Source organism: Ictalurus punctatus, chromosome 20 (genome assembly GCF_001660625.3).
Source record: "Ictalurus punctatus breed USDA103 chromosome 20, Coco_2.0, whole genome shotgun sequence".
In the NCBI taxonomy this organism is placed as follows: Eukaryota; Metazoa; Chordata; class Actinopteri; order Siluriformes; family Ictaluridae; genus Ictalurus; species Ictalurus punctatus.
The window spans coordinates 2,438,533-2,722,216 of record NC_030435.2 but is presented as its reverse complement, the minus strand read 5'-3'; the positions used below and the strand labels follow the sequence as shown (position 1 = coordinate 2,722,216).

Sequence of the window (283,684 nt, the reverse complement as noted above, 5' to 3'; positions counted from 1 at the left end):
GCTACGTGTCCAAATCCGAGTGTGCGTTCGTCTGTACACTTTTGCACTGTGTCTCTCACTTATCAGAAAATGGAAGAAGAAAAAAAAAACCCAACCGTGAGCGTTTATACACTATATTTAGAGACATATTTAAGTCTTGTGGTTAACTTTTTTATTCTGCTACTGTAGCATAAATCCTCTGGAAGACCGAGAACTTCATCGGTGTGTGTGTGTGTGTGTGTGTGTGAAAATGCGTGCTTGACTTCGTACAAATATGAAATGCAAACCATTGTCCCCAACTGTTAGAGTAGTCGATTAGCAAAAACAAAAAACAACAGCAACAATAATAAAAATAAAAAAAAGTTTCGGCTCGCGAGGTCCGCTTTGCTAGTCGTGTCGGAGCTACAAAGCGAACGTAGCGAACAAGTAATGAAAGTTTAGACGCTTTTATTCATTTATTTGGTTGTTTATTTTAGCTTTGTGCGTTTTTTCAAACGTAAACTATATTATCATCCGAACCAGTTCTACACTACAAAATAAATTTAAAAAAAAAAAAAAAAAAGGAATTTCAAGAAAGTAAAAAAGCATTTTCTGGGAAATGAGTCGTGTGTGTGTGTGTGTGTGTGTGTGTGTGTGTGTGTGTGTGTGTGTGTGTGTGTGTGTGTGTGTGTGAAAAGAAAAATAATCTTGTCGAGCATGTTTTGAATTTGAAAAGCTATCTAATTTTAAGAATAGATATCTGAACTTTGTGTTAATAAGATATTCTGAATAATATTGAGCTAACTTATTGAGTAAATGGAAGATTTTAAGAAAAACATAAGGTCATTTTAAATTTGATGGCCGCAACACGTCGCAAAAAAAGTTGGGACGGGGGCAACAAAAGGCTGGAAAAGTAAGTGTTACTAAAAGGAACAGCTGGAGGAATATTTTGGAACTAATTAGGTTGATTGGGAACAGGTCAGTAAGATGATTTGGAAAGATGAAAAAGAGTATCTTAGAGAGGCGGAGTCTCTCAGAAGTAAAGATGGGATGGAATCTGGATGGAAGCAATACAGTATGTTGCTCTAAAACCTGTATATACCGTTCAGCATTGATGGTGCCTTTCCAGATGTGCAAGCTGCCCATTCCATACGCACTAATGCACTCCCATACTATCAGAGACGCAGGCTTTTGAACTGAGCGCTGATAAAAAACCCAGCCGGTCCCTCTCCTCTTTAGTCCTCTTTAGTTTAGAGGCCGCGGCGTCTATGGTTTCCAAAAAGTATTTCAAGATTTCGCTTCGTCTGACCACAGAACAGTTTTCCACTTTGCCTCGGTCCATTTTAAATGAGCTTTGACCGAGAGAAGATGGCGGCGTTTCTGGATGATGTTTGTGGACGGCACGGCGAACTGTCTTCACAGACAATGAGTTCTGGAGGTGTTTCTGAGCCCATGCAGTGATTTCCATTACAGAGTCATGACTGTATTTAATGCAGTGCCGCCTGAGGGCCCGAAGATCACAGGGATGCGGTATTGATTTTCACCCTCGTCCCTTGAGTCTCGGAATCTTTTGGTGATATTATGTACTGTAGATGACGGGATATTCATAGTCATCGCAAATTTACATTGAGGAACATTAGTCTGAAATTGTTCCACAAATTGTAGACGCAGTTTTTCGCAGATTGGTGAACCTCTCACCCAGTTTTACTTCCGAAAGACCCTGCCTCTCTAAGATCCTCTTTTATACCCAATCATCTCACTGACCTGTTCCCAATTAACCTCCAGCTGTTTCCTTTTACTAACACTTACTTTTCCAGCCTTTTGTTGCCCCCGTCCCAACTTTTCTGAGACGTGTTGATTCTGGATTTTGGAGCCTATCTTGGAAACATTGGGTACAAAGCAGGACAAATGGGATGGGATGGGATGGCAGTTCAATGCAAGGTATCACACAGACTCACACCTAGGGGCAATTTAGGAAGTGAGAGGAAACCAGGAAGTGAGAGGAAACCAGACTCACCAGGGACATGGACATGATCACAGGGAGAAGCTTAGACAGTAACAAGAGCTTAGAACTGAACCGTTGAGATGTGACGCACCAATGCTACCATGTCGCCTACCAAAAATATACACTTATACAACAAATTTGACATGAACCTGGTTGTTGGGTTGGCGAGTTTTCAATGAAAACTCTTCTTGTTAGTTTTGGACTCCCTTCTTCCCTCCTTTGTGAACTTGTAAGTGTTTCCAACACAATGGAAATGGTGGTTAGCACGTTCGCCTCACGCCTCCAGGGTCATGGTTCGATTCCCACCGTGGCCCTGTGTGTGCGGAGTTTGCATGTTCTCCCCGTGCTTCATGGGTTTCCTCCGAGTTCTCCGGTTTCCTCCCCCAGTGCTTGGTAGGCTGATTGGCGTGTCCGAAGTGTCCGTAGTGTATGAATGGGTGTGTGAGTGTGTATGTGATTGTGCCCTGCGATGGATTGGCCCCCGCCTTGTGCCCGATGCTCCCTGGGATAGGATCCAGGTTCCCCGTGACCCTGAAAAGGATAAGTGGTATAGAAGATGGATGGATGGATGGATGGACAATGGAAATGGAGATGATGGAAACAATATCTTGGTAAGACTAACAGACTGTTCGATATCGGTTATGTTCACATATGCTGCTAGGGAGATTATACGAATATGATTCTCTCACGATAATCCCATGATGCAGTAATATTACCCCATTCTGCTATTCAGGATTGTTTTTTTAGTTACAATGCAATTTATTTATTTATTTTTATTTACAACAATTCTGAATTTTTTTTTTAAACCATACATTCGTTGATTGCACGCTTCGCTTTGTACAGTTATGTACTCTAAGTAAAAGTGCATGCTAAGTACCGTTGGCTGTACGTTGTGTGCGTTTGTGCTGAATATCGTTGCGTTCTGTACATTTGGTGAATAAGGATTTGGCACAGTGTGGCACTGTGGCAGTACAGCGGGTAACACTGTTTTACAGCTCCAGGGTCCAAGGTTCGATCCTAAGCTTGGGTTACTGTTTGTTCAGAATTGCGCATGTTCTCTCTGTGTCCGCGTGGGTTTCCTCCGGTTCCCGCCACGTCTGCGAAAACATAGAAGAAGGTGGATTGGCTATGCTACATTGCGCCTCTGTGTGCATGGTGCCCTGTGATAGGCAAGCATCCCATCCAGAGTGTATTCCCTCCTCGTGCCCAGCTTTCCTGGGATAGGCTCGGGATCGAGGATAAAGCGATCGTTACAGATGAATGAATTCATTGTAGAATGAACAGCATATTGATGCAAGGAATGTAGATGCAATTCTTCATAACGACTATGAACATCCATAGAACTTGCAGTAGAAATAAACTATGAGGAGCTTTGTATACAGGGCAGCCATTGTTCTTGGAATAGGCGCTGGATCCACCACGACCCTCACACTGTTACTGAAAACGAATGAACGATCGAATGAATTCGGATAAGTGGTTAGCACGTTTTCCTCATACCCCGGGGTCGGGGGTTCGAACCCTGTCTCCACTTGGATGTTCTTCCCGTGCTTCACAGGTTTCCTCTGTGTACTCCGGTTTCCTCCGCCAGTCCAAAGACACGCATTGTATTCTGATTGGCATTTCCAAATTGTCCGTCGTGTGCGAATAGGTGTGCGATTGTTCATGTTCCTGCCATGGGTTGGCACCCGTCCAAAAACAGATGAATAAATGAATATCTGTCAATTGAAAATGAAGCAGACTGAGATTACAGACACAGATTAGTAATATCTTATATATTGAAACAAACAAAGGACCCAGGATACACTCTCGGGGCTCACCAGTAACAGATTGTGTGGGCGGGGCAGGGTAAAAACTTTTAACTTCCTCCTAAACCAATACCCTGAGAAAATGATTATGTACCAGGCAGACTGACATGGGTTGATAATAAAGCTTTTAGGTTTGAACTTTTGTATCTTTGTTCCTGTGTGCTTGAGGACTTGTTGCATTTTCAGAAGACTGTGTGAAAGTATATATGCAACTTAAACTTTTTTTTTTTTTTTTTTAAATAAATATATATATATATATATATTTAAAAAGCATCATGGGTGTGATGTAAAAGGGTGGGGTGGTGGGGTGTAACTTTGGCACCCCCCCCCTTCCGTAGAGATGCTCGCAGCCTCCCCAGCACCGTCCCCTTGGAGACTGCACGAGCAACACGTGATGCAGCTGCTTATCAGCTTTAGGGAGCAGCGCTGCTTCGGAACGCGTGTGGAGGACTGGGGGGGGAATAAAACACACCAAAAAAGTCACTTTTCTACTTCGTCTTCGTGAGGAACGTCGACGGATTTCTTTCTTTTGAGCGTTTTGGGAGGAAAGCACTGCGCCGGGGTTAGTCGACGAACTTTGCACATCCTCTAAAAACGCCATTTTGGGCGCTCCTCTCCGGAACGAGTTTGCAGTGGGAGGTTTTCTCTCTCTCTCTCTCTCTCTCTCTCTCTCTCTTCTCCCCCCTTTCGTTCTCTCTCTCTCTCTCTCTCTCTCTCCAAAGTCCATCATCTGCTTTTCACCATCATCACTGAGTGTAGCAGGCTGGCCGGCCCGGAGCTACTCCGCCGTAAGTCTTTTTTTTTTTTTTTTTTTTTTTTTTTTTTTTAAAAAACAACTTTGAACCAACTTTTTTTTTTCTTTTCCTTTCTCCTTCTTTCTTTCTCATCTCGACGCCTCGTGCTTGCGTTTGCGCATGTGAACTTTTTAAGCCTAAAGAGGATTTTAAAAGGTTTGTAAAGGGAAAAGAGAGCGAGAGAGAGAGAGAGGGGATGATGTTCGGAGTGTGTGCGCGTGTGTGTGTTTTTTTTCTCTCTCTCTCTCTCTCTTCCTTCTCTTCCTGCTTTCACTCTCTCCTCCGAAAGCGTGTAGGAATGCGATCGGGCGTTTAAGCCCAGCTGTACCTGGCTGGAACTCGCCTTACCTGGGCGACTCTACACGGAAATCCAGCTCTCGGATGGTTTTGTGAGCGACTTTCTTTGGCTTGTGCTTTATTTGACGTTAAAAGTTAATGATCCGTCGAGCATCTGAGTTACATCTCCGGACTTTGGTCGGAGCGGACGCGTGGGGGGGTGAGGAGGAGGAGGAGGGGGGGGGGGGGTGTATCTACACGTTTCCCTACACGGTTTGACCTTGCCAGGACGTTTAACTCGGCTGATTATTTCTCTCTCTCTCTCTCTCTCTCTCTCTCTCTCTCTCTTTGCTGCTCTGTTTGTTTGTTTGTTTGTTTGTTCCTTCCTTTCATGTACCCGCTTTTCGGTTTGTCGCGTGGATGTGTGGATACATCATGAGTTATATTTATAAGCTCCAGTCACTCCACTCCCAGGCTGATGGAGTTTATGATCTTGGGAACGTGTTCAGCTTGAAAGAGGAAGTTGTTGTTTGTTTGTTTTCGTTTTGTCTTTTTTCGCAGAGGAGGAGAAGTTTAGAAAAGAGAGAAGGCATTATTGCGAATCCTTTCACGTCAGACCACGTAGGCAAGTTTAGACATTGTTTCCGAGTTTGTTTGTTTGTTTGTTTGTTTGTTTGTTTTTATTTAGTTGTTTGGCTTCTCCTTGAAGTTCCTCCGATGGGTGAGCTATGCGCCCTCCTCCTTGTCGTCCGCCTGTCGTGGTTCCTCTTTGGAGAGGCAGAAAAGTGCACATCCGCATGAGCCTCCCGTTGACACTTTCACATTCCGTCACGAAATTCTACACTAGCGGAGGCCTGCAGATGCACCGCCATCCAATACTGACTCACACCCCTATCTGTTCAGCTTTCTTTACCACCACCACCACACACAGGTAACACACACACACACACACACACACACACACACACACACATTAACCCATCAATCAGATGTCCCTAGTTGAGTGTTTAAAGGAAAACTCCACACTTAACCTCACCCTTGAAATATATTTCAGTGCTATGTTATGCGTTGACGCTCATGGTGCTCATTTGATATCGTTGTAGTATTATCGTCGTTCTTGGTCGGAGTTGTCCCGCAGTCACGACGCAGGGTGATATTTGTAGCGATCGCATATTTGGTTGGTAACTTTTCTAAAAACCTAAACGTAGTGAAGAGTGTTCATGAACATTGGACTCAAAAGTTGGTCCCAGAATGCAATGCGATGCGATGCGATACACGACGGAGTTGCACTGAGTTATAGAGGAGCCTTAGCTCTGGCTAATAAGCACTCGATGAGATGACGGGCGCGACGATATTAGCATGATGCTTTGGTGTACAGACGAGGAGGACGAGAGAGCCGGATAAAGTGCGACTAAAGTGCCGCCGCATCATCGCTTTTAAGCTAGAGATGAAGCGAAGGCAAAGTCGTACCGCGGACTGCAGGTAGAACGGCATCGTGGGTCATGTAGGAAAGCGTTAAACAAACTTCATCGTAACTGTAATATAAATCATTCGCACGACTGAAGATCGGATGTTCATTCTAAACGTGGATTCATGGTCTGTATTTTTAATTTTTTTTTTTTATTCAATACAGGACTTAACGTCGATTAATCACCTCGATTGGGTCCGTATTCGTTTCGATGACCCGTACATGACCACGAGAGTTGCATGAAACTGTCTGAAACAGCATTCCGTTTGTACCATATGTTCTAGATACGCTAACGGGTTCGAAAAATGGAATTTGAAACTTCTGGGTTTCCGTTAAACGGTATCGAGTCATAATATTAGTTTCAGATTTCAGGATCTGCACTATGAAAGCATCTTGCTGGCATTAACCCTGCTGTTCTTTTATTTAAAAAAAAAAAGAAAAGAAAAAAATCCCAGGCTTCGCAGCTTTAATAATTTGGTTTTCAAATGGATCTAACCAGTCTAAGGTCACCTTGGATCTAAAATAAGGCTCTATTTATTATCCTCTAGAAACCACAACCTGCATTATGAGTATTTTGTACTTTCTGGAGCATATTGTTCAAACACTAACCTGTTGCAGGGGCTTAAAATGGCGCAGGATATAGTGTATACGATGTAGTTTCGGGCATCCTGCTAGTCTTACGGGCTCGTCGACCCCCTGATGGTGGAGGTGATAAGGATAAAGAACCGTGTTTTGCATAATTACAAGTCTGACGGGTGAAACCAGTGGATGGAGGAGTCTTGAGCGTGTTGTTTATGGCGCGGTTGAGCGGACTGCTAGAGACGGCGTGCACAGAAAGCTCTTGCTTTAGTGATTTAGTGTATTCATAGTTGTAGGGGTTTAAAAAAAGAGGCCGGTGAGTGAACAACGGTTTACAGCGGCTGTAACGTAAGTGATAACAGGAACCAACTTCCTGAACAAATCTCGCAGACGTTCGACAACATTACAGGTGTGACGTGTCATTCTTTAAGTTGGAAAAATCGCTGCGGTATAAACGAGGAATAAACCACTTCAGGACATGATGTTATTGGAAAAGAATCGACTTTGTGGTGGTAACGGTAACGCCGCTCCGTACCGGGCCACATCACACCACAACAGGTTAGTCAAGTACTAAAAATTCAGACTTAATTCGGAGGTGAAAATCAGGGCTGCGTCAGTATTATGAGGCATTTCATATGATGTGTAACTGGTAATAAATAAATAAATAAAAGATGCTGTGATTTTTTTTTCTTTTCCAAAATACAGCTCCACCTTTAATTGAGGAACCACGCAGCTGTTGCTCCTTTTGTCCAGAATGTTTCCTGTAGCGTCATTGATAAGTCTCGATCTGAGACACGAGAGGAATCTTGGCAGTTTGAAGCATGCATGTTCACGCTGCGTGGCCTGCCTCAGCATCTCAGAGTGTACGCCATTTTAGAGCTCCGACGCAAAAAAAATTCCGAGTATGTTTCGAGGCATTGTTTGTTCATCCTCGATTTCGTGCCGTCGTCCAGAACACCTCCTTCGGTGCCGGTGGGTCGTCGACGGTCACCGTTCCGAAGCTCGTATACTTCTGTAATTATCCTTCCACCACCGTGCCTGACTATAGAAGCTCTGCGTGTTTCGAATGGATTGAAAACATTGACTCCAGACATAATGGAGCTCGAGTCATCCAGAACGGATTTCCGATTCAGTTTTGTAGTACCGTCCGTCATATTGTCATTGTACATTGTACACGTACAAGATTCAGTGTGGAGTTCCCGGTCATGCTACGTTCCGCTTATTGAATAACAAGAAGAGAAATTATACATGGATTAGAAAGAAAGAAAGAACGAACGGAGTACGATAGAGTTAGGAATAAGTGCCGAGAGTATTGTATTTACAGGCTTGGTAAAGAATCACAGGCTTCGGCGCATTACAATTCCAGCCTGAACTGAAAGTTTTTTCCCCCGGTTGAAATGTGGTCCGGATTAAAACCGAATCAGAACCGACTGTTTACGAGGACATTCCAGTTATCCGGATAATTCTTACCTGTGTACAGGATTTGTTTTGAAAATCCTGCTTGTAAAGTTTGTATATGGAAAACCGTTTGTTGTGCCACTATGCTAATTCTCTCGAGAAAAGCATTCGACTTAATAATAATAATAATAATAATAATAATAATAATAATAATAATAATAATAAATGCCACGGTCATGTGACTGCCATTTTAAGACAGCAGAGTTGCCCATGCGTTCTGGCTGGGTCGAATGGCATCACTTTCTCTCGTCACTCTCTTCGAGTGATACTAACCAAACAGAGGTGGAAGTTAGCATTTCCTGCGACGCAGTGGCTCACGTTCTGTGTCTCGGAGGAAACGCAAAAGACATGGGAGAGAACAAGTTATTGGATGGGACTCGGCGAATAGCGAAACCGTAAAAGTGTCCCAGTGAATTTCAGTCACTTTTATCTATGTAGAAGTAACAAACTACAAAAGTCTGGCAATTCTTATAACGTAGTAAACCATAGTCAGGCAAAACCGTCGTTTAAAAATAAATAAAAGTATCTCATCTTTTCTACACAGATGGACAAAGTGTAATACTAAGTGACCCATGAAGGCGAAGTAATTATTAATTGGTAGAGGGTGTGAATACTTTTCACAACAAATCTGGAGGTTATTCAGCTGTCCGGTTTGATATAAAGCGGTTTTGTTTTTAGATTTATTTACTACTTCTTATTTATACTTGTGGTTTTTTTTTTGTTTGTTTGTTTGTTTGTTTTTACTTTTTTTACCCATCAAATATTAATCCTGTGAATCAAATAGCAGCACTTTATTTAAAAAAAAAAAAAAAAAAAACTCACTCCTAAACCCTCGATGTGATCTGGATTAAAAAATTGGCCTTTGTTTTTTTGTTGGTTTTTTTTTCCCCTCAGACCAGAACAATTTGTGCTTCTTGGATGTGCATGGAGGCTGCAATTCATCCAAAAATCCCCAAACACTCAAATTCCAGCTTGCAATAAAATATTTAGGTGCTTTTTGAATAATCATTTTTTTTTTTAAATGGCTGTTTTTTTATGCGAAGTTTTATTGAGACGGGCGATGTGACAAAAATATCATATCACGATACTTGCGAGATATTTCTACGATTTCTAAAATTCTATTTGCTAACAAAATACTGTTGCTTTTTTTTTTATTTAAATGTAATTCTACTCAATTATACTTTTATTCAACATTTACTGACAATACTCATAATATCTGAGGAAAGTGTATTGATAATTTAACACGGTATCGATATTCTGTCACTGTATTGTACTTTCTACAGTGTATCAGTCTCACCGAAGCTACTAATCACGATAACAAATAACTGACGATTTCCCGGTTACACTGACCGTAAGCGTTCTAAGTGGGGAAAGTATAAGCGAGTATATCCACTATGATTACAAACACATTTGCACACTTTTGTTCCTGCTAGAGGAAGTTTCGACACAGGACTGGATGGAGAGGTAGAGACCGGTTGGTTATGTCCCTGCTAGTGATGGGTGATCACTCGTTCAGCGGAGAGGTGGGCATCCTGTTTCACTCCTGTGCTATTTTTAACCCATCTATTTTAGATAAGATTATGTTCCCTTGGCCTCATAGAGTATTGGAGAGCTGGTTAGGTGCTGGGGTGTAGACTGATTTACTCTACCTGTGTCTAGGAGATGGGCTGTTCTCCTAAAACTCATTGCATGCTTACTATAAGGTGGTAGTATGTTTCACTATTACAAACGTATTCGAGTGTACAAGCGACGTTGGATGCAAAAATGCAAACCCTAAGAAACACTTAGCTGTATGAATTGTGAGGTCTCGACGTTTGGGGAAAGACAATACCGGAGAGCAGAATCAGTTGAGTCAGATTCAGTAAGATGGGAGAAGGATAACAGGAAATGAAGCTGTGTGTGTAAATGAAGGAAGTAGAAAACATGATGGTTACAGTAATCTGTTTCTGAAACCGTACTCTGTCTGTGAGCATCGGTAGCGCTGCGTTCAAGGTGCAGTTGCAGCTTGGTTTTTCTCCACCTACAACCTGTAAAAAACCAAAGAAAACACCCCCTCAACTTGTAATTTCAACTCGTCAACTTGGGGATAGTCTTCTCAACTACCAGTTCCTTCCACGCTTACGGAGGAACGGTGAATCAACATGGCCGTGAACGGTGTAAACGAGTCCGTAGCGGGATTGGCTTTCTGTCATGACAAAATGGAAAATTACAGCTTGGAAATTACCGCTTAGAAGGCATCAAGAACGTAGCATAAGGTTCTACTTCAAATACTGAACGTTTCGCGTTCACCGTGTTTGGGAGAAATCCCACAGCAGAGATCAAACATCTCGTTTAAAAAGATTTCCCTACAAGATTTGGTCAAGATCAAACACTACACACTTTCAGTGCTTGTAAATCAACGATTCTGACTCTCGGAACCTGGGATCTTGAACGGCGAACAGTCGTTGACAAGATGGATTTCTTAAGAACAAAGGACAGGCTGGGGTGTGAATAACTATTTATAACTGCTATACCATAAGTGATAAGAGGAACTAACTTGTTTTGGGGATGTTTCACAACCTTAAATGTAACTATACGTGGATATAGTGCGTAGTACACTATAAAATTAGGAGTTGTTGACAAATTGCTGATGTATGTACTGACTGTGCAACACCTTCAGGTTTGGGCTGTAACCAAATATCGACGTACACCACTTCGTATTTCATTTGAACCAAAATAAGACGTGGTTAAAAATGGTGTTCTTTCCATTGCTGCTATTTTTAATGTTACCAGATTAGGCACAATTCTCCAGTGCATCCAATCTGGCAACCATAAACTTGACTTGCACCGTCACCACTCCAGACGAAGGGCGTCATTCATCGATATATATATATATATATATATATATATATATATATATATATATATATATAATTTTTTTTTAAGTTGTTAACATCAGATTACTTGTTAGCTAGACTGAAAAGTTTCTTCTTCACTGGTATTGTGTTTGCAGCTTGTCATAACAAGAAGGTTGGGAGGATCTATTTGGGATGATTAGGTTGCTCCAGGATGAATAAAAATTGCACTCCAGAATCATTTTCGGGAAGTTGCAAAAAGCAGTCGTTTTCCTGTGAGCTTCGTGGGGCCTCCCTCGTGCTCTCTCTCTCTCGCTCTCCTCCTCCTCCTCCTCCCTCTCGCCCGAGCTCGGCTGCTGACTAAACGGTTTTGTCAGCTGGCAGCAACTCTCCATGTGTGGATCTGTGATGGCTTCTAGGTCTCGAGCACAGATTGAGGATGTTGAAGACTCGTCTATCACAGTTAGCTAGTGGTAGTTTATTTAATAGTGTAAGAAATAGTGGGATTTTGATCGGACTGGATTTTTTATGTTTTTCTTCATTTATGGATGATGATCTCGGAAAAGATTAGGTTTACTAATAAAGAAACGACGAAGGGCGATGAGACGGAGGAGAATTGATGTATAGATTTTGATGTAAGATAGATGTTGTTGCTTCTCTGTAGATGATGGAAACGCATCATTTCCTGTTGCCTTGCTGCTGACTCTTTAAGACTTTTTTACTCAACGAGCATATGTTTTTTTTAGAAATGCAGAGAAGAAAATTTTATGCAAAGAATTAGGGCTGGGCTATCGGATATTTTTGAGAAATTGTTACAATACAATATATACCGGGTAGTGCAGAACGTTTTTGTTTTATTGTTTTTAGAACAATAATTCTGTGGAAGCAGTTGATTTGATTCAAATTTTGTACCGATATTGAAATGTACTGATATCATTTTATTTCTTCGATTTTATTAAAAGTAGCGAAGCATCACCGAAGATCTGAATCCAGCAAATATTTATCAGGCTTCTTTCATAATAAATAAATAAATAAATAACAGCTAAAAACATTGTCACTAGCTTTTATTATTTGCCTTACATTTTCTGGCATAGTGTTTTTATATTATTTTTTTTTTCAACATTTTAGATTTTCTTTATTTTCTTTCTTCATTATTTGCATATTTTTTATTTCTCTGTTTTTTTTACTTTAGACTTTTTTTTAACTATCGATTTTTAAAAAAATATTTTTATTATTGTTCTCTTCTGTCCGTCACTGCTATTATTTATTGCATTATTATTATTATTATTATTATTATTATTATTATTATTATTATTAGTCCATTTTTTTTTTCATTTTATTTGGTCTGATTTATTTGTTTTATTTATTTATTCCCTCCTTTTCCAGTGCTACTTTATCAGACAGTAGACATTACATAGCCGTATCATCGAACTCACAAAAAAAAAAATGTTTTTAATGTAACACTATATATCACGTTCAATATATCGTGTCGTAGATATCGTATTATTTTTGTCACATCAACCAACCATCACCCTGCTAACTACTGATCTTGTGGTTTGTCCTCGAAAGGATCGAGTTGATCAGCATTATTTATAATCGTACCTACAGCATCACATTCAGGATTTTCCAGTTTCTATGAAATCACAAGTGCTAGCCCTGACCTGAGAAGTCACAGGTGTTTTCCACTTGAAACTAAATGGTTGCGTTAATAACAATTAGTCATCAGCTACGCATTTTGACGATTGTTTAAGCATGCTTCTAGGATTAGTGAGGAGTAGAGTGAGTGAGAAAGGAGAAACGAGGGAGACTGAGGGGGAGGATGGAAGGCCTGCGGCAACTCCACAAAACCTGTTCCTCCTGAAGCGGCGGCAGACTTTGCTTTCGTGCCCTCCAACTAGCTCGCTTGTGACAAAAAACAAAACAAAAAAAAGACGAATCGAGATATAAAGGCGCAAACGGCGCTTCTTCATCAGGTCACCTGCTGCTCAGCACTGGTCTCCTGTCAATTTTGTGGTGGAGGAAAGCAAAAATAGAAGCTGATGACCAAAGTTATGCGTCAGTCTCGTCACGAGGCTCATTTGCTCGTAATTGCTGGATGAGACAGTGATGTTCGTTGTGCCGATGGGCGTGGAGGAGTCGTTTTCAGTGTGGAGTCATGGACATGGAAATAGTCATATTGCAGGGTTAAGCAGAGTTCCTCCTCGAGACGCTGTTGCATTTTAGATGTCCATAAGCTTGCGTCATTGTATCAACTCTACAGTATAGGACAGTGAATCATTCACAGGTTGGGGTTTTTTTTTTTTTTTTTTGGTGAGGAGAAATATAAGAGAGAAGAGAAGCTTGGCCAGATCCTCCTGAGTCTCTGAGTGAGATGGGCAATGGGAAACAGATGTTTCTCTGCTGTGGCTCTCAGCTTCCAGCGAAGACTCTGCCATCCTCCATTTCAATGGTGCAATTAGAACGCGTCAGACTTTTACTATTAGACTGTCGCAATTATTTCAGATTTCTTTCAAAAAATGCCGCCACACTCAAAGGCTTGTATTTAGCTCCAATTTCTTGCTTGCTTGCTAATTTAAAGTTTAGAATGTATAACACCAGACTGATTACCATAATAATTTAAATACTACATTATCCATTAAGCACAAATGTTGTCAAAGTGGTAGATAAAGGCCATTTTCTTTGACCACTTTTCTTCAGTGGTTGATGGTTAAATTAGCCCTGCACTTAAAAATCAAGATTTTAAAAGGTTAACTTGCCTTGGACGCCAATTTCTGTGTATTTTAATGTAGACTGGTGGTGAAATTTGATTGTTTTTGCTCAGATTTGTTATCATATACACGATGTGCTAAATTCACCTTCGTTTCATTCTAAATGGTAATTACCTCAGTCATTTTGAGGGGGGAAACCCTAATTAGCGTGAATGTTATGCAACAGACAGAAACATGTGAAAAATGTGATTTATACTATAATTCCTAAACTCACGTTACTGTTCAAAACAAATCGATAAGCTCGAACGTTCTGTATGTAGTGTCTGCTATGTAGAATACTGAAGGACGATGTGATCTCTGGAAACATCTAACGACAGAACCTGCATCCTTAGCAACTAGCTCGCTAGCTAATGTTATTGCAGAACAAAATTGTGTCACTAGATTTGCTAAACTCGCGTGGTTTCTATTCAGAACAGTGAGTACTTCGGTACGTTTGAGGGAAATACATGCTTGAAAATGTATACCGTCTCTTATTTTAAAAAATACTAAATGATCCACAGAACATGCTCTCTTAGCTGTTTGGCTAGGTAATTTAGCTATTGTTGGTGCAGAGCACAAATGTGATTATACTTTGTTCGGACAGATTTGTCTACTGTGACGTAAATCCCTGAGAACATGATGAGGCCAATCAAAACTCAGATAGTGAAATCCCAAACACAGCAAGCTACTAGAGGTTAGCTAGTCAGATAGCTAACTTAGCTGAGGGTAGTGAAGAACAACACCGTGGCCGTTGTGCTACATTTTGATCCGTTAGAATGAATTTGGCTACTGTTAAAATAAATGTGTCTAATTAGCTTTTTCATATTCCAAGACAGACACTGAAATCCAGGTAGTGACAAAAACAAGCTAGTTTCCTAGCAGCAAACTTGCCTGCTAGCTAACACAGGTCATTTTAGTGATAAAATGATAGTTGCTATGGTATGTTTTGAAAGGGTTTGGGGAATGTTAAATACAATCTTTAGAGAAAATAACAAGACTGTGATCCAGTGACGAGGCTAATTTTCTGTCAGCTAAATAGCCAGCTAGCTAGACATGAGGTGGCATTTCCAGTTGCATATCTATGTAAATTCATACATTCTGGCTGTTTTTAATGATGGTAAAGCTCTAGAGATGTTCCAAGTAGGGGTGAGGGATCTAATAAAAATCGCCATGTTGCCATGCAGAATTTTATATGGTAAACGAGGTGCATCAGGATACGTAGCTTTGCTAACAAGCTACCAGCAAAAAAAAATAAGCCATTCAAAATACAAGTTTAATACTTTTTAGATTATATAAGGAGGTGATTTTTTTTTTTTTTGTTTAGACGTTGTATACATGTGTATATAATTGTTATTTAAAAGTAAAAAAAAAAAAAACAATATCTCAGAAATGCATTGTGGTGTAATTTTTCACAATCTAATTATTCTTTTGTGGTATCATCCAGCCCTGGTTCTTCTAGATTATAGTTATAGTTATGTCACATTCGGTGGTTTTTAAAATTTTTTGGATTTGCATATTCACACCGATCCAGCTGCATTAATTGTCTGTCCTCCTCATATTCCTTACTCTTACATAGCTTTTTTTTTTTTTTCCAGTTTCATTTTTATTGAACGTTTCTGCTGAGCTACACATTTCTGCTAAACATTTCTGCTGAACATTTCTACTGAACCAAACATTTCTGCTGAACATTACATTGCTCTTTGTGTGATCGTGTCAAAAGCATGTCGTTCCACCTGTATTTAGGTATTTCTTGACGCGTCCACTTCACAGAAGGCCTGCTTGCACTAGCGTACATGCTTTTCTCTAACTCGGAACACTTCTGCATGTAGTGCTGGTATACACAATCTGACCGGTTTAGCATGAAGCAACGTATTCCTTTAATCTTATACCTTCTTTTCAAGGAGGTCAATATAATTAGAGATAACGAACGAGCATGCTAGCCAAAGAATGCTAATACACAGCCCTCGTCCCCAGGGGTTCATCTGAGCTCAGCGTCTCTTTTAGAAGGCTTTTTTTTCTTTTCTTTTCTTTTTTCTAAATGCCCCGTGGCAACGTAGACAATGGACCAAGAACAGCGAGGTGAAAAGCAGATAGCTTCCGTCTCTAGCAACATGATACAGGAGCGTCCGTGTGCAGGTGGAGAACGGGGACTTGTGCATCCTTTCCTAGTTGGCATCTTTTGTTGGTTGCATCAGTATCCAAAAGCGAAAGATAGGAAAAAGTTGTACGTTTTCGTTTTGGACCCGTTCTTATCTGAGAAGTGGATATGTGAAAGAAATGAATGATGGGAAGCAGGTGTGAGCCATTCGGTCACAGGGTGACCACACAGAGCAACACATTGAGTCATTTGTTGTCCTACATTTCTCTTTACCTCCTCAGCATCTGAGCAGAAAGGATGACACTCGATCTAATAATTGGAGTGGATCTGATGACACAGATGCCCACTTGAGCAGTTACTCCACGTCACTGTGGAGTTTATCTGCTGTTGTTTTAAGCAGGGGTTGTCTGCACTTTTTTTTTTAATCTGAGTTAGGTTGGCCTTTTTTTTGTTTGCTTATTTGTTTAACGTAAAACATCTTGTACAAGAATTGAATGTTCTTGATGGAGGAGGAGAAAACCGAAACGAGGCAAAGTTCACTGTTGCCATCTCTTTGGCCCAGTTCAGCTCAGGGTTGCAGTAAATATTAACTCCCTTATCACAGGGCATAGGACACGCTCAGCTAGTCTGCACTGGCAAGAGAAATTCTCGGTATTAGTTTGGGTTTCGGCGAATTTAGGCCTGTTTTGGTGTCATTCGGTGATCTAAAATACACTTCCACAGGCTGAGCATTATATTTGCCATCTTTAGGGACGTAAACTTAATCCATATTACAGCTGATGGGGGGGGGGGGGGGGGGGGGGGGGGGGGACTTCTCTGTTCAACATCTATTAAACTTTTCGTTAAATAACATTGTGGAATGTGGGTTAACGGCTAAGTATAGTTTAATACGTGATTGCCAAACTGTTTAACTAAAGCTTTGTGCTACTTGATGTCGTTTATAGTATACTTTTTTTTGTTTGTTTTTGTTTTGTTTTTGTACCACTTTTTTAAATAGAACAGATTCCTTTACACTACACTAGAGTACACTACATACAGTAGTTCTGCAGTAGCATTATAATCAGCTATGTAGTGAGCATACAGTACTGTGCAAAAGTCTTGGCACCCTATTTATTTATTTATTTATTTAGCCCAAACTTTTGTTATAGATTTTTATTTTATGACTTCTGTATTCTCGAGTCGGTACAAAAACGTTTTACACTACGTAGTTGTATGATGGCGTCGTAATGACTCCTCTAGTGAGCATATATAGTGCATAGAAAGCCATTTCAGATTTGGCACTTTTTATCGGCGACGTAGTTCTATGACTATTACTATGACCTCTGTAGTGAGCAGAAAGCATTTCTATTTACTTGAATCTTTGATTGCCTAAGAAGTGTAAAATCAGGTTAAATACCAGTGACAGAAAAAAAAAAAAGTATAAATTATGCACTCGTTAATATTCATTATTTATCCACAGGCTAAATAAGTATGTCAGCCCTAATTTATTTATGGACACTTGTGTGGTTGGTAGGTGTGAAAAGTAGCATCAGTGCCCGTTACTGCAAATACCCTCTTCACCCTTCGACCCGTTGTGACCTGGCATAGCGTAAACCCTGTGCATGAGCTTGAGGTCAAGCGCTGCCATGCTTCTACGCACGCACGCACACACACACACGCGCGCACGCACACATGTACACGTACCCTAAACAGCACTAAAGCTACGAGAGGAGAGTGAGATGTTCTGATATTTACTGTTTAACCAGTTAAAAGAGTCATGCAGCTTGATCTAACGTTGACTGAATCACTTTTAAATGAACTATAGTGACGTTTCTATTCGGATGGAGATTTCTTTTTATCCGGATGCCATGGCGTGTAAAGTCTCGCATTCGGTTTTCTTTTGTAGAGCTGTTCGGCTAGTACTGAGCACGGCTATTGCATCGTCTAATAATCACAATCACAATCCAGCTCTGTGTTCGCTGTCTGAAGCTGTGTGTGTTGAATGAGTTGCTCTAAATCTCATCAGCACGCCCCGAGAGGCCAAAGTGCACAAGATTAGGAATGTTTGAAACTTTAAAGATTTCCCCCGGACTCTGGCCGCGCAGAGCGGCTGTGGAAAGTCGCTGCCGTCTATCAGTGCGCCGACTTGCCGAGATATGAGCGCCTGTACGAGCTGCGTTTTACTTCACATAACAGTGTAAGGGAATGATGGGAATTATCAGCCACTCCTAATGCAAACCAGAGAGGCTACATGGCTGACGTTTACACCGAAAGATCCAAAAAATTTTTTTTTTTTTTATTATACACACAGCACTCGCTTATAATAGAAAACTGACTGTGTCTGTATGATTCATGTGGGTTTCTATACAGTGTGCATGAGGGCTAAAGATCTCGCACTCATTCCAGGCATTAGCCGGTTACACACTCCTATACGCCAGGAAGAGTCACCTGATCACCCTGGCTGAGTCGGTCACACAGCATCTCCGATAGTGGCTAGTAGGCGGAGCTTCTTTGGATTCATCGAATTGGACTGTTTGGTTCTGTGTTAGTTTCTGATCAGCGACGTGGCGTGTACTTTGATTGAAAGCTGGCTCTGCTGCAGATCCGAGCCGAGAGGAGAGAGTCGGATTCTTTTCTTCACACTGTATTGTGTTGTGTTCAAGTTTTTGCTATATTAGTGTGGTGGGGGGGCGGGCCCTGCCAAAAAAGTGTAGTTGTATATGTGAAATAAATTGTTTACCCTGTCAAGAAACTAAAATAGCTTGGGGAAAATCTTTACCCAAAAACATCTTTATCCCGAGTCTTTGAATTATGCATGATATGCAAATTAGAAGTGCCGCAATCCCAAGTGCGGTCGCTAGCCGGCTAGTCAACTGCTAACGCACTAGTTTGCACATGTATGATTTACATTTTTTAAGCCCTGATTACATTGACAGTGATTTTATATATATTTTGTTCATCAAAATATTCAGTACCTTTGTTTTTGTCCCAAGTATACACAATAGGGATTTCAGTACCTTATACTATCAGTTTATCAGCATTTAAAAGTAGTCAGCGTGTCAAAATATAGCAGAACACATGTGATTTTTAGCTAGTTAAGTTAGCTAGCAAGCTTAGCACGCTAAGTTCCGTGGCTAAAAGGTTCCAGTTGCCATGTCGTCCTCCGATAATTAATCGATGTGATCATGATTGTTCCAAGGGCATGGAAACGATCCATCGTTGATTCATCTTCAGTAAGATCTTGGTCACGGTTGTAGTGGATCTATTCCAGGAGCACTGGGCGTGATGCGGGAACACATCCTGGATGAGATCCAGTCGATTCACACGCGCGTGTTCAAACACTCGTTCACACCTAAAGACAATTAAGAGTCATCAGTTCATCTGCAAACAGGAACGCGGAGGAAACCCACACAGACGAATAATATTCTTCAAAACACGATTCGAAGTTTACCGGTGCATTGACGTAGACGCTCTAGATGATGTGCAGCAGACGCCCTTGTTTAGTTTCTAATTATCTTCATCTGGTAGCTCACTTGATTTACAGGACAGTTTAATAATTATTCTTATAGCCCCTTAAACATGCCCCCCCCCCCCCCCCCCCCCTCGAGTGACTTTCAGTCACGAATCCGAAGTCTGTCTGTATTTGTATACGGAGAGTCAGAAATATATCGATGCTGTGTGTATGGTTGCTAAATGGGAATGACGGAAGGTTTACCTCAGAAGTTAAAGATAAACAGTGAGATTGAGAGGTGGGGGAAGGGAGCGAGAAGTGAAATAGGAGTGACAGACAGAAATACAGACTGTGAGAGAGAGTGTGTGTGTGTGTGTGCGCAGATGAGTGGAAGACACACACCCTCACAACTGCTAGACAAACTTTCTCAGCCCGAGACAGTGGCTGGCTGTGATGCTGTACCTCAGCTTTACCCTGCATTCGCGCTAGCAAGCAGCAAATCGTAGTGTTCTTCTCTTGTGGGCTTGTAAAGAGTGAGACTCTTGTCACTTGTTAGTGTGTGGGCTTTTTTTCTTTCTTTCTTTCTTTTCCCTAATGAAAAACAGTAACAGTATGGTGAGCCACTGCGCAACCCACTATACACTTTGCTTTAAAATGTATGCTAGGCTTTGTACGTGCTTTCTTGGCAGATTAGCAAAGAGCGCTAACTGTACGTGCTACGTACACTCACCACAACGATCTCTGCTTCTTCCTTACAAGCTTTTTTTTATTTTCCCCTCACAGTGTGTCTATACAACTTTAATGAGAGGTCGTATATGACCGGAAAACATGAAGCGATGGTTATAAGTTGTTGTTTTTTGTGCTGCTAGCTGTAAATGGGAGCTGATTATACTGGTTGCGAGTTACTGGACTGAACTGAACTGAAGAAACGTCGGACTCGGCGTGTGGAATCGTTTGGATTTGACGCGTTACCGTAACGTACCTAATAAGTTGTCGGTTTGGCACTTGTCTCTGTCACTGAAATCGTGGCCCTGTGTTGCACACGTGTATATAAACGAACGCTCAGGCGCCACTTTGTGTTTTGCTAGCATGATCTGTGTTCATGAAGAGAGACCGAGAGAGGGAGAGATCTCAGGGTAATAACAATAAAATAATGATCAGAAGTGTATGCTGGGGTAAGTGTGCACCGGGCCTGTGTTTTTAAATAGCCTGGAATGCACAGTGCTGGAAATGGGTAGGAGTTCAGCAGCCGTTATGGTGCAACGTGAGGTTCTGTACACGACGGCAGCTGTGCGAAAGCCGCCACTTCAGCGTCTCTGTGTGGGTGTGTGTGTGAAAGAGAGAGAATCAGGTGTGCCGCTCAGTCGGGTTGCGGTTGTCTCTGCTCAGAGAGAGAAGACAATTTAAGCCGATTAATAGACACTTATCCTTCTGCTAGGCCGATACTCAAAAGATGAAGGATGCTGACTGTCATTCTCAGCGATAGAAGACCACACCCACCTATCCACCCCCCCTTCCCTTTAACCTGGAGCTCCTGGCAATACTGCCTGAGCTGACATGTATACCGTATGCAATAGAAAGCCAAAGGTCACGTCAAGGCCACCTGTTAGAAATGACAGCTGAGTGCCGCTTCTCTTCGCTTGGCTCCCCCTCCCGTCTCTCGTTCTCTCTCATTCCTCCTCCACCTCCTCTCCCCTGCTGTTCTCTGTTAACCCCTTAGGGATGGTCCACCCAGTATGCAAACACACCAGCTCGTATTCACTCGCTCTCTTGCTTCTCGCTTCTCTATTTGGGTTTGTTTCCTTCTCTCTTTTTCTGCTTCTCTTTCTCCCTTGCGAAGTACCCAGTCAGTTCTAAATGAGTTCAGTGTATTCCCGTGAACCGCGGTTCTACGCGTCCGCGAACTCCGATCAATGCAGCAGCGCAGTCGGCCCACGGCGCGTCCGTGTAGTCGAGGCGTTCGGAACACTGGGTCACACGTTTTACTCGGTGAGGGGTTCAGTGCTGCTCGTTCAGGAGGCTGTGACGTGTAGGAAATGACAGGAAGACCACTCAAAGTGATGAAACACAAGATGCAAGAGGAGAGGAAAGGAAAGGATGAAGGGGAACGGAGAAGCAGGGATGTGTCATCAGCAGGGGGGAAGAAAATGGACAAGCCTTCTTGTTTCCCCAGCAACTCTTTCGAAACTTTACATGCTTTGTGCGTTACTTTGCAGGAAAAGGGGGCAGATTGCAGTGTGGGTGTGTGCAGCTATGTTTTTGGTTGGGGTAGAGCCTATTTCACGGCCAGAAAAATGTCAACAAAAATGCTAACCTAAAGAAACTCGCCCTATATTTCGCACAAAGTCATCCGAAAAGTGTTTGAAATAATATGTTTATTATAGATCTCGAAACGCTTCTTTCTTATTACAACCTGCCCTCTTTTTTTTTTTTTTTTTTTAGATTTTATGAAAACTATAGTTTTTTTTTGTTTGTTTGTTTGTTTGTTTGTTTTTTAGCAAGGCACAGGAAGAATGATTTATCCTCTCGGTGAAAAGGAGCGATAGGCTAGCATCTACTCTGTTATCTACGAACAAAGCAACAATTGTGTCATGTTGTGTCTCTTCAGAAGAAATGCATCCTGTCGCTTACCCCTGACGAGAACGTACCAAAAGCGGGAGAAGAGGGGAGATGGTATTAAACAGAAGGAGAGATAAAGTGTTGAGATTAGAAGGACGAGCTGTCAGACCAGTTCAGCCTGAATCCCCTTCCAAGGTTCTCCTTTCTGTGAATCCTTCTCTGCATGTCAGGCAGCAGCCCCCACCTTTAGCAAGCCTCCACCTCCTACACTCGCCACCCCTCCTTCCTCATCTCCACTGCATTGAAACCGATCTAGGTGCCGCATGGCCTGTGGAGCCAGCAGAACGTGATAGCCGGTCGTGCCAACACTTGCCCGTGCCACTCACTCTTGGATGCAGCAGCAGGTGATCCTGAGACTTCTTGCAAAAGAGCCTAGTTTCATCCAGAAGCATGTAAACAAGTTGTGAAATGTTCTAGCGGTTACTCCTGAAAAGTGCCTGGCCCCCTTATAGTATACCGTCGCTTGTTTGTTATCGTTAACCAGTATTGACACATTTATTCTGTTGTCAGGTGTGGGGTTGGGATTGACATCTTTTGCTCATTCCTAATCCCCTAATCCTGTCCATCTGCTTTCGTCCATGGCTCTCTTCCCATCCGTCCGTCCTTTCTTTATCCCTTTATCCCTTCATATCACTTTGCGCTCATATACATAAATGCCTATGTGATTCTGTTGTACATCGAGTAACGGAGGTCCATCTGAGTACCCTTGCCATTGGCCGGCTGTCTAGAAACCCACCTGGCCTTGATGAGGACGTGTCGGTTTACCAGCTTAGCAAGCAGAATAAGAGCACGGCCGTTCTCCTGTTACCGTCAAACAAAACACTGGGGCTCCGAGATGATGTCACTCTCCATCTCGTAGTCTTTTCAGACCAAGCCAGTCAAGATACCGAACTTGTCCCTCTCTTTGTCGCCGGAATGGTACCGTCAAGAGCCAGTGTGGTGCTTTTTATAGTAGTAAGTCCTTAAGGTCCTATTATGTAACTTTTAAATTATTTTTTTAAGGTATACTCTTTGTTTTACCAAGTGAAAGATGCGTACTAAAGGTACAAAAGATGGACCCATGACTGTTTAGCCGGTACCCAGTAACTCTGCGGATACCGCTGCCAATAAACCATTATTAACTTTATTCACTCCGAAAATGCTTTCGTTACCAAATGATCGGTGGATCTTTTTACGGAATAGTGATTAGAGATATCTTTATCCAATTGTGGACCAGACACTTTATTAGTATTGGATCGGATGATCCATATCTTTCGTCGATGCCGTAAGTTTGTTTTCCGGTGATGGCGTACGACGTCGACTTGATGGTTGACTGGACGTTTTAATGTACAGTTCGCTCGCCCGATGAGGATCGTTCTTTCCATTTCAGCTCAAAGATAACGGCCATAAAGCCGTCCGCACGCATACCTTTTTTTAAAAGGCTTCTGCAAACATGAAATGGTGGGGTGGAATGGTCAGGGAGGGATGAATATCAGGTTTCGGAGAGTTCTTATTTTGGTATTGTATCGAAAATGGGGGGAAATAAATGGATCCGGTGCATCCTCCGTGGTTCCCGGTTCAATCCTGAGCTTGGGTTACTGTCCGTGTGAAGTTCTGCAGCTTTTCCCAGGTCTACACGCTTTCCCAGGTTTTGTTTGATGTCCTCTCACCCCCTAAAAGCATGCTGATAGGCAAATGATCTACTCTGCATCGTTCCCATGTACTCCGAGATGGATTGTCTTCATATCCAGGGTGTATTCCTATCTTGCACACAGTGTGTCCAACAGAATGCTGACTAGGATAAAGACGAATGAATGAATTTTCTTCTTTCGTTATTATTCGCGTTGTTGCTTGAACTCATCCTTGTATTTCAGTTACTAGGTGAGGATGCATGGTGAATGTTTTGATTATTAATATAAAGATGAGTGTGTGTGTGGGGGGGGGGGGGGGGGGGTGTCCTGACGTGTCTGGCCCTGATCTCAGAATAGGCGAGTGCCAAAAACATCTGACACTACTGACTGAAGTGTGCTCGCTGCCTTGGATTTAAATAAAAATATATCGCATGCACTGATTTGCATCCCTTGACAGCAAAATAGATCATTCAAAAACGGCAAAGGTAGGGTGGTGATGTTGAAGAGGTGTTGCTCAATCTCCTGGTGATCTTTGTGTGTGTGTGTGTGTGTGTGTGTGTGCATACTTTGGCAGCTATGCATTCCAGACCACTCCCAGCTCTTAGCGCTGTAAGCAAAGCTTCAGGCCTTTTGAATGGCATTCAGTGCTTCTGATGAAGGATGAAACGCACAAGTAGCGTGATCAGATGAGTCTGTGCGAGTTTGTAACGTTCAAATGTTCAAACACCCGTTCCTGTCGTCTTGACAGACGGCGTTTCGGGTCATCGGGGCGCGAAGGATGTGGCGCGTGAGACCGAGGACGACGGCAGGCCGAGATCACAACAGCGGTGATGGAGGGGGGTTTAGAGGAAAGGAAGGAGGAGAATGGCTCAGGCATTCCGCAGGCCTTCCCAGCCACCACACCAAACAGGAAATGCATGAGTTCTCTATTCTACCGGGAGAGAGAGAGACTTTCCATTCCTTTGTGTTGCTCGAAAACATTTAGTTGAAAATGAAAGAGGCCGGGGAGAAACGATGCAGGTATTGTCTGTGTGATATGCAGAGGTTTTTTTTTTTTTTTTTTTTTTTTTTTCTTCCCAAGCTCCAAAGGGAAGTTTCAGGAATTCTTCCTTTTTTTTTTTTCTTCCCCCGTCTCGCTGACTCACAGATGTGGGTGTGTATGTGTAGCAGTGTTACAACACTACGACCATCCTTTCTGAAACAAGTCTGCCAGTAGCGTATCCTTCCGAGCCTTTATCCACCCTCCTATTTCATCTTTTCATCACGCAAAACAAAAAGCAGCATGGTTCCTCCCTCGTATCTCGAATTCTCTGTCCGGCGCATCCTGGCTGTTGGAATTTTCTGCACCGTACTTCCCCCGTACTTGGCTGTGTTTTACTTACTGCTAAGTAAAACACTACTATGTTAGCACATCGATTTCTGGATGAGAATTTAGGTCTCGCATAGAAGAATGTGGATCGATTGCTCAATTCCGTGCATCACATTTACGCACGTACAAAAGGTTTACAAAAGGCACGGGCCGAGTTCATCCACAACGACCAAGAACGGCTGCATGGAACGTCATCGTGCAGGAATATGTGTCCTCATGGGACATTTTTCTCCGTGCGGGACTGTATGAGACGATACGGTTGTTTTGGGTTTTTTGGTGATACTCTTAGTGCGAGCACTCCCAACTACAAAGCTAATTACCATGCTCCAGTCCTGTAAAAATCTAGGTTTATATCTCAGTACGGTGTTCCATCTCCTCCGCTGACCCTAGCACCACTTTCCCAACCATCACCGTCCTTGAAACAGGAAGTAGCGTGACGGGTCGGACCAATGATGTTACTCGGTATGCATCCCCAAGAGTGGGTAGCTTCCATCACGGTCCGCTGAAGGCGGGTTTTCAAGAGGACCAGGGAAAGTTCTGTGCCAGACTCCAAAACAGGTTTGACACGTCACTGAACGTATCAAACATTCGCGACAGGTGGTTCCAAGTATGGGGAGGGGGGATCGCATGTAACCCATTTGGAAATGTTTTCGTGGACGATTTGTTAGTCGTATGGTCGCGGAGTCACGGCCTGTGCAGCAACGTGCGTTTATGTTGAGTAATGGATAAGGGTGGGGCAGCAGCGCATGTTAAAAAATAGACATGTAGTAGTGGCTTTGAATGTTTCTTTTCTTTTATTCTAAATCGAGGATGATTGTTGGTGGGGAGGGGACTCGGAGATAATCATAGCCTTCGGTAGCATGTGCACACAGGAGCAGAGAGCGAGAGAGAGCAGAAGCAGTAGCAGCAGTCTTCTCTCGACTTCTCTCTAAGCCACTTCCTGCTTTTGACTCTCAGCCCAACCCCCCTGCTGTTCCTCTCTCCAGCCCGTGAGCCGATTTCACTCAGCGAGACGCACACGGCCCGGCCCCTACATGTATTTGCGTCTCCTACATCTCCTTTCCTGTCTATCCTCCAGTCGTCTCTCACGTGACCATCTCTCTTACTGTCACGCTCTTCCTCAGCCTCTATTTTTCTGTCTCTCTCTCTCTCTCTCTCTCTCTCTCTCTCTGCCTCTGTCTCTTTAATTCTGTCTCTTTCCTCCGCTCTGTTCTTAGGAGTGCTTCATCTCTCGAACGTCTCTCTTTCTCAGTGGCCCCACCCTCCTCTCTCTGGGATGGGCCCCCCTCTTTCCCTCAGTCTGGCTGTTAGTATCAGTCTCCTGCAGCTGTTGCAGTCCTTTTGCGTTGACTGTTTTTCGTTTTAGACAACATGGTGCGGGCTGTTGATCGAAGGCTGCTCGAGTTGCTTTGATGCAACACGTTGTTCTTTTTTTTTTTTTTTTTTTTTTTTTTCCATGTGCAGTGCATTTTACGACTTCCTCAAATCTCAGAAAAGAAACCAGCTAACTCGAGATGAGGGGCAGCAATTCAAAGAAGTAGAGCTGACACACACAAAAAACCGTAGCATATCGCTTCGTTTCTAATGCTCGATCTGCCGTGCTTAAGGCCTTGGATTGATTGATTTTTATTTATTTATGTTTATGTGCATGGTTTCTAGTGCTGTGATGTAGCTCAGCCCAAGAGACTAATCTGTTCAACTCCACAACAAGACAATCTTGGGAAAATTATACACAAATAAGCACTAAATATCCGTCTTAGTGGGTCAAAATGCTTCGGCCGTGCTTCAGTTTGGTGATTTGTCCAGGATAATAAAAAGTCACGTCTAAATCTTGCGTAACTATTCGACGTTATCTTTTTAAAGAGAAATGAGCGCTGATCATTCAGTTGAATAAGTCAATTCCCACTCTATCAATTTGTGTGTATATATATATATATATTATGATTGAGACACATGCAGCAATCTAAGGGGTCCAAGCACAATTTGCAGACACGGCCTAATTTACATGTACTGCCATAGTGGCTCCTATTTATTTATATCTATTAGCTCTGGGAGATGTAACGGGATATCAGCAACGGCAAGTAAACGGCACTAATTCTTGAACGATGATTGCTTATCCTTATACGACGTGATCTAGATATTCCTAAACAAATAACATTGACATTTTATGTACTTGTAGTACAAATCGGAAAAGTAACAGCAGCTATCTATCCATCTATCTCTCTCTGTATCTGTGTATTTGTCGATTCGAACAGCGAAGGCAACGAGGAGCTTAAGTAAATCTCCATCCATCCATCCATCCATCTTCTACCGCATACTCCTTTTCAGGGTCACGGGGAAACCTGGAGTCTATCCCAGGGAGCATCGGGCACAAGGCGGGGTACACCCTGGACAGGGTGCCAGTCCATCGCAGGGCTTAAGTAAATTCGCCGTGAAGTAATTGTACACAAGAATAATAATAAGATGTAGGCCATGTTGTAAAAGCATATAGTTGTTATAAAATTCCGTACTAAATGTAGTAGCCCTGCTTTAAAGTTACACCCGGGGGTGGGTGGAGAGCTGAGGGGGCGGGGCAACGTAAACGAATATTGTCCGTGTTCAATGGTTTGGAAAAGCATAGGGCCTGTGTAATTATTTTTAGATGTCTTTGGTGCACATATTTTTTTTAAGGTGTCTATTTTATTGCCGTATCCGGCCAACAATGCCTCCATGACAATTTCTTTATTTATTTTATTTGCTTACAAGCGCAAACTATCTGGTACTGGCTCGAACATAAATTGAAGGAAAAACTGTAGTAGTTCGCTACAAAAGGGCAGGATCCAATATTTTGTTTTTGATAACATTTTTGTGTTTTTTTGTTTGTTTGTTTGTTTATTTTGGGGGGGGTTTTTTGCATCAGGAATAAATTCAAAATTCACATAAAGCAATAAATCGTATTACTCGAACTCCCCACGTCGCTACTTCAACAATAGGTTGTCTTTCCTACCCTCTTATACCCCACCCCCCCCCCCCCCCCACCCCCTCCCCTGGGGTTCTTTCTGGCACTAATTCCAGTTTCAAAACTAACATCGCTACCAATTTGCCAATAATAAAGTCGTGGAGCAGGTTCTGCGTATAGCTGAAATCCACACTGCATTCCTCCTTCTGTGTTGCTCAGTGGATGCTCAGTCTAGTAGCCACATATTGCTGTTTGGTAACACGAACACACACACACACACACACACACACACGTATGGCATGCGCTATAAGAGGAAGTTGAGAGATAAAACCCTTCCTGAGGTGTGCGGCTGCTCAGCTGAGCAGGCGCCTCTTGGGGGATCTCCTGATGTTTGCTGTTGCTCGTGTCTTTCCGAGCATCACCCCGTCACTCTGCAGCGTGTTAGAACGACCACGCGAACGATTAGCAAAACAGCCCGATTATGTATAAACCTACACATAGATTATATATAAACTTGTACAGTTCTAGATAAACCTCGACATACTTTGGCCTTACGTTGACGCGGTTGTAAACCGTACCAAGCTCAACACCGCTCTAACCATCAAAAGGGATGTGAAGGGTTCATCAGGAAGAGTTATAAAGAAATGTTAATGCACTTGTAAGTCATCCGGATGTCAGAATCGACTCGGTTGTCGTGCCAGATTTTGCCCGCACACTTCAGACATCAATTCTTGTATCTCGGGGAACTGTACATCGCTCTGTTACTCTCGTTTGTACCCTTAAGGTTGCTTCTTAAAAGTCCTTTTTTTCTTCTTCTTCTTCTTCTTTCTCATCAACTTCTCAGGTTTTCTCAAAATTTGCATTCTGGCCATTCTGACTGTTTTCATACGGGTTTTATTTCTTTATTTCTTTTAAATGCATGTAAAACAAACGTGATTAAATTCAAATCGTAGTACTCAAAATCGTATGTATTCGGTAATGATTTAATTTACTGTATGTATAAATTTAACAAGCGCTTTTTCTTTAAAACTAGACTTAAAACTCATTTGTGTTTCAATCCGCACACTTTTTCGTCCTTTATTTTAAATAAAAGATTTTGTTTTTGTTTCTCCGATTCTTTGGTATGAATATCGGACGCGTTTAACGGTCGTTTTGTGATATAAATAATAAATTCACAAAAAATCGGCTTTAAATGCGTATCGAGTGGAAGCCCCTATCACTTAGACTCAGGTTTTACTTCGTATACATCATCAGATCCATTTTAAATGAGAAAAATATCATTATATTGGGGGGCGGGCGCTCTGTATGAAGCTCTATATGAAACATTCAAAGGTTTACCGGGCAGGTCATATGAAGGAGGCATCACCTGCTGTTAAAATAATGGGCGCCTTTACTTTTTCCAACTCAGGAGACTGCTTTCTTCTTGTTTTTAAATCTGCTCTTTCCTCACACGCTGTCGAATGATCTTCCAAATAAACACTGCTCTTCGGTTTTTATTGTCTGTAGATGATCTGATCGGCGGTATATTTTTGTTTTGTTCTTCTCAGCCATGGAGAGCGCCTTACCTGAGAAGAGGTGTGATGAAGATGGCAAAGCCTCTCGGCAGCAAGAGGAGCTTTCCGCACCGATGGAAGGTACGACGTCACGGTGATTTTTTTTAATACGACGTAGCACTCCATTAAACCGTTCTGACCGCTAACGTGCGTGACTTTACAGACAAGTCGCAGGGTGAACCGGAGCATGCGGGAGTGCCGGGGAAGGAGAACGGAACTGAGGAAGAGCGAGAGAAGGAAGGAGCTGAGCAGGAGGACGAGGAAGATGGAGAGTCCTGTGCCAACTCTACAACACATACCGAATCGAACACCGGCCATATGAATGGGGACGCGGACACGGCTGCCTCGAACGCGTCCCCTAAAACCCCCGGCAGATCTCCCTCTGCTAATCGCACCGGCAGGAGGAACCAGGTACGTCGGGGTTTTTTTATACAACTGTTGTAGGTAAATCGGTCATGTCTTCAAAATGCATGCACTAATGCACTTCACTCTTATTCTGAGCTCACACTCGCAAGCTGCAATGCAACAGGTAATTATTTACTTCAATTAAAACTGTGGTCTCCTCTTTTTCTGGGTTTTATTACAAATTAAACAATAGATTTAAAAAAAATAAATAAAAAAAAAACTTTATTTGTATAAATGACGTATTTGGATGACGTACCCAGAAGACACAAAATTGGATTGCATGTTTATTTGAATTTTTCTTAATTTTTAAAAAAATATTTTATTTCATTATTTTTCTTTGACTTTTTTACTACAATTTTTGGATCATTTTTGTTTAACCTACTAATTTCCATTTTGTTATAATTTTTAAAAATGTATTTATTTTTTGTCTTTCGTTTTGAACAGTTTCGTGAAATGTATTACATTGTTTATTTATTGTCTTTCGTTTCAGACACTTTTGTTTGCACTTTATTTGTTTGTTAGTTTATTGTCTTTCGTTTCAGACACTTTTGTTTGAACTTTGTTTTAGTTTAATGTCTTTTGTTTGAACTTTCTTTGTTTGAACTTTGTTAGTTTATTGTCTTACATTTCACACACATTTGTTTGAACTTTCTTTATTTGCTTGTTAGTTTGTCTTTCGTTTCAGACACTTTTGTTTGCTCTTTATTTGTTTGTTAGTTTATTGTCTTTCGTTTCAGACACTTTTGTTTGAACTTTGTGTTTGTTTAATGTCTTTTGTTTGAACTTTCTTTGTTTGAACTTTGTTAGTTTATTGTCTTGCATTTCACACACTTTTGTTTGCACTTTATTTGTTTGTTAGTTTATTGTCTTACATTTCAGACACTTTTGTTTGAACTTTATTTATTTGCTTGTTAGTTTGTCTTTCGTTTCAGACACTTTTGTTTGCTCTTTATTTGTTTGTTAGTTTATTGTCTTACATTTCAGACACTTTTGTTTGAACTTTATTTATTTGCTTGTTAGTTTGTCTTTCGTTTCAGACACTTTTGTTTGCACTTTATTTGTTTGTTAGTTTATTGTCTTACATTTCAGACACTTTTGTTTGAACTTTATTTATTTGCTTGTTAGTTTGTCTTTCGTTTCAGACACTTTTGTTTGCTCTTTATTTGTTTATTAGTTTATTGTCTTTCGTTTCAGACACTTTTGTTTGAACTTTATTTGTTTATTAGTTTATTGTCTTTCGTTTCAGACACTTTTGTTTGGTGAGCTTCGTTTATTTGTCTGTTTGTCTGTTCAAATCGGTGCATTCATCAGCCTTGTACAAAAACTGAAGTGTGTCAGCCCAAGTTTGTTCCTGACGTCACTAAAGGAGCTGATGATATTTTTACAGTTGTATGCAAAAGTTTGCGCACCCCTGGCCATATCCCATATTTCGTTGAGTTTTGAGGTGAAAAGAAGAAAACACAACCTGTGCAGCAACCGATGAAGAAAAAATCCCGATCACATTCTCTGCACATTTTAATGCATGCTTACTTCATATTTGATGAAAAAGACCCTAAAGTAGTCATTCTTCTCTTTACACTTCAAAAATCAACAAAATCTGCAATTGGCGTAACGTCCTCGCCTGAAGCACGGTAAACAAATGATTAGTAAAGAACACATTCAGTAAGAGATAATGAACCATCGTACAGTGGCCCACGTGTTTTCTGGACATTAAATCACCCCAGAGGTGCTGCTGAGGGCAGGAGTTTACACCACTGAAACGAATGGCAGCAAATGGTGCTCTCTCAATCCCCCCTTTGTCAGCGACCGTGCACGTCTTACGCCTCCAATTAAAACGCTGAAACGCTCCTCTGTGCAGGAAAAAAACAGGTGTTTCAACCCCCTCCAGCCGTCATTCAGCAGCGCCGAGTGTGTTTCCATGCGTTTAGCTGCCTGTCCCACATGTTCTTGATGCTCGCTGCCAGCTGGAGCTGCTGCCTTCCTCGGGACACATGCAGAGGCCACTTGTGGTGCGCGCGTCCTTCCATAAGGACCCGAAGAACACAGCGGCTTTATCAGCACGGTCCTCTCGGCCTCGCTCTGCCTGCACCCCGGCTGTGTTACACCTCTCAGATTTCACACCAGGAGTTGCGCTTTCTCTCAGCACTTGGCTTTAAGAGGAATGTTGTTAAGACTCATTCTGAAGTTATGTGAAAATTGAAAGTCATTTTAAGGCCAGGATTTAGACTATTTTGAGTTTCTCCATCATCGGATGTGGCCAATAAGACGACAGTATTTGTCACAGTGTGTTTTTTTTTTGTTTTGTTTTGTTTTGTTTTTTTAACCGTATTATCAGCATCACAAAAACATCAACAATCGATTGCGTATTTCAATAAAAACAGTATTAGACCTTCTAAAAAAAAAAAAAGCACCGCTGTTAAATTAAAAGTATATAGTAAGGTTATATTCTTTAAAAAAAAAACGACAGATTATACTTTTTATCCGTTTATAGTGCTGCAAAACAAGTTAGCTGCTGTTCTCCTTTACATTATAGTAGCTGTAAACAGCCATTCAGTCACCAGCTTCTCTCTTTTATTTATTTATTTGTTTGTTTATTTATTTGTTTATTTATTTTTAAATAAAAAAGATCGAATAAAAAAAAAAAAATCGCAGTTCATCACGTTACCAAGAAAGCACGAAGCGTAAACTCGTCTGTCCCGAAGACTTTCCTATGGCGTGAAACGTTCTTCAAGAATTCAGCAGCACTGTGGTATAAATGAAACGCTTGGAGACGAGACGATTGTGGCAACGTCGTATTTTAAACGGTTCTTTTACTCCTGTTCGTTTTTTTAAATACCGAATTGAAAGCAGCACTGTATTCACAGCCTTTTAAATGCGGCACTTCTCGTTTAAAAAAAAAAAAAAAAAGGGGGGGACTGTGAAAACAAATAAATAAATACAATTCCAGCTGTCGTAATGGTTTCGCCGCATCATGCGTGATCTACGCCGAGAAATCTCGAGCTGTTTTAGAATCTCGTGAAAATTCGGACTATATCCTGTAAACGTTGTGTGCGGATAGTCGTACGTTCGATTCCACTTGAAGATGTAGACGGATGTGTAAAGCGCCGGTTGTTCAGATGTCGTCATTCAAGTGGTTTTTAGCTCAGAATGGTGCAATAAGACGCTCGTTTCCAGTCTCATGTCTGCGCTTCACAGGCCTCTGTCAGTCTGAGGCTTATGCAAGAGCAGCGCTCGAGTGTACCAGGTTGTCGTTGTGGCCGAGTGCTCTGTCTAAGATGGCTTTCCTCTGTGTTACAGGAAGTGAAAGATCGCTCGACCTTCATCTGCCCCCTGTGTGATAAGAACTGCCAGACGCAGCATCATCTCACTATGCATATACGACAGGTACGGAATCGAAGCCGGCGTTTTTATTTACGTCGTATTCCAGAAATCATCGAACACACTTGGAGGACAAAGTTTCGGTGTCAAAAAAAAAAAAATTTTAAAAAACGAGAAGAGGAGATTTCCGACACGTTGAAGTGAAAAATGTTTCGTCGCGGTACGACCGAAACGAACACCGCATGTCAAGTCGCGTCCAAAGGGTTACAGCACAGCTAAAGAACCTCCTCGTGAGAGTTAGAGTTGCACTAATCGTTATTTCATCTGTACTACTGAGAATAATCAGTCTAATCTAGACAGCAAGCTAGGATAGTTCGTTCAGCGATACTAGCAAGGACCGGGCAGAACATTACGATCATCACATGAGCCGTTTTTTTTGTTTGTTTGTTTGTTTGTTTGTTTTTGTTTTCCACATCTGGCTAACGCGTCTTTCTTTGTGTCCTGGCTCATCCTTAGCATAATACAGAGATCGGGGGGAACGACCACTCGTGCAGCATCTGTGGAAAGGCGTTGAGCTCGGCTAGTTCTCTGGATCGCCACATGCTGGTCCACAGCGGAGAGAGACCCTACAAGTGCTCAGTGTGTGGTCAGACTTTCACCACCAACGGAAACATGCACAGGTACCAAAGGCTAATAGATCTTTTGGATTTTTCGAATCCAAAGGTGTCATCTTGCTTGGAAAAATTCACAGTGGAGATTTTGGTCTGTTTATCAGAATTGCTTCTTGCTCAGCTCCAGCAATAGGTGTATTTACATTGAGATCACATGACGCGTTCATCGCACCCAGACCGACTCATTATGTGACTTCTAATGGCACCTGGAACTAATTTAGGGGTTTCTCATCAAGCTTTTCTCTTTATTCATTTGTAAATAATTTTGCAAACTATATTGATTTTCTCTTCAATCCAATATCACGGGGTGTCAATTTATTTTAGACCGATATTAGGATATAATCCATTTATACAGTTCGAGATGATCCATTTCAGTTCGAGATTACTTATCCATGGCACTGTAATAGACGATATCGTCAAAAACATATTTCTGAAAAGGTTCCGTCACAAGAACACTATATCAAAAACACGTCGTAATAGTTTGCCTCGATGTTTCTCGGAAATCGTTCCCAGTCATACAAAAACGAACGTTGGGAATACGTGCTAGCCGTCGACCCGCTGGCCGTTACACCGTCGCGGATGCAGTTCTTATGAGTGAACGTGGCCGACGCGTTTGATTGGCTTGCGTACAGCTTTTAAACAGTAGAAAATCGAAACGTGTCCGTCAGATTTGCTGCTAAATTAGAAGTAAAAGACTAATTGCTAATGCTAATACTATAACTAGCTACAACGTTACAAATGCTACCTGTCAGGTCATGCTACATTAGCTAGCTTTAATATAGTCACAGGAAGGAATTTTTCCAGCATCAAAAATCTCCCTTTTATCAAAACCGCCAAGAAAATAAGGCTTCTAGGTATAAGACTGAAATTCTTGCGCACTGTTTGGTGTTATGGATTGCCGCTTCAGAATGGCCGAAGTCCGATAAATGCAACCTTCCAAATTATACGCATTAGACGCATATTTTTTTGTCCAGATCATAATATTACGTGTGGTGTATATATTACAGAATGTTTCTAGAATGTCTTGGTAGTGTTTGGTCCCACTTTTTTTTAAAATTAATGTTAGAAACGAAGCTAGCTAACCAGTTTGCTAAAAGGCATTAGTTGCAGAAATTTTAAATAAATAAATAAATAAATAAATAAATCAGGACCGTAGTTATTTTTTTTTTTCACTTTTTTACGCCTTAATTGAATATATAGGTAAAACATGCTGCTTTTTTCCCCCTTCTACAGAGTAGAAGCACTTAGCGTTAGCTCTTTTCACGTTTGCTCTTTGCATGAGATTGCAAACAGAAAAACAGACGTGATGCACAGCAACACGTTGACATCACTGAAAGTGTCAGAGAATGAGCTGGTAAATATAACCTCTAAGCAAAACAACAAAAAAAAAACCCAACTAATTCACACAGATGAACTCATTCTAACGGTTGTAAAGTATCGTGAGCGTGTGTTGGCCAAACTGTCGCTTCTATAATGAGGTGTTAGAGGAGCAAAAGGTCTCTGTGATGTCTCTGCTGATGTGCGAACTCCATTTAGTTCTCCGGCTGTGTGTTGCATCAGGGCCTTAAGATAGAGATGTATGCACAAGCTTCTGTGTCTGTATGTGAGAGATAATTCTGTTTGCACGTTGCACTTCAGTGTGTGTTCGTGCCCGTTTTCATTTGTGGTGGCGCGGCTATGGGATGAGCATAGAGGCCCTCCTTGTGCAGTTGAGACATGCAGGCATTCCAGATGGGGGTGGGAGAAGAAAAGGAGTCTGAGTGTGTGTGTGTGTGTGTGTGTGTGAGTGAGAACGGGTGAGAAAGAGAAGAAGAAGCAAAAGGAGGGGGTGGGGTTTAGTAAAGAGATGTACTGAGTATCGTTTGGATGCTTTAGGCCACTCTGAGGCTGTTTTTGCGTCCCAGATGTGAGAAGGAAGTGCTGTGAAGGAGTGCAGGTCTTCATCTTTCGTGATCGATGACCTCACTGGTCGAAACGACTGTGGATAATCTGTTGTCATTGCGAAACACATGGCTGCAAGAAGGAAAACTTTTTTCTGTGCTCTACAGCACCCTCTGGCTGTCGAGTCCAGACATTGCAGGAGGAAAGTTCTGCAATTCTGCATCAAGTCATCTGAAACCCGGGCGCACTTTTTTTAACCCGTCGCTCTTCTGGCGTATGCTCATTGTTTGCTCAGTGTGTTCGCCGGCGTTCTTTGGTGACGAGTTTGTGAGTGAGGCCAGAGAGTTGCGACGTGAGATGGAACAGGATTCAGGCTGCCGGGGTTGGGTCCACATATGGACGGCCCCTCGCTCCATCTACTCTGCTATTAATATCCGTCCCAGGCTGCAGAATGTAAAACAAGCTTCCGAGCACTGCGCCTGCTGACATTTATCCTCTCTCTCCCGGTCAGGCATGTGTTCTCTCGCAGAGGTAGACACGCATTAGGCCTGTCAGATGTCGCCCAAAATGCCATTTAAATTTCCACTCCATAAAACGTCGGTCCGTGCATTCCAGTCGTTATCCTTCATATGAAGTGCTACGTGTGCACACGTGAACATCAGCTTTCGTTGCATGCGTTTTTGTTTCGACGTAGAGGGACGATCTATGGAGATTCGTCAGTTAGACTGTGAACGTTGGCCTTTCGAGACGATCGAGTGGTCTTGACGGGTGAAATCGATTGTTTAATATCACTGTATTACCTACACCGTTCCTGTCATCAGAGTATCGATACATTATACTGATTATATCATTTATATATACTGAAATATATCATTATTCGTCCTAAACCTGTTCACCATGCTCGATGAATCATGTCTCGAGTATATTTATCTTTACACAAAAAGTCCAAATCAAGTTAAAAAAAAATAATAATTCTAGTAATTCTGTAGCATTACACGCTAATGAACTCCAAAACAAGAGTCGTTAATTAAGGGATCTTTTTTTTATTATTATTCATTTTTATTTTTTTTTAAACCTCAGCTGCATCATGTAAAAGTCTTAGGGTGTGTAAATTTTTGCACGTATATTGCTTTATTTTGTAATTGTGGTCGTCAAAGTTGAATCATTTGGACCTGAATGTTAACAAATGAAATAAGCATGTTCATGAACACTTTATGTATGAACGTGTTCGGTGGAAAGCCTCATCATCCGGTGGAACACGATAGCGGTTTGGACGTCTGAACCGATCTACTCGCCTAATACTTTAATGGCGTTCCGATAACGCGCTTCGTCCCTTCTCGTCGACTTCGTCTCGATAACACGAGAAGGATGCCGAGCCTCCGTTTGCGTTCAGGAACCGTGCAGTCCGACATACCACAGAGTCGGGTTCTTTTAGTAACGCGCTGTTTAACCGACAGCTTCGGTTCATGAAGCATCGTGAGGCATATATCTGGTGGAACCTGAAAGGTGGGTTTGTTCCTGCAAACCGCTGTAGGGAGCGGGCGGCACACGTTGCAGCATGTCATAATGTGACTTTCCCTCGACTCGCTACCGTCTGACCCCTCGCAGAGAAAGCCCTCTGCTGTCAGCATGGAGATTGTACATTTCCTCGAGCTCACGCGGTTCACTGAACTCCACACTCATCAGCTCGTTAGCTATAGAGTCCTCAAAGCCTTCTAATTGTACACTCGGATGTTTCTCCAGAACCAGCAGTATGTCGATCTAGAACTATATCTTATTATAACATTTGCTAGCACATAAAGAGTGCACATTATGTAGCTATAATGTCTGGGTGTTTTTTCTTCTCTTAAACAGAATTTATGTGGGAATTGTCGGTCCATTCAGCTTATTTACCTTAGGACGGTGTTTTGGAAACATATTAAACATACTGGGTACTGAAAAGCACAAAGAATAAGAAAAATAATAGTGATACTTATTTCAATTCTGAAATATTGTCATTTAGTACAGGTTTTAGTCTTAAGTACCACAAGATGATCTTGTACTAGTAACCAAATAATCTGGCTTTGCTTGCTCGTTGTTATTTATCATTGGGGTGTTTTTTTTTTTGTTTGTTTTTGTTTTTTTTTTGTGGGGGGGGTTCACCCAATCATGTTTCAGTAAGATCATGTAGCCTTAATAGAACAAATGTTGGTGGATGCCAGTCATCTGATTTCGATAAGATCCTTTCGATTTCTATAGGCACATGAAAATTCATGACAAGGGCCCAAACGGTGTCCCAGCCTCGCGTCCCATTTCCCCAAGCAAGCGCCGCAAACCCCCCAAGAGGAAACTAAGTACAGAGGATGATGGAGAGAAAACCAATGAACCACCCAGTAAAAAGGTACGACGCCACAAACGGTCTTATTTTCTATTTGCGGTGGCTTGGATCCTACTTTTTAATACAAAAAAAAAAAAAAACAAACAAACGATAAAGCAGTACGTAACTGCAAATGTGGCTAACACTTTTAAATAAAGAAACATTAGTGAGGACCGAATTGGCGTAAATTCGATTTTGATTTTAATAGTCGATCTTTTATGTTAGGTATTTGTAGTGCACGAATCAGGGGAGCAGAGCCCTGCCAAGCGTGAAGAAGACCTGTTGCACTGTCCGATCTGCTTCAAGACATTCATCTGTAAATATGGTTTGGAGTCACACATGGAGACGCATCCTGACACTGCACTCAGGTAAGTACGAAAATAAATAATCATTCATATACAGGCATGCATTTACCTGGAACTATGTTAATGTTAAGATGGTCTTTCTTGTGCTAGGTGTAACCTGTGTTGTATCACTTTCCGTACCCATCGAGGTCTCCTTCGTCATAATTCCGTTATTCATAAGCAGCTGCCCACAGATCCCAACGGACGACCGTTTATCCAGAGCAACCCTTCGATACCCCTTGGCTTCAGCGATCTGTCCTTCATTGACTTTTCTTGCAGCAAGTTCCCCCAAATTGCACAGGTACAGGTTTGTGTGCACAAATACACAAACGATTGAAATGTTTACGTGTCCTGACTGGGGAAAAAAATAATAATAAATGTTCGAACTTCTTTTCTGCAGGTCTGGTGCGAGACAAATTTGCGACGTTGCGCTAGCAAATTCCATAGGTTTATTTGCGATGTATGCAACAAGGCCTTTCCTCTTCAAGTGTCTCTGGATCTCCACATAATCTCTCATAAAGACAATGACGCCGAAGCCCGGAAACAGGAAGATGACACTATTTCAGATACAGCCAAAGATTCTGGAGATTCCAAAGAGATTCCAAAGAGAGTTGGATCAGCACCGCAGGAGGCCAGCGTAAGTTTAAATGGGAAGAAAGATTTCATGGAGTGCCTTGGTCTTCAGCATTCTTCACTCGCTAAGCCTGAGCAGACTGCGGAGGAGAAACAGCAAGAAATTTTAGACAGCATTCGTTTTATTCGCGTTGAGCCCTCTGCAACAAATCTACCTCAAGAAACCAATAGTAATCTTGGCCTCTGTCTTCTAGATCCTCTCTCTCTTCAAGGCTTGAACAAGGGCAATGGTCTTAGCCTTCTTTCTCTGCAGCCGCTTCAGGGTGGTTTGGTTGTCCGGCCTGTCAGTCAAACAGGAGTAGAACTTGCTGACATCCAGCAAATCCTGAAGATGGCTGCCGCTATGCCATCTCAGATGACTTTGCCACTGCTCCCGAAAGGTCCAGAAAGTCCTCTGCAGGCAGAACCCAAACAAATGACTCCTCTCAAACCCAAGCCGCTGGTGACGCCTCGATCCAGCATGGGAACTTCCACACCACCTCCTCCTGTCATGAATGCCCAGCAAGCCTCTTCAGGTTGCATCAGCCCCAGCTTGCCACCCCCAACAGCCCAACTTCTTATTTCCAAACAGTCCCCAAACACCCCTTCTTCCTCGACGTCTTCCTCGCCTACAAATTGGGAGAACGCACATCTAGTAGGAGACGGCACAGGGGCAACAATCATGACTACTGGGGATATTAAGCAAGAAGATGTCCAAGGTAAAGAAAAGGATCTAAGAACCTCAGGTGGCAAAAAGATCTCAAAGACAGAATACCCGTGTCGGTTCTGTACACAGGTGTTCTCCTTCCCAGGAGGCCTCCAGGCTCATATGAGGGCTCATCACTATGGAGCTTCTCCATACAAGTGTAGCATTTGCACCTACACTGCTCCGGATAACGCCACGTTGATGCGGCATTTACGAACACACAGCGGTGAACGTCCTTATGTCTGCCGCCTTTGTCACTACCCTTTCACAGTCAAGGCCAACTGTGAGCGTCATTTGCGCAAGAAGCACATGAAAAACACTCGAAAAGAGATCGAGAAAAACATCGAGTACATTACCCCATCCTCGAGTGCAAGCGGTTTAGTCGGTGGTACGACACCAGACCTTGTGGATCCAGTTAATAACGGTAACACAGTTTGTCGCTACTGTGGAGAGGATCTGAAGACCTACAGAGCTCTACAGATTCATCTCCGAACTCTCAATGGCTGTCAGAGGAAACCATTTGAATGCCGCCAGTGCGGAGCAGCCTTTCTTGCAAAAAGGAATTGCATCCATCACTTGCTTAAGCAACACTCAGAAGTGCAAGAGAGGGAAATTGAAGATCATATAAACACTCTTGTACCTGTCACAGCTCCTTCTTCTGTCCAGACAAACTCTCCTGCCCAGTCTCAGTCAGGTAAACAGAACCTTAGTACCTTCTCTGAAGCTGCAGTTCAAGACCAGCCCTTGGATTTCTCCAGCAAAACTTTGAAAATTATTCATTCTGATATAAAACCAGAGGCAGCTTCTCCCTCTCTGTCAGAAGACTGCTCCATGGAGCCTATCGACCTGTCTATTCGCAAGGAACCGGAAGGAAAGAAAATAAAGACAGAACAAGTTGATACGACTTCAGTGTATAGCCAGGAGGTCAAAAAAGAGCTTCCTTCCCCAAGTACAGCCAGGTTTTTAGGAAAGGTCTCGGGTGTCCATGCATCCCTTCCAGCATCCATGCCTAGCCTTGCCTCTACTCTGGCAAGTGATATGACCAAGCCCCCCATACGCCTAAAGCCACTGTTGCCGAAGCCAGTTGCCGCCTCCAACACTTCAGAGATGCCACCTCTGGCCTCCATTGCCCAAATCATCTCCTCCGTGTCTGCTGCCCCAGTGCTGCTCAAAACAGGAATAAACTCTGAGAAAAGCGATGGCGCGATGGGTGGTGAAACACTAATTGATAAAAAGTGTTCCAACGGTGTTGCTAGTCCTGGGTCTTCTTTCAGTTGTCCTTCCCTTGATGCATCAAAAAGAAGAGGCAAGAAGAGGCCGTTCAAGGACGAGATCCGTGATTCTACACATGTATCCATCAGTGGGTTTGACTTGGAGTCTAGTGGAGAGTTACCAAGTGTGGAGAAAATGCTGGCCACTACTGATTCCAATAAATTTAGCTCCTTCTTACAGCTGAGGCAAATGGAGCCAGAAAAGGAGAAACAATCTGCGAGTGAGGAAGAGAAGGAAGGAAAGGAAGACAAAGAGAAGGTTCGACCACAAAGCAAAGGGAAGAAGAATGCGTACTCGAACTCGGTGCAGAAGATGAAATGTCCATACTGTCCTCGGGTGTTCCCTTGGACCAGCTCTTTACAGAGGCACATGCTAACACATACAGGTCAGTCGTGCTTTGGTGTGACTCCTTGACATAATAAACATTTTCTTAACCCCATATAGACCATTAGAAGCAGTGAAAAGTAAACAGTAATGATGTAATGATTTTTCTCTTAGGCCAAAAGCCGTTCCCTTGTCCTGAGTGTGATGCATTCTTCTCCACGAAGTCCAACTGCGAGCGCCACCTTCTTCGTAAGCATGGCATGTCCAATCGCAGCGCACTGCAGAAGACTGGGTCACACCCAAAAACCAAGGCCGACGAAGGGTCACAGGGAAGTACAGGTATGACCGCCACGACCCGTAAAAATTCTTGTGGGGATATGTAATTGGTTTAAAATTTGTACCAACTAATCCTTAACTGGTGCTCGTTTAACAATTTATTTTGTAGAGGGTGTTTCTGATGCTGAGCCTGCTGTTGTGGTAGATGCTGTTGATCCCAAAAAAGAGGACAAAACCACAACAAATGACATGGACTTGATAGAGCAGGCTAAAGACATAGCCACAGAATCACCAGAGTCAAGGAACGATCTAGAAAGCTCACAATCCGTTGAGAACGTTCACACGAACACGGACGACAGTGAGGACGATGATGACTCTCAGAGCAACAAGAGCCTTGATATGAACGTTGCCGGCAAACCAACAGAACTCAAACTCGCAGAAACGCAGCAAGAGCAGCCCAAGGCTGCAGAACCTGCAGTGGAACCAGAGGATCCACCATCAGAGGAATTTCCTCACACATGTAGTACCTGCAAAAAGACCTTCCGGCATGCGGCCACCCTCAGCCGGCACCAGAAGATTCATTTGCAGGCCAGTCAGAATGAAGATGCAGGAAGGAAAGGAAGAAATCAGCCTGCGGTATCCAGTCAATCTCTTGACACCAGCACCTCGCCAATAAAGGAAGCTGAGCAGGACACGGGTGCGGCTGAGAAAGAGGAGAGCAGCAGCGTTGTGGAAAGTGGTGCCGAGGACGAGGAGAAGGAAGGACAGAAAGAGGAAAGAAACGAAGAGGAAGAGGGTGGTTCTTCAGAGCTCGAATCACCAGGAGGTAGACCTGACAAGAGGAAGAAGATCTGCAATGTGTGCGGCAAACGTTTTTGGAGCCTACAAGACTTGACCAGACATATGCGTTCACATACTGGTAAGAATACTTAAGTCTGAATATATAACGTTGATTTTTATCCATTGTGTTGGGGATTTTGGGGAATTTTACTTTTTTTTGTGTGTTTTTTTTTTCCTTTATATTCAGGAGAAAGACCTTATCAGTGCCAAACATGTGACCGGACCTTCACTCTGAAACACAGCCTGGTGAGGCATCAGCGTATACACCAGAAAACCCCAGACGACCGAGGAGCAGATGAGGCTGATGGAGCAAGAGACGATAGTGCTATGGATGGGGAAGATCTACGGTGTTCTTCTGGAAGTGACAGTGAGACTGCTCCTGCCGAGAACGAGACGTCCAAGACTGAGAACGGCAAAAAAGCAGAGGAATCCCTAGAGATGGTGGTTGATCCTGGGGTCAAAGAAGAGGAAGCAGCCACGGCAGAAGCTTCCAGAGAAGTTCAAACGAACGAGCTTGATGAATTGTATACTAAGGCCCCAGAACCCAAAGATACAGCAGATCCCAGTCTGAAGGATGACTATGGAGCTGCAGACAAGCCCGTTGTCTGAGACTTGTCGATTCTGTTAATCCTGTGCCATACTTCCATGATCTTACACAAACACTAAAAGACGATGCGAGACGAATCGGACGTCTTCATGCAGACGTTGTAATGCATGCAAAATGCAAAACTGGAAACTTTCTCTCAATGCCTTAATGATTCTTTCGTTCCCCCAGAGATTTGGATCCACTGCACAGTATCATTTTTAATCAAATGTATATGATTGTGTGTTTTTTAATTAATTCTATAATCCTTATATCAGAATAAATTAGTGTTTTGTATGATAAATCGATGATTTATATTAGCACCATTATATGTATTATTCTTAAATCAATTCCACTTTGATTTTAGTCTTCTAGAGGAGTGCCTGAGAGTGTATCTCTCTGAACCTTTTTGTTCTGAATAGGCTTCGTTAGGTTTTGGAGGTGTCATTGGTTCACGCAGTGGCCTAGTATACTTTTGGTTATCAGTTTGCGTGATCATTGGTCAATGTTTTTTGGCAATATTTGCCAGTTTTTGTACATTTTTTTTTTCTTCTCTCAATGATAAACGATGCTCTCCAGCCCTGCGGTGTGTTGAACATAGAACGTAACTGGTGGTTGAGACAGCGCCCCCTGGTGGTTTGGGGTCTAAAGCCTGACATTCAGACACTGCCTTTAGGCAAAAGCTTGTATTATGTACGCTTGGTTTAAAAATTGGCAAGGATGGAAGAGTTTCCAAATAAGAATACAAATCCGTATGATCTGCTTTCATCGTGTTCGATGCACTTGATGGATCCAGTGGACGTTTTGGTCCACTTTCTATTTCAGACTTGAGCACGATTGAACTCGAGCCAGGGTTATTACACACGATGCATCAGACAGAAGTGTGCTTCGCAGTACACATTGCATTTAATCCCAATGTGAATCAGAGTCTATTGTATGTTTTAGCGCAGTGATGTTTGTGCTGTGGGTTTTATACTTGAAATCGCCCTGCTGTTTGCCTCGACTTATACAACTGTGCTGTTCACACTGCCTTCTACCTTTTCATACTCGTCTCTTTAGTACCTCTGCAGTTAGCAAATCTAACCTCGTAAACCTCTAATTAGCTGAATGAAGTTTATCTTTAAGACTCAGATGATCAACAACGAAATGCTGCATTTCGGAGCCAAAAACTATGCAACCGACATGTGCTGATAATCGGTTTTACAACATATCGCAAAATTGGTATTTGGGCAGCACTTAAGAATAGGATTTCTAATGCTGCCTGGGGAGGAAAAAAAAAAAAGCTTAATTTCATTTTCGACACAATATCCGCACATGCCTTCCAAATGAACAGTAACACAATTCAAGAGTATCGATCAAGTCAGTCTTTAAACTTTAACCCTTCAAAGGCCAAACTGTTCACGTACAGTACAGGGTTGGATTTGAATTTGCGGAAAAACAAATCATTTTTCTACTATGGTGTGTTTTGAGAAATGTGTGCGCTTGCTTGTAGTGTATAGTGTGTATGCGCAGGTCTGTCAAAGATAAGGAGAACACACTGAATATTTTATGTATTTATTGATATGAGTGATCGGAGCTAAGGTGGACTCCCGTTTGAACGCCGAGGAGAATCGGAAACAATGACTGTAGCGCTGAACAATCTTGAAGTTCTTTATATTATATCACTTATTTTATGTCTATGATTATGACGCCGTGAGCTATTTGCCATAGATTGTTTTATTAATGTCTTTTTTTTTTGTTTGTTTTTGTTTGTCTGTTTGCTTGCATTAATTCAGTTAAATTAAATCAGCCCCCACAGATACACACGTGCATTAACGAAATATATAATTATTATTATTATTGAAGCCCGAGCTTGAATTAGAAGTAGAGTAGTGAATTAAATTTTTTTTTTTTTTTTTGCATGTCTAATTAAAATGGGTGGTTACTAATTCTTCTTTTTCTCAGGGGCTTTTCAAGATATGCATACTTAAATCATCTGTTTTGTGGGGGGGGAAATCTCATTTCTGCAGCGAGCTAGAGCGATCACTACAGTTAAAGCATATGCATATGAATGTGAATTCACCTCAATGTTCATCATCATCATCCTCGTCTTCAGTAATTCTGCATGTTTCACCGATTTGTGTTGATCACTGTAAAAACAAACGCATTTGTTAAAGGGATTGCACAAGTTTGTCTCATGTTCGGTTTTAGAAAGGTTCTCTTGTTGAATTTTTTTTTCCTTTTTTTTTTTTTTTTTTTTTTTCCTTTCTGTACATGAGTACTCAAACCTATTTGAAATCATTCAAGCAATAAATATACACTAAGAAAGAGTGAGAAATTAAACGGAGCTCTGTTTTTTGTTTTGTTTTGTTTAGGTTTTTTTTATTCGTTAAGCTTGGTATGGTTTGTCAGAGGGATGTGAATTTTCATCTATATGCACCGTAGAATTAAAAATCTTTTGGTTACAGACTAACAGCACAACACGAAAGTGCATGTCATGACGATATGTGCCACACAGAAAAGCAGGAATTTTGTCAGGATGACAATATTGTACCAGGTGTGTATATATACATGCTGGATAAGCAAATACACTTACGCAATTATTAAGGGTAGATCACAGGGTCTTATTGGTAACCTGTGACTTGTTTAAGTCACGTTTTTTATGACTGAGGGTGGTTAAATGTGCCTTTAAGGAGTCAGCTGGCAATTATTGTGGCAATAATCTGTGTTTTAAGTAAGAAATAAAACGACGTGGTGGTATGATGCAACCGGACGTGACGGGAAGTCCCTGTTCCCAACCTAAAGTTGATAATTTTCCTTTTTAACCTATTAAAGTGCTGTTCTATAACCAATCCCCCCCCCCCCCCCCCCCAATCTCTCACTCAGTTTACACAACTGAACGTTCTGTCGTAATGTAGAGTAACATCTTTACCATTGTTGCACGGCACTGACGCTGGGGACTCCTATACAGTGCATGCTAATAAGCGTGTCCTGACGTTACCCTATCCAAAATTATGGATGTTTTTGAAAAAATTAGAGCAGGACTATTAATATCAGAGCTGTTCTTGGGGGGTATAATTGCAATTAAATTGACCTAATGGATTCCTTTCCTGCTGAAAAAAACAAAACAATAGAAACCCTCATAGAATGTGGTTATAGAATAGTCATAATGGGATTTGTATTGGGTTTAATGGAAACTGTAATGGTCCCTCTGAGTCTCTACTGGTAATCTAATACCTTCTATTGGTGGCATGTTCTGTCTAGTGGAAACCATTAAGAACCTACATCCTAAAACTTAATGGTTATACTGGGAATTGTATTGATTTTGATGGAACCTATAATGGTTCTTGTGATTCTCTACTGGTAATTTAATACAACCTACTAAGTAATGGAAACCATTTGGTCATGGTTTTAACGGTTAACAGCTGATCGTATTTAGTGGAACCCATTAGAATTTCTGTGATTGTTTCTACTGGGGTTTTTTTTTTTTTTTTAGCAGGACTGCAGTGAGTATATGTTTCAAGCTTTATGAAACTATTTACTACTGTAGAAGATTAGTATGGATAATAATACACTATTTGAGACGCTTAATGTTGATTTAAAGTGGCAACAACCAGGTGACGAGAAGTACAGAGTAATATCCGTTTTGTGTTTTGGTCGCCCATGAGATGAGACTTCTCGGCTTCCGTAGTCACGTTGGCGGAAGTGCGTGAGAGTGAGTGGAGCTGGGACTCCGGCGTGGGTTTTGTGTTTATAACTGTCCGTATTTGTGATTATCATTCTAAACTTTTGTAAATAGAAGGAGGAAGGCATTGCGATGTCGCAGGTTGTCCTCGGACAGTTTGACGACGCAGAAGAATTGGGCAGGTGAGAAAACAGCCGGCTGGTTAGCTTACTGCTAATTAAAGCTACCGGGGGAAATATCCCAAAATGGCGTTGTTGTTTATTTTCTAATGTAGTATAGAAGTGTTTACAAGACCTAATCCTAATCTGTCGGGATTCCGCCTAAGAATATGGCCAAAGTAGGAACTGATGTGCATTTCAGAAACCTTTTTGTGGAGCTATTTAAATTATAACGTAATATTGTTAGCATTACGTAATGACGCAATGCCGTTAACGCTGCGTTATGACGTCATATTGTGTAAGGTAATTGGAGTGAAATGGCAGCAATATTGGATGTGAAGTGCTCATTTGAAAGTTGTACGTTATCTAAACCAGGGGACGAATAAATGCTACAGAACTAATCAAGATTTATTTTATTAAACTTACTTAAATGTGTACGATACTATTTTGGGTGTTTATTTTAGTCAGAGAGCTTTGTTGTTCCTAAACCACGTGAACACACATAACAATGACGTGTTGTGTAAACACCTGAACAACCTTAAAATAAATAAATAAAACTTTCACGGACTCCACTTTGATGGACCACGACGTTGATGTTCTGCTCTTCTGAATAAATGGAATAAATCCTGAATAAATGAAAATACCTTTCCACCAGAAGCCTCTCAGAGTGTCACTTCGATACCAGCTGATGTTTAAATCTCTGATCAGTATAGTATTGGTATGACGAGGAAAATATCATGCATCGGTTTGAACTTTTCCTCATACAATCGAGCAATTTGTTCTAAGAGTCTAAAGCAGTTATTAAAGGTTTGGTGCAAATACAGTGTCAGGATTCATTTCCGTTACCCTGCTGTGGAATTTATAATCTCAGACTGCACTGACTGGACCTTGCATTGTAATATTCTCCAGTGACTCAGAGGTCAGCCACGTTACAGAGAAACGGCCATCGCTAGAGGACAAACTCGACGGAGTGACGTTGCGGCCGTTATCTGTAGAGTCTAAAAAGCAAAATGATAACGAAGAGGAAGCTGATGACGATGATGAGGATGATGATGAGGATGATGAATGGGACTGGAAAGGGTCAGCCGGAGGAGATTTTACTAAACGCTACACTGCAATGCGGATGGGGAACAATCAGCAGGTATTTTTATTATTTATTTTTTTTTAGAAATACTCAGGAAGAGAGAAGCTGTATAACTGTTGTAGCCGTTGGGTATAAATATGTTTATATTTAATGCACTTGTTCTAATATGTTATCATTTCTATAGTAATAACTTGTATGACAGTCGCACCACATGATCTAAGCATAATAATAAAAAAATGTGTTGTTATTTGAGCAAAAGCAGCTGTCAGTAAGGGGATGGTGAACATTTTTGGAAGGAGTCTCTAGGGTCGTCATCTTGTTATCGTGTTGTTTTAAGTCGTGTTTTGTTTCCAGGCAAACAGACAGAGAGCACAAAAGTCAGAGAAGCTCTCGACGCCATCCGACAAGGTGCTGAGGAAGTTTGAACACAAAATAAACCTGGGTAAGATCCCTCCGTTCCAGTAATTGAGAGATAATGCTAAGTTCTGCGTGCGAATGGTAAGATGTTAAAAAGCATGTTTTCTTTTGATTCGATCTTACAGATAAGCTGAACTACGCCGATTCCGTCATCAACAAAGTCACCGCTATGCAAAGACAGAGAGAAGCAGACACGTCCGTCGTGTTTTTTATTATTCACTCTATACAGATATTATTGATTATCAGAACTCACAGCCTCGTAGGCTGAAGCGTTTTACTTCTGACACTTAAAGCGTCCGTTCTCGTCACAGGTATCGAGTTAAAGACAAGTCCGATCGAGCTACAGTGGAACAGGTTTGTGTGTTTGGAACTATATACTTGTACTAAAAGCAGTGGATCAGCCAAGACATTTTGCTTTAGAGGTAGGAGGCTAACGTAGCTAAAAACACGCAAGAGGTTGTGGTGTGTATTTTTATTTATTTATTTATTTATTTTTAAGTGTTTACGCTCCCAAGCAAGAGGTGTAACTCCATCTCACAAGACAAACGGCAAGGATCTACAGTTAGAAATCAAAAAGAAAACCTCTTAAAACATATATTCTTACTTCAGCTTTTCTCTAGTGTTTATAGTTGTTGTATCATTTGGCGTTTCAGATATTTATTTCAGTTTAATTCGGTTCTATAGTCAATCATTTTCATGCGTATTTTCTTCCAAACAAACGTTCCCCACTGTTATCGCTTTTGTACAAGCGTCTGGAAGCGTTTGGAAGGGTCTCCTGTGTCGGTGTGAGATTCCTGACACGGGAACGTCTTCATGACTGAGCTTTTCGTCAAGTAAGAATAGGAACCGAGTCGTTTAGAGGATGTTTCAAACGGATAAAAAGTATAACGTGTCATTCTTCAGTGATCGCCTGTTCTAAACGTCGCTGCGATATCCGAGGAACGAAACACTCTGGGACATCCTGTTTGGTTACAGGAATTCTGCTTTGCGCTGGGCCACGTCACACCGTCGTCGTCGTCGATTATTTTCCTATAATAGCACGCCCCCCAAATGCTTTATTCCGTACCTTTAAAAGAAACAAACATGTCTTCGCTGATCAAATACGTAAGTTGTGGGGGAAAAAAAAAATGTCCCACAATTTTTGGCCACTATTGCTTTGAGTTATGCGTTGACGCTTAAGGGAGTTTCAGTAATGATATTTGAAAATCTTTCAGGTTTTGGACCCCAGGACTCGCATGATTCTCTTCAAAATGCTCAGCAGAGGCGTCATTTATGGGATTAACGGCTGCATCAGTACAGGAAAAGAGGTTCGATTGAAACTTGACTTCTTCCTGATTTAGAGATGAGGCTGAGTAAACCTGTGAAGTTAAGTGAACACTACACGATACTAATAAAAATGACTCTTATCTAATTATCTAATTTTGCCAGGCCAACGTCTACCACGCGACAACGGCTAAAGGAGAAAGCCGAGCTATTAAGATATTCAAGACCTCCATTCTGCTGTTTAAGGACCGGGATAAATACGTCAGTGGAGAGTTCAGGTGAGACACGGTGACCTCTTTAGTGTTTTTTTTTTATTATTTTTTTTATTTTAGTCATTCTCGTGAGTGCGATATCTCCAGAACGAGTGGTTGAATGTTTGTAGGATGTGTATGGATTTATCGTTGTTACCAGCAGATGAATCGATTTAGATTTTGGAATGGATCCAAACAGGGTCAAGGTCATACAAATGTCATACAAATTCATAACAAGAAGGACTAGGCTTGAGTCCGACTTGTTTGGTTATTTTATGTGTGCTTACAATCGCTGATTTCCTGATGGATCGCTCTTCAGGTTTCGGCACGGCTACTGTAAAGGCAACCCGAGGAAGATGGTACGGACGTGGGCTGAGAAGGAGATGAGGAACCTGATAAGGTTTGCTTTACCAGCTACTTTGTCCAGGGATGAAACGTGATGGAACGATGCATGAAGAAATGACATATTAGCATTACTAGTATCAGTAATAGGCTATGCATAGTCAGTCTTATGCTAGCATGCTTGTAGAATGTAAAGATATGCTCCTGTACTACTTTTACCATTCTACCGTCTGAGCCTGTCAGTTATTAGATAACCCAGCGGAGGCACGTAATGAGTCAATTAATTACTGTCTTGTTGTTCCAAGGCTACACACAGCGGGGATTCCCAGTCCAGAGCCCATCATGCTTCGGAGCCATGTCTTGGTTATGGGCTTCATTGGAAAAGATGATATGTATGTAAACAGTCATGTGCTTAACCTTTGTCACCATTTTTAAAAAAAAATAGATCAATAAATTTCGGTCTAAAGTATGCTTCTATCGCAGGCCTGCACCTTTACTAAAGAACGCAGCGCTGTCCGAATCCAAAGCGCGTGAGCTCTACCTGCAGGTCATCCAGAAGATGAGGCTGATGTATCAGGAGGCTCGGCTCGTGCACGCAGATCTCAGCGAGTTTAACATGCTGTAAGTCTCCAGCTTCTTTCATTTATACTGAGTAATTCTGGGTTGCGTTATCGCCTCGGTTGAAAGCCGTGTTTTGCGCCCTCGTTCGCAGGTACCACGACGGAGATGCGTACATTATAGACGTCTCTCAGTCGGTGGAGCACGATCATCCTCATGCACTGGAGTTTCTCCGCAAAGACTGCAGCAACGTTAACGGTAGGTGTGATGAGAACGTATCCTAGCGCTTTGGCGTGTAAAAACTACAAACTCGGTATGTACTTTTCCTAAGGAGAAACAAGAAACACCAAGAGAAAATCCGTGAACGAAAGAAATCATTAAAATAGAGTTTGAAAGAAATTTATTGGAGCTGAATCTTAGTTACAGCCACAGAGGCCACGCCTCCTTCACTGAGTCTTACATACCGAGGCCACGCCTCCTTCATCCTTCTCTAGGACTTACAGCCACGGAGGCCACGCCTCTTTCACTGAGACTGACGGGTACACAAGCCACACCTCCTTCACTGAGTCTTACACACATCGAAGCCACGCCTTCTTCATCCTCACAGAGATTTACAGGCACACAAGCCATGCCTCCTTCATTGAGACTTAAAGCCACAGAGGCCACACCTCCTTTGCTCGGGCTGAAAGCCGCATAGAAGCGAGCACAAGAGAGAAACTCAAAGCCACGTCTTTTCATCAGCATGTCAACACTGTTTCCGAATTTTCCCCTACACACGGATTTATTTATTTGTTTGTTTGTTTGTTTGTTTGTTTATTTATTTTTTAAAGTAAACCCCAGAACGCTCGTTGAGATGAATGGCTTTCAAATAAGCGTAATTAAGTGCATTATTATGATTTCCTTTTTATCTCTTTACTTAGACTTTTTCCAAAAACACAGTGTAGCTGTGATGACGGTTCGGGAGCTGTTTGAGTTCATCACAGACCCGTCCATCACCAGCGACAACATCAACCAGTACCTGGACAAGGTCCGTCATTTCATCTCACCACTCGTTTAACGTGAGCATATCCTGCCGTGAGAGTATTTGCTGTGACGTGTTTGTGGTGTGTACCTACAGGCGATGGAGATCGCATCAGCCAGAACAGCAGAGGAGAGATCCAACCAAGACAAAGTGGACGAGGAGGTAATAACATCCTAAACCCCGATTCCAAAACAGTCGGGACGCCGTGTTAAATGTATATAAAAACAGAATGCAATGATTTGCAAATCTCATAAACCCCATATGTTATTCACAATAGAACATAGAAAACATATCAAATGTTTAAACTGAGTAATTGTAACCATTGTATGAAAAGAAGAAGAAAAAAAAGGTCATTTTCAATTTGATGGCCACAGTACGTCTCAAAAAAGTTGGGACGGGGGCAACAAAAGGCTGGAAAATTAAGTGTTAGTACAAAGGGTTAGCACGTTCGCCTCACACCTTCAGGGTCGGGGGTTCGATTCCCACCGTGGCCCTGTGTGTGCGGAGTTTGCATGCTCTCCCCGTGCTGCGGGGGTTTCCTCCGGGGACTCCGGTTTCCTCCCCCAGTCCAAAGACATGCACGGTAGGCTGATTGGCGTGTCCAAAGTGTCCGTAGTGTATGAACGGGTGTGTGAGTGGGTATGTGATTGTGTCCTGCAATGGATTGGCACCCTGTCCAGGGTGTACCCCGCCTTGTGCCCGATGCTCCCTGGGATAGTCTCCAGGTTCCCCGTGACCCTGAATAGGATAAGCGCTATAGAAGATGGATGGATGGACAAATAAACCGCTGGAGGAACATTTTGCAACTAATTAGGTTAATTGGCAACAGGTCATATATTACTGTGAATTTGTGTGTAAGAAAACATTAAATGAAGCTCTATGAAAATGTAATAAAATAATAATAATAAAAACGTTTGGGATGTAAAATGTGGCATGCGGAAAAATGGCTCCTACATAAGGATTAAAACACTCAGCCGCTGTTTTAATCAAAACCGTCTGACCAATCAGAATAGAGTGTTCATCAGCACTGGGGTGTAATATTTCCTTCCCTTGTCTGTGTCAGGTGTTCATGAAGGCTTATATTCCTCGTACGCTAAACGAAGTGAGTCATTACGAACGAGACGTGGACGCCATGATGAAGGAGCAGGAGAATAAACAGCATGATAACGTGAGTGCCAGGATTCTGCCTGCGTCTACAGGACCATTTAACCAGGAAACGACTTTGTTTTCACTGTATGTGTGTGATAAGTTTGCAGTTATGACAGTTTCTGTTTTTTAATATTAGATCCTGTACCAGACAGTGATGGGTCTGAAAAAGGATCTTTCAGGCGTGCAGACGGTAAGATGCTTCGAATGAATCATTCTTGTATAAGTACAGCCTTGAGGGTAAGTCGGATGAAAACCGTAAAAATGCAACGGAAATCAGCAACCGGAAGAATTCTTTTATTTCATTTTTTATTTTTTTTCTAGAAAAATCCAGACACTCAATTATGTAGAAAAACGATGCATTATTGTGACACCGATTTGCAATAAACAATGCAAAAATAAAAAAAAATATGTGTGTGTATATGTAGTTGAGGTCATAAGTTTGCATACGTCTTGCAGAATGTGCAAAATGTTAATAATTTTTTTTAAATAATGAGGGATCATTAAATGACATTTTGTTGTTTATTTAGTACTGTCCTGAATAAGCTTTATCCGCCTCAGTTGAGCACGAGTCTTGTTTATGTGCATTTTATTCGCATCTCGAATATTTAAAAAAAAAAATTGTGATATCCCAAAATTCGCATTAGTTATTTTATTATTTTTATTTAAAAAAAAAAAAAATTTGAGAAATATTTTCTTGCTTACATTTTCAGCTTCCTCTCGAGGCTTGAAAAGAAACCCGGGTCAGATCAAGTACCGAAGTCCACGCTAACGTTGACCCGAAGCTCGGCACAAACATTCAGATTCGAAGCAGGAAAGCCGTCGAAGATTTAAACTCGCGTCTCAAGCATGACCTTTGACCTTTTCTCCTGTATTTCAGGTTCCTTCCTTACTAGAAGGCTGTGCTGAAGAAGGGAGCTCCGGCAGTGACGAAGAGGAGGACGATGAAGACGAGCAGGAATCTGGAGAAGAGGACACACAGGAACACGGCGGCCCGGACAAGACGCAACCGCTGGACAAAAAAGTACTTGGTTTCATTTCCAGCATCTCTCTAGTGATCCAGGAACACAAAATGGGGTTTATATATATATTTTTTTTTAATTATTATTTCCCCCCTCCACAGGAAAGAAAGAAGTTGGTAAAAGAAGCTCAGAGGGAGAAGCGAAAAAATAAGTTACCAAAGCACGTGAAGAAGCGCAAGGAGAAAGTGGCCAAGATGAAGAAAGGAAAATGAAAGGGACTTGTCGTGCTCATGCTCATGACCTGACACACACACACACACACACACACACACGTTCTTTATTTTAAAAAATGAAATGATCAATTCTGATATAACCTCCTGTACATCTGATGAATTGGTCAATTAAAACTTTTATAAGGTTGCACCCTCTCTTGGATAATTCTTTTTCTTTTCTTTTTTTCCCCGTAAAACAAGAACACACAAGGAGAGCTGTGTATGCAACTTTAGCAACACACACACACACACACACACACACACACACACACACACACACACACACACACAGATCCCTTCCTTTTTATCACTTTGATTAAGGCCGGGGTTATTTTGTACTTTTAGAGCCGAACTCCACAGATTTTCATCCAGATATTTCTGCTGTGTTTAGTGATGGTTGTGCTAATATGTCAGTTGAGGCGGTATTTCCGTTATTTGTGTGAGAAGGTAGCGGTTGTGCGTTCTACTGACGTCACAGGGCGACGTTTTGATTGCTGGCACAGTTACAGTGTCCTTCATTAGAAGAAAACATTTCACCGATCTCCAACATCAGGAGTAACGGCCAGGTTTCGTCGTTACGCTGCGCTCGTCAAGTGAGAAATTTTCAATTCCCAGTAGGAAAGGTTACCCTTTAAACGGCTCTCCAATTTGTAACTCCTACTAAGGAATTTTCCCGAAGTTCCGATTTGCGAGTCCATGATGTCAACATGGTGGAGCTCGTAGTGAAAAGTACGAACAAGTCTTCGGTACATTGAAGACAACGCTGCACTGACTTGTCTTTCGTTGTCCTTCCTTTGTCCCTTAGACTTGTGTGTTTAGTCCTTTATACAGCAGGTCTTTAACAATGTGTTTAAAATGCGAATTGCGGTCTATGGAAGTATTTTGCAGAAAATGTTCAAAAGCAATTGCATTCCCTATTTATGGACGCGTAAATTGACATAACGGTCTCTATGCACGGCGGTGCGTGATGTATTTCCGGTGAGAAATGTTTTAGGATGTAAAAATGAGTGTTTTTAAATGACTTGTACGTTAAAACTTGTCATTTTAATTAATGCGTGGACAACTGCAGTATTATGTGAACACGCCATGAAACGTAATGACTCCAACTCAAAAAACAAGACCGTAAGAAACTATAAATGAGGCATGTTTGAAATATTTAGCATTTTAGAGCAAAAATGGGTCTTTAACATAGTCATTTAATTGTCAATGCAATTGTTAGTACATGGACCATTTTGGCATTATATACAGTTTTGCGAGTCGCTAAACCTAAAATTACGAGTAAAACTTGTCCATTATCAGTAACAGAAAACAATAAAAACACGGGAATTATAGTCTCGTTTGTTTTTTTTAAAAAATGTTTTACCACAGAAATCATTGCTAACTAGCTAACTAGCATCAGGTATTAAAGCGCTCTCTCTTTATCTTCCACACAAACATCCTTATCTTCCCTTCACAAATCCTGTTCCTGCAGAAGACATCTTGAAATATTGTAAATATTAAAATGTACATAAAGGATTATTGTTGTTATTTTACCGTGTAAATCACAGTTAGTGCAGCAGACGTTTAGCAGGTTAGCATTCCCACAAGGAGCTAACATACAAAAAATAATAATCTTGTGAAAATCTAGTTTAGAGAATAATGTTTAGTCATTTAGTTGTCCTCTTTTCTGCTAGTTTTCGAGTTTTGAGTTTATTTACGAGTCTTGGATTAGGATAGAGTAAAACTGGCTCATAGTTAGCTTTATTTTGTGTGTGTGTTTGCACTGCTCATGCTTAACTGGAAGCATGAAAATGGTTTACCAAACTAGCACTGTTGCCTAAATTCGGCCCTCATCACTGAGATTTCCCATTTTAAAACTACATGTAAGTTTCTTCTAATTATTGAAGCTATTCAAGTTAATATCCGTCTCTTGCTAGGGCTGGTTCTGTTTCCTCATTTTTGGGATTATACTGGCATAAAGTTGGCTTGACCATTGGACTTGCGATATTCGCGGATATTAAGCGACCGTCTCTAAAGTTACATACTACATCGGTATACATGTTTCTAACTTCGATAGCACTTGAAGGGAATGACTTACAGTCACACAACCAAATGTGAAGTCCTTCAGTTATAACCAATAAGAAGGGACAGAGGCAGTGCGATTGTCACGTTATTTCTGTTTATTTTTTATTTATATTTAACCGTTTGTAGCTTATGATGTACGGTGGAGGAAATAAGTATTGGATCATCAACATTTTTCTCAGTAAATATATGTCCAATGAGGTTATTTACATGAAATGTATACCAGACATAGGTATTAACATTATTAACATTAATGTCCATAAATAAAGTGGAATGACACAGATGTTCCTTCTTCATGGCCTTTTTATAGACCATCAAGTAACCCAGCTGATATTAATTTGCACAGATACGAGGTATAATTACTTGTTCCTTCATAGTCAGTTGGTTCCTGTCACGTCGCGAGACGTAAGGGAGTAGAGTACGGAAGCAGGTGCAGGTAAGGACGTATTTATTTTAGGGCAGGCAGACAAATTCAAATCGTAAACCAAAAAAACGTAGTCGAGACAGGTAAAGGGTCGGGAAATCGGCAAACAGGCATAAACGGGGCAAGGCAGGAATCAAAGTCGCGGTCACAGAAAACACTTTGTGTCAAAAACACAAAACAAGAAACATGAACTAGTACTATAAACTGGTAGCGGAAAAACCAGCGTGGACTAATGAACTAATCTAAAGTGTAAACTAACTAAATCTATCAAGGTAATTTAAACAACGTATCTAACTATAATACTCCGCCCCGTGTACTGGGAGGCGCGCGGTATATATAGCAGTTATAATCAGCGTTGAGTGGTGACAGCTGGAAACACTGAAGACACACCCTCGAACCACAACCAATGACAGAACAGGGAGGAGACAGAACAGAAACAAAACAAAGGCACGTGTCCACAGTAAACAATATCACCGTTGTCAACAATCGAAGAGCATGCGCTCGCTGAGCACTCGTGCACGTAGCTCGTGCATGCGCGCGCCCTCTCATCTCTCCGAGCGTCCTGCCAGAAGGGGAGATCGTGACAGTTCCTTGCCTTGGAGAAATGCTTTTCCTTAGTGTGTTCAATACTTTTTTCCCCGTGTCATTCCTGTTATTACACATAACTTTATTTATGACTTTGTTGTGAATTCTTTTTAATGTTGTGAATTCATTTCTTGAGTAAATACTGATGTCTGGTGAAAATATTCACGTGAATAGCATCATTGGAAATATATTTACTGAACAAAAAGTTGATGCGTCCAATACTTATTTCCCCCCGCTGTATCAGGATCTTCATTTGAGTAGTCAGGATGTAGTTCTCTGCCTCCGCCTCTTAAACAGCCTGCTGGTGTTGCTCCTCAGTTTCTGCCAGGGAGTCTGAAAGTACAACAATTAAGGCTTGTATATGTCTGTAGAAGGACAAAATGTCCCCAATAATTTGTAAGCACACAGACACACACAGAGTTCACAATAGCAGTCATGGTTTCATGAAAAGGAAGTTTACCTTCAATAATTCCTCTTTTTCCATCAGAGTCTCCATCATCTCATTGTTCTTCATCTCAAGCTCCTAAAATACAGACGAAGAAAATGTCCCTGAAATGTGAGTAAACTAGCACACACACATATACACAGAGTTCACAATAGCAGTCATGGCTTCATGAAAAGGAAGTTTACCATCACAGTCTCTTTCATCTCATCGTTCACTGCCTCGAGGATGCTGTTAGCCTCCTGCTCTCGCTCATAGTCCTAAAACACACACATGGGGCAAAAGAGGATTAAATTCGAGTGCTTAATGATAAAACATAAATAAAATCCTCGTGTTATTACTATAGGAGCTCCTTAATGCAAGGACTTTTCTCACTTACGATCGTTAGCTCGTCACACTCCCTTGAAGTCCCAGCAAGCATGTTCCCCATGCTCTGCACTGTGCTTTGCAGTGTCTCCACCTGGTGTTTCAGGTTCGCCTTCTCCACCTCCAGCTGAGCAATGGTCTCCATAGCGTTCTGGTGTTTCTCCTCAACTTTAGCCAGGGAGCGCTGAAAGTACAACAATTAAGGCTTATTGGATTTATTTACTTCTACACACACATTCAGACACGTTTAGAAACTGACCCATTACTTTATGGGGGAAAATGACAAAATGTCACCAAAATATAAGTAAACAAGCACACACACACACACACACACACACACACACACAGAGAGAGTTCACAATAGCAGTCATGGCTTCATGAAAAGGAAGTTTACCATCAGAGTCTCTTTCATCTCATCGTTCACTGCCTCGAGGATGCTGTTAGCCTCATGCTCTCGCTCATACTCCTAAAACACACACATTGGGCAAAAGAGGATTAAATTCGAGTGCTTAATGCTTATATATTAATAAAATCCTCATGTTATTACTATAGGAGCTCCTTAATGCAAGGACTTTTCTCACTTACGTTCGTTAGCGCGTCACACTCCCTGTGACTCTCAGCGAGCATGTTCCCCATGCTCTGCACTGTGCTTTGCAGTGTCTCCACCTGGTGTTTCAGGTTTGTCTGCTCCACCACCAGCTGAACAATGGTCTCCATAGCGTTCTGGTGTTTCTCCTCAACTTCAACCAGGGAGCGCTGAAAGTACAACAATTAAGGCTTATTGGATTTATTTACTTCTACACACACATTCAGACACTTTTAGAAACTGACCCATTACTTAATGGGGGAAAATGACAAAATGTCACCAAAATATAAGTAAACAAGGACACACACACACACACACACACACACAGAGAGTTCACAATAGCAGTCATGGCTTCATGAAAAGGAAGTTTACCATCAGAGTCTCTTTCATCTCATCGTTCACTGCCTCGAAGATGCTGTTAGCCTCATGCTTTCGCTCATACACCTAAAACACACACATGGGGCAAAAGAGGATTAAATTCGAGTGCTCAATGCTTAAACGTGAATAAAATCCTCATGTTATTACTATAGGAGCTCCTTAATGCAAGGACATTTCTCACTTACGTTCGTTAGCTCGTCACACTCCCTATGAGTCTCGGCGAGCATGTTCCTCATGTTCTGCACTGTGTTTTGCAGTGTCTCCACCTGGTGTTTTAGGTCCGCCTTCTCCACCACCAGCTGAACAATGGTCTCCATAGCGTTCTGGTGTTTCTCCTCAACTTTAGCCAGGGAGCGCTGAAAGTACAACAATTAAGGCTTATTGGATTTATTTACTTCTACACACACATTCAGACACTTTTAGAAACTGACCCATTACTTAATGGGGAAAATGACAAAATGTCAACACAATATGACTAAACAAGCGTACACACACACACACGCACACAAACACACACACAATAGCAGTCGTAGTTTCATGAGAAGGAAAGTTTACCTTCATGAACTCCGTTATGTGTGTCAGACGCTTCTTCATCTTATCTTTCTTCATCTGGAGCTTCTAAAACACACACATGGGGCAAAAGATGTTCACACCTGCAATGGGCCACTGCTACTCATTCATAAAATCTAGCAACTTGAAAATTTTTATTCAACGAAACTCGTCGTGCAACAGAAACATGAAAAGTCCTCATATTATTTCTAAAGGAGGTGCTTAATGCAAGACTCTTACAAAGCTTACAGTAGCAGTCACGCTTTCATGAAAAGGAAAGTTCACCTTTAGTAACTCCTCCTTGTGCATCAGAGTCTCCTTCATCTCATTGTTCACTGTCCTGAGGATGATGTGAGCCTCCCATTCACAATCATACTCCTAAAACACACACATGGGGAAGAAGATGATTAAATTCGAGTGCTCAATGCTTAAACGTGAATAAAATCCTCATGTTATTACTATAGGAGCTCCTTAATGCAAGATTTCTCTCGCTTACGTCTGTTAGCTCATCACACTCCCGGTGAGTCTCAGTGAGCATGTTCCCCAAGTTCTGCACTGTTCCTCTGAGTGTCTTCACTTGGTTGGTCAGGTTCGCCTTCTCCACCTCCAGCTGAGCAATGGTCTCCTCAGCCTTCTGGGGTTTCTCCTGAGCTTCAGCCAATGAGACCTAAAAAAGTGCAACGATTAAGTCTTATTGGATTTATTTACTTCGTTCAAAGCTTACAGTAGCAGTCACGCTTTCATGAAAAGGGAAAGTTTACCGTTAGTAACTCCTCCTTGTGCATCAGAGTCTCCTTCATCTCATCGTTCTCCTTCTGGAGGACGATGTGAGCCTCCCGCTTTCGCTCATACACCTAAAACACACACATGGGGCAAAAGAGAATTAAATTCGAGTGCTCGATGCTTAAACGTGAATAAAATCCTCATGTTATTACTATAGGAGCTCCTTAATGCAAGGACTTTTCTCACTTACGTTCGTTAGCTCGTCACACTCCCTGTGACTCTCAGCGAGCATGTTCCCCATGCTCTGCACTGTGCTTTGCAGTGTCTCCACCTGGTGTTTCAGGTTTGTCTGCTCCACCACCAGCTGAACAATGGTCTCCATAGCGTTCTGGTGTTTCTCCTCAACTTTAGCCAGGGAGCGCTGAAAGTACAACAATTAAGGCTTATTGGATTTATTTACTTCTACACACACATTCAGACAAGTTTAGAAACTGACCCATTACTCAATGGGAAAAATGACAAAATGTCACCAAAATATGAGTAAACAAGCGTACACACACACACACACACACACACACACACACATACATATACACAGACTTCACACTAGCAGTCATAGTTCATGAAAAGGAAGTTTACCATCAGAGTCTCTTTCATCTCATCGTTCACTGCCTCGAGGATGCTGTTAGCCTCTTGCTCTCGCTCATACACCTAAAACACACACACGGGGCAAAAGAGGATTAAATTTGAGTGTTTAATGCTTATACATTAATAAAATCCGCATTATTATAGGAGCTCCTTAATGCAAGGACTTTTCTCACTTACGTTCGTTAGCTCGTCACACTCCCTATGAGTCTCGGCGAGCATGTTCCCCATGCTCTGCACTGTGTTTTGCAGTGTCTCCACCTGGTGTTTCAGGATCGCCTTCTCCACCTCCAGCTGAGCAATGGTCTCCATAGCGTTCTGGTGTTTCTCCTCAACTTTAGCCAGGGAGCGCTGAAAGTACAACAATTAAGGCTTATTGGATTTATTTACTTCTACACACACATTCAGACACGTTTAGAAACTGACCCATTACGTAATGGGGAAAATGACAAAATGTCAACACAATATGACTAAACAAGCGTACACACACACACACACACACACACACAAACACACACACAATAGCAGTCGTAGTTTCATGAGAAGGAAAGTTTACCTTCATGAACTCCGTTATGTGTGTCAGACGCTTCTTCATCTTATCTTTCTTCATCTGGAGCTTCTAAAACACACACATGGGGCAAAAGATGTTCACACCTGCAATGGGCCACTGCTACTCATTCATAAAATCTAGCAACTTGAAAATTTTAATTCAACGAAACTCGTCGTGCAACAGAAACATGAAAAGTCCTCATATTATTTCTAAAGGAGGTGCTTAATGCAAGACTCTTACGAAGCTTACAGTAGCAGTCACGCTTTCATGAAAAGGAAAGTTCACCTTTAGTAACTCCTCCTTGTGCATCAGAGTCTCCTTCATCTCATTGTTCACTGTCCTGAGGATGATATGAGCCTCCCATTCACAATCATACTCCTAAAACACACACATGGGGAAGAAGACGATTAAATTCGAGTGCTCAATGCTTAAACGTGAATAAAATCCTCATGTTATTACTATAGGAGCTCCTTAATGCAAGATTTCTCTCGCTTACGTCTGTTAGCTCATCACACTCCCGGTGAGTCTCAGTGAGCATGTTCCCCAAGTTCTGCACTGTTCCTCTGAGTGTCTTCACTTGGTTGGTCAGGTTCGCCTTCTCCACCTCCAGCTGAGCAATGGTCTCCTCAGCCTTCTGGGGTTTCTCCTGAGCTTCAGCCAATGAGACCTAAAAAAGTGCAACGATTAAGTCTTATTGGATTTATTTACTTCGTTCAAAGCTTACAGTAGCAGTCACGCTTTCATGAAAGGGAAAGTTTACCGTTAGTAACTCCTCCTTGGGCATCAGAGTCTCCTTCATCTCATCGTTCTCCTTCTGGAGGACGATGTGAGCCTCCCACTTTCGCTCAAACTGCTAAAACACACACATGGGGCAAAAGACGATTAAATTCGAGTGCTCAATGCTTAAACGTGAATAAAATCCTCATGTTATTACTATAGGAGCTCCTTAATGCAAGATTTTTCTCGCTTACGTCTGTTAGCGCTTCACACTCCCTGTGAGTCTCAGTGAGCATGTTCCCCATCTTCTGCACTGTTTCTCGCAGTTTCGCCACCTGGTTGGTCAGGTTCGCCTTCTCCATCTGGTGTTTCTCCTCAAGTTTCGCCATGGAACTCTACAAGTACAACAATTAAGGTTTATTTACATCTACACACATTCAGACACTTTTATGGTTTGGAGGCAAAAAATTATTTGACTGTACAAGATTAAACACACACACACACACACACACAAGCTCACACGCCTAAAACTCAGCCATGGGACAAGAGAGATTAAAAATCGAGTACTTAATGTTCACATCTGCAAATTGGTCCAACATCATTCTTATTATGCCATGATGATAACAATAATAATAAATCCGATCATATATAATAAACCTCATGATATAATACATCGCATAACTATTATCCCTAAGAAGTTCATTTCCGATCTCGCGATAGAGATGATATTTTAGCCTCCCGTCTAATCTAATCTAATCTAATCTCGCCAGCATCACTGCTCAAACTCACTGCATCAGACTCCAGTGTGCAGATATTTCCTATTCTCAATCATTCCCATCATATGGTGCTCATATTATTTTGAAAAGTACTTTTTAATCAGAGTTTTATCTTACGTACCTTCTGTGCCTCACAGAGCAGTTCCTCCAGCTCCCTCACTCTCTCCTGCAGCTGAAAATTGGACACCGCAAGCTTCTGCATCTTCTCCTCAGAATGACTCACAGAATCCTGAAATGCACCGGGCGTATATTGTTGCCTTTAGGTGTTTGTAGCACTTATGAGCAGTCGCATTCAGTCCAAACATCATGTTTAGTTGCAGCTTTCTAATCTATCTAAAGGGTCATACAGCCTACAGTACAATATCTGATGCAGAATCCTTAAATTCATCAGACCTCCGATTTAAAAAAAAAAAATATATATATATATATATATATATATATGTTTTCTTGATAAAACCTGCAATTAATGAACATCAGGTCTGGCTTGCTGTCCTAAGCTTAGTGCTGGAGTACAAACGGCGTTTCCTCATCCATAAGTGCTAAACATTTCAATCCAGATGTTTAAAATGTTCCTATAATGGAAAACTGGATTTTTGTCAAAGTTGGAGCAGAAGAACCTTACCGTGACCTGGTCCTGAGGAACCTCTGCGGGTTGGACCAGAGCCGGTTCTGCGGCCTGGACAAGCACTAAATAAAAAAAAATATAACGTCGTCAGACATCATCATCATCATCTATTATTTATGTTTTGAAGTCCAGACCAGCAGGATTTTCCACGTCTGATCCTGGTGAAACTCTACAGCACAGCAAGTATTCCAGCTTTCTCACTGGCCTCGGTAATAAACACACTTCACCGATGTTCAGTATGGACATGTCTAATGTGTGCCAAGGCTAAGAACACACTGACAGATTTTATTACACATTCATGAAGATCGATGGGACTAAACCGTCTTAGCTTATGAAGGACTGAACAGATCTACTCAGTTCATTTCTTTTAAAGGACAGAAGTAAACTTCACGACTGAGAAACAGTTGTACCTTCAGGTGTGTCCGCGGGTTCCACTGTCGTTTCCTCTCCAGCGTTAAGCGCGTTCAGAACTTCTACAGTGTTCATTTTTCTCCCTTGACCAGAGCAACTTCAATAATAAATTCACTCGTACAGAGTTCAGTGACTATCTGAAAGCTTTGTGTTCTTATTCCACTCTTTAACACCAGAGCGCTACTGTGATGTCACGGAACCAAGCCATATCATAGAATGGAATATTCTCACGACGCCTAGCAACACACAACACTGTTCCAACAATCGACTGCATTGCTTGAATGGACAAATATATTTTTCATATATAAATAACGACTCTAATGTGCACACAAATACATCTCTAAGCTTTTGGGTTACACTTTGGGTTCTTTTCGTAAAATTCATATTCAAAGTGATGACAAGCTGCATGAAACTAAAAATGAAATGACTCATAACTTTATTATAATATTTACCCCACATGAACTTTTACGTTCGCTCGAAATCATTTACGATAGAAAACAAATTGCATTATTTTTTTTAGTGGTGAATGAATAATATTGATTCATTTAATATTATTTTCTCTGTAATTTTTTTTTTAAATCTATTTAAATTCTCGTATTTTGACTCATTTTACAATAAGTTTGTGCGTCTATCCTTTCATTTGCACATTTATAATCGGAAGGGGAAACATTTGTTTGACGTGATCTTGATTAACTACATTTATTAATCTATATATATATATATATATTGTATTGTATATAACGTATCATTTATCTATGTATCTATTGATCTGCACAGCTCTTAAGGCGAGACACTACAAGTGAATAGTGAATAGTATTGTTTTTGTTTAAAACATTCCTAATGAATCTTGTACAGTTGATTACTGATATAGGGAATGATGTAGTGTGCAGGGAAACAGGGGGCTCCACGTGGGTTAAATATGTGTTAGTGTGGAACAGCAGCAGGGTGTTATGGGGGCTCCTGCACGGGCTGGACGCAGGCAGTTATAACATTTTATAACTGTTTAAGGACACACAGTGAATTTTTACACGCCGTTAAATTCTCTCATGAACTTGCCAAGTAGGAAGTTCTCGTTTTCTGGTATTATAACATTTTAATGCCATGTGTGCATGAACATTTACAAATTCTATATATTCATACGTTCCAGAGGCTACAAATGCAGTGCATGCTACCAAGACATTTTTGTATTGCATCGTTTTAGACAAAAGCTTAATTACAAATTTTAATATATATATACATATTTTTTTTTTTTTACATTCTTGACAATTTATCACACAAAATTAAGCTTAAAATAAAGGTAGGAAGACATGAAATAAAGTAGTAGGGGTGTTTCTAAATGAAGTATGCATTTTAGGCTTCCTGGAATGTAAAACTTGAGTTGTATGCAAATTGGTGGGTGTGTCCTTACGCCCATATATGGACTCAAAGATACAGCTATGAAATGTTTTTTCAAATGTTATATTAGCTAGCGGTAGCAGTGAATACTGTGAACATTTATTAATATTCTTTTCTCTTTTTTTACACTTAAAAAAAGACCAGTATTTAAGAATGTTAATAAACTTCTTCTTCCTGCCTGACTGCTTCCATATATGGTCTCAGAGACATGCCCACATCCTCCATCTATCTTAAAGGCACGCCCACTCAGACCTCCTATAACGTCTGTCGGCAGACCTTATTGCTTTAATACTTAAACTGTTTTTCATAGTAAACGTTCAAAACCTACGTACAAAACCATAACATGCACTCACTAATATAATAATAGACGGTGTAAGAAAATGAAAACTTACTCTTAAAAACTTTAATAATTTACTGTACTACTAAAATAGAGGACTACTTCTGTCTATGTACATGTACTTGGTCCCAACAAATTCTGCGAACTGTGAACAGGGTTAATCAAAGCCTCAATAAGCTAGCGCGGGTTAGCGGATGCCCTCCACGTAGTTAGCAGGCAGCATGCCCGAGCGGCCCGTCCTCTGCACCGTCCCAAACATCCAACCCTCATCGATGGGGTGCACGTTGTGGATCAGATCGCCGTCCCGGAACGACACCTCGTCACAGTCCTGCGCCGTGTAGTCATACAAAGCCCTGTACACGCTCTGACATACAGCAGAGAAGAAGAACCATGAATATGGCGTGACTAAAAAAATCATTTTACACACTGTAATAGATAACTTACAATAAGGAGAACACTCAAACATGTGTATGAATTAATTATGAAACGACACCGTGAAATAAATATATAGTTTGACGGATTTTATTTCTGGTCATTGGGGGGGGTGAGGGGGAAATGGCGGGGGGTTGTGCGTTGCGATGACGTCACATGACGCGTTTTGGCCCGAATCTGTGGGTAATTTAGAAAACTTGCACGCCCGTTCAAATATTCTGGCGTTCGCTCGATTTTGCGATCGAAAAATCGAAGGGATTGATTTGGCGCCTTAATCTTTGTTGGTGAAGCTCGACAAGATCAGATTGAACTTTTTTTCAATATAAAACCCCTGTCACAAATATTTAAATAATTATACTTGGCTTTTGAGTGTATACATGTACGCAATGAGCATGTCAAATATGATAATTAGATTAAAATATAGTACTTTTTACAATACTAGTTCTAGAGCATGATTATATAAGTTAGAGTCTGCAAATTCTCATTTATTTTACCATAACAAGGTCGAACTGCAGTTTTGATCAAGTGAGAAGGAAAGAAGTCTAGGGTTGGGGTAAAAAAAAAAAAAAATCCGCTAATTCTGATTGCACCGTTAATAGTATGAAACTATAATTATGAAAAACTTTAAGCAGGTAAAATGACACCTCACCGTGGTTGTTGGATGCGACTGCAGCTGCATGGATCTGAGAGAGTGCATGCTGGTCTGATGCATGTAGCTGTGTCCCTGATTATAACCGCTCGGGTAATAAGCTCCAGGAAGCACAGGGGCTGAAGGTTACACAGTGAAATAAATCAGCAGAGGATTTATACATTGCTGAAAAGTAGCTGATAAAGTCCCTCGGATGAGTAAAACGTTTCAGTCCAGTCAGTCCGACTTACGACAAGCAGGTATGTTAAGAACACTGAGCATATTGCACATTTCTAATGACTTCACACGTCAATGACTACGTTTACATGGACAGGAACAATCTAATTATTGACCTTATTCTGAATAAGACGTATAATATTCTGATTAAGGTGTTTACATGAGTCGCTTTTAGAATATTCAGGTTTTACATGTTATAGAACGTAAATCGATTAACGGCGCACGTCATTACGTCACCGCGCCACGCCGTCCGACGTCCCTCCAGAATTTCACGTATCGACATAAAGTCGGTCTTCGTTATGGGACCGTATACAGTTTTGGGTGTTTTTATTTTTAATTTCACGAAAGCTTCAAGTGCGGGTAATTATTTGTCGTGCTGTACATGCAAATAGACGACTGCTCGAAGCCGTGGGCTGCGTCCCAAACCGCGTACTTACCTTCTATATAGTAGCCGAGATCCATGTATTTCTCCTACTATATAGCAGGTAAGAACGCGGTTTGGGACGCAGCCGTGCTCTCTCGTTTGCCGTCAAACGGTCGAGCGCTGCCGTGTGCGCACGTGTCCTGTCGCACAATGTGGTGAAAACTCCCACACGACGTTAATAGTGTGATTAAGGTGTGTACACGTCTGTAACGCACGTCGATAACGCGACTAAAACGGGAATACTCCACACGTCTTAATTCCATTTGTGTTTACTTCGAGTATGAATTTAATCGGATTAAGGTCATCAATAATCGCTGTTTACATGCTAGTTTCTTAATCAGAGTATCGTCTTAATCGGGTTCATATCGGATTATCGTCGTCCGTGTAAACGTACTGACTGTCTAGAGGGACGCATCACATAGAGCTCTGAAGACACTCTAAGCAAAGGTGAAGAAGAGGGTGTCGTTAGCAATACGTCTAATTTATGTATCGATTTTGTCTAATAAATCGTCGTTTTTACAGAAGTCCTGAGCCGCACAAACGTTATATCCCAAAGGGCAGATATTTAAAATGATTTACTATCGTCGTATTAAACCGCAAGCTCCAAATTGCACATTTTATTAGCTCGTCATTTAGAGACTACTTGAGTTTGTGTTTAGCATTTACATGCATTTAATGTCACCATTTTCTGGTTCAAACATAAAGTGTAAATGTACAGTCTGGATGAAAAGCCTATATTCCGTTCATTTAAAACTGTAACATGATAAAAATGCATTCAGACTAGTTTAGATGAAAATAATCATGCTTCTAATACTGAGCAAAATAACTGTGATGATAAGCAGTCACTCGAAGTGGATGAACCTGAGAAACTCACACTATTATCCTTTTTAAATATGATGGGGTTTTGTTTTTTGCTATAGTTCCAATGGATTTTTTAATGGATGTCTTCTCTCGGACTTACCTACAATGACTCCTGGCCTCCGATCCATCTCCATGGTGTACTGATTCACACCTCTGTGTGTGGCGCAGCTCCCCTGCAGCGTCTGATGCTCGGGTCTCGTCTGCGCCCGCACCAGATAAGTTCCTCTAACGCCCTGAGTGACACCGTGCAAGCCTGGCAGGTCAAAATCCTTATGATATTTCGCCTGAAGGAATTAAAATAGTATAAGTCGTTGTTTGAATTAATTCAGCGTATAGTAGTAACCCCCCCCCCCCCAGGACTGTTTAACCCACTAAATTGGAGCGATGGTTAGAGAACTGTATGTATAAATTTCAGACTCAGGTCTTACGTTACTGATCTGATCCTGGGCTTTCTTCAGTCTCTGCACTTCTGGTGTGTCTACAAGAAATCGGAGACCACGACCCTTACTCTCTTCAAAATCCTTCCTGTACTTCACCTGAAGATCAGAAGAAGGAAGAGGAATCCATTTTTGTGTAAAAAAATGGATAAAAAAAAAAGAAAGAAAGAGAAGCGAAAATCTACTTATTTTTATACCAAAGAAGGAAGACTATTAGAATAAATAACAGGCATGTACACGTTTTCTAGACATATTAAGAACTACTTCCTCGGAAAAAAAAAAGCACTATAAGCCTTATTCATGAAGTCCAAGTCATGCTAGATGAGCTGAGCTGAGCTGAGCTGATCTTAACCAGACCTGAAATAAGGTGAAATCAAAACAAAGCTACAGTACAGACTGTGTGTGTATAACAAGGTCCTCATTGGGCCTCATCAAGCACATACCAAGCACGGGACACCTGATTTGCATTTAGTGACGTTCACAACGCTCCGAGAAAGATAACATGACAACCGACTCCAATAATGCAGCTCAGCCACTGAAGCGAGTCAGCCACTGCAGTCACACGCTAACGCCTCCTGCTTTTATAGGGTGCCATTATTTTTGTCCTGTTCCAACGCCTATTCTTATTTGCCTTCATTTATTTGGAATGCTTTCTTTCTCTCACACAATCGAGTTTTACTAAAATTTCCATTCAACTTATTTAAACGTTGACGTCGTAATCGGTATATATAAAATCGCAGTAACTCGTCGCCAGGTATACGTTTTAAAAGCCGACCATTCGACGTTTCGGTCACTTAGTCTTCATGTACGTAATCTTACGAGCTCTTTTTTCTGAACTGAGTATATTTTCCCAAACGCCACGTTTCTTGTGTGACTATTTACAATGACGTTCCTTCGAATCCAGGTCGATAATTAATCCCCGTCGCTAGTATTTGGCTTGAATATTAAGTACATGTCCGAGATCCAGGACAGCAGGGACCTGGCAGAGAGTCCCTGGTTGCCAGGTGGCGACTCGTGGGGTACGTGCGAACCCACCACTGAGTGGACAGCTGCCCTGCTTTCCTCCATGCTGACCTGAGCGCACCACACCCAGACACACTCAGGCCAAACAGAGCAATGCTTTTCTCCTCTCTCTCTCTCTCTCTCTCTCTCTCTCTCTCTCTCTCTCTCTCTCAATCAATCCTCTGGGTTTGTAGCTACGTCTAGAACGAGCAGTCATGGCTGTAACCGTACCTGACTCTGCAGCTCACTTTGCTGCCTCAGACGCAGGTTCTCCGGCGTGTCTGCGACGATCGTGAACGTCTGCTTAGGGTAGTGCCTTCGTGGAGACACGGAGAAAGTTGAAGGGGAAAAAAATAATTAAGATCTTTGAAGAAGTTAAGAAACGATAAACACAATACTTGTGCTTCAGTAGCCTACATCATTAGACAAACATGCATAAATGACACATGCATGTACAAACACAATATAATAATAATAATAATAATAATAATAATAATAATAATAATAATCAACTCCATACAATGGTGTGTTTCAGTCCCACACCTTCAGTCATTCAAACCGGCTATGAGTTTTTCAGTTTGCTTTATTTGATTTATAGTTAGTTTACAATAGGCTACAGTGTGGAAAAGGACCACAGCATGATGTTAAGTGATGCACATACGAATTGCAGTAAGGCTTCTTCTCGTATCCTTTGTAGTTGTTCATGTTCAGGGTCATTTTGCACACCTCACAGTGGAAGCATCCTTTGTGCCAGTACTAAAAAATATATATGTTTTAATGTATTATAATGCATATTATATATAGATATATAGCTGGAATCATTCGGGCAGGTGCAGGAAAGAAAAGGACGCAGTTACCTTGTCCAGGCAGTTCACTTTCTCAGTGGCGTAGACGATTTTCCCGCAGCGCGCGCAGTGAGGATTCATGGTGAAAGCCTTCAATCACATCGTATCCCTAATTACAATTAGCGCAAAAAAGCAAATAAATAAATAAATAAAAAATAAAGTGCTCAGAGATTACACAAAATGATCCGTGGCGCAGTGGATTTAAAACTGCGCAGACAGTCGTGCTGATTATTTGAGGACAGTTTGGGAACGAGGAAGAACAGGGAAATGTGCCAGAGAGAGAGAGAGAGTGAGTGAGAGAGAGAGAGAGAGAGAGAGTGTGTGTGTGTGTGAGAGAGAGAGAGAGAGAGAGAGAGAGAGAGAGACGATGCGTTAATTTGTTCCCAATTAATCCGCTCCCTCATATTATTATTGCGTAATATTATTGGCTAATATCAAATACGATTATAGCCTGTAATCCAACCCTTGAGTTGAAATTCTTTTATTACTCGTTCTTTGCAGTTTTATTCGCACAAACTTCACGTCAGTAATCATTAGGGATGTAAACATGAGGCTTCCACAGGATATGATATGATAAGGCGACGATTCGATATTTGACGATACTACTGAATCTGCTACAATATGATACTATATACACAGTGCCCTCCACTAATATTGGCAAATATGAGCAAAGAAAGCTGTGGGGGGAAAAAAAGTGTCTTTATTGCTGAACCTTTTGATCTCATGTTCAAAATATTCACAAAAATCCTCTGCTCTAAGGGTGCCAATATTAGTGGAGGGCACTGTAGATTCTTGAGGTGACAATTCGGATATTTGACAGTGACAATAGAGAAGGATTATTTTAATTACCAGGGATATACACACACATTTTTACACACAGTTTAAAAAATATGAATTATTTTTTGGTACACAACAGTAGTCTGTCCTTTTTTGATGATGATAATAGCTTTATCATTTCAGCTACGAATCTTCCAATTCTGTTACACTCCTTATAATCACGTGTGTGTGTGTTTTTTTCACACATTTTTCACATGTGAAGATTTTGCTGTGTCTGAAAGCTTATATTACAAAGCGCTGATACTGGAGACTCCTTCCCTAAATGTTAGGTTAAATAAACTCCATAGAAAACTTAATCGTATCATCAATATGTTTTTAACCCAATTATTATTAGCCTTATTATGTGAAACATCCTCGATGCAAAGAATTATTACTATAGAAACTATGACGTATTTGAACGAGCGCGTTAATATATCAAATTTGAGAATTCAAACGCGTTGTGGTTATAAGTAAGGAATGAAACACTTGGAATCGTGCTGTTATAGGGGAAAAAATCAACAATAGCGTGGTGTGATGTAATGTGATGTGTGTCCTTGAGCAGGTCCTGATGTGTTTTATTCCTCTTATGCCACAGCAACTTGCCAACGAGTAAAAATTTTTTAATATTAAAGAACAACATATGCTTTTTATCCATTTATCGTTACATTTAATGTCGGCTGTGGGCTGTGGATCAGGTGGTAGAGCGGGTTGTGTACTAATCGTAGGGTTGGCGGTTCGATTCCCGGCCCACGTGACTCCGCATGCTGAAGTGTCCTTGGGCAAGACACTGAACCCCAAGTTGACCATAATGCCGTGAATGTCCACAAAACAAGTTAGTTCCTGTTATCACTTTCATAATAGCAGCTATAAACAGTCGTTCCTCACCAGCCTCTCTTTTGTTCTCTCTCTTGAAATTAATAAGACAAAAAGTGCAGCTTGTCATGTTACCATGAAACTGGAACTCGCAAAATCCTTCGCCCTTAAGACTTTCCAGTGAAGGAAAAGGTCAAAGAACTGCCTAACTGCCAAGACCCAAGTCAATCCCAGGTGAGAAATAGGCTAGTAGTTTTGGAGGTATGTGTAAATCTTAGCTTTATTTAATACACTGGATTATGAATGTGATTTCTTTAAATCCTCGAAAAGAGTTCATTAAACAGGACTTTTATTTAATGGTGTATTTTACCACAGCTGCTGGGTTGAGAATACACCTGAATGAATCATGGATTTTAATCCATAGACTTCTACCCCAGCTCTGTAGGCTTGTAGTCATAAACTGTTAGCAACCTAATCAAATAATGTTTTGTTTACCATTCCCGGCTACTTACTTTATAATCTTCTCCCCAGACTGTTACTGGGCCATGGATCAAGTGCTATTTCATAAGGTGACGAATAACAGTGTCGGAAGCCATGTTGTTAAATTAAACCAAAATGAAAGTAATTAGTATGAGGATTACAATTAGGACTATACTTGCAGGGATATATTGCCAACATGTTAAAGTCCTATTAGATGTTATTTCAATGCTTGCCATTTTCTCCTTAATAAATCTTTGTATTAATAAGTCTTTTTTTTTCTTAATTTTTCATTTTTAAATTGTCTCTTGTGTTAATGTTAAGGTGATGGTGGAGACACTACTGAAAACCCCAGTCTCCGATGCTTCTGCTTAAGAAAAAAAAAATCTGGCAACCTTGGAGGCATAAACTAAACACAAATGATTGTAATAATCAGAATGGTGCGACCAGACTGTGTAACCGGACTCTGAACACACGTAACTTTGCTTGTGTAAATATTCACATTACGTTTGGACTGTGATTACGCATAAACAAGTGGTTTCCAAAATAAGTGCCAAGGGAAGCATGGTGTCACCATTGGTAGGGGTTGACCATAATCTATCCATCCATCCATCCATCCATCCATGCATCCATTTTTGTACCGCTTATGCTGCACAGGGTCACAGGGAACCTGGCGCTTATCCCAGGGAACTCGGGGCAGAAGGGACTCTGGACGGGGTGCCAACCCATCGCAGGGCACATTCACACATTACGGACGATTTGGAAATGCCAATCAGCCTACAATGCATGTCTTTGGACTGGGAGAGGAAACTGGAGTACCCAGAGGAAACCCCCAAAGCATGGGGAAATTCCATGCAAACTTCGCGCACACACGGAGGAGGCGAGATTCGATCCCCATGAAGGTGCGAGGCAAACCTGCTAACCACTAACATGTCATTAATTAAGTACATAATACACTTACAATTATGATGGATGATTATATAAATGGCAAGAGCATGTTCGCCTCACACCTCCAGGGTTGGGGGTTCGATTCCCGCCGCTTCCCTGTGAGTGCGGAGTTTGCATGTTCTCCCCGTGTTGCAGGGGTTTCCTCCCCCAGTCCAAAGACATGCATTGGCATGTCCAAGGTGTCCGTAGTGTATGAATGGGTGTGTGAATGCGTATGTGATTGTGCCCTGCGATGGATTGGCACCCCGTCCATGGTATACCCTGTCCTTGTGCCCGATACTCCCTGGGATAGTCTCCAGGTTCCCCGCGACCCTGAAAGATAAGCGGTATAGAAAATGGATGGATGGATAAATGGCGAAATGTTTTGACACATTTAATAACCTCATATGCTACAAAATGAGCACCCATAATGAACAATCTCCATTTTAGTTCGCATTATACATTTTTGGGGGGCGTGCATATAAACGTGGAAGGCAGTAAGGCCTTGGTGTTTGGGCCCCTAGTGCACATGTTCAGGTATGTAAAGTAGTCGGTCATTCAAACGTCTACACACACCACGTTAGAAGATTCAATCAAGCCTCACACTACACACGACCTGCAGCTGAATCAGTCTCACCGCGTGGAACCGACTCCCTAAAAAAAGAGGATTGGAGTCGACTCCCTGTTCTCAACGCAGCGTTCCGGAGAATCGACTCTCTATGGCAGCCCTACCGCGTGCATCAGTAAACCGTGAACTGTAAGACTAACCGGAAGCCAAAGAGGGATTGCGGGACTGATGCGCTGCGCCTTCATCCAGCTGCAGCGTCCCAAAGCGCAGGGCATTGGCGATGGCGGAGATGCCGTTTCCCCGCTTCACGACACCGAGCTGCTTCGGTTTATTCTTCGGAACATTTCTCACGAAGCTTGCGCACGAGACCGACCGTTAAAAATTCAAATCGTGGAACACCTTGCTGACGGTTGCACGCCAAACGGTCCCCGACTAACCTCTGCATTATTCTGTACAAGGGTTCACGTATTGGGGTTTTTTTTTCTCCCCAAAATTTTTGAATTATTCTGTTAAAAAAAGGACTTTTTTGGAATCATTTACGTTTATGAATTTTAATAAGGTTGGTAACGGGATTAAATTTAAGCGCTTTTTTTTAGGTATGTGTGTGTGATTTATTTTATTTTTTTTTAATGTATTTATTTATTTATTTAATGGTACTGAAGAAGTGCTCGTGCTCGTATTCAGCCTTGTAGTCACGCTATAACCTTCACGTGCACGTCAATGACAGCTAGCACGGCTAGCTCGGTGTGTTCAGGATTTAACGTCGATATTTGACGTTGTTATTGATTTTATTCCGTCTAATTGAACGGAGGGATGAGAGAGGAAAAACAGGCGGAAAGGACGAATTACAGGTACTTGGTAACATCCGGTGGGACGCGTTTTGACTCACAGCAGCTTCAGGTGTCGAGGTTTTGACAGTTCGTCCATTTAGTACAGACCCACTTCCAGTCAGTCAGGCAGGCATAACGAGTTTTCTGGCGTGTTTGCTAAAAAAAAAATAATAATAATAAAAAAACATGGCTTCTGGAGTTGCCAGCCTCGCCTCCTCCATCGCCAGCAAAACCAAAACGAAGAAAAAACACTTCATGCCGCAGAAGAAGAAGCTTTTCCGGTCCAGCGACCCTCTTCTCAGTGTGCTGATGTGGGGAGTCCACCACTCGGTAAGCCTGAACGCTCAAACCTGTGGATTAATCCCAGATTCACACCTAAAACATGTCAACATGTCATCCATAACACTGTGTAACGAATGACAGGACGATAAAGTAGTATTCGGACCGGTTTTTCTAGAAGTTTCCAGAAGTACAGTATACAGAATATATCTGGATTAGAAATGTTGCTGTAATTGTGAAAACAGTCCACAGCAGGGTGGTGGGATGGTGTATCACGACCCAGCGTTGGACCATACACACCGCCGTGCGGTATTTCCAAATTCTTTGCTTTTTCTTTGTTTTTGTTTTTGTTTGTTTGTTTTTTTTATTCGATGCTTTTTAATGATCAATTATAGTTACATTTCACAGGTTTCACACAGATTCGTGAAGTGCTCGTTGAGCTTTTTGGAACGTAAACGTCGGTAACACCTGGAACAATTGTCATTCCAAAAAAAAAACAAAACATGAGCATGAATTCTTATTTTACAAACCGTGCGAGGAATTTTAAACACTCAACGAACTTTAATGACAACACTTGTACATTTAAGCAGACTCAAATCTGAACTGGCGACTTAGAAACAACAGCTTAGCAACGATCACAAGCCGGAACAACGCCAGCGCTGTGATTGGTCGAGAGTATGGCTTCTCGTTTCTTGTGTGCTGTTTATTTTACGTCGATTTTTTTTGTTTTGTTTCGTTTTAACGTGCCGTTTACGTTATATCGTATGAGAACGTAACGTGAAATACAGCCTATGACGCTTGTGAAGTCCTTGAAAATAAAATGTTGCTGCCCGTGTAACGTCCCCAAGACAAGATAGTTCCGGTTATACCACGTCACGGGTCGAATTCTCGAATCTGATTGGTTATCTGATCGGTTGATAATATTAATGCGCTCGTTTCGAGTTTACTGTTATTGTTTCTACAGTATCGGATCATACAACAGGGACTTGTACAGCAGACACTCCATGTATTTTAAGACTTAATAATAAGTAAGAATACTCGATGTGGTGACTTTTTTCAGAGGAGATGAGGTCATGGAAGGAGTTAAATAAAAATAAATAAAAGTCTGGGGGTTTTTTTGTTCGTTTTTTTTTAAGACGGCTTCGCATCCTACTGCCTTAAACACCCCCCATTACCCCACCTCCCCATGTTGCAATAGGTCAAATGTCCTAGGAATGTCTTTAGACAGATGTGGTGTACCTTGCATCTGTATGTGTGTGAGATCTGGACATTCCAACTACCGTACTGTAAGAAATGAGCATTTTATGATCTCTACAGGGAAATTCGCTGATTTCTGGCATTATACATTGGTGCGTTGTCTGCTTTTCATTGAGCGAAGGAATATTTCCCAGGTGTCCTCCAAGCCGATAATTGAGCTCCTGGGACACCGTCTGAGAGCTTCACGGTAATCCTAAAATGAAATGCTTCTCAGGATGATCCATAGCCGGCCGGTATTACGAGGCCTGTGCAGATGTGCCAAGAAGCTGCATGTGTCGCATTCTGTGTCTTTTACCCGAGCTGTGAAGCTGTTCACAAATGTTCTGAGGTTTTATCTAGGATGTCACCGCTGCCAATTGTTCATAGGATTTTGTGCAGATCAAGCTCTCAGTGACACAAATCCCAAATGCTTCAGAAGTGTTATTAAAAATGGCAGTATTGCTTCTGATTTTTCTTTTCATATAAAAATATCGGCAGAGGAAAAAAAAAAAAGAACAAGCGCCGTTAGTACCTGTCGTGTAATAAAATGTTAAGCAATTTATGACCTTAATGGCTCTTGAAAATGAAATGTCTATCCCCTGCACTTTAAAATGGATCTGCTCGTAGACACAGAGTGCAGAAAGGTCCAGTCTTTTATCTGACATGAGAAATAACATTAGCTAGATAAACAGAATCACAATACACGCTCCTTACTAGTTCAGACAGAGGTTAGTGCTCTGCCTCGTGTAAACGTTTAGCATGTGTGTTCTCAAATTTTATTCATATCGCAGCACTGTTGGATTCTCCGATCTGATTGGTCAGAAGGTGTTGACAGCTTCTATAGGTTTATAATTCCTATAGTGTCCTATACTTGTACCGAGGATGCTCCACAACATTAAATATAACTATAGTTGTTGTTTTTTTTAAAAAAAAAAAAAAGCATGACGTTTCGTTTGTTAATACATTATATTAAAAAAAAATTGTGTCTTAGTCTGTACACACTGTGCCATCAATCACAGAAATGCATTACAACACTAATAATGCATAACTTTAATAACAAATCTGACATTTATTAAAGGCCAGAGATATTTAAATCGTTGAAACGCCGGTAGTTTGGGGCCACCAGCATCAAACCAATCAGAACAAGATGTTTCTACTCACCTGTCAATCAAGTTCCTAGTCAATTCAGAAAGTCCTCTTCGTACATTATTCCAGACAGCGCTAACTCCTACTAAAACCATTGACTGTACAGTATCTTTAACGTGTCACGTCTCATTGTGGTCCTGGTTACTTAATAGCAACAAACACCATGAGTGTGTTATCCTGTAGTAGTAAACATATATTAAATAAATGCTTGTGGATTTCTTTCATATTGTTTTAAAACAAACAAAATCAATCCAATGTAAAAATCAATCTAACAACCGTCTCATTTAGCTGGCTTACCCAAACAATCTTTATTGGAGGTTAATCAAATAACAACTAGCGGTTATAACCGTTAGAGCTGAGATAACGATGGTTCGGTCCAGCCGTTTGGCAAAGTTGACGTCTGGATCTTCACTGTGTACTCTCTGAGATGCTCTCCCATCAGGACATAGTTTTAGGCTTTAGTCATTGTGTATGAATGAATACAATGACAAAAACTGATTTGTCTTCATAAATGTACATTTTTATAAATATATATATTTTGCTGTAAAGTGCAAATTTGTCACTCTAAAGAAGGTGCCGTGTGAATGTGCTAAGATAATTGTTTAATTGTGAAAAAGCACCAACACCGGCTGCCAAACGATGACGAATATACATGGCCCTACGTAGGCTATTTGTGAATGTAGCTTTCTCTGAATTCTCTTGGGCGAATTTGTGTGAAACCTTCCATTGTCGCATGTTAGACAGTATTTATCGGTCAAGTCGCGTTATAAATGCAATGCCCACACACACGGTACTTTCTGAAAAGAACAATGTGATATTATTATATCATATATGTAGTGTACATACAGACTGCCAGACTAACTAATGACCTAACAGCCACCCAGTTTGGTGAACTTTTGGAGAAAAATGGAGCAAGATTAGCACCCGTTGGATAGATTTGTGTCACGCATTAAACGTGGTCATGGGTTAAATAACATAAAGGAAGCCTACTTAAGCAAACTTATCAAATTCAGCTCGATTGCTGATCTTGCGAAATGATGACTGGACGTTTGAAACACGCCTCAGCCATACTAAGTAATATGACCCGTTCCGAAACTAGCTGCCTGTCTCAATTAGAGCTGTTGTACTGTCATGGTTTCATGGATATACATAGTGCTTAACCAAACATTTACCTAACCATCGACGAGTTCTTTAGTGCAATGGTTCTCGTTCTATTCTCCGTTTCCCAGCGCGGGGCACGACTACACTGAAAACCATTATGTGTGTTCAATCTGCTACTGTAGTAAACTCATTACGTTGCCTCTGCAGATAGTTCATCGTACATGACGGCTATCAAACGGCCATAAGAACACACCAAAACCAAATCAAACAGCGTGCTATTTTTAGCTGGGCGCGCCACCTTTCCTCACGTCTGCTTTCTGTTTTAGGTTAGAACAACAACGTGATAAACACTGACTGTGAAAGAGATTTAACGGAAAAGTCTTTCTCGTTAATATCTTTTACATTTTCAAGAATGAAGAACAATTCGAGCATTCGTGTTTTTGTTTTTTTAATCTTTTTGTTTCATCATCATTATTATTATTATTATAGCTTATAGATTACAGAGATTGGCAGATTGACCACAAAAAGCTAAATTGCCGCAGTGATCCGTACATCCTTACCTTCCGTCAATAGCACACACCATAGATGAAATTTGACACCACATCCCACTGGTACGACCCTCCCCACTTCTAAACGATGAGCCAGGGAGGCCATTAAGCACATTTCCCCCCCATATTATCCTTTTACAAACACAATGGCCCCAAGTGAATTGTTCTAATCTAATGTTCCTGTCTTGTGTCCATAACAAAAGCATCGACATGGCCGCCACGTGAAAATTCTGCCCGAGTAAGAAATTCATCGACTGTGCAGATACGAGTATTTAGTCTAAGTGCAGTCAATAATATATGCTGAAGTGTTGCTGGGTATTCTGCTGAACGAAAGACTAGCAGAGACGACACGAGTGTGGGCATATGTAGACGACGTGTTTGTGTGTCCACTTCACAAGCCTTTCAAACCCACGTCGTCATCTGGGGGGAGACTAGTTTTTGAAGAGCGAGCTCAGATTCTCATTTAGGAGTGCCAGTTCTGGCCTTCCTGAGTCTGGTTTTCTCTCTCTCTCTCTCTCTCTCTCTCTCTCTCTCTCTCTCTCTCTTTAAAAAAAATAGCTTGGCATATACGCAGAGAGACTGGAGGAGAGTTGGCCAGGAGAAATGGCTGACTAATTCTCTCTCTGACCCTGGAGACTGGAGCCATAACTACCGCTTACACTCCACTTCTGCCTTTCAGAGCAGAGGAAATAAATCTCTGCTTTACCCTTCAAGCAGGCAGTCTGTTTTAGACGCTTTTCTAATTATGTTTTCCGGATGCAAAGGCAATCTAATGGGCGATAGGAGTGAGACTGATGACCGAGTTCTGTCCCGATGAGAGGCAGTGGTTTTATAACCTGCTGTTGAGGTTTTGTTGTAATTACAGTCTTTTCTGCACAGCTTGATCAGTGCCATGTTTTGGTCTGATTAATGCTTTGCTGCTTTGCCTCTGGTGTGGGTATTAATTACGCCATTAGATTGCTTCCTCCTTGATCAGCACCCACTTATTGCTTCCTTCAAGCTACCCTGTGTCCAAGCTTATCCTTTACTTTGGCTCCTTATTTCATGCCTTTCCAGCTCTTCGTCAATCTTTTCCTTCTGGCACATTACCCATTCTCTTTTCCCTCCAAAGCCAATGAAGCTCTCATTCTCTCACTCCTAGTTTGACGCAGAGGAGTGTTTTTTTTATTTATTATTATTGCCGTTATTACATAAGGGAGTATAAAGTGGAATCCGAATGGATGAACCGGAGGAACTCATATCCCAAATACGGACCAGCAGCTAGTTAGAATCGAATTGGTTAATTCCCAAGAAGGCAGCCCTGCCAGTTTTTTGTCAAATGATCATCTTTCTGCAGAGTGTTAGCGACGTGACTGGAACAAAAAATAATAATGCTCATTAGATATCATCAGATGACTTTTGCGTTATTTCTTTTTCCTACGTATTACGTAAGAGTGGATTCACAACAACGCTTTTACCTTCCTAGTTCCGCCTAGTATCGGCTAGCTTGCTAACAAATAGACAAGTTGTTATTTTTAGTTATATCACATCATTGGGAATATTAGCAATGCAATATGATCATTTTCTAATATTCGCTCTCTAACAAGACTCATTTTCTCCGGCACTTTGTCCTCCATATTGATCGGTCAGGAGATTAAACAAAAACTTCTTCACGTCACTCTGTGTTTTCATTTTTGGAACTTTTTTACTTATTGAAGCTCTGCTGTGATCCTTGAAGCCACTTCCCATAAGGTTACACAAAAAAACGTGAGCTAGCAAACAAACCCAATACTTTTGAAAGCCATCTATACCTGAGGATTAAAGCCACTACATGATATAATAATCCAATTGTGAAAATAATTACACAGACCAACTTCCTGCTTCACACCAAGGTATTCCGGTTCTATAATTTTTTGTACTGGAGTTTTGATAGTAGGCAGCTTACCACCCACTGAGATCATTCCACACACATTATATATGATGATTAGAAAAGATACAGCTCACCAATGCTTCACAATTCCTTATTAGATCATTTTAATATCACATGTCTACTGTATGTATGTGTAGGAGGTATGATGAGCTTTGTTTTTAATGTCTTTGACCCATTTCATAAGCAAATTTCGTTGTGCTGCTTCGTCTGAGAAGTGTGGCATATGTGCTGTAGGGCACTTTGTAGGACAGTGTGAGGCGTTGGACTGAATGTTAATGCACATGACGCATCAAACTCCCAATGCCTTTGAGCGTGACCAGGATAAAGCTTTTGATGAAGATAAATGAATGTAGCTCTTTTGCTATCATTAATAATAATAAGAAATAGAATAGGAGGCCAAGCACTTTCTGGCTCTACCGCTTAGTGACAAAGGAAGAACAGAAACCATAGTTCCCACGGAGATATACTAAATTTGAAGGCAATACATCAGGCAGTTTTGCTCATTTGAGAATTATATCACACCCTACTGGTGAATGTAGACAAAACTTTTCTTTAGGACATGATCCTTTAGTCACGTACAAAGTTTGGTCTGAATAGATCACACTGCTGCCGAGATATGCCCTCACTTCCTGTTTGGCGACTGTTCTGTCAATTTCGTTTGAACGTTACGAACGAACCACCCTGCATGTCAAAAATCTGAGAAACCAGTTTTGTTCAGGTTGGTCGCACAATGCTGTGATCCAGATGTCGTGATGATTGGATATAAGTCGTAGGACGAAGGAAGAAGTGAAAATAGTGGAAAAATCCAGCACGGCAGAAATGAGCATCATGGTATACGTTAAACTCGGCATGACCCAAAGAATAAGAGATGTGAAAATGTGAAAATTTGCCCTGTTGGTGGTGCTAGAGCACTCAAGGGGTGTATATCAAAATTGCTGTGCAGGAAGCTAGTGCTATTCTCCGTCACTGCGCCAAATTATTTTTAGCGCAAACCAGAATCTGTTTTCTAAACTGTCGTACCGTTCTTTTGGATATCCGAATCGGAAGAGTGTTCATTAACACGTTTGTTTTTACCCATTACTGTTGACTCGGACAGAGATGGAAACTCGAGTCTGCGACTCGGACTCCAGTCACACTTAAGTCACAAAGAAAAATGACTTGTGACTTGACGTGGACTCATGAACAGCTGACTCGAGACTTGACTTGGACTCATGAACAGCTGACTCGAGACTTGACTTGGACTCATGAACAGCTGATTCGAGACTTGACTTGGATTCGTGAACAGCTGATTCGAGACTTGACTTGGATTCGTGAACAGCTGACCCAAGACTTGATTCGGACTCATGAACAGCTGACTTGAGACTTGACTGGGACTCGTGAACAGCTGACTCGAGACTTGATACGTACCCGTGAACAGCTGACTCGAGACTTGATACGTACCCGTGAACAGCTGACTTGAGACTTGACACGGACTCATGAACAGCTGACTCGAGACTTGACTCGGACTCGTGAAAAACACAAGTCATTTTGGTTTGGCGTTCCCGATTACGTGTTCTCTCTTTACTACCCCACGTGACAGCATCACGTGCCACATTTTCTTTTCATTCCTCATTCATTCAGCAAGTGGTTAGTGGTTACCGTGTTTGCCTTGTACCTCCAGGATTGGGGGTTTGATTACTTTCTCTGCCCTGTGTGCTCTGAGTTTGAATGTTCTCCCCGTGCTTCGGGGGTTTCCTCCGGGTACTCCGGTTTCCTCCCAGTCCAAACACATGCGTTGTAGGCTGATTGGCCTCTGTAAATTGTCTGTAGTGTGTGATTGAGCCCTGCAATGGGTTGGCACCCCGTCTAGGGTGTCCCCCGCCTCGTGCCCCGAGTCCCCTGGGATAGGCTCTCCGTGACCTTGTGTAGGATAAGCGGTATTGAAAATGGATGGATTCTTTAGTCATATTTTACCCAAGTAGCATCAGCTTGTGGCTACTCAAGTATTTTGGCAACCAGGTTGAGCGTCTTTTTGTTTACAAACACCAAAAGGGTTTTATGCACCTTAGCCCCCCCTTGGTGCTTAGCCCCCTAATATCCATCCATCCATCCATCCATCTTCTACCACTTACTCCTTTTTAGGGTCACGGGGGAACCTGGAGCCTATCCCAGGGAGCATCGGGCACAAGGCGGGGTCCCCCTAATATTATAATAATAATAATAATAATAATAATAATAATGCCGTATTCTGAGATGAATTATTGGTTAAAAATGTTTAAAGGCAGAAATAAGTGATGGATTTTTTTTGAGTGACATAAAATAGTTACCAAGACGTTGTAATTGTAGACGAAGGTCACTGTGGGATAAAATGTTGTTTCTGGGAAAATGGAGCAGATATTTTTAGGAGACACTGTTGTGCCGTGCTTTTAGGTGGGTACAGCTGGAAACGTCACTTTCGCTAACTCATCCTCAGGCTGTGACATACTGGCACATTTTTAAAAAAAAAAGAAAACCGTGTACAGAGTGCCCTTTCTCTAAGATGAAGAGGAATGAACCGGTTGGCCTGTGCTGGCTGAGACAAATCTGTCTCTCTCTCTCTCTCTCTGTCTCTCTCTCTATTTCTCCAGACTGTTTAGCCTGCTAGATGAGACATGTTTTCTGGCAGCAGAGTGTGAAAGGGGGAAGCAGGACAACAGTTTACAGATTACTCGCTTTTTCTCCTTGCAGCGTAAGCGTACATACACAGGATTTTTTTCAAAGTTGTGCTAAAAATGTACCAATGCCCAAATGTCTGTGCTGTGTGATGTTCATCAGCAGCTCGCACACAACGTTTACCCGCTATACGGACTGATGACGGAGTTTTCTAACAGATACAAGGCAATACCCCCCAATGCAGTAAGGACAGATGGAGACACAGAGGAAGGTACACCGAAATAGCATCCTGCGTCATACTGATAGAGTGTGTGTGTGTGTGTGTGTGTGGTTAGATGATTGAGGGAGTGTCATAAAAAGCAGGTAGGATTCCAGGGTGAAGGGCAGAGAAAATGTGCCCCCTGACAGGTTACTGAAATAGAAACGGTGCTTCTGCAGTCATCTGTGCACGGGAATCATCCCATATAGCTGTTCAAACGGTAGTAAAGTGAAGATGAAGGCGAATTGTGTGTAGAGGAGGAAGGATGAAGGTGGCGTTCTGCGTGAATTCGAGGTCAGTCCGATCAGATCGTTCGGAGCCGCTCCAGAAAGCCGGCGTGATGACGGGAGTTCAGTAAAAGGCAGCGTACTCGTTGTGTGAAAGTGATGACCGTATCTGAGCGCTCCTCCTGCTTGTGTTTGTGTCTCCAGATCAATAACCTCAGTCACATCCAGATCCCTGTAATGCTGATGCCCGATGATTTCAAAGCCAACTCCAAGATCAAAGTGGACAATCACCTCTTCAACAAGTACGAGCAGAGAGACAAAGCCTGATAAGTCACGGCCTTTTGCCTCCTTTTAATTCTTTCACTTTATTCATTTATTGTGTTTTTTTTTCAATTATAATGTGAACAACTCATACAGAATGCAAACTCATACAGAATGTAAGCCAATTTTATATATATATATATATATCCAATATTAAATATACTCTCCTCTCCTCTGCTCTGTCTATCTCCCTCTCTCTTTCCCTTCTTTCTTTCCCTGTTCATCTTTCTCTCTGTCTGTCTGTATGTCTCTCTTTCTATTCTTTTCTTTTTTTCTCTCTCTCTCTCTTTTCCTCCCTCCATCCCTCTCTCCTTCACCCCTCTCCATCTCTGTCTGTCTCCTGCTCTTTCTTTCTCTCTCTCTGTCCCTTTCTTTTTCTCTCTGTCTCCCTCTCTCTCTTTCTTTCTCCCTCTGTCTTTCTATCTCTCTGTCTCTTTATTTTTTCCTCTTTGTTGGTCTCCTTCTTTCATTCTTTCTCTGTTTCCTTATTTCTATCTCTCTGTCTCTCTTTCTTCTCTCTCTCCTTATCCCGTTTCCTCTCTCTCTCTCTCTTGTTCTCTCTCTCCCATTCCTTTCCTTATTATTTGTCTCTCTTTTCATCCTATCTGTCTCCTTATTTTCCTTTTCTTTTCTCTCCTTTCCTGCACTTCTCTCTTTGTCTCTCGCTCTCCCTTTTCTCCTTTTCTCTCTCATTCTCCCACGTTTATTCCTTTTAATTTCTTTCTCTATCTTTCTACCTCCTTCTCTCTCTCTCACACACACTTTCTTTCTTTCTGTCTGTCTGTGGCTGTCTCCTTTCTCTCTTTCTCCTTCTTTTTATGTCTCTCTCTTTTCCGCCCTCCACCCCTCTCTGTCTGTCTCCCTCTCTCTTTCTTTCTCTCTCTGTCTATTCCTTTGCCTCTGTCTCATCTGCTTTCTTTCTTTCCTTCTTTCTCTGTCTCTTTATTTTTTCTCTTTGTTGGTCTCTCTCTTTCGTTCTTTCTCTCTTTTCTTTTTGCTGTCTGTCTCTCTCCTTATTTTCCTTTTCTTTTTTCTCCTATCCTGCATTTCTCTCTTTATCTTCCTACCTCTCTCTCTCTCTCTCTCTCTCTCTCTCTCTCTCTCTCTCTCTCTCTCTCTCTCTCTAAAGAGAGAATATGCCAAGCCATTTCAAGTTTAAAGAGTACTGTCCTCTTGTCTTCCGAAATCTGAGGGAGAGGTTTTCCATCGATGATCAGGAATATCAGGTGCCTGAATTTATTTCCAAAAAAAAAAAAAGAAGAAGGAACCCATTATGTAACAATTTTATCTCACTACTGCATGACTGTTTACTTGGATGTGGATTAATGAATATTAATGAAGTCATATAGACCGTGTACTTATTTATTGGGTAAAGTGTGGCGTGCTCAGATTTTCCAGTATAAATTTAATGTCCGCAGCGTTTCCTTCCCCCCGAGCTGCTTTCTTTAACAGCCGGGTAAAAGAATATTGCAGTTCAATAGCTCCAGCTCGTGTGAATATGAATATCGAGCTGCAGTTACGCGTAACAGTAGCAGTAAAGAGTACTACAGAAACGATTGCACGCTGTTAAATCAGAAGTCGGAACTCTCGCGGATTTAGCAAACCGTCATGAAAAATGTCGTAGTCGAAGGCTTTGGATTTCTCCTTCCTGTCATCACGTCATCCAGTGTTAGGAAGAGCGATGTTTTCTATAATCCGACTCTGGTGCACGGACGTCAGTGTGAACGTCTGTAACACGCCTGTCCGATTGCAGAACTCTCTGACGCGTAGCGCGCCGATCCCGAGCGACGCCCAGGGCCGTAGCGGCGCACGCTTTCACACCTCCTACAACAAGAAGTACGTCATCAAGATCATCACCAGCGAAGACGTGGCCGAGATGCACAACATCCTGAAAAAGTATCATCAGGTAAAAGGACGTCCCATCTCCTTACCCACTTCATGTTTAAACGTTGCCTTATTATCATATTTAAACGTGTATTTTATTCTCATTATCATAATGAATTTTAAACCGAGGTTAAAAAGCGGTTAAAACTCTCAGCGCAGATTTTTTTTTTTTTTTGTATAATAAGCTATTATACAAGACTTATATACGACTTTATAAGTCGATTGAGTTCACAAAAATGTGTTTAATGGAATAAAGCTTGTTTAAGAGTTTAACAGAATTAAAGGTAACCCATGAAGCGTACATAGTTCTACGGTTCATTGATATTGCAGTTTTCCAGCGCTTAAAAAAAGCTAAAGGCACATTTAAATATTGTCATTTCCAACCGTCTGAAAGGCTCCAGCCTCTCAAAGTGGAAGTGTGTGAGAGAAGTGTGTAGGAGCTATGATTGGAACAAGGCTGTCATTGTGAAGCAGCTGACTCACCCTTAAGGTGAACTCTGGTGAGCTGGAGCCTCATTTGTATGTGTGGGTTTTTTTTTTTTTTTTTTCTTTCCTTTCTTCTGTTTGCAGTATATAGTGGAGTGCCATGGCAACACACTGCTGCCTCAGTTCCTGGGCATGTACCGCCTCACGGTGGACGGAGACGAGACGTACATGATCGTCACGCGCAACGTGTTCAGCCCCCGTCTACCCGTGCACAAAAAATACGACCTGAAGGTGAGCGCTCCGAGAAGTCAAAAAGGCTTAACGTTGACGATTAGACGATCCGTTTATACGTAATAACAGCCAGGTATATCGTACGTGATCAATTCAAATAAACGATAAACACTGTTCTTCATGCATTTCTCAGGGATCCACCGTGTCCAGAGAGGCTAGCGACAAAGAAAAGGTAAATAAATAAATAAATAAATCATTTTCATTACATCATGACCATTAGGATTTTTTTTTTTTTTTTTTTTTTTTTAGTCTACGAAATAATCCTGACGCTTTATGCAGACTTAATGCAAACGTGTGAAATAAGCATGCACTTGCACGTTCAGTACATTGCATGTACGTTTGTTACCGGTGTGATAAATCCGAGACGGCCGTGTTTGGAATGTTTCATTGGCGTCACGTTTTATCCGTCAGTCACGTGTTGGGAAATTCCCGAACAAATAACGTGAAAAAGGAAAAAAAGAAACGTTCGCCTTCCTTTTCATTCCTCTTCAGCGGCACTGAATTTGTGCTTCATCTTGATTGAGTGTCTTAATGATTTCCTTTGTTTTATCCCTCCTCTTGCTTGACTGTGGAAATGTGAACTTTATGGTGCAACAGTGGCATGTTGTACTTTACTAACCGCATTAAGCTGAAAAAAACGAAAAGGTTCATAATTGTGTGTTTAATTCTCTTAATGAAATTACAATCATCCTGTGATCAAGAAATTTCAGTTAAATAAGAGTAATCATAATAATCATCATCATCATTTAGGGGGAAATTATTTTACGACTAATGAGCTTAACGAATATTTAGACCATAATGCTTTTTATTCTGTCGTACATGTGCTCAAGTACACTGACTTTAAAGTGAACGTGATTTTTAATATGTAACGTATTGTTCCTAGTTTTAGGCTTAAAGAAAAATGTACAGTACATATGTTACTACCCAAATATTTTTTCGAGCTTGAAATACTGTATATGAATAAAGAATGTTTTTGCTAGCTTGTAAGCTAGTACCTAAGTAAACTTATTGACTTTAATAAATATATTATGATTTATTTCTTTTTTTTGTGAAATCTAGTGAACTAGGGATCCAGCAAGGGTCCGCTGGCTGCTTTGTGATGTCTCATAATGCATAATGTGTATATATGAAGGCATGTGAATAATTTGCATGTGTATCTTTGTCCTCTGCCCCGTCGTGCATGTGCTCCCTGTCGGCATGTACTTCCTGCCGTATACGACGCTCTTGCGCAGAATATGAATATGAACTAGTTCTCTAAATTTGTGAAAATGCGTCACGTACCGTATTATTTAATCAGTGATGTGTCTTTTTTTTTTTTTTTTTATGAATCGGATAATTCTGTCAAAATCATTTCAACTCTCTGAATCATCATTTTTCGAAACATTGGGTAACATCGGCTACGTTCACACGCAACCGAATAATCCGACAGTAATCGGAAAAGCCTTCACGTAAACACCTTTATCGATCCGATTGCGCTCGATCCGAAGGAAATTTCCGTCGGATCGGATAGGCTGGTTTGTTCCTTTTCTAATCTGATCGGGGGGGGTGGATCACCGTGTAAACGCTTGGATCCTATTATTTTTCTCAAGCAGAGAAGACTCAAAAATACCTCGTGGACATGTGTAGTGCAACGGTGCGTACGTTCACGTCTTGCGTCTTAAATATGGTGTCCGTCGGGAAAGAGAAAATATTTGTTGAACATTCTGAGAAGCGAAAAAAGATTGTCGAGAGACACGTCCGTAATAACGATCTCTTCTAAGAAGTGTTCGAGGAAGTGCAGTTGAGGATCCATTCGGTTGTTGCTGACGTATGTTTACGTACGACAACAAAGCAAAAAAAATCCTATTAGGTCATTTGGTGTCACGTCCATAGCTTTCTTTCTCCGTTGTTCTATGGTCGGCATGACGACAGACGCTGTAAGCTTTGTTCAGATGCACATATGAACGAATATTTGAATCGGATTGCAACGTTTAGGGTACAAACAGGTATAAACAGATCTGCAATCGGATCGGATTCGTTCCTATTGACGAAAATGGGTGCGTGTAAACATAGCCATTGTGAACAAATGCATTTAATGCATGTATTCTATGTGTAATCGGTACCCATCATTCTTCTTAAAGCGTTATGAAGATTTTTTTTTTTTTTTAAACTAGCTGTTAAACCTCAAAAAAAAATCATTTCCTTCAACACTACATTTTATATCAGTGACTGATTTTGTATTTTTAAGCCGGCCAGTCTAAAAGTTTGATGAAATGTGTTCATGAGTGAAGCTGCGTGCCTCTCACCCTCTTCTCCAACAGCCACGCCCACCTGAAGATGGGGCTCCAGCCAAATCTCGCATGAGCCAAAAGCTCCAAACCATTCGGATCGCCACACGCTTTTACTGCGCCATCAGACATGTAAGGACACACCTGCAAAGACGTCACACACATACGCTCTGTCCCGATTGGATGCCACGAGGGAGTGCAGGCTCAAAATCATGTCCAGAACTAACGTCACGTCTTCTTCCACAGTGTCTGCAGGGCAATGCAAGAGAACTTCAGAACAGAACAGCTGTAGCGTGTTTGTGGGAATATAATTACGATATCATTTCCCTCGAGCAGAGGCTGTGAATCATCACGCGTAGACCCAGTTATGAAAAGGGATACTTCAGTGTAGTGTTTTTAAAAACAGGTAATCAACGCTGGTTGGACCTAACCCTTATGACGTTTGAAATGTTTGCATGTTTCAGACAGATCTGTGTCCGAATGAACCAATAAGTCCTACAGGTTATACTGCTTGAATTCTTAGTACTGATTGGTTAGAAGGTGTTTTTCTAGTCATTTTGGCAGTAGTGCAGCTGAAGCTTACAGCATGTTAAAGCAGGCATTCTAGTACAGTATGTTATCACTGCTATAGTAACTTTTCTGTAAGGAAACATTCATTTAACATTAAAAAAAAAAAAGACGCCAGTGCAGAGGATCATGTTTTTTGCACGTTCTTATTTATGTGACAAAACTGCATTTTTTTTTATTTTTTTTTTGTCTTATTATCACCAAGAGAGTAAAAATAAGACGAGAAAGGCTGGTTAGGAGATGACTAGGTAAAGTCTAAACTTGTTTACAGCAGTCCCACAACATTAAATGTAGCTATAAATGGATAAAAATAAAGTCGCTGTACATGTTCAGATTGTTATTTTGGCAAGCTGCTGTGTTATAAAAGAAATGAAACGCTTCAGGATGTGCTGTTATAGGAAACTAATCAACTTTGAGGTGGTAACGGTAACTCCACTTCATCACGCCATCCTGCTGTTGATTATTTTCCTATAACCGCACAAGCAGTTTTATTCCTTGCTATAAATCCCTTGCTAACTTGTTGATTATGCAACGGAAATTGTAAAGAGACAGTCATATCATTCCTGGAATATTCTAGATTGTCTATGTGTAAAATAGAGGTTTCATGTTACGTCTATGAACTCACTCTTGTCCCCTGTTGAACGCTTTGTTTTGTGCAATTCATTCCATCTTAAGCCTGAGTTCCTTGTCTAATGAAACTACAAGCTATTTGAAGTGTTCCGTTTTCTCTCTACAGTCTATGCAGTGTTTATATATTATTTATATTAATCATAAAGGTAATCATATATTCTAAAACTGGGGATAAAACAAAAGAGACATTATGAATGATACGTGGCAAGCACAAACTCGGTGCTCAGACCGACCTGAAGCTAAAGAGTGCCTGTTTTTTGGGTTTGTTTGTTTTAAAAAAAAAATAAAGCTAAGTGACTGCAGTTTCAGGGCTCATCTGAATTTTATTTTATGTTGAGCTCTTTTCCAGGGATTTCATTTGAATGTGTAGACATTCACAGTATGAAAGTTCTTCCAAGTCGCATTCTTTTAAGAAACAGGAGCTGAATATTTCACTGAGAAGGTCAGTGTTATTATAGTAAGACGTGATAGGCAAATGTTATTGCATCATAAAATCTACAAGCCCATGATGTTCCAGTATGCAAATACATACTGCACCAGAGTAAAGGGCTGGCCGTGTGTTTGTTTGAGGTCATTTCCACTTGTCTTATCCATAGATTTTGGATTCCTGTGCACACTTCTGTGCTGTTCTCTGCTGGTGTTTTGTTTTGTTTGTTTTTTTATGTTCACCGACAACATAGAAGTGGAATAAATCCGTCTCAAGCACACAATCTTACTCTTAAGTCTGTTGTTACAGGTACCTGAAGTTTTCCAAAGAATAATACCTTCTTTCTCTCCCCCCCACCCCGCAATGTGAACATCAGACTAAGGAACTCCCAACATACAAAGACAATGACTTCATCAACGATGGACAGAAGATCTATATAGACGAGGAGAACAAGAAGATGTTCCTAGAGAAGCTAAAGAACGATGTGGAGGTTTGTGAGTCGTTTATTAAGAACCATAATTGTAATTATTGCCTCTGCTGATCCAGCACCTTGCTCTAATGTTCATATTCACCTTGCTTTTGGTGCAGTCTTACTTTTTTGTTGTTGTTGTTGTTGTTGTTAGGGTAGAATGGAAAAAGCTCAAGGATTATTACCATGCATGAGGATTATGGATATCTTACTATTTGCTCTTCTTCATCCTTCCCCCTTGTTCTCCTTCTTGCTCACTCAATGCTGAGCTAAGCTGAATGTGTCTTTGTGCAGTTTCTAGCCCAGCTGAAGCTAATGGACTACAGCCTGCTTGTTGGGCTCCATGACGTGGAGCGCGGAGAGCAGGAGCAGCCGGAGGAGGAGATCGAGGACAACGAAGGAGGAGAGGAGGAGGGAGCTGAGAGCGATGGAGGAGTGACCGGGTCGCCACCCGAGAGTCCCAGCAACACGCTCGACAGCAACAGGCCGCTCGGTCCAGGAGAGTTCGATCCCAGCGTGGACGTCTATGCCATACGCAGTCACGAGAGTGAGTGTGTTCATACAGTCAAGTGTAGTAGTATGCACATGGGCCATTTATTAAATCACGTGATGTTTACTCCCTGAGAGAAATATATTTACACTTCCTCTCAGATGCCCCCAAAAAAGAGGTGTACTTCATGGCCGTAATCGACATCCTCACACCATATGACGCTAAGAAGAAAGCAGCACATGCAGCTAAGACGGTGAAGCACGGGGTAAGACCAAACGCCTGTTACAGGTTGTTTTTTTGGGGTTTTTTTTTTTTTAAAGAGAGATTTCAATTTCATAAACATTGAATGGCTCAAAGCAATAAAACAGCATAACCTGAATATTGACTGTAATACTGTTTTTAATATCATCAGTGTGAGTGGATTCTTCAATAGGAACACCCAAGGGAAGTCACTCTAGTCTATCTAGCAGAGTAAAATAAAGTCAGCAGCAGTCTCATTTTAGCTGTATAATTCTGAAGATGATCACAAAGCAGCTTTACAGAAATCAGGATGTACTGTATATTTAGATCCCTAATCAGCAAGCCAGAGGTGACAGTGATGAGGAAAAACTCCCTGAGACGACATGAAGAACAAACCTTACTGTAAGAGGAACCAGACTCCAAAGAAAACCCGTCGTCTTCTCGATGGCATCCGATTCTAGCGCGATTAAACACTCATTACAGTATTCGGGTGTGAGAGAGTAAAGACAGACTGTACTAAGTGTGTTGAGAGGATGTTCAGTTTGAGCAGATTGTGATTAAGAGTGCTGGGATGAGCACTGGGCAGTGTTTATGATTACAGCAGTTCTTAGAGACAGATCTACAGTATACAGGTATGCAGAGATTATTCACTCCAGCAACTAGAATAAAATCCACAGTTTGAAATAGTAAGTGTTTTTATTGTTTCTGGTTACACATTCATTCGAAAAAACGCCTCATCTGCCATTTCATTTGAAAAAACGCTTTATGCTCTAGATGTTTGTAGTGATATTGATCCTCCACCTTGCACTCATCTAACTTCGCTTGAGCTAGTAAAAGTTATATAATAATGTTTAAAGGTGCAGTCAGCAGTTTATCCTGTAAACTCAGAATTGAAACTGTTACAGTCCTTTCTTTAGGGATTTCTTTCTTAATATGACAGAGTCACCTCGTTGTCCTTAACGTGTCCTGATCGTTTGGACGGTTGTAGTTGACGTTATTTGTTTATTCTCCCTTTTACAGAGGGAGATATATTTGACATGTTTTATTGACAGATGAAGGTATGTGAGAAGTCTCAGACAACTCAGCTTTATTCAGGGGCCTTTATTTTAAAAGTACATGAAGCCCACGAGAAAAGCGTTCGTCCTATCGTCAGGAGACCGGCAGTTCAAATCCCGACGTTGCCACGAGTATATGCGGCTGTCCAGGAGCCAAAGGAGCAAAATTGGCTGCGTTCTCTCTCTTAGGCTACATCCACATTAATCCGTATAAATTTGAAAACGCATCTTTTTTTTCCTCCACGTTTCGGCCTTCCGTCCACACCGAGACGGCGTTTTTGTCGTCCGGTGAAAACGCTCTCCCGAGTGGATACACTCGAAAACGCAGTTCAAAACTGAGCTATTCAAAAACTATGTATTTTTAGTCATGTGATGCGGTCATGTGACTCATTCAACTCAACTTTATAGTCTCGGGTTACCCGTAGCAACAACTCTGTCCGTATGAGCAACTCGGTGCCTTTCCTCGACATTGCCGCATCAGTTCAAAGAGACAGACAGCAAATAAACGCCTGACCGAAATGATACAGGATAAAGATTTTAACAGATGAACTTCCATCAGTTAGTATTTCATTTTTTTTTTTTTTTTTTTTTTTTTTTTTTTTTTTTTAAATTTCTGTTTCTAATGTTTTCCCTCTTGGCTCTAGGCTGGAGCCGAAATCTCGACGGTTAATCCGGAGCAATATTCCAAAAGGTTTTACGACTTCATCACCACCATTCTGTCCTAACCGTTGCCTGAGGTCACTCTCAGGACCCTGAGTTCAGGCCTCCAACCTACTGAGAGGCTTTTAATTGGATCCTTGGACATTTATTAGAGCTGTCTGTTTATAGTTTTATTTAGTTTTTTTGTTTTTTTGTTTTTTTAATAAATATCATTATTAAATAGGTTTATGGCTGTGGATGGACAAAAATATAGCTGTGCATTATACTGTGCTGTACATCTGTATTAGATATCGTTGATTGGGATGTTGAGTGATGTGATTACGTGTTTATGTGGAAACCTCAGAGCTGCTTTTTTACTCTACTTTTGTCTTTGTTTACTGCAAGAAGTCCTCAGACAAGGACACTTCTCTGAGCCCGGGTTAAGCATTGTTTTAGACCAAGGCTGCTTTCACACTTTATCCACCCTGTAACCATGACAACGCTCCCAACTAGTGTCACCTAGCATGCTCGCTAGATTAGATTTATTATTCTTAGCAATGCCGATGACGCAACGATTGGTGTAACTCTGGCGACGAGGAGGTTGTTTGCCTTCGCTGAAGCTTTAGAGGTAGAAAATACGAGAAGCTGCGACTTGTGCGACATGACTGCGTGCAGCCAGAAATAAAGTGAGACGTCACCTCATGTCCTGGTGAACATCCCAAAAACACAGACACAGTTATTTTTATGTACAACTGCAACATTTGGCAAAGAAACATTTTCTAGTCAGCACGTCGTAAATCTCTGTATATTCGCCCCGCAGCTGCGTCCCGTAGGATCACGCGCGAAATGTTGCACTGGCAGTTTTTATGACAAGTGTGAAAGCAGCCTGAAAAGGTTTTTTTCAGTCAGGGATCCCACATTGACAGCACAAATGATCATCTATGGCTGGAAATGCTGGCATTTGTAGATCGGTATGACTGCTTTCGAAACGATAAATCCATCGTGGATTGTTTTGAACCTTCTCCGAAGCTCTTTAGATAAAGAAATAATGAGATTTTGTAGTCTATTTAGATTCACCGCTGTCTGTAGAGAAGCTTATGAGTAGAAAGCCTCTCAAAGTTGTTTGCACATGATCTAGAGCAGGAGTTCTGCGCTCCTGTCGAAGCACAGTTTGAGGTATGATCCGAACTGCACAGTAAATGTTAAACCTCTTCATTAGTTCGATCAGGAAGAGAAAACTCGAGACGGCTGTTCACGGCCGGATTCGAGAACCACTGACATCTACTGAACCGCAAACATTTATGCAAACAATGCCAATTTTACCGCTGACTCAAGGGTAATGCAATAGTAGTGAGACTGTAGTGAGAGCTTCGAGGAAACCTCCACCCTGACGCACCTCATATACGTTTATATTGAAATATTCGTGACGTATTTTGACATTAGTTACAAAAACACGTTCGTAATTCTTCCTGCGAAGTTCGACGTCATATTAATGAGCAATTCAACACAGAAGTAGGGAGGATATTACAGCAACTGCTAGACTCATAGTCCGGGAAAGGTCTCTTTAGGTAAAGATGAAGCAGGGGCTAAATCCCACCGACTATCAGCACAGCATTGTGGGTAATGTAGGAAACCGTGAGTGAACATATCAACATGTCAGTGAAAAAAAGTGTAAACTAAACATAAAAGTACTAAATAAATCTAGCTGAAAATCATGTTATTTATACAGATTAATATGCAACGCGATCAGGGTGGATTTTTCCTTTAAGTGTCAGTTTAGAGTGAATTAGAACATAGAAGGATTAGAGATAATATTATTATTATTATTATTATTATTATTAACACTTTATCATGTTTTTATTCTCAGAGAAAGTTTTATGTTGCTATTTGATCAATTCTATTGAAAAATATGCCGATATTTTTACCTTTTTTCTTTCTTTCTTTCTTTTCCCAGTAGGAATGCTGTTATAGTTTCGACATTTTTATGCGTAACTTTTAGCATATATAGCTGCACTGTTTAAAAAAAAAAAAAAGCAAAAAACTGTGCGAATGAATCTTACAACTCTACGTCTTGCCGTCTGTGTTTCTCTTCCTCTCAAGCCCGTAACTCTGAACGTTAGTATTACATATATAATAACGCAGATATAGCTTAATATGTTTTCTTTCTTCCAGAATATCGTTCTTATACTAACCCACACATCTGAAATCATCAATTTACACTGTGCGAGAGTGTGCCTTTTTAAACTGGGAAATCGTTTCATTTTGTATTCGACTCTTTTGTTTTGGGTTTGTTTGTTTTTTTTGGTTTGGTTTTTAAGCAAAAGTTTGCAGATGTTATTTTCTACAAAGGGGCAGGTGATTCAGGGGGAATCCTGAGGCGCTTTTGCTTTTCCTGTGATGTGTAAATATATCCGTGTAAAATATCTACGATCTCCTGACTGAACGTCGCTAAATGTACGACTTCAGAGTTACTCCAGCAATCGTGTCTCAATGTTTGATATTGACGTGAGATGTTTGTTGTGCAGCTTTCGAAAGAGATTGTTTTTGTTTTTGAAGGTATTTACAGTACAGTGCTGGTCTTTTTTTTTTTTTTTTTTTTTTCTTCGGTGTGTATTACTGTCAGTGAATCTGATTTCTTAGCTACAAACGAACGATTATAAGCCATGCTGTTCGATTTTTAAGGCAGAACTTTTTAATCCTGAAAGCTACAGACCTCCGTGTGGACTTTTAATCGTACCCCGTTGCCTGATATCTATATTGTTCCTAACATTTGATCTTCACACACACGCATACACTACTGTAGGCTACAGGCAAAGATAGCTCTCCCCCCCCCCCCCCCCCCCAGGTGTTTTCCAATGCAAAACCTCTCCCGAAAAAGATCAGTTGTACTGATCGAAATAAGCGTCAAAGGAAAGATTCGAAAATGCTCCCAGTGTGATTTCCTACAGAAGAAGGGATTAAAGGACGCACCCTTTAAGAAATTGCTGTGAAAGACACATAGTATGACATGACCATGAGCTGTCTGCCTGCTTGTCATCGCTGTTCTTAATCCTGTCATGACCGTGTGCAGTTTGTTTTTTTTTTTGTTTTGTTTTTTTTATCCATGTATGTGTGCAATGTTTTGAGGCACTCGACCATCAGCATCGCTTAATAAAATGATGCTTTACTCAACCTGAATGTCTGCTTCAATATTACACATTGCACATGTCCAAGCCTAGCCAGTGTTTGAGAAAGGAAGAAAAGACTTGTGCTGTTATTGGAAAAATAATCGATTTAATGTTACCGTATAACTGCAGATCCTGAAGTGTTTTATTCTGATTATACCACAAGTCGCGAGTGATTACAATGTTTATTATTGAACAAGATTGTTTTTTTTGTTTTTTTTTATCCATTTGTAAATGCATTTAATGTTGTGCAACGTCCATGAAACAAGATGTTTCCTCTTATTACTTACGTTATATCAGCTATAACAGTCATTCCGGTCGGTCAGTCAGTCAGAAAACTTGCTAAATAACGTGAAAGGTGTGTCAAATAAATTAAAAACTTAATATACAGACAGAGTACAACAAAAGAAAGAGCACAGGGAAATAAAAATGCATAAAAGAACAATACACAAGATAAATCCAAAAACTTTCAAAGCTTATACCCTACTTTGAACTGATCGATTCAACAGTACTTACTTTCTTCATTCATACATTTGTTGTTTATTTCTTTCTTTTAAAAAAAATAATAAATAATAATAAAAAAAAGCTTTATTTCGTTATTATGGATCATTAAAAAGGTCCAATATATTTCTCATTCATGTGGCGTAAATGTAAACCTTTATTTCACTTGCCTCTGAAGACTTTTTCAGGTTTCCTGCTGTCCGTTTCGACTTTTTCATCTCCTGCAAGTCTTCGTCTCTATGTTCGGTCTCTTTATGGTCTTCTCCAGCTCTGTGAAAGGTTAGCACTTTCTGGTTTAGGTAATGGAAGAGCTGCTTTCCTAATTCCCACTGACTTTATGTGCCAGCAAACTTACTGAGAGTGTCATCCTGTTGGAACTTAAATAGGTAAGAGTTAACAGAGTAAACACGGGTTCATTATTTTAAGTCATTATTAAGTCACCTTATTGAGGCACATTGAAATAAATTAGTCAAACTTTTTTTTTTTACCTTGATAATAAATATGGCTTAGAGTCAGATGCTGGGGTTTTTATTTAAACTGAATTAATTCTGTTTGTAGGAACTACAATAGAGATACGTTATATTATTTTTGTTTCCACGCAGAGTCGAAGGAAAATGCTTTAACATTAGATGTTGCAGTGTTGTGGATGACCATCAGAGGGCGCAAGGAAGGCCGTGTGAGGCCTTGATGGTCTTTTCCCACAGCGTTACTGCATAGAGCAGTTTCTGCTTTAAGAGTATTACGAGCTATTTCTGTTTTAAACGTGCTAATTAATTCAGTTAAATTTAGCACATTATGTAAAGTAGGATGTTAGAAAGTTACCCTGTTTATAACCTTTGTTCGTAAGCTCTTAAGTTTTTATTATTATTAATTTAAAAAAAAAAAGAGCAGGCATTATTTTCTCTTATATGCTAATTACGCGTTGATCTTCAAAGAGGTGTTCAAATCGTCTTGCCGATCATATATCTAATCATTTTCATTTCCGGTTTGTAGAATTTACCCACTGGGTTTAATAAAGAGTTTAAGGGTAGCAGCCTGCCGTCTGTCTGGAGATTTCTATACTTTGGTAAGTTGTTTGTTCTTCTTTTTGTTGTTGTTGTTGTTGTTGTTTACAGCTGAACCAGTGACCACCTGTGATGGCAAAGACACTCAATACCACTACTGTTTTTTTGTTGTTGTTGTTTGTTTGTTTGTTTTTGTTTTGTTTTTCAAAGACATGATAAATTAGGCATACGAATTGTTATTTCAGCGCATTTTTTTTTTCTTTACATGCGTGTTCTGGTTTTCATTCATTATTTCGAAAGGATTTTTAACAATAATGATTTTATATAGCTAACATCGTAAAGTAGAAACTCTGGAGTGTGTAGAGGTCAGATCTTTAAACCTTTTCATTCCTTGCGTGATGATGGGTAAAGAACAGGATTATTAAACGAGCCATATTCACCACTTTATTCCACTCCTAAACAATTTTCAATATTTAAGCACATACTCAGGCGACTTAAAACCGGTCCTATAGTTAGATTACATGCAGCTGATCTCTTTAAACCGATGAAGGCCTGTAAAATAACAATAATAATAATAATAATAATAATAATAATAATAATAATAATAATAATAATGAATGGCTAAATAAAAAAGACTTTCTCTCTTAGAATGTTTACGTCATGGTAGCTAGGCTATATTTTCGACATTTATTATTATTGTTGTTTTTATTTAAACTCATAGTTTTTAGGCTATTCCCAGTTCCCTTAGAGCACTGTAAAAAGAGAGAGAGAGTTTAATATGATGCTCTCTCTATCTTTAAACAATTATCATGATGCTGTGCGATGCTTTTTGGGAATTGTTTTTATTTATTTATTTATTTTATCCCAGATCACTTTGACATCAGAACACGAATTATTACCGAGTATTTATTTATCTGTTTGTTTATTAATTAATTAATTTATTCATTAATTAGGCCTACACCTCAACGTCAAAAAATAAAGAAATAATTAAAATCCCCCCGCATTAATTCTGAAGAATAATGACTTGATTGTTAAATCCAGAAACAGTATATTTATGTTACGTTCCAGCCTTCACTAAACTCATTTTCAAAACAACAAAACAAAAAAATAGTAAAATAACAGAAAACAGGCTGCTATTAGGAGAAAGAACTAACTACATTATCTGGACTATACAAACATAAGAGAGGAACGGGGGACATTTTAAGAATATAGTACCAGGAATAAAATATATCTTTTCTAACTAACGTGGTTATTTCAATATAATTTGTATTGAAAAGAAAAGAAAAGAAATATGGGCTTTTTTTTTTTTGGTATGTGCTAGTGTATAAGTTTGTTTATATGCGCGCGTGCGCTTATTGAGCAACACTTTATCTTGTGCTCGTGCCCTTAAAGCGGCGTTGTGTATTTATGTATATATAAAGCGTTCTATCGTGACACGATTATAGGTTATAGGAGGTTAATTAAACGTCGTGGCTTTCAATCTTCGGTGATTTATTTTTATTTGTATTTTATTCGGCGCAAATGAGACGCTTATCGTTTTATCAAAATGTCCCCTCAGGGTTTCTCTCTCTCTCTCTCTCTCTCTCTCTCTCTCTTTTTTTCCGCGCGCGACTGGTTACGGACGCAACCATATTAATAAACAGGGGATGAACTGGAAACTTCCAAAAAGTCAAAAAGGGGGGCGTGCTGGTTTGCTACGGAAGCCTCGCTGCTGCTAAACGTCGGAAAGCACCGGCTAAACAGTTAACGCGCCACACAATTCTTAAAATAAAGTGGGAAAAACCGAGAAGTACATGTTTATTCATGCTACAGACATCCCGACAATATCTCCCCGAAAATTAGCTTCAATGCTAAGTCGTTTCCTCCCTCAAAAACAACAGCTCTACATGTTGCACCCTTGGTTATAAAAGCTTGGTAGCCTTAGTACACTTGCCAAATCGATGTTATTGTTTAATTTTTATTCACCAGGCAAGATAAAAAATAATAATAATAATAAAAATCAGACATTTGAGTAATAAAACCGTAAAATGTTTATTCAGATACAGGTTTTATAACAGAAAACGATACATAGGCTTGAAAGTGTCGACCAAAAATAATCGTCAAGAAAGCTAGACAGTTCTGGAGCACAAAAGACATGAACTGAAATGTCCTCTTAGGCAAAACAATCAAATAAAATACACTAAAAAGACAAATATGCTAAGGCATGAGAAATAAATCTAATCTGGTCATGTCTAATGTTCACAAGGAAGCGACTCTTCAGTGGTCGTTCTTCATCATGATTCCTAAAAATCTTCGAGTTGTCTCACCAGCAGAACCATCTGAGGAACGTTCTGAAGCATGAATGGTTCCTAAGGAACTGTGATTTCGATTCGTTTCAACAAGAACATCCAAAAGTTTCTAGTTGATCCTTCACTATTTTTTCAGATACATGTTTCTTTTTCGAAAGTATACCGAGCGTAACGCTTAACTAAAACATAAGAACTTAATAGCCCTTAATAACTTTTCTAACCATCAACTGTCTGAATGACCAGCTGTTCATGACTTGTTTAACGTGGCTTCCTGTTAAAAGAAAAGAAAATCAGCGTCTACACACTGGTGCCCTAACCTACGTGAATGATTTGGAGTTTACACAACAGAAGATTCCTGGGAGTTCGTCCTGGGTTCTTCATGCACAAAATATACTTCATGATGTTTTATTCAACCAATGAAAGCTTAGTAATTAACAGTAACATAGGAAGTCATACTTAAACATACATACTTAAACATACATAATACAAAAGGAAAAGGTGGTTCGGTGAAGAAACTGTCTTTCGGGAAACAGCTCCCGATTGCAAAACGTCGTAAAAAGTTGCATGTGTTAACTCATAAGGAACAGAGTTAGCAGTTGTAGCTTTTCTTACGAAATCCAACAGAATCGCTTTCGCTCACATCAGTTCCTACAAACCCTGCGTCCGAGTTTGCAGCTCTTCTTTTGACAGCATTTCGTGTCCATTTAGTCCTTTTGTCACCCCAGAGAGTTGGAGCCATTGACTGAGCCCTTGCTGGCTTTGCCGCTGAACGAGACTTGGCCATTGGGTCCGGCTTTGTTGGACACTCCGTTGACCGGTGCGAGATGAGAGAAGCTTGACTGTGAGGATTTCACTGGAGCGCTCTGACTTGGGAGAGAGGAGGAAGTGGAAGGTGTAGGAGTGCGAAGGACCGGGCTGCTGAGCTTTTCGCTGCCCGAATCGCTCTCCGTTTCAGGTTTTCGACCCGCTGTCTCACAGCTCGGTGCGCTGCTCAGCTTCAGCTTCTTACAACTGGGACGAACCCTGTACTTCAGAGGCAGCGGACCGTTCTGCAAAAACGACAAGCAGATTAAGTCGGATTTTCTGGGTGGTAAAATACTGGCCCAGATTCTTATCTTCTGTGAGTGGTGACAGATTTATAGTATTAGCCTGAAGGGACATAGATAAAGCTAAATTTGGATTAAAGTAAAAGGTGAACCGAACTGATTTACGTGTAAGGCCAAATCTAATCCAAGCACAGATGAGTGTCGAACACACAACCTTCTAGTCGGTCGTGCACAGAATTAAATATTGAAACTTCGTCGTTTCCGTAGTCTGAACCTGCTCTCATTTAGTGTTTAGGACTAGAATAATAGACAGAATAACACGACTATTAAAAGTGAGTAGGACCAGAGCATAGCAAAGGAGTAAAGTATTCCTCTTACCCGCCTCCAGGTGTAAATATAGGCAATGTCCATTAATGTGTAATAATCCTTCAGAGGCTCGTCTTCATACATGACCTCAATCTGAAAGTGCCAAAAAAAAAAGTCCCTGTCATGCTTAAATTGTGTTTTATTTAGTTGAAATTCATCATATGTCATTCTGGGTCATTATCAGCGTGTTAAAGCAAGGCTTCAGGAAGTCATAGCAATTGCAAGTATTCAGAACAGTACAAAAATAACAGTCTGCATTGTTTAAGGAGAACTTGCCTGGAAGGTACACGGAATATCCATTTTACTTCGGAGAAATTTTCTGAGATGCATCACTGTCATAGCAGCCGGGCATTGCAAATATCGCTTTACATTCGTCTGAGGACATGAGAGGATTATGAATTTAATCATTCATAGGACTTGCTGAATTTTACTGGTTGAATGTTTCTATTGCGTGCTTATGTCATTTATAAATGACAAAAACCCCAAATATGGTCAAATAAACTGTTCAATTATTATTTGTATGTTTGAGAAATTTGAGAACTCGTTACCTCTTTTGTAGGTTCTTTGTCTTCCCCATCAACACTTCCAAGTCTGATAGTAATTAAGGAAACAATACATTATATGTGAATTTATTTTATATATATATATATATTTTTTTTTTTTAAATACAGCATGATTAATCCAAATCCCGACCTCCCAGAAATGCTCTAAATTTGTAACTGGTAGATCTCAGACTGCTAAAGACAATGAGAAGCCACAAAGAGGTTGTTGAACTGGACCTACCTGTTCTGGTCATAAAACTCAATCGAGAGACTAATGATCTCATCGTCAGCAATGATTCTCTTGTCCTCGTCAGCCACCTCTCCCCGATCTTCATTCGATCCGTTAGCAGCTGGGGAAAAACACAATTCATCTCACTTTTCACTGACTCAAAAGGGGATTTTATTATTCATTTTTATTACTCATTAAAAAAAAATGCTTTTACCATCAACAGATGGATGTGCTGCATAAAAATCTCTTCTTCGTTTCATTTCATCTGAGGGACAAATGTTAGATCAGTACATCAGAATAACAACACAGAAGAAATACAAGCTCTGCATCTCTTGAACTGGTGCCATTACTTACTTAGGGTTCCCACCCCTGGTCCTGGAGATCCCCATGTCCCACTCTAACACACCCATATCAACTCAGCAAGAACTGATTAGTTGAATGAGCTGTACAGAGCAGTGAAAACACTCAGATGTGCTGGACAGAAGGGTCTCCAGGGCCAGGGTTAGGAACCTGTGGCTTAAAGCATACAATAATACACACTGCTGAGAAAACACATGCTAACTAGTATGTGCTAGGCTATTATTCTTCCCCTTTAGCACTGTTTTTTGTTTTTTAATTTATTTATTTATTTATGTATGTATGTATTTATTTATTTATTTTACAAAATCTTAGACACTTACTTTTAAACAGACCAGGCACCAGCTTGTACACGATGTCCTGGAGGGTTTTATCCGACCTGGAATTATGCATAAAATTATGCGTAAATGTTAGTTTAAACACTAAGCTAAATACTAAAGTTTTTGTCCAAACAGGTATCACCACAGGGTTGGAGTACCATCTACGGTGTTAATTCAGGTCATAAACACCACACGAGGCGATTCTGTGGTCCAGAATGAATAACTTACTTATCCTTAATTGTCGCTGTGATGCTACCATTACGAGTACATCTTCTGTAGCTCATTTATTTATACCTTAAATAATTTAAAAGGTACATGATTGGACAGCAAGGACCACTCATGAACCTTTAAACCTTTAAGCTAAACATACACCGTGTGCATCTTTCCAGATAAAATATAGCTACGTACAAAAGGTATGTATAAAACCTCCCCGGCAGGGTTTCTGAGGGACTGACGCTACTTGTAGTCTCGGACCTACTGAACTACCATAAGGAAGTGTTTTGATAGAGACATCAACGCCCTTCTGTAAGTCACTCCAGATAGGGGCATGTACTAAATTCTGTAAAGACGCCGTAAATCTCCCATCCCGGTCACAAATACAGATTGGTTCACTTGTCTAATTTGTGAAGGTGTATGCATAAAATAATGTTTCTAACCTCTGACACGACATTTCAAATTTCCAAGTAAAGAACCCCCCCCATGTCAAGGCAGCAGCATCTACATGCAATTGACACACCTCTGAGCATGCGCAGTACACGCAATTATACAACTGGAGCTTAATTACACGGCTTAATATCATGTAAAGTCACATATAAACAATGTGTATATGATCTGTTTATTATATAAAGAGAAAGTCGTACCTGATATTGAGCAGTGGTTTGGTTTTGTGAACTTGCACGTCACATATGGGACAGTATTTACTGGTCTCTAAATACCGCACGATGCACATTTTACAGACTGTGAAGAAAAACGATCAAGAAAAAAGACGATCAGTACACACACACACACACACACACACACAGGTGTCTTGGTGATGTAGTTAATGTACTTACACGAATGAAGACACTCAACGATGGTGGTGGCGTCGATAAAGTAGCCGCCGCATAACACGCACATCAGATGCGGGTTCAGCTCCGTGATCTTTATCCGCGTGGTTCGGTGCATCGTCATGAGGCTCGCGCACCTGGCGGATATAAAAAGCACGAAGCAGACACGTGAAACGAAGTCACGTGTTTAAGTAACAACAGTTTTGATTGTTTCTTGCAAGCTGTTATTTATTTTTTATTAGTATTTTTGTAACCCAACCCCCCCCCCGCCCCGCCCCCCCAAAAAAAGCGCACTTAATGACATGAGTGTCTTTGACTTGTATGCACTTCTTCCAAGCATCCTAAAATGTTTAGTACTTTATTCACAAACATATCACTATGCTATGCATGTTCTTAAACATTATTTTAAAACCTCCCAAAAGAGTATTTTCTGGAGTATGACCTATAGCCCGACCGGTTCATATATATATATATATATATATATATATATATACCATCACATATATAGGCTACTCCAGGAAAGCTGTCCTGGACCCTGGACCCTGGCATGCAGAATAAATCCGTCTATTTTAAATCCGTCTGATTTACCAAAGCTTGATGATAAAAATGTTGGCCTATGCACCTCTCCAGATAAGATCAGATTTTCACTCTTTGGCCAAATGCTGCGTTTTTGCGGTGTAAGAGCTTCCACTCCCACTGACATGTCTGTACGTTACTCTGTGACTAATTACAGACATTTTCTCATATGTACAGGGTGTTTTACATTTTTACAAGTTTGCTAAGATGGTGCATGAGCAAATGCATGAGCAAAAAAAAAAAAAAAAAAGATAACCTGGAGAAGAACTGAGCAATATAATATGTACATCATGCCTGGGCTACAGTACAACTTTTTTCTTCTTTTTTTAAAAAGTTCTTTTAAACTGAATCACAAAATGCATGAATTTGCCTAATCAATCAGGGGGAAAATATACCCCGATATGAGGTGCATGCTTCATGCAGGTGAGAACTGTGATTTAAAATTATTTATTATTTTACAGCCTGTCCACAGATATAGTTTGTTGCCAGTACCAGCTTATCACTGATCTGCAAAACAAAAACAAACGACAGGCTACTGTAAAGTTTTACACATTTTTTATTTATTTATTTATTTTGCATTGAAAATTAAACATTTTACCCAGAGGTATGCTACTGCTAATTAATATGCAGTTTTATACAACCTGTTTATGGAGGTGGTTTCGCTTTGTAGGCCTCCTTTTTCGTGATCTGGCACTGATAACTCTGTTAGTTTGTAATAATTATGTTTATATAGGACTTTTTGTGCCTGAACTGGTAGAATGAATTAGACCACATGGCGACAGATAAATAGGTAGGTTTGCTCCTGAGCTTTCAGAGTGCACCAAATAGGAATTTATCGTCCAATGTAAATAAAAATAAAAAAAACTCGTAAATGTGATTAAAGTATGAAAGCTGCAGTGAACATGAATGACAGATTACAGACTAACAAACAGGCCTGTGTGTGAAGCTGTGATCTGATTTCATTAACGCGCTGTGCTGCTGGAATTATCTCAGGTTGCAAATAAATAGCCTAAATCATGAGCTTTTAATTACTGGGAAATGCGTTATGACGTCATAAGTAGCCTACCATGTGTGGGATGTGCACGTTTCCACAAAACAAAGCAGGTCAAGAATGAACTTTGGATGTTGAAATAAATTTTTTTTTTTAAAAAGTGACAGGTTACAGCTCTCCTGTTAGAATTTTGTGGATCTTTCCTAAAGGAGATGAAGAACCAGAATCACAATGAGAATTGCTTCATCCTAGACCTGTCTCCTGTTTCCTCAGGTTTGCATTTTACTTCATGGATCTTCAAAGGTCATATGTTTATGAAGGTAAACTACACTTTACACCATCCTTTCTATTTCTCGAATGAGCCTTAATTAAAAAAAATATTAAATCACACACCCTGGACGTAACAGTTTTGTACACCGCTTATATTTGCTGTTTTAGCGTACCGGTATTACAGCAAGAATAAATTTGTGAGAATTTAAACATTGTTTATCAGTGTGTGTGTGTGTGTGTGTGTGTGTGTGTGTGTGTGTGTGTGTGTGTGAAACCACCATACAGTTCCAATAAATTTTTCCCCCTTAAAACCTTGATTAGTTCCAGTGTTAGGAAGTTAATACTATTCTGATTGGTCAGAAGTCTGATAGTGGTGCACATTAAATATTTGGACCTAATAACAACCTTATTTGTTTATTTATTTATTTATTAAACGTACTGGTTTTTTTTAAGCAAGCAAAATGACTAATTGTTTATATGCTTCATCTTTTGTAAGGAGATGTTTATTTAACATTATTTAGGCCTACAAGTCTTCATGACAAGCTGTGTTTTTGTTTGTTTGTTTGTTTGTTTGATTGTTTGTCTTATTAACTTCACTGGAGACAAAAAGGGAGGCTAGTGACGGAACGACTGTTTACAGCTGCTGGAACGCGATGACAGGAACTAATTTGTCTCGCAGAATATTAAATGTAGGCCTAATTATAAATGCATTTTTAAAAGCACGTAACTAAAAATGTTTTCATTTTTTAATTTTTTTTATTTTTTAAAAAACGTGTTATTTTAATAAACAACGATTGTAATCAGGTGATTGCGGTATGCTCTAGAGGAATGAAACGCTCCACATCTGGCCGCACCACACCACTGTATTGTTGATTGTTTTCCTAAAGCAGTACGACACGTCGGGTTTTACTGATTCCGTAAGCTCTAGGTGTTCTGGACAGTCTGTACATACGCGGTGTTTGTTAGGGTGGAGAAATGCCAGCTCGGATTGTACTGTGGTGCAAAGACGGTGTTAGGGATCAGTCATGCGTGTCACTAGGTCGACTAACCGACCGCGCGAGACTTGCGGTGTTGAAATTTGCCACATTTTTTTTTTTTTTTTTTTTTGCGGTTTGGACCAGATGTAGGTTTGGGGCTAAACAAATACACCACGTATAGCTATATGGTCAGACGTTAAGACCAGTTAAAGAGTGTGGGTCAGGAGAGAGAGAGAGAGAGAGAGAGAGAGAGAAAAAGAAGAAAGAAAGAGAACGCACCGTGATTTCTACGTGGATGAGGAAGACTACGGGTTACCGAGACTCGGTGTTGCCATGGCGACCGCTTAGCCTATAGTTGGCACCTTGCCAGTCGGTGCAGAGCCGTGCGGATTCACCGGTCCATCAGTTTATGACACATGACCATTAATAAGGCGCAGTGAACTACACCATGCTTCACTTCTCCCCTTCTGATGCAGCATATGTTTCAGACTGAAAGGCGCTACCTCGGCTGCCATTTTGCCACACGGTCTCGGCACGAGCCGAGCGCCATTGTTTAGCTTCTATATTTCTATACCTAAAAAAAATGCGCGTCGGTCCATTTTTCGGTCTCCGTCTACGTCTGTCCTGACATCCGAGCCCTTACTAGGATAGTTGTAGAAAGGGTTTTTAAAAGAAAGGTATAGCGCGCGCGTCAATAAGCACCCCGCCTTCCTTGTCGTTTCCTCCGAATCGGAAGGAGGAAGCCCGGGAGCTTTCACCGTGATCACGCCGCGTGTCTTTGAGGACCGGATCTCTACGCTATCCATCACATCTTATTTTAAAACAAACAAACAAAAAAGAAATGAAAGAAAGAAAGAAAGAAAAAAAGTAGCCCAATATATCACGTGCCGTTAATTTAGCCCGAACCTCGAGTCCCGTTAGATTATTCAGCAGGAAAGACAAAGCCGAAAATTGGTGTAGGGTATAAAGAAAAATATTCCTTATACTCCTGAATATTCATATACTACAATAATAACGAGAACATTCGAGAGCCGCGTCCTTTATTTTCACCACTGTTTTATTTTGTCCCCACTGCCTTGTATTGCCTTGATTAAGGAAACTCGTCAAACATCAGATGTTCTTCTTCCTCCTCATCATGTCAAATTTTCATATAGCCTAGCTACCTCACTGCCTAAATCTGTACCCTAAATCTCAGACTTAACCCTAAATATCCAGCTGAAAAACTTTCTCTGACCTCATGGCCTTATTACTGTATGCTCATCATCATCATCATCATCACATCTGACGCTAATTGCTTGTCATTCATTTCGCAGCTTTTGCCATGGATTTGTAATCTCACCTAAACTGCTGGAAGCAAGGAAGATTGTGCAGGTTTGAGCTTAAGTTGTCAGGAATCAGTCAGATGTCACATTAAAGTTCTTACAGATTACAGATACATATCTATCCTTGTACTGAACATCTTTCCTAAGGGAGGTGAAGGATAAAGAAGGGTAGTAGGTATATAGCAACACTTAGTCTCTCTCTCTCTCTCTCTCTCTCTCTCTCTCTCTCTCTCTATATATATATATATATATATATATATATATATATATATATATATATATATATATATATACACACACACATATTTATATGTATGTATATATATATGTATGTGTGTGTGTATATATATATATATATATATATATATATATATATATATATATATATATATATATATATATATATATAATATATGAGACACGGGAATAGACTGGTGGATCTGCTGAAATAATCTGAAAATGGATATTATGTAGATCCTATTTTATATATTTATACACATGTAATAGTTAATAAACCTGCGTCAATACCTGCTTTTAAACTCATTCCATGACTTCACTTTCACCTGTCCCAAGGTATGGAAGATCTTACAGCTCTCAGACTCTGTTCTTTCACTCGCCGTTTCATTTCTAGACTGAAACTTCATTACTAAATTTATGTTTAATTGTATGTTGAAAAGTGCTGGTCCGGAACAAGTTAGTTTGCTTATTTATTTATTTATTTATTTATTTATTTATGAATGATATCTCTAAATGAACTTGGGAGAATCTGAACACGGCTTATCTCAGTTTGGTGTTCAAGGCAAATCTGAGGCGTCCAGGCACATAACTTCAATTTGCGACAAACATCCGTTTCATTACACAGTTATTAAAACCGTTCGAGAGGCAAATGCGACAGTAATTCTTTATTTCGACTATAATACGTCGCAGGCCTAACAGAAGAAGAAGAAGAAGAAGAAGAAGATGAAGAAGAAGAAGAAGAAGAAGAAGAAGCAGAAGAAGAAGAAGAAGAAGAAGAAGAAGAAGGACCACCGTGTGAAGTTAAGTTAATAAAATCGGATTGAGACAGCAGAACACGGTTATGTCGAATTTCTGAAAATCTACACCGTCCAGACAACACGTCTGTATACGCTCAAACAAGACTTGTTTCATATTTTGCCAATAACAAATGATATGAAGTGGAGCGGGTGCGTGACTCATGGCGCTTGCGGTTGTTTTTTTTTTTCTTTTTGTTTTTTTTTTTTCCTTTTCTGAGCGATTCGACTTGCAAAGTCGATGCAACACGCACAAAGCGCGTGAACGACAAACAACTTCGAGTGAATCACGCACATTTCCTAATGACACACACTACTCAATCACCTATGACAGATATACACGCGTCCCCATAACACCCCCCCACACCCCCCCATGCAGGCTACGAGAGATCTACACACAGGACGCAACATTGTGACGGTGTGCAACAGAAGGTCTTACAACGCGTTATAAAGTCCGCATTCACGCACAGAACCTACCTGCTCTGCTCCGAGAGTCGCTCACCAGTCGCTTTTTTTTTTTTTTTCTTTAAAGTACACGAAGAAACTTGAGAGCGGATCAGCAAAAAACCAGCGTTAAGCACCAAGCGGCCATCTTGGAGTGAAGTGCACACACACACACACACACACACACTGGCTGTCAGTTGCAGCGGTTCTAACGTAGCAAAGCCGCCGCGCTCATCGCAGCCTCGGCGAGAGAACGCCTTTTCACACGCAGACAAAAAAACATTACGCCGCAAAAAAAACACCCCCCCACCCGCCGCCGCACACTCATCCGATCCACAAGCTGTGAGGAATCCACAGATCTCAAACAACAATAACAAAACGAAAAAAACGGGTTGGATGGTAGAATCCTGGTAAAGAACGCTATTCTGTTGCTGTTCAGCGCTGGTTAAGGAAGGTGCTGCTTCGGAAACTGACACCACCACAGTCCCCAAAATGGCTTTAGTTCGACCGCCCCGCACGCGGTCACGTGGTCTCAATCCTCACGGGCGGTCTGGGAATTAGAAAGGGGTGGGGGGTATTATCAATAGAAGACCCCCACTTACCCAGCCAGCGCTATACACTCTTTGTGTCAGACTGCCGTCTATATAATATATAATATTATATATAATATATAATATATTATATACATATATACGTATATATATATATATACATATGAGCCGTATGCAAAACAGCAAAAACGCTGGAGTATAAGAAACACCGGCTTTATGCTTTTACCAAAAATACAACAAAAAAAACAACGCACTATTTTCGATAACTGGATACTGTAGCGACATGAACTCAGAAAAAAAAGGTGCTAAACGGTACCATTGCTTGTCACTGGGGTGGTACCATACATCAAGATTATACATCTTTAACACCTTTACTGTGTATGTTCTTATATGGCAATGTGAATGCAATGTGGCGCGGAAATTATTTAAAGAATCCGACCTAACTGGACCACGTTTGTACCTTTAATGAGGCTTTAGGTTAGTCTAATATCCTACTTATACAACAAAAAAAAATTATAATTAACAAACAAAAAAGAAATACACAACGTGCACATTTCCAGTTAAAAGATAAACATGTGTAACCTTAAAGTAAAGGGCCAAGTTCTGTGTGGTGTGTAGGTCTTTACCATAGAACGGTGCATGTGTAGGCTACCTTTAATGATTTACTGTAAAAAAAAAAAAATAAAATAAATAAAAAGACAACAACAACAACAACATAAATAAAATAAATAAATAAATATCTGTATGTACCTACACTATATCCAAGTTTAGAGATGAAATGTAGAAAAGATGTAGCCTTAAGGGTACCACCTCTGTTTAGTGTTTTGTTTCTGAGAATGAAGGAAAAAATGTCAAGCTTTCTATAACGGCTTATGGGTGCTATATTATCTATTGTTATGAATGATGAATGTTATGTCTCAGTCTTTGCAAGTATGCATGAAGAGAGTTCATAAATAGACTACACACATAGAAAGGCTATAGGTACATACATTTTTAAAAAAGAAAGAAAGAAAGACTGTTGGAAGTTTTTTTTTTTCCAGAACCCTTAGGCTATACTCCTTCTGGGGTTTTTTTTGGTATCTACAAGAACCCTCATTTTAGTGAGAACCTCTGAAAGGTCTTAAAGGATCCATTACTTTTGAGTGTTGAAGTCCCAGCTGATGAACAGTGAACAGTGTGTTGTTATATAGGGACCCAACTCATTAAAGGGTGTGGTGGTGGGGGGGTTTGGGGGGGGGGGGGGGGGGCAGAAATTATAAAGAACTTCGTGAACATTTTATTGATTTTATTTATTTTGTATTTATTTATTTATTTGAGGGGGAGGTGGGGGGGGGGGTTTGCCAATTTCGGTGATTAGCATATTTCACAGGTAGACTACAGCTTCTCCAGAAACTTGCTTTGCATTTTTTTTTTAAATTATTTATTTATTGTTGCGTGTTAAGTTTCAGGGACACAACAGAAGTCTTGCGTATCTTTTATGAAAAGTGCATAGACTAAGACGAGAACATATTCAGAAGGAGACAACTTAAAGTCTTCTTTTTAACACCGCAGATATCATTTACAATATGTAATCCTTGTCTCGGTTGTTGTTAACATTCCCCCACAGGGCGGGTTTCTTTAAAAAGGTGTGAACTTAGTACCGTGTCGTGTGTCGGGGAAATTCGGTTGTTTTTTTTGTTGTTGTTGTTGTTGGTTGTTTTTTTTCTAACCCTGCAAGCAAATGGATTTTTGGGGGAAATCTGTAAGGACCGACATGTCCTTCCCCGCAGTATGTGTCACTCTGCTTCATCCTCGATCGCTTAGAAAGTGTGAGAACAGTACAATAGGACAGTATGTCAGTATGACTGCACGAATGGAAGTGAAAGTCGGAAGAGGCGTCGCATTTTCAGAGACTCAGGCGTTGATATGCGGGTTTTGGATGAAGCTACAGACCAGGCGACAAGGCGTTCGCAGAAAATTATAAATGAATGGAAAAACTATTAGTAATAAATAAATGAAATTAAAATCCCTCAATACCTCCTTTGTAGCATGCACGAGCTTTATAACACCAGAACTGGAGGGACAGAGGTCAACCGAAAGACTTTAAATTGCACAGAATAAAGCTAAAAGTTAACTACGGCTTTATTCATGAACGTCATATTATGTCTTTGATATCCGTTGAACAATATAACTTTTTTTTTTTTTTTTGCAGAATTATGTCCATGCTTAGCATTATGCATTTTATATATATTATATTATAAATATTATAAATATATATCACAGTCAAATACAGTCCTCCTTTATATAATTTAATTAGACTACTCTCAGTTGTTCGCTTGGGAAAATGCAGGATCTCTCTTTCACACACCCAAACCTACACACACACACACACACACACACAGACACACACACGCACGCACGCACGCATGCACGCACACATAAACACACACACTCTTTATTTTTAAATAGGGAACGCTTGATGACTGTGCGCGTGATCACCTGTGAAACACAACACCTAATATAGAATGGACCATTTTTGCTGAGAGAGAGTGAGAGAGAGAGAGAGAGAGAGAGAGAGAGAGAGAGAGAGAGAGAGAGAGAGAGAGAGAGAGATGTTATATGTTTAAAGCGTGACTTGGTGAGACATAGATAAATGGATATAGAGTCAGATGTGAGCGTAAATTCTAGATAGATAGATAGATAGATAGATAGATAGATAGATAGAAGAAATGGCAGTATATGTCTATAAATTCTATAGCATGAGACGGAGAGATATTTTATATGTTGTAGTGACTTCTAAGAGATAGATAAATGGAAGGAGAGAGACAGATGTGAGAGTAAATTCTAGATAGATAGATAGATAGATAGATAGATAATGGATAGATAGAGAGAGAGAGAGAGAGAGAGAGAGAGAGAGAGAGAGAGAGAGAGAGAGAGAGAGATGTTATATGTTTAAAGCGTGACTTGGTGAGAAATAGATAAATGGATATAGAGACAGATGTGAGCGTAAATTCTAGATAGATAGATAGATAGATAGATAGATAGATAGATAGATAGATAGATAGATAGATGGATAGATAGATAGATAGATAGATAGATAGATGGATAGATAGATAGATAGATAGAATAATGTCATCAGCTTAAATTCTACAGTAAGAGAGAAATGCTCAGAGAGAGAGAGAGAGAGAGAGAGAGAGAGAGAGAAAATTCTATTCAGCGCCACAGCTGATAATTAGGACTGAAGTCGTTCAGCAAAATATTTGTTATTTTATGTTGGGGAAAAAATTCCGTACGGACATTTGAGAAAGCAGTTTTGTCCTACAGCGAAGTCTTTAGTATTCAATCAACTTCCACAGTGTTTAAGAAGTCTGACAAAACGGAAGCTGATGCTCCATCTAACACCTGTGAGCTGCAGATTTTATTGTGCACGAATTTGCGTGTTTTTTGGGTGCGGGGTGCACACAACCCTCAGGCGCAGGCTATTAGTTTCCCAATATTAAAACCAAGCATCTCTGCTGATTGTGTTTCAGTACAAGTTATGTTTTAAAGAGAAGAGCTGTGATCAGGACAGCCAGACTCGGGTCTCTGACTGCAGTGTGGACACCAGAGCACAAGGCAGCAGCTCGCGAACCACAGTGACGTCACACGTGTTGCCAGATTTCCCGACTTCCGAGTTGGATTGCTTTTGTTCTGCCCATAACTACTGTTAAAATAAATATGTAAATAAATAATGGTATAATAAAATACAGCAATCCGAAATCGCATTGTTTATTCATGTGGCTAACATTGTCTACTCTCCTGATTGCATTATTTAAGTAATATTAATTTTTAATTATAAGGTATTTGATTTAAAAAAAAAATCATTTAATTTTACCTCAGTTTGTTGCTAATTAAATAAATAATTTTGGAGGTTTTATTTATTTATTTATTTTAAAAATGTGTGTAGGAAAATTCCTGTTGAAATGTAAGCTATTAACTCAATCTGGCAACACCGGACCTTAAGACGCAAGAGGTGCGAACAAAGAAAGAAGGCGCACTTGCGGAAATTCTTGATCGAAGTCGTTGTTGATTTTCCGGTATTTATCTAATCTTGGCCTGTCGTGACTTTGTAAATAATCTGCTAGTGCGGGGATTTCCTTTTACATGATGTAGCCTTCACTGTGCGTTTCATTTCTCAGGTTTCTGACATCACATCATCCAGAGACTGAAACCCGAAGACTTATTATAATGCTGTGTTTGTTCGTGTAGCCAGTATGGACAAACCCTCCACATGTGTGCCTAAAGCTTATTCTATAGGCTACTAAATGAAATATGCAGCCTACTCTAGTAAAAATTAATTCACTTGATGCAAAACCTTTTGTTGACTTGATTAGGTCCAAGATAATTTCTCTTAATTTGAGCGTTTAAATATCATCCAAATTCACACAAGCACCCACATAGAGCGTCTACCAAGAAGATCCCAGGTTTTGGGGGGGGGGGGGGGGGGGGGGGGGGGGCACCTTATTTCCATTTTGCAACTTTCTGTAATGTTTCCAATGATAATATCGCGGTAATGATTAACACGCGATATATCGTGCAGAGATACAATCTAAAAAATATTGTGGAATTACCACGCCAAGGGCGATCATTTAAATAAAATTTACCAACATTCTAATCACGTCTAGTTCAGGTACAAATGGAGTCCAAACTGTGCATTTTCACTCCATTAGTTTGGCACCTGTGTGTCTTTTAGGCTCTGTGTTTGTCTTTACCAAACGGTTTTACCGATCTATTGGTCGACTGGTTGATTGATTATTGATTGGTTCATTGATTTGTGGCTGAAGTGATAGATGGAGATCGGGAGTTGTGCAGCCGAGTTTGCAGATCTGAGAGTCGCAGATGGCGTGACCATCACTCACATTCCTGAGACAATGCCAAAACAATAAACAAATTCATGGTCATCTATTGGTAACTAAACATATATATATATATATATATATATATATATATATATATATATATATATATATATATATATATATATATATATATATATATATATATATATATATATTCCCACTTTTTCATCAGGGGTTGTAATTCTACTAATGTCCCTATTGGTACAACAGCGTCCCAGGACATCTTCACCCTTAGACATTTAAAAGGAGATCTGGATAATAGTCTTCTCTTTAATGTTAATAAATAAATAAATAAACAAATAAATAAATAGGCCTAAATATGTTTAAAAAATGTGGAGTAAAGTCTCCGTAATTGTCGCTTCAGAATTTGAAATGGACTTACAGCACTAGCGAATGCAAATGTAGTTTTTATATCTCATATTAGACTATTTTAACCTATTTTATTTAAACACAGCTATTATTTAACTTCATTTTTTCCTTGCAGTTTCAACTTTTGAATGTTTTAACTAAATAAACAATACTGATAATAATAATAATAACACATAATTAACAACAACAACAACAATAATATTAACAACAACGACAATAATAATAATAATAATAATAATAATAATAATAATCATAGTATTGTTTTTGTTGTTCATCTTCTTACAAAATATTTTTGCGCTCGTCATCACAATATTATAAATTCATTTAAAAAGCATCAAGTTTCTCCCTCGTGATTAAGAGTCTCATAAACCTATAATATATCTGACAGGGTGTTCATGTCGACGCATGTCGTTTTATATCAAATTTAAAAAAAAAAAAAAAAAAATTCACGAATTGATTCCAATAGCCTACGCTTTGATATTCATTCATGAGTTATTATCTACCGGTTGTATCGGGAAGATACATTTATTTTTGCAGGGAAGAAGAAGAAGAAGAAAAGAAAAAAAGAGAGAGAAAGACGGCACTTTGGAAAAGCAAAACGTTTGAGAATGGAGGGGGGAAAAAGCCACATAAACTTAATATGGTTTAGAAAACTGATGCTTTAGCTCATGTGGTGTAATATAATGTGTTGATGATGAATATAATGTATCAGCATGTTTCTATGACGACGGTGTCGTTTCAAAGGCTTGTTTTTTTTTAAATATTTTTTTTTCAAGAGATAAAAAGGTTTTTTATATTTAGATATCTTAATGTACAGAATTGGTTTATAGCCTACTATCAAATGAAATGAATGTAGGACATGACCATGCTCAAATTTATTCTGTAGCATTCCAATTGAATCAAGGGAAATGTCCAAATGTCCCAAAGATCCGATTTAATGCCATTTGCTTTCTGCTATCAGTATAATATAATGAAACCACCAGTCCTTTCCTATGGAAAGGATCTTCTAATCACAATACTGAAAACACTTCCATGATGCCACCAGATTACTCATAACTGAAGTGTGCTGCTCGGAAATCAGTGCAAAGCTTCCTACAGGCTGCATTTAAGAAAGATCTGGTGATTTATACAAAGATAAATGTCTATTTGTGACGGATTTTTGGTTCAGAATGTTAAATATTGAGTGCTCAGTTGTCACTCAAGCAAACGCAGATGAATGAATGAATGAATGAATCAATGAATGAACCACCACTATGAGTCCTTTTTTCTTTCTTTAAAAAAAAAAAAAAAAAAAAATCCCGCAGGTCTCCAGGGATCCTCTCCTGTGAATGGCTAACAGCTTTGGGGAAACGTTCATGCAGTTCTTGGGCTGAATCTCAAATCACTCCTTGCTAGATCAGCACTCAAGTCAATTGTGGACATTATTTCACTTCAGATGTAGGACACGTATATAGGGAGAAGACGTATATTTAGGATGCGGCCTTTTTTTCTTCCTCCCCGCAAAGGGATCCTTTTTGACTGTTCTCCGTAGACAGCGACGTGTCTGAGCAGCTCAGCCCTGATTGGTCGCTTCTGTGGCGGCTGCTTGTGAAACCTGGTGCCGCGGAGCTTTTCCACGTAGCCGAAGTGAACTGGCCACGTTTTATTCGGCTACAGGGGGAGCTATGCCCAGCTGTGTATAGCCACTGAAGTCTGAGATTATGGACCACTGAAATTGAACGTTAACACACGTTTGTTTGTTTTTTCGAGCGTTCGTAATGGCTTCTCCGGAGGTCCTGAGATTTGTGGTGTTGTCCGCCGGCCTTGTCTTGGTCCTCGTCCACCCCGAGGGCACTGCAGCGTGGGACGCAGATTTAGAGCTGTTCGACCTGGTTGAAGAAATCCCACAAACGTTTTACGAATTCCTGTCCGTTAACCCGGTAAAGCGTCGTCTCTTATTCCTTCTTCCTTTTCTTTCTTTATTTTCTCATATGTCTCATCTTGGTGTTTAATTCTAGCTTGTCTCTGAACTTTGTAGCGGCGAGCTCGCTTCTGCTTTTACTATTGCAGTTTAATTCTCTTAAGGGAAATATAACATGTAAATATAACATGTCCTTACATTTGAAACAGGTCAGCCTGAATTTACAAATCTACATTTACATTCCACATACTTTACTTAAGGCTCATGTTTGTGTTTGGGTTCTGTTTTTATTTGTTTTGTTTTTGTTGTTATGTTCTTGGAGATAACGGGTCAGCGGAAGTATTTTAGGCCGCCTCCCCGATACAGCGCCTGAGTAGCGGCAGTAGTGTGCAGGAAACGCCGAGGCTTTAGGCCTAGCAGCGTCGTCACTTTGGCTCAACCGAAAACACATATCTAACCAAGGATTTCACTCAGTCTTTTGCTTTTTAAAGCTTCCACTTGCGCGAATATCGTTTGCATAAGGTCTCTGTTGTATAAAATCTGACTTGTGTCTACGGTATATGAGTCATGCAAACATTGAAACCTAATAGTCTATTCATTTGCACCAGGGCAGATTCATTTATGTTAAAGACCATGCGTTGACTGTGCTATGTTTATTTTTTTTCCCTTATAAAATGAGCTATTAAAGGTTTAAAAGTATACTAGTCATTATCTGTTTCATGATCATTTCAGTCTGTTTAGGTCTGTAGTGGTGGCTGTTACACAGACATCTGAACATTAAGCTCAAGCTGTATTGAGATATATATATATATATATATATATATATATATATATATATATATATATACACACACACACACACTATTGTGATAAATAAAAAGGCCTACACTAATGACATTCATATGCTACATCAGCTAATTCCTAAAAACAATTTTAAGTGAATGCAACATACAGTACATACATACATATACATACAGTAGAAATGCATCCAACTAGAATCCTAATAGACACTGAGCAGAAGAGTATTCAAAGAGTAATTTACAAAATAAAGAACGAATGACTAATTATTAAGACGGTGTATCATGGGAAGGATAAAGTGGTCATGGTTATGATGTACGACTACAAATCTATTGCAGTGCAATGTGTTTAGTTATGTAGGAAGTATCAGCAAACATAATCGAGAGACAGAAATAGGACATTTTGCTCTGATTATAGTGCGAGTACAAGAGAGACTTTGTTTAAACAGAGTCAAGATAACAACGATTGGTGTCTGAAGAAAAAAAAACAAACCCGGATGCCGCAATTTTTCTATCTCCTACATCTCAACTTGAGCTTTTGTTCTTAATTTGTTAACTCCATGTCCTTTCACAGGATTCCCCGTCATCTGAGATCAGAAAGGCGTACAGGAGGCTTTCCCTCATCCTTCACCCGGATAAAAACAAAGATGAGAACGCTGAAACCCAGTTCCGCCAAGTAAGACGAGCTCACACCGAAAGCTATATGCTTTCTATGCGTCTCTCAGGAATGTGTTATACTTATGGCATTAAACAAAACAAATAACAATAAAATTGTCTGAATTTGCTTTTCCTTTCAATTCCAGCTTGTTGCCATCTATGAAGTTCTTAAAGATGATGAAAGGAGAAAAAGGTAGGAGGATATTTGTGTGTGTATGTATGTATATATATATATGTATGTATGTATATATATATATATATATATATATATATATATATATAAAATATAATATAATGAGTTAGTTAAGGTTAGGATATGGTGAAAGGATAGCACTCGAGGCTTTTATTTTAATTCTTTTTAAATCTAGAATTTTACAGACTCATACAAGTTGCTGGTTTGCAATCTAGTGAAACCATTCACAGTGGATATTTCCATGGATAAATCTAGCATCTTCTCTCACACAGGTATGATGACATCCTGGTTAACGGGCTTCCTGACTGGAGACAGCCCGTGTTCTACTACCGCCGTGTCAGGAAGATGAGCAACGGAGAGCTGGGCTTCCTCCTCTTCCTCATCCTCACTGTGGGCCACTACGCTGTGATCTGGTCCATTTATTTGGAGAAGCAGCTGGTGAATATTCCATTATGTATTTGCAATTCGAGATAAGTGTAACATCAGGGAGATCGATGTATAGTATGAAAACGGACCGATAGCAAGTGCGACATGATGTGCCTGTGTTTTATCTCAGGATGACCTCCTTAGCAAGAAGAAGAGAGAGAAGAAGAAAAAGCAAAGCAGCAAGTTAGCCGAGGAGCCGAAGACGACGGGGCAGGAAAAAAATGAGAAGTGAGTCATTTATTGGTGCATGAAAGGAAATGTCATCATTACATCATCAGTCGGTAGTTGTGAAATTTAAAGTATCCCCAAGGACAGCATTTAGCGTTTAAAAAGCAGTTCATAGTAGTGGTGACACTCCGTTTTTTTCTCGTCTAGAGTAATTTTACATAATCATTGTTTTATTTGGTTTGCTTTGAACACGTTCCGACATTTAAATTTCCTCATTAGATCAGATAAACCTCACTGGCATGATATTCTGCCGCTCAAGCTGAGCATCTGGCTTTACTACTCTCTGAAGTCTCTCCCTCATGTCATACAGGTACGTGCCTACCACAGCATGGGTGCCTTTACTTACTAATTGTGTGCGCTGTGGTCCACCACATTTCTTTTTTTTTGTTGTTGTTGTTGTTGTTGGGTTGTTTTTCTTTTTTGTTTTGTTTTTAAATTTCAGGAGGTGAAGCAGTACTACAAAGACTACAAAGAAATGAAACTGAAAGAAAAAGAGCAAGCAGAAGCACAAGCACAAGCAGAGCAAGAAATGCAGCAAAGTAAGGCGTAAGCCCCTTATGGAGCAATTTATATCACTGTAAAGATGTATTTATCCTAAAATGCTAATATGGATAACCATTTAAAAAAAAAAAAAAAAGGGTGGTAAAGGTGGATAATTGATACTGAATGAAAAGTAAAATATTTCTGAACTTGTTTATTAAATGTACTTTTTTAAAATGAAATTAATATTAATATATTGACTATTAATAAAAAAAATTAAAGTAAATAAAAGATGTACATCCAAATTGAAAATAATAGGTAAAAATATAGACACCCAAAATGAATCAAAAAACACTTCAAATAACCCACAAAATTGGTCCGTGATCATTTATATAATGGAAATATAGTAAACATAGCTTATTCTGTATTGCAAAGAAGATATAATCACCTTTGTGGACTTGCAGGAGAGAAACGGCCAAAGGTAAAGAAACCCAAAATAGACTTTCCGGTTTATGAGCCCAGTGAGGCGGCGTACGTCCCTGCGTACGACCAGGGAGCGTCCATCGAGGACATTGAGGATCAAATGGACGATTGGCTGGAGGATCGGAAATCGCAGAAAAAGAAAGTTAGTCCTTCACTTGTCAAATTTTGCCGTAACTCTAGACGGTCACGATTGAGGCTCGAGTTTTCACATTCACTTTTAAGTAACGTGACCTGGATGTTTTAGAGTCCAGAGTGGACAGACGAGGACCTCAGTCTGCTGACTCGCTGCATGGTGAAATTTCCTGGAGGAACACCGGGCCGATGGGAGAAGATCGCTCATGAGCTGTGCAGATCCGTCACTGACGTAGGTGTTTGAGCAGTGCGTGGCTTTATTATAATGTAATACATGTTTTTGCACATTTTAAGAAAATATGCGTTCGATTTTGTTTTAGGTCACGACAAAAGTAAAACAAGTGAAAGACAGTGTCTCCAACACATCAGGTCAGTATAATTTAAAGCATTTTGCTCTCGCATATAAAAAAAATCCTAACTACGACATAGAGGACCTCACACAAAAATCCCACCCCACCCCAGGGTTGGTGAAGCTGTCGGAGCTAAAGAGTAGTGCGTTGGTAGGAAAGAGTGCGGTCCCAGATAGCCTCATGACCCAGCGAGAGGAGATCGGGCTTCCCGAAGAGGCTTCGGAACCCGACGCGCCCGAGGAAGCGGAGAGCAAAACCTTGAGGAGACGAGGCAAAAAATCCGCAGCGGGGGCTGCTGGGACAGGAAGCGGGGAGGACAGGGAAAAACTGAAAGGGCGCAGACAGAGAGACTTTGACCCCGCAGCCGTGGACGAGGACAGCGAAGAGGAGAAGAAGCATTCGAAGGAAAAACCGAGCGCTTCTGACGAGGTCTGGACCCAAAACCAGCAGAGACAGTTGGAGCTGGCGCTACAGCAGTACCCACGAGGCACCGCGGAACGCTGGGATAAGATCGCCAAAATGGTGCCTGGGAAAAGCAAGGTGAGCTGTTCGACTGGACCGTAACTACTGAGGTGTAGAAAGTTTCAGATATAAACCTAAGTTATGTGAGGGTCGGTTCTCTTAAATCATTTGTTTCCATCTCTTAACATGCTTATACCACGACAATGTTGAATGCTCGATTCTGATTGGTCAGAAAGTGTTGATTTAATTTTCTGTAACAGCACTACCGTTTCTATAGTAACGTACACGGACACCTGAATGGCAGATGCTCAACGCAAAAAGGATCGTTATCCATGTTCCGTGTGTGCCGTCATGAAGAATATAGTGAAGTGTTTTTGTAAGGAGACAGTTATTTAAAATGTTTGGAAGGAGTCTCCGCCGTCGGTGCTTTGTAACAGGAAGTAACTTGTTTTATAATGTTAACTATAAACGGATAAAAATTAAATAATAATAAAAATTCAACTGTTGACAAATTGTTGTGGTTTAAGATGAATAAAACACTTCAGGACGTGCATTTATTGGAAATAATCAACTATGCGGTGAAAATAGTAACTCCATGGCAGGCTGCATCACACCACCTCATCGTTCATTATTTTCCTATAACAGCACACCACAAAGTGTGTGTGTGTGTGTGTGTGTGTGTGTGTGTGTGAGATGACTAATTGTGAACTCTGTGTCATCCACAGGAGGAGTGTATGATCCGGTACAAACTGCTCGCTGAGCTGGTGCAGAAAAAGAAACAGGCGAAGAGCTGACAAATTGATCCTCTTCTCCTTTACTTGTTATTTCATCTCTCTCTCTCGTGCCTTAGCTTTGCCAAAAACATGCTGTATATCAGCTGGATCAGTTCTCCAGCTGTCTGGTTTAGGGCTGGTTTATATTTCTGACCGATGTACAGTTCTCCAAAAGGAGGAGCTTCTTATTCAGTATTTTCACACTCGTATATTGTCTTGTGGAGAAAATCGCAACCCCATGCCCGTACAATCCGACGTATCGATAGAGTATTATAATGCCTAATAGCATGTTACCTGTGATCTAGAACCCATAGAAAGTGGAGGTCCTCAGTGTTATTTCATCTACAACTAGTAGATGTAATATATGCAAGTGTTTACACGTGTTCACAAATACGCAGAAATATAAACCAGTCCTAGGCTTCTGTATTATGGGAAGCTGCAAATGTGCATAAATCAGTTTTATTTATTATAATCTTTCCTTGCTGCTGTGGCCTTCGTTTCTCTGTAAAATAACGCACAAGGAACAGAACAGCTAAGCTTCTCATCATGTTCGTTGATTTTTATTATTTGTTTTCCCCTCTCCTTTTCTGAATATTTTGTGCACACCTCTGTTTTCAGTGACCCAACATGGCATTGTTTTTATCTCTTAATGAAACATAAATCATGTATGAACTAATTTACGCTGGCTTGTGGTGTCTTTGCGGAAAGTTTCGACCACTGGACTACTACTTTAAATGTACACCAACGAAGAGACCTGTATAATAGGTTTAAGTGATGAAATGTTCAGATGTTTACATGCTGAGAAAGACCAAATCCTGAGGATTTCATTGTCTGGATGATAGTCTTTGTTTTTTTTTTTATGGGTTCTGGACATCATCCATTTTACCTTTTCACTGGGGGTGTATATACACACACCTCTTACTTTATAAGGACACGTATATTTTACACCTGCTCATTCATGCTTTTTTATATATATATATATATATATATATATATAATTTCAATAATGTGCCAATAGTGTAATGCATACAGTCATGTAGATACAGGTCAAGAGCTTCAGTTAATGTTCAAACATCAGAACAGGGACACAAATGGTGGAAAGGCTTGTTTGAGTATTTAAAAAAAAAAAAAGTCCAGGGATTTTCACACACAATAGTCTCTCGATCTTACACCGATGGCATGAAAAACAAGAAACATCCAGTAAGCGGGAGTCCTGTGGGAAACTAATTTCTGATGAAAATGGTCAGAATGGTTTGAGTTGACAGGAAGTGTACAGTAACTCAAATAAGCACTCTTTACACCCGTGGTGAGCAGAAAAGCATGTCGGAGCACACATGTTGAACCTTGAGGTAGATGGTCAACGGCAGATGATCATGTCAGGTTCCAGTCCTGGCAGCCAAGAACATGAATCTCAGTCTACAGGGGTCACTGATTCACCCAAACTGGAGAGATGACGAGTCTATGAATGTCACGTGATCTTTTTCCAATCTCCAGCTCTTCAGTTCCGGTGCCCGCTGTCTCCCTGACAGATTCCTGTTAAAATTCACACAGGTTTGTTCAGTGGAGGATGGACATCAGCAGGTTATTTGTGGTCTGTGCTACTATAATCTTTGAACATAAAATACCATGAGGAGGAAAGAGGACGGAGTGACACACAATATTTACAATGATTTTGCCTTGCCTTTTATTCAGAATCTCAATGAAAATGTATGCACAGTTGTCCTGGTCAGGATTTAGGTCTCAAGTCATTTTAAAATGGAAATTTACTTTATTATGACAAGTGGATATCTGACTTATTGTTACAATAAACTCAGATATACACTTGTCATAAGGTCAAGTTCTTTTTTTGTTTTTTGTTAAATTTACATGCAACACAAAATTCAAAAACCCATGTTGCAGTTGCACAAGTGTCCAGTAGGTGGGGCGCTCTATTTGCAGTCAACTCGTGAAAGTAAAAGTAATACTTTTCTATATGAAAAACCCAAACAAAAACATTTACCAAGCGATGTATTTGCGCTATAAATATTAAATAATCTAGTTATTGTTTTACTTTTCATTTTTGGCACGTTTTCCTCTCCGTAACTATTCAGAATCGATAAGGGCGGAGTTTGTATTGGCTCTAATCTCTCTTCTCATTCGTGACATTAATTTGAAGTTTTAAACTGTACTCGCAGTTGGTGTGAGGATGTACAGTACTTTGTCCTGTGCAGACCAACTGAGCTCTTACAGTATTATTGTTCTCATCTTCACACAGATCATGGACTAATTTATTAAAAGTTGGCCGAATTATGTTAAATTACAAGGCTTTCATAAACCTTATACAGTTATATATATATATATATATATATATATATATATATATATATATATATATATATATATATATATATATATATAATGTATGTGTATTCTACATCTCTATACATTTGAACATGCTTTAGACTGTAACCGTGTTTTCTGCTAAACTTATATTTAGATGTCAGGCCATGTGCTTTTACATATTTCTAAAAGTCGGGGCGGGGGGGTCAGATTTGCCGGATGTGTTGATATGAAGGAGGGGGAAATATAATTATTAATATTAGCCTAATTATGAATATTATTATTTTTGCTTGTAATCGTTTAAAAGTGTACAGAGACATAGCCATCCTTCCAGTTTTCAGAAAAAGAATGCCCCCCCCATGAAGAATATCATGCAGTTAACAAAAATATTATATTAACATTGACGATGAGAATACCGACATCATCACATGATCCCTCAAATTATTGATCAGATTTTTCTTTATTTATTTCTATAATATATTTCATAAATTATTTTTTTAAAATTATTTTTAATTAAATAAATGTTAAATTATAAATAGAAATTCCTTTGTTTTTGTATTTTATAAAGCTTTATAGAATCAATTATTCCTTAATTCTTTCTTTAACAATAATAATTTGTTAATATTATTAATAATTAAAAAATATTTTATTGTTTAAATATAAACATTTATGAAGTCTTAAATTATAAATCTAAATAATTTTATTAATTAGATTTTTTTTTGCAGATATAAGAAATCTTCATAAAGTACATTCTTTCTTCTTTCTTGCTTGCTTGTGAATTTTTTAATCTCTATGAATACCAGTATTTTTATTCTGCTTTCTTATTTATTTATGTTCTTTCTTTCGTTTTTTTTCTAGTTATTTTTCTAGTTAGGAATAGCAGTATATTTTCCTGCTGTCCTACTTTTTTTTTTTAATCCCCTTCTTTCTTTAATTCTCCCTTCCTTCCTTTCTCTTGTTAGCTATTTAATCTCTCAGAATACTATTATTTTTTGTTCTGCTTTCCTACTTTTAAAAAAGCTCCTTCTTACATTCTTGCGTGTATTTCCCTACTTTTATGTCGTTATATCTGTTCTCTTTGTCTCTCTCCCTCCCTCTCTCTTACTCTCAAACTCTCACTCTCTCTGTCTCTCTCAAAATCTCTCTCTGTTACTTTCTCAATCTCTCTCTGTTACTTTCTCAAATCTCTCTCTCTCTCTCTCTCTCTCGCTGAATGGAAGGATTCTTATTTTGCTTTCCTACTGTTAAATATTTGGCTTGTTTTTTCTTCCTCTGTGCTCTTATTACACTCCCAGGCCAGCAGATGGCGGTATAAACCTGATTATGTCACTCAGTCCTCCTTGTAAAAGCGGAAGAAGAAGAGAAGTTACGAAACCTGAAAGTAAACAGTGACGCGTTAGTGGATATTAATGTTAACGTAACTCAGTTTACACTAAATAACAGGGAGAATTAATATCCAGTGCTGTTGTGTGCAGATATACAGCGTGTTAACAGCAAACTAATTACATTTTAATCGAAATTCGGAGGAAAATCAGTCAGGTTTGGTGTACAAACTGAAAAAAAGACGCTTTTTTTATCGTCGGTTTTGGAAAAAAAATTGTATTTATTAATTTATTTTTATCGTATCTTTTTTTTTTTGTTTAAATCAAGCGCAATCATGGAGGAGCATAACATCGGGCGGATTTTAGTTCTTCTTGTCTCTCTGGTGGTTTACATCGTTGCTTTGGCCATCAACGCCTTGGCTGGATCGGGAAGAGGTTGGTAACGCAGCAGGCTCCTTCTTACCCCATCTGTATTCTGAGAAGCCACGCCCCCTGTGTAAGGATTGTCATTAGCTATTAGCCAATCAGAGCGCAGAAAAGTCACACGCCCTTTACATGTAAACTTAACCCACTAGACATGTCAGGTAATTTATTTTCACACGTGGACTTTTTCACGTTTAGTGCACGCGTTTTCACATTTTATTTTTCACATGATCGCATTATTCACATAGATGTGATGCATGTTTACTTGAACTCGCAGAAATGTCTCAGCGGTTTATTTTCGTGATCGTTGCAGTCAAAGACGTCGGATTTTGCCGCCGGTTTTTTTTTTTTTTCTTTCTTCTTCAAATTTTCCGAATGCAACTTTTAGAGTTTTTTGTGCTTTGTTTGCAGGAAGCTCCCCGAAAATAGTTTTGCACGGCCTTTCGCAGTGATGCTTGTTGGTAAATGAGACCTTTTAGCTGTACTCGTGTTCGATACGCGTGAACCCAAGAGCGTATTGGCTGAATGCGTGTTGTGATGACGTCACATGACGCGTCTCGGCCCAAATCGAAAAATTCCAGGCTTCTCTGAATATTGCGGCGTTGGCTTGATTTTGCCCCGATTTCTGCGATCGCAAAATCTCGTAGTCTTGGATTTACTGTTTTCAGGACTTATAAAAAGGTGAAAATCATACATTCACGTATTTTTCACGTGATCACGTGTCAGTCATGTGAAACGTACGCGATTCATTTGTCAGCATCGATCTTTACGTTGATATGAAATCTTTTAATCACTTAGGGTTAGGGTCTTTCATTCCTTTACTCTTTTATTCTTTTTAGAGGATGGTATGACCGAACATTTAATACAAGGATTATAACAGTATACACGGTTATAACCGTGGTGGAAAACTGTACTTCATCACGGCGGTGTTTCTTTTGCATTCTCGCTTACTTAAAATATTTATTAATTTTTTTAATAGAGACATCCTTTCAAATTCACATCACTGTCGAAGGAAACGGCTCACTGCTTTTGTAAAATGTTCTCTTTTGTCGGATTTATTAAGGATTTGTACAGGATGCGTTACTTTCCTCCCACGTCAAAACGCAATATTGGCCTTTAAAAATTTCACCATTAGTGTAAACAAGCATGTCGAGGTAGAGTTAAGCTTGGGAAAATCTGCTAACTGGCATGTTTTTGTTGCTAATGCCACCTTAGCATTCTTTCCAATGGGAATATTAAACATTAGCTTAGCCAGCAGGCCAAATAAATAAATGTAAGCACTTTTTAACTTTGACGCAAGTAAATTTTAACCTCATATGTCTGTTTAATTGCGATTTTGTGTATATGAAGCTATATTCACTTTATACGTTGTACTGTTAATACTCCAGAATTGAACTGACATTTTCACATTTATTCAGAAGACTGTGTCTGTCTATCTATCTATCTAAAATGGATATAAAAGTCTACACACCCCTGTTAAAATAGCAGGTTTTTGGGATGTAAAAAATATAAAAACCAAGGTAAGTCATGTCAGAACTTTTTCTACCCTCGGTGTGAAACTACAACCTATAAAAAGTAAGTGGAAAAACAATCAGAAAGATTTTAGGGAAAAATAGGAAAAACCAGAGAGGGTAATCAGCACTCGTCAGATATTCCAGCTCCTATAGTGTTGCCGTTGGTCTCTTGGCAGCCTCCCTGGTAAGTTTTTGTCTTGTCCTTTTGTAAATTTTGGAGGGACGTCCTGGTCTCGGTGATGTCACTCACTGTAGTGCTTCGTTTTCTCTATTTGTTGACGATGGCCTTCACTGTGTTTTAGGTCATATTTATGAAGAAAATTCTATAGGGTTCACAAACTTTCAAGCATACTGTATATCTAAAAATATTTAAAAGTTTAGTTTTGGTTTATAGGACTTCATTTCATCCTGTGAATATCAGCTAAATTGATAAGCACATTTACGTAAATATTCATCGTTATAATTGTAATTTTTTTATTTTTAAGATTTCTACTTTTTAAAAAAATTAAGTATATATATATGTGTATATAATAATGTAATATTTGTTCACCAGGATACAAGGAGTGTAAACTTTTTGCCAGATTTCATAACATCTAATGAGAGTGTTTTGTATTTTATAACGCTCCACATGCCATTATATAATGTTATGGTGATGATTATGTAATCTTTTAGTATAGTGTATGATATCTGAATATATACACTTAAAAAAATTAAATTTTTACCTGCTCATTCAGCAGTATTTTAACTTGACAATGAACGAGTTAATCATTCCTAATGGCTAGCTTAATCACTAACCCTAGGGTTAATTTGTAACACCGTGATGGTGCATTTAAAGCTAGGATTGTGTTTGAATGGCAGTCTATACTAATCACATGCATACCTCGTAAATATTAAACGTGTTATACTGTATGTGTTGTGTGATTGTTTTTCAGGACCGTTTTTGCACAGGACAGGAAACGTGTCCGCTCTGTATGACACAGAAATCACTCCCGCGGGTTGGACTTTCTCCATATGGGGAATCATCTACACCTGGCTTCTGCTGATGAACGTGTATCTCTTCAGCTGGGTCTGCAGATGGTAATTCGCAAGTGATCGATTCCTACGCTAGAATAGTTAGTCTAAACAAATTCATTCATTCATTCATTCAATGAACAATCCAGAAAAATCTAGTTGACCGAGACGTGTTTGGTGCTTGGACGTTTCTTTGGTTCGCACTGAAGCTCTGAGGCTATTAATGTTAATGTAATGTAATGCTTGTAATGTAATGAGTCTTTTGTGTAAATATTTTCCTCGAACCACATTCAGATCTTCCCTGATATTAAACAGACTTGCTGATGTACAATAGCGTTACGCCTTTATATTATTTGAAATGATTTCAGACCGAACTGTGTAATATATCGTGCTGTTAAAGGAAAAGAATCCACTACCATGTGTAATGCGGCTCGAGACGATCATTATCGCAATACCGGCAAGGGTTTTATTCCGTTTTTACGGCAGCGGTATGACGATTTTCTATTTATTTAAGAACGCGTCATTCTTTTGATCCATTCATGTATAGTTAGTTAGTTAGTATTTACGTTATAGCAGCTACGAACACTCGATCTCTGACCGGCCTGCTTGAAGGTTTTTTTTCTCTGAAGACACAGAAAACTGACACTGGAGACTCCTTCCGTAAACGTTAACAAAACGCCTCTGTAGAGAAAACCTCAGCATATTTTTATTTATTTTGTTTTGTTTTGTTTACGATTGTACGTTCTTCTTTGCTAAGTAACGACACAGTGTTTTTTTTTTTAATACAGTGTCTTCTGGACATTTTCGTCGTTCATATAAACGTGTAATTTTCAGCTTCACTTCTGTAAAAGCTGGTGTTATAGAAAATAACAAGAATTCTTTATATTAAGGATAAAGGAAAAACAAAGCACATGGTTTAAACATCTGTATGTTTTGTACGAAGGACTGCCACCGGATGGATGTATTGCAGTCCTGCTTTTCTTCCTTACGGCTTTTATCTCTCCTGGACGATTAACATGCTCCTGAACATCACCTGGCTGCTGCTATGGGACCGAGAGTAAGTACGAGTTAACAGAAATATCGCGTTAACAGTATTCGATATTTACAGGCATTTTCACGGCTCAAAAGTAATTGGACAGCTGACCGATGAGCCGTCTCGTGGGCCACGTGTGGCCTGTTTCCTGGTTATTTTATGACGAATGAAGGAGATTCCACGATTCTGGAGTTGATTCCCAGCGTTGAATTTGCGTTCGGTAGCTGTTCATGGGAACTCTCAAAGAGGTGTCGGGGCAAGTGAAGGAGAACATCGTTAGGCTGAAAAAACAAAACAGACCTATCAGATAGATAGATAGCAGAAATTTGAGGAGTGGCCAAATCAACAATTTCATATACATTCTCATAAAGAAGGAACGCACTGGCGAGCTCAGCAACACCAGAAGTCCTGGAAGACAACTAAAGTGAATGATTCTTTCCTTGGTGAAGAAAAACTCCTTCAGAACATCAGTCCGAGTCAAGAACACTCTGGAGGAAGCAGGCGCACCGTTGTTAATATGTACAATCAAGAGATGCGGTCATGAATGTAAATACAGACGGTTTGACTCGAGATGCGAACCTCTGCTAAGACTCAAGAACAGAAAGATCAAATTAGACCTGCTAGAAAACATCTAGAAAATGTCAAAAACAAAAAAGCCTTTAATTCCTCAACGGTTAATGCAATTTTTTTTTTGTTAAACCCCTTGAATTAAAGCTGAAGCGTAGACTTTCAATAACATCTTGATTGCTCCATTTCAAATCCATTGTGGTGGTGTACTGAGGCAAAAACTGTACGAAAATTATGTCACTGTCCAAATTCAACGTAAATATTTTAGATTCTAATGAATTTCGTATGTTAGAACCAACAACAAAGCAGCCAGATAAAGAAATATATATATATATATATATATATATATATATATATATATATATATATATATATATATAAGTAACATATAATATAACAAGATAAAAGGTGTATTGTGCATAATATAATGTATAAATTGTATAGTATATAGTGCATAGTATAGTTTACAAATAAATTTATATTCAACTATATAAAAGGTATGTAAAGTCCTACTTTTAGAATATAACTGTGCTTGTAGTTTGTCTGTGAATAGATTTACTCATTAACGAGACACTTATCGACCTCTGTGAAAAACCTATTTCATCAACAACATGGTTTTAACACAGCTTTATTCAAATGTTATGTTACACTGGAAGTAACACCATGCCGATGCTAATGTAACGGTTGATTGGAACGTGTCTGGCAACCCTGACGAGTGAACTGTAGTAGTGAGCTGATACCTTGTGTGTGTGTGTGTGTGTGTGTGTGTGTGTGTGTGTTATCCTTCTCGGCAGGTTGATGATTTCAGCACTAGTATGTTTAGCTCTGATTGCGTTCACCAGTTACCTCCTGATCTTCTTCTCCTGTGTCGGTCTGCGAGCTCACGGAGCCTGGCTCAAACAGAACCATCCCACAGATCTCCTCTGCATCTATGTCCTGGTGTGTGTGTGTGTGTGTGTGTATTGTGAGACGTTGCACGTCTATAAATAACCTCAGTACTAGTGGTGAAGTGATATGGATAAGGAATAAAACATTTCATCTATTGGAAAAATTCAAGTTACAGCTTTACTGTTACAAATATGTATATGTATCGCCCTTAAGCGTTAGTTCTTGACAATATAATGATCATACTAATTAAACAGTATACTGACTTGTTCGAGAGCACTGAGGCATACGTGAATGGATGCTCCACATCTGGTAATAATGTTTTCTATAATAAAATAACCTGATGCTACCGGTATTATTTTCCCTCATCGTAATATTGTATCATGGCGCACTGTTGTGTGATAGAGCAGATGTGATGTTCAGCTCACTTTGTGTATTTCAGGTTCAGAACGGTATTGCCACTTACGCAACATGGACGACCGTAGCTACGCTCCTCAACTTGACCGTGGTGTTGGATATGACATCCATGTCCCCGACGAATGCGGCCACTGTTTCTCTGTGCATTCTGCTTTTAGAAGTGGTTGTATGGTCCGTCCTCATACAGAGGCTAATGTTCCTTTGACGATTTAGATGTATAAATATTTTTTTTGTACTGTGTCAAATGTCGTTTTCGCATGTGCAGGTTTGCTGTTGAGAACTTTGTGATCGAGAAGCACGTGCGCTACATTCTGACCGTCTACCCCGTCGTCATCTTCGCGCTGAGTGGAAGCCTGAGCAAACACTACGATGCAGCAGCTCCAGGCAGAAACGCCGTGTTTTCAGGTGAGTCCGTGACAGTATGTGTGCCAGCGATAAGAAGTGTTTCCACACAGAGCTTTCTGGCACACAAGCCACGCCTACTTCACTAGATCTGACGAGCAGCAAGGCCACGCCTCCCTACTTGCAGACGTAGAGGCCACACCTTCTTTTTTTTTTTTTTTTAGGACTGAGCATGCTTTCTTCACTGAAACTAACAGGCAGAGAAGCCACACCTCCTGCATTGTAACTGACTTTCAGAGAGGTCACATTACCTTCATTGGTACTGGCAGGCACATAAGCCACGCCTTCGTCGCTGTGAATGTCTTTCACAGAAACCACACCTCCTTCACTAGAACTGACATACAGAGGCCACGCCTTGTTCACTAAGACTGATGGATACACTAGCCACACCTTTTTCTTCGGGGCTGACATTCACAGAGGCCACGCCTCCTTCACTGGAACTGATAGATACACAAGCCACACCTACTTCACTCTCTGACGAGCCTTCCTTGCTGAACTCACAGTAGCAGAAGCCACACCCCCTTCAATAAGACTGACAGGCACACAAGCCACGCCTCATTGGGATTGACAGGCACGGAGGTCGTTTCCCTTTCACTGTGACTAACAGGAAGCCGTGTTTTCTTTAGTGTTTCAGGCCTCTGTTTACATTTTTCTGACCCTGAAATAAGCTCCACCCCCTGTTTCAGTCTGCGAAAGGCTTATAGGCTTTAGCTAGTTTGATCCGAGAAGATGTAGGAACGCGTCCGGAACATGGCTGTTTCTCAGCGTCAGTTTGAGATGTTCCACGCGTGCTTCTTCCTTTACCTTCTTATCTCATCTGTTTAATCCGCAGCTGTTCTCCTGGCGCTGGCCTGCGTTTTCTTCACGATCAGACTTTTTCTGGTGATTCTGAGGCACCGTACTCGTCCTCTCTTCCAAGATGGGAATGCCGAAGGCCTAATGAATCCTGACCCCACCCCAGAAGAGTAGCAGCGTGGCTTTACATTCAGCGGATGAAACGCCAAAGCCTTTCAATTCATTCCGTTCCAATGTAAAGAAGCGCAGCCTTTAACACTAATACTTAATACGCTACGATGTATTCGTCATGCGCGGTAACCGTATAAACCTGCAACGCCTTTGATACGTGGCCAAAACGTACATTCATACAGTGCCATGAGAAAAAAGTTTGCTTAGACTGACATTTTTTGTCATTTGGTTAGTCGTTGCGATGAGTAGAAGAGTAACGGAGAGGCCGTGTTTATAGTCTCGGATAATTAAATGTGAAATCCAGTAAGCTAAACTAGCGAGTCTATTCGTGCGATTAGTGTCATCACGTGGATCCACATCCATTTTTATTCACTTGGCAGGACACGCGCGTGTCCAATCCAAAACTCTAAATACAGAGCATGAGGTCTTTGATTAAGGGTCCGACAATGGCTCTCCGGCAGTGAGAGGATTCTCAGTAACCGTAGAAACACGTACATCGTTCTCTGAGGCCGAACTTTCACTACTTTCTACACTGTTACATGGGATCATGACTGCACTGATACCAGCTCATCATATTAACTCTAATCTCTTGATTATAAATCTAATCTCTTCAATATTCAACTGTGTATTTGTTTACAGAGACTTAAATAAGGAATAAAACATTTCTTGTATGGGGAGAAATTTCAAGTTACGGCTCTACAGTTATAAAGCGCCGACGCTGGAGACTCATTCCATAAACGTTAAGTAAATGTCTCTTTATAGAAATCTTCACGTTTTCAACAGTTACACGTTTTTTAAAATCGATTTATCGTTTATTACGGTAGAAATGAAAACATATTAGAACGTGTTAGAAAATCATTCAAATTAATCAGCGCTATCTGAGCAGTCAGATCTGAGCGTTATCTCAAAGAGTACTTTGAGATGAACTTTTGAGGGTTATTGGTTTGTTTTGTTTTTTTTTTGTAATAACAATACTCACATTAATAACGTGTGTTTGGATGCTTTAATTAATATTTTTGATCTTGCTTTGAACAATATTACTTTATAAATGTTAAATAAAAAATGGATACAAACTCTCTGATGTATTCTTTTACTCTTATATAGAGTATATATCAGAATTTTTGGCACTTTCAGTCTTAATATCTATCTGTAGGTGTGTGTTTATCCACTTTCATGGACTTTCATGTGGTTTTCCATTTGTATCGCAGGTGGAAAACTGATCTAGCTTGCGACGCTTGCTTCACTTTTCCAGGTTGGTAGGCGTTAGCTTTGATGGAATTGGGTTGAAATGGTAAAACTTAAGGTATTCAAACAAACAATATATATATATATATATATATATATATATATATATATATATATATATATATATATCACTGAGCTAGCTTCTAATAGCAATTTTCTTTGGTCAGAGATGACCTTGAATAATTTCCTGGATACCTGTAATCAGAAAATCGATGCTAGCACGATATCTCCTTGTTTTCACTGATCACTCTCTTATTCTTGAGCGTTTCCTCAAGCTTCTGGAATGTGTGTGCGCCCACACTGGATTCGAAGCTGCCTCTGCTCTGTGTGTTTAGCCGTTTTTCTCTTTTGTTAACCGAAAACAGGTCTAATCTCCTGCCGACTGATGTGTTTGCCGAAGTATCTGAAGGGTGTTTTTTTTTTTTTTAACGCTGACATGATTTATTATAACTGATCACGCTAACGGTCTGTACTCCTCAAAGATAAGGGGCTTGTCACTGCTTCCACAGACGAGATGAAAACGAAGCGTTTCCCGATTTCCCAGATGACGGAAAATTGTGAAAAACAGAAAGCGGATGACTAACGTTAGCCTGCGTGATGGATATTTTTTTTGATTGCAGGACAATTCTAGATCCCTCATTAAAGTTTCATTTTCCAGATGTGATAAGAAAAACAGAAAGCACTCAGGAACACATATGGCTTCATTTATATCATGCATTAATATCTGATCTCTGGCTGGATATTAGCCTAATATTTGGATAAGGAACAATCTGATCTCAACTCGTGCGTTTATGGTTGAGTGCAAAAGTTTGCACGCACTTAGGATGAACTTAGGAATACAATAATAAAATGTGTAGCGTTTCACAATTCTTACTTATACAACGCCACGAAGGTTAAAAAGCGAACATAAGTTAACGCAGTGTAATCAAGCCCTAACAAACAGAATGCTCCTGGCCATTAAGGACAAGCGTCTGATATTTCTGGTGTTATTGCACGATTTTTTTATTAAACCTCAGGACTTGATGAGATTCTCTGTATAAGTTAATGTACGTAATTGGATTTAATTGTAATCTTAATGGGTCGATTCGTGACACAAGAGCAGAGCTAAATTGTTTAAGTTGAAAATAATGCATTGGCCCATTAAGATGATCAGTTCATGACGTCTCTTTTCATGTCTCAAGGTTTAACAAAATATCATGCATTAGCACTTGAGATATCTGGCTTTTCCATGCCGATACTGCCCCTAGTGGTCGGGCGCATTTCCGTTGCGTCGCGGCTTGATTCCGCTGTGTTGTTAATTTATGTTTGCTTTTTCACTTTCGTTGTCTTGTGCGCTACCGAGCCACCGTACTTACTTCATTCCGAATGTCATACACTCCACCATGTCAGATGATGACATAAGAGAAAGTGAAACCTCTATAGCAGTCATCACAGTATAAAGTGCAGCCCTATGAAGTCTAATTTAGCGTATAATAGACTTCAGTGTGTAGACTCGACCTTGGCATTAACTACAGGATGCGTTGTCATGGAGAAATCAACACCGGTGTCAGAGTAAACAGTGTGATGGTGTGTTTTGGAGCCCTGTTCTCGACAGACTCCGTGATGTGTGTGTGGGTGTGTCGGTGTTTGCTTTATTCTTAGCAAACATCGCTGTTTCGTTAGCCGTCCGGGCCTATGCTACACTCAAGTGATCGCTACAGAACGTTTCCTGATCAGGAAATATTGAATTACATTGACAGCATGTGTCATAATCTTTCATAAGCTCACACCCTCCGGACCTACCGGAGCTCTCATGCTGTGGATGCTCCCACATGGATACTGACAAAATCCTACATCCTACGCACACATTACATTAGATTAAGTTGTGCATTAACTATCAAGGCATGAGAGAAAAAAATAAAATGCAGAATACTGTGCTGGATCAAGTGCTATTTTATAAGCGGATAAATAATGACAGCGGAAGCCGAATTTGCAGTGATTAATGTGATTATTACAATTAGGACAAATCCTCAAGCGATAGATTCCTGTTTTTGCCTGACCGCCTGTGAGATGCTGTTCTGTTCACCACAGCTGTAAAGAGTGGTTATTTCGGTTACTTATAGCTTCCTGTCCTCTCACCTCACCCATCAACATTTCCGCCCAGAGAACTACTGCTCACTGGGTGGTTTTCACACCATTCTGTGTGATCAGCAGAATTCTTGAGCCTCCGTGTGTGAAAATACCAAGAGATCAGACGTTTTTCATTTTCATTTTTTGCGCCGATGTTTCTCTTCTCTTATTTGGTCCCGATTATTGGGCTAAACCTTATAGTGTTTTTACCATAAGTCCTCACAAAGCATCTTTACAGAAATTCCAATGCCTTAAGAACATTAGGAAGAAACCTTGAGGAGAACCTAGGCTCAAAAGATCGTTTTCTGTTGGTTTCTGCACGGTGAGATTAAAGTAGCACAAGAGTAATCGATTCCCAAACAGGGCAAAGCTATAGAAACTGAGTGAAATCTTTTTACGTTGGTTAAAAGTCTTGCTCTGTGACCGTCCTGCGATTTGAACTCGCTTCAGGTGAGTAGCGCACGACCCTCTTTTCACCTACCAAGGCCTCACTTTATTTATAGTCATTGTGGTTTAATGACAGCCATCAGTCTGAGACTGTCAGAAAGTCTGCACACGTTCAGATGCAAATACAGGGCTTTATTAAGAGACCATCATCAGACCCCAAAAAAACCACCAAAACAAAAGGAACAATCGATAATGTAGTCAGGCGAACAGCAAGCAAACAACAGATAGACCGAATGATAAAGTAATCAAACAAAAAGAAGTCAAACAAGAGAAGCAGTCCAATAAACATAAAACTTGAAGTCATCATTAGAGCAATGCTCGGAGTGAGACTTTCATCGGGACGTCTCATGGTGGCGGAGTCTCTAAGTCGTCACGTACTAAGGCTGCGTATTTTTTTTGGAAATGAAGCCTGGGAGGGTGGCAGCTATAGATGTGACAGAAATTTCTGATTCTTCTGATCAAATAAATGTCCAGGTATGTTACAATCCAAATCAGTACAATGTCCAAAACCCAGACGAAGAACAAGAAGTAACGAAACCATCCGGCAAAGAACCCTACAACTGTACATCAAAGGAGGAAATGAAAAACAGATTAATTAGAATATCCTGAAAAAGACCACCCAGGCTCACACAGGATGTCATGTGTATGTCATTAAAGGTTATAAGGATGTTCTTTTCTTTTTTTAGGGTACAGGAAATGGTACAAAGTAAAGCATATACAAGAGACAAGATTCGTAAACAATTGTCTGTAGCTTTCATATACAAGTATTAAAGAGGATATATGTTTTGAATTAGGGAATTTAAATAACGTCATATTTTCATGTGAAAACTAATTTTTATTTACTTATCTAAATCTGCAATAAGTAACTGCAGATGAAAATTAGCCTGATTTTTAAAAATATATATATATTGTGTATATAATGTGCTGGATGAGTGAAGAGGAGACCTTGTAGATTTGAAACAAGTAGGTCTAAAGCCTATAACACGAAGTATTGCAACAAAGAGCAATTGTTCAAGTATTTTCCACCTCTGGCTGAGACTGTGCTGTAGGTCAGGTAAGGCAAATACGTATGCAAATTCACTTCAGACAAAGTCACCTTTACGGGACTGCCTTTGAAAAGGTGAAACTCCAGCAGCCAACTTAATGTCCGAAGCTGGGCTTAGCTTTAGCTTTTGGTTTTTAAAGTTCATAATCTCAAAAGAAATGTATGCATCACTTACAGACTCCATACTCGTTTCCCATTTCTTCACAGTTCTAATAAAAAGGAAAATTGATAAAAGTACAATTGATTTAATTTCGGTTTTACAACATGACTTTTTCTGTAGATGCATTTCAGCGTTTTGCTGCAATCAAAATACTTTATTGCTGAGAAAGATCATTGAGGTCTTACCTTTATCGCTCTCCCAAATGATGAAAAGTGAGACCCGACTGTCTGCTGAAAAATAAAGGGGTATTGAGGTCAATGGCTCACTTTTGTTGCCAACGGTTTAGACGTTAACGCCTGTGTGGTGAGTTATTTTGAGCGGACGGCGAATTTACACCGTTACACAAGGTGTACACTCGCTACGTTACATTGTAGCAAAGTGTCATTTCTTCAGTGTTGTCACATGAAAAGATATCATCAAATATTTACAGAAATGTGAGGGGTGTACTCACTTTTGTGAGATATTGTATACACACACACACACACACACACTCACAGTACTGTGCAAAAGTTTTAGTCACCCTATTTTTTTAGTACGATCTTTGTTATAGATTATCGACATTATCGAGTCAGTACAGAAAAGATTCCCAAACATTAGTTTTCTTGCACAAAATGAAATGTTACAGATAAAAGTTTGTACGTCAGTAAAGAAACCAGCGTATTCTGTGGTAAGAGGCACCTTTCACACACAAAAAAAACCACAATGAAGGCAAGGGTTTTGCTGCAAAAATAAGAAGCAGGTGCGACAGTCAACGTTTCCAGAACTTTGACTGTATACACACACACACTTAAGCACTGAGCTACCACTGTGTGATAAATAACATAAATAAACAAATAAATAGTAGATGATTTTCTTTTATAAGTAAGCTCCTTGTGGTATTTTACTGTTAATGTTAATTGAATTTCACCAGGGACACACTGTTGAATGTCTCCAACACAAATGAATTACAAACCTACACTGTTTATTGCATTAATAATATATATATGTAACGTTAATGGTTTGCCAGTTAGTTCAGTTACAATAACTCTGTTATTAGAATGTCAATATTTACAATGTTTTATTGTAAAATTTACTTCAGAGCTCACGATAGACATGTAAAGCTCGTATATACTCATAAACGATATAGATCCAGTACGGTCCATGCGTTAATCCTGTACTGTATATGTTGTATAGGCCTATCTTCACCATCATCCAGCACATTAAAGTTCAATAACTGACCATCATAAAAAATCGTTTAAAACGATCTTCGCCGGGTTTTAGGATGGACTTACTGTTTGTTCGTGTCAGTGGCGCGCTCGCTGTTGCTTAGCTCCTTTCATCAGACACTTTAGAACTCATTTCCTGTGGCTTATTATTTTACAAAGTGTTAATGTACAACAAAAAAAACAACAAAAACAGGAAGTCAGAGATTAAGCTTGTTTTGTTTTTGGATGTGCTCGTGACCCGATGCACTACCTTCCTCTTTGTTAGAGATGCATTTTGCGTGTTCTCAAGAAACCCTTTCTGTTACTGTAAAAAAAAAAAAAAAAAAAGAGAGAGATTGTAATACTATACAATATACAGTGTATAGAAAAGGAATACACATCACTTCTATAGCTTTTGCATTTTGTTGTGTCAGCTTCGGTAAACTTCATCGATCTAATTGTTAAGCGTTGTGTGTGTAGATTAGCTATAAAAAAAAAACAAAAAAAAAGAGAGAGCAATCATATATTAATCATTCCACACTGGGAGTGTATTATTTCTGGGTATTATTAGAGGTGATTATTTCTGTTTAGAACAATAATCTGCTCATTCCAAATAACGCTTTCGTATTGGGTTACATCCCTGTGATGCGCTATATAGAGTTCGTTTAGTTCATTCTAAACGGCTTATTCATTACAGACCTGGTTATTTCCTCATTATCTGTGCTGCCTCTCACTGAACTGCATGTACAGGCGAGGTAGCCTTGTCATAACTCTAAAGTAAGAGGTTTTTAGTGAGTTCTGGCTTCAGTGGAGCTGTTTGTGAAGGTAAGTGCCTGGGAAAACGGCCTGCTGTGACACCTCCCCACTCAGCATTGCTCTTCACTAAATCACCTCCAGCTGCCAGCCAGTGGATGGTGCTGAACGGGTCTCGGTGACGGAGCTATAAATATCTTTACACATGACGAAAATCCCTAAAACTGCCTACCAATAAATCAGCTGCCTGTAATCCAGAGTGTTAACGGGTCGAACAAATAGAGAGTTCTTGCCGAAGTATCTTAAAGGTGCAGTCTGTGTTTTATTGTTTATTGTTAAAGGTGCAGTCTGTGTTTTATTGTTTATTGTTAAAGGTGCAGTCTGTGTTTTATTGTTTATTGTTAAAGGTGCAGTCTGTGTTTTATTGTTTATTGTTAAAGGTGCAGTCTGTGTTTTATTGTTTATTGTTAAAGGTGCAGTCTGTGTTTTATTGTTTATTGTTAAAGGTGCAGTCTGTGTTTTATTGTTTATTGTTAAAGGTGCAGTCTGTGTTTTATTGTTTATTGTTAAAGGTGCAGTCTGTGTTTTATTGTTTATTGTTAAAGGTGCAGTCTGTGTTTTATTGTTTATTGTTAAAGGTGCAGTCTGTGTTTTATTGTTTATTGTTAAAGGTGCAGTCTGTGTTTTATTGTTTATTGTTAAAGGTGCAGTCAGTGATTTTTAAACCAGTGCAACATTTGCTCTGTGTTACCTAAGCATCTGTGAATGAGAGGAAATATAAATCTGTTCTTAGTTTGACGTTTTGGAGAATGTTTTAAGTTATAAAGTTACTTCATGGGTCAGGAAATGATCCAGCGGTGTGAGAAGGTCTGATTTCATCGAGAATGATCAGAAGCCTTTCAAGCATGTTTACTTATTTTGTTAAAAATTTTTTACATAACATAAATATATGCGGATGAGATGATCAGTGATGTGATTGGATGGATGGCAACAACTAATGACCAAGCTAGGAGAAAAAAAAAGAAAGATTTTGAAAGATCTGAACAAACTTTATGTGAAATATGGGAGATGGCAGGACGTGTGCCGTATACGTTCGGCTCCATTTTTATTTGTGATCACATGACTGCACTGTTTTCCTTGGACCTCTCAGATTTGGAGGGTTTTGTTTTTTTTTTAATCCAATGACTGTGTGCCGTGACAATACTTCTTAGGTGCCAGATTATCTAGTCTGAGGAATTTCCGATTTAGATTCTCTACATGTGGTCGATTATGCCATGCGTGCCACGCCCACTTCAGGTTTCAATCGAATTATATTTAGACATTTAGAACAGATACGGAAGATACACATAGTCATTGTGTTACACTCTTAATAGAAAGATACTTTCCTAATCACATGTTCCAAACTTTTCATTTGTCAGGCAAGACTCGGCAAGTTATTTATTTATTTATTTTCCCTCGTAGGAAAACGTTGGAATCCTGGAACTGGAAAGACGTGTTTGGTCTATTTCCTTTTCTTTAGTGTTGTCTGTTGTTTTTTTCTTTTCTTTTTCTTTTTTTTTTCTGATGTGTGTCAATATTGTAAATGCACACTGTATATTATCAGCTGTTATAATAAAGAGATTAACAACAGGTAGAATAACAATCATTGTGCTTGGCCCCCTAATAATTTACAACAAATTATTCAATGAAATGAAATGAAATTAAAAAACAACTTTACATACTGCGTTAGTTATGGTGGATTTCAGGAGACGCTCTTTAATTAAAGGACATTCTTCCGATTCTTCAAGATGATGTGCTTACATTGTGAGATAAAGTACATGGCGTTACAAACGTCTCGGGAAACTCGCCCCTGACTGTAACAAAGCACGACCCTGGACCCTGGAGGGTCCTTTCAAAAAGGCTAAATAAATATTTCTTTACAGAATACCTCACCATATCGTTAATGACACGTTTTTAATCTGTTTACCTGGAGCATCCTACAAACAAATTGTTACTATAGAAACGATGACATATGAATGAAACTTTCTGACACAACACCTTCTGACCAATCAGAATGGAGAATTAAATGGTGCTGTGATAGAGGCGAGTTTTAACGGTGTAGGTGAATTTTGTTATATATCATACCATTACATTTCGGAGTCCGGTCTGAACCAGTTATTTCAGTTTCCTGCCCCGTTGTAAAGTCAGGATTCTACACCAGTACGTGTGTGTGTGTGTGTTTGACTCTTTTCTTTTGTTAAACAGGGTCAGATGGTAAAGTTCTGCTCATTTTCAGAGCGAGAGGAAATGATATTAGCTTCACCTAGAACACTCTGTAACTCTAAACCACGACGTTTGTCCCTGACCTTCCCTGAAGTTACTCTGGGATTGCGATTTAACCAGATCTAATGTTCAGCTTAGTGTGGTGAGAAAGGTGAGTGAGGTAAGCTATTCGGTCACTGAGGTGGATAAGGGACCCTGCAGCATTGACTCAGAGCTGATTAGGCAGAGCTTTTGTGCTTCAATAGAATTTCTCAGCGCTCAATCACATCACCTCACCATTCAATTATCCTTCTCCACAAAAGCATCTTTAACCACGCATTCTTCCTAGCAGAACACGATTGTGGAGGCTGCTTTGGAACAAAGTGTTAAGGGGCGTTATTATTCGAATTTATCATTCATTATACTGTTCAGTACCACAGTACTTCTGAAGGGTGTTGATTCATTTTCAATAACAGCAAATAGCAGATTTATTGTGCTAGCTGTAATACAGTATCATTACATAGTACATCTTCATGTAGAAAGAAAGAATTAGCTAGCTGACATGTTGTCATATAAAGAAAGAAAGAAACTCCACAGACATTCCAAGCCAATTCAGTGGCTTTTTAGAATGCATACACGCAAACGTATCTGTTTATAGTATTTCCTTCTATTAAAAAGAGTAATAAATGCTTATTTACCTGGAGATCTGATACTGTACTTGGTCACACACATGCAGCAGGAGTGTATTACTGTGTCTTTCTCATTTGCTTCATTGCTATGTGGTGACTTTATGGCGGTCAGTAGATGCACAGAGCCATGATGATAAATAATCCAGTGCTAAATTTGACTACAACTGGGTTGCTAACACAACAGCATAGCTTTGTGTTAAGGAAGTTGTATTGTGTCGTCACTTCCTAATTAGACAGGTACGTGTGTGTGTGGAATATAGAGCATAGAGATGACATCTATTATCTCTCTGTCACCTGACGAATCAGGACCAGAGTTTGGGTTTTTGCAATTCTTGTAGGATTTTGTGCTCAGATCGTGAAATGCCACTGATTGAGATGACACTAGAAGTGATTTTCGTGATCGTTGAGATCATCCACGGTCATAATCAGTGGTGAAAGTAGGACTGAATGAGAACGTGAGTCTGAGCGGAATTAAAGAAACACGTGCGAGAAGGTCCTTGACGGAGGTGTTGATTATATCCTGACGAGACAGAGCTCTCGTTGTAGATTACGTATAGAGACGGACAATACTGACAGATTAGATATGCATGTAAAGTCGACGTGTAGATTTCCCACTGCAGGGAGAAACTTGCAGGGGAATGGAACTTTTTAGAAGATGAGATTTAAGTGGGTTTAGTAGTTTAAATTCAGGAAGTGCTGTGGAACATAGGCTTTAGATCCAAATGACTAAAATGACAACAACTAAAAAGCCTAGACTATATTTCAAACCGGGTGTTTATACAGGAATGAAAGTCTCTTACATGGTTATGATGTGATGTGATGGCTATGGAAGTTTTGCAGCTCACTCCTTAAAACCTAGCAGCAATAATCACTAGGATGTGGATCTAACTGCTCATTAGTGGCACGGCAATTACACAGCAGTGAAATAAGGAAGAGGAAATTTCTGCACTATGAGACAGAGAACGTCGTCAATTTGTACAACGACAATAAAACCGACAGAGGAGTATATCACCGTTGTATATCACGTCACAGCTGCGATGTTTGATCAGATGCTACCGATAAAGACGCAGGGAAAACATTCTCGGCCAGAGCGTTCCAATAATCCAGATATAGAAATATCCAGGAATTGAATTAGTTATGCGCAGCAGACATTTTGCTTTCAAAGGAAAGCCGTGCTATACAGGTAGGTTCTGTGAACGAATGACAACGAGGTGTTTGAAGCAGAAAATCGGCGAGTAAATAGCATTTTCTCCTTTAAATTATAGTAAGAGGAAGTCCTCATGGTATATTGGTTATAAAGTTTGGACATCTTCAGTACGTGATGATTTACTAACTGCTGCTAAGCACTGCTGTAGAAGGTGTGTAGGTGTGTAACAGCAAAAATCCAGATGGGTAATGCGGATGTTATGCAGCTATTATTACACGTTTGAAACGTTTCATACAAATAATTTAACTGTGCTACGTCTCTCCTTCCTTCTAAAATGAAATGAATAAACACTGACACATAGACAGGACTAAATGGGTTTGATTAATTAATTAATTAATTTTTTAAAAACCACAATAAGAATTCAGCAGGGTTTTAAAAGAAAGGCTGTTTTTTTTCAGCCACTCATCCATGGATTCAGAGACCTTCAAGGATTCTGCTTTAGTGTTATTGAGTTAAGCTGATAATGGGTAAACACACACACACACACACACACACACACACACACACACACACACACACTTAACCAAAAGTGCTTTACGGTGCTGCAACTACAGCGATTTCTACCTGTTCTGAATCTCATCGCCTGCTGCACTACACACATCAGCTTTTGTACTCAGTACTCAGTACCTTTAATAATATTAAAGGTAGTGAAATATGTGATATGTAGTCTATCTATCTATCTATGTATCTATCTATGTATCTATCTATCTATCTATCTATCTATCTATCTATCTATCTAGTGCTGTCTGTGTAAAAGAGGGCAGTGTGGGAAAATCCCATATAAAGAGCTAGCAGTAAAGTGTGATTCAGGAGTGTTCGCTATGAAGTGTTTGCGTTGGCGTGTTGGTTTACACACTATTTTACATTCTGGATGACATCTCTCAGAGCACTTTAAAAATATATACATATATATATATATATATATATATATATATATATATATATATATATATATATATATATATATATATATATATATAATCATAACACTGCAATCTCTCTAATGCACTATTAGACTGAGTATAGTTTGGCCAGAGTCAGGGTAAGAGGATGAGTGGAAGTGATTTACGACATGAGGGCGTTAGTTCACAGAGAAGTCAGAGTAAATCGTATTGCACTCTTGTTTCCACGACATCACAGGACATTGACTTATTAACCTTTATCCGGAGCTCTCATCGGATAACGTGCCGCACTGACATCACAGAGGAACCTTGTTATTGCTAGCACTCGATATTAAGCGATCTCAAACATAAGGGACGGCATTCACATTTTGCTGTCGGCCCGTAAAACAAGGGCATCCTTTCTCCATCACAATTATCATAAGAAATTGAAACGCTGTACGAAAAAGTCCCAGAATGCAACGGTGCGGTACGTGACAGTTGCACCGAGTTACGGCAGAGAATCAGCGATCTATGAGATGACGAGCGTGATGGTGTTGAAAGCTGTATTAGCAAGGAACTTTGGAAGCTGATCCGTTTGAGTAGGGCGTACAGATGAGGAGATTAAAGTGCCGCTGCATCGCTCTCTTTAGGCAGAGATAAAGATTATTATCATGGCATTATCAGTGTGGCATCTTGGGTAATGTAGGAGACTGTTAACCAAATTGAAAACAGACTAACGTGTTGATGAAAGAAGCTTAAATTTAAAAACGTACACAACTGAAGATCGTGTAGTAATTCAAAATATTGATATGCAATTCATTCGGGGTGGATTTTTCCTTGTTCCAAAGCAGAAGGATGATATTTTAGGGAACAAATATTTAATTTTGTGCATAGCAGACATATTGGCTGTAAGCCACATTTTAAAAACATTTTTTTCCCTCAGAACATATCTCATGAAATTGAGTTATTTCACTTTCCACAGGACATTTTTTGGATTCCTTTCCTCAATGCTCGTGTTAGACACACGGATCGTCCCTGGCTCACTTTCCTTAATGTTTGCTTTCATGACTAACTGATCCATTCTGACTTTCACTGTGAAAAGTTAAAAGCTTTATATAACTATTTTAAACTAAAGGCTACAATTGAAATGGTTCCAGACTGTGGTTCATTGTGTTTTGACTTGTTGCAGAGAGAAAGGAAGCCTGTGTGTACGTCAGGGCTGAGATGTTGTTCTGCTGTAGATGCATTTTAATAAACAGGACCTGCAGGTTTGGGCAAATGTAACAGTAATGGTTAGAGTTCAGTCAAAATGGAGGATAATGGAAGAGGATGAAAGGAAGTCTTGTAATGACATGTGGGTGTTATTTCAAGAAAAATAAATAAATACACGGCCCCAGTGTCAGTAAATTCCACTGCATTCCCGGCCCTGCCTTATAGGACTTCTGAAGTGTAGACTGTTGTCTTCTTGTGCTTTTTTTTGGTTCTCTATCTGTCTGTTATTTGAGATTTTCTTTCAAATTTCAAAATTAAAATTGTTCTGGCAATAAATTATGTTTGGCAAATCAGTTTGCCTTTTTTCTCGAAATAAATCCTGCCTATGGAACAAGACACTTTGGGCTTGAAATTAGAAATAATCTGATCTATCATCTTTTCTTTCTATCTATCTATCTATCTATCTATCTATCTATCTATCTATCTATCTATCTATCTATCTATCTGTCTGTCTGTCTGTCTGCATGTATATCTACATATCTATCTGTCTGTCTATCTGTCTGCATGTCTATCTATCTATCTATCTATCTATCTATCTATCTGTCTGTCTGTCTGCATGTATATCTACATATCTATCTGTCTATCTGTCTGCATGTCTATCTATCTATCTATCTATCTATCTATCTGTCTGTCTGTCTGTCTATCTATCTGTCTGTCTGTCTGCATGTCTGTCTATCTATCTATCTGTATCTATCTATCTGTCTGTCTGTCTGTCTATCTGTCTGCAAGTCTATCTATCTATCTATCTATCTATCTATCTATCTATCTATCTATCTATCTATCTATCTATCTGTCTGTCTGCCTGTCTGTCTGCATGTATATCTACATATCTATCTGTCTGCATGTCTATCGATCTATCTATCTATCTATCTATCTATCTATCTATCTATCTATCTGTCTGTCTGAATGTCTATCTATCTGTCTGTCTGTCTATCTGTCTGCCTGTCTATGTATATCTATCTATCTATCTGTCTGTCTGTCTATCTATCTATCTATCTATCTATCTATCTATCTGTCTGTCTGTCTGTATGTCTGTCTATCTATCTATCTATCTATCTGTCTGTCTGTCTATTTATCTGTCTGTCTGTCTGCATGCCTGTCTATCTATCCGTCTATCTATCTGTCTCTCTGTCTGCCCGTCTGTCTGCATATATATCTACATATCTATCTGTCTGTCTGTCTGTCTGTCTATCTGTCTGCATGTCTATCTATCTATCTATCTATCTATCAATCAGCCTGTATGTCTGCCTGTCTGCCTGCCTGTCTGTCTGTCTCGAGCTCTGACTGGCTGTTGCCTGAACACGTGACTGAACGTTGGCGTCGTTGTGAAACGGAGGCGCTTAAATAGCTCGTGCTCTCCCGCATTGGAACCCAGTGCAGAAGCGCCGCGCGCGGAGGTTTCAGTTCTCAGCCAGGAGCAGAGTTCCCGTTGCGGGGCTCCGGTGCGGGGCTGAAGTTTATTTTTTATGCACGTTCTGAAAGAAGAAGAAAACCAGGAAGCGACAAAACAATCCTAAATGAACCAATGGACGTGTTCAGGAGAATGCTCGTGCTGTGTGTGACCTGTTCCCTCGGACCGGTGAGTTTCACACTTCAGCCGCTGTCTGCGTTTCAAACCGTATAAGAAGTGTTCGAAGTTCAGCATAATAATCTGTAATAATCCCCAGAAGCACACAGGATTGAGTAGGTGCACTGAATGAAGTCTGGAGTTTCCGACCAGTGTGTTGTTGCCTTCACTAGAAATATCACTACTTTTCCAGGTGTGCATCTGCTTTTGCTTTTCTGAGCAATACCTGGTCTGATGTTGGTTGATTGGAACATTATTTAAAAACAATTTTAAAACTATTATTTAAAATGTAAAAAATATTGTAATTATTGATTACAGGAAAATTGTGTTTATTGTTTGAAAATGTGTTGTTGTTGTTATTATTATTATTATTATTATTATTAAAACACAGTCTATTAATAGAAATACTACTACTACTACTACTACTACTACTAATAATAATAATAATAATTGTGTCAAATTAAATTCTAAGTTTGCTTTTGTTTTATGTAACCGCAAAAGTTACCAAAAGGATCCATAATCTATTCCAAGAGCACTGGGTGTGAGGCGTGAGTACATCGTGGGCAACACACACACACACACACACACACACACACATGCACACAAACACGCACCAACACATGCACACACACACACACACACACTCATTAGAAGTCACTTAGAGTCATTATTCCACCTGGCATGAATTGAGCGGTAGGAAGAACCCAGAGAACCCGAGGAAACACACACGGACATGTGGAGAACACGTTAACCTCCTGAGCTCCGAATAGAACCCTGGAGCTGTGATGCTGCAGCGTGTAAATGTTATTTATAAAAATCATACAATTCAATTCTAGACTACATTCTACATGCGACACCTCAACACGTAGACACTGTAATAAGTGTTTACTTGCCGTACTGTCAGCTTATAGGAGACTAAAGTTCACGTTTTTTCAATATACAGTGTGTGTTAATGGGTTCTCTGGCGTTCGTCAGGGTCGGTTTATGGTTTATCTTTTTTTTTTTTTCGGTTGGTTGGTGGTCTGTTTCTCAAACTGTTTGAAAACTCTATCTCTGTCAATGCTCCACCACCCAAATCATGCTCTTGTGGTGATCCCTTTTCTTTGATAGATGGACTGACGATTTATTCACGACGAAAACATACAACAAGAAATGACGTGTTTGATTTAGCACTAACAGTGCTACGTCCAGCTGGATTCACATAAACACTCGAAGTGCTTTTTCAACACTGGGAATTTCTGCATATTGTCTCTCCTGGATGAGCTTTTTGTGCGAAAAACAAGAAAAATTCATGTTTTAGTTAACATCTCTTAAACATTTCGGGAAACGATCGAACACAGTACGTGTTCTCTTTCCTATCAGTTTTGTTGTAGTTATGGAAGAATATGTTTTCGAATGAAATAAGGAATAAAACAAGGAATTGCTGCGGTGTATGAGGAATAAAACACCTCGGGATGTGCCGTTCTGGGAAAATAATCAACTTCAGGGTGGTAAATAACTCCGCTTCATGTCGGGCTACATCACACAACCCCGATGTTAATGATTTTCCTCCAGCAGCACACCTCCGGGTGTTTTATTCCTTAAATCTGAGAGACTTGCGTACATGATTACGCAAACGATCAATATTCACGACGATCGCGAACCTGTTTGCAGCTGTGGAACGCCTTATGATTGAAAGACAGATTTACGTTATGAACATGAAATAAATCTTCTCAGATATTCGAGTCGAGTGAAAAGCTTAAATTGTTGTCATTTCCCCAAGTGTTCCAGCGCTGAACAATGTGGCAAATGTACAAAAAAAAAAAAAAAAAAGGGCCATAAATAAATAAATAAATAAATAGTCAATAAAAACAGTCAGTCAATCCTCTAAGCGTACAGACTTACTTTACGAATATATTAATTTTATAAATTTAATCCAAGAATACTATTAGTAGGATTGCGATTAACACGTGTACTATTTTATTCGGAGGCATAGAGTTTTTATTCTTGAATATTTTATTCTTATTTTAGATCGAAGTTTACATTATTTTCTTGCTTTTGATTTATTGAGGTTTCAATTAAAGCCCGTTTAATTCAAGTGACCAGGCGAAGCGCTCCTAACTTTAGGAACTTTAGGAACATTTGACATGAGTTTATATATGATATTTAACCTTTAGACTCAGAACCGGAGTAAGTAAATATATTCAGTGCTATACATCACTCCACCATGAGAACCAGGCCCAGAGAGCGGTGCTTTTAGACTTCACACGAATTAATATCCCACCGCGTCACTGGTTTACATTTCTGTTTCTTTCGCATTGCTACGGTGCTTCTGTCGAGGGTTCGCTCCATTTCCGACCGCATCCACAGTACACGCTGAGCGTTTGATCTTCTTTTGAGGAATGCGTCATTCTGAATAGTGGCGCATTAGTTTTCTTTGCTGGATGAAACACCATGGCAACCACTTTCATTATTGGTTGGTTAAGTGCAAAGACAGCAGCGACATCCTTGGATAAAAAAAAAAAAAAAACACAAAAAAAAACACAAAATCAAAACAGACCTATGTTCCTTTTCATTATATACATCAACGACACATGTAATGCGTCGATCCAGCTGCGTCATTACATCTATGTGCATTGCTGCTAATGTTTGACCTGGTCCGATTGAAGATATGCGACCAACCCCCCCCCCCCCCCCCCCCCCCCAAACGGCCACAGGCGTTGACGCATCAAGAGAAGGAGCGGACTGAGTCATCGTTATTCTTGTGGGCTGAACGTAGTCCAGCTGTGTAGCTCATATCAAAGGTTTGGACACGGAGGAGTCGACATACGAGTCTCCTTTGAGGCTAACAATAGCGGGGGGGAAAGATTTATGTCACTACAGAGAGCCTCCAAGTAACCACGATACATCTCACCAACCTTGGGTGTGTTGTGAAGAAATCCAAGGTGATGACGATAGAACCTTTGAATAAAATGAAACGCGGTACGCGTGCTCGTGGGGTTTTGATTCCATTCCCGAACGCTACGTTTCGAAAGACGCTCGGTTCACCGGTAGACAGTAGATGTGCGTGTATCGTCCGGATGGGGTTTGTGGGACGGTTTTTTCACCGCTCGAGATTTTCCGTGTTAAAAAATGTTGATAAAGGATTTACTCATCCAGAGGCTGGAAAAAACAGGAAAACGAGCATTCCCAGCGGGTGTTAAGGAAAGCAAGGGAGGGTGTAGTAATATTCGCAGCTGGATGATGGAGTTTTAGCTGATTCTGCAATAATGCACAGTAAACAAAAAGACCCATAACAGTACATACGCAGAGACGTTTTATAAATCGGTCGTCTAATGTCCACCTGGATGACATTTTCACCGTTCTGTGTGTTTAATCACTTTTTAATAACCATCAGCATTAACATTATTCATAGAGTGTTAGATTTGACACTCTGTTGTAGACCTATTAATCTTTCCAGGTCAAAATTTCTTGTGCCATTTTTATTATTATTAATATTACTATTATTTTTTTTTACCATTTTCAGCTGAGCTTTTTCACGGACATCTCTAATAAATATAGCTACCTGAAGTGCAATGTTTATAACTCGAATATATACGTTGGTGGATTTTTATTTCACATCAATGAACATAAACGAACACGGGTACCGTGACGGAACGCAAGAGTGTTACGAAGGTAAGTGAGATGGGGGAGGGGCGGGGCCTTTAGGATACTAGAGAGTTGCGTAAAAAAACACCAAACCAGATTAATATGTTGTTCCACTTCATTTTGACTGGGGTGAAAATGACTGCACCGTTGGCTTATTTTCGCAGTGATAACCCATACTCGCGTAATATAATACCGTCGGAATGAACGTCACCGGATAGCGCTGAAGCGTAAAATCATATACGGACGACGATATCGTTTATAACCGGTTGCGGGAGTAACGAATGTGAAAGAGGTGGATTATTTACCCGAGCATCTTTTTTCCTAAAATGCCTTTGGGCGAGAAGAGGAACTAAAAATAGACAGACTAAACACAGACGGTTTAACCAAAGCATGAATTACACAAAAGGGCAAAAAGACGCAGCGGTTTACGGGTTTTTCCTTTTAAACGAACGGGTTACAACATCGGACGAAAGACAGTAGAGCGTTACGGACTTGAAACTGTTCATTAGAAATCATGAATACAGCTGTCTGTATATCTGCTGTGTGTGTGTGTGTGTGTGTGTGTGTGTGTGTGTGTGATAGTTTGCCCCAGTATCAATTTTAATATGCCGTAATTGAGACCTCATGATATAACGCATCGCTCAGCACTAATAGTTTCATTGTGGAGCTATTGATCGATATTATATTAACGACTAATAAAATGAAAACCCGACATGACGACTGGTCCTGCATAGGCTCTAGAACATTCTGCACTTCAGAGTAATGCTTCTTTCCTTGTGACACCTGCAATTATTGTCGTGTGTCGCCCAAAACGATGGCCTCTGTAACCTGTGGTGCGAATGTCAATGAAAATGCAAAATCGATGAAATGCACGCGAAAAACCGTAACCTTCGTCTTATCTGTTTGACCAGATGTTATCAGTCCAGATGTGCGACATCAGGATAGACCTGGAGATGGAGAGAGATGAGTGCTTGGCCCAGTTGCAAAATGTCACATCAGGTCGGTTATCTGTTTCGCATTATAATAGCGTTCGTGTTGGTGAATATCTATTAGTAGAGTTCCCATGGTGACGTGCGAGGGGGAACGATCCTATTGGAAAATCTGAAGACACTTTGACAATATGCAAGATTTACCATGTTTTAAAAGCTGTAAAATGCTTTTTTTTTTTTTTCTCTTTGTTTGTTTGTTTTTGTTTATTGTAACGTATTGATGTTTTTACATTTTGCAGGATACCCGTGATATTTCAGAAAAGCCCAGTTTTATTAAATATCACGATATTGATATTTAATCTTCATATCGTCCAGCCATAGTACCAAATAGCTGGGCATTTACATATACTGAATGTTTCATGTAGTTGTATATACATCAAAGATAAATCCTAATCTTTTCTTTAAGGACACGTTTCGTTAACATTCACGGAAGGAGTCTCCGGCATCAGTGCTTTGTAACTCGGTAAAAAAAAGAGTATTCCCATGTTGCGTTTTGTTGTTTCTCACTAACGTGACAAGCTGAGACGCTGAAAAGACAGACTGGCGACGGAACATCTGTTTATAACTGCCGTAACGTAAATGATAACAGAAACGAACTCATTTCGGGACATTCCACAATGTTAAACGTAACTATAAACGGATAAAAAGTACACGTCGTTCTTTAATCACGGAATGGCGTTGGACTTGTACAGCGACAAGAACCGTTTCACACGCCGTGGTCATCGTACCGCCCTCAAACCCAGTATTTATTATTTTCCTGTATAAAAGATAAATAAGAGATTGCAGTTTACATTCTCAGTGTAGAAACAATGCTTAATTTTTCTTTTTTAAATAAACAGTTTTGGTTAGAAACTTTTGACCATCTTTCAAGTATTTTTCCATGGATTCCACTGCGATATTTTGTACAAAATATCCTGCGCCATATCTTTCCACTGAGATGGTCCAAAACGGTCGTTCCTAAAGCAGTACCTCTTCAGTTCCTTAAGCATCTCCCATCCTTTGACACAACCCTTGAAATATTGTTCGGCGGCCCAGCGTCTCTAACCGATATTACCGCCTGATATACTGCGCTGTTTATTCAGACTGTACACACGCACGCAGGACTCGTGTCCGTAATTGCGAAGTAGACGTGAGGTTAGGAAGCAGCGGTGAATTATACGCGCATCTGGGTTTGTTGACTTTAATAGAAGAGGTCCTGTCGGTCCCATGGGTGTAGCTAATCAGAGTGAAGCGCAGTCCGTCTTCTCGGCCAGACGTAACTAATCTACTGATTACATTTTTAATAGCTGAAGCAATGACAAGTGGAGGCAGTCGAAAGTTTATAATTTACTAAGTGGAAACCTATTTTAATATAAACGACAGCTCAGAATTCCCCCAGAGTAATGAACGGCGTATTTGCATAATCTCCAGAATAATTGCTTTTGGATCTGGTGTGAGCGGAATATACTGTTCTTAAAGACTGAGTGGCACGTAAGTAAGTAAGTAAGTAAGTAAGGAATAAAACACACCGTGTCATACTGTTACAGGAAAACCATCAACGACGGAGGGATGCGATGGAACAGAAGTGAAACCGCTGTTCCCTTCCGAAAGTTGCACGAATTTGTCAATAACCGCATGATCTGATGGGTTTCATTCCAAAAAAGACACACGACAAGTTCCTGTTAAACGTTATAGCAGTTATAAACATCCGCCCCCTCACCAACCTGTTTTTTTTTTGTTTTTTTTTGATTTCTTGAAGTTAAAAAAAACAACAACGAAAGAAAACTTTTTGCAGTTGCGTATAAACTTGCTGACACTGGAGACTCCTTCTATGAATGGGAAATAAATATCTCCGTAGAGAAAACGTCACCGTATAACAAAAGATGTGGTTATTTTTTATTTATTTATTTATTTTAAATAAATGTATTATTAGACTTTATTATTAGATCGTTCAGAACATTTACCGTTGAAATTCCTTGTGAACGAGCGCATCGATATAAACGTTAACGTAAACCAAATATACGTTGTAGAAAACCTTCTGACCAATCAGAATTCGAGAATCCACCCTTCTTGTCGTCTGATCATTCTGAGCAGATTTCTGGACAAATCAAAAGCAAAAAAAAAAAAAAAGAAAAAGTGAGAAATCTTAGCACGCGTTGCACTAAAGAGGTCGGGCAAGCGCTTTCTTTTTTAACATCGCCCATCATTTTGGGAAAGTGATATCGGATAAACGATCGAACTTGGGCGTGTGGTATCGCAGCGTGATGAGGAAATCTTATGTTCTTCGGGGTCACGCGCTCTCGATAGAAATAATAGATTTCGTGGGTCGATTGTTAAAAATGACGCACTGGGTACTAATTTAGTGCTGATTTGTTTAGAATGTATTGTAGTCAAATATTTGAAGCTTTATTTAAATATCAGTTTGAATTTTTTATTTATTTATTCATTTTTTTCCCCTCAGGCTGCAGCGGCGAGTGGGACTTTGCGTGTTGGCCGTCGGCGTCTGTCGGACAGCTGGTCACCATCCCCTGCCCCAAATACTTTACTCATGTCAGTGACTGGGAAGGTAACACCAATACTGTAATGGATAAAATGCCAGCATGTTTAAGTCATGCTGATGGTGAAAGCTGTCGAGGTTTTGTGAGTCAATATTTTCCCGTAATTTTTATATTATTAAAAATAATAATAATTCAAAATGAGTCGTATATGATGTTTTGTAAGATGTAACGCGGGATTGTGCCGAACCCACTTTTTTAAAGATCTTCTTAGCGGACTACACGCGTATGTAATTTGCAAGTAGCAGGTATTCGTGAGTTGTACTGTAGATTCCATAGGGTTTCTATTATTATTAACATTTTAAGATATTTATCTGAAACATGCACACTTTGTTTAAATTGTCTTTTACCTTTATGTAACATCATAGGAACACAAATTACACTTACTCATTTTCATAGAATCATAGAAGAGCTGTTTCTCATCCAGAATTCGCGTTATCGTTTTAATAAACGTGTCCGTACTCGGCTTTATACCGAATACGGAAACCATGCGGTTTATGGTAAATGTATACGTTTGATCAAATTCTGCTCAGTATTCACATGCAAGCACCCAAGAAAGCATCATTACGCGGTACAGATGAATAAACTGTATACATGATTTCGACCTCAGACCTCCCTGTGGAAAGGTGGTTTTTTTCCAAAGCAGTGAGATTTATGACACTGCGCAGTTCCAGCGGTTTACTTTAAATTCACCTCGAGTACTTCGGTTTCTGGAAGTAAGATGTTTTAGGTTTTCCCGAGCTGGAATGTGCACAGACTCTCGGTTGTTTACGTGCGCTAATCGTTGTGTCCACGTGTTTATTTAAATTTTACCAAGAAAGTCTAGGGAAAAAAAGGGATTTGAATATTACGCACTGATGGTAACACTCCAAACTCGTGTGTACAGTCTGATTGATTGTGGTGAGTAGATAGTTAAGTTTTCAGACACGGGAACGTGTAAGGATAGAAGGACAAAAGTATGATGTGTCATTCTTTAATAAATACAGCGCCGTGGAAAAGTATTTCTTTAGTTTTTTTGCATACTTGTTTTAGAAAGTAAAACGACATCTAAGATAAAACAAAGGCAACCTGAGTAAACACAAAATACAGGTTTTTAAACGATAATGTTATTTATTAAAGCAAAAAAAGTTCTCCAATACCAACTGGGCCTGTGTGAAAATGTATTTGCCCCCACAGTTACTAATTCCCCATATCTATGAAACTGCATTCATAATGGGGTTCAGCTTGACTAGACACCACTAGTAATGATTACTGCAAACCCGGTTCAATCACATCAACACTCAAATAGTACTTTTTCAACAGTATGAAGTTGGTTAAGAAATTCCAGAAATGATGAGGAAGAAGGTGAGTGAAGTACATCAGTCTGGGAAGGGTTACAAAGCTATTTCAAGGACTCTGGGACTCCAAAGAACCACAGCGAGAGCCGTTATCTCCACATGGAAAAACTCGGCACGGTAGCGAACCTTCCCCGAAGTGTCCGAGCTTCCAAGATTCCTCCAAGAGCACAGCGACGACTCATCCAGGAAGTCACAAAAGAGCCAAGGACAACGTCAAAGGACTTACAGGCCTCTCTTGGATCAATAAAAGTCACTGTTTATGACTCCACTATCAGAAAGACGCTGGGCAAAAATGGAAGAGTGGCGAGGCGAGAACCGCCGCTAACCCAGAAGAACATTAAGGCTGTATGAGATCAAATACTTTTTCACAGCACTGTATAAAAAAACGTTGACACCGGAGACTTCTTACAAAAAATGCTAAATAAACATCTCCTTACAGAAAACTTCACCATATCAATGATTACACCCCTTTTTTCTTTTTTTTTCTTTTTTAATCATATACACTTTCTTCATTCAGCTCCATGTCAGCTTATAGCTTTAAACTACACACCCCAGTCCAGATATACTGAATGTCTATCAGGTCACGGTTCCTTCGTGATTAAATGGACAAGCTTTGACTATAAAAAGGGCCTCTGAGAGCATTCTTTTCAAAGCTCATTCCAAACGGGGTTTGAGGGATTTAGGTGCTTTAGGGCGAAGTGGCGAGGATTTATCGTGTTGATGCGGAAAGACTTTGGAGATCGGTGATACTGGCCAGATGTGATTGGGGAGAAGCTTGTTGCAGATGTGGAGTTGGGATGATCTGACGATATAATCAGCCCCATTCGGGCTTACGATGGTGAAAGCAGATGGAGAATCGACGGAACGTCGTGCTGCACTCTACAGAGGATGAAGCCATATATATTATTGACCGATTGACGATCTTGGTGTTCCTCAACAAAGAGGAACAAAGCGAATACCTGCAAGGAAATTTACAACAAACAGATTGAGAGATTAATATTTGGCTTTCGTTTAGTCTTTTGACTTTCCAGGAATGTCTAGATACATTGGCGCTGCGAAAAAAAAACATTACAAATCATACTTTTCTTTTGACATGGAAGCTTATATGAATTTACAACGTCTGCTGGTTAAAAGAAAAAAAAAAAACCCTCCGGTAAGAGCATAAAGTGTACATGGAAATATTGATATATCTGGCTTCCTCATGTTGACACTGAAGATAAATATCTCCGACGTGCTCTGTAACCAGGTTGACCTTCCGTGATGCGTTTTTCTCCGACTCCGAGCCCATCCAGCACAATTTTCTACTTGGATTAAAATTATGAAGAGCCTGCAAAATGGGTAAAGCGTTCGCCCGGTCCGGGACAGCACAAAACTCGAGCACAGCGGATTTCTCTGTCAGCTCATGTATGTGGAAGAGGGCAGATAGCGCTTTCCTCAGCACAAGGCTGGTGTCATGTGTCTCAAAGGAAGCACATGCTAGCCTTCACCTTCCTTGGTTAGTAACTGTCATGTGATAGGGAGAGCTAGCTAGCGAGTGGGAATTGAAGAAAAAAATGACCTAATTGAAAGAAAATCGGGTGAAAATTCGAAGAAAAAAAGACCTTAGAAAGTGTATAACTACATACAGGGTATAGTTTAGCACTAGGAAGTCTTTGAAAGAGTCAACACGAGCTGTATTAGCGCTCCAGGGTTGGGGGTTCGATTCCTGCCAGCTTTTCCATCAGCTTTATTTGAGTTGAGTTTGCCTGCTGCTTTTAATCTTCATTAACTTAACAAAACTATTTTTAAAAATACCCCTCTTTTATATAAATAATAAAATAAAAAAAACCCTAAACAAACCTAAATTACCACTCGCAGTGTTGAATTAATACCTTGTCTGTTGAATTTACTGTTCAGTGCCAACGCCTTCAATGCCGAATCGCCTCTTGCAGCGTTCAGTCACCTCAAGCTGAACGCAAATAAATTCGAATCAGCACTGTGAAATGGAAAACAAGTGTTACGAAACGCCGAGCCGCTCGAATCCCGGAACACGTAATCAATCCAGGGAGGCCGAGCCCTCGCGTGTCATGAAACGTCTGAACTTTTTACCCAGGAGCTTTACAGTAGACAGCAGTTTATTTTATGAACAAAGTGGTTCCTATGGTCATAACTTAGCTAGTGAAGCTCACGTCACTACCGCGCTGGCGACGTTAGCAAGAAGGAACTGTCGGAGTGATCAGAAAAGATTTCTGTTTTGGGGATTGACTTGTCGACCTTCATAGTTTTCACTCATGCATGTGATGTGATTAATACCTAGCTTTATTTTGTTTCAGAGGGAACCGATTACTTCTGCATGTCAGTTTCATTTAAGGCTGTCCATTTATTCCAGCCCATCCTCATATCCGTTTTCCACCACAAAGGATCATTCATATAATGATAAGAAATGAATCTTCAGTTCTTTTTAGCACCAGCAAAAATGCTTATAGAACCATCCATCAAAATGTCCTTTAGAGTAAGAACTGTAACGCTGCGATTGTGTTAACTGAGTGTTTACTTTTATTACGGTAAAAATCCAACAATCATAATCATACTCCATGGCATAGAGCCATGACTATAGACAAAACCAAGGGAAACGGGTGAGGGTCAAAACCAGGAAATCATAAAACAGGAATCCGAGGCACGACCTTTAAAGATACAAACATGCGCAGAAAGATTTTATGATGAAACAACAAGGTATAAATGAGAACACACGATACGCCAAATCGCGTAGCGACCACGGATACGACCACATCGCGTAGCGAAGAACAAGAATGTGAAGCAACAGCGAGCATGCGATCACCGAAACTGGACAGATGAAGATTTCGTTTTGCTGAGCAGATTCCTGTTCATGGCTGACAGGAGTAGAACCTTCTGTGGTCTTCTGCTGTTCACTGTGATCTGCGAACGGACAGTAGGGCGTGTGTAGTGTGTGTGTGTGTGTGTGTGTGTGTAGTTCCAGAGCTTTGTTCATCATGTAGATTCCCATTCTTATCTATAACTTTCAGGAAACTCCTAAACACTCAGATCTTCCAAGAACACTCAGCAATGCAGAAAGACTTTGCAGTACTCAGTATGAAGTGATTGATGACGCCGGTTACGATACGCTCTTGGAATTCTCACATGTTAGCTTCCTTGCACTTGTGAGATTGGTCAACTTGTCGTTTCACAAGTTGTACAAAGCTCTCACTGAAACGGCACAATATGCCCAACTACCTGTTCTCGTTCTTTGGCCTGATGAAAGCATTCCTCTGGCAAGGAACAAATCCTGTATACATGGTGGATCATAATGCCAACAGATTCTAATCCTGATTATATCATGTGCATCTGTAAAAAAAAAAAAAAAAAAAAAAAAAAAAGCATTCCACAAGAGCTGGGCGATATGATCGTATGATATCGATATTGCGATATAATAACTTGTTTGTAAAATAATGATTTGTTCAGGTGTGGAAGCTTTTATAACTTTTTCTTGGTTATTTATCCTGTGTAGAGTAACGTACTAGACTAGACTAAATATGCATATGGTAGTTGTTTACAATTGTAGTTGTTTACCGCTCCTTTTCTTTGTAAAATACGTTTTTCATCATCGTTCTATAAGTATTGGAGCAAAAAATAAAAAAAGATAAATCAGAATCCATTCTGTCTGTATATATATCGTGGCGTGTTATTCTGTATAACATTGAAATGATGTGATATATATATATATATATTTTTTGCCTTATCACTGGCGCTCTTATGTTTCAAAGTATGTTTCAAATGTTTTTATTTCTTTTTACATTTGACTATTTCAAGGTCATTTTCATAACGTAGATAAGCTTCGTGAGCCGAACGCTTTTTAGAGCCCGCGTCTCTACTCTGGCTGATTAAACGCGGGTTGAAATTCCGGACGAATCGAGACCATCATCAATTAAACCCGTTCCACAGGGAGAGCGATTCAGCTGCTTCCTGAGGAAATCCAGAGATATCACCAATGTCAGACTTTTCCAAGCACTCACAGCATGTTCCCTACAGAGCGATTGACCACCTTCCTTATTCATGAAGAAAACGAGCTGCCTTGAACACGTGATAACAAATCGATGGATCGTCTATTCGGTGTGTTCAGTATTCATGCAGCTTTTAGTTGACAGATGATGCTTCGCTTTACATTTTGATTACTTTAATATATCTCTGCAGAGATTACTTTTACCTTAGTAATCTCTGTTGGATCGATTCTCTCTCCATTCTGTGGAATTATGATTACTATTGCAGTCTCTGTAATTATATATATATATATATATATATATATATGGGATAAAACACTTGGGTTAAGTTGTTACAGGACAATGTATTATTTTTTTAACCACAGCATGTCCTAAAGATTTTTTTCATGCCCCATAAATGCCCCAGTTTGTTCCGGAGATCGTTTATGTTATAGCAGCCAACTGCGAAAAAAGCGAAGTTGATCTCTGACCTCAGACAGCCCTGTCATGGAAAATTTAAAGTTACAGTTTCTCCTCTGACTGTTACAAAGCACTGACACTGGAGACTCCTTCCAAAAAATGCGAATGCAAAAAATTCCAAAAAAGCTGTTACCACAGAATCAATAACATATTAGAACATGAGCACGTTAATATAAACCTTGCAGTCATTTTTGTACGGTGTAGAGTAACATTCTAGTTTAATGCAACCACAATTAACGTAGCATAGATATCATCATCTGAATAAATACCGAACGAGTCATGAGGGTTCGGTCATGAGCTCTGCTTTGTCCTTATATGGTCAGTGTTTCCTGTTTTGGTTTCCTTGTTGCTTTGGTAGTTAACGATTCGTGATTAATGATGCTCACCTGGTGCTCGTTATCCCTGATTACCCTGAATTTCAACATTTAGAGAAAGTCATCCCCCCCCCACTGTACTGTAATAATGCAGCTGTATTTTAAGCCAGATGTGGAAGTCGATGCTGATGCGTTCGATATCCAGGCGTATCGACTCAGCCGAGGTAGATTCATGATGAGGATCTAAATGGGGAAGCGGCTAAAACCAGAATGGTTTAGGAAAGTCAAGAGAAGGAACGTCGTGTGAGTAATGAAGCAATATGTAAAGCCGTTTTTTGCGATACGTAATGGGGAATTTGGTGAAATACGAGCAAGACGGCATTGTTCGGAGATTTTTTTTTGAAATGAAAAAGATTGTAACAGCCTATAAACGAGTTTAAGAAATACTGAAACACTTCAGATCATCATTACAAATAATCAGAAGGAAGAAATCTAGGACATCAGGAAGCTAGACAATTACAAAGTCGTACGTGAGAACAAGAATGTAGACGCACTGGTTAATGGAAAACAATTAGACTAATCACAAAGAGTTAGATATTGTATTTGGAGCGTCAGCGTCCTGTGACATTTACCTAACGCTGTAGATATTTCTACGCCTTGATTCTCGTGTTCCTCAGGAGTAAATAGAGCTCTAATTAGAGGAGAATTTTCTAGACGCAGAGACAATGTTTTATTCAGTCCGTCTCTCTAATTGCGGTGAATAATACCGAAGTTCAAAAGCAAAGTAACACATTAACTCAACTTTAATTAGAAAATCTTCAATTGGACAGAAGAGCCCACGTTTCATCTCGTCGGTTTTTTTTAGAGACGACTTTTAAGAAAGTCATTGCAGTTCGGGTTATACGATCCAATTAAGCCGTCGAAGGAAAGTTCTCAAGCAAAATCGCATTAGTTATGAAGAGGAGTACTTCGACCGCTCCAGTCGAAAGTGCGAAAAAAAAAAAAAAAAAAGCGGTAAGAAGTGTCCAGAACTAACTCTCACCTCCTGGGTCTCTCTGAAAGTAGCATAATGATCCCTGCTGACTTCATGAGTCACCTCCTGCAGGTGGAAATGAAAAGTTTAAAACTATATTTAAGTCTTTTTTTTTTTTTTTGTGGAGAGAAGAGGTGAGTCACTCTGGAGATGAAGAATATCTCGTCCTCTCGTCGTCCGTAATAAATCAGACCCCGTTCAGACACTCTTTTTCCGCTCTCTTTTGGCCCTAATATCCACGAACGTTTATCAGGGTTTAACTCCAAGACTCTCGGCTCTCTCCTCCGTTTTTGAAGAAGACATCGTGACTCAGTCCGGTTAGGAAACGCCGAAGGTTATCAGCAGGGTTTAATTTCACAACCTTAATGGAACGGGCAAACCGTAGAGGAACTGTTAATGATGGGAACATCTGGGAATTGAGATCAGTCCATGTTTTGTTCTATTTCAAAATTGCGAAGGATTATTCAACTTTATCTACGCTCGCTGTTTTCGGCTTCTTCTCTGGAGAGTAGAAAGTGTTTCATCCTTTCATCTTTTCCTTAGTTCATTCCTGTCTTCTTTGTGTAGGTAATATATCAAGGTTATGTACAGAGGACGGATGGATGGACATCGACCCCGCTGTGAGTGCTGAGAACTGCGGCTACAGCCTCAATGTCACCGAGGTGGACATGGTGCGTATGATCGGGAATTCCTTTAAAAAACCTTCCCTCCACGCTCCGCCACTGTACTCTGTAGCTCCTTCAGAGTGACTGTTGGCCTCACCGAGGCTTCCCTCACCCGTCTCCGTCCTGTTTTTACGCCGAGCGTTGACGGACAGCGTTGTCAAGATAGTGCATGGGTGGTGTGATGCAGCTTCCACTTAATGAATAATGATAATGAATAAAAATTCCCAAATTGCTGTGGTATAAGAGGAATAAAACGTTTGTGAAGTTGTTGTGCATACTTGTTAGTATTTTGAACCTGTAGATAGCGATGAGTGTGTGCTGTGTGCAGGATTTCCCTCACTTCCTGCGCTCGGTGAGGATCGGATACACCATCGGCCACGCCGTATCTCTCACGTCCCTCGTCTTCGCCATCTTCATTTTGTGCTTTTTCAGGTAAGCCAACAATGTCCCACCGGTTCGAACCGCTCACAGCACGCAGCCGTTTGCTTTCCTCGGCGCCGTTGCGATGCGTCACTGAATGTCACCGCTTTACGCAACTTTACCCTCCATTAAAAAACGTCACGATTGGCAGAAAATGGCTCAGAACGAGTCATATTTTCAGGTCTCTGTCATCGCCTACAACGCGAGCAACACGGCGTCCGTTTCACGTCGTCTCTTTCCCGTCACGCAGAGGTGGCTCTGGTAATGATAACAAACCTCCGTTTGCTTGCCACGTCTCAAGTAGATTCCCTTTTTTTGTGACTTTTAATGCATCACAGTCAATTAAACAGGAAAACAGGCCTCGCTCATGCTCTCGTTTCCCCGAGCGAAAACAACACGCACCAGAAGGTCTCTGCGTAAACGGATGCGCTCTTGAGCAATTTCTAATAGCTGGAACAGGACGTGTCACAGAGCCGGTAGTATAGATGAAAGATATATAGGTGTGAGGTGTGAAATAATGGTTTTATGGTGTCCAGGAAACTCCACTGTACGAGGAACTACATCCACATTCACCTCTTCCTGTCGTTCATCCTGAAGGCCATCGCGGTGATAATGAAGGATGTGGCGCTCTATGAGATGGATCCAGATGAGTGCAATTCTGGTTCTGTAAGCACTTTCACTACATAATTCTTTCGTTTTTGGGTTAACTTGAATGATTTCACTGATTAAAACACCATATTTTTTCTCAGTGTTGAAATTCCAATCACTTAGCCTGACTATATCGCAATCGTTCCACCAATTTAGGAACAAAACATTGTCTTACTGTGCATTATTATGCCTTTTTTTCTTTCTTTCTTTCTTTCTTAAATACGAACAGCTCCGATTGTAGCTCTGGTTACAAGCTCTGGTTTGTTATCGTATTTATTTCTATAGTAGCATCAAATGAACAGGGGTTTGAATGGCGGATGTCGCACACAAGTCTATCTTATTAACAGATTAAAAAAAACGTGATGTTACTTAACACATAAAAACACATACTAAGGAGATGTTTATTTCAGGTTTCTAGAAGGAGTCTCCGGTGTCAGCGCTCTGTAACTTGTAAGATTTTTTTGTGCGTAAAATTTTCAAGATTAACGCAATTAGAGGCCAAATTTAATAAATAAATACACATTTAATTTTCAACAAGACTTTCAATAACGAGCATAAACAAAGCTAATCGACCCTGACTCTCTCTGTTAGAACTAAGCCTTTAAATGACCTTCAGCTTCACCTTCGTGGTTCTCTGGGAGCTGGGAGAGATAGCAGCTCAAGCTTATATATATATATATATATATATATATATATATATATATATATAGACATTTCTTCCAGGGCCTGTTTTAATGTATTATACTTTTTACATTTTATGTTCATCTTTAATTACTTTAGTTTTTCGTACGTTCTGTAAATCCCTAAACTCTTGAGTAATACTGATCTGTATTACAGCTTCCTGTGGGGGAGGGTTTGTTTTGTTTTTGTTTTTGAGACTGTTGGGTTTTTTCTTAGTCATGCGTCTGAGCCATGGCTTTACACCCTGCTAACGTGTCTAAATTTCTCTAGTGCGAGACAGTTTTATATCGTTCGAGACCTGCAGTGAAGCCTTAAGGGTTCGCACTCACGCCTTTCACAGTTCCATTTCTCTTCTGGGATCAATGATGGGAGGCTTTTAGAGCTTTTTTGGCTGATATCCTCTCAGGAGCCCTTTCCAAATCCGGCAAACAAATGACACCCAATGAAAAGAAATCCGCCTGCGGGTGACGAACTCCGGCTGCACAGACCCGCGGCGCAGCGTGAGTTAGCGGTTTTAGCCTCACACTGACTTTTAATGCCATTTTATATACACGCCCTTGTGCTTTTTGGAATTCTCCATGAATGACTAGCACATTCGTGTCTCAGGCTGTGATTTGCTGCTTTTCCGAGAGTCTTTAAGAAGTCTGACTCTTTTGCCATCGGTCATATATGACGTCTTATTAAATGTATAGAGATGTGATGGGGGAAAAAATTCCATTACATAGCTTGGGAGGAAGTAGTAGAGATCTTCGGTGTCTCTGCTCAGCTAGTACAGTTAACTTGCTTTGCTAATCTGAGAGCGAATCTAGTATCATGTACAAAAAAAAAACCCCCCAAACAACCAATTTTTACACTGATTTTATCTAATGTTTTATCCAAGTTGTGGTCAGCTAGCTGTCTTTAGAAGCTTTATCCTGCTACTCGGAACAGCTGCACGGTATGCACCCACAGGCGTCAACAGTTGCGCTCGCTACACGCCAACAAGAGACAACGGACAAATTGCCGTTTGATTTATAACCAAATGTGTCTCATGTGTAAAGTCCTGGATTAACTGGTAAATATTTGAATTATATTGATCCACATCCTACCACAAGATGTTTACTATGAGTCACACGCCTCTTTTTTTATTAACCCTAAATGACTAGTATGTCTGCTATCTGAGGTGAGCACTGACAGCTGTGGAGCATGAGAGAACTTTACCCTTCCCTGAAACTAACAGTGTTAAACCAGGGCTTTTTTTTGCTAGGTTACTGTGAGGCACAGTGTTTGCCAGATCCTTCATAGAGTTTGTAGATGTTGCTAATGGTCTGCCTAATCAGTGTGTGTAACGAGCCCATGTTTGCTCTTTGCTACACAGCAGCCACAACTGGTTTGGTTTGATTCTTGTGTGCTATTATGGATTATAACCCCAGCGTTGCTGAATGCTTGATCCTGATTGGTCAGAAAGTGCTGTTTCTGGCTGCAAGGCAAATCGCAGGTTTATATGAACGAACTCGTTCTAATACGTTATCGTATTCTATTGCTGCAGTCGACTTGGACGTAGACGTAACGCGTTTTGTGTTTTGTTAGCAACAAGCCGATTGGTCGGAGAATTGTTGATTTATAAGAGGAATAAAACACTTCAGGGTGTGTTTATATAGATAAACGATCGACCTCAGGTTGGTTAGAGTAACTCTGCTTCGCATCGAGCCGCATCTCACCACGCTGTTGTTAATTATTTTCTAATGGCAGCACAGTCGTCGTTATAGGCCTTTGTTTATAACATTTATAGGCCTGTGTCGGTAATCTACTGTATAAACACTCCACGTGTCGCCTGGCCAGAAGGATCCATTACGTCTGTCACAGTGGCGATGTACAAACACTCCAGTTCCTCCAGCTCACCCACTCATCCAGCGCTGGTCAACACACCACGCCTGATTAAAGAGCCCTAGAAATGTTCCATGCGGCGGTCAGGCTTTATGGCACTACTTCTGATAGGCAAAGCCACACTGATAACGGCTGATAACGGTAATCAAACAGACGGAATTGAAAAGAGCAGGTCCCAGATCAGGCCGTTATTCTAAAGACACTAAATAAATATGTGTCAGGGTTTGATGTTGTCCTTTCAACAGCGCAGACGGTTAGCATTTGTGAGGTGGAATATAAACTCCTGTCACATTTAAAGAGGCAGTTAGAACACATTAACAGCTTCTGGCGTTCTTTTAACGGTACTTGTACAGAACAAGCTATCATTTCATTTGAACTGCTGTACTCGTCAGTTATTTTAGCTAGCGAGCTTATTTTCACCTCAGCGGCTAACAACAACAAGCGACATTTTAGCTAGTACAAAAGTTGTATTACAAGTAGATGCGTTTTGTAGATACGTGTTGTTTTTCTACAACTTGCTAAGCGGGCGAGCTAATAGTTGCTAGGTCTGCTGATAAGTGCTAGTGCTAGCTAAATTTGTTAGCTAGCTTTGTTGATGGCTCATCATGTTGTAATGCCGCTACTAGAACAAATTCCTTTAAAAGTTGTATTCAAAGTGTCATTTACTTCAGAGTTTTACTCTTTAAACACATTTGAATATCGATTAGCCGATCGAATTATCAGGGGGGAAAAACACGATCACTTTTACGTGACGTATCTGAAGTGATTTTGGTTGAGACAGGCGTTCATTACGTGTTCGCTACACGAGGCTGTTTTCAGATTTGCTGTTATTACATGGAATTCTTTGGGAATCTGCCACCTGTGTATTTTTTTTTCCCTTCTTAATCACAGTCGAGTTTACAAAATTGAAAGAATTTCAACTTTTCAGATAGCTGCTAGTGACCTGAAGTGCCTTTTTTTTTTTTTTTTTGTATTTTTTATTGTTTTTTTAACCTCCTGACCAATCAGGAAGCAAGTTCTGGGGACAAGCACCAAAAACAAACATTGAGGACAGAGTGCATGTGAAAAAAATGAATCTTGCTAGTGAGTGAATATAAAGTTCTTCATTACTCAATAATCAATCAGATTTCACTTCAGCTAGGCTAGTTAGTAAGCTGACATCAGCTAGGACTTGGAGCAGCGTTGTCGTGGTTACAGTGTGCGTATCACATGAGGCGCTTGTCAGAAAATAAGTGTCAAAGCACCCTTAGACTCGCAGATCTGGTGCAAAAAACGCTTGGAAATCCTCGAGGGACTGTCTTTCGAAAATAACTTTTCTTTATTTAGATATACACTACAAGTATTCGTTATTTGGCTAAGGAATCTACTAGAATATTTCTAACCTGTGTAGAAATTTCTCTGTCCTGTTTTACTCTTGTAACATGTTCGAAGTGTGTCCGGCTTTTTTGTATTGTCAGTATCTCGATATTTCCTTATCACAATATATCGTCCCGGTCTAACAGCGCAACCTTAAGAACTCTGACACTAATTTTTATCTGATGAATGACTTTCACTTCCCTCTAAAATCCTCTTTTTTTTCGTTTTTTTTTTTTTTTTTACTGTCATTACACAACACTTCCTTCCCTGATGTTAACGCAGCTGTAAAGCAAAACATCCTCTTTATATAAACGTTGCCGAAATGTGATGCTGTATATACACACGCAGTTAAACGATAGTAAACATGGGCTTTATTTATTACAGGTAGGATGCAAGGCTGCGATGGTGTTCTTCCAGTACGGCATCATGGCCAGCTTCTTTTGGCTGCTTGTGGAGGGCCTCTACTTACACGCACTCCTCGCCGTCTCCTTCTTTTCCCACAAGAAGTATTTCTGGTGGTACATCCTGATTGGCTGGGGTGAGTGAGCAAGCTCAGATTTACAGTTGTTGTGATGTCCGTAATCAACAGCATGGTTACGACGAAGCTGGTTCGATGTCGTTGTAGCAACAGCTGCGTTTGGAAGTTCAGCTTGAAGTCAGAATCAGATTATAGTACGCTAACCATAAACAAAGTTTTATTAGGAAGATAAATTGTGTTGGGTTTTTTTTTGTTGTTGTTGTTTTTTTTAACCAGAGTTCAGCAAAACAGCCTGTATTTATTACTGTCATGGAACTTATAGCGTCCAGTTGTGTAAGGAACAAAACACCCCGTGCTGTGCTGTTATAGGGGGAAAAAAATCGACCATGGGGTAGCGGGTGTAGCCCAACGTAATCCTGAAGTTGATTATTTTCCTATAACAGCCCATTCTGAAGTGTTTTATTCCTCTTATACTACAGCAATTCGCCAACCTTTCCATTTTTCAATCATTAAAGCACGACACGTACGTTTTATCGGTTTATAGTTGCCTTTAATTATGTGCAGTGTCTGCGAAACAGCGTAGTTACTACTGTTATGGATTACTTCCATTATAGCAGTTGCTATAAACAATTGTTCCTTTCTTTCGCTTACTTTCTCTTGAAGGAAATAAAACAAAACAATGCAGCTTGTTACTCACAAAGTGCAAAGCCTACCTTTTCTGGCCACGAACTCTAGGTGGACAACTAAAAGTTACTAAAAGGCTTTATTAAGGAGTGGTACAAAGACACTGGAGACTCCTTCCTTAAATATCTCCATACAGACAGCTGGTAGTTCCGATGTTAGTTGCTTCTATAGAAACAATAACGTTGACGTTGGACTTCTGATCGGAAGTTAAGGCTCTGGGTTACTGATCGGAAGGTCGGGGGTTCAAGCCCCAGCACTGCCAAGCTGTCACTGTTGGGCCCTTGAGCAAGGCCCTTAACCCTCTCTGCTCCAGGGGGCGCTGTATCATGGCTCACCCTGCGCTCTGACCCCAACTTCCTGACAGGCTGGGATCTGCGAAGAACAATGTCATTGTGCTCTACTGTACATGTGACCAATAAAGTCTCATTATCGTTATCATTATTATAAAGCTTTGATTTGCAGCACTAACAGCACTATAGTGTAAGAGCCACTAATAAGCAACATAGAATATGATATATAACCCGATACGAATACGAGTCGCGCTAGGTTTCATTAACGCCGTACCGTCGAGTACTACGCTTCCAAAACGATGCGATGCGATATCAAAGGGCCTCGAGTTTCGCTCTCGGTGGTCCGACTTTTCAACCGCGTGAAATCAAAAACAACATATGCAACCTGTGCAAAGTGGAATAAAAGGTCGACGTGACATCTGAGATCTCGGCGAGCGCTCCAGAAGACTGACACAGCGATCATGAAAGAAAAAAGAAAGAAGAAGAAAAAAAAACGCACTTAAGGCAGCAAGGACTCCGCTGGTCCTGTGAGAAAAACTATGTACACCGATTCATACCACTGGATCGCAGTGTCATAACAGTTTCATGATATCACCGGAGTGACTCACACACACACACACACACACACACCATTTAAAAAGCAGAGTGTAATAGAACTGACAAACCCTTCAGATATTTCGGATAAACATTTTGAAGATGAACATGCAAGTCCAGCTATCTCCACTCCCTAGCTCAAAACACCTTCAAATAAAATGCATCAGCTGAAATATTTTTTTGGAGACCAGGTGCCCTGTTACGTTGTGCTTAGAAAATTAAAACAGCGACTGAACGACTGAATGTCAGCTTTATCACCCTGCCCATGTGTGTGTTTCTTTCTACCAGGAGTCCCAGCTCTCTTCATCACCATATGGAGCATTACTAAAGTCTACTTGCATGATGTCGGGTAAGTGCTTCTTCAGTGCTTGTCGTTTTTATTATTTATTTATTTTTATCTTTCTTCCCAGAGCCATTTAAAAACCCCCACGCAGATTTGTTTAACGCACACAAACATTTATTCTTGAAGACGGTTGCGTGCAGATGCCTCGCGGGAAGCTTACTCAACCTCGAAGACACTAACTATCAGGGTTTGGTGTACACAAAAGAAATGTCGCGTCAAAACACATTTCTTCCCATCCAAAGCTAGGTGGTCTGTAAACGCTGTGTTTATGAGTTGGAGCTCAGGCAGCATCACCTACGACGCTTCGGTTCAGCGTCCTAGCAAGCTCGACGTCCATTAATACTGTATATACGTAATTTACGCACGCATATACACAGCCGACGAGAAACGATTCGGCGTTAGTGATGTCATTGTAATGCTTTGCTTTTATACTGGAAATACATGGCGTGTCATCGCTAAGGTCAGAACTGTTTATTTATAGAACAGAGCGTGCGTGTATAATTTATTCGTCCCGCGAACGCTTTTCGCTCGAAGCCGCTTTACAGACGAGCCAGAATCGAATCCGGTTCAGGATTAACGGCCGCGCACGACGACGTGACGGCGTCTCTAAAAAACGTACGCTCGCGCGAGCCGAGCCGGTATTCAAGAACATCGCATGCACAAGCTACAGTTCTTAGTTTGATCCTTCTCACGGACGCTGCCGTAGAAAATAACGCGTAAACAAGAGCAAATCAAACAAAGTGTAACCTGAAAAAAAAGAAAGATGTTAATTGTGTAGTATATGGGCTCAGTATATGTGATTATGTGTGTCATTACATTGACTTCACACGTGAGTTCAAGTGTGTATCAGTGTTAAACACACTGTTACTACACTTTATTAGTGATTCGATGAGCACTTTGTTATTTTTTTTAAAAAATGCCGTAAATATAACTCCGTAGCGTAAGTTTGCGCTTTGGAACATTGTAATTAATGGCATAATTATATCCGTGGTTCATAGCGTAGGGTGTGTGATTTATATCCGGTATCCCTGAGTGTATCGGGGTTTTTCTTGTTGTTGTTGTTGTTGTTATTGTTTCGTTTTAAATCACATGACGCCGAGATCATGAGATTACAGAGCATCAGTATTGTTATGGTTACTTTTTTAGTAATGCTCATAAATAATCACTCGAAATGACGGGCGCTAATCTAAAAACCATAACTAAAAACACAAATATACATCGTGGTAACTTTAATCGAGCTACAGTTCTACCGGAACCAGGAAGTGCTTTTAGTACGACGCATGGCGTTTCTACGTCTGCGTACGTCTGAGGGGAAAGTTCAGCTCGAATGAACGGTAGATATTTGCCTTGTTGTTCTTCAATTGAAATCTGTGCTGCGGTCATAAGTTTGAGCACCCTTGCATAACATTACACAATAGCGTTTAGTACAAAATTGTCAGTTTGATTAAAACAAAAACAAAAAAAACATGGTGCTGGTAGCACCAGCGCAACATTTTAACGGTATCGCTTGCATTCTGTGCTGAAAAAGCGATGGAAATAACATCAACAATAACAGTGTTAAATATCATGCTGATACACGGATTATTGTTGCTCATATTTTGCCTCTAATTGTTTTTATTCTTTTTAATTTCCATGTGAAGCACTTTGTACTTTATGTATGGCAGGTTCTATACAAATACTAGTACTAGTACTACTAATACTACTAATAATAAATAAAGTATTTATACATTTAGCAAAGTTAGCTGCTTCGAACAGCAGCTCTCAAGCACGCCTGGGACCTTACAGTGATTAAACCGTAATCACTCAGACACTTATTTGCATGACATCTGTGTGTGTGTGTGTTAGGGTGAATATATCTGGATATATAGCCGGTCATTATTTGTAACGATTCCAGCAGTGCTATACTCTTCAGAGTAAACAGAGACAGACACTTAGCGTCCATTAACATCGTACAGACGTAGTAGTTCCACCTGGAAATACAAGCCAGCCGTTTTCTTCTCGTAAAACAGCCTCGGAAATATATCGAAAACAGGATTAACTGCCCTCGGTAAATCTGGTAGACATAACGTTCAGTGCGGCTCAGCAGCGAAAGTCAGATCCAGGTTTCAGTTTATGAATCATGCTGCCTGGAAGTGAACGGAGTGTTTGGCAAAAAAAAACAACAAAAAAAACCCACCTAAATTACACAAATATTCTCATTCTGTAAATGCAGTAGACCAGCCAAGATAGATAACTAATACGTGAAGTCATCACACTCCCTTCAAGCTTACTCCTCAGACTTTCTCATGTGGTTTCTGAAACCGTTTTCTGTAAAAACGGACAAAATGACGTCTCGGGGCTAAAAACGGCTTCAGTCACACCCTTCCACTGCACATCCTCTGGTATCGGGTACTCGGGGACACTCGGAGCAAAAAGCTACAAAAATGTTTGAACTTTAACGTGTAACATCCAACCGCAGCTCTGGCAAGGGGATTTTTATCACGTCGGACGCGGGACACTTCAGATTCCAGAGGGCGTTTGATTGGACGGGAAATATGACGAGTGCAGAATGACGTCATCAAAAGTGTCGAGCCGTATCGGTGGAAGAAAGAGACCGTAAATTTCTTTTAAATGCGAATTTTGTCCTTGTTTCGGAGCGCGCTAGCTTATAGTTAACCTCAAGGCGAACGTATTCGTACTACAAGCCACAAAACGTCGATTTTGGACGGGACTTGCACCGTTGTAGAAGACGTGTACCAATGGTACAAAAGGTGTACGCTTGAGGCTACCACATCAGCGACAAGGAATATAATATACGTGATATATATATAATATGAGTGATAATATACTTCCAGACACATTTGTAGATTTCTTTTTTTTTTATTGTAATAGTATTGATTCGTTTATTTATTTATTTTATTTGATCAGACAATTCAGTCAGTCAGTTCATTAGTGAATGCTTTTTCCTGTTTATTTATTCATATTCTAGTTTTTTTTTTTAATCATTTTTTTAATGCTAATTTAATGTAATTCATTTACTTCGTTTTTAATTTATTATTTCTTCTCAGCTGGTATTTTTGAGCCGAGCTGAGTTTTATATATAAGCTATATATATATATATATATATATATATATATATATATATATATATATATATATATATATATATATATATTTTTTTTTTTCAAGCCAAGTGTGTGAGGAATTAGACTAGCTGTAAGCCACATAAACAAAACAAAAGAGTTCAGACGTCACAAAAGGTCTTCCGTTCGACGTACGTCGGGGGGGAGGGGGTATGGGGGGGGGGGGGGGGGGGGGTGATCAGTTAAAATTTTTGACCAAATTAAACCAAGCACCATTAAACCAGTGCATTCGTCGTGTCCGAACCAAAAGAAGGTCAGAATGAAAAATCGGAATGTATATGGAAAATATATCAAAATGGCACTGTCTTGTTTCCTTTACAGATGTTGGGATTTCATTGACGACCATCTGTGGTGGATCATAAAAACCCCCATTTTGCTAACAATCCTGGTGAGTTGCTTAGTCTTTTACTATAGCCCGGAATCGTAGCTGAACATGTGTCATAATCAGTGAATGTCCATATTTGCAGTTGAATTTCATCCTCTTCATATGCATCATCCGGATCCTCCGCCAGAAAATCAACTGCAGGGACATCGGCAGAAGCGAATCGAACCAGTACTCGTGAGTTTGCAGCGCATGACGTAAATCAGAGAAGGCTCATCCTCACAGGGTTTATAAACAGCATGTTGAATTGAAAATCGGGGTGGGGGGGGGAAATGCACACATCGGTATTCAGACCTCAGACGGAACTACGGACTACGGCGCCGTACAAAGAGTTGCGCATGTGCAGCGGAGTTTGAGTAAAACAGTGTTATGACTCATAATTCTGATCTTTAGCACATTTTTTGCGTGCGATATCCGCTCGAGCGAGGTGCGAGCCCTCTGTCTGACAGTTTATTGTTCCCACAATGTGTCACGCTGAAGTTTATGTTTTGGGTAGTAAAAATAGAAAGTATTAGAAAGAAATTTATCGAACGCTTAAACACGACATTGTTCATTAATTAATGAATGAAAAGAGAATATCCTCCATATAGTAAGTCCACCCCCCCCCACATCGATGACATTACAAGAGTTGCTTACTTTGTGGACCGACAAATGTATTCTTAAAATCATGCATGAACAACAGTTAGAGTGAGCTGTACGCGTAGCATGAGTGCTCGGTCAGCTTATTCTTCAGAGCAGTACGTTTTCTCGACAGGAAAGCGCATCGAATTCACCGAAACATCGGCATACTTTATTAATCGTGAGTTAAAAGAATTATCGAATAGCTTACATCCCACACACGTGATCATTTCATGACCTCGACCGAGTGTCTCATGACTGTACTACATGACTGTCAGATGCGCGTGTAATTAAATACGAATTGATCAAGTGCAAAATAATAGGATTTGCTGGATCAAGTGCTATTTTTATACGCTGCTGATATAGCTCGAATAAAGAGTGTGGAAGCCATGTTGTTCAATTAGACCAGATTCGCAGCGATTAACGTGACGTGACGTTTATATGACGTCTGACAGCAAAGAAAAAGACTTTCCTCACGTATGTATTCACGTAACCGTGGTTGCCGACTCCGTGTGTTATCCTTCATGATTACGGGAGCGAATGTTCCACGCCTGTTACGCTCTAATTTCGCAGGAGGTTGGCGAAATCGACTTTGCTTTTGATCCCTCTGTTTGGAATAAACTACATCATCTTTGCCTTCATGCCTCATCACGTACGGTCTTACATGCGGCTGGTGGTTGACCTTATCTTGGGCTCTTTTCAGGTATGCGATAGAACTTTGTGTGTGTGTCTCTCTCTAACACACACACACACACACACACACACACAATTTCTTTATTTCTTTCTCATTGTTGTTCTTCTGGGTCGGATTCCTGAAATGCCAGGAAAATCCATAAACTGGCAGCAGCAGTGATGAATACATCCTGGGATCTGCATTCCCCCTCCCGTTAACCAGACTTGTTTGTTTTTCAGCCAAAAATGGCTGTCAGGGGAAAGAAACGCCATGCCCAGCCCATCTTTCGTTCTCCAGAGTCTAATAAAGTATGCAGAGAGTAAAATACGACCACGTCCGTAGCAGTAAATATAGTTATATCGAATCTGTTGGACTGGCTGGAATAAGTAGAATTCCCCAAAGCATTAGGAAAGGTTATGGAACATCGCTGATCCAGCTGTTTGTTTTGGGAATCCATTTATAAGGGCTGTAGGGAGAACATAGAGAACACACGGTGTGGACTCAGTAGGACTGTCTTATTAGCTGCTACTGTTCTTATGACGAATTGCACAATAAATTAAATACTGTAGCATTTTTAGCAATAAAAGGTTTCGCTGGGCAAATATAAATAAATAACGACATAGAATCTGCTCGTACTACAGCTGTACGTGCACTGTATATACAATCGACATATTTCACATTTCGTTTTCGAAATCTATGTGCCTGCTTTTCAGCACCGTATCCTTTTCGGTTTGTATTAAATATGCATTTTATTATTATTCTCATGCTGTAATTTCACGTTGGTTGGATTGAAAAATGAAATTTTGTTGACGGTAAAGTCATTTTTTATTAAGAATCCAGGGCTGTTCTCGTCATTTATTCAACTGTTTTTTTTTTCCTCCCTCAGGGCTTCTGTGTTGCCATCCTGTACTGTTTCCTAAACGGCGAGGTAATACAAACATTATTCCTCGTTTTTTTAATCAACCATCGTACGAACGAACCAGTAGTTAGGTGCCATTCGTAAATTTAAACGCAGTTGTAATGATATAATCTCAAAGATTGAGACTCGGCGTACAGCCGTGCAATAGATCTCGCTAGTCTTTATTTTATCCACCATTTTTACCCAGTACGCACTGTTGATACATTATCGCCATCCACTGGATATATTTTGAACTACAGTGACGTACAGAACGTTGTTAAAGTCATGTTTAATTACATAACAGTTATAACAAAGAAATTATGCTCTTATGTCCAGTTGAACTTTTGGCGTGACATACTGTCAGCCAATCAGCAATTTAGGGGCCAAGCATCCATGTTTGAATGGACTTAGCGTTGACATGATTCCCATTTGCATCGGAAAACCCATCCATCTCCACCCAGAAAACCACCTACGACAAACCGAGCATGCATTTCCTTGAGAATTTTGGCTTAAGTGGTGTCCCAGACTGCACATGATCACCTTGTGTGGTTATAGTTAAACATCTTTTCCCAGTAATGATAGTGTAAAGCTCGTAAAATAGATTTTTTTCCTCTAATTGTGCTCCAGGTGCAGTCTGAAATCAAGCGGAAGTGGCGACGGTGGCACATGCAGAGGTTTCTGGGCACCAACACAAAATACCACCAGCCTTCTCTGGCCAGCAACGGCAGCACCTCCAACACCCAGATCACCATGCTGACCAAGTGCAGCCCCACCACGCACCGTATCTCAGGCTGCATGGACGACTTCTCCACCATTTGAGATGACGGAACGGCCTAATATCCAACAATCCAGACCTCTCCCACACTCCTGGGTCGAGCTCAATCCTGAACTGGTCATCATCACAACGTGAACGGCATAGCAATGGAATGCTGTGGAGTTTAGATGCTCGGTGTTAAATAGACATGTGGTCTGGTGTGTCCCTGATGTGAATGCTGATGTTCTTAGTCATTCAAGTAGCTAGCCCTAGCGAAGGAGACTGGGGTAAAAGGACAGGTTTTCCCATTTATGGTTTCGGGACATGTCATAATCAGGAACCTTTCTGACATGCAAATATTTTAATCATTATATCCAGCCTGAGAGCGAAGAACAGAGACAGAAGACTGCACTCTGTGAAGTACTTGAGTATGAAGAATAGCCTGTCCAAATCCTGAATCATCCCCAACTCTTTCATCGACACACATACACACACACACACACACACACACACACACACACACACACTCTCACACATCTCAGGTTCGGATCAGTGATGCGAGGGCTGACATTTAGTGCGGTCGTCTCCCTTCATCTGGACCTCATTAACCGGCTCTAGTTGGATTAATTGTCACTTTTCAAACCTTTAATTACCATAAGGTGACCTCAGAGGTGTGTATTAGGCCTGTTTCTGTTTCTTTCTTTATTTCTATTTCTTTCATTATTACCTGGATGCGACCAGCACGAGCAGTCTGTCTTCTTTTGCTATCGGTTTGTGATGCTATCCTTCCTTTTTTTTTTTTTTCTTTTCATTTTAATTGCCGACCTCGGGTCTGTTCCACTGACAGTCATAAAGAATGTTTCATTTGAATTCCAGTGTATTATCACGTATGTACAGGTATATATGTATATATCCGGGGTGTTTTGTGCCTGTATTGTTATTTTATAGATCTCTCTGTAAATGTCGGTGTTGTCATTTTGTAAGATTCGTATTGTATATGAAGTGTATTATTGCGCTATATTAGTTCATACAGTTCAGAATACTCGTATTTTTTTAAATATTTCTAAACGTAGTTTCTAATTTTGGGAAAAGAGTGTCTGTGACTGATCAGAATCATATTTTCTGTGGATCGCTATAATTCTCGTGACCGTTTACATGCATGCTCCTGATACATGCGTAAAAGAGAACACCTGTTTATATGGACATGATGTTGTGCGGAGATCGGTCAATTAAAATTGTTTTGCAGATATCTCTCACTCACGTGTGCTGAGTATTTAAGCGAGCTGAAGAAATACTCGATTTCCTGTCTTGCGTGTAATGCTGGCAGTCAGGGCTCGTAGACATGGAGACAGCGAATAAGAACGGAATAGACGCCGGTCCAGTGGTGAGCGTATGAGAGAGATACCATCTTTGTTATTTATCTGCTAAATCCCTTGTTAAATTATTCCCATATCCACCATACTTTCAGCGACGTTCATCCGGTCCGGCGCTTTTCCGACCCGCAGCACTCTACCCCACTCAACGCAGGAGCCAACTGAGCACTCAGACTTGATTTCTAATTCGATAAGGAATCCCGAACATCCCGTTGTTTTTATAAACTGGCTGATCCAACAGCACACACTGGTCCTAGGCCAGTTAAACTCAAGACTTTCTCGTGGTGGAAAACGTATAGCTACAAAGCACTGACACTGGAGACTCCTTACCTAAACGTTGAATAAACATTTCTTTACAACAACAAAAAAAAAACCCCTCACCATATCGATGATTGGATGCTTTCTTTGTTGAATAATAAACAGTTTTGTATATTTTTATCATTACGCTTACCACCATACAAGTCCGTGCGAATTAGCTGTTTCTATAGAAACGATAACGTATTAGAACAAGCACGTTAATATAAATCTGTGATTTGCCTTGCAGCCGGAACTACTGTCCGAGCTGCTGTTTTAGAAAAATGAATCGACCCCAATCAAAATCAAGAATTCATCAGGGCAGTGGTATAGTCATATATACCTCCGAGATCGGCAAGGATTTTAATTTTTTAAAAATGGAGCAATGAAAAACAGCCAACGCTAACTACTATCCAAAGCGTAATACGTTTTTCATTAACTCGTATCCAAACACTCAGCTTATTATGATTTATTTATATTTATATATATATATATATAAATATATATATATATATATATATATATATATATATATATATATATATATATATATATATTTACTCCCAGTACATGACAATCTATCAGTCTATCTGTTAGGCGTGTACACGTCAGACATCCACACAATACCATGCAATTTCAATTGTGATGGCAACAATTCACGATTTGACGATACCACTCAATCCGCTATGATACGATACGACGTGAAGCGACTTGATTTAGTGATTTTTTTTATTGCTATGTGACCAACTTTGTTCAGAATCTGCTGTAGGCCTACCGTTAATACTCAAATAATGCAGAGGACTGTTTGAACAATATGAGAGTTCTGGGCAAATCATCTTGCTAGCCTAGGTTTAAATGTTTAATCATGATTGTCTAAACTGTTATTTAATCAATAATTCTGAATTAGTTAATTGTTGCATATTCATTTATTAAGTCTGATCTGATCTATACAGCTCTACTGTCAGTAATTGATATCCTCTGGTAGCTCATGAATTATCCATGTTTAGGTGCTGAAAATGAGCCACTACTAGGGGATCTTATTGACCCTGAAGAAGGCACCGCTGGGATTCGAACCCAGGATCTCCTGTTTACTAGACAGGCACTTTAACCAACTAAGCCACGGCGCCACATTATCACCCACAACCTTGGCCTCACCTGGCCTGCAGGTAAAACCATGAAGGGGGAAAAAACTCCCAGAGGTTATGTGTAATATCAAGAACAATGTTTTTAGAAAATTAAAGCTTCCCAGAAGGTCTGAAAAAAACACTCTCATAGTGCCTCATTTTCTCCAAATATAGATAACATCACAAAATAAATAATGCGGAGGAAAATGTATCCACTGGAGTGAAATTGTGAAACCGAATAATAATGTCATTCCTTGCAAATCTGACTCTTAACCTCGTGCGCTTGCTTGCTTTCTTTTTTTCTTTCTTTCTTTTTTTTTTTTGAAAAGGAAGCAGTGGTGTTTGTTTGCGGTGTTCTCGCGCCCCCGTGTGGCCAGAGTGTGCATGTAATGACCGCGCACGGTTCACTCGGTTGTGTTGAACCCGTTCAACTCTGCCACGAACTCTCTGAACCCGGCAGTCGCGCGCACGCGTGAACGGCGTTTGCGCTCCGGGTGCGCGAGATAGATAGCGAGAGAGAGAGAGAACGAGAGCGCGCGCGCACACGCACGAGAGAGAGAGAGAAGCGCCATATTTCTGTGCTTTCACAAACTTCCTTTTTTTTTTGCGCACTACTTTATGATGATGTTATGCGAAGATTCACCCCTCCCACGAGTCGCACTTTGCTGCTCCAAATAGACTGAAAGCGCGTCCACGATTCTGACTTGTAGCCTAAATTATGGGGTCATAATAAAACATTTTATTTTATTTTTTTTTAATGCGCGCGCGCGAGAGCGCGAGCGGAGTGAAATCGCACCGCTGTCGCTTTAACTGCACCGGACCGGTGCGCCCCATATGATTTCCGAGCTCCAATCACCACGTCCCTCATTCCGCACGCGAACATGGCGAGGAAAAGGGCAGCCGTGTGAACGCAAAGGACGCCGCGTAGATGTGAAGCGGAACTCGGGTGTTTCATGGAGAGGGACAGCGCGCATCCCGGGGAGGAGAATCGGAGCTGGTTTGCACCAAAGAGCAGCGGATTATAATGGTCTGATCTTGTGTTCCGGATCGCTCTCTCGGCTCAGCTCAGGCCTTTGCAAACGCTTTCTTGATGTTTGTGGCTGTAGGCCTGACCAGCTCATAGCACACTATTAATATTTCTCCTAGTCAGTCATTTCCAAAGCTTCCAAGTGCATGACTTATTTGTGCCTCACTTTTCTTCTTAGGTGTGTGTGTGTGGGTGTGTGTGTGTGTGTGTGACTCAGCATTGTTTACTCCATGTCCTGCACATTTGAGTGATTTCCCTGCACCTGATTGAGGTGAAGGTGGTGTGTTGGAGCAGAGAAAGCACTCCTGTGCAGGACAGAACCTGTCTGTTCTTTCCTTAAAGGTGCACCTTGTCATCCTAGAGTTTTCTAGAACTGTGAAGGTGTTATCATTTTTAAAGATACTTTAGGAACGCTGTGATTCGTAATACCTCCCTGCATCGATTGTGATCGGAAGAAATTATGCAGAATCACGCCTCTGTTTACATTTTGTGTACATTTTGACCCCAACATTTTGGAATTGGGGGTCCCGCCCCCTTATAATTAAAAGTGGGAGGGGCTACACTGGACTTTCAGCATGCGAAATCCGCTGCGAATTTATGGTAGGCGACCAGATATGTCATCACGCTCCAAGGCGTTTATTTATTTATTGATTGATTGATGCGTGCACTGTTGTTAATATTCGTTTCAATGTTCGATTATAAATATATCGCGGTTAGCATGTTTTCCTCGCACCTCCGGGATTGGTGGTTCGATTCTCGCCTCCGCCCTGTGTACACGGCGTTTGTATGTTCTCCCCGTGTTTCAGCGGTTTTCTCCAGGTACTCTGGTTTCCTCCCCCATTCCAAAGACATGCTTTTCCAAATTGTCCAAAGTGTGCACGCGCGATCGTGCCCCGCGATGGGTCGGCACGCCGTCCCAGGTGTCCCCGGCCTCGTTCCCCAAGTCCCCGGGGACAGGCTCCAGAAAACGGATGGATGGATAGATGGATGGACGTTCCTGTATGCAGCGACACCACAATCCAGGCAGCTTCTCTTTTGAAGCTTCTTTTAAAGCTGTGTTGTATAAAACGGGATGGTCCGACACCGCCGTAATCCGTGCTCCCTCCATCTTGGACTTCCTGAAGAGGTCGCGGTGACGTGTCGATCTTCTATTGGTCACACGTCTTCGTGTGATACAAATTCGTAGGTGACCAAACTTGAAATTTGGAACGCAGCGAAACATCTTCGCGCGAGCTTGCGTTTACGGTCTCCAGCATTCGCGTGCGTGTGAACGGAAGCGTGACCGCCCCTTAAAACTGATCAAGCTTGCGTTAGCATTGTAGCGTAAGCAGTACGTGCGTTCTGGGGTCGTAACGTTAGACAGACCACACCACTTTGCCGGTGTTCTTGAGGAGCTGTGTCTCATCGGAGAAAGAAACATTAGAGTCGTGATTTTTTTTTAAAAATGTCTTTTCATCATGATTATTCTCTTAGACACGTGTTAGGTACTGCATTTCCAGCAGAACGCTGAATAGTTCAGGATGCAAGATGGGTTCCTTATTTCCGGGTTGAATTACGGGAGCTTTTGAGGCAGAAGTAGATTTAGATTTGAAGTTCAGGCTGATGTCAGTTGGATTTGTGAATAAAAGGTTGTTTGTTGGCTGAGCTGGGGATTTCAGAAAGGCATTATTCAATCAGCGGTGGCGTGATGTTGTTTAACATTGCACTACATTCATATGTAGTGGAACCCTTTATATTTATATACTTGCTTCAAATTACATCGTTACGCTATTTAAGTATAGGGTACAAATATATTATACGTCCGTACAGGATTTATCGTTGCGGCCAAAAATGCTCGATGTTTCTACGTCTTTTTAAAAAATTTGTGATTGAGCTTTTTTTTTTGTGGAAAACTACTCGAGTTGGTGAAATTGCAATCGCAGGAAATTGTCTTCCGCGGTGATGTTTGTTGGTGAACGAGACTTTTTAGCTGTATCCATGTTCGACGCGCGTGAATCGAAGAGAGCTTTGGCTGAACGTGCGTTGTGATGACGTCACATGACACGTCTCGGTCGATTTTGCGTTCGTTTCTGCGATCACAAACTTGCGAAATCCTGCAGGGACTGGTTATCAGACACATAAATCGCGGCTTTCCAGGAAATTTCCGCCTTCGGACTTTGGGAAAGGGGCCTAGATGTGAAATTGTGGGGATGGGCGGGGTCAGAGACTGCCGGAAAATATTTATTGTATATCTAACTGAAAGAATTGTTGCACGTAAAATGACAAAGTTGTCCAGTTGCATGTAAGCACAATGTTGCATTGGCACAGTCTCATTATTCACACGTTGTCCCGTTTCCGTGTAGCTGATAGTGGAGAAGACCGCTGAGCACCCATCAGGGGAGTACTCCATGGTGGAGGACATGGCCCTGCACTGCACTTTCCTGATGGAGCGTCTGAACGAGCAGCGGTTACTGCAGCCAGACCTGTGCGATGTGGACATCGTGCTTCTACGCCACAAGGCCACGTTCCAGGCACACAAGGGCGTGTTGGCTGCCTACAGCCCCTTCTTCCACTCGCTCTTCGCCTCCAGTAAAGAGCTGCAGCGCGTCGAGCTATCCCTGGAGGCACTGCGACCGCAGGGATTTGTGCAGATCCTTGACTTCATCTACACATCTAGACTGCTGGTGAACAATGGAAATGCACGCGATGTGATGCGCGCCGCCACCGTGCTTCAGATGGTCAACGTGGCGTCGTCATGTCGCGAACTGCTCTCACGTGGCTCGTTGCGGGACGAACAGCCTGAGCGGGACATCCAGCCCTGGAGCAACAGCAACGGAAATGGTGGAGTCGGTGACTTCTCAATGGAGATCAAGCAGGAACAGGACGCATCCAGCGCCAAGATCTTTGGTGCGAAGAGCGAAAGGAGCCCGTACGTTGCGCACGTCGGAGAAAGACAGCATTTGGGGACAGGCAAGGAGGAGTGTACTATGGATGTATCGAGAGACTCGGACGATTCCTTCAGCAGGAAGCAGATCATTGTCGAGCTCAATCTCAACAACCAGACGCTAAATGTGTCCAAAGGCCTGGAAGGAAGCTGCTCGTCTACGGCACCCGCTGGCTTCGAGGCAGAGAAGGACAACGGCGACTCGGAGGAAGACGGAGACCAAAGCGAAGACGAGGTACCAAGCGAGGACGAGGCGCGAGAAGCAGCGCGTCTGGATTTCAGCGTTCCCAAATTCCTGCCTCAGCGATCTCGCAGACAAACCAGATCCTCGGTGGATGCCATGGCCACGGTTACGATGAGAACGAGTATGAGGGTAAGGCGTGGTAGATGTGGGGGTGTGCGAGGTGAGGAGGATGAAGAGGAAGGCCTAGGACAGGATGCGAGACTGGAGGAGAGGCGGAGCTTCCCGTGCGTGAGGTGCCCGCAGGTCTTTACCAACAGCTGGGACATGGAGATGCACGCCAACGTTGAGCATAACTACATGCAGGGATGTGACAAGTGTGGCGCCTGCTTCCTTCGGGACAGTGAGCTGCTCCTGCATCAGCAGACTGACTGTGAGAAGAACATACAGGTACACACGGGTTCTGTCTTACTGCGGCGATAATAAAGTATCGCTTTACTTGAGACTCGGATGAATAGCTTCTCCTAAATTCTGATTGAAGTTACCGTATATAACACTCCATGCGCTCTGTCATTTATTTTTGTCCCCTTATGTTTTTCTCAGTGTCTTACCTGTGGCAAAGACTTCAAGAAGCTTTGGTCCCTACACGAGCACAATAAAATCGTCCACGGTTACGCTGAGAAAAAATTCACTTGTGAGATATGCGGGAAGAAATTCTTTACCATGGCTCATGTTCGCAAGCACATGGTTGGTGAGTTAGCAGCCTTTTGACAATAATCTGGACGCAGGCCAAAGCCACTGTGTTTTAAAGCTTCCTGAACAGTTGCTTGCGTTTTCAGCTCACACGAAGGAAATGCCGTTCACCTGCGAGACGTGTGGCAAGTCTTTCAAACGGAGCATGTCCCTCAAAGTCCACTTCCTCCAGCATTCAGGAGAGAAACCCTTCACGTGTGAGGTAAATGTTTCGTGTTATACCTTTGCATAATCAGCCTTTCGGCGAACAGCACCTGTTTAATCTCTGACTGCGTGTTTTGCAGAATTGCAATGAACGTTTCCAGTACAAGTACCAGCTGCGATCGCATATGAGCATCCACATCGGCCACAAGCAGTTCATGTGTCAGTGGTGCGGCAAAGACTTCAACATGAAGCAGTACTTCGACGAACACATGAAAACTCACACAGGTAACGTTTCGACGCAGTTAAACGCAGATTTAAGATTCCGGAATGTTCTACTCGTTCGTATTTTACCCCGTCCTGCACAGAGAGCTTCTTCTACGAGGGCTGTTTTTACTCGGAAAGCTGGGTTTAGAGCTGGTGTTGATCCAACCCGTGGTAAATTTAAGCCCGTAAACACAATAAGCGTGATTGAATCTACGTCCCAGTATTGAATCAGAGGTGCAACTGTGGTCCCCCGATACAATCCTGACTCTCGGATGTACCTTGGGGCATTCCTCACACCTAAGAGGAACATACCTGTAGGTAAACTGGTGATTCAGAGGGGTCGAATAACCTCTAGGAGGCCTGGTCCTTAATTGGGTTTCCTTTGCTTGCATTTCGTTCTTTGTATCCTAGCTCCTCTTCCTGAGGAAAGTATTCAAGGATAGGACACGAGAACGGAGGAACTACCACCAAACGAGGCGTCCTCGCTCGTTTCGGCGAAGCGGCATCACTTACGGTCAAAAAACAATACTGAAACGCAGCTCATAGCGTTGCTACCTCACACATCCAGGGTTCCTGGTTCAGTCCTAACCTTGGGTTACGGTTTGTCTGGAGTTCTGCATGTTTTCCTTGTGTCTATGTCGGATTCCTTTGGGTTTTCCAGTTTCCGCCCACCTCTTCCTCTGTAGGAGGATTGGCAACTCTAAATTGCTCCTAAGTGTGAATGATTGATTGTTTATACAGCGCCTTGTGATGAGCTGCATCCCATTCAGGGTGTATTCCCGCCTCATACCTAGCATTCCCAGGATAGACTCCGTATCCACCGTGACCCTAACCAGGTTATTAGAGAAGAATCAATGAATGATTGACTTGCAGCCAACATCTTAATGGACAACTCGAGGGAAGTTTGTCGAATGACTCAAGTCCGTGATTGTGCTTCCTTGTTTCCTTTCCTTGCATCCCTTCTTTGCTTCCTATCCTTGAAATGGCTCGAGGTTTGGACACATGTAGAGAGTCACCAAGTGGTCATCATTTTGTTTAAAAAAAACAACAACAAACAAACCACAAAGCAATATTTTATCATTCTTAATATGTGAAATATGTTTACTAAGACTTCACGTTCGCACGTCCTAGGTGAAAAGCCGTACATATGTGAGATCTGCGGGAAAAGCTTCACCAGCCGTCCTAACATGAAGAGGCACCGGCGCACACACACCGGCGAGAAGCCGTACCCGTGCGAGAAGTGCGGCCAGCGCTTCCGTTTCTCCAACATGCTGAAGGCTCATCGCGAAAAGTGCTTTCAGGTCAGGGACCCTTCCACAGAGGCTCCGCCCACAGAGTTTGAGCCCGCCCCCGACAGTACGGCGTATGTCACAGATCGGTGTTCTTCGGACCCAAAGGACGTCGGACAGCATTCTGTGTTCCCAACCGCACGGACCCACTCGAGAGACGCGTAACTACTGAACTGTTTCCTTGCCAAGCTAGAGGTACTTCCTGTTTAGATTTTGTGTATAAACCGAGTATCTAATGCTCCTCAGCCTGAAAAGAAATTCCTGTTACCTTGAGAGAGGTAAAAACCCATGTGCCATATTTGGTATTACAGTATATAGCCTTCAAATGTAGCTGCCATTAATATTAAAATCAAATTATGTAGGTATGTAAGTATAGTTATATTTGCTATATATATTGAATATACTGGAGAATTATAGCTAAGGTCAATATTCGTCATATTATAGCATTACATACTGTATGTCTTATCATTCCACGGGAATTCAGAAGGACTGAAATGTAGTTCTTGTTCTAGATGCAGTTGATAAAGCAATCTTTTAAACCTACCTGGAAATGTGAAATGCAGTTTTTCTGTGTTATGATACTCAAGGTGATATTAAATACACCTAAAAAGATAGATGACTATAAATCAAATTTGCAGGGTTTTTTTTTGTTGTTGTTGTTTTTTGTTTTTTGACCAAACCAAAAAAACCTCTTTTTTTTTTTTTTTTTTTTTTCTTACCACGTTTTGTTCATTGGTTTCCTAAGCCCCGCCTACTAAAATTTTAAAGCTGGAATTGCACCAGATTTAAGGATTATCCATTCTATTGTACAAACTTCTTTGTCCAAACAATATGATTAAATGGTTCACGATGTTAAAAGAAAGCAAGTACGTGAAGATTTGGACCTGAAGTTAATCGATGTTAATGTGTGTGTCTTCCCATTTATTCGGTAACAACTGAAAGAATTTATATATGAATTTAATTGGCGATATGCGTTAGAGGTCTGAATGTTGTTATGGTCCCCATCAGTATTCCTAGTTAGTCTCTATAAGTCTCTCTAAACTCTCAATTGTATTGTTTTTGATCTCGAGGGCTTTCCACGTGATGTATACATGTCAATGTGTATTAATGCCCAAAGCATACTGCACCTTACAATATGAATTTAAAGCACTTCCTTGTTGTTGGAGCGGGAGTTTTGTCCCAGACGATCCAAACTGGCGCCAAGGCGGCACTCCACCTTGCTCAAAGCAGACCGGAGTTAAAATATTATTCTATATTATAGTACTTATTGAGAATCTTCTTGGGATGGATGTAGTGTAGCAACACTGTGCTAATGGTAAAGGCAATGAGTGTAGTCCAGACACAGCTCGGTATGTTCTGATACACTCTCATGTGATGTATTGAGAGATTGGAGACAAATCATTGTGATCAGACACATTTTTGTCACTCGTGATGCACTGAATCAGGACGAGCTCGCCTGGTAGCACGGAAAACATCGTCCGTGTAAACTGACGTAGACGTACGTAGGCGTTATTGACGTTAAATACGAAAAACTACAATTAAATTCGAGCTAGAAGAGAACATTTAGTTCCGTTGGACTTAAATATGAATTCGCTGCTTTGTAACTTAAAATCTGAAATGAAGCTAAAACCAAACGTAAAACGTTTCCTCTAGAACTAAAAATGCTAGCAACTATCGAATAAACAAACGAAAATCTATACTGAATTTCAACATTTTCAACTGATTAACATATGCGTTGTTATATACGGCTCTGTGCAAAAGTCTTAGCTGACATACGGTATATTTTTGTATACGTTTTGCCTTAAATGCGCGTTTTTCTTTTAGTCCGCTGTATTAGTTGCAGTAGAGAAAAAATGAATTGTTTTAATTGAATAATGACCCCTAATTTGGACTTTGTACCTAATAATTACAGAGTTAATAGGAAAAAAATGTTCTTTTAAGGTTCTTTAAGGAATTAATATGGGTTCTTAGCTTCCAAAAAAAAAAAAAAACATTTCTGATAAGGACTTACTCTGTTCTTGGGTTCTATCTTTAAAGGGTTCAATGTGAAACCCTTGTAATAGGGTATGAGCCTTTCATTTTTTAATGAACCTTTTTAAGGAGCCTTTAAAGAAGCATATTTTTTTCTAAGAGTGTACCAAGTCTCAATTTTTGGCAGGGGCGGTTAGGGGAGAAAACGTTCCAGAGAAATGTAGTTCTCTAAGAAACCTCCTTCAAAGCTTGCATTGTTTGATTTAATGTGAATTTTTAATCGTTTTACTGTTTAATATACCCGTACAGTATATTGATTATTTGGATGCTTTGTGTTCACCTCACAGGATCTTTACAATTCCTTTCTTTAAAAACCTTTGCACAATACTGTATATTAAATGCAATACTGTGATGATGCATCGTGAACGGTGTTGAAACGTTGACCATTATAATCCAACGCTATATCGGCACTAGACGTCTAGACGAAGCGTCTTAATTTGATCAAATCAAGCCCTTATTATTGAACATTCTTCCTTCGAATATAATCAGAATGCAAATAAGGTAAAGATTTATTCACCGGATTATCTCTGCACCTCTAAGAGCTCGACTATACTACTTAAATAGTATAGTGTGTTAGTGTAGTGTTAAATATGTTGTATTGCGTGCACCCGTGTATCACAGCAGTATTTCTTTCAGGCCAAATATAAGTTCTTGTCTTAGTTTGAAGTCGTTAATACGTTCGTTGGGATTTCTTATAGTAAAAGCCAGTCTTCTGTTGTTATTGCAGTTTTCTTCTTTTTAAAAAAAATAAATAAAAAATGTTATTCTACATGGACTACCATACTTTCCGGACTATAAAGTCCAATTCTCCATGGAGACCCACTAAAATTCCTATTTTCTATCCGTTGTGAATGTTATTCAAGTGCTCAGAAAGCGAAATATTCCCGCTCGTATTGTAACGGAAGCCTCAAGAAGATTAAGAAGATTTTTCAGATAACGACGAACAATAAAAGCTTTCATTTGAGGTTCTCATAACTGACACGAACAAACCATGTATTACAGCATCGATGCACCACTAGGATCACACACGGTAACGGCGTATTAATTCCTCTTCAAGAGATTAAGTCACACGATCTACACGTGCATTGTGCATCGTTCATAGCATCGATGAATATATTTATAAGTTCATGGGTCGTTCATGTTGACTAATGCGGTATGTACTCTTAATGAAGTGAGCCTTAATGTACTTTGAAATTTAGCAACGTGATTTCTAATGATTTCCGCCAAACAGTTCTCAAAAACGACGATTGTATAATTTCACAACATGCATTTTTTTTATTTAATTATTTAAAAAAAAAAAAAAGTTTGGATTTATAAATGTGCAAAAGTCTTACGCACCCGTTGTGTTTTTTTTTTTTTTTTTTTAAATAGCACAGACTTTGTTATAGATTTTTATTTTATGACCTCTTCGTGATCGAGTCCGTATATAAACGTTTTAGATCTTCCAGCACAAAATTAAATGTTACGGAAATTGTTTTTTATGTCAGTAAACACGGCAGGATATTACATGAGAGGCCACTTTTCAGACAAAAAAAAAAAAACCCACAACATAATGTTTGCTGCTGGGTCAAAGTCTCCAGAAGAACCGTGGCTGGTTCTGCACGGTGCGCAATAAAACTTACAGCTCATTTCCTTCGAAAACTGCACAAATTGTACCTGGGACCATTTTGATTTTAAAGCAAAGGGTCGTCACACCAAATATTGATTCGTATTGTTTATTGCTGTTTACTGCTCTTTATGGAATTGTTTTTTTTTTTTTTTTAGTCCAAACATTTAATTGAATTATTTTCGAATGTATCTTTGCTCTAGAGCATTTCTTTGCGTGTGCTTAATACTTTTGCACAGCACTGTATATAAACATGTATAATCGTTAATACGGCTATATAGGCTTTGTGTAAGGACACGTTTCTAAGTCAGTTTATGGAAGGAGTCTCCAGTGTCCGTGCTTTATAAGAGTCAGAAATAAAGATGTAACTTTAAAGCGCACCTATTACGGTTTTTCAAATATCACCTTTCATGCAGCGTGTTATATACGTTGCCGTCGGTGAACGTAAAAACGTCTGCAAAGTTTCAAAAATCAAAGCGCACGCCGAACCGACTTATCGACTCCCAAAAGAAGGAATCGATTCCGAACGGCTGAATCGAGTCGTTAGTGATTCCGGACTTTACTTCCTGTACTAACCTACGTAGGTTTGTGACATAAAGCCCCGCCTCTGATCTTCATCGGCTGCTCGCTGGCAGACGGAGCTGAAACTCGTTATGGTAGTGGGCGTTTCCTTTTTGAAACACAGTGGTTGACCAATCAGAGTAGAGTATGCTCTCTGAAAGGAGGATTTTAGAACGGATCGTCGAACGAGTCGTTTGTGACCCGGGGGGGGGGGGGGGGGGGGGGTAACGCTGCAGTTTAAATCATGAGCGCGTTAAAGTGGACCTCGGATGCGTGTAAATCTATCGTATGAGAGCTTTAAAACAAAATTAGGCATGTTTCAAATCCATAATAGGTGCGCTTTAAGATCTTCAGGACAGAGGAGTTTCCGGTAACAAGCTGCTTTTTTACTTTGGGAGAGAGATTAGTGAGGAAAGAAGTGTTGGAACTAACTTGTTTCAACATTAGAAGTAACTCTAAATGCATTTAAAAAAAAAATAATAATACTAATGTGTTGTTCTTTAATCACTACAAAATGTTTATTGGAATAAAACATTTCAGGATGTTCTAATCTATGTCCAGAAATACAGTCCTCACGCCTTGATTTGGCCTTTGGGCGTTTATATGATGAAATGATAAAAGTACCAATTTAAAGGATTACAGTGTTTGTAGTGATACCAGCGTGTCTGGAATATTGTTTGTACTCGTTGTGCGTTGAAAGAGCATATAGTGTAATTAATCCTGGTCTGTATTCTCTCATCTGCTGTACTGTTGTATCTGTGAAAGCCTAAAGAAAAGCTCCTTGTTCATTCTTCACACACGTGTACTTCTGTGTTTTCACTGAACGCTGTATCATTCTGTCCTGTTCTGTTCGTTTCTCTTTGTTTAAACATGTTCTAATGACATAAATGGTGTCCATGTTACCTGTCGTAAGTTTTATGGATGCGATACATGGCTGTTTTGCGATGTCCGAAATCACAAGACGGATCTATGACTCAAATCCAATCCAGCATAACTCTCTAATAAAGATGTCTTTGATTCAGACATGTAGAAATCACACCACACTTTTCTGCAGACACAACAGTTCACATCGGATGAAAAATGGTCCGTTCTCCGTCTCCACCTGCTGTCCGGGTTTTACACTCGCACGTCTTCCAGGGTCGTTCGTTGTTATTTTTGCTTGTTTTTTTACAATTCTTTTATTATTTAAAGTTCATACACGTATACTTGATTGTGGAAACCGGCAATAGTTCCAGTGCTCATCACACACTAAACTTCACGTGCGATAGGTGTCGCGCGCTTGTCGATTATATCTTGGTGAGTCGTAAAGCGTTCAGGCGTACACCTAACACCGTGGCGCCTGAAGCGTAGCGAATCTCCCGCAGCATCCCAGACCAGCAGTTTTCCACTTCATCGAACCTGTGAGGTCCAGGAGATCAGGATTAGCATCATCAGGCAACTAAAATTCACACTGACAAAAAGACATAAATGAATGTTTTAAAAGCTTTGCGTTCTAGTCAATTCGCAGATCATGTCGATCAAATGTGAAAGATGATATCCGTATCATCATCCAAGGCGTGGCCGTGGAATATTTCGGCCACGCCTCCTACCCGATTCTTCCTTGCACGACATTAAATGTAACTATAAATGGATTAAAAACTATGACGTCTTACTCTTTAATAAATCGAAAAGCGTGATGTAATCAATCGTGAGCGAATTGCTGTGGTATGAGGCGAATAAAACGACTCGGGATGTACTGTTATATGAATAGAATCGCTTTCTGTTGGAGTGATTCCAAACAACTTTTGAAGGGTTGAAAGATGCTGAAAAGGTAGCTGTAAGCTTCCTTTACTTATTAGCAACATTCATCTCATAGCGCCAATGCGAAAGTAAAGAACCAAAACCCATTTGAAGTAACGAGGGACTTACAATTGGTGTTTTTGGCCAAATTATAGATGTAAGAGTAAGATAAGAGTTCCTGTTCAGAGTGGGATTTAAAATAGTCACACTCATTAATGGATTATTTACACGAGTGTAAAGTCTCATAAGCTAAAATCCAAGACAAATGGAAGGTGGAAGTGGTGGTGGTGGTTGTTGTGGTGGTAGGGAATACTTCGGGCTACAGATCGGACGTTTACAAGCTGAAATCCTAGCACTAGCAAGCTGCCATGGTTGGGCAGATTTTTGCGTATTTACGTTAAAAAGCGACCGCTTGTACCACTTGTCGCAAGAAACGTCCCTGCTCACGATTATCAACATATGAGCCGATGACTCGCCTCCAGATATCATTCATCTCGGTGGGTTCCAGCTTGTCTGTGGTGTCGTTGGGCATCATGGCGAAGCCTCCCACGGCGTACATACTGCCGGCCAGCGAGATCAGGTTCAGAGAGCTTCTCTCCTGGGGGAACTCCTCGAACTCGGACCACCTGGGTCACACGACAGAGCTTCTTTAAATTTTTAACCCTAGAAATATTAGTTGTCTTCTGTTTTATAAAATTCACCATAGTTACAGTGCGACAATGTGAGTGAACAGAACCAGTGATTTGGAAATTTGGTATATGGGACAGAAGTATGTGAAACAGTATTTGAACCTAAATTTACTTTCTGTGTAATGCAATAAACGCTTAAATCATTGTCCATTGTACTTCGAATGTCAATACTGTTCAAAATATGACACGTTCACATGTGGGATATCAGCAGGGCTAGCAAGGGAACTAGCTAGCTAGCTAATATTTTTTATTATTATTACTGTGGTATAATAAGGATGATGCGAGGCATCTTGCTACATAAAAGTTTGATTGAGGTGTACGCAATATGTTTTTAGGATTAGATCTGATTATTAGCATTAGATCTGGTTGTAGCTAAATAATGCTAACGGAAACTGACTATCCGATGGCTAGCAACCTGGCTTAACATTTCATCCCTCACAGAGGATAGCGATTGTCCTTTTAAATATAAAATACCTTGTTTCTTTATTTTTTTTACTTTTTAAAATAATGTATTGAATGAAGAAAAACCGTATGTCTGAATTTCAGCTTGGGTTGGAATTGGGGTGTAGGCAATATATATTTTAGGCTTTAGAGTAACAAAATTTATGATTAGCATATTAGCTAAGCAAAACTGTGAGACTGAGAAACTGGCTAAGTATGTAAAGTTGCAAAACCAAAAATAATATAATAATAATATTAAAGCATCTAGTATTTCTATCTGGTTTTAGAAAATATATTAGAGCTGTTGCTTTCTAGATAACCCCCTGAAACCTAACCTGCACTACCATCCCAGCCCAGTAGATGGCAATGATGGCATCAGCTCCATCTCCCCTCTGTCACTTCAGATAAGTCTTACAGAAATGATCGACATCCGGACTTTTCTGACAAATTATTTAGAATAGTATAAAAGAAGTTGAAGATTTGATCGCTCCACGCTGAAAATTCAGAGAGGATAAAGAAGAACAGGAAGTTTACTGTAAAATGTGTAAGGCCAAGGTTATAAAGTAGGGCTTGAGATGAGCGTGTCACTCACGTGTTTTTAGCGATGTCATAAACCTCAGCTTTGCTGGTCAGGCCGTCGTCAGTGACTCCTGTCACCACGTAGATTTTCTTCTTGTGGACGGTGACACCAAACAGGGAACGAGCGGTTTTCATGGGCGCCAGCTCCTTCCACTCGAACTTGGCGGGATTGTAGACGCACATTCTCCTCAGGCACTTCCTTTTATATAACATAAACTCAGAATCTGTGGTGGCTAAAGGAATTCTTTGAGCGAAACTTGCTAGCATAATATCACTGTGTTCCTATAGCTAGTTTAGACCAAAGAAGAAAGACCAACATACTTGCTGTCCGATTTTCCACCCAGGACGTAGACGAGCCCGTTATGCGAGACGGTCCCATGGCCGTAGACTGAATACGGAACCGGGTCTGATTCGCCCCATTTGAAAGATCTACATGAAGAAAAACAAAAACATGATGATGATGATGATGATGTCCTTATTGCATCTGAGCAGTAAACATCTACAGTACGATCCAAATGTGAACTGCTTTTTAATTCAATTGTTGTGAAAAATTACAATGACCATAACTATTGTTATATTTTAACAATAAATTTACTTTAGATGTAATGCTTGGTATTAAATTATTGGCACCCTCTTGTGTGTTTATGTATTTATTTCAGTTCATATTAACAACAAAAAAAATACATTTCATTTAAAATTTCAATTACCACAAGGTTGGAACCCATAAAGATAATGCTAACAGTAAAACATGACTGGGCATGCTCTTATAGGAAAATAATCAACAACAGGGTGGTGTGATGCAATTCGCCAGTAATTACAATTGAATTATATTTAATCTGGTGGAACGTTCACGAGAAAACAAGCTAGATCCTGTTATCGTTTACAGTATTGCAGATATAAACCGTCGTTCCCTCACCAGGCCCTCTTTTTTTCTCTCTCTCTCCTTCCAAACATTTTAATGCCGAACATCTCCTTACATAAAACTTCACCATATCAGCGATTCCATGTTTTTAAATCTGTTTACGTGGAGGTTCCACTATACAAATCCCAAGTTACTATAGAAATGATAACGTTTGAACAAACACGTTAATATGAACCTGTGATTTGGCTTGCAAATCTGAAAATATTTGTAAAGATGCATTGTATTCATTAAAATGAATCCTCGGCTGTACTCACTGTCTGTCGTAGATCAAGACAGTGTCTAAAGCGTGCTCTCCCTCTTTCAGCTCTTTTCCACCTACAACAAAGATGGAGTTCTCTGCGTCAACGAGTCCGAAGAGGCAGAGGGGGCTTGGCATCGAGGGCATCCCGAGCCATTCAGAGCTCATGGGGTCAAACTGGCAGAGAGAGACATGGGAAAGCATGCAGCATACAAATGAGCTTGCGCTATTCTTTGCTTCGATCGGTCACAAAATGTACTCTCTAAGCTAAATCACTGAGCTGAGGAAAACAGTTCAAGTCCACGACGTTCGTAATATGATAATAGCATCCGAGGTCATGATGTATAAAGTAGCCAAAATGATTCATAAGCTTTGTAGCCCTACCACCTGTTTTAATAGCGTATTGATCCCTGAGGAGGGCTAGATGAATCCCTGGCATCGTGTATGTAGCAAATGATGCGTGACATACTGCATGCGTTTGTAACGCGGACCAATTTACTGTTGGTACACAACAAGTAAGCAAAAAAACAACACCGGTATGAGATCATAAGAATAATAGATTTGCTGAAATGTTACCTGTAGGAAGTAAGAGCTGAACGGTTCCTCCGTGTTCTGCTCGTCATAAATGAGCCCTCCAGCCACAAAGATCTGATTCTCTTTGGTCACCAAGCTGCAGTGATTTTTTGGTATCTCAGTAGATGAAGAGGCTAAGTAGCATTCATTTTTATCAGGGTCGTAGGCAACCGTCCCCGTGTCGCTAATCATTAATATAAAGTCCGTTAGAAACATTCCAAAGCGTAGGTTATTATTCAGGATCCCAGGAAGCAGACCCTCGTCATTTTCATCCTCATCTTCAACATTTACTTTGGCTCCTGACTTCTTGCCTGATGGCTTGCTAACTTTTGGAAGCAGTCCCTTTTGTGCATCTTTGATAAGCTGTAGATCTTTCTGGATCTCCTGGTTGGATTTGATGAACCGGTGCCCCTCCACTTTCTCCTTAAAATAAGCAGGTGGCATCAGACGAAACCGTACACAGTGCAGAAGTTGTGGCAGATCCTTCAGCCTTTCAACCTGATCATACTCGACCCATTCCATTAGAGCTTCAAACACCATCTCTTCCTTTTCAACACAAAGGGTATCACATGTGATAATGGCAGCCAGTTCTCCAGATCCCAGCTGGTGGAAGTCCTTGTCCCGGATGATGAGCTCAAAGCGGTCACAAATGTAGTCCCGAGCCTTTGCTGCCAGTCTCGGGCACTCCAGCAGTAGTCCAAGCCTGAAGATGGCTAGACAGTTGCTCAGTACCATCTTATGCTCCAGGTAGGATACGCATACGCTAAATATGGAAGGGATCTGGTACACGTTGGCCGCCATGAAGATGTCCTGGACGTTCTGCTCAGTCAGGTTGATGTCACAGGTATAGAGGTACCTCAGAATCATCTTCATGATGTCTGGATCCACATCTTTCAGGACTACTTCTCGTATTTTGCTCTCCTCCAAGTCAGAGAGGAACATGGCCTTAAAGTACGGGCTGCTGGCAGCCAGCACCAGCTTGTGGCAAGGGAAATCCTGATCCTTAATCTTCAGGATACAATCCACAAACTTGTCATTCTCAAGAAGTTCACAGAGGCCACCCAGAAGAAGCGACTGCTGGTACATACGAGGTTCTGTCACTGGGTCCACTGGCACGGCGGCCATCTTGTCAAAGTTTCGTGGGCACCGTTAGCGTGGTATTTAAGTAGGAGGGTGTCCGGCTCCTCTCCCGCTGCTGGACTGGCCGGCTTAACAGTGTGACTCTATGAGAGAGAAATAGAGGCTGGTGTAGTGTAGCTTTGCCACTCAGCTGCCACTGGCTATCAGCTGTGTTTAATTTTAGAACTGAGTAAAGCCACAGGACTCACATTTGGAGGGCCTGACATTTGAGATACCTTTATCTTCCCTCCCCCTTTACCGCCGCCATCTTGACCAAAAGGCTGTAACCAGCGGCTCACATGTTGGCAAAGTAGACCATACCAAGGATAAGATGGTGAAGAAACAAAGCAGGTAGCATTAAGAACGCTCATTGATCAAAAAGAAGGGCAGAAAATGCTTTGAATATTAAGAGGAGAATCCTGCTTAGGGACATGAGTTTGAATGCAAATCACCTACACTTTGGCACGCATTAGTATGTAGCTGTCCTGCCTATAATTTACATATTGGGAAGGGTTTCCCAAGTCCAACCCAGGAGACTTCCATCCATTCTTCCTTCCATAATTACTTCCTAGATCTTAACAGCAGCTGACCATTTACTACAGTACATTCTTTTTTCCTGGCCTCCAGTTGATGTTATGGTGGTCTTTAGAGCATCTTTCCAACTAAAAGAAGACTTTCATCTTCAGTAAGAGCTTTATCCTGGTCGGGGTCATGGTGGATCCGGAGACCATCCCGGTAACACTGGCCATGAGGCAGGAACACACCTTGGATGGAACACCAGTCTACTATAGGACACTTGTGCTAGAGCAAGGATGGGTTGAACGTCAGAACTTGAATTGAGGAACCTTATGCGATCCTTAAAAGGTTCCTCGAGGGTTCTTTGGCGGATTTTTAAAAGGAATTTTAAAAGGGGCCCTCTCTGAAGGGAAAATTCTTTGTGATTTCTATAGAAACTTTATTAAGGTTCCGTCCAGAGGGAGAAGCCAAATAACCTTTTTAGCATGAAACCTTTTTTGGTCAAATGAACGTTGATGACCCACATCATTAAAGAAAGTGGGCTGAATCTCTGATATAGAATAGAATTTACTTCCATTGGATCATAAATAACACACACACACACACACACACACACACACACACACACACACACAAAAATATCAGTAACTAGTCAATATGCTCAGGTTTAAGTCTGATTACGTAGGACATGGTTCTTATGAAAGAATTGGTGTATATGATATGATGTACAAAAATCTTCTCATAGAGGATAAAAAGCATTATGGATCATCTTCCTTTTTAGCAACACTAAGTTCAACAATCACTTATCAGTCCGTACAGGAGTTCGCTGAGTTTTTTCCTGATTGTTGCGGTCAAAGATGCTTGATTTTGCTGCAGGGTTTTTATTTACATTTTATTTTGCGATGCATCTTAAGAGTATTTTGTGCTTTTTTGTGGAAAACTACCGGAATTGCCGAAACTTTTGCTGTGATGTTTGTTGGTAAATGAGACCTTTCAGCTGTACTCGTGTCCGACTCACGTGAATTGAAGAAAGCTTTGGCGGAATGCACGTTATGATGACGTCACATGACGCGTCTTGGCCAAAATCTGCAGAAAACTTGCAGAGTTTGCTCGAGTTTGCGTTCATTTCTGAGATCGCTAAATCCTGGCGGGACTGACTAATAGCTGTCTATTAACTACTTTTATGAAGTAAAAGATTTGGAGAGATTATAAGAAGTAGATTTTAATGTCCAGACAAAACCTGTCATTTAAGATGATGGGAACAACAACAACAACAACGACAACCGACACAAACCCTTAAAGACTTTCTCATCTTTAATTGTTCAATATATTATATCTGCATTAAATATTTGGCAAGCCCATTCTCCAGACAATCCATAATAGATTTAAATAAAATGAATAAAAAAAATGCACTTGGTTCTTATGTGGCAGTCTCTGAAAAAAGATTTCAAAAGTATACAACAAGTGCACTTGAGGCCTTTTCACAGTTAAAAAACGCCCTGTGCTTATTAAACAGGCTTGTTTCGAGCAGTAACCACGGCGACGGGTACTGCTTGGGTTGGTATGAGAAGCTCGGACTCGGCAAAAACGGCGCTGTCTGCTCGTCTAATCGGATTTGGGTTTGCTCGGCTCGGGTTCTTCGAGCAGGGCGTGTTTCCGCTCGCGCTCCTTCACCAGCTGTACTCCGCAGTAGGTCACTAACAGCACCGAGAGAGTGGACACAGGGAAGCCTGGGGGAGAAGCAACAGCAAACAGAGCAGCTTTGAGAAAAGGATCCTCATGTTCTGTTCACTACTTAGCAATAGGATATCCCATGAGTGAAAAATATCGTTTTTACATTGTTTTATTCTTTATAACAACTGAAAATTTTTAACAAACAGCATAACTGTTAAATAGGATAATTCAGCCAGAACCGAAATGCATACGTTTCAGTTCATTCCGAATACAACTGATTAGATTTGGCGCGTGAAGTTTGATTCTTTCAGATTTCGAGTGACTTGATAGCTACAAGCTTCATAGCTCCCAGTTCAAAAGGAAATAAAACAAACGCCAATCACGAAACTCGTCTTCTAATCAACTATATTTGGAGAGATCACTTCATTTTTGGCGAAATAATAATACTGTGTTAAAATGTCACTTACCCTTAAACAACAGTCTCTTGGCCACCAACTTAGCAAACTCCAGGCTGTTTAGTGCGAGGACGTTATACAGGACGATTTGCCAGAAGTTAACAGCATTGAACAGCCCTCTGATACGCCGGGACATTGCCTCAGACATAAGACCCTTTAAGAAAATTTTTTAAAAAAACACACACAATATGATAACGTTGTGTATCCTGACAGACCTTTATTGCATTAAAACAGTTTACACTACAGTGCTGTTGAATTGTGGATTCTGATTGGTCAGAAGGTGTTGATTCATTTTCTTCTCCACGAGGAGAAGTTTATCTAGCATTTTTTGGAAGGAGTCTCCAGTGTCAGCGCTTTGTAACCGTCACGGGAAAGTTTCAGGCCTTTTGTGGTTTCTCCGTAACGGCAAGTTGCCTTTTTATTTTTTTGCCTTATTCACTTCAAGAGAGAAAAAGAGATGCTGTTGAGGGTATGACTGAATGTTTATGTTGCTATAACATAAGTGCAAACAGGAACTAACTTGTTTCGTGGACCTTCACAAATTTAAACATAACTAGTGGTTGCATCTAAATGGATAGTACGTAATTTTTTAATAAATACAAAAGTATAACATGTAATAAGAGGGATAAAACACTTCAGGGCATGTTGTAAAAGGAAAATACTCTACTTCAGGATGCATCACACCACCCTGTCATTGATTATGTTCCTATAACAGCATGCCCGATGTGTTTGCATGTCTAGTAACATTCCTAAAAGTCTGAAATTTCACAGTGTAATAAACTGAATTTTGATTGCATCATACCTCAATGGTAGACAAAGGGGGCAAGGAGAAGAGCTTAGCCACCCACAGCTCGAAGTTCAGGCCGAAGCAGTTGAAGAAGGACCAAATGTACACCAGTTCACAAGGTCCGAGCCACAAAGTAGTGATAACAAAGGTGCAGATTGTAGCGACCAGCTCCTTGAAGATTCTGTCATGATTTCCGCCAATGTAGTCATAGACATACCTTGATAGTAAACAAAAGGAAGACTTGTTCTCTACACCTAATAGTATACTGCTGTAGGCCTTTTAGATGCGTATCTTGGCTTCCTTGCCCGAACATATATCATTCTGAGTACTTGTTTATATATATAGCCCACATGAGTGGGTTCATTTTGCTCACTTGCATAGCCAGTCGTTGATGCCTCTGTCAAAGTGCCTAGAAATTTTCAACAAAATTGAACGAGTTAAAAGGAATTGCTTTTTAAAAAAAAAATAAAATTATTCTATGTGTCAAGGTACATGTAATGTGTTTATACTTACGTTTCCGCGAAGACGTACAGCATGGTGATACACTTAGGGGGCTGGGGAGGGTCCAGATGGTCTAGGCGAGACACTGTGTTGATAACGCCGAACATGACGGCTGATTTCACCCAGTCGTACACCAGGTTTGAGTACGCCAAACCAGCTGGAAGGTAGACAAAAACGATCCATGTCGATGTAGGAAAATTCTGGAATATTAGACGACTCAAAGGTATTCGATTTGTAGTGTTTACTCTTAATCTGGCTCCATCCCAGACACGCCCACTGAGGTGCGAATATTGACGATTTTTAATTTTTACTTTGGCGATACGGGACACACCTGAAAACTGTACTTTTCTGCTTTTTCAGGAAAAGCATCAGCCATCAGAGCAAATGCGAATAACATGTTTAGTCCGAATTCGGATGGAAAAGCGAAGGATGCGGGATGTGAAAGATGCACACCTCTCACCAACTTTACTCCAGGTGAACTTTAACCAGTCAAAAGAAACCTACTGGGTGGGACTATATTTATCTGTTTCTATGTTTCTAATGTTTGTATTTTTTTTTTTGCTTCACCTGTTCTAATTTTAAATACGGATTTATGTCACATCTGACCTCTGTTGAGGACTATTCAAGATAATTAGTGATAATTCATGATAATTAGTGTTGTCGCTTTTGATGACTGTGTTACATTACTATAGGAAGATGAAACTGACCTAATGACCAATCAGGCAAGTCTTTCACCAGCTTCATGTCATTCGGGATAGTCAAAATATACAGGTAATGGAAGAACACATCCACCACCAAAACGGCTCCAAGGTGCACCAAAGCCTGGATGGTGATGTTCCACATCTCTCGATTTTTACGCATCAGGTTTGGGTTGTTGGCCTGGAGACAGAACGACATCCCATTACAAAGCTCAAAGTATTAAAGGAATACTCTCACACCTAAAGGGTTAGAGGTTCGATTCCCGCCGCTGCCCTGTATGTGCGGAGTTTGCGTGATCTCCCCGTGCTGCGGGGGTTTCCTCCGGGTACTCCGGTTTCCTCCCCCAGTCCAAAGACATGCATGGTAGGCGGATTGGCGTGTCTAAAGTGTCCGTAGTGTATGAATGGGTGCGTGAGTGTGATTGTGCCCTGAGATGGATTGGCACCCCGTCTAGGGTGTACCCCCGCCTCCCTGGGATAGGCTCCAGGTTCCCCGTGACCCAGTAGGATAAGCGGTGTAGAAAATAGATGGATGTACTGTATGTGTAGCATATATGTGTGATTAGGTTGGAAAACATTGAAGTACTCCTTTAATACACTGACTATGTAAATGACTGTGTAGCAGTTTGGTGGTTATAATAACTTTGTAATCGAGGTGCTAGCAATGAGACACAAGAGACATGAGGGACTCGCCTGCACGTGGAATCGATCAAACGTCATGATGGGTCCGAAGAAGAAGAAAGGGAGGTAGAAGTTGTACTTGATCAAATCCATGAAGCTGTAATGGCCGTCCTTCTTCTCGCAGTTCTCCAACGCGAAACTCATGCAGCGCATGATGGAGAACCCACAGCCTCCGTAGAACAGGATATCCTGAAGGTCGAAGGTACTGGTGACGAACCCAGCCTAAAAATAAACAAACAAATAAATAAATAAAAAGCCAGAGAACGATTCCAGAATCAGAAATGAAAATGTCAGAGCGTCATTTTAGTTACCATGGGGATGTTTAACAGGACTGAACACTGACGTTTTATTCACGGTCCATTTAGATGTTCAGCGAAATGAACGAGAACAAATCAGTAGCACAGCCACCCACCTGCCAAGAGTTGAAGGGTTCCATCTTGAAGGTGGCCAAGCTGGTGAGTCCAGCCAGGAAGCAGAACCACTTCCTCTTTACGAGGGCTACACTGTAGAGGAGGATGCAGTGAGACAGGATGAGAGAGACGTATGTCCAGCCCATGATGACGAGCACGGTCACGAAGCCATACAACATGTAGATCAGAGACCTGTGCTGTGGATCAGGATAAAGAACGCATTAGAAGAGCAAAATAATCTATTATAGCGCACTGAGAACTAAGATTAAATGGTCTAAATTACCTCTGACCATTACTGGAGACTCCTTCCATAACTGCTATCAACAATAATGCATTTTCTTAATCCATTCATGTGGATCTTCCATCACACTAATCCCTGTGTAAGCTGTTACTATAGAAACGAACAAGCGCTTTGAATGGACACTTTCTGACCAATCAGGATCGAGAATTCAACTGTGCTGTGGTGTAAAATGTAATAAGATCGCAGTTAAGGTAAAGCAGTACTAATTAAGCACTAGACGAGCATAAGGGAAAAAAGCATGCAATTATTAAGATGAGTTAATGGAAATGAAATGGAAATGCACATTTAAAAAGCGTTAAAAAAAAAAAAATCTTTACCTTATATCCATTTATACCAATCTTCACAGGAAGCCGACAGCAAAAAATAATGCAGTTTCTATTTATTACAATACACTGACAATTTGGTACAGCTTTATAGTGCTTGAATTCGAAAACAGTTATTGATGTAATTAACAACTTCACACTCACAAGTGATATACACACAGGTGCCAGTTTATTAAGTACAATTCAATAAGTAAACAAGCTGTCAAGTAAATGTATATCAACCCATGCAGACTGTAAATGCACATGCATAAATAGTTATCGTCGTTATGACAAAACACGCTATCGGGAAGCAACCCGACCCACCTTGGGAGAAATCATGGAGCAGATTTTGGCGAAGATCACATGACCAGAGAGGGCGAACAAGATGTGGTTGCGAAACGTGGTGAACCACATCGCCCACTCAAAGTCAGCCACGTCCTGAAGAGAGAAAAATCGATCACTACACAACGTCTAAGTGCACTACGAAGAGCTGATCTTATTTCAGCAGCAAGTGTTCTGTGAAAAGATAACAGGAACTAACTTGTTTCCTGGACGTTACGTTAAATGTAAATACTGTTAAAAAAAAAAAAAAAAAAATTTTTTTTTTAATGAATCACTGAAAACTTTCTGTGGTACGAAAGAAATACAACACTTAGGGATGTGCAGTTATAGGAAAATAATCACTTTGGGACTTTCGCATTAGTCCGCATCACAGCACCTGTCTGTTGTTCATTATTTTCCAGCAACATCAGACTCCTGAATGTTTTATAGTCAATCATATCTAGAATCACAAATAAAAATGGAATGAAGCTTTCATAAATGCTGAATTGTGCATCTCTTCTATGCACTCTAGTACTGAATAATTGATGTGAGCGATCCCAGTGAGCTTTATTATGGCTTTTAGTGCCACTAATAATCTTCACCTCTTTGAGTAAAAATGTCTAAGAATACACTCTAGCATATTCACCATTTTTCTGCCAAAGTAGTGCCATCCTGGTTTCACACTCCCCTTAAAGGCCTTTCGGTTAACATTCTCTGGAAATAAAAAAAATATATAATACAGATAATGCACAGAGATGCACATATTGAAGAAAATACTGTAGATTTCATTTACTTGTGTAATTATATTTTTCAATGTGGAAATATTGCATCTTGGAGCTCACAGCTATAGAGTTCTACGCTTCGATCCTGAGCTCGGGTTACTGTCTATGGGAAATTTCACAGTGTGTCTGTGTGGGTTTTCTCTTTCTCCAAGTTTCCTCCCACTTCCCAAAAACATACCGGTATGTACATTGGCGAGGTGTAAATGAGTGTGTGAATGTGTGGTGCCATGTGACGAATTGCAGTCCTGTTCCAGGGTATGTTCCCACTTCACATCCAGTGTTCCTGGGATAAACATGTACCACTCGGTGCAGAACCAAAAGTCCAGGGGGTGGAGTCAGATCTGATCCAGCTCCTCCTACCTGGACAGAGTCGACCCAAAAGTCGAGACAACTCAGTGTGTCATGCTGGAAATCCTGTATGTGTTGTTTAATGTGTTGTTCCATGTTGTAAGGTTAGGGGTTGGGGCAGGTTTATAGGAGGAGTTATATCAGGTCCAGCTCCACCCCCTGGATTTTTGGTTCTACAGCGAGGACTATCTTGGGATAGGCTCTGGATCCACCATAACCCTGACAAGGATAAATCGTCTACTGAAGATGAATAAACCAATGAATGTCCGTCATCGCATGACATATGACTTGTTCCTTGTGAAAAGGCGACGATATATACAGTATATAAACAGAAATCATTCTCGGTATAAATCTTATATAATGTACATTATATATTGATTAAATGTTTGTTGGAGGACTACTGAGCGAAACCTGACACCGAGATCTTACCCATACGTTTATTAAACTGTAATAATTCAGACCTCCATCTCTATTTTATCAGAAATCTGACTGTGTTCTTGGAAAATGAATAATAAACAGTTACGGTATTACATAATACGTTGATGGATGGTGGGCGTTGAAAACCCCTTGTGATATTTATGTCATTCAAAGACGACACTGATTCATGATCGAGTCTGAATAACTCTTACACGAGGTAGATCTTTTGCTTGGCATCTTCTGGTGTAAGTCGCAAAAGATCTCATACACATTCATGACCACTGCCTGCAAGCTCTCATCTATACATTTGGCAAGTGACTTACAAATGAGTCAGAATCCAAGCGCACTGAACCGAGCTCTTGATTTCAGCTTTCAACAGCTGGGCTAAAATTACTCGTAACGCCACCCCTTTTAATATTCTGTAATGTTTAAAATAGCACAAAATCCCTACTGGGATGATATTAATTAGACCTCCTTCTGTGTGTGATATAATGTGTTTCGCTCGGAGCCTCTCATCACTGTCTAATATAGTGGTATCCTTCACAAAACTGTCCATATTAACCCCATTCTCATCGCTTTTTCCAGAAATGTGGTATAACTCACCGCTGGATGCCTCGATGATCCAACTTCCTGCCCACAGGATAGCCAGAGAGAGGACAGCAGTGTAGAGGTAGAGCTCAGCCTTAGGCAGAGCCGCCTTGATCCCCATGATTTAAATCTAGCACCGAAATCCAAAGTGGAAACTACAGGCCAAGAGAGGAATGAAACCAACAGATAAAACAGATAGACAAACAAATATTATTCAAACTACTGCAGTACGACTACTGTACCTTAACGTGGAACTCATTTTGGATACATACAGTGTTGTTTACAATCTATTAGACAGCGTTATTAGTCTTGTTCAACCTGTATTGTGCTTTTATAGAGCTCAGCACTACTGACACTAATACAATAACATGTTAATTTTACATAATACATAAAATAATTCAATTCTGCTTAATTTGATTAGATTTCTCTTCAGTTAGATGCGACTGCGCTCTCATTTGTAAACTTCGGTTTGTATTCTGTATTTATTAATACAAATTAAAATTAAACAAATTAAACTTCTGAATTTTTTTTTTCATTCAGTACAAGAGTATTAGATTAATATCAAACACTTACCAATAAGCTAAAGCGTCCATTATTGCCACCTTTCTTACCGAAACATTTAGAGACAGAGAAAGAGAGAGAGAAGGAGGTTGAGAGACGGGGGGGGGGGGGGGGGGGGGGGGGGGGGGTGAGAGAGGGGGAAAGGGAGAGAGAGAGAGAGAGAGAGAGAGAGAGAGAGGGAAAGGGAGAGAGAGAGAGGGATGGAGAGAGAGAGAGAGAGGGGGGAGAGAGAGAGAGGGAGAGAGAGAGAGGGGGGAGGGAGAGAGGGAGAGAGAGAGAGGTAGGGAGAGAGAGAGAGGGAGAGAGAGAGAAAGAGCGGAAGAGAGAGAGACTCTCTGAGTCTGACTTTTCCTATCCCACGCGCTCTAAGCGATCTCAACGCTGATTGGCTTAAAGTTTTTGCCACCCTACACAACTCACCCCCCACCCCCCACCCCGTTTCCATGGTTACCATAAGTGCCCTACTATTTTCACCTGCTATACAGTACCTGTTTTGAGCTCGCGCATGCTCCCGTGAGTCAACTAACTTGCTTCGTGTATTACAAACTTTTCGGTTTTTATCTCTTTTAAAAACGTCAATCTTTTGAGGTCATTCTGTTAACATTGACAATAATATATTTTCTGTATAGCTGTGTCGGTTTAAACGGCTTTTAACGAATGAATCTGTCGGAAACATTAGATAGAAAAGGCGTCTCAGGAGTAGCTTAGCACAAATGGCTTTGTTTTTAGGATTTTGTATGATATTATAGCCTATGATCATTGTATACATTCTTTTATATTAGTGTAATATCGATATTAATACAATTAATCGGTTAATTAATATGACCGTGGATGTAGGTCGTATGTTAAGCGATTCTTTTACTTAAAGTACTCAAACTATTGAATCGGCTCTTTTTAAACGACTCGGGTGAAATGAATCAATTCAGATGGCGAAAGAAAGTTTCTCTTTTTTTTTAAACAAAAAAAAATGTAGGCGTCTTAAAATGAATATTATATATATAGGCCTATATAATAATAATGCCACCAAGTTGTTATGTTTTAGACTAAACCCACAGAAACAGTGCGGTTAAACAGCATCACTATTAGTTGAACTGGATTGTGGGTTTAAAATTGAATCGTAGGTAGGAACAACTTTGATATAGAAATGACTGTTTTATTTTTTTAAGAAAGTGACTAAAGTAAATGTGATTCTGATGATATTTCCGCTCTGAGTGGTGAGCTAAATGAATCACATCTCGCTGCCTTCCATTCACTTAAACGGGTTTGTTCGAAGGAGTCGAATCAGTAAATTGATTCATAATGGGCATCTGACTTCTGGACAGTATTGCAGTGGACTTAATGGGAATGGGTGAGAGTAATGATCTGATGCACCATTTTCCTCTCCAATCAAAAGAAAAGCATGCCAGCGTCCCATTTTTCCCAATTTGATCCAATTTCTTACAACAACAACAAAAAACTATAACTATTTATTTATATTTCTTTCTTTCTTTTTGCATGTTTAGAAATTATACATTAATAAGCACCATGTAAAACTTCATCAGAATAAACAGCAGTTTCTTAATGTGTCCCGTACTACCTAAAGACCTGAATACATCTTATTTAGATGCAAAAATAATTCAGTAAAATTACTGCAACCATTTGCATGTCAAATTCGCAGAGGAAGTCGAAGGCTGTGGAGCGACTTAAATGGGAGTGTCCGTTTCACAGCTCCTCAGAAACAGCACCGTCAGCTGCTCAGAGCAACCTCTTCCTATTATAGCCCGAGCAGTTGCTCATTGCTACAGGGCTTTCACTCCAGTATGGGGGTCTTTATAATAGCCTCCAATAAATAACAGACATGGAACCTTTATAGCGCTCAGTTGATTGTGAAGTGATCATTTGACAGCTATTACTTTTACCTAAAAGTGAACATGAAGAGCATGCACACTGAAAATGTTTCTTTTTAATGATGGAGTGCATGAGAAATTTCTTAGTAATTCAATAAAGCTGCTGTGAAAGTGTGTGTAGGTTAAGGAAAGACGATCAGTAAGTACTAACCTGAGGTCCACTCTTGTGGGAAGCCCAGATATTAGAAGAGCAGATAGCAACCTCCCACCAAAAAGAACTAAAAAAGAAAAGAAAAGGGGGAAGGGGCGAAGGTGCAGTTTGTCTTAATGCATCCGTACTGATTTGAGAGTGCCGATGTTCCGGCAGTGTGGCTGGTGGTGGATGTTGAGGCAGGAGGGGGGGTTATGGGGTATATTTAGCTCTCACTCACTCCAGCACTGCAGTGGATGGCTGTGCTGCGCTGCGCTGTGTAAGATAAACCTGCTGTAGGCTACAAGAGAAGTTCAGCATGGCATTTTACACACTAAAGTTGTTTTCGTCATGGGTGCATGTTTGTTTGGACGGGAAAGTTTAGTTTCAGAGAACTCTACTGTCCAGCTGAAAAAAAGAACCACGTGTAGAACCACGTATGTGTGTGATGTGCCGGTGTCCACATACTTTTGGCCATATAAATTTTCTATTAAGAATAATAGATTTTCAAATTCACATTTTATTGTTCTCTCTCTCTCACACACACAATGACACACAGAACGACGTGCAGTGAGATGCTCGTGACTGTCCGGTAACATAAAAACAGAATCTATTTGCATACAATGGAAAAATATATATACAAATATATAACACAAAGGATGTAAAAGATAGATAGCAGAAAAAGTATGGACTATATGTGGAATAAAGTGCAAATATGTACCGTCGTACGGTATGCGCGATACAGTGCTGTGCACCATCAAGCTGAGGTAGGTGCAGTGAAATAGCTAACATATATAATAAACATTTACAAATACGGGATAATATTAACAAGAATCTAGGGGGTTATGGGTGTGCAAACAAATCCAAAGTCTATTCCTAGGTGTTGTCCTAGTATTCAGGGACCGAATGGGAAGAAATATATTATAAAGTCGGCCTGATTTATATATTAAGAATAGATATCAAGTAAATTATATTGAGGATATGAAAAATGACTATGAATAGATATTAAGCATATACTGTATTTCACACTATTAGTTACATAGAGTATGTGGTTTATGACGCATGCGCAGTACGCTCAGGAACATAGTTGCTATAACGTCTTTTGAACGCTAAAGGGCGACATTTCTACATCTCAAACTTTACTATGAGGAAATCCCCGTCAACAGTGGTAAATTAAAAAAAAAAAAAAAAAGATTTGGGCATATTTTCGGTACTTTCTGATCAAGTCATGTTTTGTTTTCACGCTTTATACTTGATATACATGTTCTGTGACGTGTAATTGAAACCGTACGCAATCAAATTAACCATACTAATTTTGTTTAATCGTATGTGGCTTAATATTTGGAGAGAAGAGTGACAGATTAACACTAACCAGTATTGCAAATATTTTATTGAACTGCCTAATATATATATATATATATATATATATATATATATATATATATATATATATATATATATATATATATATTTTTTTTTTTTAAAAAAATAGCTAATTCTAGTTTAGCCTAGAGGTGTCGTAAAAGTCCTTGGAGTCGGTGGCAGTTGTATTATATATGTATGTGCGTATATATACATATATATGTATGTGTGTTATGTTATGCTCGGCATGCTTTTATTTTTAATCAGAGGGGAGGGGGTTCCTAGAAAGTCCCACCTCCTCCTGCTGTGTCTGCGATGTATCTGCTGAATTTTAAACACTCGCCGCCACCATATTGGAAGGAGAATACCGAAAACACGGACATTACAATAACAGCTTTGATAATAACCTCGGTTATTAGGTTGGTCTGCATTACCGAATCTCCCCCCTTCTTTTCATTTTTTTGGACCGGTCCATCTTGATGGCTTTCGTGGTAAATATTTAACTCGCAGTTTTTAACTATTTAGCAGCGAAGCTCTTTTACTACTTAGCTAGTAATATGTTTATAGATATATAAAGCATAGACCAACATTTTTAAAAAATGTGGATAATATCTATCTAATCTTTTCAAATGACTCGGTTTCTGTCCAATAACAGAGGGGTTTGAAGGAGAGCTAAACCAGCGCGCGCGCGAGAGAGACTTCGCTCGCTCGCTCCAAAACAACGCCGCTGCTTTGCTAGCTCGCGCTCGCGCCTCAACTCAAGTTAGCAAAAGAAAAGAAAACAACAACAACAACAACCGCGCAGCTAGTTAGCTCGCTAACCAGTACACGTCAGGGTTCGTTAACTAGAGAAATGGTTTATTAGAAAGAAAATCTCATCAGGACTCGCTTCGCCAGTCCGCGTTTGCTTTCGGGAGTCGCTTTATTTTTTCCCCCACTAGCTACGTCTACGCAGTCGGAGTGGAGAAGATAACGTTATAACTAGCTTAGCTTAGCTTAGTTTAGGAAACAGGAAGAGCCTGTCGTTTCCATGGACAACACGTCCATTATAACGCAAGTTACGAATCCAAAGGAGGAGGAGATCCTATCGTCGAATCCTGAAAAAGGTAAGATTTGAGTTTTGTCTCTGTGTGTGTGTGTGTGTGTGTGTGTGTGTGTGTGTGTGTGTGTGTGTGTGTGTGTGTGTACGTACGCGCGCGCACGCTGTGCTAAGCTAACTGTGTTAGCTGACTGCTGGGCTCCGAGCTTCAGGTTATATATTCACTGAGTGGAATTATTATTTATCAATATTAATGTATTTATATTGCGTTTAGTGGACCCATAACTTAAACTATACACTTTCAGTTAATTCAAATTAACTGTAAAATACGTTTGTTTTATAATCATAAACTTTTCAGATATTATTTCAATAATAATCTATTTTTTTTCCTAAGAGACAAATTGCTATTGCTTTTTATTCCTAAGATTCCAATCCATAAAACACATCAGGTCCAAGTTGAAATATTGCCGAGATATCTTTCGGATTAAACCGGTTCAGTGTCAGTGGGCGATATGACAACAATATCGATATCGCGATATTACAAGACGATACACCGCTTTTTATTTATTTATTTTTTATAGATCTCCTGCGTGTCATTATCTTTTTATTTAAAAAATATTAAAACTAGTGATGTTAAAAGTAGTATACCTTATTTATCAGCGGATATCGATAACCATGCAATTATTTATTTTCTTTAAAAATTACTAAGCTGTAAAATAAAATGATTTTAAAAACTCTGAACTTGGACAAAACCACATCTTTCTCTCTCACACACACACCAATTGCTTGCATTGCAAACTAAAAAAAATCTAAATGGATTATATATATATATATATATATATATATATATATATATATATATATATATATATATATATATATATATGAATGTTATACTTAATGTTTAAAATTGTAAAATGTCAAACGTTTTCAATCATTTCTGTTCTGACTTATTTAAACATTTTTAAATAAATGAAATACTGTTTTAAAAAGTGTGTTTTGCGGACATTAAGTAAAGTATTGAACAGGGAAATTGTGAGCAAAGATGTAGCGCGATATGTTTCGTGTATCGTTTAAATGCCTTTGAGAAGCGTGATGTGATATTTTGGTCGCATTACCCCATCCCTACTTATAACCATTAAATATAAATGGAGTAAAAAAAAATATATAAATTTCAGTCCGCACAGGATTTCGGTGCCGTGGCTTTTTCCCCCAATAAAATTCTGTGCCGCAACTTGCGGAGTATTTTGCTCGTGGCCGTACGTGAATCGAAGAGGGCTTTGACTGAACGCGCGTCGTGATGACGTCATATCGCGAGTTCTGAATTCTTGATTTTCCGTTAATTTCTGCGATCGCAAAATCCTGGAGAGACTGTAAAAAAAATTTGTTAAAAATATAACCACGGCTGCACCGCTGATATAACCTATATGCAAAATGTACGTGGAACTTTATAACTCAGTAAAGCAACTGTCCAGAGTAAACTATTAAAACTAAATAATGTATGCTCCTGCTTGTGTTTTATTTGTACAAGAAATATCACTGTGTTTTTAAAGAGAGACAAAAGACGATGGTGAAAACGAAGGGAAAATATTTAGTATGAAAGTTTTACGCGTCCTTGTACGTGAGTGTGTTATACATGAAAAGATCAAATCCTGTAATTGTTCCTCGTGTTTAGATATTTCTATATGTATTTATAGTGTCAGTGTTTATCACGTTGTTGTTGTTGTTGTTGTTGTTGTTATGAGCTGAGAGAGAGATGAAAATGTCAGTGGTGATGACAACCCGTCTGAGCACTTTATCACGAGTGAAATCTGACTCTCAGATCAGTGGCATTTTCTATGCTTTCAAACCTCACACAGTTTTGTATATCCATGTATAAAAAAGTTATTCCCTGTTTTTTTTTCCTCCCGTTTCGGTTACATGTTAATCGTGTAAGCGTAACCCCGCGTTTGAGGTTCTCGCAGTTCCACCGTAATGACGGCTCTGCGTCTTGTGTAAAAGCGGACGTGTTTACGCTCAGCTTTCCGTGGTGAAAAGTAACAGGGCTGATGGCATTTTTGTCTCGTTACTCATCCGAGTCTGATCCGGAACGTCTGATCTCTCTGGCGATTTTGAGCCGCGAACACTTCGTGGCTTTCACCCTTTGACCTCTCAGGAACAGCTGCTTTCTCATTCAGGCGGCGAGCAGAGGTCAGGATCCTCCACGCTGAGATTTTGTATAACGTATCCATGTTCACTCTGACCGCAGTAAATGTGTTGATTTATCTGGTAGATTGTTCTAGTGTTTATTTCGTACGCTGTTTTAGCCTTTCTGCCTCGTCAGGAAAGACGTAAAGGTTTTAAAGTTAGTCTTGTAAAGTTTCATATTTTAGACAAACTTCTAAACAATGTAAGCAGCGTTGTTGTTGTTTTTGTTCAGGAAGACTGAATAAGCCAATAATACTCATCACTGGATGAAAGTTTTATAAAAGTTAGAACCAGTGATGCAGGGTGCTTTGTGAATATAAATGAAGAACAATTTTAATTAGGCAAGATGTCTGATTACCTATCTTAACATTTACATGTCAAATAATAAAGAATTGAATGATTAAGTTTATTTTTTTGTAGTGAAAAGTCAATCCAACAAGATTCTAAGCAGAACATCTTTCTTTTTTTATTTTTATGAAGTGAAGATCTCTTAAGTACTGAGAGTTCCCGATTCTCAAAACGATGATCCTTTAGAAAGTGAAGAACCCCTTTACTATCTGAGGAACACTTGAGGAACCAGGTTTTATACGTTTATCACAAGTAGAACTATTTAAACTCGAGTCATTTCAAGAGAAAGGTGTTGTTTATAAATGAGAAAGTGGCGTGACGGGTTACGTTTTTGAACGTTTGCGGCTGCCTTCGGTAACTCCGTTGTAATTCGGCCGATCGGTCGCGGACCGCGTCGTCTCATGGGGTGTTTGGACGAGTCTGGAATTACTGGCAGCTTTCAGGAGAGCACGGGCGAGACCGATTGTATTAAAGAGACGTTACACGCGAGGGTTGGAATTTTGCACCGGGTTTAGAGAAGCTGCTTTCCTGTAACGCACCGTTCTTCTAACAAGTTCTAGCGTTTCTCTCCAGAACATATTATGGTCCTGTTATCCGTTAAAATGTTTCAAAATGGGGAGAAGGAAATGTTAGAACTTTGTTTGGGATGAAACCAAGATTGAACACTTTGGCCAGGAAGACTGTAATTAACTGTATTATTATTGTAATAATAATAATATTTATTTATTTTCATACTGACAGTAGTATAGTTTTTGAAGCTGATTGAAACCCTTTGGTCTGAATTTGTCGAGGTCGTCCTCCTGCACAAACGTAAGAATAGAAGAATTCTTCACAGAGTAACGTTCATCATGATCTACAAATATCTCTAACTTTGTTTGATATTACAGGATCAGGCTTCTCCCAGGTTGGGGTGCTGATCATTTTTAAAGCAGTGAAAGCTACATGTTTAAGCGTGCAAATAGCCCTCGTGGTTTTAAGAAGGGTGCCAATAGTTTTGCACCGTCTGTGAGTTCACGTACGATAGCGCTTTAACCGGAGCGTGTCGTGCCGGCGCAGAGTTTGAAAAGATGCGCCCGTCTCGTAGGACGAAGAGAGCTTGCTGACCAGATCGGGGAGAAAAAACAAGAGCCCGTCTTTTTACGGGTCGTTATTCTGCAGAAATGCGAACGAGTCTTTTTTTGAAAAAGAATTCCGACTCCAACGCGAGATCATTTAACGACGTATTTAGTAGTATTAATATAGACACGTGTCAAAGTTGTAACGTTGGTCATACTGAAGGAAGAATGGTTTGGGTTGAGATTGAAGTAAAAAAAAATACGCCACGGTTCTTTCTAATCAAAAATATTTTTAAATATAAAATAAATACAGATTTTTAACGTTGTTCTTCCTTTCAGTGGTAAGTTTGTATTTTTAAAACATTTAATTACGTTTGTGGTAATTAAGAGTGCTATTAAACATAAGATTAGATTGCATCGTAGTTTTTGAAGCCTTTGAACAGATTGCTGTAATATTTTTGTATGAAAGTCGTCAGAGTTTTTTTTTTCTCCCCACCAAATGGGCAGAAGAGGAATCGAGCCTTTCTATTGGCTGTGTGATCCTTTTAACCCCTCCTTCATGTGGTGCTGCCTCTCTCTCGCTCTCTCTCTTCTCTATCTCTCGCTTGCGCTCTGCACACCGGAGCCTTCTCTGTTCTGTCCGGAAAAGAAACGAAATACCAGCGTGCCCTTAAAATGGAGCAGGAGGCCCATAGACGACAGGGAGGAGTCAGGAAGAGAGGGTCTCTCATTTCATTTTCTCCCCTTTTTCCCCCCACCCGCCTCCCCCTTCACTCTCCCATCCCTATTTTTAAAAGGGCATTCTCTCGCCGGTGACCTCAGTGTCGGCGTTTGGAGCGCTCGCTGCGGCTCTGGTATGCCCAAGATTATTATTAGTGCAGGAGAGAGAGAGAGAGAGAGAGATAGAGTGAGAGAGACATGAGTGACTCGGATGGCATCTCTCCACACCGGAGCGTGAATTCGTTCCTAGTCCAAAGGGGGGAAAACCTCAGGATAGTAGTGTAAACTTTCGTATCGCCAAGCACCACTTAGCTGTTTAATTTATTTTTTATATTTATAGCACACTTCTTCTCATGTGTCTGGATGTGACGTTAAGACGGAGAGTAACCTTTAGTGCCACTTGCGTGCTGTTGAAAAGGAAGACATTTTCATCATCATGTGACATGTACATGTGCTGTGCTAACGCATCGTCTAGTTCCTGTGGTTATATATGTGTGTGTGTGTATGTGTGTGTGTGTGTGTATATATGTGTGTTAATGAAGCAGTGTCCTGCAAATTTTAAAATCCTACAGTCAGTCACGTTCATCAGTTAAACTTCTTTAAATCTCTTATTAAAATTCGGAAACGCTGATATTTGTTCCAAAGGCACCTTAACGTTGAATTTTTAAAAAAAATTTCTACACCCGAGTGCACCAATGAGCTGAACCGAGGAGTCCGGCGTGACAAACTGAGCGTCCTTAACCTGAATTATCCGACTGGATCTTCTTTACATGTTGTGTAATGTCTGTTATACGATCTCGCCGTTGAACACTCAATTCTGATTGGTCAGAAGGTGTTGATGAAAGATCCCCCCCCCCCCCCCCCCCCCCAATTTAATAACTGTAGCGTGTACACTTTACACAAACACGTCCGTAACGCACGCGCTACGTAATCGAGGACTAATAATAATCTGAGAAAGAAGAAAAAGTGTACTTGGTACCGTGAAGTTTTCTGGGAGTCGATGTTTGTTTGTTTGTTTGTTTGTTTGTTTGTTTGTTTGTTTAACATTTATGGGAGGTGTCTCCAGTGTCAGCGCTTTGTTTTCTGGACAGAGGAGTTTGCGCTTTCCGGTTTCTCGATTAGTTGATTTGTTTTGGCCTAATTAACCTGGGGGGGTATATGGTTAATATCTGCTATAATGTAAGTGATTACAGGAAATATCTATGTTTTGCAGATTAAATGCAACCATAAATGGAGAAAAAGTACAATGTGTCTCTTAATATGCAAAATAGTTAGCGTTTGTCAAGTTGCTGTGAGGAATAAAACACTACGGGTCATGCTTTTCCAGGGAAATGATCAGCTTCATGCCGGTAACAGGAACTCCGCCTCACAGCAACCCATCATTGATTATTTTCCTGTAACAACATGCACCCGAGTGTTTTTTTTCTCTCTCTCTCTCTCGCTGTACCTAGTGTTATCTTTATTTTGATCAGTTCTTCCCCGTCATGTATTTTGTGGCGTTTTTCTCCTGGTCCAGTTTCGCTGTCCAGCAGCAGCCTGAAGAAGAAAAGTCACCGCAGTTTATTCAGCTCCTTCTTCTGCTGCCTGCGGAGTTATGAAGCCGATCCTCCAGCCAGCACCAACAACAACACCAGCAGCCCTCTGCCTCCGCCCGTGGAGGAGAACGGAGCGCCACCGAAGGTGAGCGAGAGAGGAGCATACACACACACACACACACACACACACACACACACACACACACACACACACACACACACACACACACACACACACACACACACACACACACACACACACTCACTCACTCACACTCTTGTTTATCATTGGTGCAGTAGTTTAGCCAAAATTAAAATCGGTGTGTTTTCCCCCGTGATCCGGACTTGATCTGGACTGCAGTTTATCAGCAGGACACTTTTACTTCTTCGGGAAGCTCTGAGCTGAAGGTTTAATGTTTTACAAACAATTCTGTCTAAATTATTACACACTTACTTTAAAAGGCATTCTAATAATACTAAGATGATGATGATGATGATGATTTTTATTTTGTTTTTTTGTTAAAAAAAAAAACTTTTATTAATTACTACTATTAAATTAAGTTATTAATAATTAATAATTAATAAAATTAATTAATACTATTAATTTTATTAATAGTAATTGTTGTAGTTTTAGTAATTTGTATTAATTTATTTTGAGGCAAGTTTGATTATGCTAATATTTAAAAAATAACATTCAACAATAATAATAATAATACAAATGTTAATTTTCTCAACCATAAAAAATTATAATAAACCTAATCACACTCAAAGTAAATAAATATAATAAAATTAATATATATTTTTTATTTCAACTTAATTAATTACTTTATTTCTTTTGGGTGAAGTAAAATGAGAATTATTTTTTATTATTATTGTTATTATAAATTTGTTAACAGTAATATTAATAAACATATTACCATCACCACCAGATTTAAGTAAATAAATAAATAAATTTTAAAAATATGATTTTTTTAATGGTCTATTTATTTTGAGGCAAGTATGATGGTGATAATATTAATAATAATAATAATAATAATAATAATAATAAGAAGAAGAAGAAGAAGAATCAGTTTTGTGTAATATCAGAATAGGTCAGTATAAATTCAATTAAATGTACTGGTCCACTCTGAGTTTTATTATTATATATGAATGTGTGTGTGTATAATATTAATATTATCATATGTACAATTCTACGTTCAAACAATATCCTGAGAAAGAAAGTGATTTGGCTTCCTCCCCATGTTTCGAGCTGAGTGTGTGATGATTTAATCATGCGCAGTCTAAAATCTAGTTTTTGTTTGTTTTTCTAGTCCATGATTCTTTTGGCTGAACTGTCGCTTTAAAGTCAAGTAGTCCAGTACAACACTTCTGTTTAGATCATTTTCAGCCGTTTAGTTCAATGGTGTATTAACTAAATCCATTGCTGTTGCTTTTCTGGACTGAGATTAGATGACTTCTTAAAGGTACCCCAGACCGCCCTGCCCCGCCCCTTTTTCACCTTCAGTTTGGCTCTGCGTTCCCCATTTCATCCTCATTGTAATTTCCATGCACTGGAACGTGTGTTTGTGTGTGTTTGTTTTTGTGTGTGTGTGTGTGTGTGTTGAGTCCCCTCACACCTGTCCTGTGTTTGTGTATTCTCTCTGTCTTCATCTCTCCCGGTGTGTCGTGGCCCAGTGTGAGCAGGCTGAGGTCATCCCTGTGCCTGGTGTATGTATTACTCCTTTTTCTGTTCCTCATGCTTGTGTGTGTGTGTGTGTGTGTGTGTGTGTGTGTGTGTGTGTGTGTGTGTGTGTGTGTGTGGTTTTTAGTTTTATTTATTCATTTACTTTTTGCATGCCGAGGGACCGAGGCGCTTTTTTCAGGGGTTTTTATTAATTTTTTTTCTTTCCCCTGCGCTGGCTCTGGTGCTCAGTTCCTTGCACCAATCTACTTCCTGTTTGCTTTGGACTCTGCACGTGCTGCACTACATTTCCAAAATTGCTGTGCTGACTGGAATGTTTCTGACAACGCTTCCTGGTTTGAGGGTTATTTATTTATTTATTTTAATTATTTTAAAACACATTTTAGCAAAACATCAAATGCTTCTGATTGGTTTGTAAAGAAAATCTGTAAAATGTTCATATTTAAAAATATAAAACCACAATATTTTAACTGCAAAACTGCTTCTGGTCATTTTTAAAAGCAAAGTCTGTAAATGTTTACATTTAAAATTTTTTAACAACTATTAAAAAAAAAAATTTCAATCTTAAATATCTTAACATTTTTAATGTTAAATCTTTCAAATTGGGTTTTTTTTTTTTTTTTTTTTTGGTAGTTTTTTTTCCCAGATTTTTTCAGTGTTTAAAATATTAATGTTTAAAACATTTTCTAACGTAACACTATCGTTTTGCTATCAGGTTTTTGTTTCCCCGAAAACTCGATATGGTAGTACATATAAAATGTCCTGACGTAACGGTAGTGAGATATTTCTGCTCTATCGCACAGCCCTGCTGCGTAATTTCTACTTAACGCCGTAATTATGAGTGCACAGTTTCGCTGATGAGCCGAGGTTTCACAGCCAGCAATAAAACACCAGGCTGGAATAGAAAAGTGATTTATTTTCTTAGCGCGCTGCGGTACGCGCAGGACGTTTCTCATGTTTGCGGTGCTTATCACATTTTTACAAAAAAAAAAGGGTTTGTCCTTGCAGAGCTCAGACCTGCACGTTCGTGGTTCTTTTCTGACAGACAGTATATTAATACACGCACTGAGAAAGCGTCGAATCGCCATCACGCGATCGCACTACATCCGTTTGACCCGCCGTCATCTTCTGTTTGCGTATGACCTTTTCCCTTTTTTCACGGGATCTGTGGCATAGAGCTGGAATGTTGCTGCTGACTGCATTCCTTTTGACATTTTAACATCCACCTCGAGCTGCTGCAGCTTCAGAAGTTTCTCTCTTTATTTATTTATTTATTTATTTATTTTTAATTTTTTTCATTTTAACACCCTCTTCTTTCCCAAGATACTCCTTCATTCTCGTCCTGTGTTCTGTCCCTCCAGCCTCCGGAGAAATACCTCCTCCCCGAGGTGAACATCAATGACTACGGGAAGAAGTGCGTGGTGATAGACCTGGACGAGACTCTGGTGCACAGTTCGTTTAAGGTAGGCTTATCTGGCCAAAATCGTAAATTCGTTAGCTAGCCCGTCCCAGTGCTTCCCTGTCTCGTGTTATTGTTTCGGTTGCCTGGGAACCCGCAGGTTAATGAAATTTTAGCCCGAGATAGTTATCTAGATAAATGCATTAATGCGCAGTAATGAAAATGAGTGAATACTCTGTTTCCTGGCAGTGGGGAGATGGGAGGATCGTGCTTCTTCCTCCTCACCTAATAAACGACGTCTTTTGATGCTCTGTTTTCCTCGACACGTGTAAAAGATTTTGCTTTTTCTGAAGATAACGCGCAACGAAAAAGAAAAGTAAGCAAGGAATCAGAGAAACAAGCTGTCTAAGCGTTTCCTGCGTGTAATTATGTTGTCGCTGTATTTCTAAAAGTCCTCGTTTTCAGCTCAGCTATAAACATTATGTTTTGACCCAACATATCCAGAGCACAATAAGGACTCCATAACGGACTTCTTCCATGCTTTCGGACTGTTAAAACCGCTGGGACTGAGGAAGGAAAGAAGAGGAAACAAAAATAGAAGAGGGGAAAAAATAGTATGCACGTGTGTGTACAGATTTAGATTATTATTGCAGCTGGCTAAACTCGGTTTAGTGTTTGAGAGCGAGTCGAACGGGAAGCTTCATTTTTAAAACGGATTTGCCTTGTTCGTTGCAAATAAACAGACTCGTCGCAGGAGTCTACCTTTTTCAATTCGGTGCGAGTGTTTCCGAGCTTAGTGAGAGTCTGGATTCGTCAGCGATATGGATAAAGTCTAATTTGCCATGCTTTTAAGCTTTTCTCTCAAGCTTTGACTCGCCCTCGTATCATGTGTCTAGTTCGGTACTCGTCTTTCAACGCCAGTATCTTGAAGTCCAGTGACAGCCATCTGTTTTGATCGAAATTTTGTTTTGATTTAGAAAACGTGGAGATGTGTATATATTCTCTATATCCTCTTCCTGATTAAAACGTTGCTGAGAATTCTCATCACTGCTGCCCCTAGTGCGATATGAAAGTTTCCTCCTGCTCTCGGTTCGTGTGAACTCTGAAGCGTTAACGTTTGAGCACAGCAGAGGTCAGCGAAAGCTTCCGAGCGAATCTTCTCCGTTAGCTCGATTTGTTCAGATTAAATATGTCTGGGCTTTTAATCCTTGTCAGTCGTCTAGTTAATCTTGGTGAAAAGAACGTTGAAGAGAGGCTGATTGAAGCAGTGACTGAACAGGTATTTTAGGAAGGGAGATTCCTTGACTCGGCAGATAATTTAAGACGAACCTCAAAATTGTCCAGGAGGCAAATAGTTGCGGGGCATGTGCAGTCTTGACCTCTGCTTTTAAATAATCCAGCGTTCTGAGAAGTCCTGCTGTGCAAAGTATTCCTAACGTGTATTGTGTTGAGCCAGAGAATGAAGATGTACTGTATAATGTGTTGTATTACAGTGGTTACAACTTGTATTATTTTTTTTTAATCCTTATTCATATTATTGAGTGCTGTAATCACGTAGGCGCCCCCTGCTGTTTGTTAAAGTAACTGCTACAGTATATACAGTGTATACAAGTTACTGGATTGCACAATAAAACCATTATTACACCATTTTCCAAGTGTCTGCTGTACAAAGTGCTATTTTTTCTTATGAGTTATGATTTATTATGGTTCTTTCTTTCCTATTCGCAGCCTATTAGTAATGCTGACTTCATCGTTCCGGTGGAGATTGACGGCACAGTGCATCAGGTACTGTAAACAGAGAACTAAAGTCGTTGTTCAAAGACTCGATTATATTTAGACACTTCATTAGGAAGTGATTTCATTCAGATTATTTGTAATGAATCTACACAAAATAGCCTGTCGGATTCAACCGAGGGGATTATCAGTATAGTTTACGAAACGTTTTACTAATAATAAAAATGTAAACGTTGCGGTTTAGATAAGTGTACACCCCACCCACTCGTTGTTGTGAAACTCCTGAATTAGTTCTGGAGCAACAGAAGTCATATAATCTGTAGAATGGAGTCGAGTTGCGTGTGATTAATGCGTCACGTGATCGCAGTGTAAATACACCTGTTCCTGGAAGAACCCAGAGTTTGTTAGAGACCTAAACAAACAGCATTGTGAAGATGAAACCGCTACCAAAAGAAGAAAGTATACATCCTGGGAGGAACGTGGTGCAAACGTGACCCACCCTCGGCTAGACGACACACTCCATCAAAAGTCATTTTCAGTGTGCCGATTTTGTGCTCGTCTAAAACGTTGCTTTAAAATGGCCGCTACCTGGTTCAAGTAATCCAGGATAGGCTGTGTCTGTCCTGGTTGGCCTATTCATGATTACTTGCACTGGGTGGCAGCTTTACACCTACAAAGAAGCACTCCTGCCGGCATCAGCGATGTCTGTCCATCCCCGTCTCTTTTGTAAAATGCACATCCGGAGTGTATTTGTGTTTGTGCGTTTGTGTTTGCTCAGAGTCGTAGTAAAGGGCGTGTCTGCATTTCAGGTGTACGTCCTGAAGAGACCGCACGTGGACGAGTTCCTGCAGAGGATGGGAGAGTTGTTCGAGTGCGTGCTCTTCACAGCCAGCCTAGCCAAGGTTCGATCGCCTCACGACATCCCATAATAATCCTTAATAATGCATTTTAGCTCCGTACACTCTATACAGGAGCGTGCGTCAAGTTCACTTCCTCCCGCCCCCGCCCCGTGGGCGTTTTTCCGTGTTGAGGATTGAGTTCATTTTTCAACAAGTGGAACAGTAAATGTTAACCAGTAAAAAAAAAAACCAAAACAACAATAATAATTATGGGTTATGATATTTAAAAAAAAAAACAAACCACTGTGCAATGAATCGGAATTTTATTCTGATCACTCGCTGTTTTTCTTTTTGTAACTATAAATAGACAAAAAATTAACAGACCAAAAAAAAAAAACAATCGGTGACTGTGCTGCTAGTCCCATCCCAAGTACCATTAGTTCCGGTTAGTTTCAGGCTTAAAAGTTACCAAAAACCATCCGACTGGAACTTTTTTTTTTTTTTTTTGGCTCATGGTCCACCTGAGAAGTTTTTGTACCTTGTGCTTTGTGCTGTGGGGAAAAAGCCCTCTCATGCTGTGGAAATCCACCCTGTTTTCTTTTTTTTAAAAATTATTCATGACTTAGTATTGTTTAACCCTTTGAACAGTGTTTTGTTCTTGTTGTACGCCAGGGCTTCTCGATGTGACGTTTGACTTGAAGCATGTCCGAAGGCTTGTGAATGAGTTGTGAACTCTTCTCCTGCTTTCTCCCCCCCCTTCCTAATATCTGCCCCTCCCTCCCTTTCCCTTTTCTGTCTCTATGTGGCCAGCATTTGTTTTAGCCGCTAATGCATGGGTAAGTGTCTCTCCAGCCTCCACGACTTGTACAGAATGTGCGCTGGTAGTGATAGCGTGTTAGCCCATACGGCCTAGAGCCTACACCAGCTTTCACATCTCATTCTTTTCGATCGGGACGCTTCGTGAAGTTTCCTTTTTTTGTCGTCTCAGACGCTGCTTTTTTTCTTTTTCGGTACGTCTTGTTTAGTTGTAGCTGTTAAGAGTCAAAGGCTGGCGCTTTGTAGATTAGCGCTTTGTTTGCTAGGACGCTCTAGCCTGCCTTTGTAACGTCTGGTAAGCTGAGAGTCCGACGGCTGTTGGCTTTTCTGATCTAAACGCTCTCGTGTGACTGTGTTTATCTCGATTTAAACGAAGCAGGTAAGTTCCCTGAGGCTAAAACCATTACAGTGAAGGAGATTTGCATGTCACTTTGTGGTTTTTCCTAGACACTAGCAGACGAACCAGTTCTATTTGCTCTGCTCTTACTGAGGAGAAACGAGCTTTTAGTGTCGTGGAGATATCCTGCTCCTCTGCTAACCCTATAAACCTTTGACCTTTTGACTTCCTGTGCCGCAGTACGCTGACCCCGTGGCTGACCTGCTGGACCAGTGGGGAGTGTTTCGGGCGCGGCTCTTTCGGGAATCCTGCGTGTTCCACAGAGGAAACTACGTGAAAGACCTGAGTCGGCTGGGCAGAGAGCTGCGGAACGTCATCATACTGGACAACTCGCCAGCGTCCTACATCTTCCACCCTGAGAACGCTGTGAGCCTCATCACTCTCGCCCACCTGACCCGACCGCTCAACTTGTATCCGTTCGTTAGTTAGTTAGTTCGTCGTTAACGTTCTTGTAGTCTCAGCCTCAGATACTCTGTTGGAATGTAGACGGCTGCATTCTGATTGGCTCTAACGTGGCACGTCCATGTTTTCAAAATAAAGTCTCGGTGACTGAGTAGTGGCAGGAAAATGACCAGTGAAGCGATCACTATAGAAACGATAACGTGTTCGAACGAGTGCTTTAATAGGCTATAAACTTTGTGATTTGCAGCTGTCAGAACGTTAATCGAGACCTTCCGACCAATCAGAATCGAGAATTCGGCAGCGCCGCGGCGTTTGAAACGGTCGGCGGTGAACAAATAAATGAGCTTCCCGTACGTTCCGTGATGAAAAGTCCGCGATTAGGTTTGTGATACGAGTGACACGGGTATAAACTAATTTTACTACACAACATGGATTCTTCTTCTTGTCGGTTACCGTGGTAGATCCTTCACTCCTGCGTTTTTTTTTTTTTGTTTTTTTTCTCTTCCTCCGCAGGTTCCCGTGCAGTCGTGGTTCGATGACATGACCGACACCGAGCTGCTGGACCTGCTTCCGTTCTTTCAAGGACTGAGCAAGGAAGAGGACGTGTACGGAGTTCTGCAGAACCTCAGAGGCAGGTAGCAAGCTGCACCGTCCTGCCTTACCACCGAGGGCGTCCGTGCTCTCGCAGACTTCACCTCCCAGCAGCCCACTGCTCACTACACCGGAAGCGCAGACGCCGTGCTATACCCCCCAACACCCCGTCTGCGGCTCCCACGGCGACGAACGTCCACTACAGACCTTTTACCGCGTACAAGAGACCCACTCGCTTAAGTGCTTAATAACAAACCAAAAAAACCCCGCCAAACCCTTTCTTTCCCCATGGAAACGAGAGAATCCGGATCTTTGGGTTGTCGCTATGCAGGCGTTAAAGGACTGTGGGTTTTCTGTCCTCTTTGCTTACACAACGAAGTGCCTTTTTTGAATGTCATTTTTACTGGGAAAACATTTTTGTACATGAAAATATTTTCAGAATTCTACTCTTTAAAAACAGAGGCAGGTTGTTATGATTATTTTTATTATTATTATTATTATTATTATTTTGGTCAAAGGCAGTGTTATCGAGACTGGAGGATTCTTTTCTTTTAATCGTCTCCATCAGTGTTGTCGTTTTCTTTTGCGTGCACTCCTGCCATCGTCGTACAGACGCCGTTCCCGTTTCTGGACGCGTGCGTCTGTTTGTGTCATAAAAGCAAAGGGATGCGTTCGCACCCGTTCGTTTTACACAGTCGGCTTCTCCGTCGTTTCACGCCGAGGCTCGTTTAGTTTTTACCGGGTTGCTGGATCATGGCGTGGGTCCTGTAACGGTGCAGAACACACCGACAATCGAGTCGGGTCATCTCGGAGCTCGTCCAGTGAATATCATGGATATTCTGGATAAGCCGAGTTTTAGTTTGTGTTTTTTTTAGATTGGATTTTAAAGCTGGTGTAACGTAGACACCTTGCTGATCCCGTCACTCCTTTAATTTTATATATATATTGGAGAGAGAGAGAGAGAGAGAGATGCATCCTGATCATCAGGAGATGCACGAAATCTCCAGCGTGTCCCTCAGGTGTTTGCTGATATTCACTTTCACATCATTGCATCATTTTACAATCTTGTTCTAGTTTTAATCAGACATGCAGTTCTTTCTAGAACTCGTACGAAGCTCCTCGTCCAACACAAGCGAGACAGCTTGACGCGCACATCTGCCCCAGAGCGTCCCTTTTAATGAGGGCAATAATATTTCGCGTTATACGGTTATATATTTCCAGGTTATCAGCACACGCCTGTCGTTTCTTTTTTTTTTCTTTCTTAAAAACTTATTCTGAGCTACACCCTGCCGCTGCTGCAGCGCACATGACTTCAGTACCTCACACACCAGAAACAGTGAGACGTGTGTGTGTGAGAGAGCGAGCGCGAGCGCGAGCGAGTGAGAGCATGCTCTCAGTTGTGCAGGGTGAAGTGAAGGTCCATCTACAGATTTGTTCTGAGTAGTGCAGAGGTGCTTTTTAGCTCTGGGTGCTGTGTGTGTGTGTGTGTGTGTGTGTGTGTGTGTGTGTGTGCGTGTGTGCGTGTGCGTGTGTGTGTAGCCTCTCACCACGGTGCCTAGGAGAGGAGCAGTGGCGTATTTGAGCCGCCAAACACGCAATAATCTGTTTTTTTTTCTTTTTCTTCTTATACACACTACACCATGATCTGTTCGCATTAATTACCCATATTTACGCAATTATTTATTCTTTCATGTGCGCTCTCTCTCTCTCTCTTCCTTCTCTGCACCATGCAAGAGAGTTTGCTAATCTGTCAGTATTTCATTTCAAATAGACACATTTTTGTTTTTTATGATTATCCTGCTGCTGTTGTTTCTTCCTGATCTGAACCCTGTGTGTGGTATCTGCTTTTCAGAAATGGTGTCAAATTTAACCCGCGTGTTTAAAACAAAACACTGCCCTTTCACAGAGTTCCTTTACCTCATGGGTATCGTCGACGTCCCGTCCCTCGCGTTAAACATGCTGTCAGCACTTTTTTTGGTGTTGGTCAAGGATGTCTTTTTGTTGTTGTTGTTGTTGTTGTTCTTCTTCTTCCATTTTGTTTTTTTCTTCCACTACTATCTAAAGGCACAACTAGTTATCGTATCAAGATTACATTTAGAATTTCTAAGCATTACATCCACTTGGGGTTCTGTCTTTTTTTTTTTTTTTTTTTTTTTTTTTTTTATATATATAAAGTAAATGTTTTGGAAAGCCATGCCGACTTTCACCGCATCTCTGAAAGCCGGGGCCGAGAGGCTGCGCAGTGCGTTTCGAGGTGATGTGATCCATGGTTTGTTGCAAATTTTCTTCCAGACTATGACATTATATTAAAGCACCTTTTTAGGAAAAAGAAACGACTCCCTGTTTATAATTCAATATTCGGGCTCACGTTTAAAACGGCCCAGGTTACCCACGGTGTGGTGGAGTTAAAGGTCAGAGAGGAAAAAATACTTGTATACACACACAATACAACTCGTCTCTCGTCCCGGAGTGCGCCGTAGGCCGAGTATTTGTTTTGGCCCAGAAACTCGCGCAGGTGCTGTGATTATTCACAACGCCTATTCATTGGCTTATTTTTAGGATCAGTTCCTTTCTCATACCCTCTTCTAATACAGTGGGGAGGAAAAGAGCTGGGGGAGGAACAAATCCCCCGCTGGCTTTGTCATTCATTAACCAACTGCTGACAACTGGAACGTTTCAAATGACACTATAATAGCGTATACTTCTCATATGACAGTGTGGGTGGTGTGTCTCGCTGAACACATTCTCCATTTGGGCTTTCCTGTCGACTTCTCCGATCTCAAAAAAAAAAATTATCCCCCCCCCATAATTGAATTCAAAAAGTGGAACTTTTCATATGTTGTAGATTCATTACACAGAAAGTGAAAATTTAAGCTGTTTTTTTTTTAATTTTGTTGTTTACAGCTCATGGAAATCAAAAATCCAGTATCTCAAACTATTAGAATAGCGTTTATAATGCAGAACGTTCATACGCGAGTCTAGAATATATGAAGGCCCAACTTTTTGAATTAAATCACAAGGGGATCGAATGAACTTTTCCAGGTTATTCTAATTTTTGAGACAGGTATAGAGCCAGCATCATGTGCAGATGTGAGACCATGTTCTTTTTTTTTTGCGGCGTATATTTTCAGTATTTGATGACGTCTTCTGTCGGATCGGTTTTATTATCACACCGTCGAGTTTAAGCGCCAGAATATACGATACGTTATACGACTCCCCATCCATTTCCATATGCAGATCCTTTTTTTTCCCTCCCTTTCCTTCATTTTAGAACTGCTGTACGATCCTGGGGCTGGTGTCCTCAAATCAGAGGTTTGTGCTCTCTTTTTCTGTTTGAACAACGACATGACAAAATTACTAAAAATGTACGTGTTCAGAAATATCCATATACATGTGGACTAGGCCTGAGGCTGATCAAATTTTCACCAAATCTTTCTAGCAGGTTTGTGGTGTCTCTTCCGTAACAATCCCATGTGCAGCTTGAATTGTAACGTAGCTCCACCCCCTCAAGTCCTTACAGCGAAGTGTGTATATATAACTTTGAATCCCCTTCACCGTACTCTCCTTGTGATATGATACACTTGTCCCATTCCTGGAAACAGTTCCTGTAGTCACCTTTTGTCATTATGTCTAGAGTATCCAGTGATTCTCCAGACGTTTGTAAACATCAAAGTACTTCAATGTAAAATCACTTAAGCCACATTCGAACTCCAGTAATATTTGGCTCCCCCTCATATAAACACATTTCTTTTATACATGCCACGGTGTGGGGGTATTTTATTTCTGCTCACGTGGTTCGTATCCTCTTCGATTTGTCACTGCATATGAACTCCAAGTTCTTCTGAATGATCATCTATACCCTAAAATGAAAAAAGGGATGTCTATCCTGATGGGTGTGGTTTCTTCCAGGATGATTCCACCCCCATTCGGAGTGCATGAGGGCTCACTGAATGGGTTGATTGAAGATGATGTAAATCAGATGCTTGCCTTCAGACGTACCAGCTCTCAACCTAGTTACACATCTACAAGGGACTTGGGAGCGACCTGTTAGACCGTGCACTCCCTCTCTGTAGGAAGTATTGTGTTCATCACTCTAGGACCGCTCCAGAGAATTGTAAATCATTACTATGGGGCACTGAAGACATTCTGGTGGCTTGTGGTATTTAGACTTTACCCAGATTCTGTCTAATAAGCCAATCGTTCCTACGTTCTAGCACTAAATTCATGCCAACGCTGTTCTCCCTAATGATGAACAAACGGCTTTCTTCTCTATCCTTGATCGTCCTACCGGAAACACCTGGCTACAATCCACACACGCTGCCTAGAGACTCTTCTGATCAGACGGTTTTCTTTCAGACTCGCTGAAATCATCCACGGCCTGCATGCCATCCTCGTGTTGGCACAGGGTCTGTTTACTGCTCGCCCGTCCAACCTGGCGCCGTATGAAAGAACAAGGAGCGTCTTACAGCACACAGATTTTCAGAAGTGGCAGCTTGTAGTCTGGACTACAGCTGGTTGTTTTATTCGGTTTTCAATTCATACACACAAAAGAGACACATGGTTTAAAATCTTAAATAGTGGAATGTATTAGAAGTCAAGTAGCACTCTTTAAAAACATCTAACAAAAAAAAAAAGATCTATAAGAAAAATATTCATCTAGTTTGTTAATTGGTCAGGATCTTTATACTACAGCTACGTGTTCAGTTGCTTAGTGTTGACGTGGTGGACGTTAGGAGAAGGTTTAAAACGTTCTACAGTGTCGTACTGGTTAAATGATCAAAACAGCGGTCCCTGCTCTAATTTCGTTCTGGTTCCGCTTTATCCGCCTCGACCAGCTTCGGGTTTTTCGACCCGGACGGGAAGCGGTGGAATAAGAACGGGTCTTTAAGACTTATTCTGCTTCCACAGCCATGAGGTGAACAAAAAGCTGAGCTGAAGGGAGGAGGTCTCCGTTCTGGTCATACAGTGGTACATGGCGATATCCTGCAGAGGAAAACAAGTTCAGGATGTGTTTTGTTTATGTTTATATGATAGATATATCTAGATAGATATGGAAATTCTTAATTATTTTGATGAGGAGTGAAGTGAGTGCATCTCGTACAGTCCTGAACTCATAAGGTTGTTCTGAAGGGTGTGGTGTGATCACTGACCGGTCTGTAGGCTGGCGAAGGGGACTGTGCACTGGCCGATGAAGTCGTTGCTGGACACGGTATCGTAATCCTCAGCCACGAAGCGCACCAGCGCGAGTTCAGGCACGTACAGGTCAAACTGGAAATTCTCGTTCCACATGGGGTTGAAACCTTTGATGATAAGAAGAAAGAAAGAGAGTGTGTGTGTTACTCTAAAGCTTTATCCTCCTCCGTAATTACTTTCTCCACACAGGAAAAACATCCTGGTTTGTGCCAGGATGCCCTCGAGCTAAGGATTTCACATGTCTTCATTTCATAAATTACAGTGTCGATCAAGCACAGGGAGATTATTAATCAGGAGGGAAACGTGTATTAACTCTGGAACGGAGATCGTCAGATTTAAAAGTCGATGTTTGTTCCTTAAGGAACCGGATTAGTAAACGGAAGCTGGCCTAAGAAGAAAGTAGGTTACAAGCAAAGTTTCCGCTGACACGGCGAACGCTAGTTATATTGCTGAGCAAGAAAACGCATCGAAACAAAGACCGAAGGCTTTAGGTTTGAATTCGCCCGAGCGTAAATTTCCCCACAAACTTGCTGTAGAGGAGAAAATTTACATGACTCGACGATCTCGAGAGACAAAGCGCCGTACGTCAACTTTAACCTGAAAAATGATTAAAAAAAAATTCTCTCTCAAGCACCATTTGATCTCAAGCAGGTTTTAATTGCTCGGACGAGTGGAAGGCCACGACTAGAGTTTGAATTTTACATTCAGGAAAAATGATTTCCGAAAAAGAGGATCGAGTCTTGCGTTTCAGTACGAATATATCCACTGCTGTATAAATCTCGCCCAGTAAAAGTCACCCAGATGTTATGAATTCATAACCAGGAGAGGTTGAACTTTTAATTGAATCATTCGGAATTTGAGACCCCACACCCTTACTTGTGAAATGCAGGTTCAGATTTGGTCTGATGCAAATTCTGAACGACGTTCAAATTCCAAATTTTTGCCTTTATATTAAAATTTACTGAGATTGACCTGCACAGAGGCCACACCTCCTTCACTAGATAAAAAAATAAATAAATGGTAAAATACTCAACTTTGGTGTGTAAATCTGGAATTCGGTTTGAAGAGGAATTAAATGAACTTTTATAAAGAATATCCCGATCCGGTTTCTCCTCAGAGCGCAAACTTTTACGTGTTTACGTCGGGAGTGAACCAGCAGGAATCGCGACTGTACCGTTGTTCTGAACGTGCTTCGTCTCTCTTCTGGCCGTGTCCGCAGGCACGCCGTGGATCTCCACTCGCACCAGGGGATCTACGACGGATAGAGACTTCTCGCTCACTTTGGGTAACTGCTGCGCCGAGATCACCTGATCCACCGGAACAAGAGGAGGGCAAATTTCTCAAAACATGGTCGAGGAACAGAAAATCATTACATCACAGCGCTGATCATAACCGCATGAACAGAAAATCAAAGCTAGTGTGGTGTTTCTGGTTTAAAAAACAAAACAAAAAGGCGAACGTCCTCAAAAGCCACGCGTGAATCCTTCATTCTTAAATCAAAATGATTCTTTTTTTTTTATTTTTTTTTTAAAAATCAATCCTATTTTGTAGGTATACGATGGAATTAGAGTGCTGACCATCACGTGGAACTCCATGTGTTTGAGCCACGGTCCTCTGACGAGCGTGATCGGGTCGAACTCGGACTCTCTATCTCGGAGGTAGGCCGGCTTCAGGACGTAGCCGCTCTGTCCGTTTTGGCTGAACAGGCCCTGGTTCAGATCCATCTCTGCGCACCGGGTCTGGACGTTGAGGGCCACTGGAGGAGACGCAGAAGACGATGCACAACATTAAAATGCGACCGTAATGGGATAAAGATGTACTCGTCCTTTATTAGTACACCGCAGTCTTACCGATTTGGCAGCCGGCGTTCCACAGAGGTACGGGGTCGAAGTTGGAGGAATTTGTCCTTACTGCCCCTGAGGGGTAAACTCTACTCAGCTTGTCCACGTTATAACGGATGTACTCAGTTGCTGCAAAAATAAATAAATAAATTCAGATAGAGCTACAGATGATTCAGCTAGATGTGTGTATTTAAACGACACAAGCTTTAACGTCGGACACACCTGACTTCTCCGCAAGATTCAGCGCGTCCCATTCTTTAAAAGAGGCCATCTCGTAAAATGACTGCTGAGTCCGCGCGCCCTCGAATCCTTGAAACTTGATGCTTTTGCAGTAGATGACGAGGTCCGAGAGCTCTTTAGCTAGCTTCAGTGTCTTTGACTTCTAAGGCCAGAGAAATAATAATAAATTAATTTAAAAAAAAAAAAAAAGTCAACAACTCGAGCAAAAAAAGAAAAAAAGGGAACAAAGGATGTTTGTATACATGCAATAGACTCGATACAGTGAAGACGGTGGTTTCAGCGAACCTTATCGTTTTCAGGATGATCCTCCTCTTCATCATCACGGGAGTCTTCCTCTTCCGTCACAGACCCTTCTTCATCTTCTGTAGCCCTCTGGTCTGAGAAGTAATCCTCCAGCTTGTTCAGGCATTTGCCTTTGATCAGAAACCGACCCTTCAGCTCCTGACGAGCAGCAAAAAGCTAACATGAGGCTCTTTATCAAACACGTTCAGGAAGAGTTGTATGGGAAACGTCCTTTTCTATAAGGAGATGCTTAGTTAGCATTTAAGGAAGGAGTCTCCAGTGTCAGCACTTAGGAACAAGAAAAGTTAAAAGTCTAGACAGAGGAATGCATTTTTCCATTAATAAGCTGAATGACCGTCTTATTAACTTAAAGAGATCATTTCGTTATTTTCTCTTTAATTAGTACACCCTGTGTACTGAGTCAACATTAGTGGGAATCCAAACATATTTCTTTTTTTAATTATAATTACAGGGTGCAGTTTGGCGTTACGCCAATGACAACATGGAGCACGTGGTTTTGCAGATTGCTAGGGGGTGAAATATTACCAGGGCATTCATGCGAGGATCAGCAGCGAAGAAGCAGAGCCACACCTTGACCGAGGTGAACGCGGCCAAACAGAAGGGGTAGGCTACGATTACCCGTTCCTCCTGCGATCGAAACGACCGCTCGGTCATTCTCTCTCTCTCTCTCCGCGCGTCATCGAGGAAAGCCGTGAAGGGGTTCTAGCTTTCAGGCGGTACCGTGCTTGTGGACTGAGCATTCCTCACATACTGCAGCGATATGTGGAATGAAAACACTCTTCCGTTCCAACAGAATGTAAATCCTCGCTTCGCACGCCAGAACCGTACACAATACTCCTTATTTCTGCTGCCAGCTTCCATCGACGAGGTTACTGTTCTTTTCTTACAATGGAAAAATATAGTCCCTTTTTTTTTTTTTTTTTTAAACTCAAGAAAACAACGCAATTCGCTTAAAGGGTTTTTTTTTTTGTTTGTTTTTTTTTAGAGAGCATGCTAATCAAGCAGCCACCAACCGAATTGATATCATTTGCATACCGAGTTTTCGTCAGTGTCCTCAGTCAGAAGAAACTAGAAACTATACTTACAGTCTACTATGCGTTTTAAAAACGACCACGATGGCCGTCCTTCGGGATAGATCAAATTCCATTTAAAGCAAATCTGCCACACAGATCCCTCACACACACACGTAATTTCCCCAGAATAACAGAAAAAGTCACAGACTTGTTACTCAAAATAATTTCTCAAATCACAACTCTTTTTTAAAAAAATAAAAAAAAATAACAAAAAGTAAAAGTTCAAATGAACGTATTTCTAAGAAGACTACATGTAAAATGTTTTTACCGTTTTCATCTTTGAAATGCGTCACTTTACGTCCACTAGCTTAGTTGGTGATGTATAGACAAACCATTTCGTGTATACAAAAACAATCACGTTTTTAAATATAGATTTAGTTCTGGTACGGCAAAAAGCCAGCTCATAGATGTGTCTATAAACAGACGTGTGTGAGAGAGAGCGAGCGAGAAAGGGTGAAATTCCTCATGCTCTGCGCAGATACCCGTACCTCTGGAGAGGGCAACGCCGTGGGCATGTGTTCTCCCAGGGGTTTGGTGATCAGTGCACTACCCAGGATGGAGATCATGTGCTCAGCCATCAGCTTCTGCTGGTCTACGCTGCAGTGGTTCTCCAGGGACAGGATCACTGGGTACTCTGACGTCTGAGGAGGAACGTGAGAGGACAGTTTGACACTTGTTTCTAAAATGTTTGCTATGCCACGTCGTGCACGCCGCACACCTACAACCAGCACACACGGTCGCGAGTGTTATTTCCGTCATTCAAGCCACGGGATGCCGTCAGACGAGCAGAGCAGCACAGATTCAACCACCCGGGACGCCGGTCACCATGACAACAGATGCTCTGGAGACAATATAAACATTAAGTATACAGAATGGAAAGAAACCACGCAGGGGCTGAGTGAATACAAATGAAAGCAAATATGCACTGCGCTCGATGCGTGCACACTGATGTAACTATTTTAACAACAGCAACAACAAACAGGCCATGCTGTAAAGCAAAAAGAGGTTGTATCGGAGTTTTAAAAAAAAACAAAAAAAAAAACACAAACACCCGCCATCTTTTAGCCAACGACGACAAACATGGAGAACAAAGTGCTGGTGAAAGTTCTGTCTGTCATCTGCATTACCGAGAATAATAAATCTAGAGAGCAAGCTAGGCTAGTTAGTTCACTGATATTAGCTCCTTTTTTTTCGCCTGCCGTGTAAAAGCCTTAAATAGCATCAAACAGTTATATATAAAAACCACACACCACATCTTATTCGACTTCCTGGAACGTCTTAATAATTCGTGCTGTTACCTTAAAGGCGTACTCCTTAATGGCTTGGATGGTGTCCTTAAAGAGGATCTTGGAGGTCAACGTGTAGCCGTGGTAGATAACCGGCTCCCCGTCTGAGCCGTCCCAGATGTCCAGCTCCACGCAGCGGCAGCCCTTCATTAGCGCTCTGTCAGGAGGTTATAACAAGCTTATAACAGTCGTGTATAATATGCATCGCTATAGGTCACTAGAGGGGTCCCACCCCTCTTTTTCTTTTTTTTTTGGTAACTTAGGTTATGTAAAGGTCAAAAATATTACATTTCTGACTCAAGATAAAACCCCTCCGTTTATTTACATATTTATTTTTTATAAAATCGGAGGATATTTTGTTGCTGGACAAAAAAAAAAAAAAAAAAAAAAAAAAAAAAAGTGATTTTTAGATTGTTTGGCCAGTTGGTGTGTATTTGCATAAAATTTTGTTTATCTTACTCATACACAAGATGTGGTGAAGATAACCTGAGTGTTTTAAATACATTATACAGCTGGAACACTAGATTGCCAGGGAACAATAGAACAACATGGCTGGTTTAAAAAACAAACAAACAAACAAACAAACAAACAAAGACAGAATTATAGCCTTGGTGTGTAAAACTGAGCCGCACGTACCGGACGTAGCCCTCGGTGCTGCTCGGGCCTTTAAGCTGGTCTTTCAGAAGGTACGTGTTGTGAGAGGAGGAGATAAAATAGTGGCTTAACGGCTGGGTCATGTCCTGGTACGCGCTCTTACGGGCCGGGCTCATGATCAGCGAGTCGGGCTGGTTCAGGAACATCAGAAAGCCGTCTTTCGTCATCAGCTGCTTTGCTTTGGCTGTTGAGGTGGAGGCGAAACAAGCAAATGTATGCAAAAAGGTGCAGAAGTGCATGACTGGCAAAAGCAAATGTTTGTTAGAGAGGATTTCTAAAAAGGTGCCATTTGATGAACGAAGGCGATTCGGGATTTGTTGCAGTTTCTGAATTGTTCGCCTTGCCTTTTTTTTTGTCCCACACAAATAAAAACCTGCAAAAGTAATATTTATTATATATTTATTTATTAGTAACTTCACGGTTCTACTGCTGCAGTCATCCTTTTTATGATTTTTTTTTTTTTAAAGCATGTTAACTTTTGCTGACAATAACAAGAGCAGGAAGAGCACACTGCCGGACACGCCCACTGCCGTGCAGAGATTTGCTTGCAGAGCGTCATGCAAAACGTTGACCTTGTGCGTGGACTCTATCCTGTACTGCTGCACTCACTTTTTATTTTTAAAAAAATGCTTAGAAGTGCAGTGGTGTACTTCCTGAATTTTCATCTAAAAAAAACCTGTTGTGGTGATCATTTATTTATCTATATCCATGTATGCGCTGGATGAAATGTCAAACCTCAAGTAAATCCCAGTGCTCAATAAGAGTCAATACAGGAGTCCTGTACACATGACTAGATCACGTGTAAATAGTGTAATGCATAAGATAAAATCAGTGTAAAAATCGATTTGTTTTATGATTTGTTACGATCCGATAAGATCCGTTAAGGACGAGCGCATTAATATAACCCCGAGATTCAATCCACACCTTCTGGCCGGTCAGATTCGAGGACTCGAGACTGCTGTGGAATAACGTGCGGTACGATATTTACCCGTTTCATCTACTTCGTATTTCTCGATGAGCTGAGCGGCGTGAGTCAGATCCACCTTCTCTCTCTGCTCCTTGACCAGGAAGTCCAGCAGGTCGGCAGCGCTCATGAGTCCTTCGGTTTTCGCGTACGTTTCGTAGATCACGCCGATCTCTTCCCGGTCGGTCAGGATCTCGTAGAAGAGCTTAATTTCTTTTCCCTCCAGTAAGCCAGTTTTGGACTGATCACATTTCTGCACGTGTGAGAAAGACGCGAGTATATTCAAGAACACACAATCAACAAGGTGTATATCATGTGCTGGGTAACTTCATTGATATTGATATTGAGAGATATATATATATATATATATATATATATATAAAACATTTTTTAATCACCTCAAATAGCAACTTGAGGTACTCGTTGTCTACTTCGACGTTGATGTCGTGCAGGAAGCGCTTCACCTCTTCTGGACTCATCTTCGTGTCACAGTTTATATCCGCCTTACGCAAACAGTTGAAGATCCAGCTGATGCAACGATGTAAGGCTAAACACCACTGCACAAATCACCATTTAAAGCTGGATGAGCTTCACGTTCAATAACAGCACATATTCCTAAAGAATTTCCAGTAAAAAGCCCCCCCCCCCCCCTCCCCCTCCCCCCTTTAGTTAAACCGTATGAAATGCGACATAATGAAAAAGAAGTGCGAAGGATACTGTTCGGTCCTCTGTTGTTGGCTGAGCTTGCTCATGTTGGAGATGATCTTCTCCAGGCCCGACACCCAGTGCTTGGCCTCCTCCATGGTGTTGGCGATCAGGTCCAGGTTTTTGTGGTGGCCTTTGAACAGGATGGAGAATGCCCGCGATTCTAACGACTCCTCCGTGTACTTTCTGAGACCCTCTGTTTGCCGGCCGGTGCGCACACACACTACATCCTCAATGGAAACTGAGGGAAGAAAGAATTTTTTATTTTTAAAAATGGTCCAGTTAGGGCTGGGGAATATGATGATATGAATATATATATATAGTATGTGGTGTTCGGTTTTGCAGCATAAACAGCACTGCATGTACAGTAGTCTGTGATTTGAAGCGTGATCAGATCTATAAAAAAAAAAAAAAAAACCCAAAACGCTGCATGGTCCCTGCAGGAAGCAATCGGTCAGCCTGTCTTAATGGTTTATCACAGATGTCGGGGCAATAAAACGGCATCGCTATGGCAACTATCACACGCTTTTATTGCTTCACAACCGGCTTCGGAATAAGAGACGCATGCTTACAAAAAGAAAATATCCGTCAAATAAAAACGCACGACAAGTCCATAAATACACAACGAGTCTTTATTATAGCCTTAAGCCCTAAAAATCAAAGCTTATCATTTAGTTATTCGTTTAAAATACTTAAGTAATTATCATGAATTAATCAGTACATCCAGTGTGACTAATAGGAAATGTTTTTTTTTTTTTTTTTTTTTAAATGAGAGTAAGGTGTTATGCTAAGAGTTTAAACGATTAAGCATTACTCGGATAAACCTCGGCCTCGGTGATGTGATTTATCAGAGTTGGTGAGCAGGATGCTGATAAAACTGTCTCTAATAAAATGGTAAAAAAACAAAAACAAAAACAAAAAAAATAAATAAATAAAAGACCTGTTGTGGTATATTGTATTGCATGAAGGCAGAAGTAAGGGGGCGTGTCCTCTGTGTCTTCAAGTCACTATGAGTAAGGGCCATGTCCTCAGTGGGGTCAGTCCTACTGAAAGGGGCGTGTCCTCTGTAGGGTCAGTCTCAGTTGATCACAGTCTCAGTGTGTACCAGTCTTCAAAACTATTTTAAAAATAAAGACTAAACTCCACTATACTGTTACAATCTTTTGCTTCTTTACGCCGACTGGTCTTGTAAGTACCACTGATGAATTTGTTGGGTAAAAATATCACCGTCACACGTCTGTTATATGACGATAAGCATCGCGATCAAGCATTCTAGGAGTTCATCTAGCTCTTCCACTCTCTCTTACAGGCTTCATTTGCCTCCAGCTGGACTTTATATAAACACTGCAAGTTGTCATTTCAACATTGGCCATTGTGCTGTGCGACACACGTGTGTGGGATGGACTCACAGGTGTGCTTTGGCCGCAGGGTTTTTTTGGACTCGTGCCACACGGTCTTGCAGTCCTCCTGCAGCTTGTAGAATCGCGCCTTCCTCCACGAGCCCGAGCGAACCTTCACGAGCTCTGCGCCGTTCAGAAGAAAATTCAAATCCGGATCTCCGTCCATGCCTGCGAAAGAGAGGAGGGGACGCGTGAGGTACGGCTGCACAGGACAGCACAAGGACCAAAAAACAAACAAACAAACAAACAAACAAACAAACACCACACACACCACATCACGCTGCTTTTTGCACGGGTTCGTCAGATATGCAGTTCAAGTCATGGGGAAAGCAAGAGATATATAATATATATATATAAAAACAGCACATCGTATCATTTGCTAAAGAATCAAATCAATACATCAGAATTTTTTTTTTTTTTTGGATGCACCTGCGATTATTCAGACTAACTTCCACTGCCTGGATCATGCAAACGCCGTGACTTACCCATGCACACAAATTTGTTTGCAGGTTCTGAAGGTCAGCATAATACTCACGGCAGTAAAACATTTCGAGACTAGTTGTAGGAGACATTTGCATATCGCAGGCATTTTAATACATCAGTCCAAAAAAAATAAAAAATCACTGCAATCGTGAGAACAATTACACGATACGATATATCGTGCAGTCCTAGTGGTGTTTTTTCTTCTCCTTCTTCTTTTCCTTTATTAAAAAAAAAACAAAACCCTAACAAAAAGAAGACCAGGAAGCGAAACTTGGCATTATGAAATAACAACCACAAAAATATGCTTTCATTCTTCAAGCCTATTAGAATTCATTCACGAGAACACAAACAAACAGGAGCACAAAGTGTACATGCAGTGACTTGTACTGAATGCTCTTTCACGCACAGATGCCGTGTTTGTGCGGGATTTAATCCCATCTTTAATATTCTGCTCTACAGAAAGCGAGGAGAAGGGTTTTGAGAGGGTTCGACTCCGGGAGAAATGGATACATTTCCGTGCAACATTTCACATACCCCAGCCGCTCTCCGGAACAATACACGAATAAACAAGACACGATACAAAGTAACAACATGACAACCCTAAACAGCAAGGTGCAGCGGAAACTAAATAAAAGAAACACCCGCTGCGTAGAAGACCCAGCATCCCAGGTCGGAAGAGGAATGAAGGGACACAGGTCCTACCCAGGAGGTTCAGGTTAACGCTGGTGGCTCTCTCACTCTGCTCTTGATGAAGTAATTCCTGCGACTTGCTCCTTTTCGGCTGCTTCCGTACGCACTGCATGGCGGCCCTTTTCCCTGACAGGATCCCCACTCGAATAAGACACAGCCAGTGGAAGTGCTGAGCTCATATCTCGCTCTGGGCGTGGACCATGCAAAGTTCGCGTCTAGAATTACAAAAGCAACGCAACCTGGAAGGAGCGAGTCGATTAAAAGCCTCGATCACAAACAACCACCTGCTGCACATCTAGGTCACTTGGTAGGATGTTCGAGGGGTTGTTTTGCACCATTTTCAGGGCGCTTATGAAGGGGGAGGGGGGGGGGAGAGAGAGAGAGAGAGAGAGAGAGAGATATTCCGGATCAAGAAAGAAAGAGAAAGACAAGCGCGCGCCGTTTCAGGAAGATGCAATAGACGCATAACACAAATTCTACATTACAGCCTGCACGAACATACTAGTTTTACATATTACTTAGTGTTCTTGTTCGTTTCTAGGAGCACCGTGTAATACATTAATGACATGCACGGTTTATAATTAGCCACACGCGCCTAGTGTACACACTCTTGCACTTCGTTCGTGTGTTACGTTTTGAACGTGACCCGATATGATAACCTGGTGTGAAAATATCGCGGTTAGACCTGGGTATCGTATACAACGATGCTTTTTCTTTTTCCTCTCTCAATACAAACAAACAAACAAACAAACAAATAATCCTTGTGCGTCCTTCTCGTGCTCCTGAGTGCGGGTAAATTTACACCTTAACTCACTTAACCCTTAATTTGATCGACTTCAGGTCATCTAATGTGCACGTATTACTGCACTTTTCTATCTAGAATATTTGCTCTTTTTTTTATGACTTTTACAGCATTTTGCAAAAACACCCTTATCCAGAGCGATGTATAGAAGAGCTTTGGAGTCGCATCGTCATGCTAGTTTACTCGGTCAGGGACTAGGAGTAGCATCGAGAAACTTTTTTGTGAAAACTAGTCGATTTAGATCAGGGGTGTCCGATCTTATCCGGAAAGGCCCTTTGTGGGTGCAGGTTTTCATTCCAACCAAGCAGAAGCCACGCCTGAATCTACTGAAAGCCAAGATCAGCTGATTAAACAGGTGGATTCAGGTGTGGCTCCTGCGTGGTTGGAATGAAAACCTGCACCCACACCGGCCCTGTCCGGATAAGCTTGGACACCACCGTTTTAAAAATGTTGATATTAAAGGGGCTTTTTTATTAACACTGGCAGTTTAGTCCGAAACAGAGCACAGAAACAGGTTTGCATGGAAATTTGGTAACCTGGTACCGAACCCGGGACTACAAGGTAAAGAAGTGGCCCCAGTTCGGTTGAATGACTGAATCTTTATTGATCACGTATACATTACAGCATGGTGAAATTCTTTTCTTTGCATACCCCAGCATGGTAGGAAGTTGGGGTCAGAGCACAGGGTCAGCAAAGCGGGTTAAGGGCCTTGCTCAAGGGCCCCAACAGTGGCAGCTCTGGGGCTTGAACCCCTGACCTTCTGATCAGTAACCCAGAGCCTTAACTGCAAAGCCACCGCTGCCCCCCGTTGCACTGGAACTTTCCTGCGATTCCCGCAAGTGTGAATGCGACTCATGCTCTGGTCCGCACTTGTTCAGGAAGTAATCTGCATGTGCGTTTTAGCCGATTACGTGGTTAGCTTCCACAACACGAGTGTACCATGAGCGGCAGGGGAACGTTGCGGAACACAAAGGAGGTCCACTGCTGTTCATAATAGCACCAAAATACTACTACTACTACTACTACTACTACTACTACTACTAATAATAATAATAATAATAATAATAAATAAATAAAAATATGGTGAGTCACGTTGTGTTCTCCATGTGTGTTTGTGAGGACGAGATGAACGCAAATGCACCAGGGTTCAGTAGAACGTAGGGAGTCTGAAACCAGATCAACGCCACGGGGGTGTTGGGAACACTTGCACCGGATTCGAACCGCAGCAAATGTTGCCCAGTATGAAAACAAGCTAAAGAATATGAAAAATAAAGAAAGCGAGTCAACACAAACCCAAATATTAGAGACTAAAAAAAAAAAAAAAAAAAAAACCTACTCGTTCAATTATGTCAAAAGAAATGGTGCCATATAAACAGAGGACAGGCCGGTTGTAGACGGCAAACAAACGCCTCGGCTGAAGTAAGATTTAGCGCACACTTATTATAATAATAATGTATATTAAATACTTTTTTTGGCAGGAAAGTGAGTGAAAATAACTTCCACTTCTGTTTTTCGGCTTTTACGCTCATTGTTCCTTGCGTGCTCCCAGCTGCCTCTACACTTCACCCTTTCCGTTTTGTGGGCGTCACTTTCATGCAAATGAGCCGTCAGGAACGTGCTTTGCACTCGATCGGCGAAAAATCAGCATTTCTGAAACGTTTGTGAATCGATTTGGCGCACGCAAAAACAACACACACGACCTTACTAAAAGATTTCTAAATGAGGCCCACTGTAAGTATTTATTACACTGTTGTTATGCCAGCGAACAAGAGAATGGCTGCGAGAGCCAATAATAGTACGTTGCTAGGTTTTATTCTGGTCAGCAATGCAGTGTTTGTTCTTTTGTGTTTTTGATCGTCGTCGTGTATGATAACGTTACGAACGTGCTATTGACAACAGAGGTCACGTGCTTATAGCAGTCGCGGATTAAAACACAGTAAAAGTGTTTTCAGAGCAGTCGTGTTCCTGCACAGAGATTCTGAGGCCGCTGTAACGTGGGTTAGCGCGGGACATTTTTGGGGAGTCGCAGCTGGAGACAAAAGGGATGAGAACCACTGCAGGAAGGAACTCGATCAGCTAAAAAAAACCAAGACAAATCTATTTGAATCTGTATATTCAAATCCGTAGCCTATTTTAAGTCGAGTGAGACACCGCCTGATCACATACGTATGTATCGAACCGTAAAACTGGACACCATAATGAGCCTTTATTAGTCTCACAACCCCGTTTGTAAATCAACGGGCCAGCGTGTTATGCACAGCAATAAAGCATCATTTTATACATACAAAATAACCTATATGGCAAATATACATGTTAAAAGGGTTCATAAATCTAACTGCACAGTAGGTGAGATGAAAAACGTGGAATTTAAAACCAACACCAAAGTAGAATTAGCTAGTATTATTAGTGGTAACAGCTGTAACATGCTCTAGTAATACCCAAAATATTAATCTTTCCAAGTGGTGATGAACTACCAATTTTAGTACTGATACGAGAGCTTACATTAAGCGCAATAGCGTCATCTATTGGTCATACTGGGTAAAATCACACACAGGAAGCCACCCTGTTGTGATTATTTATCCTCTGAGAAAGAGATTAATAATATAGTTACACGTTACTATATTCATACAGTTGCAGCTCTCACACGTCTTCCTGCCATTCATTCGTTATTCAAAATGGCAACATCACATAAAATATTAAATACAGTGCTTCATATTTTGTACTATATTAGATTCGAACCTACGCTGTATATGCACAGTAGTCTAATATACATCATAAATTGTGTATCGTTTCATTTAATATATAGCCGAATACATCTTGTATACTTTATATCATTCTGTACATTGTCATTTATCTCGTCTTGTACATCTTGTACGTCGTCTCGCATTTTAAAATGAGACCATATAGTACATCTTTATTGTCTCATTTTACACATCATGTAAAATAGGTTTGTAGATGGTATTGTAATATATCGTCTTGTATTTGATATATCGTCTCATTTTATAGTACATCTTGTATACCGCTTCATATTTTATACATTATCTTGTATATTGTTAATATGGTCTTGTACATTATATATCGTCTCATTTTGTATATAGTCTGGTACACTGTCCGTCATCTTGTATATTGCACAGTCTAAATTTTCTACACATGATTTTTTATCTTGTAAATTGTCTGTAAACAAGGCTGTGCACTAATATACATACATACACACACACACACACACACACACACACACACACACACACACGGTATTGTGCTGTGTCCTGTGTTATAATGTGTATCTTATGGATATTGTACATCCCATCTGTTTGTGCTGTATATTGTTAGTTTGTATTGTAGACATTGCAGTAGGACATCAGATGAAACTCATCAGCTGTACCCAGACCACGCACAAAGCTGAGATACAGGTGTGACCTTCACCTTTCTAACAGTTTACAGATGATCATTCTTTAAAAAAAAAAAAAAAAATGAATAAAACAAACTTTAACACGTTATTTCTTCTCGTTTTCTAACACCAGTATTTCCATAATAAGTTACAAATTAAATTCTTCCTGTCACCCATTAACACGCTACCAGACTCGTTCCATAACAGAAAATGGAATTAATATTTAAACACGATGTGTACCCAAGCTGTGAAATGGTGCAGTGTAACCAGGAGAATACTGTATGAAGGGAAATAAAAAAGTCTCAAAGAGGCTTTACTTTAAAAACAAAAAACCCCAGATGCAGACGGTTCACCCACTGAAAAGGGAACGGATGTTTACTTCACTGCCATTCTTTTATCGGTCCAGCATGCGATTAGGATACCACACATTCCTGATGGTTATTAAGCAACGTGTGGTTTGAGGTGTAGGTTTTGCAAAGACGAGGGAGATTATATGCACTTAAGCGTTGGTGAGGAAACGTAAAAACACATCATTTCATTGTAAATACTGCACCGTGATAAGGCATGCATCACCACCAGGGTGGAGAACACTTGAGTAATTGTACATTGTTACTATTCTTAAAAGGAACATTACTGAAATTGAACATTTGTAATTAGGTAAACGTATATTTCCAGGAAACAAAAAAAACTTACCTTTTATTCCATGAATTTTTTATTTAGACCTTCAAAAACTGCACCTTTTGCAACCCCCCACCACATCTGATCATCACTAAATGGTTTTAGGGACATGAAGGAGTTTTTATTGCTCAGCAGGCCAGATTATCCACTCACACTTACTAACACAACCCAAGAAGTTGAAGTTAAGGTCACGTCAAGGAAAGACACGGTGTTGCATAAGCAATTAGGACACCAGACATTCCTTAAGTCTAACGCATTCATCGACAGACGGACATAATCCATCTAAACGCGCATAGCGCTGTTACATGTTGCTACTTCGCGCAGCAAGACGCGCGTCATGACTTCACACACTTCAGTAGGATTTGTCTCTTTGTATTGCGACGACACGCTCAACAAATCCATCGGCGTGGAGTCAACCCGACCGAGTCATAGTCCAACATGCAGTTAGCACACCGTACATTCCAGACTGTAATTTAGGAATTAATCTGGCTTGAGCAGTGAACATGGCTGTTCAGTGGGTTCCTCGAAAATGAGCAACGTGTGTTCTTGGAGATCTGATCGTAAAATAAAATACAAAAATAAAACAAAATCAGTACAATGACTGTGCACCAGCCTAGCGGCAAGGAGAAGCAACCCGAGGCGTGTCCAAGTCCAAATATGGATATGTGGGCATGTCTATTCTATAGATGCTCTATAGATCCTTTTCATATGAGTGGGCGTGTCTTGAGGGCCACAGCTCGGAATGTGGGCATGTCACATAGAGTCCATATTTGGCTTTAGCAAAATATTTGTGGAGGTTGAGGGAATTTTTTTTTATTTTATCGACTATTAGTTGTTGTTTTTTTGTTTTTTTTTTAAAGATGGTGTGTATGTGGTGGTGTATGTTATCAGTCGGTAATGAACAGTGCTGCCTGTTCCACCTCCGAGTACCATTAACGCCATATAAGAAGAAGAAGCAGCATTATGAGTCTTGGCCATTTAAGCTTCTTCCTGAACACAGGACCTTACCACTGCCCTTGCTGTGCACACAGTGCCAAGTAAAACATTTAACAAGTTCTTTAAGAAAGACCACAAGGTCAAATTAGCAATAGCCCGAGGTGAGATTTCGCAAACATTTAATATGTACAGTAAAACCAGTTCAACATCATACTGGTTAATTCAGCCCTGCTGTATATTTATCTTTCCTGTAACACATGACTGATTCTATTAACCGCTAACATGTTTATGAACAAACACTCTTTCAAAACTGCTTATTATTACACACCGAGTGCTTGTTCCTGTCCAGGACAAGAGCTCAACGTTACCAGGTGCGGTCTCTGTGCTCCGTAATCTACAGTAGTAATTATCTGTGGCACAAACATGGCGTCATCCAGGTGTGATGTACGTGTGAGGCCATGTTCTGGCGAGATGGAGGACCAGAAACTTGTGGAAAGGGTTGCAGAGATGTCCTGACAACGCCACAGCCATCCGTGGCCAGGCCAAGTGAGCGCGACTGCCGTGCTCTCAGGGTGGGATGGGTGGCACACACTCTCTCCCTATCAGTCAATCAATCAATCACAGCAACACTCGGCAATCGTGGGTGTGTCTGATGTCACAATAAGCAGCCAATCAGATCACTGAATTGAGAATCTTCTTCATGGGGTCCCACCCACATTCATGACCAATCCACAAATCTAAAATCAGTGCCGTACAAAACGGAAGATAAAAGGAGGTTTGTGTGTACTCGTTGAGATTTTATGTACAAAGACATGAATAAAGCTATAAAACGACGGCACAATCCGAGCCTTCGGTTCGCCCTGCGTCCTAAACGACACCGAACAGTCGTTAGATCAGCAAATAAAAGTGCTTACAATTAATCTGCTTCGTTGAACATGTTAGAACTATTCCTCTGGTGTTCTGAAGTCTTTATATAAATTATCCACTTTATCTACTACGAGTCTACTCACTTCAAGTCTGTGCAAGTCTGAAAGGAAAAAGCCCATACTCATACTCCCATACGCTCATATTTAATAAATTACAAACAAGCAGCCAAATAAAAAAGGTATTTAATAAACGGCTTCAACTTATAAATGAAATAAAACTTATGTCTGAAACACACGCCCTTTTTTCTCTGAGTGTGGAAGCTGCACCTGTCTTAATGAAGTGAATACAAAGAAGTCTGTAGCATAAATTCTTAATAATAATAATAATAATAATAATAATAATAATGATGATGATGATGATGATGATGATTGGACAGAAAACCGGTTTAACTCCTATTTTTTTTATTTTAATTGAACTTTTAAAAAAGTTTACCTTGTCGTGTTGCTGTGCCGTTGGATCCCATGCTGTCAGAAATACTTGTGGAAGAAAAAGGAAACAAGAACAAAAAAACAAACAAACACGAGGCTTTTGAACGCGTCACCAGTTACGTCAGAGCAGCTAGCGTGCTCATTTTCTCTCCCCAGGAAACGCAGCAGAATTGATTGTTTTGATAAGATTTAAAAGAAACAGGAGGACAAAGTTACTTGACTCTGTGCTCTGAGAAGTTCACAAGTTCTACAAAGCTCGCCCCTGTACACAGAGGAGTGTTTAAACGTAAATATGATGAAAACTCGCGCCGCCCTCCGGTGTCACCGGTTTGTATTTGCAAGGGTGGTCCAGGTGTAATTAATGAGCACACCTGCAGAGGTAAACAGCGCGAGCAGATGACGTCGTAGGCTAATTAGCATATTCATGAAGATCATTTGCATACTGAATGAATGATTAGGTTATACGAAGGAGGCAGATTTTCTGGAGACACCTAGAATAGAAAGGGAATAAAATACAATACAATTGGGGTTTTAGAGATTTTAAGAAATATAATATATCAATACAGATTTATATATTATCATTTATTTAAAGTCCATGTGAAGTATTCGTTATGTTGACGTAATTTCCCCTGAGACAGGAAGTCAGGGCGGGACATATCGAGTGGCTCCACCCCCTTTTTAAATAGCCAATAGCATATAACTTGCAGCCCACTTACCACTTGACAGTTAGTACCATGGATTTTTTTTTTATAAGGTTGGAGACCGGACACTTCAGATAGAGAGTGTTTGATTGGACAGAAAATCTGATGAGAAGTGCAGAATGATGTCATCAAAACGGTTGATCCGTATCGGTTATAGAGAGAGAAAGAGAGAGACTAAATTTTGAATCTTCTAAATGCGAATTTTATCATTGTTTTGGAGCACACTAGCTTCGAGATAACCTTAAGGCTGACATATTTGCACTAAAAGCCACAAAACTTCCATTTTAATTTCATGGCGACTTTAAAGAAAGTAGTTGTCTTGGGTCACGGCACCACAAACTAACCTTTTACGCATTTACGAAATACTATAACTTCTATCAAGAATATAGACAAAAAGATCCCAAAATTTGCATAAAAATATGTAGATGGAAGCATAGCTAGTGATTGGTCCATAAGACCATCAGTGATTGGTTGATGGGAACAGCATGTCCTGAAGGGTTTTACTCCTCTTATACCACACCGTATAATTTTGTTTTATAGTTAAATTTAAATGTGCAATATTAATAATATTTTTAAATTTCTTACTAGTACAAGTAATGTTGAAAAATATGTAGAAATGATACAAAAGAGTAGGTAAGCCACACAACTTGAATGTCCAAGCTGTGTAAGTATACAAGCCCAGTTGGAAATTGATTTAACATTGCACATGTTATTTCAAAACTTTGAGTGCTATTTCTTCACCGAACTGTGATTTCAACACTGTAGCAGTTCTTACAACACATAGGATTTGATGTGATGCGGAAAGCAAATTGCCTTGTCAGGCTGAATCCACTCATCATTCATTTATTTATTTATTTATTTTGAAATGTGTGGAGTTTTGTATTTTCTGCTCATGTTTGCGTGGGGTTCTCCGGTTTCCTCCCACCTCCCAAAAACAAACAGGTAATTGGATCGACTACTTTAAATTCCCTCTAGGCGTGAAAGAGTGTAAATAAGTGTATGCATAGTGCAATGCGATGGACTGGCGTCCCATTCAGGGTGTATTCCTACCTCACACCTAGTGGATAGGATCTGGATTCATAATGACCCTGGCACTTACTGAAGATGATTGAATGAATGAACAAACACTTTGTGACAAATTTCATTTATTTCATTCGTTTTCATAATTATTTCCCCAGAAGGTATGAAAATGAATAGCTTTCAGATCTTTTCCATATTTTGTTCCCGACCTGTGCGAGAACCCTATTATAAGTATGTACAAACTGAATGGACGTCCGTGTGCAATATTTAGGTTGGAAACTCGTATGCACCTCAATTCGGATAGCACTTGAATGTAGCATGGTGTAAGAAACGTACTATGTATGTATGTATGTATGTATGTATGTATGTATTTATGTATTTCTTTATTTATTGTAAATAAATAAATATAAATACAACGTATTTTTGTCAGTGTAATCAGTTATCCTATAGACACTCTCAGTACTTTGTGTTTTATGTACAGTTTTACAGTTCGAAGAAATGTTAGGAAACTTAAATGCCAAGATGTTCCAAGAAGAACACGCAATTATTCTAGGTGCCGTTGAAGGCACCATTATGGAGAATGAAACCCAAATGCGCCCCCTAGTGTTGAACTTGTTGAAAGTGCACCGGAAGTGAACTGAACGCGTTGTAGGATGGCTAAAGAAGTTGTTCAGTGTATCTAAAATCCATTTGTTGTTGATTTAGCCCTGTGCGCTCAGCGCTGACATGGCACACAGATATCTCCACCTCTCCAGAGGTTGCAGGAACCTTTACGGCGTTCTTTTACCTAATTTCAGATCACCAAAGGCAGCGCGACTGGTAAGGTGCAAGCAGCGACGTGGACGGGTCTCAAAAGGCTCAGTGGTCAATATCTAGTGCCCTAGATAGGTTGCATAAACCGTTACTACATTCATAATCAATGTAGTGTATTTATATAGGGAATGTGGAGTCGTTTGGAGTTCAGCCTCAGACTTGCAATTACTAGCAAGTATTAGCTACATGTTACACATGACACTTAAATTAGCATGTATATCATTTAGCTAACGGATTTTTTGTGTTTTAAGTACGAAAATACATACTAAGATTTCTTCCTTGCCTTGTTGTTTATGCCATACAAAACGTTTAGACTAAATGACATTGCTGCTTTGGGTAAAGGCGTGTTAGCAGGTTGCTAGCTCACTGTGTTATGTAGTGTAGTGAAGCTGACCTGTTAGCTAGCAATGCTCGGTGTAAGGTTTTACATTTTTTTGCCCTACCCATATTCCGAGAAATACTTCCTGCTGAACGAGGATTGGTCACTAAGGCAGACCATCAAGCTTTCCGATTGGTCGATTTGTTTCACTATATCCATCAGCACGGAAGATGAGCCAATTAGTGCACAGGAGGCGGGGTTAGTGAGAATGCGGGTGCGAAAAACATCGTACTCTTATGTTAATACACAGTTTATCCATTTCTCCTGTTTAATGTCAGTTATATTGTGGGTTATTAGTTAGTGTGTTACTTTTGCTCAGAGAGTGTTGGTTAAAGACGGTTTTTGCTTAGGGAGGTTTGAGTATAATCGATGATGTCTTCCTATTATTTATATATAAATACGTCATTCAGACAATCAGAAATATTTACAACCCACTACATAGGCTAGTTTATTATTATTATTATTATTATTATTATTATTATTATTATTATTAGTAGTAGTAGTAGTAGTATGTGACCTGTATTGGATGTTACTGGCTTGCGGGACATGTGTTCTTGAGAGCATTTCATTTTTACTTTTGTAAATTTCATGGAACATTTTGGTTTGGCTTACACAAAACATTTACGTAAATTTATTGAAAGATTGATAAATGAGGCCTGATGTTTGTGTTTTGCCCCCCCCCCCCCCCCCCCCAACCCCCAGGTATCTACCCAGACTGACGCCCTGCAGAAACGAGTGTTGCTTTCTCAGGTGTTGGACACGTACAGACGGTTATGCTCAAAGCCCCCGAAAGGTGTGTTATGTGCATTAAAATCATTTTTTTTTTAAATGTAGGTGTTGTTATTATTAGGGACAGAGGTGGTTCAGTGATTAATGCTGACTGGATGAAATCTTATGCCTTATACTTGCATGTTTAGGATTTTTTCATTTTAGGAATAAATTGTCTACCAGCTGAATAAATCTAAATGTTAGTCATGTGTTTGGGTTTGTTTTTTTTTTTTATTTCCCCTCGTATCCATATCATCTTTTCTATAAGGATTTGAAAAATACTTCCCGAAGAACGGGGAGCCCAAACCACAAAACTCGGAGGCTCAAGGTGACATGTCCTTTTCTTCTTTTCTTTAAAAAAAATTGCAGCATAATCATCGCTATATTTATTTAGCTTAAGTATGAAACTGTATGTGAGGTTTATTCACATATTTTGTATCTCTGATTAAATCCAGAGGCCAAGCCGAACAATGGACAGAAGAACTCTGGGAAGTCTGATGGTGGTGGAGGAGGAGGAGGAGGCGGCGGAGCTGCTGGGGGGGGCGGAGGCAAAAAGGGAGGAAAGAGGGATGAGAACAACTGGTTCAACCGTATCCAAAAGGTGTGATGAAAGGTTGTTATTGTAGATCAGTTAAATCAGTTAGTAGATCAAGCTAAAGTTGTGATAATATACCAGTATGGCAGAAAGAAAAGAGTGAACGTGTTGTGTTGGGTAAGGAATAAAAAGCGTGGGGGGGGGGGGGGGGCATACTGCTATATACTGTTATAGTGCTTTATTTCTCTTATACCTCAGCAGTATGCCAACACTTTTTCTTAAAGCAGCTATACACAGCTGTTCCCTCACCAGCCTCTCGCTCTTTCTTCTTCTTCTTCTCCTTCTTCTTCTTCTAATAAGACTTGTCATGTTTCCGAGCAGTCTCGCCAGGATTTAGCACTTTTGCCATATTAATTGTCCTGTTCTGCCGTAGGGCGAAATTCCGTGGGACGACAAGGACTTCCGCATGTACTTAATGGTTTCAGCGACTTTTTGGGCAGCGGTCAGTTATTACTTCTTCCGGGATGCAGGAAAAGAAGTCACCTGGAAGGACTTTGTCAATGGCTACCTGGCTAAAGGAGTCGTGAGTGTCTATCCAACGTTTCTATCCGACCAGTGCGTTGATCTTCCACGTGATGGATGCAGGTGTGTTATTGGCTTTTCTGATTTGTGCTGCTGCAGGTGGACAGGTTGGAGGTTGTGAACAAGCGCTTTGTGAAAGTTGTATTCTCTCAGGGAAAAGCGGAAGCTGATGGGGTGAGTTTTTATTTGGTGGAAAAAAAAAAACCTTTTTTCCAAAGAAAAGAAAAACAGTGCGAGTTTAAAAACACTCTGTTTTTTGAAATAAGATGCCTCCTGTTTTAAAAAATATGCTGAACCTTTTTAAAAATGAAATATACACACTACCGGTCAAATGTTTGTGGACACTCGACTGAAATGTTTCTCATGATCTTAAAAAAACTTTTGATCTGAAGGCGTGTGATTGAATGTTTGAAATCGGTGTCGTAGACCAAAATATAATCGTGTCGACGTATTCATTTCTTTCCTTAGAAAAGTAACATTTTATTTACAAAATAATCTTTTTTTTTAAACCGACGACTCGGAGCGAAATATTCAGAGACTCAGCCGGTAAGAGTCCGGTGTCGGTGTGAACTCCTTTAATATTGTTTAAAAACATCTCAGGGATATTCCTCAAGAATTCGGTTGAGAAAACACCAAGAATACATTTCTGGAAATTCTACGCAAAAAGCTGTCGACTTTGAAGATGCTAAAATGCTAAATTATTTAGATTTATTATCACAGCATAATTCCCATAGTTCCATTTGTGTTATTCCAGAGTTTTGATGACTTTATTACTATTATTATTATTATTATTATTATTATTATTATTCTAAAATGTGGGGACAAAAATAAAAATAAAGAATGAGTGTCTAAACGTTTGACCAGTAGTGTATATATTAAATATTAATAAATATGGAAGTAAACAAAAGATATATACATCCAAACTGAACCATAAAGTAGCACTGCAAATAAAAAATAAAAGTAGAGACATCCAAAAATGAATGAAAAAACACTTCAAATAACACAACAAAATTGGTAGTGATTTTTATTTCACCTCTAGATGTCGCTCTCATACTGTATAATTACAGCGGCCCTTCTCCTCAGCTGCTCCGCAACGAACGCAGTGGATTTTTACCGATTAATCGGTCGACATTATATATAAAAAAATAAATCATTTGATGTTGAAATTTCGTACTGAATCTTTAAAGTTGTATAACGTTAACGTTTTTACAATTCCTTCCTTTTCGGTATTAAACAGTGTCGTTAAACGTGTGTGTGTATATATATATATATATATATATATATATATATATATATATATATATATATATATATATATATATATATATATATATATATAGTGATCTGCAATTGCGTATCGTGAAAACGTCTTCAAGTGTCGTGACATGATAAAAAAAAATCTCATCTATCGCCACTGCTGAGCAGCTATGATGATGATCTGTGATATTTGGTTGTAGCGTTTCATGTTCTATAACGATCGCTATCTGTAATCATTCTGCATTGCAAATCATGAAGCTATAGTAACTTTTTGTCCACTAATGTTTACAGGAGTATTGTAAATGAAGCCTAGTTTACTGGCACTATTTAATCTGCATTATCTGAACTGGTTCTTACTGGGTCTTAAACAGGAATGTGTGCATCAAATGGTGCAAGGTGTTGGAGAATGAAACTCCAAATTAATTTCTTTTTTTCTTTCTTTCTTTCTTTCTTTTTTTAAATTTGATTGATTTGTTTGTTTTAGAAATACGTGTGGTTTAACATCGGCAGCGTGGACACGTTTGAGCGGAATCTGGAGACGGCTCAGATGGAGCTGGGTATCGAAATGGAGAACAGACTGCCTGTGGTTTACTCCACTGAGAGTGACGGGTAACTTTGTGACTTTAATACTGCAACGTAACTTCGTATAATGGTGGTTGATTATGCCAGGAATAAAAGGCGAGGTGTTATTTTCCTGAGATTTGACAATGATGGAAATCTTGCCAGAGCTGCTGCTGTATAAAGTGAGTCTACACATCCTGACCAATCAGAATGGAGAATTCAGCAGCGCTGTGGGGATGGTAATTTGTTAGAACAGTGAATCAGTCAATTCAGGTTAAATTATTATTTTTTTTCTCTCCAGCTCTTTCCTCCTCAGCATGCTTCCCACCGCACTCATCATCGGCTTCCTGCTCTTCATGCTGCGGCGAGGACCCGCGGGAGCCGGGCGGCCTGGCAGGGGCATGGGTGGCCTGTTCAGCGTCAGCGAAACCACGGCCAAAGTGCTGCGTGACGAGATCGACGTCAAGTTCAAGGACGTGGCCGGGTGCGAGGAGGCCAAGCTGGAGATCATGGAGTTTGTTAACTTCCTGAAGAACCCCAAGCAGTACCAGGACCTTGGGGCCAAGATCCCTAAGGTACAAAATTGACTTGTTTGGGTTGGAGTGTGTTCCATGCATGAAATAATGATGTCCCAGTCTCATTTTGTAATGCCAGCAATTGTATTTTGGTTCTGTCTGAGCGATTTGTTTTGGACATATAATAACAGTGTCCGGTTCTATTAAGAAGCAATATCACTAATAACGAATCTAGTAGTGACCAGTGATAGTAATTCGTATGTTCTATTTTTTCAGTCTTTGTTAACATGTTAACACATTCTTTTTATTCATTATTTGCCTAAAAGTTATCTTTGGTTTGTTTTCAGGGTGCCATTCTGACCGGACCTCCCGGTACTGGGAAGACCCTGTTAGCAAAGGCGACTGCAGGCGAAGCGAACGTCCCCTTCATCACCGTTAATGGCTCCGAATTCCTAGAGATGTTTGTGGGCGTCGGTCCAGCCAGGGTAAGAGACCTCACACTGACTGTTAATGTTGCTACTCACATTTAGGTAAGTCAGTTCGCCTCCTGCTGTGAGTGCCAGAATCATTCTGAGAGTAAAAAGAAAACAAGATGTCTGCCACATGCAATTTGACACCCCTGAGGATAATTATGCCTACATATAAACACGACATGTGCTCTGTGTCACGCCAGCAGATGGGCCAAATCTCTACAATATATACATTTTATATCGGTCCCGTCTTATATTGGTCCTGTGTCTCATAAGATGCCATCTTACTTGTGTTGTAAAAATCTTTTAGCTCCTTTTTTGTTTTCGTCTTTTATCGTGTTTCAGGTTCGAGACCTTTTCGTTTTGGCGCGCAAGAACGCCCCCTGCATCCTCTTCATAGATGAAATCGACGCGGTGGGGAGGAAAAGAGGCAGGGGCAGTTTCGGAGGGCAGAGTGAGCAGGAGAACACGCTCAACCAACTACTAGTGGAAATGGACGGTGGGCTTCTGATGCTTATTATTAACGTTAGCATTAGCATTCCGGATAATTAACCAAGCATTTAGGATCCAGGTCATCTCTGAACATCATGCTCAAATCTTTTTTTTTTCTTTTTTCCCCTGGGTCTCTCGCTTTAGGATTTAACACTGCCACCAACGTCGTGGTTCTGGCTGGTACGAACAGACCGGACATCCTGGACCCAGCACTGCTGAGACCTGGACGCTTCGACAGGCAGATATACATCGGTATATAATTCAATTCAATTTTATTTTTAAAATAATTTTTAGATTTGAATTGCACTTGTAACAAAGCAGCTTTATAGAAATCCGGGTGTAGATTTTAAACTCCCTCAGATTAAAAAAAAAAAAAAAAAAACCTCCCTGAGATAGACAAACAATACAAAGTGTGTTGAAAGGATGTCCTGGGATGAGCATGAGATGGTCTTTATGATCACAGCAGCAGATACAGATCTGCAGTATCAAGGTGAGGTCATCCATTGATGCAAGATATACACACTGGCCTTAATTTCCTCACGTATACGGGCAGATTTAGATTCTCTAGAGCTACGAACATTAACTTCATTCGCACTGAATGCAAAATCAAATTTTTCTGCAATGAAATAAATCCTTTAAACCCACAATGCGTGTACCTTGCAATAAACATTTCCATCCGAAATCCTTAGTGTAGTCTAGGTTTTGTTTTTACAGCGACATTCAATAATTATAATAACGACAGATTCTAATAACGTTAATAATAATCTTTTGTTCATTTCATAGGAATTTCAACAATTCCTGTAATTCCCATAATTACCACCAGGGGTGTGCAATGTCTTGAAACGATATCAATATTGTGAAAAATTGTCACAATAATCAATTTTTATTCAGCTGAAAACCAACACACTTTGCAGGGTTAAATTTTTTAAATATAAAAATGTATTATTATATGTTTATATTATTTAAAACAGGTTTATTAATGCAACACTTCTGTATTGATGGAATATTGTGGTAGTATTGTGTATTGGAGAAATGCCTTCAAGATATCATATTTTTTTTATCATCTTGTGTTGCACTGTGTGCAGGTCATCCTGATATCAAAGGCAGAGCATCAATATTTAAAGTTCACCTGAGACCCCTGAAGCTGCGTGAAGATTTGGACAAGGAGAATCTAGCTAGGAAGATGGCTGCCCTTACACCTGGCTTTTCAGGTAAGCGTTCATTTTCTTAATCCTCGAGTAATTAAAAACAAAAAAACACACCAACAAACAGTGGGGTGCAAATACTATTTTACGACCAATGCATGAAAAGTTTCAGTAAAGGACACTAAATGCGATTCTGGTACTGTTTTGCTGTTGTTTGTCGGTAGGCGCTGACATTGCTAACGTGTGTAACGAGGCAGCGTTGATCGCGGCTCGCCACCTCTCTGACGCCATCACGCAGAAACATTTTGAGCAGGCTATCGAGCGTGTGATCGGAGGTGAGTGTGTAAACGTAACCAAACACTGTGTACAGCTCCATTCCACTGTCATGTAATCTAATGTAATGTAATAGTACACTAGTAATAAAATTGGTGTCTTTTGTACTGAGCCTTCAGATGCTGTGTGTGTGTGTGTGTGTGTGTGTGTGTGTGTGTGTGTAGGTTTAGAGAAGAAGACGCAGGTGCTGCAGCCTGAGGAGAAAAAGACCGTAGCGTACCATGAGGCAGGACATGCCGTAGCTGGGTGGTACCTGGAGCACGCAGACCCTCTGTTAAAGGTACCAATCAATTCTGACTTTGTGTTAGTCGTGCGTTTATTTGCAGGTGTTATCTTAATGATGTTGTAACGCCGTCTTTTCAGGTGTCCATCATCCCACGTGGTAAAGGTCTGGGCTACGCGCAGTACCTCCCAAAAGAGCAGTACCTCTACACCAAGGAGCAGCTGATGGACCGGATGTGCATGACGCTCGGCGGCCGTATCGCTGAGGAGATCTTCTTCGGTCGCATCACCACAGGAGCGCAGGACGACCTGAGGAAGGTGACGCAGAGCGCGTACGCACAGGTGGGACACTTAACACGATAAGACTAAATTCATAGTAAAGTATTTAATCTCGCTCTCGCTGTCGCTTTCATTTCATGACATTTCTTTATAGTGGAAACGCCAAGTTTGCCAAAACTGGTCACTGATATTATATACAGGGATGTGAAAAAGTATTTGCCCCATCCTGATTTCTTCTGTTTTTGTGTATATCCTGTACTAAATAGTTTTAGATCTTCAATCGAAATACAACGTAAAAGAAAGGCGACCTGAGTAAACACACAATACAATCTTTATTTATTTATTTATTTATTTAAAGAGTTGTCCAACAGGGTTTGCAGTAATCAGGCCTGGTTGCGTCTAGTCCAGCTGAACCCCGTTATGAATGCAGTTTCATAGATTAGGGGAATTATAAACTACGGGGGAAAATACATTTTCACACGGACCCAGTTGGTATTGGAGAACTTTTTTTGCTTCAATAAATAATATTATCGTATAAAAACTGTATTGTGTGTTTACTCAGGTTGCCTTTGTTTTATACACACACAGACAGAGGAAATCAAGATGGGGGTGAATACTTTTTCACAGCACTGTCATTTTTCTAAAGAATATTTACTACTCCATTTCAAATTTATGTGTACATTCCTTCTTTCTTTTCATCTAAAACAGTTTACAAGTGATACAGAATCCAGTCGATCTATTTATGATCTGTTATGAGAGTAGTTGATAGTGTGTCATGCGCACGTCCATCCGCAGATAGTGCAGTTTGGGATGAACGAGAAGGTCGGTCAGGTGTCCTTCGACCTCCCTCGGCAGGGAGACGTGGTTCTGGAGAAGCCGTACAGCGAGGCGACGGCCCGTCTGATCGATTCGGAGGTGCGGGATCTTATTAACAGCGCCTACGTGCGTGCGAAGAAGCTGCTGATGGAGAAGAAGGCCGACGTCGAAAAGGTATGAGGCTTCTTTTCTTTTCTTTTTTAGGGTATCCAATTCCTGACACTAATCCAACATCTGTTTTAGTTCAAATGTACAGACTAGGAAAGTTTACGTGCACGCTTTCTTATTAATTGCTGTACGTAGCATTTTTTTTTTTTCCTTAGAAAAAGAATAAAGAAAAAACGCACGTAAACCGAATATAATAAATCGTATATGTTTGAACCACCAGGTGGCGCTGCGCCTGCTGGATAAGGAGGTGCTGGATAAGAGCGACATGGTGGAGCTCCTGGGCCCGCGGCCGTTCGCCGAGAAGTCGACGTACGAGGAATTTGTGGAGGGCACAGGAGGACTGGACGAGGACACGTCGCTCCCCGAGGGACTGAAAGACTGGAATAAAGAACGAGGGAGCGAGAAGGAGGAGAGCACGGAGGAGCAGGTGGCACGCCAGATCTCCGGCGACATGCCGTTCTAAACACAATCCTCCACCAGAGGCCGACATTTACAGCAGTGAGTGGGAAATTGAACAAGGGTCGGGTCGGGGCTGGTCATGTGACCTTCCTGATCCACACGCAGACCTTCATGGTATCACAGGTTGGTGTGTGCTGCATAGCTGAACATGAAGAGGTGTTTTTTTTTTTTTATTTTTTTTTTTTTATATATAAATGTAGAGGTGGTGTTCTAGCAGTTGGTCACTGAATCGCAGGTGGGTTTTGGAGCACGCTGCTGAAGATCCATATTTTTGAATTTTGCTTCACTGACTAAGATAAGCAGAAGTGATGTACGATGAATGTTCCTTAAGAAATGTGTATAAAATTAAATTAAATTATTCCTGGTCATAGTTGCTTCTGTGAAGATCTCATACCACACCGTCATCGCTCATGTCTGCTTTGTAAATCAGATAATTAGAAGTAAATAGATTCTCGGTTCTTTTCTCAGTGCAGGGAAACTCCAGATGTAGTGGATGGATATTGGATTAAAAAACGCTGGAGTGTTGCTTTAACCGGCAAGAAGCGGGTACTTGCATCATCTGTATGTTTTCCATAAGCCTTTATAGGTAAATGTATATTTCCATCTAAAGGCAATCCTAATTTTTGATTTGGCTTTATATATTAGTAATTTATTTATTATACGCCTGGCAGATTATACTGACAAGCAAATGTCTTATTACCTTCAAGAGAGACATAAGAGAGAGGCGACAACTCTTTATAGCTGCTGTAACATAAGCGGTATAACATACTTGTTTCATGGATGTTCCTTGACATTGAATGTAACTATAAACGGATTAAAAAGTATACCATTTAATTCTTGAATTAATAAAAAAAAAAAATGCACTTGTTGGCTTTGGTATAAGAGGAATAAAGCACTTCAGGATGTGGTGTTAATAATCAGGAAAATAATCAACTTTGGGGTGGGAACGGTAACGCCGCATCATCAGACCACACCGTCATTGGTTATTTACCTATAACGGCACAGCACAGAGTTCATTATTCATCACTGAGTAATTCTCATAACACGATATATCTAAATACAGATCCATTCAGTATCGGGTGTTTCTGCGGCAGGTATCGAGGTTGGATTGTGTAATAGTACCTGTATTTGTATTTTGTGGAATGGTTTTGAGTGTTTGAATAAATGTAGGTAAATATGTGGTTATGATTTGTTGGAAGCATTCATCAAAATGATTTTTTTTTCAAGAAGGGAAGGTCTTTATTGTTTAACCTTTTGATCTTTTGTTAAAAAAAAAAAATCACAAATACTCTGCTCTAACACAACACATCAATCAATCAATAAAATATCTTTGTTAAATATACGTGTGCAACAATTATTGGTATTGATATTTATTATTTTTTTTTAGTACACCTGGAACTTCAAATGGGATCGGGTTCTATGGTGAGATGAAACCAAAATAGAGCTTTTTGGTAATAAACACCAGAGGTGGTTTTGGTGCACACAGAGAGGTAGCCATATGGAAAAGTTCCTCATGCCCACGGTTAAATATGGTGGTGGATCTTTAATGTTTTGGACATTTTGTTAGGATACATGGCATCATGGACTCTATCAAATATCAACAGATATTAAATGAAAACCTGACCGCCTCTGACAGAAAGCTTCAAATGGGCCGTGGTTGGATCTTCCAGCAGGACGATGATCCAAAACATCATCAAAATCAACACAGAAATGGTTTACTGACCACAAAATCAAGGTCCTGCCACGACCATCCCAGTCCCCTGACCTGAACCCCATAGAAAACCTGTGGAGTGAACTGAAGAGGAGAGTCCACCTCGTCCAGTGGACCTCGAAGTGTGAAGGATCTGGAGAGATTCTGTATGGAGGAACGGTCTCGGATCCCTTCCCATGTATTCTCCAACCTCATCAGGCGATATAGGAGAAGACTCAGAGCTGTTATCCTGGCAAAGGGAGGTAGCATAAAGTACTGACTAAAAGGGTGCCAATAATTGTTGCACACCTATATATTAAACAATGATTTTTTTTTTTTTTTTTGATGAACCTGTGTTGTGTTTGCAATTGTCTGATACCCATGAGAGCAGAGTATTTGTGAATTTTTTTTATTTTTTTTTTTTTAAAGAAAAGGTTCAACAATAAAGGACAATTTTTCATATTTACCAAGACTGCCAGTATAATAGTTATATATAGTTTATTTTGTTCGGTATATGTGCAAAGTCATCTGTCATCTGGATTGTAATATGCCATATAGACCTATTCCTAAACAAACCATTCTGAGTGTTCTCTATGGAACTATTCCAGAGTTTAGGTTCCTCCGTCTGGTCAGCAATAGATCAGACCACCTCTGGGCTTTTGAAAGTGTTCTTAACTGTTAGAAACATGAGTCAGTCCACTTTTGCACACTTTGTCCTTTGGCAGTACAAGTTGAAACTTACTGCTGCCTAAAGAGAGAGCGAGAGAGAGAGAGAGAGTGCGAGGGGAAAAAAAGGAAACCTCTGAACTGACAGCACGATCAGCTCGAGTGCACGTGTTGAGCTGTGTCATGAAAACACGCAGCGATCAGAAATAGCTACCATGCGCCGTGTGATTCAGCAGCCGAAGGAAGATGTCCACGTTTAGTCACGGCAGGCATGGAGAGGGTTCCCTCACTCCCGCCTCTGACTCTGAGAGCGCTGAGAGGATGTGTTTCCCCACCAGCTGACGACAACATCATCACACGCAGATCGTCTGTGAGTTAGCGATTAGCTAAGTTCGGTCTTGACTTAGTCATCGTCTGTGTTTAGTTTGTGTTTTGTTTTTATTTATTTATTTATGTTTTTTTTTTTTTTTTTTTGACGAAGCTAAATTAGTCATTAGACTAGATATAACACGGCATGTGTTTGAGATGCTAAAGTCGATGAGCGAGCTTACTGTAGCTGTTACTCACGTTGTAGCCGATGACGGAGAAGTTGCGAGCGCAGATGAGGATGTCGCTCCCACGGGAGATGCAGAGGCAGGGCCGAGGTGGAAGGACACAAACGTGACTTGAGGATGAGTCAGACGTGGCGATCAAGGAGCTTCTGAGCAGCATGTGTGAAGAAACAGGTAGAGAGGGTGAGAGAGAGAGAGTGCGTTGGAGTGAGGAGATGGATAGAGAGAGAGAGAGAGATGGAGGGATCCCGCCTACCCAAATTTCTCCCAGGCTCTGACTCACAGCACAGTAGCAGTGGGTGAGGACTATCCTGCCAAAACTCGCACCTCGCCACCTCGTTACTGCTTTTTACATCATCATGATCATCGTCATACACACACACACACACACACACACACACACACACTGATCAGTTGCGTCCCAACATAACGTGAGTAAAACACACCCCACCACAGGAACTGTGTATGTAAATATGCGAAACCATGTGACTGCTTCTCTTTCAACTTTCAAAGTCTGATTTTCACACTTCCTTGTTTCACTCCAGGTGAGTTATTTATTTTCCCCCCTTTACTGTCCACTGAGCTCTAAATAAAGCTCCAAGCAGCGATTATGCGGGCCAAGCACCTCGATGGGGTGGCATGTTGGCGCAGTGGGTATTGTTGTCACCTCACAACAACAAGATGGCTTCCCTGGTTTGATCCTGAGCTCGGGTTACCGTCGGTGTGATGTTTCGCATGTTCTCCGTGTGTCCATGTGGGTTTCTTCCAGTTTCTCTATTTTCATCCCACCTCCCAAAAATACCTCCCACAGACTGGAGTTCTATCCAGGGTGTATTCCCCTCTTGCACCTAGTGTTACTTTATCCGAAGAGTGTAAGTTTGGATTGTTATGATACCACGGCCGTGCGTAGCCAGAAGTCCAAGAACGAGAACGTGTCCTGCTCTCTCGGTGGGCTGAATATCCTTCACTTGTCAATCAAAGGGACTCTAGCCAATCACAAGCAAGTTTCATGAATAATCTTGCACAGAGCTACTTCTCTCGCATCCAGACCATCCGTTGGTGTGGATGTAAATATATTCATTCGCTCATTTTCCTTCAGGCGGCGAAGATTCCTTCAGCCCAGACTTCTCTATCGCTGGCAACGGATTCCACCTCTTCTTACAGGATCCGCAGACGCTCCCAAGGCAACTGTGAGAGATAATCCCTCCAGCGGGTCCTCGGTCTGCCCCAGGGTCTCCATCCAGTTCCTGATACAGCTCTAGCAAAAGCTGACCGGGTGGAACGCTCATTCAATAACTATATCTTCTCTGTTCACAATTCTGATTGGTCAGAAGATGTTGATTCATTTCCTATAACAGCAGCAGCTTTCACAATAGTTCCAGCTGCAAGCCAAATCACAGGTTAAGATCAGTGCGCCTGTTCTAGTACGCTATAGTTCCTACGGTAACAGCATTGATATGGATTTGTACGGCGGACACACCACAGAAACGGAAGGCGTTCCTTTTTTTCACGGAAGGAGTCTCCGGTGTCAGTGGGAAAGTCTTCAGGATGGAGGAGTTTATGGGAACATGACGAGCGGCAGTATTTGTATTGTGAATTATCTTCGATAGCTGAAAACCAGAGACCGGAGATGTTTATAGCTGCTGCGGCATAAATGATGATAGGAACTCGTTTTGCAAACGTTCCACTACTATGAACGGGTAAAAAAAAAAAATATGACATGTTCTTTAATTCATACGTAAATGTAATCATAAGCGAATTGTAGTATGAGATGGACAACGACGCTTCCCGAGGTGTCGTAACAGGGTAAGTAATTGTGCTTTGAAGTGTTTTACTCCTTTATTTAAAGCAAAGCAGAGGGAAAGTTTCATATCGGTTACGTATCGGTCGAAACGTGAAGTTTATAAATGACAAGGACTTTATTACTCACACGCGCACACATCGTAGTGAGAGTGTGTCAGCTTCAGAGAGGAGCTACCGCAGTCAGTGGGATGTGTGATGGCACCTTATGGGCAGTTTTCAGAAATAGCATGCTCACCACACACACATGCGCACGTAGACACACTCAGTCATACACACTGCCCAGGCAAACATGTGGCTGTGCTAAGAATACGATTTTAAGGAGTTATATAGAAGTGTGCTTACGAACAACGTGCCCAGAATAGATGTGATGATGCTGGAGATTAGGGAGGGGGGGAGGGGGGGAGGGAGGGATGCCCGTGTGCTCTGCCCACATCACTGACATATCAGCTGCTGTACTTTTAAAGTTAAAAAGTATAGCAGCAGAGGAAAAGTTAGTTTGTGCCACACAGAGTCTCAGAAAGCTCTAGGTAATGAAAATCAGGGTCATAAGACTGGAATATTTCGAATATTTTTACAACCTTGAATTTTTATTCCACACCATATAATGATCACCATAACCTGCAAGCGAGGAGAGAGAACATTCCAGAGAGAACAAAGCTGTGGAAAAAGTAGGTGTTTGCCAGAAACATCTCCGATTCAATACTGACCATGTTATGGTTGAATGCAAGAAGTCCAACTTGAAGCCTATCCCAAATTCTTGAGTACTTGCAGACCAGAGGTCCGCACCACAATGATGTCACCGAATTGAAAGAGGGCTTAGGGTGGCATTTTGGATATGGCCTTTATATGGACCAAAGATTTTTTGGGGGGTATATTATTCAGAGTGGCAGCTGCACTCTGAAAACTCTAACTGTACCAAATAAGTCTGCACCTCGATGATGTCAGCAACATCCGGGCTTGGATCAAAACCACAAGGCTTGGTGTGCCATTTGGGACAGAGCCTTAATATGGGCCATGTTTTTCCACTTAACATGCACTTCGAGAGTGCAAGTCCGTTCACCGTGATTTTCAATTACTACTGATTTACATCAAACCTTTTGGAGAGCGTACAGAGAACACATCCAATCCAGCCTAAAAGCCACTTAGTCATGGTAGACGTGTTAAAGAGCTGGAACGAAAAGCTCGAACCTGAATCACAGGCTTGTATATTCTCAACATTTTGCTCAATCGCGACGGTTTTATGAATGGAGATCAAAGCTTCTTGTATAGTAGAACAGAAAAGGAATATAGTAGTAGATCTTCTAAGTTGGGATGCATCTGTACTGACCACGGTGTCGGGTATCAATCCGTCACTATGCTCGTTAAGTCATCCTCGTGCTCTCCGATATCAACATCCAATACCACGTGATCCTATGTGACGTACGTTTTCTCGCTAATGAACCGATGACACAAGATGACACTGATCTGAATGCAAAGCAGACTGCAAACTGTGCTCTGTAAAAATAAATAAATAAATAAATCAAGAGGGACTACAGCATCTTTAATAATAATAAACGTATCCTTATAGAATGTGGAGCTTAAACGGTATTTTTAGCAGAGGAGCACAAACCAGAGCGGTATTAGTCAGTGCAGTGTAAAGACACATGCATTGTGTGCGCAAATGTATTCGGGAGCATGTCACTCATGAGGGCAGTTCAGTACTGCGAGCACTGAGCCATGCGCACTACCTTTCCGCTTGATCACTGACTTCAGGTCAGCCTCCACTGCGCTCTCTATTACGGATATTGTTTTAATTATTAAACCTCGGCATGAGGGGTTCGTAGCTAATAGCACACTGCAACAACCAACATCCATCCATTTTCCGTACCACTTATACTACGCAGGGTCGCAGGGAGAATGGAGCCTGTAACCTGGGAGTCGGGGCACTAGACGAGAAGGGTGTCTCACACTGGACAGGGTGACGACCCATTACAGGGCACAATCGCACACTCTTACACATCCATTCATACACTACAGACAATTTAGAGATGCCAATCAGCCTACAAGACGTGACCGGAGGAGGAAACCAGTGTACCCAGAGGAAACCCCCAGAGCACGGGAAGAACAATGCAAGCGCCGTACACAAGGAACCCCTGATTCTCTCCGGAGGTGATTGTCGCGAGGCAAATGTGCTAATCACTAAGCCAGCATGCCCTGCACCACCCTGATTTGGTATTGGTATTGGTATCAGTCTTGTCGACTAGCGAGTATCTATGCATCCCTACTTCTGAGGGAAAAAACTCCACGTATCTCTGCAGAATTTCCCCCCGACCAAGTTACCACAAACAGATGACTCCCCGTTCATAAATTCAGATATATCACTGCAATATAATTACATATTGTCCATGCTGTGGTGTGCTACTGGCATACGCTGTCCATCGTGTGTCATAAGCCTTTTTCCTAGAACCGAACATAATTTACAAGGTGCAAACTTCTCAGTTCATCTCTGCTTCTGGTTTTGGAGCATGGTGTGTTTTCTCACTCTCATAGTCTATCACATGTTCACAAGCCGTAACCGAGCAATTGTTTTCTTTACATCTGGTGTCTGAACACATCTGGAAAAGTGTTACTATCTGGCATAGTCGTGAACGAAAGAGAGATGGAGCGATCAGGACGGACTGACGGACGTTCCGCCTTTATTTCTGTGAAAGGAGAGACGTGAAGGCTAGCGTTGACATCACAGCAGTCATAGTCATGATGATATCCATACAAAGTGCAAAACCGTCCTCGTTTATCTGACAGATTTTTAAGTTTGAGGGTCATGCGTATTGAGAATGTGGGTATCTTCTATCAGAGAGAGCGAGAGACGGAGAGATTCCTTAAATTGTTTCACGTCTCTTGGGAACTTTTTGCACGGAATGAAATGGTGTTACAGGGGATGTACCACAAGAGGGAGTCATGTGGTGTCACTCTCATGCCTCCTGTTGAGAGCAAAGCTGCGTTTGGCACAGGTGGAACCTGTCACAGGTGTCATGTTTCTGCTCTGTTCCAGCATCAGACAAACTCTTATTTATTTCAGGCTTGTTTAAAATAAATAAGTTCATGCTCGGTAGGTTTCAGTTCTGCTTCTTGATCAACGGGCTGAGACAAATAGCCGAGCTATTTTTAAAAAAGTCCAACAGGTGACATGACATATGTTTGCATCACTCCTGCGAGCAGTCAGACTCTCGGTTTAATGATTAAATGTTAAATATGTAGCAAACTGGAGGTTTGGGCCATGTGGCCTATGATAACGTCCTGCAGAGTAGTTAATTCGGTGCAGAGAACACCCCCAGCGGTAGAGGAAATGCCCAAGCTGTGCTCGTGTGTGCATACGAGAGAGAGATAGAGAGAGAGACAGAGCATGAATGAGTCTGTGTGTGTTGCGAGAGCTATGTTGAGCCTTCGCCTCTCCATAACGCTGCATCCCGGGACAGAGTTAAAACACCAAGCAGGACAGCAGCAGATGGATTGATGCCGGGAGAGAGAGATAGAAAAAGAGATGTACAGGCGTGAGGAAAGTGTGACAGAGAAAGCATGCGTGAGTGAGTGTTAGGATCTTTCTGCCAGGGAAGAAAAAAAAACTGTTACACATATTACTGGGGGAGTTGCAGAGAGAGAGAGAGAGAGAGAGAGAGAGAGAGAGAGAGAGCAAAAAAGGAAAGTAGAAGTTAGTGACTCAGAAGTAGTGAGGAAGATAGTAATAAACTGAGAGGGAGGAAAGAAGGGGGAGGAAGGTATAATTACAGAGAGAGAGAAAGCGAGAGGGTACACACAGTGGAGACAGAGAAAGAGAGAGAGAGAGAGAGAGAGAGAGAGAGAAAGAGTCAGAGAACTGTCTAACCCTGCCCACTTTCTACAAAACCATTGAGCTCCGGTGTAACGAGCTGCACTCTGTCAGGTTTCTCCTCTCCAGAGCTCTGCCATCTCTGGTCTCTGCAAGCTCATCAGGACCGAACTATAACCAGGACCGGGACTAAAATCACAGGATCAGAAGCTCCAGGACCTTGACAGCTTCCTATTTTCCAGCATGTTCACACCTTTCGGATTATTTTAGCTTTCTTTCCACGCTCACTTTGTTTTTATTTTCCTGAGGGTGGCCCGGTGCTCATCCACTCTAGCTGGAACCTGATCACGAGAAGCGGCGGTGCCCACAATGCCCTCTCTCGCCTTGCTGATGGCTCTGGCACTGCTCCTCTCCGGCTGCCTGTCTGGACGCTGTTCCCCAACGCCCTCGGGCATGCAAGGCACGACTCCTCTAGAGAGCGAGAGACAGGAAGGGTCTCGGGGGGCTGAGCAGCAGGAGGAGGGTGGTCCGGTGAGTCCGTGTCCGTCCTGCGCCCTCGCCCAGTTAGACAGGGATTCGGAGCCTGGCATGGTGGAGGCGGTCAAGAGGCACATCCTGAACATGCTGCACCTGAGTGCACCGCCTAACATTAGCCATCCGGTGCCCCGTGCTGCCCTGCTTAATGCCCTGCGCAAGCTGCACGTGGGTCGTGTTGCACAGGATGGCACGGTGGAGATCGAGGATGAAGCAGAGGACTTCGGAGGACACAGCGCGGGTGATGAGCAGCCGTCTGAAATCATCACCTTTGCAGAACCAGGTGAGTAAAAAAAATGATGTTTGGGGGAAATAGCTAGAGATGTAGTCCCTTATCTAGAGAATATGATGTTCATAATCTTCAACTTCAATTGGTAAAACTCCAAAAAGCAGTCCTTTTTATGAAAGTGCACCGTGGAGTGCCTACAGATCACAAGGTCTACTCTCATTCTCAGCAATAAGGATGAGAGGACGAGAGAGATTTCTACCGGCCAGAATGCTACAGAAATAAACACATGCTCTCCAGCTGTGGAACTTCCAGCCAGGAAACTGGAATGGTCTGCTGTGCTACTGACAGAACTGTCTTCTGGGCATCTCTTAATCTTGGGTTTTGTTTGAAGTGGAACTTGTAAACCCGCTATCCGTGTTCAACGTAAATCAGACTACGGGACATTTTTTAAAAAAGATTTACGACCAGAGATTAGTCCTAATTACATGAAATCATACCTGTAGATTGAGAAAACACACCTGCTTTTGAGAACCAAAAGCTTGCAACTTTATCATCACTGGTAGAATGCAAGAAGCATTTGCCATTGAGGATTAGAGTGAGCTTGTAACTATATTTATGCCCAAGTTTAAAGACCCATTTGACTGCTTTCACATGCAGACCTGTAGTTAAGATTTCTCCAAGGCTGTCTCTACCTGCTGTGGAGCTGCCGTTCTGCTCGCTCGAGGCGCTCTCTGATTTGTGACATTGCTCCTGTAATCACAGCGTAACTCTCAGACAGGAGGATGTCATCGCTGCCTTCAGCGCATCGAGGGGAACCGGTCATTAAAGAAAAGCGTGCAGGCTTGCAGAATACAGTGCGGGAATCGTTAATAGCCCCAGCGGCTCCGTCTCCGATAGTGTGGGACGACCAGAGCTGCGAAGGCATTCTGTTTTTAATTGGTTCCTCATGACTTATTTATAACAATGTCACGGAGCCACAAATCAGTATGGCATCTTTACAAAAAGGGGTCAATGCTGTTTTTTCCCCCTCTCAAAACACCGCTATTCTATCAGTGAAGAAGTTTGCCCACCAACCTGATGGAATCCTTTTTTGGGAGGGCTGAGGTAACGTTTCCCTGGCAGAATGTTTCTAAAGATAACAAGTGGGGTCTATTTTTAGTTCACAAAGCCCCATTGTATACATTTTCCCTCTTTGCGTGTCTAATAGTGCGACCTATGCGTTGATTAATTGCATATTAGTGTACGCGAACGCAAGCAAGCTTACATAAGCGCCCGCGGCTATAAATAGCCCCTTTTCAACGGACCTGAGATTTGAAAAGAGGGAGCCCTCTACATCTTTATGAGATCAGAGGGCGTTAACGATACTCCCGGCAATAGGGCACAGAGGGTGGCCGGTTTGCATCCATACAAACACGCAAGGTTGTTAGCTGTACATAATTACTCCATTCATCAAAATATGCGTCCCGATAATTGCTCGGGGATCAGCCGAGGCTGGGGAAGTGTTGGAGGGGGTTCTTTCAGCGCTTACTGAAAGAAAAAGGAAAGAGAGCGAGAGAGCGAGAGCGAGAGAGAGAGACAGGCTCATCCTTAGTTCTCCCAAATGAGCCGAAGGCATCATTAACGAGATTGCGGCATTCCCGAGTCAGGGATTCTGAAGCGGTTTCTTTGTGCCGAGGGAGCTTTATTTACAGCTGTTGTGATTTTCTGCAGCACCCTACGACGCCTCCCCAATCAACCCGGTTCCATTCAAGCCGCTTGCTCATTCATATGATAGACCAATTGAGGGGTCGGGGGGAAAGGGTGGGGTGGGGTGGGACGGGACGCCCAGAGAGAGCATTTCGGTGCCAATGATGGGTCAGGTCCAGGATTTCCTCACATGCCCTCTTGCCCATTGAAACTGGCCATGCAGAAATGGTACAAACCAACTCTGCCTGAAAAAGAGAGAACACAGCATGAACGATCAGGAATTCCAGTTAACCAGGATTGTTAGTTGATACAGAAGTCTATTCTTAGGACACTGAGGGGTGAACACAATATGAAAGCAAAAGAATGAATTCTTTAAACATCCTGATCAGGGTTGAGATGGATACGGAGCCTATCCCAGGACCACTGGTCGTGTACACCTTGGAAGGGACTCCAAGAGCCAAACGCCAGCGTCCGTCAACCCCGGAGCTCAGAGTCAGCTTTTATTCAGATCCCCCACAATAAGATTCGATTTTAATCGATGTTTGAGTGTACTTCCTAGCACTCTTGGAGGTGTCGTACATTGTAACGCATTTTGATCCCATAAGCATTTTCGTGATTGACCGTTTAATAAAGAACCCACTTTGCCTTTAAGTGCAGCGGCACAGCGGGATGGTACGCTCCACCGATGAACCGGGCACAGGAAGCCAGCCTAATGATAAGCACGAGATGATCACTGGACGTTTCAGCGGGGCGTGACCCTGTGTTTACGTGCTGAGCCTCACATGTGACCTCTGTCACTGCCAATGAAAGATTACAGCAGAGTCTTCATAGAGGAGAGAACGGATATGAGTGCAAACGCCAAAATCTGTCAGAGCAAACACAACGAGTCCCTGTAGGTTAAGAAATAAAGTCCAGTTCCGATTGTCAAATCTTGTTCAAACAGGAACGGATGTCAATAAACCCGAGTCGATAACGGTGCTGTAGTATCCCTCTGCCATCGTTTTACACCGAGAGAACATAAGTTATCTATTATACAAAACTTACATATCGTCATTAGGGATCGGAGTGTTAACACTTGGGCAGATTTGATAGTTCGCAGCGGTTTCAAATATGTAAGAGATAACACACTGATATCAGTGATCTTAAAGAAGTCGATTCGATTCCTATAACGGCACACACTAAAGTATTTTATTCCTTATTCTCTTTTGAAGTTGATAAGACAAAACTACAGGCCCACTAGCTTATTATTTATATCCTACATTCGATCTCCTAAGTGTTTTTGGATCTACGTCACATCTCACGTCATTTCAGTTTCTGTATGCAGCACGGGGTATTATACATAATGGCATAAGGTCAAAGGTGAAGAAACAAGGACAATTCAACTTCATGTAAAGGTTTTACTCAACATAAAAGACAGATAATTGAGGTACACTCGTGAGCTTGAGGGAAAAAGAGTTTAGCTAGCTAGCCTATACTTTGAGTGGGCATTTTTACTAATTAGCTAAATTCTTTTTCGTGATTAAATGCAAAAAAAAAAAAAAAAAAGAGCAGTAATCAAGTATTTAATATTTAAGGATATGACAAGTTTTAACCATCTATTTTATGATACGAGTCCTACATTTGTTTTGTTCGAACCAATTTATGAACCTTATGATGATTTTGGAAATGTAAAAGTGTCGGTTCTGCCCAGAGCGAACCGACTGACTTCTTATTACCTCACTGAGCCCCGCTTCTCGCTAACACTTCTGAGAGTAAAATCAAAAGCAGGCCGCTCCATCAGTCATGCAGAGTGAGAAGGAAATTCAAAGCTTAGCAAAGTCGGTCCCCCATCACTGTGACACTCGATCTTTCACTAAGCAGTGTGTTTGACATTGTTATCCGCCATGGATGGGAAAAATATCACCGCTCGGCTTTGTTTATAAAAAAAAAAAAAAAAAAACAGTTTCTGATGTTAGATCTGAGGAGCCTTCTAAGATTTCAGCCATTGCGAGAACTTTTGGGAAGAGATTTTATGGAAGATACAGGTCAGCTCCACTTGGATACCTGCAGGCGAGTGAGCACAAAGTCGCGAATGTAATCGGGGGTTTATCGAGCCAGATTTTCTGAGGGGAATAGCATCATCGCTCGCTGCTACATTGTTAAAAAGTGCCTTGGATAACCTGTAGCAACTGAATAAACAAAGCTGGGAAATTCTCGCTTGGTTTCCTAGAGCTCTCGTCTTCAGTGGAATATCGGATGACAAGGTGAAAGACAATATCGCCTGGATTCCTCTTCAAATCTCAGCACTGTTCCCATTATGAGAGCATTCACTGATTTTATATATTATGTAATATATATATGCCAAAAGGGTCAAAAATGTGTTAGGTTTCAATATTAAGTGGGCTGTCCTTACCAATAACATGTAACACATCATATATCTTAAGCAGACGTGTTAACTAAATAGTCGGAATGAGCGATAACTCTTTGCTGTTGATGAGAGCGGCGTGAGAGAGGCTGTATCTCGAATCAATAAATCATGTGCTGTAACTGAATCGGAGCAGGCTTACAGACTTACACAGTCATGTGCAAGTTATTGGGAAGGCCCTTGTCATAACATGACACGCTTTATGTACACAAACGGAGTGCCAGGATTTTAGCAGCAGGAAATGTTTTTATGGAGAAGGACTAGGTGTTGACGAAGGATTGCAGATGGTGGAAAGCAGCTCTAACTCTCACAGAGAGCGTTTGGGTTCCTGATTCCACTCAGCTGTTGCTAGCACTCCAATACACCAAACAAACACCTAATTATTTGGATCGTTTACTTGTACATCAACTGCCTAAATCTGTGTCTTGGGAATCGAAACTTGAGTGAGACTCTCGGGGTGGAAGGGGGAGCTTTCCGTTCGGCACGGAGTTAACCAGGATAGTCATCATGCTGTGAATACCAATTTTGCAGTCCAAAAATTGTCCACACTGACCTAATTTCTTCCTCTTATGTCTTTGGTAGTTGATGTTCCTGATACGGTGAAGTTTGACATCTCTAAGGAGAGTGCCGGACAGGTGGTGGAACAGGCCAATGTGTGGATCTTCCTTAAACTGGCAAAGGGAAGCCACGCGAAGGGAAAAGTTTCCCTGCAGCTCCTGCAGTCCCCGAGTGTGAGTACAGATTCGAATCCAGACCCCCAGGATGAAGTGTTGGTGTCTCAGAAGATGGTGGATGCCCGGCGTAGTGGCTGGCACACCCTGTCTATAGGAGCCAGCGCGCAGGCGCTGTTGGACAGGGGCGGTGGAGAGCTGCGTTTTCGTGTGTCGTGCCCGCTGTGTGCTGATGTGGGTGCAGTGCCAATCCTCGGTGAAGGAAAAGGGAAGGAGCACTCGCAATCACACCGCCCGTTCCTGATGCTGGTGCTACGTCCGGCTGAGGATCGGCAACACCGGCGCAGCAAGCGTGGCCTTGAGTGCGACGCCAATATGCGCGCGTGCTGCAAGCGCCACTTCTACGTCAACTTCAAGGACATCGGCTGGAGCGACTGGATCATCGCACCCTCGGGTTACCACGCCAACTACTGCGAGGGTGAGTGCCCAGGCCACGCCGCTAACATGGCGGGTACGGCGCTTTCGTTCCATTCCACCGTCATCAACCACTACCGCATGCGTGGCTACAGCCCGTTTGTCGGCATCCGGTCGTGCTGCGTTCCCACCCGTCTCCGCGCCATGTCCATGCTCTATTACAACGAAGAGCAAAAGATCATCAAGAAGGACATCCAGAACATGATCGTAGAAGAATGTGGCTGCTCATAAAAACTTAACCACAAACCTTGTGGAACTCTTATAAAACTGCTTAGCCAAGGTCGAAGCACATGATTGGTGGATTAGCAGCCTAGGCTGGCCCACAAACATTTCTTGAACTGTCATTGCTTTTGACTTGAACATGCTCTGTTCATGAACTGTTCTATTCAGGACTCTTGATTTGAGTGATCTCTGTGGCACTTTCATATAAATGTAAACAAAACAACAACAACAAAAAAAAAAAAAAAAGAGAAAGAGGCGTAATATATTTTTGTTATTTGAAGGGAAAGCGGAAATATGAGGGAACAGGTGCATGGTCAGGATAAAATGTTGTTCCGTGTTCTCTGCGCTGCAATAAAAAAGAAGCATCTCGGAAATATGAATCCGAGGGGGAAAAAAAAAAAAACGAACTATGCAACTGGTGTTATTGGATGTTCATTTTGTCGATCAATGTTTTTATGGTTTTCTCTGTGAACCCTTTTACAACAAAAAGTTGGTTGTATTTCTGTTTTGAAAAAAGAAAATACTTGAAGAAAAATAGTTGGACCAGCTACTGGAGCCAAACTATTATTATTTTTATTATTATTATTACCTATAAATTATGAATGTTGACGAAAAGTGATCAGGATTTGCACTAAACCAACATTCTTATATCAGCCACACAAGAATACGATGTACATTTGGAACTTTATATATAGTATACCAAAGATCCTACGTATTACTGGCTTTCAGAACAATTCTTCTTAACGCCCAGCTCGACTGAGGTATTAGCCCAATTAGCACCAATACACAGCCAACTATACGTATCATCGTCTAATCCAGTTTTCTTCAGTGTTTCCTTAATGTACAGTTTTCATGCAACTTTATGGTCCAGGCGTTTAATGCCATGGTCTTACAGCCTTCCTACAAACCCCATCATGACACCATGCACCAAGATAAAATACGAGCTTTTCATGAACGAAAATGACTGACAAAACAAACCATGATATGTTGAAGGAAGCTTTTGGATGTTGAACATGTTGACTTTTTATGTATAGATCTCTAAGATGAGGTGACACGATGCATTGTTGTACAAAATGTGCTTGTTATGTTTTATATCTAATTTATTTTGCAGCATACTCTTTGCTTCACTATTAAAGCTGAACTGTACAAGTAATCCTCTCGTGCTGATTTTGTGTTTATTTATTAGTTGAGAGACCCAGCCAGTTTCTAGTGTCTAATTTAAGGATTTGTAGCTGTATCCCTTGAGGTTCATAAAGCTGGAGTTGATTTGTTCATTAGAGAGTTTGATGCTTAGCAGATGGACAGGAAGTGTTAAAAACATCCTCTAACTGGGGAAAATGGAGTTTAGCAATCCAGGCATGAGAACTTACTGAATTCCTAATCAAGTTTTACTTTTTTTTTTTTGTTTTGTTTTGTTTTTTTTGAGTGAACCGTGTTTAGCAAACTTGAAGTTCGACTTCTCAACACGATATTTATTGTCATCTCGTCGACATAGACGTATTCAGTGGCATGAAATGGTGAAACAGATGCAGACTACATATGCAACTTGAAGAGGTCTAACCAATTTCATTTGAGTCTAAATAAACCTTTGCTTGTAGAGCTCTCTTTGAGCTGACCTGCTGTGTAAGGATAAGAGTGGCTGAGCCGAGGTGCAGTGGTAATTACTGCTCTCATCAGTCTGCAAATGAAAGCTATCTGGTTCTCTTTGGGACCTTTCAAAAAAAAAAAAAAAAAAAAAAAGCGCAGTGCATTATTGCTTTCCTTGCCACATTAGAGGTGTGCATCAGGACTGGAATCCTGTGTGACTTAACAAAAAAGTCGCAGGAGCGAGCGTTTTTTTTCTTTTTTTTTTTTTTTCACCTTTGTGTGGACGATCAGATATGAAGCTCATTACATTCAATACCATGGGAACTTACTGGGTCTAAATCACTAATTTGTTTATATTTTAGGAAATAGAATGAACTAATGCCACTAGGAAACATGGACAAGTACAAACAAAAATAAAAACTGCGGAAGCAGATTGGTGTGATAGATCAAACTTTCTGCAGAAGTTGGTGGGATTCGTCAGAATAAATTCAGGAATGGCTAGGAGTGGTCAGAAATCCTTTGGGAGTGGGTAGGAGTGGTCAGAAGTCCTTTGGGAGTGGGTAGGTGTGGTCAGAAATCCTTTGGGAGTGGGTAGGAGTGGTCAGACGTCCTTTTGGAATGGGTAGGTGCGGTCAGAAGTCCTTTGGGAGTGGGTAGGAGTGGTCAAAAATCCTTTGGGAGTGGGTAGGAGTGGTCAGAAATCCTTTGGGAGTGGGTAGGTGTGGTCAGAAATCCTTTGGGAGTGGGTAGGAGTGGCCAGACGTCCTTTTGGAATGGGTAGGTGCGGTCAGAAGTCCTTTGGGAGTGGGTAGGAGTGGTCAAAAATCCTTTGGGAGTGGGTAGGTGTGGTCAGAAATCCTTTGGGAGTGGGTAGGTGTGGTCAGAAATCCTTTGGGAGTGGGTAGGAGTGGTCAGATTTCCTTTTGGAGGTGGCATGTTTGGTAAAAATTTAATTGGGAGCTGGTGGGATTGGTCAAAATTCCTTTGGGAGTGGGTAGGATTGGTCAGAATTTCATTGCAGTGGGCAGGATTGGGCAGAATTCCTTTGGGAGTAAGCAGGAGTTGTCAGAATTCCTTTGGGAGTAAGCAGGAGTTGTCAGAATTCCTTTGGGAGTGGGCAGGATTGGTCAGAATTTCATTGCAGTGGTCAGGATTGGTCAGAATTCCTTAACGTGCAAGCAGGATAATTCAGGATTCCTTTGGGATTGGTCAGAATTGCTTCAGGAGTAGTCAGGATTCTTTTGGGAGTGGGTGGGATTGTTATACATTTCTTCAGAACCAGGAATAATTGGTCAGAATTCCATCAGAATCAGATGGGAAAAGACAGAATTCTTTTGGCAGCAGGCGGGACTGGTCAGAATTTGTTTGGGAGTGGACAGGTGTGTCAGAAGTCATTTGGGAGCAGTCAGGATTAGTTAGAATTCCTTCAGGAGCGGATGGAAAGCTCTAGGCCAGGCATTCTAAAACTGTTTACACTCAGGGATCCCTTTAACTGTAAAAATAAATAAATAAATAAATAAATAAATAAACAGAAAGAAAATCACAGATCTCAGTACAGATTTATTTCGCAAAGAAACTTTTAAGCATATTATTTCAACGTTGGCTATTTATCGGACCACTTTCACTCGTTACTATATTGTTTTTATAACAGTGTATTTCTGGGGAAAAATCTGTCATCTGTAGCTGTTGCTCATACGTACAATTTCGTCAGTTATTTCTCCTTGTTACAATCATCACACCCGTCTATTCCAACTGAACCTGAATTTCACAGCATGACCGCATTCCCATTGTGCAACTGATTAAAAAACAAAAAGCCATGCCAGATCTCCACCTAAATTAGTTGAGATGCCTGAGCTGAGACTTTTCAACACCTGCTTATCCCAGTGCTTCTTCAGCAGGATATAAACCTTACATGCACTCCAGCTAATCCACAGAGTGCATATGTGCAAGGTGTTGACATGCTGTAGAAACAGTGTTTGTGAAATAACCTGTGCTGACATGTCTGTCTTGTGTTTGTAGCAATCATATAGCAAATGGTGTCAAGATGCACAACGAATTAAAAAATAATAATAATTAAAAACAAAAAAACACCCAAAACCTAGATTGTCACTATTTACTGAATGGAATGTGGAGAATGTGTCGCATAAAATCATGCTGAGAATCAAACCTACAGATTACGCAATACCGACTAGACGGTGAAACAAACCCATCAACCTTCCTTCAAGGGCACATGCCACATGCTCACAGTGCCTGCTTTTTACCCTGAAGGTATAAGAAGAAGCTCTTGAAACAGCAGACATTCCTGTGGTTAATATATTCAGTAATGGTTTGGAGGACAGATGCAGTTTTCAGCTATTCGCATCTTTTTCTAACCTTATATTTATCAGCTCTTGGACTGTGTGACACGGTTCAGAGTGAGAACAGAGCACAGCGCAGCCCTCTCTCTGGTCATGATCCGAAGGTAAAATCAATATTGACCTATTCGGTAAATTCAGTAACCCGCTTTAGTAATTATTCACCCAAAAAAAAAAAACAACAACATTAATAATAAAATATTGATAATAATCTAAAACTTTATAGAGCACTTTTCATACCTGTGTCAGCTCAATATGCAGTACAGTTCCAGCTGAGTAGTAAACATGAACTGATCCAAAAAAAAAAAAAAGTCATGTGATAGAATGTACAGATGAAATAAAAATAACAGTGCAAAAACAAGGAGATAATAAAACGAAACGTATATAAAAAAAAGAACAAAAGAAATAAAATAAAATCGTTATAGGTTTTTCGAAAATTATTTATTAAAATGCAATTAAATGTAATTAAAATGAAATTGACTACAAATACAAAAACATAAGACGTACATTCAATTAAATGTCAAAAAAAAAAAAGATTTCAAATGTTTTTTAATAATGTAAAACTCAGTGAAACTCAGTATCACTTTGCATTAAGCCTTAATGTATTGTAATATTAAGTTTTAAGTGTCATATGGTTTTATTTACTTTTGCGCTAAACGCTGTCTAGAAGACAAATATTAGTTCAATTTCAAATATATTATATTTACATGCAATGTATGTATGTAAATGTATATAATATACATTATTCATTTCCTTTCACTTGTGACATTTTATACGATATTCTTTCGATTTCAAATATAATTTTTACACGATTCATTTATTCACGTGATTCATTTATTTACGTGATTTTTTTTCCATTTCCTTTCACGTGTGATTTTTTACTACACGATTCATTTATTTGGACATGATTTTTTTCAAACGATTCACTGATATTCACATGTGATTCCCCTCCCCAACATGATTCATTTCTTTTCCCATGTGACTTTTGTTCCACATGATTCATATTGTTTCCACATGATTTTTTTCCCACACGATTCACTTATTTGTACATGATTTTTCCCACGATTCATTTGTTTCCACGTGTGATATTTTTGCGACACGATCCGTTTATTTGTACACGATTTGTTCCACGTGATTCATTTGTATTCACACGATTGTTACACGATTCATTTATTCTAACGTGATATTTACGTGACTCCTTTCACGTGTTTCACATACGCATATTTCACAACTCGTTTCATTTCACGTGATATTTACACATTACAAATGTTTCTCAAATGAGACGTGATTTCAATTTTAAATGTCATTTTCAAATGTAATTTGTTTGTCATGTGATCACATACTTCAGTTCACGTGTGTAGGCATGACATGATGAATCATTCTTCCAGTGTGATCACATTCATTTTCACATGATGAACGTACGATCACATTTCTATAAGGGAACAACTGTAAACAATACCTATATAATGGCTATATTTTAACAGAATGTGTTTTATATATATAATGGCAAGCTGCTTAACAATATGACAAATGACAATGATGTATTAAAATCCGGAAAAAATAACCAGTTCCTATCGATATGTTTTCTTTAAAAGCCCAATTGTTATTAAGCTTCTATGACGTTGCACTTCACTCGATTATTGCCGTATCACTGCGGGTCCTCTGGATCCTCTTTATCACTGCGGATCTGTTCTACCGTGATGTTTTGTCACCCAAAAAGGCCTAGTGCTCATCCGGATCCCATCACACGGAGCAGCTCCATTGCCCTGATAGCAACTCAGCACGGACACTTACTCAGAGCGTCCAAGACGAGCGTTATCTCGAGGCTGCCGAGGGCTTCATGTCATGCCAACCCCGACAGTTTTCAGGCGACGAAGGGAAGAAAGGTCGTAAAGAAAGGAAACTGGTTCTGAAGTTGGTCTTGCTGCACTGACCTGTGGCAGGACTCCACACAAGGTGGTCTATTGTTTTCAAGGCTGAGGACAACGACGTATCATGTCCGCCGGCCTGGTCGGCTTTCTCACTTCCACAATGGGAGTGAGAGTGACTGGGAAATCTAACACTCACCTCTTTGTTCTGGGGGAAAAATTAGAACGGCAGCGTTCAGACTGCGCGGCTCCTGTGTTATCGCGACGAGCCCTTCTCTTCCCTCTCTGCTGAGACATGAACTCCTTTATGGTGCGCTGTATACCGACTCGCACTTGGCCGGCGGGAATGTAATACCTGCCGTGGGCACAGAAAGTGCATTCAGGACAAGAGAAAGGACCCAGATAAGACACAGCCTGGCATCGCAGAGCAGGACCTACACGACCCGGTCGGTCTGCGCGCTGACCTGTAAATCTCATCAATGTACCGTATTTGTCACGTGATTAGCTCAGGAAAAAGCGTTCCTACGCTCCAGATGTTCTCTGCACTAAAACGACCTATTCAGTACAAAGTGTCATTTTAACACAAGTGAAGGTGAAACCTCAGAAGAAAATGTCAATGGCAATGTCAATATGTGCATACAGTCATTTTATTTAAAGTATAGCACAATTCAAGCACAGAGTTGTGTAGTTGAGGATTAACGGCCCAACGATGGCCTTGTGGCAGTGATAGGATTTGAATTTGTAACCTTTTGGGCACTAGCGCAGAACCCGAGCCACATCATATTTCATATAAACATCATATTTGCATAACACAACCGTAATTAACCTTATTTTCCTATACAGTAACACTACATCCTGAAGCAATTTGGTAACTATTCAAAATTTTATTTATCTAAGGACATGATATACTTTTTAATCCATGGAACATACACAAACAAGCTGTTTATCAGTAGTTCCCTTGTTTTTTCTCTCTTTAGAAGTTAGTAATTCAAAAAAAAGCAGTCATGTTACCAAGAAAGCGGAATGCTAAATTTACCTTCCATAAATGCTAAAGAAAAAGAAAAATTCAAATATCCATATCAATGTTTGCATATGTTTTTAAAATCCATTTGTGCGGAGCACCCGCCATACGACAACACGACTGTTTAAGCTGTGTTGAAATGTTGTGTTCTTTTTTCCACGTATGATAGTGAATCGTGTGTATTATAAATGGCTTCGATAACGCAAATCTGATCATTTTGTCTAATCTCCAACCCCTGTACTGTAGGCGAGTATCTAAAAAGCCATACTAAATGAAACTGAGTCGTCGTTTCATCTGTTATGAAATCCACACACTATTTAAACACTCAGTACTGGTGGAATTAAAATGCAGACGCTTTTTTGATATGACGGATCATGACTCCTAACACGACTAGAGTGTGAATCGACTGCCCTGAAGTAAACTGAAGCTAAGAAGAGAAAAAAAAAGAAAAAAAAAAACAGTTCAAAACGGCTAAAGTTCATTAATGTGTCTCTCTCAGCCAGGGTCACCATGTGCAAACTGGAGCTGGACTGATAACGGTGGCGCTGGTGCAAAGACGGCGTGCAAAGCCAGCTGAAATGGCAGTCAAAACGAGGGTAATATTCTGCAAGCAGAAAGGGTGTATTGACCGTCTTGGTCAGCGGCCAACGCTGGTGTCAGAAGCTTACGGTAAAGCATAGCATGGCACAATGCTGTTAAAAATTCCCTTCCGGGTGGCAAGATGATATCATTTTTTACATGTTTAATATCTCTTCCCAGGTTCTGGTAAACACGTGCATGGAATTGTTTGTGAACCTATTGGATTTCTGCTTTAATTTCTCAAACTTCTGATCTTCTACCAAGTCTTAGTAATAGACAAACCTGTATTAATTTAATGTGCTTTTTATTTATTTATTTTTTTAATTGATTAATCCCATTCGTAGTTCATGCTAGAGAAAGTATTAAATAACCCTTACAACCTCCTTTAGCAGCACTAATGGCATTGGTGCAAACATAGCAAACATTGTGCATTTCTGTCAAAAAAGTTCTAAACTTTCACCCACGGAAATTTACTCCCAGAAGCATTGCGGAAACGTTCAGGAAGACTTTGGTAAACTTTGCAAACCATTGGAAAACAGTGGCTTCCTCTGTGCTGCCTTCCATTACTAACACTACCAACTGTGAAGCATGGTGGCGGTAGCGTCATGGTTTTGGGCCGCTTTCTTGTCTCAGGGGCCAAATCAGAGCCTGGTTGAGATGCTATGGCATGACCTGAAGAGGGCTGTTCATGCATGAAATCTCAAAAACAAGGTTTTATCTGACTTTTTTCTTCTTCATAAACCATAGCTGTTTGTGTGTTATTAGTTAAGGCAGAATGTGTTCGTCTGTTATTATGATTCAGACGCATTTCATGAGTAATTATCCAGAAATCCATGACTAAAAATAAGTACATTTCCAAAAGTTAAGTTACAATTTCTAAATATTGATAAACTGACTTAACTTTTGTCTCCATGTGTAAATATTAAAACTAGCTTTTCGGCCTAATTTCACCTTTTTCAATTTTGAAAAAACCCCCACAAGGTCATTACTGTTCATTAAGGATGCTTGTGTCGGTCATCGTTAAATGTCATTATAATCTGTGACCATGTGAACTTTGGTTAATATAATAATAGGTGTGGATTATTTGGCTTATTTAGCGTATGATTTAATAAAATAATTCATCGACGTGGTAGTTACTTTGTTAACATTACACATAGTGCATCAGTGCTGAAGTTTATGATTTGTTCATGTTACCTAATGTGTTACATAATGTCCGTTACGAGAACCTTAGTGTAAAGTATTACCATAATCCTTTTAATTACATTCATGTGAATTCCAATTAAATGATGACTTGCATTGTTTGGAATTCAACATGCACAAACATCTCACAACATCACAGTAGGCTAGCTTCTGATTTGCACATGCTTGCCATCTTTCTCAATAAGAAAACAGGAATTACAGTCACAGATGTCATGTCACCGCTAAATTACTGGACCAATTAGCAGCTTTGTAATTAGTCTGATTTACAGAGTAAGACCTTAGTGACAAGAGGCAAGCTGATCATGTTTACGTTCAAGTTTAAGCCGCATTTTAAACCACCGTGTAATGGCGGCTACGCAAATCTGTGACATGTGAAATCGTATCGATATTTCGCATGATCTGTAAACTGCTAGCGGTTCTCAAAATGCATCGAGTGAAAACTCCCTACCACATTTTGGCTAGACATGAGAGCTGTACACATTGTACCCTGTATTTGTCCTGTGGTTATTCTCTTTTCCAACCTAGCCAGCTCTAGCATTCCTTATTGTTTAAGCTTTATTGGTTTTCAGTGAGAAGTGGTGGGTGGTAGAATGGTTCATGCGTGTGTGTCTTCAGGCCAAGCACGGTAACCCTGAAGAACAAAACAGATGAACGACCCAAACAATATAAATGAAAAACACAAACTGCATGTCAGAACTCAATAGACGACAAAATAGCAGAGCGGTTATCTTATGCCACAGTCATTTTTATTAGAATGGTTTGTTAGAATAATTGTATATTCTTTAAACAACAACACGTTCTACGTATAGTTACACGGAACATCCATGAAACAAGTTACTTCCTGTTCTCACTTACACTATAGCAGCTATAAACGGTCAGCTGTTCCTTCGCCAGCCTCTCTTTATCCTTTCTCTCCAAGAGCAGTGCATGTTGTGACCAATCACTGACAAGCATGCGAGATAAAAACATCGTTGCTTGTCATGTTAGTGGGAAACCGCAAAGACCGTACTGAAAACTTTCCCACGGCGGAAAGCTTAAAGTTACAGCTTTACTTCTTTTACTTTACAAAAAAACGTTGACCTGACACCGGAGACTCCTTGTAAAAGAATGCCAAATAACCCGCTCTGTACAGAAAACTTAACCATATCAACGATTACACACATTTTACATCTGTTTCTGTGGCCGTACGAGTCCCTGTGAACGAGCTGTTACTCTAAAAATAAATAATGCATTAGAACGAGAGCATAAATATATACCTGTATTTATAGCTGATTTATAATCGCACTATTGTCAAAGCTGCTGTTATAGAAAATTAATCAACACCTTCTGACTGATCAGAATCAAGAGATTAGCATCAACGTCAGCACTGATGATGTATAGCTAGATAATTAATATTGTGTATGGATTATTTCCTATTTACTTCATTCCCTTTGATCCAGAGTTGCCGTTCCGTCTCTTTCTTTAAGCTTGTTTTTGTTTTTTGGGGGATTTCCTAGTATGTTCCCGCTACTGGCGCCAAGCAATAAGTAAATTCTCTTCAGTTTATCTTTGGAAATGTCTTATTAGTTTCACTGAAAAACCCTTCGAGCTTAAAAGCAACAAGCACACTCGTACGTAGAAGGATGCGTGCAGATCTGAGAAAAGTGTGCCAGTTCCATTTTATGCGTATGGTTTGGCCAAAACCATGACAAATGTAGAGTGATTGTAATCTCCT

At 40.6% G+C, this 283,684-nt stretch overlaps 16 protein-coding genes, 4 long non-coding RNA genes and 1 other non-coding gene across 34 annotated transcripts; 11 read left to right on the top strand and 10 right to left on the bottom strand.

Annotated features, from left to right (window-relative positions):
- The first annotated feature begins 4,167 nt into the window (after positions 1-4,167).
- rreb1b (ras responsive element binding protein 1b) lies at positions 4,168-45,455 on the top strand. Of its 4 annotated transcripts, XM_017495650.3 has the most exons (13): positions 4,168-4,556; positions 5,527-5,769; positions 29,536-29,622; positions 29,705-29,952; positions 33,244-33,330; positions 33,781-33,944; positions 38,055-38,196; positions 38,398-38,540; positions 38,628-38,817; positions 38,917-41,491; positions 41,605-41,769; positions 41,876-42,625; positions 42,734-45,455. In XM_017495650.3, exons 3-13 carry the CDS (start codon positions 29,538-29,540, stop codon positions 43,153-43,155), a joined length of 4,971 nt encoding a protein of 1,656 aa, XP_017351139.1. In that variant the 5' UTR covers positions 4,168-4,556; positions 5,527-5,769; positions 29,536-29,537; the 3' UTR covers positions 43,156-45,455. The 4 variants fall into 4 exon arrangements, with proteins under 4 accessions (XP_017351139.1, XP_017351140.1, XP_017351143.1 ...); XM_017495651.3 differs by lacking the exon at positions 5,527-5,769; XM_017495654.3 differs by lacking the exon at positions 5,527-5,769 and having other exon boundaries at positions 4,237-4,330.
- LOC124629298 (uncharacterized) lies at positions 18,277-19,598 on the bottom strand. The gene is made up of 2 exons (XR_006984258.2): positions 19,453-19,598; positions 18,277-19,353 (listed from the first exon to the last, which is right to left on the bottom strand). It is a non-coding gene; the product is annotated as an uncharacterized LOC124629298 (long non-coding RNA).
- A 1,166-nt stretch (positions 45,456-46,621) lies between the features above and the next one.
- Positions 46,622-54,415, top strand: riok1 (RIO kinase 1 (yeast)). Its single transcript, XM_017495659.3, has 17 exons — positions 46,622-46,975; positions 47,861-48,092; positions 48,390-48,477; positions 48,578-48,647; positions 48,764-48,806; positions 49,667-49,759; positions 49,881-49,993; positions 50,286-50,366; positions 50,614-50,700; positions 50,792-50,929; positions 51,021-51,124; positions 51,787-51,893; positions 51,984-52,049; positions 52,951-53,055; positions 53,173-53,226; positions 53,914-54,057; positions 54,157-54,415. The coding sequence occupies exons 1-17, from the start codon at positions 46,926-46,928 to the stop codon at positions 54,265-54,267; spliced, it is 1,686 nt and encodes a 561-aa protein (XP_017351148.1). The 5' UTR covers positions 46,622-46,925; the 3' UTR covers positions 54,268-54,415.
- A 1,568-nt stretch (positions 54,416-55,983) lies between these two features.
- On the bottom strand, positions 55,984-64,188 carry LOC108280556 (paramyosin). Of its 2 annotated transcripts, none has more exons than XM_017495657.3 (23): positions 64,105-64,188; positions 63,692-63,756; positions 63,191-63,298; positions 62,548-62,688; positions 62,337-62,426; positions 62,073-62,243; positions 61,862-61,954; positions 61,583-61,645; positions 61,207-61,377; positions 61,021-61,092; positions 60,632-60,802; positions 60,420-60,512; positions 60,155-60,325; positions 59,944-60,036; positions 59,665-59,727; positions 59,295-59,465; positions 59,104-59,175; positions 58,731-58,901; positions 58,540-58,611; positions 58,159-58,329; positions 57,968-58,039; positions 57,798-57,860; positions 55,984-57,670 (listed from the first exon to the last, which is right to left on the bottom strand). In XM_017495657.3, the coding sequence occupies exons 1-23, from the start codon at positions 64,178-64,180 to the stop codon at positions 57,599-57,601; spliced, it is 2,505 nt and encodes an 834-aa protein (XP_017351146.1). In that variant the 5' UTR covers positions 64,181-64,188; the 3' UTR covers positions 55,984-57,598. The 2 variants fall into 2 exon arrangements, with proteins under 2 accessions (XP_017351146.1, XP_017351145.1); XM_017495656.3 differs by having other exon boundaries at positions 55,985-57,670; positions 62,337-62,429.
- Positions 57,639-63,301, top strand: LOC124629299 (uncharacterized). The gene is made up of 3 exons (XR_006984259.2): positions 57,639-57,893; positions 62,620-62,708; positions 63,207-63,301. It is a non-coding gene; the product is annotated as an uncharacterized LOC124629299 (long non-coding RNA).
- Positions 64,189-65,183: 995 nt separating the features above from the next.
- nebl (nebulette) lies at positions 65,184-71,009 on the bottom strand. The gene is made up of 7 exons (XM_017495660.3): positions 70,716-71,009; positions 70,520-70,614; positions 70,090-70,174; positions 68,848-68,955; positions 68,520-68,703; positions 66,919-67,037; positions 65,184-66,201 (listed from the first exon to the last, which is right to left on the bottom strand). Exons 1-7 carry the CDS (start codon positions 70,782-70,784, stop codon positions 66,025-66,027), a joined length of 837 nt encoding a protein of 278 aa, XP_017351149.1. The 5' UTR covers positions 70,785-71,009; the 3' UTR covers positions 65,184-66,024.
- A 3,500-nt stretch (positions 71,010-74,509) lies between these two features.
- pip4k2ab (phosphatidylinositol-5-phosphate 4-kinase, type II, alpha b) lies at positions 74,510-94,462 on the top strand. Of its 3 annotated transcripts, none has more exons than XM_017496370.3 (11): positions 74,510-75,464; positions 84,675-84,772; positions 85,921-86,017; positions 86,545-86,697; positions 87,246-87,392; positions 87,526-87,564; positions 89,693-89,791; positions 91,660-91,773; positions 92,047-92,299; positions 92,404-92,507; positions 94,182-94,462. In XM_017496370.3, the coding sequence occupies exons 1-11, from the start codon at positions 75,321-75,323 to the stop codon at positions 94,260-94,262; spliced, it is 1,329 nt and encodes a 442-aa protein (XP_017351859.1). In that variant the 5' UTR covers positions 74,510-75,320; the 3' UTR covers positions 94,263-94,462. The 3 variants fall into 3 exon arrangements, with proteins under 3 accessions (XP_017351859.1, XP_017351860.1, XP_017351861.1); XM_017496371.3 differs by lacking the exon at positions 94,182-94,462 and adding an exon at positions 92,810-94,114; XM_017496372.3 differs by lacking the exon at positions 89,693-89,791.
- Positions 94,463-100,857: 6,395 nt separating this feature from the next.
- bmi1b (bmi1 polycomb ring finger oncogene 1b) lies at positions 100,858-111,146 on the bottom strand. Of its 2 annotated transcripts, none has more exons than XM_017496374.3 (10): positions 110,684-111,146; positions 105,046-105,176; positions 104,854-104,950; positions 103,997-104,052; positions 103,531-103,581; positions 103,329-103,437; positions 103,094-103,136; positions 102,822-102,920; positions 102,558-102,638; positions 100,858-102,182 (listed from the first exon to the last, which is right to left on the bottom strand). In XM_017496374.3, exons 2-10 carry the CDS (start codon positions 105,161-105,163, stop codon positions 101,850-101,852), a joined length of 987 nt encoding a protein of 328 aa, XP_017351863.1. In that variant the 5' UTR covers positions 105,164-105,176; positions 110,684-111,146; the 3' UTR covers positions 100,858-101,849. The 2 variants fall into 2 exon arrangements, with proteins under 2 accessions (XP_017351863.1, XP_017351865.1); XM_017496376.3 differs by lacking the exon at positions 110,684-111,146 and adding an exon at positions 108,133-109,301.
- Positions 111,147-117,812: 6,666 nt separating this feature from the next.
- On the top strand, positions 117,813-124,004 carry dnajc1 (DnaJ (Hsp40) homolog, subfamily C, member 1). Its single transcript, XM_017495975.3, has 12 exons — positions 117,813-118,366; positions 119,719-119,820; positions 119,948-119,994; positions 120,267-120,432; positions 120,551-120,648; positions 120,868-120,958; positions 121,091-121,187; positions 121,593-121,753; positions 121,856-121,975; positions 122,064-122,112; positions 122,206-122,633; positions 123,281-124,004. Exons 1-12 carry the CDS (start codon positions 118,205-118,207, stop codon positions 123,347-123,349), a joined length of 1,590 nt encoding a protein of 529 aa, XP_017351464.1. The 5' UTR covers positions 117,813-118,204; the 3' UTR covers positions 123,350-124,004.
- A 2,986-nt stretch (positions 124,005-126,990) lies between these two features.
- si:dkey-29d8.3 (uncharacterized protein LOC556220 homolog) lies at positions 126,991-135,260 on the top strand. Of its 3 annotated transcripts, XM_017495974.3 has the most exons (8): positions 126,992-127,186; positions 127,298-127,404; positions 129,839-129,983; positions 130,861-130,974; positions 132,312-132,456; positions 132,845-132,990; positions 133,085-133,224; positions 134,054-135,260. In XM_017495974.3, exons 2-8 carry the CDS (start codon positions 127,305-127,307, stop codon positions 134,188-134,190), a joined length of 927 nt encoding a protein of 308 aa, XP_017351463.1. In that variant the 5' UTR covers positions 126,992-127,186; positions 127,298-127,304; the 3' UTR covers positions 134,191-135,260. The 3 variants fall into 3 exon arrangements, with proteins under 3 accessions (XP_047018477.1, XP_017351463.1, XP_017351462.1); XM_047162521.2 differs by lacking the exon at positions 134,054-135,260 and adding an exon at positions 133,386-134,047 and having other exon boundaries at positions 126,991-127,404; XM_017495973.3 differs by having other exon boundaries at positions 126,992-127,404.
- Positions 135,261-138,099: 2,839 nt separating this feature from the next.
- On the bottom strand, positions 138,100-141,118 carry LOC108280239 (uncharacterized). The gene is made up of 4 exons (XR_001815735.3): positions 140,465-141,118; positions 139,379-139,423; positions 139,209-139,242; positions 138,100-138,548 (listed from the first exon to the last, which is right to left on the bottom strand). It is a non-coding gene; the product is annotated as an uncharacterized LOC108280239 (long non-coding RNA).
- A 7,629-nt stretch (positions 141,119-148,747) lies between these two features.
- vipr1a (vasoactive intestinal peptide receptor 1a) lies at positions 148,748-179,003 on the top strand. The gene is made up of 13 exons (XM_017496293.3): positions 148,748-148,999; positions 153,526-153,613; positions 156,044-156,148; positions 163,843-163,946; positions 164,269-164,372; positions 164,897-165,026; positions 169,296-169,449; positions 171,246-171,306; positions 174,744-174,810; positions 174,890-174,981; positions 175,996-176,125; positions 176,982-177,023; positions 177,621-179,003. Exons 1-13 carry the CDS (start codon positions 148,946-148,948, stop codon positions 177,810-177,812), a joined length of 1,323 nt encoding a protein of 440 aa, XP_017351782.1. The 5' UTR covers positions 148,748-148,945; the 3' UTR covers positions 177,813-179,003.
- Positions 179,004-180,467: 1,464 nt separating this feature from the next.
- On the bottom strand, positions 180,468-180,541 carry trnat-agu (transfer RNA threonine (anticodon AGU)). Its single transcript has one exon. It is a non-coding gene; the product is annotated as a tRNA-Thr (tRNA).
- Positions 180,542-181,074: 533 nt separating this feature from the next.
- On the top strand, positions 181,075-206,553 carry zbtb47a (zinc finger and BTB domain containing 47a). Of its 2 annotated transcripts, XR_008398549.1 has the most exons (8): positions 181,075-181,565; positions 183,908-185,119; positions 185,273-185,420; positions 185,509-185,624; positions 185,707-185,851; positions 186,962-187,314; positions 201,951-202,064; positions 206,436-206,553. XR_008398549.1 is itself a non-coding variant. In XM_017496142.3 (6 exons), exons 1-6 carry the CDS (start codon positions 181,563-181,565, stop codon positions 187,282-187,284), a joined length of 1,947 nt encoding a protein of 648 aa, XP_017351631.1. In that variant the 5' UTR covers positions 181,075-181,562; the 3' UTR covers positions 187,285-192,219. The 2 variants fall into 2 exon arrangements, 1 of the variants encoding a protein (XP_017351631.1); XM_017496142.3 differs by lacking the exons at positions 201,951-202,064; positions 206,436-206,553 and having other exon boundaries at positions 186,962-192,219.
- klhl40a (kelch-like family member 40a) lies at positions 190,056-198,103 on the bottom strand. Its single transcript, XM_017496144.3, has 6 exons — positions 196,542-198,103; positions 195,982-196,142; positions 195,127-195,234; positions 194,819-195,004; positions 193,573-193,722; positions 190,056-192,715 (listed from the first exon to the last, which is right to left on the bottom strand). The coding sequence occupies exons 1-6, from the start codon at positions 197,661-197,663 to the stop codon at positions 192,604-192,606; spliced, it is 1,839 nt and encodes a 612-aa protein (XP_017351633.1). The 5' UTR covers positions 197,664-198,103; the 3' UTR covers positions 190,056-192,603.
- hhatla (hedgehog acyltransferase like, a) lies at positions 199,470-206,593 on the bottom strand. Its single transcript, XM_017496145.3, has 11 exons — positions 206,454-206,593; positions 204,950-205,017; positions 204,307-204,420; positions 203,382-203,576; positions 202,982-203,191; positions 202,298-202,469; positions 201,603-201,747; positions 201,463-201,498; positions 201,105-201,306; positions 200,315-200,456; positions 199,470-199,903 (listed from the first exon to the last, which is right to left on the bottom strand). Exons 1-11 carry the CDS (start codon positions 206,557-206,559, stop codon positions 199,779-199,781), a joined length of 1,515 nt encoding a protein of 504 aa, XP_017351634.2. The 5' UTR covers positions 206,560-206,593; the 3' UTR covers positions 199,470-199,778.
- A 3,991-nt stretch (positions 206,594-210,584) lies between these two features.
- Positions 210,585-227,290, top strand: ctdsplb (CTD (carboxy-terminal domain, RNA polymerase II, polypeptide A) small phosphatase-like b). Of its 2 annotated transcripts, XM_017495840.3 has the most exons (8): positions 210,586-211,483; positions 217,243-217,406; positions 218,936-218,968; positions 220,304-220,405; positions 222,070-222,126; positions 222,885-222,977; positions 224,308-224,493; positions 225,043-227,290. In XM_017495840.3, exons 1-8 carry the CDS (start codon positions 211,408-211,410, stop codon positions 225,166-225,168), a joined length of 837 nt encoding a protein of 278 aa, XP_017351329.1. In that variant the 5' UTR covers positions 210,586-211,407; the 3' UTR covers positions 225,169-227,290. The 2 variants fall into 2 exon arrangements, with proteins under 2 accessions (XP_017351330.1, XP_017351329.1); XM_017495841.3 differs by lacking the exon at positions 218,936-218,968 and having other exon boundaries at positions 210,585-211,483.
- On the bottom strand, positions 227,154-229,558 carry LOC128635604 (uncharacterized). Its single transcript, XR_008398553.1, has 2 exons — positions 228,940-229,558; positions 227,154-228,850 (listed from the first exon to the last, which is right to left on the bottom strand). It is a non-coding gene; the product is annotated as an uncharacterized LOC128635604 (long non-coding RNA).
- A 38-nt stretch (positions 229,559-229,596) lies between these two features.
- Positions 229,597-247,427, bottom strand: plcd1b (phospholipase C, delta 1b). Of its 3 annotated transcripts, none has more exons than XM_017495838.3 (15): positions 247,116-247,427; positions 238,789-238,947; positions 237,392-237,620; positions 237,073-237,202; positions 236,699-236,927; positions 235,693-235,894; positions 235,069-235,213; positions 234,259-234,411; positions 232,680-232,835; positions 232,377-232,536; positions 232,164-232,283; positions 231,891-232,069; positions 231,488-231,620; positions 230,271-230,420; positions 229,597-230,103 (listed from the first exon to the last, which is right to left on the bottom strand). In XM_017495838.3, exons 1-15 carry the CDS (start codon positions 247,144-247,146, stop codon positions 230,012-230,014), a joined length of 2,268 nt encoding a protein of 755 aa, XP_017351327.1. In that variant the 5' UTR covers positions 247,147-247,427; the 3' UTR covers positions 229,597-230,011. The 3 variants fall into 3 exon arrangements, with proteins under 3 accessions (XP_017351327.1, XP_017351328.1, XP_017351326.1); XM_017495839.3 differs by lacking the exon at positions 247,116-247,427 and adding an exon at positions 244,836-245,397; XM_017495837.3 differs by lacking the exon at positions 247,116-247,427 and adding an exon at positions 239,965-240,260.
- A 2,007-nt stretch (positions 247,428-249,434) lies between these two features.
- afg3l2 (AFG3-like AAA ATPase 2) lies at positions 249,435-259,811 on the top strand. Its single transcript, XM_017496357.3, has 17 exons — positions 249,435-249,651; positions 250,727-250,817; positions 251,061-251,120; positions 251,248-251,393; positions 251,761-251,910; positions 252,009-252,083; positions 253,651-253,775; positions 254,029-254,302; positions 254,590-254,727; positions 255,058-255,211; positions 255,349-255,456; positions 256,290-256,415; positions 256,574-256,684; positions 256,847-256,962; positions 257,046-257,246; positions 257,979-258,173; positions 258,388-259,811. The coding sequence occupies exons 1-17, from the start codon at positions 249,559-249,561 to the stop codon at positions 258,628-258,630; spliced, it is 2,406 nt and encodes an 801-aa protein (XP_017351846.1). The 5' UTR covers positions 249,435-249,558; the 3' UTR covers positions 258,631-259,811.
- A 6,870-nt stretch (positions 259,812-266,681) lies between these two features.
- On the top strand, positions 266,682-274,533 carry inhbab (inhibin subunit beta Ab). Its single transcript, XM_017495020.3, has 2 exons — positions 266,682-267,958; positions 272,577-274,533. The coding sequence occupies exons 1-2, from the start codon at positions 267,511-267,513 to the stop codon at positions 273,368-273,370; spliced, it is 1,242 nt and encodes a 413-aa protein (XP_017350509.1). The 5' UTR covers positions 266,682-267,510; the 3' UTR covers positions 273,371-274,533.
- The last annotated feature ends 9,151 nt before the right edge of the window (positions 274,534-283,684 follow it).

What these genes read in the sequence shown, in the direction of transcription:
- rreb1b (XM_017495651.3), top strand. Translation starts at nt 29,538, where the DNA reads ATGGAGAGCGCCTTACCTGAGAAGAGGTGTGATGAAGATGGCAAAGCC. An exon ending in CATCCTGACACTGCACTCAG is followed by an intron (nt 38,541 to 38,627) that starts GTAAGTACGAAA and finishes TTCTTGTGCTAG; the next exon opens with GTGTAACCTGTGTTGTATCA. An exon ending in AGGGTCACAGGGAAGTACAG is followed by an intron (nt 41,770 to 41,875) that starts GTATGACCGCCA and finishes TTTATTTTGTAG; the next exon opens with AGGGTGTTTCTGATGCTGAG.
- riok1 (XM_017495659.3), top strand. Translation starts at nt 46,926, where the DNA reads ATGTCGCAGGTTGTCCTCGGACAGTTTGACGACGCAGAAGAATTGGGC. An exon ending in ATCGAGCTACAGTGGAACAG is followed by an intron (nt 48,807 to 49,666) that starts GTTTGTGTGTTT and finishes AAAATCTTTCAG; the next exon opens with GTTTTGGACCCCAGGACTCG. An exon ending in GCATCAGTACAGGAAAAGAG is followed by an intron (nt 49,760 to 49,880) that starts GTTCGATTGAAA and finishes TAATTTTGCCAG; the next exon opens with GCCAACGTCTACCACGCGAC.
- LOC108280556 (XM_017495656.3), bottom strand. Translation starts at nt 64,180, where the DNA reads ATGAACACTGTAGAAGTTCTGAACGCGCTTAACGCTGGAGAGGAAACG. An exon ending in TTCCTCAGGACCAGGTCACG is followed by an intron (nt 63,299 to 63,691) that starts GTAAGGTTCTTC and finishes GGTGCATTTCAG; the next exon opens with GATTCTGTGAGTCATTCTGA. An exon ending in AGTGTGACGAGCTAACGAAC is followed by an intron (nt 59,176 to 59,294) that starts GTAAGTGAGAAA and finishes TGTGTGTTTTAG; the next exon opens with GTGTATGAGCGAAAGCATGA.
- nebl (XM_017495660.3), bottom strand. Translation starts at nt 70,784, where the DNA reads ATGAATCCTCACTGCGCGCGCTGCGGGAAAATCGTCTACGCCACTGAG. An exon ending in AAGTGAACTGCCTGGACAAG is followed by an intron (nt 70,615 to 70,715) that starts GTAACTGCGTCC and finishes TATATTTTTTAG; the next exon opens with TACTGGCACAAAGGATGCTT. An exon ending in AAAGTGAGCTGCAGAGTCAG is followed by an intron (nt 68,956 to 70,089) that starts GTACGGTTACAG and finishes TCTGATCTTCAG; the next exon opens with GTGAAGTACAGGAAGGATTT.
- pip4k2ab (XM_017496370.3), top strand. Translation starts at nt 75,321, where the DNA reads ATGGCTTCTGGAGTTGCCAGCCTCGCCTCCTCCATCGCCAGCAAAACC. An exon ending in GACAATCACCTCTTCAACAA is followed by an intron (nt 84,773 to 85,920) that starts GTACGAGCAGAG and finishes CTCTCTCTAAAG; the next exon opens with AGAGAATATGCCAAGCCATT. An exon ending in TGCCATACGCAGTCACGAGA is followed by an intron (nt 92,300 to 92,403) that starts GTGAGTGTGTTC and finishes ACTTCCTCTCAG; the next exon opens with ATGCCCCCAAAAAAGAGGTG.
- bmi1b (XM_017496374.3), bottom strand. Translation starts at nt 105,163, where the DNA reads ATGACGATGCACCGAACCACGCGGATAAAGATCACGGAGCTGAACCCG. An exon ending in GAGTTTTATGACCAGAACAG is followed by an intron (nt 103,137 to 103,328) that starts GTAGGTCCAGTT and finishes AATTACTATCAG; the next exon opens with ACTTGGAAGTGTTGATGGGG. An exon ending in ATATTTACACCTGGAGGCGG is followed by an intron (nt 102,183 to 102,557) that starts GTAAGAGGAATA and finishes TCGTTTTTGCAG; the next exon opens with AACGGTCCGCTGCCTCTGAA.
- dnajc1 (XM_017495975.3), top strand. Translation starts at nt 118,205, where the DNA reads ATGGCTTCTCCGGAGGTCCTGAGATTTGTGGTGTTGTCCGCCGGCCTT. An exon ending in TTTATTTGGAGAAGCAGCTG is followed by an intron (nt 120,433 to 120,550) that starts GTGAATATTCCA and finishes GTTTTATCTCAG; the next exon opens with GATGACCTCCTTAGCAAGAA. An exon ending in GGAAATCGCAGAAAAAGAAA is followed by an intron (nt 121,754 to 121,855) that starts GTTAGTCCTTCA and finishes TGGATGTTTTAG; the next exon opens with AGTCCAGAGTGGACAGACGA.
- si:dkey-29d8.3 (XM_017495974.3), top strand. Translation starts at nt 127,305, where the DNA reads ATGGAGGAGCATAACATCGGGCGGATTTTAGTTCTTCTTGTCTCTCTG. An exon ending in CTTGGCTGGATCGGGAAGAG is followed by an intron (nt 127,405 to 129,838) that starts GTTGGTAACGCA and finishes ATTGTTTTTCAG; the next exon opens with GACCGTTTTTGCACAGGACA. An exon ending in TCCTCTGCATCTATGTCCTG is followed by an intron (nt 132,457 to 132,844) that starts GTGTGTGTGTGT and finishes TGTGTATTTCAG; the next exon opens with GTTCAGAACGGTATTGCCAC.
- vipr1a (XM_017496293.3), top strand. Translation starts at nt 148,946, where the DNA reads ATGGACGTGTTCAGGAGAATGCTCGTGCTGTGTGTGACCTGTTCCCTC. An exon ending in TTCATTTTGTGCTTTTTCAG is followed by an intron (nt 164,373 to 164,896) that starts GTAAGCCAACAA and finishes TATGGTGTCCAG; the next exon opens with GAAACTCCACTGTACGAGGA. An exon ending in AGCGAATCGAACCAGTACTC is followed by an intron (nt 174,982 to 175,995) that starts GTGAGTTTGCAG and finishes CTAATTTCGCAG; the next exon opens with GAGGTTGGCGAAATCGACTT.
- zbtb47a (XM_017496142.3), top strand. An exon ending in AGAAACCCTTCACGTGTGAG is followed by an intron (nt 185,625 to 185,706) that starts GTAAATGTTTCG and finishes CGTGTTTTGCAG; the next exon opens with AATTGCAATGAACGTTTCCA. An exon ending in ACACATGAAAACTCACACAG is followed by an intron (nt 185,852 to 186,961) that starts GTAACGTTTCGA and finishes CGCACGTCCTAG; the next exon opens with GTGAAAAGCCGTACATATGT.
- klhl40a (XM_017496144.3), bottom strand. Translation starts at nt 197,663, where the DNA reads ATGGCCGCCGTGCCAGTGGACCCAGTGACAGAACCTCGTATGTACCAG. An exon ending in GGTGGAAAATCGGACAGCAA is followed by an intron (nt 195,005 to 195,126) that starts GTATGTTGGTCT and finishes GTTATATAAAAG; the next exon opens with GAAGTGCCTGAGGAGAATGT. An exon ending in TATGACATCGCTAAAAACAC is followed by an intron (nt 193,723 to 194,818) that starts GTGAGTGACACG and finishes CGTGTGACCCAG; the next exon opens with GTGGTCCGAGTTCGAGGAGT.
- hhatla (XM_017496145.3), bottom strand. Translation starts at nt 206,559, where the DNA reads ATGGGGATCAAGGCGGCTCTGCCTAAGGCTGAGCTCTACCTCTACACT. An exon ending in GCTCCATGATTTCTCCCAAG is followed by an intron (nt 203,577 to 204,306) that starts GTGGGTCGGGTT and finishes CCTGATCCACAG; the next exon opens with CACAGGTCTCTGATCTACAT. An exon ending in CTTGCCTGATTGGTCATTAG is followed by an intron (nt 201,748 to 202,297) that starts GTCAGTTTCATC and finishes TCTACCTTCCAG; the next exon opens with CTGGTTTGGCGTACTCAAAC.
- ctdsplb (XM_017495840.3), top strand. Translation starts at nt 211,408, where the DNA reads ATGGACAACACGTCCATTATAACGCAAGTTACGAATCCAAAGGAGGAG. An exon ending in AGGTCATCCCTGTGCCTGGT is followed by an intron (nt 218,969 to 220,303) that starts GTATGTATTACT and finishes CTGTCCCTCCAG; the next exon opens with CCTCCGGAGAAATACCTCCT. An exon ending in TCTTCCACCCTGAGAACGCT is followed by an intron (nt 224,494 to 225,042) that starts GTGAGCCTCATC and finishes CTTCCTCCGCAG; the next exon opens with GTTCCCGTGCAGTCGTGGTT.
- plcd1b (XM_017495837.3), bottom strand. Translation starts at nt 240,064, where the DNA reads ATGCAGTGCGTACGGAAGCAGCCGAAAAGGAGCAAGTCGCAGGAATTA. An exon ending in GAACGCCGGCTGCCAAATCG is followed by an intron (nt 232,070 to 232,163) that starts GTAAGACTGCGG and finishes CGTCTCCTCCAG; the next exon opens with TGGCCCTCAACGTCCAGACC. An exon ending in GAAGCACGTTCAGAACAACG is followed by an intron (nt 230,421 to 231,487) that starts GTACAGTCGCGA and finishes TTATCATCAAAG; the next exon opens with GTTTCAACCCCATGTGGAAC.
- afg3l2 (XM_017496357.3), top strand. Translation starts at nt 249,559, where the DNA reads ATGGCACACAGATATCTCCACCTCTCCAGAGGTTGCAGGAACCTTTAC. An exon ending in CCTTACACCTGGCTTTTCAG is followed by an intron (nt 256,416 to 256,573) that starts GTAAGCGTTCAT and finishes GTTTGTCGGTAG; the next exon opens with GCGCTGACATTGCTAACGTG. An exon ending in TATCGAGCGTGTGATCGGAG is followed by an intron (nt 256,685 to 256,846) that starts GTGAGTGTGTAA and finishes GTGTGTGTGTAG; the next exon opens with GTTTAGAGAAGAAGACGCAG.
- inhbab (XM_017495020.3), top strand. Translation starts at nt 267,511, where the DNA reads ATGCCCTCTCTCGCCTTGCTGATGGCTCTGGCACTGCTCCTCTCCGGC. An exon ending in CATCACCTTTGCAGAACCAG is followed by an intron (nt 267,959 to 272,576) that starts GTGAGTAAAAAA and finishes TGTCTTTGGTAG; the next exon opens with TTGATGTTCCTGATACGGTG.